Source organism: Talpa occidentalis, unplaced genomic scaffold, assembly GCF_014898055.3.
Source record: "Talpa occidentalis isolate TD23 unplaced genomic scaffold, MPIMG_talOcc4v2.1 talOcc4.10, whole genome shotgun sequence".
Classification (NCBI taxonomy): Eukaryota; Metazoa; Chordata; class Mammalia; order Eulipotyphla; family Talpidae; genus Talpa; species Talpa occidentalis.
Genome location: NW_023600993.1, coordinates 96,120,868 through 96,405,793, shown reverse-complemented (window position 1 = coordinate 96,405,793; position 284,926 = coordinate 96,120,868). Strand labels below are relative to the sequence as shown.

Genomic DNA, 284,926 nt, shown 5'->3' with positions numbered 1-284,926 from the left:
CCATGAGCAGGGGAGAGGGTCGGTGGCCACAGCGGCTTCTCTCTGGTCTCCTCTCTATGTCACTCATTATTCAGGGATTCACTCCCTGCACTTTTCCCCACTGGGAAATGATCCTTTATTGACGTTCCCTCCTGGCTGTCGCTCAGCTGGCTCAGAATAGCCGATTTGTTGGGAAAACTGAGCTTGAGAGACTTGCTAAGGGCAGAACCCCCTCCTTCTGCACCTCTGCTTTGACGATTGTTTACTTCACACTTTCCACGTCGCAGGCATGAAATAGGATGGGGTGAAACGCAGAAAAAATTTCAGAGTTCATAAGTATCTGTTGGCTGAGTGATCTGCCACCTGAATTTGAGAAGGACATTGCATTGAGGAATCAGCAGATTGTTTCGTCATCCCTGAGAGTCCTGGACGGGGAGAGCTGGAGGGGTGGCTGTGGTCAGAGAGGAGCGACCACACCTCTGGGTTTAGCTGCAGCTCCAGCAGCATCTTCCCATGGAGGTGCCTCCCCTCTGCACCTAGGAGGCCAGTGGCCGGGCGCTCCCGGCAAGCAGGCATCACAAGGACACTCCGGGGTCATCTTAGGCCAGCCTCTTCTATTCCTCCCTGGTTGTTGCTGTTTTGGCTTCTCTGTCTTGCCTGGAACAAAGGAGTTACTGCCTCCTGGTGTCAGGACTGCTGATTTCTTGCTGAACTTCCTGGCCTTTGGAATCACTACTGGGCTGGGCAGCATTTGGGGTGGAGCTGCTCCTGTATAAAGAGCGAGGCCAGGCACCTGCCCTCAGAGCCTGCCCTGTCCCCACCATGAAGTCCAGTGGCCTCCTCCTTCTGGCGCTTCTTGTCCTGGGAACCCTGGCACCGTGGGCCGTGGAAGCTGATGGAGATGGTGAGTGGGACTCGCCCTGGTTCAATCTTGATGTGGGGCAGAGGCGGGAGTTCCTAGTGGTGGGGAGGCCCCTTCTCTAGCTGATGCAGCCCCGTAGTCTGAGAACCTCCCTGAGGTGGGTCCTGCCTAGCTGGGCTCCCAGGTCTCGTGAGGTCTGAGCATGAGGAAATGGTCCTGACTCCGCTGTCCTCAGCCCGGGTCTCACGTCCTCTGGGCCTTTTCTATTCTCTGCCTGCCCCTCTCTGCTTCGTCCTTTAGCCTCTGTGTCTGGCCGTCACATGTCACGTTGGTTTCATAACTTTCAAATCTCTCCTCCCCCAACGCTCCAAGTTGTCTCTCTGCTCTGGCACGGCCCGGCTTACCCTGTCGTAGGGACCCTTGGCTGATACTCGGGGGTTTCCATCTGCTGTGTCAGTGCCTGTGGCTCATCCTGCTGTCCTTCTTCATGTGGGTAGGCAGGCATCTCCCCTTGCACCTGTGGACAGTCCCCTGCGGGAGGGTCTCTCCAGCAGCTGGGGCTGGCTCAGATGTTCTGAAGGCCCCTGTTCCACAGGCCCGGGTGAGCTCTAGGCTCTGTCCTTGCAGCTGTGAAGGGTGGAGAATGCCCTAGCATTTCGCCAGCCAGGTGCACTAAACTTGACAAATCTGAATGCCAGCGTGACTGGCAGTGCCCACTAGAGAAGAGATGCTGCATTGATAAGTGCAGAGAAATGCCTGGACCCTGTGAAACACTAGTATCCAGGTGAGAGGTGGCAAGAGCGGTGAAAGTCCTGAAGCAGAGGGCACAGCCTCAGGGGGCAGGGTTGGGTGGTGCTGGGACTCATGTTTCTGCTGCTCAGGGGGTCACACTGGCCAGACAGGAAGTGACCACTGGCAGTGCACACAAGCACCTGCCAGCAGGTCCATTTCCAGGCCAAATCATCTGGTCCTAAATTCAGAACTCTGGGCAGTGGGCAGCAGCCACCCAGTCAGCACTGACGCCTGTCCCCTGCAGTGATGGGGTCAGGTGTTAGAGCGGAGCAGGCTCTGCCTTCAAGGGACATGCAGGCCTCTCTGGAGAAAGTGGGGGTCATGGGGCTGGGGAGATCTTTTTGTCTGTGGAGGGTGGAGCAGGCTGGGTCCGGAAGCAGCACCGCAGGGAAATGCAGGGCTTCACCTGTGCTCTCATCGAACAGGGACGAAGCCTGGCCAGTGTCCAAAAATAATGGCAGGCTGCAAGATGCTGAACCCGCCCAACCGCTGTGAGACAGATGGTCAGTGTCCAGGCAAATTGAAGTGCTGCGAGGGCATATGTGGGAAAGCCTGCCTTGTCCCTGTGTAGGGTAAGTCTGGTGGGGCCTCTGATCCCTCACACCGCCCCTCAGTCTCAACCCCCATGACTTAGGTGTAAGAGAAGGCGGATTTCTGATTCTCCCCCATCGAAATTCACTGTTTGACCCTCTTGTGTTTTTTCTCCCTCAAATTTTATTCATTTGCCAATTGTTTGCATATCTCTGTAACTTTGGGGTACAGTCTCGCACCTCCATATGTCACATGCTTCCCTCAGCCTCCACAGGCCTTGGGGCGAGGAGCCACAGGGTCCCTCAGAGCTCTGGTTCTGCTGCTGCCTCCGTGGCTGGGGCCCTGGCAAGAGACCCTGTGAGTCCTCTACCGGGTCCGGTGTGGACAGAATGAAAGGGAAAGTGCTGGAACGCCCCTGCGGGGAAGGTCTCGGTACTGGGGCTGTTTTCGGCTCCATCGCTACGTCCTGTCCGCTGTGCAGCGGGTGTGATGATGAACTACTCCAAGTATTGAGTCCAGAGTTTGACTGTAAAAAGGGCACATGAACTCATTCTCCTGTGTCACATCTCTGTCATCTACATCATCACTTTGCTCCTTTTTTTCTATTTCAGGATTCTTAGAAAGGAAAAATTGAGCCATGAAGTTGGTTTACGTTGAAGCTCCAACATGATTTCCGCTCACATCTGATGCTGCCACTGAAAGTAACTTTGGGTTATGCCCTGTGTGTTCTGGGAATTCGCTCTCCCCAACCAGACCCCATCATGACACTTTCCAAGGTGAAGTCCAGGTTCTACCACCGGTGTCTCCTTTGGAGAAAGGCTTGACACACAGTTGCTTTCAGGAAATGCCTATTGTTTGTTGAATGAATAAATGTTTCTCTCTGCACATCCTGCCCATGCTTCATTGTGGAGTCCATACTGGGTGGGGTACAGAGGGTGTCTGGAGTGGAGGCCCCTCCTTTTCTTGTGTGGAAGGAGGAGGCTTAGGGACCACACAGGCCTGAGTTTGCATCATGAGTCTGACAATGCTGGCTCTGATTTCATTCAGGTGCATTGTTCTCCTTTACCTTAATTTCTGTAACTGCAGAGTGGAATCGAACCACTCTCTGCCAGTCTGTGGGGCACTGGGTATGCAGTGGGTGTGAAATGAGTACACAGTCCCGGGGCACAGCAGGTTCTCTGAAATATGTGACACATGCCCACTGTTGGCATTTGAGCCTCTTTTGTTTCTTCTCCTTTCTAAGACATTATTTCTTTTGCATAAAATGAGCTGAGAGGAACAACATGTGATGATGATCAGCCCAGGGGAGGACCCAAAGCTCTGTCCATGGTGTCTTGGCATCAGCATGGCCAAGAGAGCACAGTGAAGTCATGTTCTGGGTGAAACAGGTCTCTATGCCCTCTAGGGAAGCAAGAAAGTTCAGTGGCCTCGTGGCAGGTACCCCCAGGACCAGTGCATCTGTTCCCACAGTGCTGCAGAGAAATTTGCCTCCATGCCTGGTCCCTCTTCATGCTGCAGTAGAAGGACTCAAACTGTTGCCCTCGGAGCACAGTGATGGCATGGGGCAGGGACAATGCCGCGTGGTGCTCAGACAGGAGCACCCCCAAGTGGGAGACAGGATGCGTAATTCCTGACGCATGATGACCCTGTTTCTCTTCACCTCTTGGGAAGCAGTTTTCACAAAAACACATTTTGAAGTGTGTGGCCTCTCTCTGGAGCTCCAACCCTCTTGCACAGCAGGTGCTTCAGCCCTGCAGCCATGGAGTCGTTTCCAGTTCCCCTTCAGTCCAATTTGCACACAGGAACCCGTGGCTGCTCTCCAGGCTCACACGCAGTTTCAGTCTCAAGCAGGTCTCTGCTCACCCAAGCACCCTCCTCCTGTGTCCTCGTATGGAGCCAACTCTGAGTGCTGCGTCTGTCGCTTATAAAACCGAGCGGTCTCACACCTGCTTCAGGCACTCGGACACGTCCAGGTGACGATCGTGACTGTGCTGCTCAGTGCTCGGTCCTAGCAGGTGCTCGGTCCTTATTCAGCGTAATGATCTAATGGAGCCTGTGTACCGCGGCGGGAATTGAAAGGAGGTCGTTCTCATGGCAAAGTCTGCACTCTTTCCATGTCAGTCACTGAAACAAGCAAAAAGCCCAGAGCTGACCATCTAGGTGTGTGTGCCCAGACAAGGGAGCTTGAGTTAGATCCCCTTTGTCCAGAAGTTTGATCCTTTCTTTTCTTTCGGGTCCTGCTGACCATCACCTAGTGCACAGCTGGGTCTTCTCCCCAGAAGTTTAATGAAATGTGCACTCAGGAACATTTGGAAAGCAGACATATTTTACACACATGCTAAAGAAAACACACCCTTGGCAAAGTACGCGAGTCAGGCGAGGAAGGAATCAGTGCAATGCAAACACATCCCAGCTGCCACTGAGGCCACGTTCATCCTCTGTAGATTTTGTCACCTTCTCAAGCTTTTCCTTACTGAAAAGTCACAGAGAAAACACTTCAGCTGTAGTTCTAGTCAAAGTGAACAGGTGTCTTGCTTTTTTTTTTTTTTTCAAGATTTATTTATTTATTTATACAAGCACTGGGTACAGTCAGAAGCGCCAGAGGGTGAGAGAATTCGCCAGAGCCAGAGCGGGGAGCAGAGCAGGCAGACTGACCAAGTACACTGCTGAGGGGAGCAGCGGGCATGGCAGGAGAGGTTTGCACGCCATGTGGGACCCTTGCTGGCGGCAGGGGATCAAGCCGGCGCTGCAGAGGCTGCAGGCAGCTTTGCAGCCCAGTGCCTAAACTCTGCATCACCAGGGAGGCCCTGTCTTCCTTTTTGAAGGAAGAGAAGGGACAAGATCCTGGACTGAAATCTGACCTCAGCACAAATCCCTGCTCAGCTTCCTCTAGCGATGACTTCCCGGCGTCCTCTGCAATCAGACATTTGCTCCATGGACCCCAGACCCTTCCTCCTCATCCGGGTTCTCTGACCCTCCTTCTACTGATTTGGTCTCCAAGGGGAACCCCCTTTCTCACGTCCCCGGAGTTGCAGAGAAGAATCCGAATGGATTTGTGCAGCAAAAGTTGGAGCCAAGAGAAGCATCAGAGGGAGAGAGTTGAGCTCTGGGTCTCTGGTCCCAGGACAAGGAATCATCCAGACTCTCCTCCGTTCCGGCCCCTCCTTGGCCCCTCTCTGCAAGTGCTGCTCCCCTAAAATGCCACTCCCAGGGCCACACCTACACCTGGCTGTTTCCTGGGGCTTCTGGCCTTGGGTCGCTTCACCTCAGGGAAAGGAAAGCCATGAAGCTGGGGAGAGGGTCAGAGGCCACTGGGCCTTCGCCCTGGTCTCCTTTACGTCACTCATTATTCAGGGATTCACTCCCTGCACTTTTCCCCATTCGGAAAGATGCTATTGGAGCTGCACTATTGACGTTCCCTTTGTGTTTGTCGCTCAGTTGGCTCAGAAGAGCTGATTTGTTGGGAAAACTGAGCTCGAGAGACTTGCTAAGGGCAGAACCCCCTCCTTCTGCACCTCTACTTTGACGATTGTTTACTTCACACTTTCCATGTCGCAGGCATGAAAGAGGACTGGCATGGAACGGAGCAAATAATCCAGAGATCATAAATACCTGTCGGTTGAGTGATCTGCCATCTGAATTTGAGAAGGACGTTGCACTGAGGAATCAGCAGATTGTTTCGTCATCCCTGAGAGTCCAGGACGGGGAGAGCTGGAGGGACAGGGACGTGGTCAGAGAGGAGCGACCACACCTCTGGGTTCAGCTGCAGCTCCAGCAGCATCTTCCCATGGATGTGCCTCCCCTCTGCACCTAGGATGCCAGTGGCCGGCTCTCTGGGGCATGTAGGTATCACATGGACCCTTCGGGGTCATCTTCAGGCCAGCTTCTCCTTTTCCTCCCTGGCTGTTGCTCTTTTGGCTTCTCTGTCTTGCCTGGATCAAAGGAGTTACTGCCTCCTGGTGTCAGGACTGCTGATTTCTTGCTGAACTTCCTGCCCATGGAATTACCTCTGGGCGGGGCAGTGTTTGGGGTGGAGCTGCCTCCTGTATAAATAGTGAGGCCAGACACCTGCCCTCAGAGCCTGCCCTGTCCCCACCATGAAGTCCAGTGGCCTCCTCCTTCTGGCGCTTCTTGTCCTGGGAACTCTGGCATCTTGGGCCGTGGAAAGTGCCAGAGAGTGTGAGTGGGACATGCCCCAGTACAATCTTGGTTCTTGGCAGAGGTGGGACCTCCAATCTTGGTGGTGTGGGGAGGCCACATAGTCTGAGAAGACCTCCCTGAGGTTGGTCCTGCCCACCTTGGCTCCCAGAACGGTGAGGGATTTGACATGAGGAAATGTTCCTGACACCGCTGTCCTCAGCCCGGGTCTCACATCCTCTGTGCCTTTTCTCTTCTCTGCCTGCCCCTCTCTGCTTCGTCCTTTAGCCTCTGTGCCTGGCTGTCACCTGTCACGTTGGTTTCATATCTTTTATATCTCTCTTCCCCCACCACTCTCGGTTGTGTCTCTGCCGTGGCACAGCCTGTCTTATCCCTGGGGCAGGGACCCTTGGCTGACGCCCGGGGCCTTCCAGCTTGTGACTGTGTCACGGTGTGTGGTTCATCCAGCTCGTCCTTCTCGTGGGGTCAGGCAGGCATCTCCCCTTGCACCTGTGGACAGTCCCCTGGGGGAGGGTCTCTCCAGCAGGTGGGGCTTGGCTCAGGTGTCACGATGATCCCTGATCCCCAGGCCCGGCTGAACTCTTGGCTCTATCCCGGCAGCTGTGAAGGGTGGCGAATGCCCCAGGAGTTTACCAGCCAGTTGCACTGAACTTGATGAAACTGAATGCCAAAGTGACTGGAAGTGCTCAGGAAAGAAGAGATGTTGCGTTGATAGGTGCAGTATGAAATGCCAGGACCCTGTGAAACTCTCATACCCAGGTGAGCAGGTGGCAGAGCTGGTGAAAGTCCTGAAGCAGAGGGCACAGCCACAGGGGGCAAGGTTGGGGGGTGCAGGGACACGTGTTTCTGCTGCTCAGGGGGTCACACTGGCCACACAGGAAGTGGCCACCTGGCAGTGGATACAAACACCTGCCAGCAGGTCCGATTTCAGGTCATATCATCTGGTCCTAAATTCAGAACTCTGGGTAGTAGGTAGCAGCCACCCAGTGAGCCCTGATGCCTGTCCCCTGCAGTGATGGGGTCTGGGGTTAGAGCGGAGCAGGCTCTGCCTTCAAGGGACGTGCAGGCCTCTCTGGAGGAAGTGGGGGTCATGGGGCTGGGGAGATCTTTTTGGCTGTGGAGGGTGGAGCAGGCTAGGTCTGGAAGCAGCGCCGTGGGGACGTGCACGGCCTTCACCTGTGCTCTCCTCGCACCAGGGACGAAGCCTGGCCGGTGTCCGACAATAACTGGACACTGCAAGATGCTGAACCCTCCCAACCACTGTGAGACAGATGGCGATTGTACGGACCACTTCAAGTGCTGCGAGGGCAGGTGTGGGAAAGCCTGCTTTGCCCCTGTGTAGGGTAAGTCTCGTGGGGCCTCTGATCCCTCGCACCGCCCCTCAGTCTCAACCCCCATGACTTAGGTGTAAGAGTAGGGGGATTTCTGATTCTCCCTCAATGAAATTCACTGTTTGACCCTCTTGTGTTTTTTCTCCCTCTCAAATTTTATGCATCTGCCAGTTGTTTGCATGTCTCTATAACTTTGGGGTACAGTCTCGCACCTCCATATGTGCACGTGCTTCCCTCAGCCTCCACCGGCCTTGGGGCGAGGAGCCACAGGGTCCCTCAGAGCTCTGGTTCTGCTGCTGCCTCCGTGGCTGGGGCCCTGGCAAGGGGCCCTGTGAGTCCTTTCCCGGGTCCGGTGTGGACAGAATGAAAGGGAAAGTGCTGGAACGCCCCTGCGGGGAAGGACCGGTGCTGGGGCTGTTTTCGGCTCCATCGTTATGTCCCTGTCCGCTGTGCAGCGGGTGTGATGACAACTGCTCTAAGTGTTGAGTCCAGAGTTTGTTATAAAATTGAGTCTTTATCGGGCTCCTCATGTCACATCTCTGTCATCTACATCATCACTTTGCTGTTTTTTCTATTCTAGCAGTTTCATCAAAAGGAAAATTTTAGCAGTGATGTTGGTTTATGTGGAAGTTCCAACATGATTTACTCTCACATCTGATGCTGCCATTGAAAGAGGCATTGGGTTCCGCCCTGTGTGTTCTGGGAATTCCTTCTCCCTCCCCAGACTCCCTTCATGACACATTTCAAAGTGAAGACCAGGTTCTGCCACCAGTGTCTCCTTTGGAGAAAAGACTTGACACGCAGTTGCTTTCAGGAAATGCCTGGTGTTTGTTGAATGAATAAATATTTCTCTCTGCACATCCTGTCCATGCTTCATTGTGAAGTCCATACGGGTTGGGGTTCAGGGTTGTAGGGAGGGGAGGCCCCCCTTTTCATGTGTGGAAGGAGGAGGCTTAGGGACCACACAGGTCTGAGTTTGCATCACGTGTCTGATAATTATTTCTTCTGCATAAAATGAGCTGAGAGGAACACCATGTGCTGATGATCAGCCCAGGGAGGACCCAAAACTCTGTGTCTGGAGCTCCAACCCTCTTGCACAGCAGCTGCTTCAGTCCTGCCAGCATGGCCTCATCTCCCGGTTCCCACTCTCACTCCACTTTGCACACAGGAGGCCTGTGGCTCCTCAGCTTCCCCTGTCTGTTGACTTCCCGCATCCTCTGCAGAGTCAGACATTTGCTCCATGGACCCCTGACCCTTCCTCCTCATCCGGGTTCTCTGACCCTTTCTACTGATTAGGTCTCTGAGGGGAACCCCCTTTCCCATGTCCCCGGAGTTGCAGAGGAGAATCCAGCTGGCCCTGCAGCAGAAGTTGGAGCCAAGGGAAGCATCAGAGGGAGAGAGCTGAGTTCTGGGTTTCTGGCCTCAGAACTAGGGCAACATCCCAGACTCTCCTCCGTTCCCAGCCCCTCCTTGGCCCCTCTCTGCAAGTGCTGCTCCCCTAACTCACCACTCCCAGTGCCACACCTGCATCTGGTCTGTCTTCTGGGGCTTCTGGCCTTGGGGTCACTTCACTTCATGAAAGGAAACCATGAGCAGGGGAGAGGGTCAGAGGACACAGTGGCTTCTCTCTGGTCTCCTCACTACATCACTCATTATTCAGGGATTCACTCCCTGCACTTTTCCCCATTGGGAAATGATCCTTTATTGACGTTCCCTCGTGGCTGTCACTCAGCTGGCTCAGAAGAGCTGATTTGTTGGGAAAACTGAGCTCCAGAGACTTGCTAAGGGCAGAACCCCCTCCTTCTGCACCTCTGCTTTGACGATTGTTTACTTCACACTTTCCATGTCGCAGGCATGAAAGAGGACTGGGGTGGGACGCAGCATCTTTTCAGAGATCACAAATATGTGTTGGTTGAGTGATCTGCCACCTGAATTTGAGAAGGACATTGCATTGAGGAATCAGCAGATTGTTTCGTCATCCCTGAGAGTCCAGGACGGGGAGAACTGGAGGGACAAGGCCCTGGTCACAGTTGAGCGACCACACCTCTGGGTTCAGCTGCAGCTCCAGTAGCATCTTCCCATGGAAGTGCCTCCCCTCTGCACCTAGGAGGCCAGTGGCCAGCCCTCCAGGGTATGTAGGCATCACATGGATGCTTCGGGGTCATCTTCAGGTCAGATTCTTCTTTTCCTCCCCTGGCTGGTGCTCTTTTGGCTTCTCTCTTGCCTGGAACAAAGGAGTTACTGCCTCCTGGTGTCAGGACTGCTGATTTCTTGCTGAACTTCCTGGCCTTGGAATCACCTCAGGGCAGGGCAGCATTTGGGGTGGAGCTGCCTCCTGTATAAAGAGCGAGGCCAGGCACCTGCCCTCAGAGCCTGCCCTGTCCCCACCATGAAGTCCAGTGGCCTCCTCCTTCTGGCGCTTCTTGTCCTGGGAACCCTGGCACCGTGGGCTGTGGAAGCTGACAGAGATGGTGAGTGGGACTCGCCCTGGTACAATCTTGATGTGGGGCAGAGGCGGGAGTTCTTGGTGGTGTGGGGAGGCCCCTTCTCTAGCTGATGCAGCCCCGTAGTCTGAGAACCTCCCTGAGGTGGGTCCTGCCCACCTGGGCTCCCAGGTCTCGTGAGGGTCTGAGCATGAGGAGATGCTCCTGCCTCCGCTGTCCTCAGCCCGGGTCTCACGTCCTCTGTGCCTTTTCTCTTCTCTGCCTGCCCCTCTCTGCTTCGTCCTTTAGTCTCTGTGCCTGGCCGTCAACTTGTAATTTGGTTTCATAACTTTTATTTATTTATTTTATATTTTATTTTTAAAGATTCATTATTTATTTATACAAGCACTGGGTACAGTCAGAAGCGCAGGAGGGTGAGAGCCAGAGCGGGGAGCAGAGCAGGCAGAAGGACCGAAGTACACTGCTGAGGGGAGCAGCGGGTGGCAGGAGAGGTCTGCGCGCCATGCAGGACCCTCCTCCGGTGGCTGGGGAGCAGCCGGGGATCGAACCGGCGCTGCGGAGGCCACGGGCAACTTCGCAAGCCAGCGCTCAACCGCTGCGCCACCGGGGAGGCCCTGGTTTCATAACTTTTAAATCTCTCCTCCCCCACCGCTCCTGGTTGTCTCTCTGCCTTGGCACGGCCTGCTTATCCCTGGCATAGGCACCCTTGGCTGATAATCGGGGGTTTCCAGCTTCTGTGACCCCAGTCAGTGCGTGTGGTTCTCCAGCCTGTCCTTCATGTGGGTCAGGCAGGCATCTCCCCTGGCACCTGTGCACAGTCCCCTGGGGGAGGGTCTCTCTACTAGGTGGGGCTTGGCTCAGGTGTGCCCAAGACCCTGATCCCCAGGCCCGGCTGAGTTCTTGGCTCTGTCCTCGAGCTGTGAAGGGTGGAGAATGCCCTAGGAGTTCACCAGCCAGGTGCACTAAACTTGACAAATCTGAATGCCAGCGAGACTGGCAGGGCCCTCTAGAGAAGAGATGCTGCATTGATAAGTGCAAAATGAAATGCCTGAACGCTGTGAAACTCTAATAACCTGGTAAGCAGGTGGCAGAGCTGGTGAATGGTGTGAGCAGAGGACACAGCCTCAGGGGGCAGGGTTGGGTGGTGCTGGGACTCCTATTTCTGCTGCTTAGGGGGTCACACTGGCCCAAAAAGCCAGTGACCACCTGGCAGTGGACACAAGCACCTGCCAGCAGGTCCTTTTTCAGGCCATATCATCTGGTCCTAAATTCAGAACTCTGGGCAGTGGGCAGCAGCCACCCAGTAAGCCCTGACGCCTGTCCCCTGCAGTGATGCGGTCTGGAGTTAGAGCGGAGCAGGCTCTGCCTTCAAGGGACATGCAGTCCTCTCTGGAGGAAGTGGGGGTCATGGGGCTGGGGAGATCATTTTGTCTGTGGAGGTGGAGCAGGCTGGGTCCGGCAGCAGCGCCGTGGGGACGTGCAGGGCCTTCACCTGTGCTCTCCTCGCACCAGGGACGAAGCCTGGCCAGTGTGAAACAATACTTGGACGCTGCTATATGCGGAACCCTCCCAACGACTGTGAGACAGATGGCGAGTGTCCCGGCAACTTAAAGTGCTGTGAGGGCAGGTGTGGGAAAGTCTGCCGTGCCCCTGTGTAGGGTAAGTCTGGTGGGGCCTCTGACCCCTCACACCGCCCCTCAGTCTCAACCCCCATGACTTAGGTGTAAGAGTAGGGGGATTTCTGATTCTCCCCCAACGAAATTCACTGTTTGACCCACTTGTGTTTTTTCTCCCTCTCAAATTTTATGCATCTGCCAGTTGTTCGCATGTCTCTAACCTTGGGGTACAGTCTCGCCCCTCCATATGTCACATGAACCCTCAGCCTCCACCGGCCTTGGGGCGAGGAGCCACAGGGCCCCTCAGAGCTCTGGTTCTGCTGCTGCCTCCGTGGCTGGGGCTCTGGCAAGGGATCCTGTGAGTCCTTTCCTGGGTCTGGTGTGGACAGAATGAAAGGGAAAGTGCTGGAACGGCCCTGCGGGGAAGGACTCGGTGCTGGGGTTGTTTTCGGCTCCATCGCTACGTCCCTGTCCGCTGTGCAGCGGGTGTGAAGATGAACCACTCTAAGTGTTGAGTCCAGAGTTTGACTGTGAAATTGATGCATGAACTCATTCTCCTGTGTCACATCTCTGTCACCTACATCATCACTTTGCTGTTTTTTTCTATTTCAGCCAATTCTTACAAAGGAAAAATTGAGCCATGAAGTTGGTTTACGTTGAATCTCCAACATGATTTCCCCTCACATCTGATGCTGCCACTGAATGTAACTTTGTGTCATGCCCAGTGTGTTCTGGGAATTCCCTCTCCCCACCCAGACCCCCTCATGACTCATTCCAAGGTGAAGACCAGGTTCTGCCACTGGTGTCTCCTTTGGAGAAAGGCTTGACACACAGTTGCTTTCAGGAAATGCCTATTGTTTGTTGAATGAATAAATGATTGTTTCCCTCTGCACATCCTGTCCATGCTTCATTGTGAAGTCCATACTGGGTGGGGTACAGGGGGTGTCTGGAGTGGAGGCCCCTCCTTTTCATGTGTGGAAGGAGGAGGCTTAGGGACCACACAGGCCTGAGTTTGCATCATGAGTCTGACAATGCTGGCTCTGATTTCATTCAGGTGCATTGTTCTCCTTTACCTTAATTTCTGTAACTCCAGAGTAGAATCGAACCACTCTCTGCTAGTCTGTGGGGCACTGGGTATGCAGTGGGTGTGAAATAGTACGAAGTCACCTGTGCACACCAGGCTCTCTGAAATATGTGACACATGCCCACTGTTGGCATTTGAGCCTCATTCATTTCTTCTCCTTTCTAAGACATTATTTCTTTTGCATAAAATGAGCTGAGAGGAACAACGTGCACTGACCATCAGCCTAGAGGAGGACCCAAACACTCTGTCCATGGTGTCTGGCATCAGCATGGCCAAGAGAGCACAGTGAAGTCATGTTCTGGGTGGAACAGGGCTCTATGCCCTCTAGGGAAACAAGAGGTCAGTGGCCTCGTGGCGGGCATGCCCAGGACCAGTGCATCTGTTCCCACAGTGGCTGCAGAGAAATTTGCCTCCATGCCTGGTCCCTCTTCATGCTGCAGTAGAAGGACTCAAGCTGTCGTCCCGGATCATAGCGAGGTATGGGACAGGGAGCACGCGGCTTGGTGCTCAGACAGGAGCACCCCCAAGTAGGAGACAGAGATGTGTAATTCTGGACACATGATGACCCTGTCTCTTTACCTCTTGGGAAGCAGTTTCACAAAAACACATTTTGAAATGTATGGCTTCTCTCTGGAGCTCCAACCCTCTTGCACAGCAGGTGCTTCCGTCCTGCAACCATGGAGTCCTCTCCCGGTTCTCCAACTCACTCCAGTTTGCACACAGGGAGCCCGTGGCTGCTCTCCAGGCCCACACGCAGTTTCAGTCTCAAGCAGGTCTCTGCTCACCCAAGCACCCTCCTCCTGTGTCCTCGCAAGGAGTCAACTCTGAGTGCTGCGTCTGTTGCCTGTAAAACCGAGCGGTCTCACACCTGCTTCAGGCACTTGGACACGTCCAGGTGACGATCATGAGTGCACTGCTCAGGGCTCGGTCCTAGCAGGGGCTCCGTCCTTATTCAGTGTAATGATCTAATGGAGCCTGTGTACCGCGGCAGGATTTGAAAGGAGGTCGTTCTCATGGCAAAGTCTGCACTCTTTCCATGTCAGTCACTGAAAACAAGCAAAAAGCCCAGAGCTGACCATCTAGGTGTGTGTCCAAGGGAGCTTGAGTTAGATCCCCTTTGTCCAGAAGTTTGATCCTTTCTTTTCTTTCGAGTCCTGCTGACCATCACCTAGTCCGCAACTGGGTCTTCTCCCCAGAAGTTTAATGAAATGTGCACTCAGGAACATTTGGAAAGCAGACATTTTACGCACATGCTAAAGAAAACACAACTTGGCAAAGTACATGAGTCAGGCGAGGAAGGAATCAGTGCAATGCAAGCATATCCCCTGTAGATTTTGTTACCTTCTCAAGCTATTGTCTTACGAAAGGTCACAGAGAAAACAGTTTAATCATAGCTTTCTAGTCAAAGTAAACAGATGTCTTCCTGAGCAGCGCACTCAGGAGTGGTCACCTGGACGTGTCCAAGTGCATGAAGCAGGCGTTACACTCGCTTGGTTTTACAAGCGACAGACGCAGCACTCAGAGTTGGCTCCATGCGAGGACACGGAGGGTGCTTGGGTGAGCACAGAGACCTGCTTGAGACTGAACTGCATGTGGACCAGGAGAGCAGGAAGGGAAGGGACAAGATCCTGCTCTGAAATCTGAGCTCAGTAAAAATCCCTGCTCAGCCTCCTCGGGCTGTTGACTTCCTGGCATCCTCTGCAGTGTCAGACATTTGCTCCCAGACCCTTCCTCCTCATCCAGGTTCTCTGATGCTCCTTCTACTGATTTGGTCTCTAAGGGGAACCCCCTTTCTCACGTCCCATAATTGCAGAGGAGAATCCAGCTGGACGTGCAACAGAATTTGGAGCCAAGGGAAGCATCAGAGAGAGAGAGCTGAGCTCTGGGTCTCTGGCCCCAGAACTAGGGCAACATCCCAGACTCTCCTCCGTTCCCAGCCCCTCCTCACCCCCTCTCTGCAGGTGCTGCTCCCCTAAATCGCCACTCCCAGGGCCACACCTGCATCTAGTCTGTCTTCTGGGGTTTCTGGCCTTGGGGGCGCTTCACTTCATGAAAGGAAAACCATGAGCAGGGGAGAGGGTCAGAGGCCAAGGGGCTTCTCTCTGGTCTCCTCACTACATCACTCAATATTCAGGGATTCACTCCCTGCACATTTCCCCATTGGGAAATGATCCTTTATTGATGTTCCCTTCGTGGCTGTGGCTCAGCTGGCTCAGAAGAGTTGATTTGTTGGGAAAACTGAGCTCAAAGGACTTGCTAAGGGCAGAACCCCCTCCTTCTGCACCTCTGCTTTGACGATTGTTTACTTCACACTTTCCATGTCGCAGGCCTGAAAGAGGACTGGGTGGAACAAGCAACATTTCAGAGATCACAAATATGTGTTGGTTGAGTGATCTGCCACCTGAATTTGAGAAGGACATTGCATTGAGGAATCAGCAGATAGTTTCGTCATCCCTGAGAGTCCTGGACGGGGAGAACTGGAGGGACAAGGCCCTGGTCACAGTTGAGCGACCACACCTCTGGGTTCAGCTGCAGCTCCGGTAGCATCTTCCCGTGGAAGTGTCTCCCCTCTGCACCTAGGAGGCCAGTGGCCGGGCGCTCCCGGGCAAGTAGGCATCACATGGATGCTCCGGGGTCATCTTCAGGCCAGCCTCTTCTATTCCTCCCTGGCTGTTGCTGTTTTGGCTTCTCTGTCTTGCCTGGAACAAAGGAGTTACTGCCTCCTGGTGTCAGGACTGCTGATTTCTTGCTGAACTTCCTGGCCTTTGGAATCACTACTGGGCGGGGCAGCATTTGGGGTGGAGCTGACTCCTGTATAAACAGCGAGGCCAGGCACCTGCCCTCAGAGCCTGCCCTGTCCCCACCATGAAGTCCAGTGGCCTCCTCCTTCTGGCGCTTCTTGTCCTGGGAACCCTGGCACCGTGGGCCGTGGAAGCTGCCAGAGATGGTGAGTGGGAATCGCCCTGGTTCAATCTTGATGTGGGGCAGAGGTGGGAGTTCTTGGTGGTGTGGGGAGGCCCCTTCTCTAGCTGATGCAGCCCCGTAGTCTGAGAACCTCCCTGAGGTGGGTCCTGCCCACCTGCTCCCAGGTCTCGTGAGGGTCTGAGCATGAGGAAATGCTCCTGACTCCGCTGTCCTCAGCCCGGGTCTCACATCCTCTGTGCCTTTTCTCTTCTCTGCCTGCCCCTCTCTGCTTCGTCCTTTAGCCTTTGTGTCTGGCTGTCACCTGTCACGTTGGTTTCATAACTTTCAAATCTCTCCTCCCCACCATCCAAGTTGTCTCTCTGCCTTGGCACGGCCTGGCTTACCCTGGCGTAGGGACCCTAGGCTGATACTCGGGGGTTTCCAGCTGCTGTGTCAGTGCATGTGGCTCATCCAGCCCGTCCTTCTCCGTGGGGGTCAGGCAGGCATCTCCCCTTGCCCCTGTGGACAGTCCCCTGCGGGAGGGTCTCTCCAGCAGGTGGGGCTTGGCTCAGGTGTCCCGATGGCCCCTGATCCCCAGGCCCGGCTGAGCTCTAGGCTCTGTCCTTGCAGCTGTGAAGGCTGGCAAATGGCCTAGGAGTTCACCAGCCAGGTGCACTAAACTTGACAAATCTGAATGCCAGCGTGACTGGCAGTGCCCACTAGAGAAGAGATGCTGCATTGATAAGTGCAGAGAAATGCCTGGACCCTGTGAAACACTAGTATCCAGGTAAGAGGTGGCAAGAGCTGGTGAAAGTCCTGAAGCAGAGGGCACAGCCACAGGGGGCAGGGTGGGTGGTGCTGGGACCCGTGTTGCTGCTGCTCAGGGGGTCTCAATGGCCAGACAGGAAGGGACCACTTGGCACTGGACACAAGCACCTGCCAGCAGGTCCGTTTTCAGGTCATATCATCTGGTCCTAAATTCAGAACTCTGGGCAGTGGGCAGCAGCCTCCCAGTGAGCACTGATGCCTGTCCCCTGCAGTGATGCGGTCTGGGGTTAAAGCGGAGCAGGCTCTGCCTTCCAGGGTCATGCAGGCCTCTCTGGAGGAAGTGGGGGTCATGGTGCTGGGGAGATCATTTTGTCTGTGTAGGTGGAGCAGGCTGTGTCAGGAAGAAGCGCCGTGGGGACATGCAGGGCTTCACCTGTGCTCTCCTCGCACCAGGGACGAAGCCTGGCCGGTGTCCAAAAATAATGGCACGCTGCAAGATGCTGAACCCTCCCAACCACTGTGAGACAGATGGCAATTGTACGGACCACTTCAAGTGCTGCGAGGGCATGTGTGGGAAAGCCTGCTTTGCCCCTGTGTAGGGTAAGTCTGGTGGGGCCTCTGATCCCTCGCACCACCCTATGACTTAGGTGTAAGAGTAGGGGGATTTCTGATTCTCCCCCAACGAAATTCACTGTTTGACCCACTTGTGTTTTTTCTCGCTCTCAAATTTTATGCATCTGCCAGTTGTTTGCATGTCTCTATAACCTTGGGGTACAGTCTCGCACCTCCATATGTCACATGAACCCTCAGCCTCCACCGGCCTTGGGGCGAGGAGCCACAGGGTCCCTCAGAGCTCTGGTTCTGCTGCTACCTCTGTGGCTGGGGCCCTGGCAAGGGACCCTGTGAGTCCTTTCCCGGGTCCGGTGTGGACAGATGAAAGGGAAAGTGCTGGAACGCCCCTGCGGGGAAGGACTCGGTACTGGGGTTGTTTTCGGCTCCATCGTTACGTCCCTGTCCGCTGTGCAGCGGCTGTGACGATAAACTACTGTAAATGTTGATTCCAGAGTTTGACTGTAAAATTGATACATGATCTCATTCTCCTGTGTCACATCTCTGTCACCTACATCATCACTTTGCTGGTTTTTTTTTTCTATTTCAGAATTCTTACAAAGGATAAATTTAGCCATGAACTTCATTTACGTTGAAGCTCCAACATGATTTCCCCTCACATCTGATGCTGCCACTGAACGTAACTTTGGGTTACGTCCTCTGTGTTCTGGGAATTCCCTCTCCCCACCCAGACTCCCATGATGACACACTGCAAGGTGAAGACCAGGTTCTGCCACCGGTGTCTCCTTTGGGGAAAGGCTTGACATACAGTTGCTTTCAGGAAATGCCTGTTGTTTGTTGAATGAATAAATGATTGTTTCCCTCTGCACATCCTGTCCATGCTTCATTGTGGAGTCCATACTGGGTGGGGTTCAGAGGGTGTCTGGAGTGGAGGCCCCTCCTTTTCGTGTGTGGAAGGAGGAGGCTTAGGGACCACACAGGCCTGAGTTTGCATCATGAGTCTGACAATGCTGGCTCTGATTTCATTCAAGTGAAATTGTTCTCCTTTACCTTAATTTCTGTAACTGCAGAGTGGAATCGAACCACTCTCTGGCAGTCTGTGGGGCACTGGGTATGCAGTGGGTGTGAAATGAGTACAAAGTCCCCGGGGCACACCAGGCTCTCTGAAATACGTGACACATGCCCACTGTTGGCATTTGAGCCTCTGTCATTTCTTCTCTTTCTAAGATATTATTTCTTTTGCGTAAAATGAGCTCAGAGGAACAACGTGCACTGACATTCAGCTCCAAGGGGGACACCAAGCACTCTGTTCATGGTGTCTTGGCATCAGCATGGCTAAGAGAAGTACATTGAAGTCATGTGCTGTATGGAACAGAGCCCTACGACCTCTAGGGAAACATGAAGGTCAGTGGCCTCTTGGCCTGTGCCCCATGACCGGTGGGTCTGTTCCCACAGTAGCTGCAGAACAATTTGCCTCCATGCCTGGTCCCTCTTCATGCTGCAGTAGAAGGACTCAAGCTTTGCCCCCAGAGCACAGCTACGGCATGGGGCAGGGAGTAGCTAGCCATGTGGTGCTCAGACAGGAGCACCCCCGAGTGAGACAAGGGATAGGTATTTCCTGACTCATAATGACCCTGTCTCTGAATGTCTTGGGAGTAGTATTCCAGGCCTTTCTCATGTAGTTGAGTGGGGAGGCCTTTCAGGCGGCCTTTCTCTATGCCAGGATACTCATGTGGTGGGTGCTCCGGTGGCCTGCTCTTGGCCAGGACGACCCATTGGCGGTGATGGTCTCGAGTCCACGCAGCAGATGAGTAACATGAGCAGGATTCCAGAGCAGGGCCAGCAAGGACCAGAATTCTATGATGTGAGGACAGAGTTGGATTAGATCATGATTAAAATAAAAACACTTATCACAATTGTGTTTCCTGAACAAACCACTGTGAGAATACGCTTTGTGCTGCTTTGAACCACCGTTCTGTTCGTTACCAGTGGATGGACAGACGAATGTGTGAGAAAGACCTGAAGAGGGGAGCTGTTCTGTTCATCACGAGTGTAGACACCGCCCTCACCCTGGCTCCCAGGGAGCCTCAACCTGATTATGCACACTCTGGTGGAGTCTCTCCCCCGTGTTTTCCACACAGAAGGTCCGTGTGACAACAGAATGCTGTAGAGTGACAGGAGTCCTGATGAGATTAGATTAGCTTGGCATGGCACTGTGGAGTGTGTGCTCCCCCGGTCACCTGCTCTGCAGATCTCAGCTGCCTCATCATGGGGACCCAACCACAGGGAGGTGGTCTGCAGAGCGGTGAGCCCAGGGCTCTGGCCGTAACCTGTGTGGAACTGAGGCCACGACGATCACTGAGTGAGCTTGGAAGCGGGCTGCTCACCCGCCTGGTCCCGTGATGCAGTCCCAGCAGACAGCTTGATTATAACCTGGTGCCTAATGAAGCCGAGTGTCTCCCTGGATGCTGATATGCAAGTATCATCCATTTGAAATTTCCCGTAAGTAGTCTTGCTGGCACATGTGACATGACAAATTCAGCAGGAAAACCTAATAGACTTGAAATACATTTACCTACATATGAAAACTTATTATCAAATAATTTGATTCTATAACTTAATAGAATCAGTGGAGGGAGTGAGAAACTGGCATTTCAGACAGAAAAAAATGAAGCAAGGTCTATACCTCAAACGTCTCTCTCTCTCTCTGTTTCTTAAAGATTTATTTAAGAACCTGGTGTACAGGCCGAGGTGTGGGGGGTGAGAAGATTCACCAGAAACAGAGTGGGGGTAATCGAACGGGCAGACTGACTGAAATACACTGCTGAGGGGAGCCGTGGGCAAGACAGGAGAGGTCTGCTTCTCCATGTGGGTCAGCTCCCTTCCTGGGGATCGAACTTGTGCTGCAGTGGCTGCAGAACAATTTGTCTCCAGTGGCTTCACAGTGCTGTACTTAACCCCTTGCACCACCAGGGAGGCCCATACTTTACTTCAAACTTTTCAAAAAAGTAATTTCAAATGGATTCTTGCTTGGTATGAAAATCAGTTTTAAACTGTCTGAAGAAGATGTAAGGTGATCTTCTGAAGGACTCTGTACCCAACATTGACATAGAAAGTGTATCCATGAAGCAAGAGCGTGATAACATCGAGTACATCCAATGAAATACCAATCTTTTTGAGAGAGGCCACAAAAACACATTTTGGATATTGATGCTTCTCTCTGGGGCTCTGAACTTCTTACACAGCAGGTGCTTCAGTCCTGCATGCGCAGAGACGGCTCCCGCTTCCTCTTCTCACTCCAGCTTCCCACACAGGGAGCCCATGACTGACTCTAGGCCTGGATGCAGCTTCAGCCTCAGGGAGGTCCCTGTCAGGCTCACCCAGCACCCCCTCCTCCTGGCACCTTGTTGGGGCCAACTCTAAGCATTGCGTCTGCCATTTGTAAAACCGAGCGAGTGTAACACCTGCTTCCTGTGCTCAGACGCGTCCAGGAGATGACTTGTGAGGGCGCTGCTTTCAGTGCATGGCCCTAGCAGGTGCTCGGTCCTTATTCAGTGTCATGATCTAGTGGAGCCTGTGTAGCGAGGCAGGATTTGAAAACGGGTTGTTCCAATTCCAAAGTCTGTATCTTCCCATGAAAGTCACTGAAATCAGGCAAAAGCATAGAAACTGCCCATCTCGGGGTGTGTTCCCAGATGAAGGAGTTTGGACCATCTCTTTTCTTTCGGGTCCTGCTGACCATCATCTAGTGCGCCACTGGTTGTTCTCCGCAGAAGTTTAATGAAATGTGCACTCAGGAACATTTGGAAAGCAGACATATTTTACGCACATGCTCAAAGAAAACACACTTGGCAAAGCAGGTGAGTCAGGCGAGGAAGGAATCAGTGCAATGCAAACACATCCCAACTGCCACCGAGACCACATTCATACTGCCATAGATTTTATCACCTTCTCAAGCAACTTCCTTATTGAAAGGTCACAGAGAAAACAGTTTAGTCGTATTTTTCTAGTCAAAGAATGCGGATGTCTTCCTTTTGGAAGGAAGAGAAGCTACAAGATCCTGGTCTGAAATCTGACCTCATCAGAATTCCCTGCTCAGCTTCCTCTGGCGTTGACTTCCCCGTGCCCTCTGCAGAGTCACATTTGCACCAAGGATCCCAGAACCTTCCTCCTCATGCTGGGTTCTCTGACCCCTTTTACTGATTTCTTCTCTGAGAGGAACCCCTTTGTCATGTCTGCAGAAATGCAGAGAAGAATCTGACTGGACGTCAGCAGAAGTTGGAGCCAAGGGAAGTGTAAGATGGAGACAGCTGAGCTCTGGGTCTCTGGCCCCAGGACAAGGGGAACTTCCCAGACTCTCCTCCGTTCCAAGCCCCTCCTTGGCCCCTCTCTGCAAGTGCTGCTCCCCTAACTCTCCAATCCCAGGGCCACACCTGCATCTGGTCTGTCTTCTGGGGTTTCTGGCCTTGGGGGCGCTTCACCTCAGGGAAAGGACAACCATGAGCAGGGGAGAGGGTCAGAGGCCACAGCGGCTTCTCTCTGGTCTCCTCACAACATCACTCAATATTCAGGGATTCACTCCCTGCACTTTCCCCATTGGGAAATGATCCTTTATTGACGTTCCCTTCCTGGCTGTCGCTCAGCTGGCTCAAAAGAGCTGATTTGTTGGGAAAACTGAGCTCCAGACACTTTCTAAGGGCAGAACCCCCTCCTTCTGCACCTCTGCTTTGACGATTGTTTACTTCACACTTTCCATGTCGCAGGCATGAAAGAGGACTGGGGTGGGACGCAGCATCTTTTCAGAGATCATAAATATGTGTTGGTTGAGTGATCTGCCACCTGAATTTGAGAAGGACATTGCATTGAGGAATCAGCAGATTGTTTCGTCATCCCTGAGAGTCCAGCACGGGGAGAGCTGGAGGGACAAGGCCCAGTTCACAGTTGAGCGACCACACCTCTGGGTTCAGCTGCAGCTCCAGTAGCATCTTTCCATGGAGGTGCCTCACCTCTGCTCCTAGGAGGCCAGTGGTCAGCACTCTAGGGCATGCAGGTGTCACATGGACCCTCCAGGATCATCTTCAGGCCAGCTTCTCCTTTTCCTCCCCTGGCTGTTGCTCTTTGGCTTCTCTGTCTTGCCTGGAACAAAGGAGTTACTGCCTCCTGGTGTCAGGACTGCTGATTTCTTGCTGAACTTCCTGCCCATGGAATCACCTCAGGGCAGGGCATCATTTGGGGTAGAGCTGCCTCCTGCTTAAAGAGCGAGGCCAGGCACCTGCCCTCAGAGCCTGCCCTGTCCCCACCATGAAGTCCAGTGGCCTCCTCCTTCTGGCGCTTCTTGTCCTGGGAACCCTGGCACCGTGAGCCGTGGAAGCTGATGGAGATGGTGAGTGGGACTCGCCATGGTACAATCTTGATGTGGGGCAGAGGCGGGAGTTCTTGGTGGTGTGGGGAGGCCCCTTCTCTAGCTGATGCAGCCCCGTAGTCTGAGAACCTCCCTGAGGTGGGTCCTGCCCAGCTGGGCTCCCAGGTCTCGTGAGGTTCTGAGCATGAGGAGATGCTCCTGACTCTGCTGTCCTCAGCCCGGGTCTCACATCCTCTGTGCCTTTTCTGTTGTCTACTGGCCTCTTTGCTTCGTCCTTTAGCCTCTGTGTGTGGCCGTCTCATGTCATGTTGGTTTCATAACTTTTAAATCCCTCCTGCCCCGCCGCTCCTGGTTGTCTCTCTGCCTTGGCACAGCCTGGCTTACCCCTGGCATAAGGACTCTTGGATGATAATCGGGGGTTTCCAGCTGCTGTGTCAGTGTGTGTGGCTCATCCAGCTCATCCTTCTTCATGTGGGTCAGGCAGGCATCTCCCCTTGCACCTGTGCACAGTCCCTGTGGGAGGGTCTCTCTACTAGTGGGGTTTGGCTCAGTGTCACCATGACCCTGATCCCCAGGCCCAGCTGAGTTCTTGGTTCTGTCCTTGCAGCTGTGAAGGCTGGCGAATGCCCTAGGAGTTCACCAGTCAGGTGCACTAAACTTGACAAATTTGAATACCAGCGAGACTGGCAGGGCCCACTAGAGAAGAGATGCTGCATAGATAAGTGCAGAGAAATGCCTGGACCCTGTGAAACTCTAGTAACCTGGTGAACAGGTGGCAGAAGTGGTGAAAGGTGTGAAGCAGAGGAAACAGCCTCAGGGGGCAGGATTGGGTGGTGCTGGGACTCCTGTTTCTGCTGCTCAGGGGATCACACTGGCCAGACAGGATGTGGCCACCTGGCAGTAGACACCAGCACCTGCCAGCAGGTCCATTTCCAGGTCATATCATCTGGTGCTAAATTCAGAACTCTGGGCAGTGGGCAGCAGCCACCCAGTGAGCCCTGACCCTGTCACCTGCAGTGATGGGGTCTGGAATTAGAGTGGAGCAGGCTCTGCCTTCAAGGGACATGCAGGCCTCTCTGGAGGAAGTGGAGGTCATGGGGCTGGGGAGATCTTTTTGTCTGTGGAGGTGGAGCAGGCTGGGTCCGGCAGCAGCGCCGTGGGGACGTGCAGGGCCTTCACCTGTGCTCTCCTCGCACCAGGGACGAAGCCTGGCCAGTGTGAAACAATACATGGACCCTGTATATGCGGAACCCTCCCAACGACTGTGAGACAGATGGCGAGTGTCCCGGCAACTTAAAGTGCTGCGAGGGCAGGTGTGGGAAAGCCTGCTGTGCCCCTGTGTAGGGTAAGTCTGGTGGGGCCTCTGACCCCTCGCACCGCCCCTCAGTCTCAACCCCCATGACTTAGGTGTAAGAGTAGGGGGATTTCTGATTCTCCCCCAACGAAATTCACTGTTTGACCCTCTTGTGTCTTTTTTCCCTCTCAAATTGTATGCATCTGCCAATTGTTTGCATGTCTCTGTAACTTTGGGGTACAGTCTCGCACCTCCATATGTGCACGTGCTTCCCTCAGCCTCCACCGGCCTTGGGGCGAGGAGCCACAGGGTCCCTCAGAGCTCTGGTTCTGCTGCTGCCTCCATGGCTGGGGCCCTGGCAAGGGACCCTGTGAGTCCTTTCCCAGGTCCGGTGTGGACAGAATGAAGGGAAAGTGCTGGAACGCCCCTGCAGGGAAGGACTCGGTGCTGGGGTTGTTTTCGGCTCCATGGCTACGTCCCTGTCCGCTGTGCAGCGGGTGTGAAGATGAACCACTCTAAGTGTTGAGTCCAGAGTTTGACTGTGAAATTGGTACATGACCTCATTCTCCTGTGTCACATCTCTGTCACCTACGTCATCACTTTGCTCTTTTTTTCTATTTCAGCCAATTCTTACAGAGGAAAAATTGAGCCATGAAGTTGGTTTACATTGAAGCTCCAACATGATTTCCCCTCACATCGGATGCTGCCACTGAAAGTAACTTTGTGTCATGCCCTGTGTGTTCTGGGAATTCCCTCTCCCTCCCCAGACCCCATCATGACTCATTCCAAGGTGAAGACCAGGTTCTGCCACTGGTGTCTCCTTTGGAGAAAGACTTGACACACAGTTGCTTTCAGGAAATGCCTGTTGTTTGTTGAATGAACAAATGTTTCCCTCTGCACATCCTGTCCATGCTGCATTATGAAGTTCATACGGGTTGGGGTTCAGGGGGTGTCTGTAGTGGAGGCCCCTCCTTTTCGTGTGTGGAAGGAGGAGGCTTAGGGACCACACAGGCCTGAGTTTGCATCATGAGTCTGACAATGCTGGCTCTGATTTCATTCAGGTGCATTGTTCTCCTTTACCTTAATTTCTGTAACTGCAGAGTGGAATCGAACCACTCTCTGCCAGTCTGTGGGGCACTGGGTATGCAGTGGGTGTGAAATGACTACAAAGTCCCCTGGGGCACACCAGGCCCTCTAAAATATGTGACACATGCCCACTGTTGGCATCTGAACCTCTATTGTTTCTTCTCCTTTCTAAGACATTATTTCTTTTGCATAAAATGAACTGAGAGAATAACATGTGCTGACGATCAGCCCAGGGAGGACCCTAAACTCTGTCTCTGGAGCTCCAACCCTTTTGCACAGCAGGTGCTTCAGTCCTGCCAGCATGGCCTCATCTCCCAATTCCCACTCTCACTCCACTTTGCACACAGGGAGACTGTGGCAGCTCAGCTTCCTCTGGCGATGATTCCTGCATCCTCTGCAGCGTCAGACATTTGCTCCATGGACCCCTGACCCTTCCTCCTCATCCGGGGTCCCTGACCCTCCTTCTATTGATTTGGACTCTGAGGGGAACCCCCTTACTCACGTCCCCGGAGTTGCAGAGGAGAATCCAGCTGGACGTGCAGCAGAAGTTGGAGCCAGGGGAAGCATCAGAGGGAGAGAGCTGAGCTCTGGGTCTCTGGCCCCTAGACCAGGGCAACATCCTGGACTCTCCTCCACTCCCAGCCCCTCCTTGGCCCCTCTCTGCAAGTGCTGCTCCCCTAACTCGCCACTCCCAGGGCCACACCTGCATCTGGTCTGTCTTCTGGGGCTTCTGGCCTTGGGGGCGCTTCACCTCAGAAAGGAAAACCATGAGCAGGGGAGAGGGTCAGAGGCCACAGCGGCTTCTCTCTGGTCTCCTCTCTACATCACTCATTATTCAGGGATTCACTCCCTGCACATTTCCCCATTGGGAAATGATCCTTTATTGACGTTCCCTCGTGGCTGTCACTCAGCTGGCTCAGAAGAGCTGATTTGTTGGGAAAACTGAGCTCGAGAGACTTGCTAAGGGCAGAACCCCCTCCTTCTGCACCTCTGCTTTGACGATTGTTTACTTCACACTTTCCATGTCGCAGGCATGAAAGAGGACTGGGGTGGGACGCAGCAACATTTCAGAGATCACAAATACGTGTTGGCTGAGTGATCTGCCACCTGAGTTTGAGAAGGACATTGCATTGAGGAATCAGCAGATCGTTTCGTCATCCCTGAGAGTCCAGGACGGGGAGAGCTGGAGGGACAAGGCCCTGGTCACAGTTGAGCAACCACACCTCTGGGTTCAGCTGCAGCTCTGGTAGCATCTTCCCATGGAAGTGCCTCCCCTCTGCACTGAGGAGGCCAGTGGCCGCCGCTCCAGGGCATGCAGGGGTCACATGGACCCTCCAGGTCATCTTCAGGCCAGCTTCTCCTTTTCCTCCCTGGCTGTTGCTCTTTTGGCTTCTCTGTCTTGCCTGGATCAAAGGAGTTACTTCCTCCTGGTGTCAGGACTGCTGATTTCTTGCTGAACTTCCTGCCCATGGAATCATCTCAGGGCGGGGCATCATTTGGGGTGGAGCTGCCTCCTGTATAAAGAGCGAGGCCAGGCACCTGCCCTCAGAGCCTGCCCTGTCCCCACCATGAAGTCCAGTGGCCTCCTCCTTCTGGCGCTTCTTGTCCTGGGAACCCTGGCACCGTGGGCTGTGGAAGCTGACGGAGATGGTGAGTGGGACTCGCCATGGTACAATCTTGATGTGGGGCAGAGGCGGGAGTTCTTGGTGGTGTGGGGGGGCCCCTTTTCTAGCTGATGCAGCCCCGTAGTCTGAGAACCTCCCTGAGGTGGGTCCTGTCCAGCTGGGCTCCCAGGTCTCGTGAGGGTCTGAGCATGAGGAAATGCTCCTGACTCCGCTGTCCTCAGCCCGGGTCTCACATCCTCTGTGCCTTTTCTCTTCTCTGCCTGCCCCTCTCTGCTTCGTCCTTTAGCCTCTGTGTCTGGCCGTCAACCTGTAATAGTTTCATAACTTTTCAATCTCCCCTCCTCCACCGCTCCCGGTTGTCTCTCTGCCTTGGCACAGCCTGCTTATCCCTGGCATAGGCACCCTTGGCTGATAATCGGGGGTTTCCGCTTCTGTGACCTGAGTCAGGGTGTGTGGCTCATCCAGCTCGTCCTTCTTCATGTGGGTCAGGCAGGCATCTCCCTTGCACCTGTGCACAGTCCCCTGGGGGAGGGTCTCTCTACTAGGTGGGGCTTGGCTCAGGTGTCACCATGACCCTGATCCCCAGGCCCGGCTGAGTTCATGGCTCTGTCCTCGAGCTGTGAAGGGTGGAGAATGCCCTAGGAGTTCACCAGCCAGGTGCACTAAACTTGACAAATCTGAATGCCAGCAAGACTGGCAGGGCCCACTAGAGAAGAGATGCTGCATAGATAAGTGCAGAGAAATGCCTGGACCATGTGAAACTATAGCATCCAGGTGAGCAGGTGGCAGAACTGGTGAAAGGTGTGAAGCAGAGGACACAGCCTCAGGGGGCAGGGTTGGGTGGTGCTGGGACTCTTGTTTCTCCTGCTCAGGGGGTCTCACTGGCCAGACAGGAAGTGACCACTTGGCACTGGACACAAGCACCTGCCTGCAGGTCTGTTTGCAGGTCATATCATCAGGTCCTAAATTCAGAACTCTGGGCAGTGGGGAGCAGCCACCCAGTCAGCGTTGACGCCTGTCCCCTGCAGTGATGGGGTCTGGGGTTAGAGCGGAGCAGGCTCTGCCTTCAAGGGATGTGCAGGCCTCTCTGGAGGAAGTGGGGGTCATGGGGCTGGGGAGATCATTTTGTCTGTGGAGGGTGGAGCAGGCTGGGTCCAGAGGAGGACCGCAGGGAAGTCCAGGGCCTTCACCTGTGCTCTCCTCGCACCAGGGACGAAGCCTGGCCAGTGTGTAAGAATACCTGGACCCTGCTATATGCGGAACACTGACAACCTCTGTGATACAGATGGCGATTGTCCGGGCAACTTAAAGTGCTGCGAGGTCATGTGTAAGAACATGTGCATTGTCCCTGTGTAGGGTAAGTCTGGTGGGGCCTCTGACCCCTCACACCATCCCTCAGTCTCAACCCCCATGACTTAGGTGTAAGAGTAGGGGGATTTCTGATTCTCCCCCAACGAAATTCACTGTTTGACCCTCTTGTGTCTTTTTTCCCTCTCAAATTTTATGCATCTGCCAGTTGTTTGCATGTCTCTGTAACTTTGGGGTACTGTCTCGCCCCTCCATATGTCACATGCTTCCCTCAGCCTCCACCGGCCTTGGGGCGAGGAGCCACAGGGTCCCTCAGAGCTCTGGTTCTGCTGCTGCCTCCGTGGCTGGGGCCCTGGCAAGGGGCCCTGTGAGTCCTTTCCCGGGTCCGGTGTGGACAGAATGAAGGGAAAGTGCTGGAAAGCCCCTGCGGGAAGGACTCGGTGCTGGGGTTGTTTTCGGCTCCACCTTTAGGTTCCTGTCCGCTGTGCAGCGGGTGTGAAGATGAACTACTCTAAGTGTTGATCCAGAGTTTGATGGACTCATTCTCCTGTGTCACATCTCTGTCATCTACATCATCACTTTGCTGGGTTTTTTTTCTATTTCAGTAAACTTAGGAAAAATTGAGCCATGAAGTTGGTTTACGTTGAAGCTCCAACATGATTTCCCCTCACATCTGATGCTGCCACTGAAAGTAACTTTGGGTTATGCCCTGTGTGTTCTGGGAATTCGCTCTCCCCAACCAGACCCCATCATGACACTTTCCAAGGTGAAGACCAGGTTCTACCACCGGTGTCTCCTTTGGAGAAAGGCTTGACACACAGTTGCTTTCAGGAAATGCCTATTGTTTGTTGAATGAATAAATGTTTCTCTCTGCACATCCTGCCCATGCTTCATTGTGGAGTCCATACTGGGTGGGGTACAGAGGGTGTCTGGAGTGGAGGCCCCTCCTTTTCGTGTGTGGAAGGAGGAGGCTTAGGGACCACACAGGCCTGAGTTTGCATCATGAGTCTGACAATGCTGGCTCTGATTTCATTCAGGTGCATTGTTCTCCTTTACCTTAATTTCTGTAACTGCAGAGTGGAATCGAACCACTCTCTGCCAGTCTGTGGGGCACTGGTTATGCAGTGGGTGTGAAATGAGTACACAGTCTCCAGGGCACACCAGGCTCTCTGAAATATGTGACACATGCCCACTGTTGGCATCTGAGCCTGTTTTGTTTCTTCTCCTTTCTAAGACATTATTACTTTTGCATAAAATGAGCTGAGATGAACAACATGTATGATGATCAGCCCATGGGTGGATCCCAAACACTCTTTTTTTTTAAATTTTATTTTTATATTCCCCATACAGTTGCAACCCTCTTATTTTGACTCCAATCCCTGCTTTCCCCGCCCCCCCCCCCATAGCATGTTTCTGGTTCATAGTTGTTGATGTTGATTTTTTTCTTTCTTATAGTTATTCATTTTCCTGGTCCCTTATTTAAGTTTTCTAGATTCCTGCTATGAGTGAGACCATCCGGTATTTTTCTTTTTCTTTCTGGCTTATTTCGCTGAGCATGATCCCTTCCATCTCCATCCATGTCGCTGCAAATTGCATGTGTTTATCTTTTTTGAGTGCTGAGTAATATTCCATGTTGTATATGGACCACATCTTCTTGATCCAGTCATCTATTTTGGGGCATTTGGGTTGTTTCCAAAGCTTAGCTATTGTAAATAGTGCTGCTATAAACATAGGGGTGCAGGTGCTCTTTGGAATTGATGTTTCTGTGTGGAGCTCCAACCCTCTTGCACAGCAGGTGCTTCTGTCCTGAAACCATGGAGTCTTCTCCCGGTTCCCCACCTCACTCCAGTTTGCACACAGGGAGCCCGTGGCTGCACTCCAGGCCCACATGCAGTTTCAGTCTCAAGCAGGTCTTTGTGCTCACCCAAGCACCCTCCTCTTGTGTCCTGGCATGGAACAAACCCTGAGTGCTGTGCTTGTAGCTTGCATAACCCAGCGATGTCACACCTGCTTCAGGCACTCGGACACGTCCGGGTGACGATCATGAGTGCGCTTCTCAGTGCTCGGTCCTAACAGGTGCTCGGTCCTTATTCAGTGTAATGATCTAATGGAGCCTGTGTACCGCGGCAGGATTTGAAAGGAGGTCGTTCTCATGGCAAAGTCTGCACTCTTTCCATGTCAGTCACTGAAACAAGCAAAAAGCCCAGAGCTGACCATCTAGGTGTGTGTGCCCAGACAAGGGAGCTTGGGTTATATCCCCTTTGTCCAGAAGGTTGTTCATCTCTTTTCTTTTGGGTCCTACTGATCATCACCTAGTCCGCAACTGGGTCTTCTCCCCAGAAGTTTAATGAAATGTGCACTCAGGAACATTTGGAAAGCAGACATATTTTACACACATGATAAAGAAAACACACACTTGGCAAAGCACATGAGTCGGGCGAGGAAGGAATCAGTGCAATGCAAACACATCCCAGCTGCCACCCAGAGATTTTGTCACCTTCTCAAGCTTTTCCTTATTGAAAGGTCACAGAGAAAACAGTTTAGTCATAGTTTTCTAGTCAAAGAAGACAGATGTCTTCCTTCTGGAAGGAAGAGAAGGGCCAAGATCCTGGACTGAAATCTGACCTCAGCACAAATCCCTGCTCAGCTTCCTCTGGCGATGACTTCCCGGCGTCCTCTGCAATCAGACTTTTGCTCCATGGACCCCAGACCCTTCCTCCTCATCCAGGTTCTCTGACCCTCCTTCTACTGATTTGGTCTCTGAGGGGAACCCCCTTTCTCACTCCCCGGAATTGCAGAGAAGAATCCAAATGGACGTGCAGCAGAAGTTGGAGCCAAGAGAAGCATCAGAGGGACAGAGTTGAGCTCTGGGTCTCTGGCCTCAGGACAAGGAAACTTCCAGACTCTCCTCTGTTCCCAGCCCCTCCTTGCCCCCTCTCTGCTAGTGCTGCTCCCCTGACATGCTGTTCCCAGGCCCACATCAACATCTGGTCTGTCTTCTGGGGCTTTTGGCCTTGGGGGCGCTTCACCTCAGAAAGGAAAACCATGAAGCACCGGAGAGGGTCAGAGGCCACAGTGGCTTCTCTCTGGTCTCCTCACTACGTCACTCATTATTCAGGGATTCACTCCCTGCAATTTTCCCCGTTGGGAAATGATCCTTTATTGACGTTCCCTCGTGGCTGTCACTCAGCTGGCTCAGAAGAGCTGATTTGTTGGGAAAACTAAGCTCCAGAGACTTGCTAAGGGCAGAACCCCCCCCCCTCCCTTCTGCACCTCTGCTTTGACGATTGTTTACTTCACACTTTCCATGTCGCAGGCATGAAAGAGGACTGAGGTGTAATGAAGCAAATAATTCAGAGATCACAAATACGTGTTGGTTGAGTGATCTGCCACCTGAATTTGAGAAGGACATTGCATTGAGGAATCAGCAGATTGTTTCATCATCCCTGAGAGTCCTGGACGGGGAGAGCTGGAGGGACAAGGCCCTGGTCACAGTTGAGCGACCACATCTCTGGGTTCAGCTGCAGCTCCAGTAGCATCTTCCCATGGAGGTGCCTCCCCTCTGCACCTAGGAGGCCAGGGGCCAGCGCTCCGGGGCATGCAGGCTTCTCATGGAAACTCCGGGGTCATCTTCAGTCCAGCTTCTCCATTTGCTCCCGTGGCTGGTGCTCTTTTGGCTTCTCTGTCAGCAGTTACTGCCTCCTGGTGTCAGCACTTCTGATTTCTTGCTGAAATTACTGGCCTTGGAATCACCAATGGGTAGAGCAGCATTTGGGGTGGAGCTGCCTCCTGTATCATTAGCGAGGCCAGGCACCTGCCCTCAGAGCCTGCCCTGTCCACACCATGAAGTCCAGGGCATCCTCCCTCTGGCGCTTCTAGTCCTGGGAATCTGGCACTATGGGCCGGGGAAAGTGCCAGAGAGCGTGAGTGGGATATGCCCCGGTACAATCTTGGTTCTTGGCAGAGGTGGGACCCCAATCTTGGTGGTATGGGGAGGCCCCCTCTCTAGCTGATGCACCCACATAGTCTGAGAAGACCTCTTTGAGGTGGGTCCTGCTCACCTGGGCTCCCAGAAAAGGTGAGGGATTTGACATGAGGAAATGTTCCTGACTCCACTGTCCTCAGCCTGGGTCTAACACCCTCTGTGCCTTTTCTCTTCTCTGCCTGCCCCTCTCTGCTTCTTCCTTTAGCCTCTGTGCCTGGCTGTCACCTGTCACTTTGGTTTCATATCTTTTATATCTCTTCTCCCCCACCACTCTCGGTTGTGTCCCTGCCGTGGCACAGCCTGCCTTATCCCTGGGGCAGGGACCCTTGGCTGATGCCCGGGGCTTTCCAGATTCTGTGACCTGTGTCAGGGTGTGTGGCTCATCCAGCTCGTCCTTCTTATGGGGGTCAGGCAGGCATCTCCCCTTGCACCTGTGGACAGTCCCCTGGGGGAGGGTCTCTCCAGCAGGTGGGGCTTGGCTCAGGTGTCAAGATGGGCCCTGAGCCCCCAGGCCCGGCTGAGTTCTTGGCTCTGTCCTGGCAGCTGTGAAGGGTGGTGAATGCCCTGGGAGTTACCAGCCAGTTGCATTGATTTTGAAGACACTGAATGCCAGAGTGACTGGAATTGCTCAGGAAAGAAGAGATGTTGCATTGATAGGTACAGAATGAAATTCCTGGACCCTGTGAAACTCTAGTATCCAGGTGAGCAGGTGGCAGAGCTGGTGAAAGTCCTGAAGCAGAGGATACAGCCTCAGGGGGCAGGTGCTGGGACTCGTGTTTCTGCTGCTCAGGGGGTCACACTGGCCCAGACAGGAAGTGACCACCGGGCAGTGGACACAAGCACCTGCCAGCAGGTCCATTTCCAGGTCATATCATCAGGTCCTAAATTCAGAACTCTGGGCAGTGGGCAGCAGCCATTGGACAGCACTGACGCCTGTCCCCTGCAGTGATGGGGTCTGGGGTTAGAGTGGAGCAGGTTCTGCCTTCAAGGGACGTGCAGGCCTCTCTGGAGGAAGTGGGGGTCATGGGGCTGGGGAGATCATTTTGTCTGTGGAGGGTGGAGCAGGCTGGGTCCAGAGGAGGACCATAGGGAAGTCCAGGACCTTCACCTGTGCTCTCCTCGCACCAGGGACGAAGCCTGGCCAGTGTGAAACAGTACTTGGACGCTGCTATATGCAGAAACCTCCCAAGCACTGTGAGACAGATGGCGAGTGTACAGAGCACTTCAAGTGCTGCAGTGGCACATGTGGGATGGCCTGCTTTGCTCCTGTGCAGGGTAAGTCTGGTGGGGCCTCTGATCCCTCACACCGCCCCTCAGTCTCAACCCCCATGACTTAGGTGTAAGAGTAGGGGGATTTCTGATTCTCCCCCAACGAAATGTACCCTCTTGTGTTTTTTCTCCCTCTCAGATTTTATGCATCTACCAATTGTTTGCAAATCTCTTTGGGGTACAGTCTCGCACCTCCATATGTCACAACTTCCCTCAGCCTCCACCGGCCTTGGGGCGAGCATCCACAGGGTCCCTCAGAGCTCTGGTTCTGCTGCTGCCTCCGTGGCTGGGGCCCTGGCAAGGGACCCTGTGAGTCCTTTCCCAGGTCCGGTGTGGACAGAATGAAAGGGAAAGTGCTGGAACGCCCCTGCGGGAAGGACTCGGTACTGGGGCTGTTTTCGGCTCCATCGTTAGGTTCTTGTCCGCTGTGCAGCGGGTGTGAAGATGAACTACTAAAAATGTTGAGTCCAGAGTTTGACTGTGAAATTGGTACATGAACTCATTCTCCTGTGTCACATCTCTGTCACCTACGTCATCACTTTGCTGTTTTGTTCTATTTCAGCCAATTCTACAGAGGAAAAATTGAGCCATGAAGTTGGTTTACATTGAATCTCCAACATGATTTCCCCTCACATCGGATGCTGCCACTGAAAGTAACTTTGTGTCATGCCCTGTGTGTTCTGGGAATTCCCTCTCCCTCCCCAGACCCCATCATGACACATTCCAAGGTGAAGACCAGGTTCTGCCACTGGTGTCTCCTTTGGAGAAAGGCTTGACACACAGTTGCTTTCAGGAAATGCCTGTTGTTTGTTGAATGAATAAATGATTGTTTCCCTCTGCACATCCTGTCCATGCTGCATTGTGGAGTCCATACCGGGTGGGGTACAGGGGGTGTCTGGAGTGGAGGCCCCTCCTTTTCAGGTGTGGAAGGAGGAGGCTTAGGGACCACACAGGCCTGAGTTTGCATCATGGGTCTGACAATGATGGCTCTGATTTCATTCAGGTGCATTGTTCTCCTTTACCTTAATTTCTGTAACTGCAGAGTGGAATCGAACCACTCTCTGTCAGTCTGTGGGGCACTGGGTATGCAGTGGGTGTGAAATGAGTACCAAGTCACTGGGGCACACCAGGCTCTCTGAAATACTTGACACATGCCCACTGTTGGCATTTGAGCCTCATTCATTTCTTCTCCTTTCTAAGACATTATTTCTTTTGCATAAAATGAGCTGAGAGGAACACCGTGTGCTGACGATCAGCCCAGGGAGGACCCAAAACTCTGTGTCTGGAGCTCCAACCCTCTTGCACAGCAGCTGCTTCAGTCCTGCCAGCATGGCCTCATCTCCCGGTTCCCACTCTCACTCCACTTTGCACACAGGGGGCCTGTGGCTCCTCAGCTTCACCTGTCTGTTGACTTCCCGCATCCTCTGCAGAGTCAGACATTTGCTCCATGGACCCCTGACCCTTCCTCCTCATCCGGGTTCTCTGACCCTTTCTACTGATTTGGTCTCTGAGGGGAACCCCCTTTCCCATGTCCCCGGAGTTGCAGAGGAGAATCCAGCTGGCCCTGCAGCAGAAGTTGGAGCCAAGGGAAGCATCAGAGGGAGAGAGCTGAGCTCTAGGTCTCTGGCCCCAGAACTAGGGCAACATCCCAGACTCTCCTCCGTTCCCAGCCCCTCCTTGGCCCCTCTCTGCAAGTGCTGCTCCCCTAACTCGCCACTCCCAGGGCCACACCTGCATCTGGTCTGTCTTCTGGGGCTTCTGGCCTTGGGGCGCTTCACCTCAGAAAGGAAAACCATGAAGCAGGGGAGAAGGTCAGAGGCCACTGGGCTTCTCTCTGGTCTCCTCTCTACATCACTCATTATTCAGGGATTCACTCCCTGCACTTTCCCCATTGGGAAATGATCCTTTATTGACGTTCCCTCGTGGCTGTCGCTCAGCTGGCTCAGAAGAGCTGATTTGTTGGGAAAACTGAGCCCCAGAGACTTGCTAAGGGCAGAACCCCCTCCTTCTGCACCTCTGCTTTGACGATTGTTTACTTCACACTTTCCATGTCGCAGGCATGAAAGAGGACTGGGTGGAACAAGCAACATTTCAGAGATCACAAATATGTGTTGGTTGAGTGATCTGCCACCTGAATTTGAGAAGGACATTGCATTGAGGAATCAGCAGATCGTTTCGTCATCCCTGAGAGTCCAGGACGGGGAGAGCTGGAGGGACAAGGCCCTGGTCACAGTTGAGCGACCACACCTCTGGGTTCAGCTGCAGCTCCAGCAGCATCTTCCCATGGAGGTGCCTCCCCTCTGCTCCTAGGAGGCCAGTGGCCAGCCCTCCAGGGCATGTAGGCGTCACATGGATGCTCCAGGGTCATCTTCAGGCCAACTTCTCCTTTTCCTCCCCTGGCTGGTGCTCTTTTGGTTTCTCTGTCTTGCCTGGAACAAAGGAGTTACTGCCTCCTGGTGTCAGGACTGCTGATTTCTTGCTGAACTTCCTGGCCTTGGAATCACCTCAGGGCAGGGCTGCATTTGGGTGCAGCTGCCTCCTGTATAAAGAGCGAGACCAGGCACCTGCCCTCAGAGCCTGCCCTGTCCCCACCATGAAGTCCAGTGGCCTCCTCCTTCTGGCGCTTCTTGTCCTGGGAACCCTGGCACCGTGGGCTGTGGAAGCTGACGGAGATGGTGAGTGGGACTCGCCATGGTACAATCTTGATGTGGGGCAGAGGCGGGAGTTCTTGGTGGTGTGGGGAGGCCCCTTCTCTAGCTGATGCAGCCCCGTAGTCTGAGAACCTCCCTGAGGTGGGTCCTGCCCACCTGGCTCCCAGGTCTCGTGAGAGTCTGAGCATGAGGAAATGCTCCTGACTCCGCTGTCCTCAGCCCGGGTCTCACGTCCTCTTTGCCTTTTCTCTTCTCTGCCTGCCCCTCTCTGCTTCGTCCTTTAGTCTCTGTGCCTGGCCGTCAACTTGTAATTTGGTTTCATAACTTTTATTTATTTATTTTTTATTTTTAAAGATTTATCTATTTACTTATTTATACAAGCACTGGGTACAGTCAGAAGCCCGGGAGGGTGAGAGAATTCACCAGAGCCAGAGCGGGGAGCAGAGCAGGCAGAAGGACCGAAGTACACTGCTGAGGGGAGCAGCGGGCGGCAGGAGAGGTCTGCGCGCCATGTGGGACCCTCCTCCGGTGGCCGGGGAGCAGCCGGGGATCGAACCGGCGCTAAAGAAGCTGCGGGCAACTTCACAGTCCAGTGCTCAACCGCTGCGCCACAGGGGAGGCCCTGTTTTCATAACTTTTAAATCTCTCCCCTCCCCCCCCACCGCTCCCGGTTGTCTCTCTGCCTTGGCACAGCCTGCTTATCCCTGGCATAGGCACCCTTGACTGATAATCGGGGGTTTCCAGCTTCTGTGACCCGAGTCAGTGCGTGTGGCTCATCCAGCCCGTCCTTCTTCATGTGGGTCAGGCAGGCATCAACCTTGCACCTGTGCACAGTCCCCTGGGGGAGGGTCTCTCTACTAGGTGGGGCTTGGCTCAGGTGTGCCCAAGACCCTGATCCCCAGGCCCGGCTGAGTTCTTGGCTCTGTCCCCGAGCTGTGAAGGGTGGAGAATGCCCTAGGAGTTCACCAGCCAGGTGCACTAAACTTGACAAATCTGAATGCCAGCGAGACTGGCAGTGCTCTCTAGAGAAGAGATGCTGCATTGATAAGTGCAAAATGAAATGCCTGAACCCTGTGAAACTCTAGTAACCTGGTGAGCAGGTGGCAGAACTGGTGAAGGTGTGAGTAGAGGACACAGCCTCAGGGGGCAGGGTTGGGTGGTGCTGGGACTCGTGTTTTTGCTGCTCAGGGGGTGTCACTGGCCATAAAGGAAGTGACCACCTGGCAGTGGACACAAGCACCTGCCTGCAGGTCTGTTTGCAGGTCATATCATCTGGTGCTAAATTCAGAACTCTGGGCAGTGGGCAGCAGCCACCCAGTGAGCCCTGACGCCTGTCCCCTGCAGTGATGGGGTCTGGGGTTAGAGTGGAGCAGGCTCTGCCTTCAAGGGACATGCAGGCCTCTCTGGAGGAAGTGGGGGTCATGGGGCTGGGGAGATCATTTTGTCTGTGGAGGTGGAGCAGGCTGGGTCCGGAAGCAGCGCCGTGGGGACGTACAGGACTTCACCTGTGCTCTCCTCGCACCAGGGACGAAGCCTGGCCAGTGTGAAACAATAATTGGACGCTGCAGGGTTGAGAACCCTCCCAACGACTGTGAGACAGATGGCGAGTGTCCTGGCAACTTAAAGTGCTGTGAGGGCAGGTGTGGGAAAGTCTGCATTGTCCCTGTGTAGGGTAAGTCTGGTGGGGCCTCTGACCCCTCACACCACCCCTCAGTCTCAACCCCCATGACTTAGGTGTAAGAGTAGGGGGATTTCTGATTCTCCCCCAATGAAATTCACTGTTTGACCCTCTTGTGTTTTTTCTCCCTCTCAAATTGTATGCATCTGCCAGTTGTTTGCATGTCTCTGTAAGTTTGGGGTAGTCTCGCACCTCCATATGTCACATGCTTCCCTCAGCCTCCACCGGCCTTGGGTTGATGAGCCACAGGGTCCCTCAGAGCTCTGGTTCTGCTGCTGCCTCCGTGGCTGGGGCCCTGGCAAGGGGCCCTGTGAGTCCTTTCCCGGGTCCGGTGTGGACAGAATGAAGGGAAAGTGCTGGAACGCCCCTGCGGGGAAGGACTCGGTACTGGGGTTGTTTTAGGCTCCATCGTTATGTCCCTGTCCGCTGTGCAGCGGGTGGAAAATTAAACTTTCTAAGTGTTGAGTCCAGAGTTTGACTGTGAAATTGGTGCATGAACTCATTCTCCTGTGTCACATCTCTGTCACCTACATCATCACTTTGCTCTTTTTTTCTATTTCAGCCAATTCTTACAGAGGAAAAATTGAGCCATGAAGTTGGTTTACGTTGAAGCTCCAACATGATTTCCCCTCACATCTGATGCTGCCACTGAAAGTAACTTTGTGTCATGCCCTGTGTGTTCTGGGAATTCCCTCTCCCCACCCAGACCCCATCATGACACATTCCAAGGTGAAGACCAGGTTCTGCCACTGGTGTCTCCTTTGGAGAAAGACTTGACACACAGTTGCTTTCAGGAAATGCCTGTTGTTTGTTGAATGAATAAATGATTGTTTCCCTCTGCACATCCTGTCCATGCTTCATTGTGGAGTCCATACCGGGTGGGGTACAGGGGGTGTCTGGAGTGGAGGCCCCTCCTTTTCATGTGTGGAAGGAGGAGGCTTAGGGACCACACAGGCCTGAGTTTGCATCATGAGTCTGACAATGCTGGCTCTGATTTCATTCAGGTGCATTGTTCTCCTTTACCTTAATTTCTGTAACTGCAGAGTGGAATCGAACCACTCTCTGCCAGTCTGTGAGGCACTGGATATGCAGTGGGTGTGAAATGAGTACAAAGTCCCGGGGGCACACCAGGCTCTCTGAAATATGTGACACATGCCCACTGTTGGCATTTGAGCCTCTTTCATTTCTTCTCCTTTCTAAGACATTATTTCTTTTGCATAAAATGAGCTGAGAGGAACAATGTGTGCTGATGATCAGCCCAGGGGAGGACCCAAAACCCGCTCCATGGTGTCTTGGCATTAGCATGGCCAAGAGAGCACAGTGAAGTCATGTTCTGGGAGGAATAGGGCTCTATGTCCTCTAGGGAAACAAGAAAGGTCAGTGGCCTTTTGGGGGGCACCCCCAGGTCCAGTGGGTCTGTTCCCACAATGGTGCCATGCAATTTGCTTCCATGTCAGGTTCTTTTTCATTCTGTGATAGAAGGACTTAAGCCCCCTCAGAGCACAGCTGTCTCTACCTCACCGTGGAGCATGACGAGGCAGCTGAGATCTGCTGAGCAGGTCATCAGAGAGATCACACACCCCACAGTGCAGTGCCTAGCTGTCCATCAAGTCCCTCCCTGTCTTGTGAAGGTGGTCCTAGCGGACGGCTGGATTATAGTCTGGGGAGAGGCCCTGCGCTAATATCACCCAACTTCACCAACCTAGAAAGTGACCCTCAACTATGAGATAATATTCATGGTGTTTAGATGCCAACCATGGGACAATTTTTTAATGTGCATTATATAATGACATATGAGATTAGCAAAATTGTTGAAAATATAATCAAATATGGACAGTAGAAGTGATAATTATGAGGCCACATTTTCTTATGTGAAAAAGCTGGTCACATCCTAACTAAATGTTATGAGTTAGTATTCACAGCAGTTTAAAAAGATTTCCTAAAATTTCCATTCTCAGTTGAGAATAGGAAAAGACAGAAGTTAATAAGAAAAAGGAAGAAAACCCACTTGAATCTGTAACAAACCTAAGTTAGGTTTTCAGAGGTATTGTCACTAAGGAAGAAAGAATAAGGGTCACTTCTATTTTTCAACATGTTGAGATATGCAAAATGATGCAATGAGATAAAGAAGGAGTGGAAGGGTGGAGAGAGAGGCAGTGTTGTCTTTGCTGATTGCATCATTTCCTAGGAGTAATTTCTGTTGTCTTTTCCATTTAAGATGGTTAAAATGATAAATTTCATATTATCGATATTTTGCCACAATAAAAATGAATGACTGATCAAGAATGCAAATCAGCTAGATCAATGAGAGATAACCTGAGCCAAAAGTTGGTTCTTTGAAAAGTTTTTCCTAATCAATTCATCTCTTGAAAACCATTCAGATTAAATAGTAGAAAAGGTAATATAATTATTGATAGAAATAAAAACCAGGTATCACTTCATATGCTAGTCATGAAACACGCAAGTCAATAGGAATAACACCATGGTAATAAATTTAGAAATTTGGATGAAATGAAAGATTTTATAGTGCCTAGCTCAAACAGCTGAAGACTGCCAAAGCAAACAGTAGTCTTCTAAAGGCATGTTGATTGCCACGGCTAAGAAACGTTCCAAGGGTCTTTTGTTGGTTAAGAGTTTAGTTTATCTCCTGCACTGCTGGTGGGAGTGCAAACTGATCCAACCACTATGGAAAGCTGTGTGGAGATTCCTCAACCTACTAAAGATAGAGCTTCCATATGATCCAGCAATTCCACTCCTAGTTATTTACCCAAACGACATAGAAACATTAATTCCAAAGGGCACCTGCACCCCTATGTTTATAGCAGCACTATTTATAAAACCTAAGCTATGGAAACAACCCAAATGCCCAAAAATAGATGACTGGATCAAGAAGATGTGATACATCTACACCATGGAATATTACTCAGCATTCAAAAAAGATAAACACATGCAATTTGCAGCAACATGGATGGCGCTGGAAGGGATCATGCTCAGCGAAATAAGCCAGAAAGAAAAAGAAAAATACCGGATGGTCTCACTCATAGCAGGAATCTAGAAAACCTAATTAAGGGACCAGGAAAAAGAATAACTATAAGAAAGAAAAAATCAAAATCAACAAACAACTATGAACCAGAGACACACTATGGGGGGCGGCGGGGAAGGGGTCAAAATAAGGGGGTTGCAATTGTATGGGGACTATAAAAATAAATTTAAAAAAAAGAGTTTAGTTCAGGTTTGAACAGGTGCTCTGGGAAACTGCTGTTGAGCTAACCTGGAGTCCTGAGCAGGAAGTCCGGGCCTCTGGTCTCACACTCTGGAGGACGGCTGGAACTCTCTGCGAGCTGCCTGTCAGGTGAACTCCACTGGCCGTGCCAGAACCAAAAAGAGAAGCCCTTTTCTCCTCCAGTGTCCATCCTGCTACTGACAAAGACGAACATCATCCCAGCAGGAAGGCTGGATTTGAAGCTGAGAGCTAATAAACTGATAACTAGCATGAATCTTATCACACCTAATCGAATAGAGTAGAATCAAATAGACTAGAGTACCCCAAACAGTTCCCTACACGTACAGGGGTTTGATTCATGTCACAGGTTGTTTTGCAAAGCAGTAGGGTGAGGAATCCTTTCAATATGACTCTGGGACAAATATCCATGCACATATCTACAGTTTGTTTAAAAAGAAGAGAAATGCTTGCTTCCTCTCCCTCTCACCACACTCAAAATCACTTCCTACTAGGGTTGGAGACTTGATAGAAAAACAAAATCATAAAAATTTTAGACTCTAATGTAGGCCCTTTGTGCTGCTGGTCTGTGTGTCTGCAGGCACACGTGCATGAGTCTCCGCACATGACTGTGCTGTGCCACCCCCCCCAAATGGGGGAGCATTTCTGGAGGGCCAGCCACCTACCAGTCACCTTGTTCTTAATATGATCACTTATATTCACTGCCTTGGGGGAAGGCCTTGGGGGCAGCAAAGGGTGGGGGTGATTTGTCTTGAAAGCATTAAAAATAACCAAACCCTTTGACTTAGTACATTCTACTTCCAGGCATCTGACCTAGCAGGAAAATCTGAAATGAAAAAATGATTCAGACACCAAGATTTATAGGTACACATAATGTATGGTAGAAACCATGAATTGGAAATGACTGACAAGCTCCTAATCCTGAGAGAATACAATATAGCCTTGAAGTGGACAAAAATGTGGCCATTAGCTGAGTTCAGCTGGACAGTGGTTGAGGGGCCTGTCCCTGCCAAGGTTGTGCTGTACCCAAGGTCACAGAGCCAGTTCACATGGCCCCTGATCCTAGGAAAACCAAGATCTTTATAGGGCCTCCCCTGTGGTGCAGGTGGTTGAGCACCACGCTATGAAGCTGTCCGCAGCTTCTGCAGCGTGGGTTTGATCCCGGCCGGCCGGCAAGAATCCCACATGGTTCAGCAGATCTCTCTTGTCTCGCCCGCTGCTCCCCTCAGCAGTGTATTTCGGTCGATCTGCCTGTTCTGCTCTCTGCTCTGTCTCTGGTGAATCCTCTCACCCTCCCGCACATCTGGCCTGTACTCTGGTTCTTGTATGCATGAATAATTAAAAAAAAAAGATCTTTGTAAAATTTGTATCACATTGGGAGATTGTATTATAATGTAAGTCAGGGCAGAGGATATGAAATTACACATACTAATCACAGCCACGGAAGAGAGGCACTTGAATCAGGAAGAGCAATTCATACCTTGCCTCCAGACAGCCAGGGGGAAGAGGCAAGCCCCAGACATGAGGACTCAGGCAAGCCTGCACACGTAGTCCTATAAAAGCCTTGGCTTATTTTCTATATAAACTGTTTTTCATTTCCCATAGACTAAGAGTCACAGTTTGAAAGGAACAAAAGGGAAGCTTGTGAAATAGCATCAATGCTAGCTCCTGGGGAGGATAGTCTTGCAAATTATGGGCAGCTTAGGAAAAGGTTTCCTTGTGTGGATTTGGACTGTGCATTATCTGAGAATTGTGTCTCATTGTCTCATGCAGCCAATTCTCATTAGACACTAGGAAAAACACAGTATCTGCAATTCTTTGCAGACAGAGTGTTTATGTTATGTCAATGCCCACTCTGGATTATTCTGGGAAACTGGGAATGCCAAAGACCATTTTGCTGTCCCCCACCTCACCTCCAGGGTCGTTCCAAGCTCAGGGCCCCAGGTTGAGGGAAGCACCCTGCAGGAATGTGCCCACGGATTGCCCTACAAGGGAATAACTTCTGTGTTATGCACAAGACACATGCTGGAAAGGTGGTGGCAGGGTTTTTTTTCTTCTACTTCAATTTGTTAATGAGTATCACCTTTTTTAAAACATGAAATTCTTTCCAATAAATTAAAAAATACTTAAAGAGCCCAGAAGTTACATATGATTCCCCCAATTCTTGTCTTGAAAGATTTAATTTTTTTAGAATGGGTTTTAGATCACAGAACAATTAAAAAGAAAGCACAGAAATTTCCCCTACAACCCCTGGCCCCACATATGCCTCTCCTATGATCAATATCCCCTACCAAATGGCGCAGTGAACCTACATTGACACATCATTATCACCCCAAATTCAAAATTTACGGTAGGGTTCACTCTCTGTGTTGTACATTCTATGGGTCTGGACCAATGTATAACGACCAATAGCCATCATTATAGCTCACTGCCCTAAAAATCCTCTGTGCTCTGCTGATCTAGTCCCCCGTCCTCAATCACCGGCAGTCACTAAACATTTTACTATCTGCACCATTTGCCTTTTCTAGAAAGTCATTTAGCTGAAGTCATAGCGCCGTTTCAGATGGACTTCTTCCACTTAGCTTATGCATTAAAGGTACATTCATGTCTTTCATACCTTGATAGCTATTTTCTTTTTAGAGCTAAATAATATTTCACTGTCCAGATGGACCGCAGTTTGTGTGTCCACTCACCCACTGAAGGACATCTTGGTTGCTTCCAAGTTTTGACAATTCTGAATAAAGCTGCTGTAAACATCCATGAGCAATTTTTGATGTGCACTTCTTTAGGGAAATACCAAAGAGTGTGACTGCTGGATTGTATGGAAAGAGTATATTTAGTTTTGTAAGAAACTGTCAAATTGTCTTGCAAAGTGGCCGTGCCATGTTCTGTTTCTGCCAGCATGGATGAGAGCCCCAAGCTCCACATCTTCACAGGACTTGGGGTCCCAGTGTCCTGGGCTCTGGCAATCTATCAATGAATGGTAGGCCTGAGGTGGCATTGCGTGGTGTTTGATTTGCATTTCCCTGATGACGTGTGATGTGGAACATTTTCATAGTCACCCTTTATTGATCTTCTTTGATGAGGTGTCTGCTAAGGTCTCTGACCCATTTTTTATTAGGGATGTTTGTTTCCTTAAAGCTGAATTTTAAGAGTTCTTTGTCTACTTTGGATCATAGTCCCAGGTCAGGTGTGTCTTTTGCAAATATTTTTTCTCAATCTGTGGCATGTTTTCTCATTCTCTTGACATTGTCTTCCTCAGAGCAGTTTTTAATATTTGACTTTTTGGAGCAATGATCCCTTTTTTTTTGTGGGACCCTCACCGGCGGCCGGGGAACAAACTGGCACTGCAGAGACTGCAGGCAGCCTCGCAGCCCAGCGCTCAACCGCTGCGCCACCAGGGGAGGCCCCAATGATCCCTTTTTATAAGTTTCTTTAGGTTCGGTACCCCGGCAAACAGTCTCGGGATAGAGCTCATGTGCAGGAGGTTTCCTGGGTGTTCTGAGAAGCCACACCTATGGAGGTGACTGCAGCAGGGTGGCCATGGCCAGAGTTGGGGTGGAGGTAGTTGTCACATCACCCCATCATCCCATCCATAAGTCACTGGCTCTGAGGGAGCACTGTAGTGCCCGCAAGGCACAGGGCAGTTTCTCTATGGTCCGGGGAGACTTGGGTAAAGGAGAGTCCTGGAGCCCTTGGTGGCTTTTTCAGGCTTCTATTGAGCCTTTTAGAAGGAAGAGGTGCCAGGGTGCCGGGAGGCTGGCAGGCCACTCAGCACCCCCCCCCACCCCGAATCTTCACTCTTTCTGGCATTCTCTTGTGGTCTCTGCTTCTCTGCTGGTTCTGCTCTTGTTCTCCTGCTCTTGCTCTCCCATTCGTTCTGCTGGCATTCCTGTGAAACCACCCTTATAAGCCCAGTCTCAGCCCAGGTGTGCCCACCTATGCACGCTCACACCCTGCTCCAGGTGCCCGCCATCAGGCAAGCATGTAGGACCTCAGGGGTCCATCATTAATGCTAATGGTGGGAGGGTGGAAAGCCTGGTAATTTTTCCCTTACCCTACAAACACCTAGTGCCATGATCAAGCACTTCTGCTCAGGGAACAGTAAATCCACACATAGATGAGGAAGGGTGACAGCAAAGGGGCTGGTGCAGGAGTGAAAGACAAACAGGTGGAAATATCACCTTGGAGAGTGAATGATGGAGTCAGGGAGATGAGGGGCTGCTGGGACAGACGGAAAGGGAGACAGAGGGACACACAGAAAGTAGGAGACAGATAATGAGCCAGATTCAACAGAATCCAGACAGAAATAGGGGGGAAGAAGTGGAGAGTAAGAGGGTAAAAGTGCACAGAGGACAGAGTGAGAAAAAGAGATGGAGAGAGAGTGGCTCAGAAAAAGCCATTCTGGCCCAGCCCTCCTGGCAGAGCCTTCACAGAGCTCAGACCCTGCCGCCAATACCTGGGATGCCCACTGGGAGGAAAGCTGTGAGCTCTGGGCAGGAGGAATAGGATATCCTGGTCTGGGAAGGAATCTGCTCCCATCCCAGACCTGGGGCTTAAGACTAGTGACTAAAAGTCACCAGGGAAAATGACCTTCCTTAGCCCAGAACCGGGACATCTGAGTTCCAAGGATGAATAGGGCATCATGAAGAAGTCACAGGGTTTTGTGGCTAAATCCATGTGGCTGAAGTGCCAGCAAACACTGGGAAGTTTCTTTATAGATCTGGGCAGACAGGTAAAGGAGAGTCCTGGAGTGCTCAGTGGCTTTTTCAGGATTTTTTAAAAAAGATTTCTTTATTTATACATACAGGAACTGGGGTACAGGCCAGAGGTGCGGGGGATGAGAGGATTTACCAGAGACAGAGTGGGGAGCAGAACAGGCAGACTGACTGAAATACACTGCTGAGGGGAGCAGCGGGCGGGACAGGAGAGGTCTGCTGCGCCATGTGGGTTGCTCCCTGGCAGGGGGATTGAACTCGTGCTGCAGTGGCTGTGGACAGCTTCATAGGTTGTATCTTAACCCCTTGCGCCACCAGGAAGGCCCTTTCTCAGGCTTTTAATGATCTTTCTATACCCTTTTTAGTATGGCAACCAGCTGCAGGGCAGGCAGGGGGCCCCGGGGCCGGGAGGCTGGCAGGTCTCCTAGACCTGGCAAATCTTTACTTTCTCGTGGTCTCTCCGCTGCTCTCTGTAATGCTGCCCTTATATGCTCGTCCTCCAGGCTCAGGTGTGCCCACTCACACATGCCCACACCATGCTCCAGGTGTCCACCATCAGGCATGCATACCCCGAGGCCTATGTTTCCCAAGCACCTCTGCATTCAAGGCCGCAGGTGATAGCCATAGAGGCCAATGACTCAAAAGTCTGAGCAACCTTCACTTACCCTACATGGCGCTAAGGGTCACTGAGAGGCCTTGCCGTTTGTACTTCCACTGGGACATGTGGTCCTACTGGATTTGTCTGGGCCTCCTGGTTGTTGTGACTTAAGGAGGAGGGAGGCACTAGTAGTGAGGGAGGCTGAGGGAGGCACTAATAGTGCTGACCTTGTCTTCAATCCCAGCCAACCACCCTGAAGCTGAATCGCTCCTGTGGAGTCATTCAAATACTGTTGCCAACATGGATGGCGCTGGAAGGGATCATGCTCAGCGAAATAAGCCAAAAAGAAAAAGAAAAATACCGGATGGTCTCACTCATAGCAGGAATCTAGAAAACTTAAATAAGGGAAAATGAATATAAGAAAGTGAAAATCAAAATCAACAAAAAACTATGAACCAGAGACACTTTTTGGGGGGTGGGGGCCGGGAGGGGAGGGATTGGGGTCAGAATGGGGCATGTGCAGTTGTATGGGGGAATATAAAAATAAAATTTATTATTTAAAAAAAAAAAACAAATACTGTTGCCAGATAAAATCCAGGACACTCAGCTAAATCTGAATTTTAAACAAGTGTCCCCCACTTCTCTCACACACACCCCTCCACACCTCCTGGAAACAATCACTGACAGTAGAATCTCAGGATAGCCCAGGGATTAGAGAGACATTCAAACACCTATAAAGAAGAAAGTGCTGGAAAGGGGAAATTTTCCCTCTTTTCCACTCAGTGCTTTGGGCTGCTCTCATAATCACAATGACATAAGTCAGACTAACAGGAGGAAAAAATAGCTTAATTTTGCCTGCCCAGAGGTCCAGACCTGGAGAAACCCCCAGAGCATCTTGCTTTTATATCCATTTTCGACAAAGAAGAAAATGGGGGGAAAAGAAAGTGTGTACATTAGTGAAGAAGTAACAGTGTCTATTTACATCTTCTGTTTGCTTTTAACTTCCCTCTCTCTGGCACCTGGGAGGCCTTCCTCTCTTCCGTGACAGGAGGGTACTTTTTACCTGGGGAAGTTGTCTCTTTCTTGCCAGGGCAGAGCAGCCGTAATGTTATTTACTTGCACAGGTGCTTCTTAAGTGACTTTAATTCAAAATAATCAAGATGCCATGATGACACATTTCTCCTCAGCGAGGCTGATGGACGTGGCACCAATGAGTGGTCATAGTTGGACAGACCCAGTTTTCTTTAAAGAGAGACAACGTGGACAAGGAAGAAACTGGACTTGACAAGCAAGCAGGAGGTCGTCTTCCTGGGAGGTGGAAGGAGTCTCCAGAAACCTAAAGGGAGGCTGTGGGGGTGCAGGGGTGCCCCAGAGGTGGATGAGGGGTTGCTGAGCCTAACAGGGGAGCCTCCTAAGGAAAGTGTCAGTTCATGCTCAAGTGTTCCTGGTTAGGGGAAGACAAGACACACTCAGCAAAGAGTGATGGAAACAGGCAGGAGAAAACAGAGACAGACATGAAAATATCATGGCAGAGTCAGGAGACAGGCAGACCAGGTGAGAGAGACACACAGTAATAAAAAGATGAAATGAAACAGAAATCAAAAGGGACCGAGATAGATGTAGTGGGGAATGAGATGAGGTGTGAGAGAACAATGGAGAGGTAGAGAGTGAGAGAAAAACAGGGAGACAGGAGGAAGGGAGCAGACGGAACTGTTCAGCAAAGAACAATCTCAGGTGGTCCAGGCACACCCCCAATCCAAGACCTCACAGTACTGGGTCCCTATTCACCAACGTTCCCTTCCTGGGCTGCCCAATTGAAGCTCCTGCCCTAGGATGGGGAGAGGGCTTCACCTGGGCGGGCGAGCCAGGAGTCCCTCTCTCAGAAAAGATCCATTCTGAGGGACGCTAGACATGATAAGTGACCTTAACTCAGGCGCCCTCTTCCAACCTGGATGACGTTCTCACCATTGTGTTGTAGAGTCTCCACCGCCCCCTTCCTGCTGGCTCCCTCCCACCTGCCCCTCATAAACTCTTGATTATTTATTTCTTTTTCCCCCCAAATTTATTTATTTCCTTATTTTCTTACACTTTTCTTCATTTTTGGACACTATTTGATTTCTCCACTCTGGTGTGGTCCCTGTAGTGCTCCCACCACCACAGCCCCCCCCCCCACCTCCCCTTCTATATGCCTCAGGTCTAGGGCGAGCTTGCAAGTAATGGCTTTTTTTTTTTTTTGAGCTTTTGTTCTGTTCCTCTGTATGCCACACAGAAGTGAAATCATTCGATGCTTATTTTTTTCCTTCTGACTTACGTTGCTTAGCATAATCCCTTCCAGCTCCATCCTGGATTATTTCTTGACATCTACTTTTCAGAGCATCCAAACTAACCCACCCGCCTATTTGTTTTGGTTTGAATTATTCAGGCAATGAAGGGAAAGGAAGGGGTTGGGGAGAGAATATGGGGTGGGGGAAATGCTGCTTCCCTAATAGAGATTACCATCCAATGAAGGTGGTAACTAGACGCCAGTAGACACATTAAAAATAGGGAGGTTGGGCCTCCCTGGTGGCTCAGGCGATTGAGGGCTGCGCTGTAAAGCCGTTCGCAGCCTCTGCGGTGCGGGTTTGATCCCAGCCAGCCGGTGAGAATCCCACATGGCGCGGCAGACCTTTCCTGTCTTGCCCGCTGCTCCCCTCAGCAGTGAATTTCATCAGTCTGCCTGTTCTGCTCCCCACTCTGTCTCCGGTGAGTCCTCTCACCCTCCCATGCATCTGGCCTGTACCCCAGCTCTTGTATAAATAAAATAAATCTTTGGGGAAAAAAAGAGGGCGGTCCCCTCTTTATGTCAGTGATAATATCACCATGTACCTAAAAGTTTATCCCTTGAACAATGTAAGTTATGGTGAAAAATATTTTATGTCAACTGTAAAGGCAGGACTGGACACAGTGCAGGTTCTCTGATCCCATGCAGACCGGGTAAAGGAGGAGTCAGAGTCCTCAGTGGTTTTGCAGGTCTTTTATTGGGGTTCACCAGGCATATGGCAGGCAGGGGTGCTGGGAGGCCGGGAGGCTGGCAGTCCTCCCAGCCCCCAGCAAATCCTCACTCTATCTGGGCTCTCTGGCCTTCTCTGCTTCTGCTGCTGCTTCTTTCGGCTTCTACTTCTGCTGCTGGCGTCCCCATGACGCCGCCCTTAAAAAAGCACAGTCTTAGCTCAGCTGAATCCCATTTACCTATGCCCACACCCTACTCCAGGTGCCCGCCATCAGGCATGCATTCAGGACAAGGATCCAACATCTATCCTGATGGCGGAAGGGCAGAAAAGCCTGATATTTTCTTTACCCTACCTACATCAACATAAAACATTCCAGGGAATAAACAGTTTTCAAAAATGTGTTTAAGATGTACATGTCTAGGAAAAATTCCTGTGTGTTCCCTAATCAAGACAACATCACAAAGTGAGAAAATTCGAGGCTAAATTATTATTAATTATATGATCGATTAAGCCCCTACCCCAGCTAAAATTCAGGATGGCTAAACTGAGTGGCAGACAGGACTGCCTTTTCCTGACCCAGGATGAGCTCAACATTAGACCAGAAACTAGCTTTACTCTATGCCCACCCCATTCCAACCAAAATCCCAAACAAGTCTCAGACAGTACAACCTCGGTGGAAAACCCACCAGCACCAGTGCAGAGAACATAGCAAAAACCCTTGCTCTCCCATCCCAGGACACTGTGTGCGCCTTTCCGAGGATCCCAGCAAGCCCCTGAAATCTGAGCAAGAGAATCTGTGCGTCAGGAGATGTTGAAATCAAGACACATCAAAAGAAAAAAAGCACAGGAATGGGTCAGAACTGAAAGTGAGCAGGTAATTTCAACCTTTTCACAGAATCTAAAGAATGACCCAAAAGCCTGAAAACAGAGAGAGAGAGAGAGAGAGAGAGAGAGATTCAACAATCAGACTTCGACGCACTTTTAAAGATCTAACACTTTATTTCTTTGTGTTGTTTTCATATTAATAAGCATTGAACTCCAGGGAAAAGGAAGTCTTTGGGTGAAGAACACATGGAAACACTGGAGGGCAGTTATTCAAGTCTAAGCCTGTAGCACCAGTGTCTTCTCCGGCTTGGTGAAGACGCGATTCTACCTGGAGAGAGAAGAGAGAATCAGAGGCCTGGGGAGGTGCACAACTTTGGGGGGACTGGGCCCCAAGACCACCTTGCCTGAGTCCTGCCAGGGGCTCTCCCCCCAAGAGCACCAGGCCTTCTGCCAAGGAACCAGCCAAGCCATCCTGAAGAATTACAATCTTATCATCTAAGCCTTATCATCTTACCTCCTAATCTAAATGTAGAGAGAAGTGTGATCGGTGATCACAGACTGTGAGGCAAAACTGACAAAACAGAAAACGGTCATAACAAAAATTCAGTCTCAAGAGTGTAAGCCTCAAAGGCCGGGTCATTGCAAGGGGAAGGGGACCCCTACGACCGCAAAGAAGAACATATTCCGAGCTAGGGGGCCTGCTGGACCCTCTTCACGCCCTCGAGGCGAATTTCAGGGCCGATCTCAACGGAAGAGCTCCGATCTCAGGGCCCTCCGAGAGCACCAACTGCTCTCAACCGTCTCGGCCCGTGGGCTCCGGAACCGAGTCTGGGGCGTCTCACCTCAATTCAGAGTGTCCCAGGGGTCCACGCACTGCTGTTTACAGTTGAAGAAGCAGCACTTCTTGGTGTCCTTGCAACTTTGGTCTCGCCAGCAGGAAGGTAAGCGGATGAAGGGGCAGGCCAGCGTGAACTCGGGGCAGAATCCAGGTTTCTCTAACGCTGCGGAGAGACGCCTCGGGGTGAGCCGGACCCAGCGCGTCCTTGGGGGCGTCAGGGCAGGCTGGGCCCCTGGGCCGCTCCGAGGAAAGCACCCCCACGCCCCGGGACCGCCGCACCCTACACTTCTTCCATGGGAATCCAGCCTGCGCCTCGTGGGGGCAGAGGACGAGGAAGACCGTCGCCAGAACAGAGAGGCCGCTCCGCTCCATCCCGCCGACACGCGCCAGGTGAACGTGGAGGCGCCACCTGTTCACACGGAAAGCGCCTCCGGCGGGGCGGCCAGCAGGGGGCGCCGCGGCTCCCAGCGCCAGGTGGCAGGTGCCCGGCCCTCGCTCCGCGGTCACCCCCGACCTCCGCGGTCACCCCGCCCGCACCCCCGCGCCGCGGGCGGGAGGTGCTGTCACAGCCTCTGCACCAGCGCCTCTGAGAGCCCACAGAGGCCCCTCCTTTTCCACGGGGCGTCAGGGCTGGCCTGGCGTTAATAATTCCGGTGGGTCTCGAGGCAGGGCAGGGGATTATTGTCTTCCCGGGCGGGTCTGAGTGTTCAGAGCCATTTACACCCCGCGGCTCCTGGCGGATTTCAGACATGCGTGCATTTGATGAATTTACTTTTTTTTACATATATAAAATTTTTAAAAGATTTATTTATTTATTTATGCAAGCACTGGGTACAGGCAGAAGCGCGGGAGGGTGAGAGGATTCACCAGAGCCAGAGCGGGGAGCAGAACAGGCAGACTGACGAAGTACACTGCTGAGGGGAGCAGCGGGCGAGACAGGAGAGGTCTGCTGCGCCATGTGGGTATCTCCCTGGCTGGCCAGGGATCAAACTCGTGCTGCAGAGAGCTTCATAGGTTGTGTCTTAACCCCTTATGCCACCAAGGAGGCCCTAACTCCTGTCTTCAATGTGTCCGGGACTTTATAGGAACTGCACTGGGTGAGGAGCTCAGAAGTCTGACTTGAGCTCTGTCTGTGCTCCTGTAAAGTATGTGTTGCTCCTGCTTGCTCAGTGGCCCAGAACATACCGGTTTTACGCAAAGGTTAGAAACAGATTCCTGCATGCGGGCGGGAGAACTGGCCCCAGAGCTGGAGGGAGAGATGCTGAGGAAGGAGCTCCTGGGATCACCCTCCCTGTCCTTGGTTTCTGGTGCACCTTGTAGCTCCTCCTAGTGGCTTTTGTTTTGTTTTTATTGTTCCACTGCACCTGTGCCGCTTTCTACTCACGCTAGCTCGGCTTTTCCTCTGTGAGTTCCAGCCCAAACTTAGGAGAACAAATTTTCAGTTGGTTTTACAGGCCCATCATATAACTTTTCTGCACTTTTATTCTTCGGATATCATATCTATTTGCAGTTCCACCATCCACTTGTGGTCTTTCTGTTTTCAAAGAACTTTGATATTCACTGAAATTTCATGACACCAAAATATGGTAAGGATAGTATATGCAGAAAAACAATAAGAATAGGACAATCTTGCTTTAAAAAAAAAGGCAAAATTCCTAAACAAAATATTAGCCAATGAATTTTTGTCATATATAAAAGTGCTATAGCATGAACACGTGAAGTCATTTCAAAAAGCGTGTTGTTGGTCTAACATTCAAAATCGATCAATGGAATGCTAGAGAAAGGAAAAAATCACATGATCATCTTCCCAGCAGTACAGTATGTGAAAAAACACATCAAGAGACTAAAGATACAGGGTTAGGAGTTCATTTATTTGGTCTGATAACAAATTCCTATAAAAACCCTACCACAGAGGGACCCACTTTCAGAAAAAAAACTTCTTTACAAAATCTATTGCCTGGGGCTGGGGAGAGGTGGAGATGCAGATGTTACATCATCGAGTATTGGGTTACTTTATAGAGTAATGGAAATGTTCTGGAGTTAAATAGTAGTGATGGTTGCACGCTCTTGCCAAAATACTAAAAATCAGTACAATGTACACCTTAAAAGGTAAGTATTAGGGCATGTGAATTATAGCTCTAAAAAATAGTTAATGCATAATTAGATGCAAATTAAAAACATTCACTTTGATTCCTGGCCTATGAAACTTAAGTTCCCACTTTTGATTATGTAAATAAAGTTTATTAGACTATAAGCACACCCCTTTGTTTAAGTGTTGTCTATGGTTGCTTTTGTTCTACAGTAGTAGAGACAAGGAATTGTGATTAAGATCTCAAGGCCCATAAAACCAAAAAATATTTACTGTCTACCTCTTTACATAAAAGCAATTGGCTCCCAGGTTAGAGCAATCAAATCTGTAATTTAAAACTTATGCAAGAAGAAAATTGCTAGTCTCTCAACTTTGCAGGCACATTCTATCATCAAATGTATATATACTATATATTTAACACACACCTTTTAAGAAAACAGAGAGAAAACTTCCCAACTTGTTTTATGAGACTGGGATAATGCTGATATTAAAATCTGGGAAAGATAGTACCAAAAAAATTAAAGTTTAATATCCATCATAAGCAGAGGCACAAAAATCTTTAACAAAATATTCACCAATTGAACCCAACACATATTAAATGGATAAAACATTAAAACCAAGTGGGGTATATTCCAGGATATGGCTCACTTCATAAATAAAAAGCTGAGGCTCAGAGAGGTTGGGTGATTAAACACAAATCATAAAACCTGGGGTCTGGTGTTTAGACTCCACTACAACTCAGCCCCCGAGCTCTGCATCCTACCACTTAACATCAAGGTGTTTGCTGTTGCCTTGATTATAACTGCAAAACATTGGAACTGGGAAAACAGGTCAAGTGTTCACAAACAGGATGGATGGGCTACTATGGAGTTATTTAAACACCCACATGGAGAGAGGTCCAGAAGTCATGTTAAATAAAAAATCAAATCACAAAATAGGAGAGCCGGTATGGTCCTTCAGATGTAAAATATACATGGTGACAAGTGAGAGCCCCTCCCATCTCTATGCCCTGGTTGCCTCCTGAGGTGGACACACCAGTGGCCAGCAAGAGTCAGCCACCAGCCCCCACCTCACCCCTGGCCAATAGCGTATGGGTCTTAAGGATCTTTTCCTAAATGCGCCACTTACCTGGCCAAGCGCACCAGGCAGAGGGTGAGAAAGTGGCTGACTTCACGGTCAGTGGTTGGGTGTCTGGGCAGGAGCTGGGGGGCTGGAACATGTAGCCCATGAAGATGGGGCCCTCGTCCTTCGGGTTGAGGGAAGTAAATTTCTTTGTAATACTCGGAAGGAGACTCACCCTTGACAATGGCTGTGGCACCAGAGGAACTGGACTTCTTGCCTGGAGGCAGTGCCACTCACCTTGGAGAGGATTTGGGGGCTATTGAGCAAGTCCTCTAAGGCAGCACTTCAGCCACATCCGGAATGTCAGACCCCAGTTTCATCTACCAAAGACCTTGTGATCTTGGACCAGTAAATGGCCGCTTTTTTTCAGTTTCTCTGTCTATAAAACAAGTGGACAAGTGGACTAGACAACAGGCCCCTCAGACCCCACACAGCTTCCTCCATGTCACTGTTATGGTTGCATCCGGAGTCTCCCAGCTGGTGTCTCCACATCCCAGGAGATGTGTTTGTTCACTAGTTTACTATTTGATTTGGGGGTTTGAGCTTATTGTTTTATATAAATTATATTAATATTTAAAAGATCAAATACACCGAACAGTCAGACAAGGAGCAAGCTCTCCGGGCTGGGGAAAAAGACGAAGCTGTGAGCAGTTAGAAATGCAGTTTCTCAGGTCCCACCTGCTGATCAGAACCTACAGTCAACAAGATTCCCAGGAAATTCACAGGAATAATAAACTTTGAGAAATGCTGTGGCTGCGTCTTGCGGCCCCTGGTGCAGACACAGAAGGCCCGGGAGGTGGCAGATGAAGCAATGCCCAGGATGAACCTCAGCTCCTCCCCTTCCTCACGCCCTCCTTATCACCTCAGTTTCACCCCCGGCTGGGCTCATGAAAAGCTGTCCCTCCCCAAGCCACCAAGATGAGCTCTGTCTCACCTCAGTGCTTTTGTCTGTAGGGTAAGGAAAAAATGTCAGGCTTTTCTGCCCTCCCGCCATCAGGATAGATGATGCCTGCGGTCCTGAATGCATGCCTGATGGCGGGCACCTGGAGTAGGGTGTGGGCATAGGCAGATGGGATTCACCTAGGCTGAGACTGGGCTTTTAAGGGCAGCATCATGGGGACGCCAGTAGAAGCCGAAAGAGAAACGAGAAGAAGCCAGGAACGAACGGAAGCCGAGAGAAGAAAAGAGAAGCAGAGAGAAGGCCAGAGAGCCCAGATAGAGTGAGGATTTGCTGGGGGCTGGGAGAACTGCCGGCCTCCCGGCCCCCCAGCACCCCTGCCTGCCATATGCCTGGAAAATCTAAATAAAAGACCTGTAAAAACTACTGAGGACTCTGACTCCTCCTTTACCCGGTCTGCAGGATCAGAAAAACTGCACTGTGTCCTGTTCCTTCCTGTCCCTACATTGTCCTTCTGACCTGCCTGGTGACTGTCACTCACTGTGAGAGAACCGATGGGTCTCCTCTGGGTAAGTCCTGGTGGGGCTCTCCTCTGCAGGCCAGGGCGGAACCAAGGCGAGTGTGTGGGAAGGGCTGGGGAAACAGCAGTGTTGGGGAACCCCAGTCTCTCTCTGTGCATTGCTCCTGGGAAGTCAGAACCCTTAATCTGGTAGTTTTCATGACTCTAAAAGTTCAATCACTATGTCCAGCTTTCAAAAAAAATTATTCTAACAGTTTTCAGGCAACTCTAGCAGGTCACAGACCCTACTTCTGGGGCTCTACTCCTGGTCTCTGCCTCTTTCCTGAACCTCACTCCAATGTAATAAAAGACAAATGTTTGGTCTTTGTACAGGTTCCTGGACTAGGCCTCCTAAAACTTCTGGAATCTACTTCTTCCTTGTCTGACAAGATCACTTAAGGCAGGGGCTGCTAGATGGTGTCAGCAGAGGCACCAGGTGGCTAGAGTTAGAACTTGCAAGCCTCCTGCTGCCTGGGTCGGGGGCAGGGAAACTGAGATTGAGTTCAATACAAATGGCCAATGAGTTTATCAATTATGCATGAGTAAGGAGCCCTCAATAAAACCCCTAAATGGGGCTTCAGAGAGAATACAAGAGGTACAGTGAGGTTGGTGTGCCCAGAAAGGGTGTGGGCCCCTACCCCTCCTTACACCAAATATCTCCATTTGGCTGTTCCTGAGTTTTTGCCTCAAGAGATGCAGAACAGGTGCCCCCAGTTATGCCCTTTGTTATGCAGATTATTATGACCAAAGAAAAATGTTACCTCTCCCCATGACCTAAAGAATTTAGACAGAGGGTCTGACCTGGGGCCAGACTGTTAAGGTATCGATAGATAACATGGCTTTTAATAAGCAAAAGGAGTATAATCTCAGGATATGTCATGAACATAAAAGAAAAAAAATGCCTGTAATTTTCCCTTGCAGTGGCATATATTTATGATATATAGTCAAATAAGAATGAAAAATGAGGGGGAAACAGTTAAGAGACTGTGTCTTGTTGAGAAGTGCAGGCATCGAGCTAAGCAGCCCTTCCTGCCAAGACACAGCTGGATCAGGGAAAGCTTTCTCCACTGGTTCTGCTCCCCCAAATATGTGGGTGGGCTGATGACTCTACCACCCACTGTCACCTCCACACCCAGTTTCCAGGGTAACCCGCACGGCTAGGCTCTGTGTACTCTCTTGCTAGGTCCTCCACCAACTCTTACTGGAGGCAAGATCTCAGCGTTACCTGCCTAGCACAGCCAGCTTCCTACCTGTGGGGAAGACAGGGTGACTTCCCACTGGTTTGAAAAGCATGTGCATAAGAGAGACCACTTTTATGGGAATGACCTATCTTCAGGGCCAAGCAAGCCCTGCCAAACATCACCCCTCACCAACATCTGCTCTGTGGCTCCTGTAGATACAAAACTAAATTTATTTTTCTCCTATCAATAGGTCCTTTACTACAAGAGGTATCTCAACCAAGACCCTAGAAAAGTAGAGGGAAGTTCATTTTTCTTCCCATACGTTATCCTTTATTCTTCAATGACTAAAGGTACACACTTATTTTAACTACTGAAAACATAGAAAGATGCATTTTAGGGGTTTCCCTGCAGGACATCTGTTTCTTCTAGAACCACCAAGCCTTTCTCCAGTTCTCTGCAGACACTGACCCTGTCACCCCAGGTTCCCCTCCCTGGGTTCGATTACTTTGCTAGAGCAGTGCATTGAGCTCAGAGAAATATTCTTTTACTATAAAAGGATATAACTCAGGAACAAGTTGCACAGGGCAACTTATGTGGAGAGGTGGGGAAACACCCATACCCCTCTCAGTGCTGGAAATCCCCCAATATCCATGCTGACCACCGCGGACGTGGTCAGGTTGGGGTGTGGTCTCAACATTTGGGGTAAGAAAAACCACGGGTAAATTGATTAAATAACTGGCCAGGAGTGATCGAGTTGGCTCCTCTCTCCTCCCAGGAGATTGGGCTGAACGTCCCAACCCTGTACCCAGCTCCTACAGTTATCAGCATAGACAGAAAAAACTTTATGTGTGTTCTCTATTTTTTCCTGGACTTATTTGAAATCAATCAAAGGCATCATATTAGCCAACCCATAAACACTGCTTTAAAGATATGCTCTTTCTTACGTTATCACCACGTTATTGTCACATCTAATATAATTAGCAACAGCGCCCCAGCAGGCCAGATGTCAAGCTGAGGTCTCACACCGCGACCCCCTCTTCGCCATGACCCCAATGCCAGACACGCTGCTTGTTTCAGTTTTTGCTCATAGAACAGCTGTTGAGGATCATGCTATAGCTGACCAGAAACTTCTGTGTCCTGATAGCCGCTCCGGCCTTCTGCTGAGATCCTCCCTACAAGGGCCCCTGCAAGGACTGGAAGTTGAGGTGGTTCTTCAATTCCGCGTCTGGGCTCTGCGAACTCTTTGTTTATGGAGGCTGCAAAGCAAAGAGGAGTCACTTCCTGAAGAAGGACAAGTGTCTCAACACCTGCAGCGTCATAGAACCCGAGCCCGAGAGAGAATCCCTGGAGGCCAGGATGGAACCAGGTCCGAATAGGCAGGGAGGGGAAGGGCTGGGGACAGCAGTCAGACTCGGAGGTCCCCACACCCCCACACAGTGTCTCTCCACCTCCTGCTTTCCCAGGAGGAGGTGGCAGCAGAGTCCTGGAGACCCCAGACTGAGCACATCCTCACTAGGCCATCTAGACAGAAGGTCATGGCTAGATGTGACCTCAAGGTCATCTGAACCATCCCACCTACTCCCCTTTTGCAGACAGGTGCATTGAGGCTGTGGCCCTGCTGGGTCTTCTGCCTGCCCCTGAGCCACCACTACCCAGGCTGGTCAAGTCATGGCCTTCTCGTTGTCATGCTGGTCATGGAGAGGACCATGGGGTGGTCTGAGACCACAGGGTGGTCTAAGAGTGTCCAGCTCAGGGGCTCGATGATGACAGCCAGCAATTTCCTTTCTAACAATTTCCCTTCTCATCGCAGAGAGCTTGGCATCCACATTGACCTGAGGTGCTGGCTTCTGGCAGGTCCCCCACGAGACCCCCTCTGACTGCTCACCTCCCAGCCCCGTCCTCAGCAGCAGCCTGCCTCTTTCTTCCTCCCCAGGATCTGCTTGTTTTCACTCTGTCTGTCCCAGTAGATTCTATGCCCCACCAGAGCAAGAACCATGTGCTTTGTTTATTTCCATCACTTTGCCCGAGTTCGATGCACGCATCGATATTTGTGGGATGAATGAGTGAATGAATGAATGAGCACATCTCTCCACTGGCCTGAATCTAAGGCTAGAAGTTTGAAGCCAGGACTCCAATCCTGACCCCATCCTCACCTTCATCCCACCCCACTACCCCTGGGTTCTTGGGGGGCGGCAGCAGTGAAATTTCTGGTATCAGGGGTGTTTTCACGAGACATGCTTTCCCCACAGTGATGTTTCACATTTCCCTGTCTGTGGCTTCAAACTCTATTGCTTTATATTTAAACAAATTATGTTCAAATTAAGCTAAACAAAGCGGATTCTGTTGTTTGCAGCTGAGGTTTGAATAATAGGTTCACACACAACAGAAGGACCCATTCATAAGAATGTAGTGCTTGCAGCAAAAGAGACAATAACAAAAACAAAGAGAAACCCCACAGACTGGGAGAACATTTTTGCACACAACACTAATGATAAAGGACTGATCACAAAAATCTACAAAGAGCTGATGAGACTCAACAAAAACAAAGAAAATAATCCAGTCAAAAAATGGGCAGAAGAGCTAAAAAGAAACTTCTCTGAAGACGAAATGCGAATGGCCAACAGGCATATGAAAAAATGTTCAACATCACTTGTCATCAGGGAAATGCAAATCAAAACTACCATGAGATACCATCTCACACCAGTGAGAATGGCACATATTAAAAAAACGAACAACAACAAAAGTTGGCGAGGTTGTGGAGAAAAAGGAACTCTTCTGCACTGCTGGTGGGAGTGCAAACTGGACCAACCACTATGGAGAGCTGTGTGGAGATTTCTGGACCTACTAAACATAGAGCTTCCATAGGATCCAGCAATTCCACTCCTAGGTATTTACCCAAAGGACACAGAAACATCCATTCCAAAGAGCACCTGCACCCCTGTGTTTATAGCAGCACTGTTTACAATAGCTAAGCTTTGGAAACAACCCAAATGCCCCAAAATAGATGACTGGATCAAGAAGATGTGGTGCATATACACCATGGAATATTACTCAGCATACAAAAAAGATAAACACATGCAATTTGCAGCAACATGGATGGCGCTGGAAGGGATCATGCTCAGCGAAATAAGCCAGAAAGAAAAAGAAAAATACCGGATGGTCTCACTCATAGCAGGAATCTAGAAAATCTAAATAAGGGACCAGGAAAAAGAATAACTATAAGAAAGTAAAAATCAAAATCAACAAAATGAACCAGAGACACTCTATGGGGTGTAGGGGGCGGGGAAGGGAGGGATTGGGTCAAGATAAGGGGGTCACAATTGTATGGGGAATATAAAAATAAAAATTATATATATATAAAAGAATGTAGTGCTTGGTGTTATTTTGCAGCGCAGTGCACACCTCCCCTTTCCCTGCCTGCAGCCTGAGCCCCACTAGAGATCGGCAGCAAACCCATTGCAGAGCACTGACCACTTCATGAGCACCCCGAACTGCACAAAAACCTGGGTGACATTTCAACGTTAGAAGTTTTGTTTTTCACTTTGGGGCCAGGTCAAATTTTGCAGCAGGTTGTCCTCTTGGGTTGTCTGAAGGAGAAGGAAGGAATGTAAAGGTGAGCTGTCCTCTTGTCCAAGGAACTCTCTCCCTCTTCGTGTGCGTGTTTGGGGCACGTGGGAGACTGGCCATTTCAGTGCCAACAGCCGCCATCTACGAGGTGACCACTTTACATGGACTGGACTCCAGGCTCAGCGTTTTGCACGCACAAGCACAAGTGGGGCGTTCTGGGCTCAGCTTCAGATCACTACTGTAAAGGGACTATTGCAACAAAGCAAAAAGCAAATTACAGTTTTTTGTGTGTGATCCAAATGCATATAAAATTTATGTGTACACTGTTCATGCAGTCTATTATGTATATTATAGCATGTATCTAAAAATAACCATATCTTCATTATAAATACTTTACTCCTGAAATAGTCTAGCTATCTCCCAAGACTTCTGTAAGGAATCTCCCTCCCTCCCTTGCCACAAGCCTCTGGGTCAGGTTGCTGCTGGGAAGGAAGAATGTCCCGAAGCCACAGTGCAGCAGGTGGGAGAGCAGCAGGCAGCCCAGGGCAGAGATGCCTGGTCCCCGAGCTCCCAGGAGGAAGCAGGCACAGTGCCCTCCACCCACACGGCCTCAGGGCAGGAACCACAGCAGCACCAGCTTCATCCCAGGCCAAGGGCTGTGCGGGTATCATTTCTGCTGCTCTGCACACTAGTCTGGAATGGGGGAGAAAGTCAGCTCCTTCTTGGCTGGTCTGCTGGGGCCTGAGCCAGAGCTAGGTGGGTTCCTTCCCCAATCCCTCCCACCTCCTGCATGCGGGGACCCTGGTCTCAGCAACTCCCCCGTGATCACTGCCACCTCCCGGTCACCATCTTTCACCATCATTGTCATCCACTCTGAAAGTGCCTTGCTGCCACCTTTGCCAGCACCACACCATATTGAGGACTGTGGACATCTCTGTGGTGAGGACAGACTCACCAGCACCCAGGGCAGCTCAGCCCCGTCTACCATGTAGTGTAGCCAACATGTGCAGCCCTGGCCTGGTGGACACCTGAGAGACCCTGACCCCAGCAGAGGGGGTAGATCATTCTAGGAAGGGAATTCAAGGACCTGACAGAGAACAGCTCTCAGTGCTGGTGAAATGTTACAAAACCTTCAGGACCATTTAGAAAATGCCATTACCCAGGCTTCTCCCAACCAATTGAATCAGAATCTGGAGTTTGAGACACTGAAGTCTCCAGCCAAGTGGATAACCTGGTCTTCTTTTCTAATCAGCCTGGAAATTCTCTACTAAGAATTTTAAGGTATAGAAATCTGAACTGTCGACTTGTTGTGTTTAGGGTAAAATAACACATTTTAACTATACACATATGATTTTTTTCAAGCAAAATATATATTGCTTGTAATGAAAGTTAAATGTTGCTGAAGATTTAACTATATCAAATAGACATCTGGGTGGCTTGACCCAGACCTTCCCCAGAGTGGATGTTAACCCGCACAAGAACCCCAGGTGCCAAGGCAAGACCCAGCAAATACAGCAAAGCTGGCTCTGGCTAAAGGCTCACACGATTTTTAATTAAGATGCATATTATTTTTATTTTGTTTTGTTTTTATTTTAAAGATTTATTTATTTATTTATTTATTTATATAAGCACTGGGTACAGTCAGAAGAGCGGGAGGGTGAGAGAATTCACCAGAGTCAGAGCGGAGAGCAGAACAGGCAGACTGACAAAATACACTGCTGAGGGGAGCAGCGGGCAGCAGGAGAGGTCTGCGCGCCAGATGGGACCCTCGCCCGGCGGCTGGGGATCAAACCAGTGCTTGCAGAGACTGCGGGCAGATTCGCAACCCAGCGCTCAACCACTGCGCCACCGGGGAGGCCCCAGATGCATATTATTTTTAGATGAATGCTCTAACACACTTATTAGAGCCTTTGTATTAAAGCACATACATAAATTTTATAACCAAAAAAGTGTGTAATATTATTTATTACAATATTCCTCTCATTCCTGTGGTCTGACACAGCCCACAGTGTCTCCCAGCTGTGTGTGTAGATACAGAGCACTCAGCCCAGGACCTTGCATGTGGAAAGTGCTGACGACCCGCAGGAGGTTGGAACTAAAGGGCCAACTGACTCCCCCCCACCTCCCCTTGTTACAAAAAGCCTCAAGGAGGGAGTTCCTTGGTCAGTGGCACAACTGAGCCTTGCACTCTTTCCTTTCTACTTCCTAGAGCCCAGGAGAAAACCCGACCCCAACTCTGACCTGGTCCAGAAAGCAGAGAGCTAGGTCTGGAGGAGGAGGGTCGCCCAGGAGACAGAGGAGGATGGTGCTGCGCTGGGCTCGCTGCCTACACTGGCGGGCCCAGCCTGAGTGCAGGAGACGGGCAGGTGTGCTCTGCTCTGCAAATGCTGTTCTAAGGGTCACGTTCCGTGATCTGTTTTAGTAGAATCGCAGCTCAACAATAGAATCCACTCCACTTAACTGCATGGAAGGGCGAATTTATTTAACTACAGAGTGTTGGAAGCCACAGACAGGAGGCCGAGCACCACCCCTCAGGGCAGGATCCCTGACCTTCAGGCCAAAGGTCAGAAAGTCCACCACTGCCACCCCCCAAGCAGCCAGGGAGGGTGGGGTGAGGACGAGGGTCAGGACTGGTCCTGGCCTCAAGCCTCGAGCTCTCGAGTCAGTCCAGGGGAGACAGACGTGCTCGTGTGTCCGGCATCCTCATTCCACAAGCATCTGCCAGCGTCTCCTCTGGCCAGCAGCCGTGCTCAGCGCAGGAGGTACAGTGTGAAGCAAACCAAGGCACTTGACTCTTGCTCTGGGGGAGCTGAGAGTCTGCCAGGATGGACAGAGCAGAGACAAGCAGGACCTGGGGGGAAGCGGGAGGCAGGCTGCTGCTGAGGGCAGGGCCGGGAGGGGAGCAGGAGGCCGAAGTTTCAGAGGCAGCCACAGCGGGTCTTGGGTGGGACCATCAGCCCTCAGCGTCTTGGGGCAGCCCAGAAGCCACGACCTGCAAGGAGAAAAGGAAATGTTGCTTGTCACCACCAAGGCCCTGACCTGGACACTGCTCTGAGCTCCCAGACCGTCCAGGACCCTCTCACAGGCCAGGACGACAGGAGGGAGGGAGGGAGTCCAGCCTGCGTGGCAGACTCGGAGCGCGCAGACGTGCTCTTAGGACGGCTGCCTCCGTGGGCGCCTCTGCAGAAGGGCAGCTGAGAGGCTAGAGCTCATTGCCACAAACACCCTGGCACGGCTTTCTGCCAGGTTGGCCTGGGGGTGTCTGCTGGAGTGTGGCTTGTGGGAGGTGCTGTGCATTTTCCCTAGAAGGCAGCAAGGAGGACATGGCAGGTGTGAAGGTGGGAAGCCCCTGAGCTCCACCTACCTCCAGGGCCCTTCTCCTCCCTGTCTGCGCCCACCTGGTTACTCGTAGGGTGCCGCTTCCTCAAAGGATTCTTGTTCTTCCTCGAGTTCTAGTGCTTTGGGTGCTGGTTCCTCTCCCTCAGGTGCTCGTTCTTCTTTCGCAGTTGCCAGCTCTTCTGCCACAGGTGGTAGCTCTCCTTCCGCTGGTTCTGCGTCTTCTCCCGTGACTTCTCGTTTCACTGGGCTTTCTAGTTTTTTCTCAATACAGGTGCTCTTACACTCCTCCTCTGACAGGAAGTTATTCATCTTACGTCTGCACCCCCCGTACACAAATTGTTCACAGAAACCTGAGCTGGCGTTAAAGAACCACCGGATCCGCCGCGCCTTGCAGGGCCCCGTGTAGGGAGGCTCCAGGCAGAAGGCAGGAGGGGCTGCAGGAAAGCAGAGGATGGTCAGTTAGGAAGATGCTGTGCCAGCCTGGCATGCACGCTGATCAAATTACAAGCAGCATGCCGGGAAAACAGGCTGTGGCTTTAAAGGGGACATGTAGTGGGCTCATTTAATGGGAAGTTTTCTGGGGCATCATTGTGCATTATCATTCATTTTGTTAGGTGTGACAATGACACAGTGATAATAAACAATAGTTATTATTAATGGATTGACTAGCATAACCCTGGACTGAAGTTAATTAAAAAAAAAAAAATGGAGAAGCAATAGAGGACACAGGTAAAGATCACTCTCTGGTGGTAACTGTCCAAGCTGGATGAACCAATGCTGTGGTTAGAGGGTTTGGACATCAGTCTCTGCCCCTGGAGGAGACAGCAGGAAGCTCAGGGGCCTGGCCAGTGAGTTAATCAGCTGTACTTATGCAGTGAAGCCTCCAGAAAGACCCAAAAGGGCAGGATATGAAGAGCTTCCAGGTTGGGGAATGAAAATTTGGTGATTCCTAGCTCCTGCAGAGGATCTGGCAGCTCCTCATTTCCCCTATCAGTTCTCTGGGCATCTCTTCCAGTGAGCTGTTCTGAGTTATATCACTTTATAATTGACCAGTAATGAACAAACCACATTTCTCTGAGCTCTGTGATCCCCTCTTGCATATCAATCAATCCTGCTGTGGGTAGAGTGTCTCAGGAGCCCCTTATCTGTAGCCAACTGACCAGACTCCCCTCATTTTCAGCCCCAGCTGCAGAGGGTAGGGGAGCCAGCACTTACCAAGGCCTGGGGTGCTGGTTTCATCGCACTGGGTGGTGGTCAGCAGTGCAGTCAGGAGGACGAGAAGCACTGTGGACAGTTTGAAGGGACTCATCTTCAGGGTCTGGAGGATGGCGCCTGAGGAAACCTGGGGAGGAACAGCTTTTCAAGAACCCAGCTGTGGTGGGAGCAGAGGCCGTGAGGAGGGCCTGAGGAAGGGGTGGAGCTGAGGTTCCTCCTGGGCATTGCTTCATCTCCTACCTCTAGGACCTTCTGTGTCACTACACCGGGGGCCATACGGTCCAGCAACAAAATTTTCAAACTGTCTTATTCCTGCAATATCCTGGGGACCTTGTGAAATATACATTCTGTATTAGAGCATCTAGGGTGAGGGCTGAGATGCTGCATTTCTAATGGGCTCGCCATTACAACTGCTTCACCAGCCCTGACATTTTATTTGACTATCGAGTTTTTTGATCTTAAAATTAGAATGATAACTTACTTAGAACAACCAAGTCACATTCTAAAAGCAAATTATGATGCCGTGGACACAGTGCTAGGCGTGCTGTCCTGGGGTGTGGAGACCAGCTGGGGGAGTCTAGATGGAACAGACTGTTCTGGATGAACAGGAGAATGACATGGAGGACGCTGTGTGGGGCCTGAGGACCAGGTTGTCCAGTCCTGATTTCACGGACAAGGAAACTGGATAAGTAGGGACCACGTGCCAGGGCAGGGCACATCTGCAGTAGATGAGGCAGATCTGACATTCTCGATGTTGCAGAAGTCTCACGTCATTAGCCCACCTCCTGCCTCCAAGGAGAGTTGTAAGACCCATTTCCTCTGGGTCTCCACCCCTGCCCTAGTTGTTTTCTTTACCACATAATGACAAACAAGGTACTTCTCTCAACCAAGAGGATTGATCAGACACCCCAACGTTTTTCACACATCCTGATATCCCTTTAGTGAACCGGAGGGGAGCAGATGGTGTGGAATCACAGCAAGAACAAGCTGAGTACAGAAACTAAGGGGGATACAAAGGTAAATACAAACGACAACCCAGGCATCATTCAGACTTGAAATGCTCATAAAAAATAAAAATGACTATTTATTAAATGATAAGTTCTATATTTATGCAAAGGCATGTTTTCCCCTAATTGCCACACTCTTTCACATTCTTAATTGTTACCCAGAGTGTAGCTCCGGACGATTAGGGAGGATAAACTTTGACAAGTGCTGGAAATAGTTTCTATGATCTGAGTTTACAGAGTTTTCAAAATATGACTCCTAGCAATTTTTGCTTTAAAGTAAAATGTTCATACACAGCTGCACCTAAAGATTTCATCAGCAGATCAGATCAATTCAAGATATGTGACAAGATCTAAACACCTGCTGTGTGTCCACCTACATTAGTCCTAACTTGCCATTCAGTTTTATCTCCCAGAAATGAACTTCCTCTTCTCTGAGGTTACTGGATCACAGCTCTACCCCCTGCGTGCGAGGTGTGTGTGCTCCTGTCTCTTCCTGAGGACCATGAGCAGGGCAGCCATCATCCATTATAACGTCTTAACACAGAGTGAGCCTGGACCAGCAAGCACTGAATGAATCATTAGTGAATTATCACTGAATGGACAGATGAATAGAATCTACCCCCACTCAGGTCATTAATCAGTCCTGGGATCTCCACCTCCAAACAATAGGCTTTGTCTTGATCCATTGAGTGAATTCCTCTGCGTCTTCATTATGTTTAGTGATCAGGCTTTATTTCTGTGAATTAACAAAATGGCTTCCCTTCCCAGTTGCTATGAAGGTCTTGAGGCAGAAATGAAGGTTTTAGGGTATTGGCTTTCTGGTGCTATATCGTCTAAAGTCTTGCCACCAGGCAGGATGATGGGAACTTACTGGAATGTTTGGAAAGTTGGCAGAGACAGGAAAACAAGTCTTCCTAGACAAGGATTCTAGGTTTGTTCTATATAGGATGGGAAACTAAGAAATAATGAGATCTGATCTGCATTTATTTCCTTGCTTCTGTACATGTGGCTGGACTTCTGGTGAAAAAAAAAAAAAGCTAATGTTTCTTAAATAAATAAATTATAATTGAATAAATAAATAAATAAATAATCATTTCTTTATCATAAGCACTTTGAGTCTGAATAAAGCCAGAGATCTGAGGTATATTCAATTTTGCATCCTCACTCTGCTCTTAAGTGTGGATACTCAGCACACTCTTCCCACTGGGATTTTATGTGATCTATGTCACCTCCTGTCAGCACAGGGGATCTTGATCCTTAGGATGGAGTTCAGAAGTTCAAGGTCTTGGTATTTGTGACAGGAGACCCAACCTTGAACTGCATACTTTTCCAGAGTATCTTTTAGAGAACAATTGCTCTTGTAATAAAAACAAAACTTTGCTGAAGATTTCATTAAATCCTATTGGCATCTGGGGATTTGGCCAAGACTTTTTCCAGACTAGGTGGTGTCCCCAAATGCGCCCCGATGCACATCTAGTCCCCAGTTTCCTCTTGAGGGAGATGTGATCAAGGGGCCTGTTGGACCTAGCTGAAGCCTTTTCAGAGCAGGCCATACTCACCAGGCACAGGCAAGGGAGTGGCAGTGGTTCTAGGTGCCAGAGCTGCCTACTCTGTGCAGGAGCTAGGAGTTGATCCTACACCTGAAGCCCAAGAAGAGGTGTTGGGGGAGTAACCTGCTTATCATTCCCTGAAGATGGGAAGGGCCGTGGCTCCAGAGGAACTGGACTCCTTACCACTGGCCTTGGAGGTGGAAAGAGGGCTAAGTCAGTACTTGAGCAACATCGGAGTGACAGTCTGCAACAACATCTGGAACACCAGTTCCAGCCTCAGCTACTGCAGACTGTGTGACCTTGGATTGGTTAAGTGATTTTGGTAACTCAGTTTCCCTGTCTGTGAAATCAGGACTGGCAACCCGGCCGTTGGGCCCCACACAGCTTCCTCCATGTCATTCTCCTATTCCATCCAGACTCCCCCAACTGGTGTCGCCACACCCAGGACAGCACACCCAGCACTGTATCCATAGCATCATTATTTACTTTTAGAATGTGACTTGGTTGTTTGTTTGTTTGTTTTTAAGATTTTTATTTATTTATACAAGACCGGGGTATAGGCCAGATGCGCAGGAGGATGAGAGGATTCACCAGAGACAGAGCAGGGAGCAGAACAGGCAGACGACAGAAATACACTGCTGAGGGGAGCAGCAGGCGCGACAGGAGAGGTCTGCTGCGCCATGTGGGATTCTCGCCGGCCAGCCAGAGGCTGGCTGCAGCTCTGCAGCTCTCGTGCTGCAGAGGCTGCGAACAGCTTCACAGTGCAGCGCTTAACCTCCTGCAACATCAGGGAGGCCCCCAACTTGGTTGTTTTATGTAAGTTATCATTCTAATTTTTAAAAGACCCAATATACTGAATAGTCAGATTAGAAATAAAATGTCTGGGCTGGGGAAGCAATTCTAAGAGTGAGCCCATTAGAAATAGAGATCCTCAGTCCTCACCCCAGATCCTTCAACACAGAATCTACATTTCAGCAAGGTCCCCAGTAACTGCAGGAAAAAACTGCTTGAAAATTCTATTGTTGGGCCTTTTGGCCCCTGAGCAGATACAGAGGGAGGTGAGACATAAAGCAATGCCAAGGAGGGACCTCAGCTCCGCCCCTTCCTCAGGCCCTCCTCATGGCCTGTGTTCCAACCCCCAGCTGGGCTCTTGAAAAGCTCTCCCTCCCCAGGTCTCCTCAGGAGCAGTCCTCCAGACCCTGAAGATGAGTCCCTTCAAAATGTCCACAGCACTTCTCGTCCTCCTGACCGCAATGCTGACTACCACCCAGTGTGATGCAACCAGCAACCCTGATGATAGTAAGTGCTTGCTCCTCCTTTACAGGTCAGGGCAGTAAATGGGGCTATCTGGAGAGCAGGCATGGGAGTATGGGGATGCCAAATATCTCTCTATGAATTTCTCCTGGGAAGTTGAAATTTTAGGTCCTGGGGTTTTTTATGACCTAAAATATAAATTATTGTGTTTTCAGCTTCACAAAGTTAATGTCTCTAACAGTTACCAGAATGTTCTACCTTTCCTGGATCCCAATTCTGAGACTTGATTCCCAGTCCTGACCTCTCCCCTGGACTTCATTGTGATGTAATGAACAGATACTCTATCTTTGCTCAGGTCCTGAACCTGGCCTCCCAAAACTCTTGGAATTTATTGCTTTTTTGCACAATACGTGATCTCTGAAGCTAGTGGCTTTGGATAGCTTCAGGATAGCATCAGGTGATCAGAGAATTAAAACTCAAATTCCCACCTCAGGAAGGAGGCAGAGAGTGGAGATTAAGTTCAGTCACCAGCAGCCCTGGTTTAATCCCACATGCCTTTGTAACAAAGCCTCGAGAAAAAAACTCTGTACAGGGGGAATTCAGAAAGAGTCCATTTTTGTGGCTATGTTGAGGTTTTGTGACAGTGGTTTGACCAGATAGGTGTGGAATCTCTATGTCCCCACCCTTAACACCAACTCTAAGTATCTCCTCCTTTTGACAGTTCCTGATTATACTTGGGAGATTCAGAATAGGCTGTGCCCAAATAGGCCCCTTTGATATGCAGGTTATTATGACCTGAAGGCAAGGAAGACACAGCAGGGGAGAAATGTTACCTCTCCCCTAAGCTCTAAAGAATTTAGGGGGAGAGGGGGGAGGGGAAGGGAGGGGGAGAGAAAGGAGAGGAAGGCAGAGAGGGGAGGGGGAGAGGGAGGGGGAAGGGACAGCATCCTCCTAACTGCCCATCCTCTGCTTCCCTGCAGTGCTTCCTGCCTTCTGCCTGGAGTCTTCTTACACGGGTCCCTGCAAGGCCAGTTTCACCAGGTGGTTCTTTAACATCAACTCAGGTTTCTGTGAAAAATTTGTGTACGGGGGGTGCAGACGTAAGCTGAATCACTTCCTGACAGAGGAGGAGTGTAAGAGCACCTGTATGGGGAAAAAACTAGTAGGCCCAGTGAAACGAGAAGTCACGGGAGAAGACGCAGAACCAGCGGAAGGAGAGCTACCACCTGTGGCAGAAGAGCTGGCAACTGCGAAAGAAGAACGAGCACCTGAGGGAGAAGAACCAGCACCCAAAGCACTAGAATTCGAGGAAGAGCAAGAATCCTTTGAGGATCTGGCATCCGAGGAGTAACCAGGTGGGAGCAGACAGGGAGGGTAAGGGCCCTGGAGGTAGGTGGAGCTCAGGGGCTTCCCACCTTCACACCTGCCTTCTAGGGAAAATGCACAGCACCTCCCACAAGCCACACTCCAGCAGACACCCCCAGGCCAACCTGGCAGAAAGCCGTGCCAAGGTGTTTGTGGCAATGAGCTCTAGCCTCTCAGCTGCCCTTCTGCAGAGGCGCCCACGGAGGCAGCCGTCCTAAGAGCACGTCTGCGCGCTCCGAGTCTGCCACGCAGGCTGGACTCCCTCCCTCCCTCCTGTCGTCCTGGCCTGTGAGAGGGTCCTGGACGGTCTGGGAGCTCAGAGCAGTGTCCAGGTCAGGGCCTTGGTGGTGACAAGCAACATTTCCTTTTCTCCTTGCAGGTCGTGGCTTCTGGGCTGCCCCAAGACGCTGAGGGCTGATGGTCCCACCCAAGACCCTCTGTAGCTGCCTCTGAAACTTCGGCCTCCTGCTCCCCTCCCGGCCCTGCCCTCAGCAGCAGCCTGCCTGCCGCTTCCCCCCAGGTCCTGCTTGTCTCTGCTCTGTCCATCCTGGCAGACTCTCAGCTCCCCCAGAGCAAGAGTCAAGTGCCTTGGTTTGCTTCACACTGTACCTCCTGCGCTGAGCACGGCTGCTGGCCAGAGGAGACGCTGGCAGATGCTTGTGGAATGAGGATGCCGGACACACGAGCACGTCTGTCTCCCCTGGACTGACTCGAGAGCTCGAGGCTTGAGGCCAGGACCAGTCCTGACCCTCGTCCTCACCCCACCCTCCCTGGCTGCTTGGGGGGTGGCAGTGGTGGACTTTCTGACCTTTGGCCTGAAGGTCAGGGATCCTGCCCTGAGGGGTGGTGCTCGGCCTCCTGTCTGTGGCTTCCAACACTCTGTAGTTAAATAAATTCGCCCTTCCATGCAGTTAAGTGGAGTGGATTCTATTGTTGAGCTGCGATTCTACTAAAACAGATCACGGAACGTGACCCTTAGAACAGCATTTGCAGAGCAGAGCACACCTGCCCGTCTCCTGCACTCAGGCTGGGCCCGCCAGTGTAGGCAGCGAGCCCAGCGCAGCACCATCCTCCTCTGTCTCCTGGGCGACCCTCCTCCTCCAGACCTAGCTCTCTGCTTTCTGGACCAGGTCAGAGGTGGGGTCGGGTTTTCTCCTGGGCTCTAGGAAGTAGAAAGGAAAGAGTGCAAGGCTCAGTTGTGCCACTGACCAAGGAACTCCCTCCTTGAGGCTTTTTGTAAAAGGGTGGGAAGGAGAGGGGGCGGTGCGGGGGAGTCAGTTGGCCCTTTAGTTCCAACCTCCTGCGCGTCGTCAGCACTTTCCACATGCAAGGTCCTGGGCTGAGTGCTCTGCATCTACACACACAGCTGGGAGACACTGTGGGCTGTGTCAGACCTAAAACATCTGAATCTAGACAGAATGGGTTTGCCAGTCACTCTGTTAAATGCATGAGACCTAAAAGACCACACACCGTGTGATTCTACTTATATGAAATGCTAGAAAAATCAAAATGATATTGATAGAATTATAATCAGTGGGGACCAGGAGCCAGTGGTAGTGCATGGGGGTGGGGTGGGGGAGGAGAATTTGATTGCAGGAGGCACAATGGAACTTTTGAAGTGATGAAAATGATCTGCAGTTTGATGGCGGTGACCATCACTTCATTGTCTACATTGGTCAACATGCAATGAAAAATGGTTCATTTTATTGTACATTACCAAAGCTAAGCAAAAAATAAAAACCCACATATATGTAATATAGAGCATGTAACATAACAACGATGTTACATGCTGGGTATTACCAGGTCCCCTCTCCTGCCAGGTATTCTTCTAGATGTTGGGAATATGATATCAAACAAAAAAGATCAAGCTTTTGCCCAGGTGGTGGAGCTATGAAATCTCTCACGTTGACCCACTCTGGACCCATGGAGCTTAGCCTAACCAGCTAACACAGGGTTCATTTCTGAGTCTTAGTCTTTCTCTAAACACAGTTTCTAGTCAATCTCGTAAAATCCCACAGGTAACTTCAGATGTAGGTCCCAAACCCAAATCTTCATCTCTGACTTCTTGGTTCCTGCCCTCTATTACTCATTCCCTCCTTGTCTTTCCCTCTCTCTCCTCCATTCCTCCTCAAATATTTAATGTCCACTTGACATAGCTACTTCACAAGCGCCTCAAATTTAGCCTATCTGAAAGTGAACAATTTCCTCCAAAGTAGGTTTCCCTTCAGAGTTCCCCATATGTATAAACGGGTTTGTGATAGACTTTTATAGACTGTTATACCAGCTTTGCTGTCTCTCCTCTTCTTCTGAGCACTAGAGGGTTATACTTCCAGCCCTGTGAAATAAAAGGCCCCACTCAAATACATGACACATTGGGCCTCCCCTGTGGCGCAGGGGTTGAGCGCTGGGCTGCGAAGCTGCTCGCAGCCTCTGCAGCGCGCTGCCAGCAAGGGTCCCACATGGCGCGCAGACCTCTCCTGCCATGCCCGCTGCTCCCCTCAGCAGTGTATTTCGTCTGTCTGCCTGTTCTGTTCCCCGCTCTGGCTCTGGTGAATCCTCTCACCCTCCTGTGCTTCTGACTGTACCCAGTGCGTGTATAAATAAATAAATAAATATATATATATATATATATATATATATATATATATATGAGACACATTGTGGCCAATGACTATGAATGGAAGTGAGGAAGCTGAAAGTCACTTTCTCTCCTCACTCAAGCCAGTAACTGGTGGTGGTGTAGAAATAAATTCTACTTTTTACCCAGGCAGAGGAAGAACAAGTAATACTTCGGGAATGGTGAGGTCAGGAAAAGCTTTATTCCTGCATGAGGTCCCAGACCTGCATAGCCCCATAAGGTCTGAGCACCTGTTTACAAACAAAGAAGTTCTTTTATACATAATTATCCTTACATTGATAACATCATTTGCTGCAAAGTTCCTAAACAAGGGGCTGGGAAAAAGCAAGAACACAGATATCCCGGGATGGCCTTGAAATGATAGACCAACTTGGCCAGCTGCCTGACCTTCTAACTTTGTTAGTCTGCTAAGGAAAGATTTGTTTAGTGAGCAAACTTGCTGATTACAACTGCATTGGATTATTAACTGCCCCGGGCCTAAGACCCTCTAGCAGGGAGCTGGAAGGTTTATTTACTTAGCGGTTCCCCTTCATCTGGACCAGTATAGAAAATGTGGCACTCTGGATCACTAAGTTTGAAGGACATCAGTCCTGAGGGTCACTCGGACCTATAACTGGCATTGCAGGACCAAAAACTATTCTGTTGATCTGAGATGTTGAGGCTGTGGTTACCACTGCATGACCTAGCCGCTCTTGAGGACACGGGGGCTTGGGGGGTCATGCCAAAACCCAGGAGTCCTCCTTGACACCCCTTCTCCCTTGCAGCCCACCCCCAACCCAGTTAAATGTTATAAACCTGCTTCCCACAGGCTAAAGGAAACCTTCTTCCCATAGAAGAAAGGAAAAAAACAGAAGAGCAAAAATCATTTTGTTTACCTTTCAGATAACATCTTTGACTCACCAAGAAAACTATGTTTTTGTTCTGGGCCTCCATTTATAAACAGCAAAAATGGATGAGCTGGAGAGATTATCTCTGAGGACTCCATGAGTCCCTCCCACAGTGAAAGAGACTGGAAGTTTATCATAGGCACTGTTCTGAGATCAAAGTAGAAGCTGAGGGAATTGATATGGAAGAATGAGTGGGTGCTAAGACAGGGCAGATCTGTAGAAGGTCATCTTGGCCCATCTGCACCATCTTTCAGACTTACTGTGCTTTTCTATTGTCCATTACGTGCTCAGGAATGGGGACTCACCCTCTGGACCACACTTCATGGTCCTGACCAAGTGACGCCAACATGACCTTATCAAGGAAGAGGCTCTGTATTTGGTTTGAAGCCCAACTTTGCTGAGGCACATTGTGTGTTAGGACCTCAGGTTTTCATGTTTAATGTGAGCAGTTAGTTCAAGATGATCTCAAAGTGCACAGTGTGTTCTCAACAAGATGGTAGGCTATTGATCAATAAGAGTGGTCAACCAGAAGCTGATAAACACTGGGTCATGCTTTTGCCTCCCAGAACTGTACCTGCTCAACCTAGGGGGTGGTACAGATGGCCAACTGGAAGGGAGCCTCCTATTCCTGCTCTAGGTGGGGCATCAGAACAGCTTCGCATTTCTCTTAACGTTAGCAGTGACGGCTCTATTGTTCTGCCTCACGGACGGCCATAAATCTTCAGAGAAGAACAAGGACTCTCAAGCTCAGAGAAGTGAGCAGGGTTAGTGAACACTGGATCCAGCCAGTGAGGTAGGTGGAGGAATATGGTGCTCCACAGTGACTGAACGCTCATATCCGTCATCCCCACCAAGCCACTGTAACTCAAGTGGCATTTTTATAGAGTACCAAGAAAGCTACAAATGTGCTACTTCTGATAGCTTCCTGGAGGTACTCTGTTGTTAGAGATGCCCATAAAAATGAATAAAGCTCCATGCTTTGGAGTTTCACCTATTTTATGGATGGTGTTACTGAGGCTCCCGAATGCTGGAGTCTTCGCGTAATTAGGAGTAGCAGTTAGGTCTGAGTGATAGCATAATATATGGTGCTTCCCGAATTCAGAAGGGAGCCCAAGAAATCCTGGGTCACGTAAAAAATGCAAGTCTGGAAATCTGAATGGAATGGAAACACTTGCTTCCCTGCCCAAGTACACGCCTCCCAGGTGGGCAAAGCTGACCAAGTCAGAAGGTGGACATGGGGCTGGTGCCTGCCAGCTCCACTACTTCATCATGCTGTGAGTCCATGACTTCTGTAATTAATACCTTGATTTGAAACAATAAAAGATTAGAAATTCTGAGCAGATTCCAATTTCCAGGAGGCAAATGATCACACATCAATTGGTGTCAGAGAGATTGTCATTCGCAGTTGTTTGATAAAGCTGGCAGTTCCACTAATGGTAGAATGACACTGATCTTGGACAGGGGCCACAGCTGGATGGGCCCACCTTGCTGAGTGAGATTGGGAAACGTGTTTCTACCAAGTGTCTGTACAACCTGGAAAAATTCGAAAGCGAGGAAGCTACATTTACCCCTAGTCTTTAAGTTGTCCCTTATCCCCTGCAGGTATTGTTTTATTAAATGGGTGCCAGTATCACCCTGAGGTTTACAGGGGCAGCAAAGTAAAACCTGGTGGGTGCCACTCTTTATGAAAACTGGGTCCCTAATTTCTTGCCCTGCCCCCGTATTTGCCACGTGCCAACTGCAGCAGACTGGGTGTCAGGGGTTCCTGAAGGATGGTATGGCATCAGTGCAATCAGAGAAAGTGACGCAGACACACACACAAGTGCTTGTCCAAGTATCTCCTGCTGAGGGTCTCAGGGGGTCTTTGTTTATACATTAAGGCATGCATAAGACAACATCAGTATATGCATTGAAGCAAAGCAGGGACAATCAGTACATTCCTTTCCCATGGACATCTGGTGCCTACGTGTATTCTAAGGAAAAGGTGCCCTTTAGGGTTAATAGATAAAGGAATTATACTTAATTTCATTACTAGGTTAGTCAATCATTTAAAACAGGATAATCATCAGTGCGCATCCTTTCGCTAACTTGTGACATCAAAGACTAGCTATATCTTTATAGCCTCCAGTTGGGGGTCAGCAGCATGGAGTCAGCAGTGTTATCAATCAGTAGTGTCTCCTGTTGGCCAGACTCTCATTCTCTTAAATCATCAAGTTTCAACTAAACTCCTTAAAGGTATAAGGGCCAGGAGCTTAAAACAAAATCTCAGCGTCTTTTGTTGAGCATGCTCACCCACCTAGTCTCCTCCAGTGTGCCTTAGCCCAAATCAATGTTTAACCAGAACTTAAACTACACAAATAGGTTATTTGCTCCTGTGGCCAAGAACAAAAGGTAGAGAATGTATGCAGGTTATGACAAGATCTTCAGCCCCACAGTGTGAGGCGCCAGGAATCTTCAGCCCCATGGTGTGAGGCACAGGGCGTTCTTCGGCCCCACGGTGTGAGGCAGTTTCTTCGGCCCCACGGTGTGGGGCAGTCATTCTGCTGTGTTGGCAGACGCCCCCGCACATATTCCTCAGACAAGCTATTGCCTTAGTAACACATCTGCCATTTCTCGGGAAGTGAGGAAAACTGAGACCTCTATGGTCACCGAAACCAGGTTTGTGCCTGGAGGACAGCGTCTGTGGCATCAAGCCATTCAGAGCAACTGCAAGGGAAGCCATATGCAGCATAGGAAAGAGCTGCTCGCTTCTCTTCCAGTTTGTTGAGACATTACACACACTTTTCTACTGTCCTCATTTTTTCCTTTTCGATCTCTTTTGAGTGCATTAAGAATTTCCCAAGGCGCTGCAGTAATGCCTGCCAGTGAATATGTGGTAGGTGAAGAGAGTGACAGAGGGGCATGAGAAATGTCTCAAAACCTCCTTCCCAGGTGGTGTGCCATACACCACAACTCTAATACCAAGTAAATCCACATTACTTGAACAGAGAATGTAACCTGTGAAAAAAATCAAAACCAGTAAAATGCAAAAGCAATGGTGTTACACACAGTGAATCTTACTGCAAATATTACCCCAAATATTACTGCAAAGACACTATTTTTCAGGTAGTGACTTGAAAGTTGGAATAATCACCTCCCAAAATTAAAAATATCTTACATGTCAAAAAAGAGCATCAATGTCACAGCACCCTCATCCTCCAGTAATGCCAAAACAACTAAACTTGTTAAATTAAGAATGGCGCTATACAAATGTTCAAGAAATCTCAATGTATAAAAAAGAAAGGGAAGCAAAACCTATGGAGAACCATTGCAGGAGATAATCAAGCAATATTTCACACATATTTATGAAGAAGTCTCCCCAAAATCAACTCAGAAAATTGGCCCTGAAAAAGTCTATACTCCAAACAGAATTAAGTGTACTAAACAAGTATTTGAAGATAGGTATGAACTTTAAATCAAAACCCCCAAATTTTATTTTTTTAATATTTTATTTTATATAATTCTTACATCATTTTTCATTTTTGCACAAGTGTATGCATTTTCATTTTGGTTGTATTCCCCATACAATTGCACCCCCCCTTATTTGGACCCTAATCCTTCCTCTCTCCCCCCACCCCCCCGTTGTGTGTCTCTGGTTTATAGTTGCTTGTTGATTTTGATGTTTACTTTGTATTAATTAGTCTTTTTTTTATTTAAGTTTTCTAGATTCCTGCTATGAGTGAGACCATCCGGTATTTTTCGTTTTTTTTCTGACTTATTTCGCTGACATGATCCCTTCTAGCTCCATCCATGTGGCTGCAAACTGCATGTGTTTATCTTTTTTGAATGCTGAGTAATATTCCATGGTATATATGTACCGCATCTTCTTGATCCAGTCATCTATTTTTGGGCATTTGGGCTGTTTCCAAAGCTTAGCTATTGTAAACAGTGCTGCTATAAACATAGGGGTGCAGGTGCCCTTTGGAATTAATGTTTCTGTGTTGTTTGGGTAAATACCTAGGAGTGGAATTGCTGGATCATATGGAAGCTCCATCTTTAGCAGGTTGAGGAATCTCCACACAGCTCTCCATAGTGGTTGGACCAGTTTGCACTCCCACCAACAGTGCAGGAGAGTTCCTTTTTCTCCACACCCTCGCCAACATTTGTTGTTGCTAATTTTTTTAATGTGCCATTCTCACTGGTGTAAGATGGTATCTCATGGTAGTTTTGATTTGCATTTCCCTGATGACAAGTGATGTTGAACATTTTTTCATATGCCTGTTGGCCATTTGCATTTCCTCTTTGGAGAAGTTTCTTTTTAGCTCTTCTGCCCATTTTTTGACTGGATTATTTTCTTTGTTTTTGTTGAGTCTCATCAGTTCTCTGTAGATTTTTGTGATCAGTCCTTTATCATTAGTGTTGTGTGCAAAAATTTTCTCCCAGTCGTTGGGGCAAAACCCCCAAATTTTAAATCAAAACCCCCAAAACAAAAACATCTGTGCTGAAGCCCATACAGCATCATAAGGCATATGACCTCAATCCCAAGGGGGAGTGTAGTTCTTATACGCAATTAAATATATTATTCAGCCACATAAAGAGATCCAGCCCCTTTTGAAGACATGGAAAGACCTTGGAGGCAATCTGCTCAATGAAATCAGTCAGACAGGGCAAGATAAATATGACACAATCTCATTGGTGGAATCGGAAAACATCAGACTCATGGAAACAGAGTAGATGGGCCTCCCTGGTGGTGCAGGCGGTTAAGCACTGCACTGTGAAGCTGTCCGCAACCTCTGCAGTGTGGGTCGATCCCCATTGGCCGTGGAGCAGCCCACATGGCAGGGCAGACCTCTCCTGTCTCACCCGCTGCTCCCCTCAGCAGTGTTTTTCAGTCAGTCTGCCTGTTCTGTTCCCCACTCTGTCTCTGGTGGGTCCTCTCACCCTCCTGCACATCTGGCCTGTGCCCCGGTTCTTGTATAAATAAATAAATCTTAAAAAAAAAATTAAACAGAGTAGAATGGTGGTAGCCAGGAACATGTCCTCTGCTGTCTTCACTCCCGGAGTCTCCCTGCCTCCGACTTGTATGTCTCCAAGAACACTATTCGTACTCTCCACTCACACTAAAGGATAAAGGATTGGAGTGTGTCTTACCTCCTCACTCACATCTTAAAATAGAAATTCGGCAGAAAATATATAACTTAACCTGGTGGGTTTGTTAATGGAGGCACCGCAGTCAAGAACAGGTGAAATTCTTCATGGGTAGTGATTTCCTGCAGTTGTCTCTCTGTGTCTTCTGGCAGTATAGAAACGCATGGGAAACATTCAAGGAAAGGGAGGAGGGAGCTATAGGTTTGGTCACAAGGCTTGGTGGGTCACGCTGGTGAGATTGACAACAGCCAGGTCAGCACTGGGGGTCAATTAGAAAGGAAAGAAACTGCCTGCAATTTCTGTAATATCTCCCCCTTCCACCATCACACTCCATCCAGGGTGAATGCAAACTTCTAGACCCATTTCCGGGTGGGTTGATCACTGGAGTCTAATATTAGGTCCTAGGAAGGGGGTCCTTGTTTCTGCCCCTGCTTCCTTCACACACCAGAATCAGTTCCCATGGATCCCAACCCCTCTCCACTGCAGAGACAGTCCAGCTCCACACACTCTCCTGGAGCTTCCAGAATCCCAAGTCATAGAGTCACAAACAAGTGAAGCGCAACATGGTTTTTATTGGAAAGTGGACTAGAGAGGCAGCCAGGGGTTGGGCATGCTGGGAAGGAAGAACAGGCAATGTGGGAGAGGCAATGACACAGGAAGCAGGGTCTGAGGCCCCGGAGACTTCACAGGTGCTGTAAGGACAAGTCTACCTGGTGGGAGGGAAGAGAACCAGAGCCGTGACTGAGCAGGTGGAAGCACTGGGTGCATGCGTCACTCTCAAGACCCAGGTAAGCCTCTCCAGCACCTCCCACCCTCTCTCCTGCCAAGCCGGGATCATTCCCCACTGCTCAGGGCCATCTCTTCCCTGTCCCATTCTCACCTTACTGTGGATCCAAACATTCCATCCCACAGGAGCCCTCGCAGCACTTCTTGGCGCCAGGGCACTCAGTGTCACTGTGGCATTTGGCAGGGGGGTTGTACATGGCGCAGCGGATCATGACTGTGGGGCAGGAGCCAGGCTTCACGGAGCCAGAATCTTGACCTTTGACTGGATCTTGACCTTTGACTGGACCTTGACCTCTGAATGGATCTTGACCTCTGAATGGATCTTGACCTTTGACTGGATCTTGACCCCTGAATGGACCTTGTCCTCTTACTGGAACATGATCTTTGCCTGATAAAAGAAGAAAAGTACCCACCTTTAGATGCAGTTTCCCTGCTTCAACTATCAAGGGGTGCCTTTAAGTGAGGGAAACCATGACTGACGTGGGGAAGGCTGGATGATTCCCGAAGGTGAGAAAAATACATTTTTATCTCTGAGGAAACTTAGCGATGGGAACAGAGCCCTGAGCCATTGCCCAGAGACCTGTGTTCAGGTGATTGTCCCACCAATCCCTCCCTGCTCTCTGGATCTCAGTCTCCTTAGTGAAATGGGGGTCACGAAGATCGAGATGCCCTGTTGGTTCCTCACCTCCTCTCTGAGCACTGATGACCCAGAGACTTTTATGGGGTAGACAGACCCAACCCCAGGGTCCAGATTCCTGGGGCTCCTCACTTCATTTCATATTCCACACACATATTCACACCTGAGGCTACAGTTCTGATACCTCAGTCCTGGTACAAAGCCGGTGGAGCCGCCGTACAACCTCCTACATTCTCTGAAGCAGGTGGGAGCTTCTGGCACAGTCTGCCGTGTGGGTGCCATTGCTGCCTGCTGCCTCCCTGTCAGCACCCAGGTGTCCCACCAGCATCTCCTCAACCCAGCCCAGCCCTAACCAAGCCACTTGTCCACTCACCAGCCATGACGGCCTGTACAGCCAGCATCCCAAGGATGAGGAAGACCGCCAGGACCAAGAAGCTACTGGACCTCATGTTGTCAAGAAGTTGTTTTGTGAAGAGCTGCAGTCTATCCCAGTTTTATACAGCCCAGCTTGGCCTGGCACCAGGAGGCGGGTCTGTGGTTTTACAAGGGACAAGAGCAACATTTCCTTAGCTCTACCAGGAAACAGCCACTCCCAACCTGGGAGGGACCTTGGGGCTTTCCCCAATGATCATTCACAAAAGAAATGACAGAAATTACATCACCTCTGAGAATCCCAAGAGCTGCCCCACTTTCTCACGGGGAAACAGTGCTGACTGGCCTTGTGGAATATCAAGACTAAACTCGTCATAGTTACAGAGACTACAAAGGCCAGAGAAAGGAGTCACCCAGGCTACTTAAGCGAGTGGTAGGTCATGTTCTGATTTCAAAACCAAGGGGCTACCCCATTACTCCGTGTTCCCACTGGCTCTACTCAAGCCTGGGCTAATATATTATACCTCCATGCATCAATCTGGCCAAGAAAATTTTAAAGCAAATTTGCCTTTAAATTTTAATGGCAGGACCCCCTGGTGGCGCAGGAGGTTGAGCACCGCACTGTGAAGCTGTCTGCAGCCTCTGCAGCGCGGGTTCAATCCTGGCTGGCCAGTGAGAATCCCGCATGGTGAAGGAGACCTCTCCTGTCTCACCCGCTGCTCCCCTCAGCAGTGTATTTCATCAATCTGCCTGTTCTGTTCCCCACTCTGTCTCTGGTGAATCCTCTCACCCTCCCGTGCATCTGGCCTGTACCCCAGTTCTTGTATAAATAAATAAATCTTTAAAAAAAAGAAATTTTAATGGCTAATCATTGTATTTTGCACATCACAGATGTGATCTTTGAGATGTATTAAGAAAGGAACAGGGAGGGCCTCTCTGGTGGCACAAGGGGTTAAGCGTCAGCACTATGAAGCAATCCACAACTACTGCAGCATGAGTTCAATCCCCAGCCAGGGAGGTGACCCACATGGCACAGCGGACCTCTCCTGTTTCCCCACTGCTCCCCTCAGCAGTGTATTTCAGTAGGTCCACCTGTTCTACTCCCCATTTCTGTCTCTGGTGAATTCTCTCACCACCACCACCACCTCTGGCCTGTATGCATAAATAAATAATTTTTTTTTTTTTAAGGAGAGGAACAGGGGAAAGGTGTGAATTCTACTTGCAGAAGAGGTGACACTCACAAAGTCACAGTAAGCAGAGAGCAAACACCCAGAGAAGTAAAAGGAGAAAACAGAAATCCTCTACGAGGTGGACACCTACAAGGTGGTGCCTACCTCCTCTTTAGGTAGCACCTTGCTGCTTCTGAAGAACACTTTTGTCTTTGGACCATTAACTTACAGGTCTAATGAGAACTGCTAAGCATGAAAGCCTGCCCCCCACCCCCGTGGGTATATGTGTGCATGAGAGAGACAGAAGGACAAATAGGCAGACAGATTCTGTCTACTGAAAGCTTTTATTTGAGTGGACACAAAGGAGAAACAGGAAATCCCTCCTCTTGGTAAGAATGGTATATACAAGCCTGAAGACGCCAGATGCTCATGTTCCAGTGTGGGAGGAAGTCAACTGTTTGAGAAAAATGAATCTAATAAATGGAGAGAATCTGAAAGCCGCCAGCCTGCCCTCCATTCCCTTTTACCCCCAGGCAGCTCTTCCCACACCCTCTCCACAGCTGGGTTACAACCATAAATTACTATTCTGCCTAAGCTAGTTTGAGCGGTGTTTTGTAACTGCTAAAAGTTCTGAGCAATAGAAATTAATACCAAGAAGCTGAGTGTTGCTAGGAACAGAAACTGTAGTGTAAAATGACCGAGGGATGGGTGGGTGAGCCAGGAAAGAAAGCACGTTCATCACCCCACAGCACAGTAAACCAGCTGATTAAACCTTTGTCCTCTGTCTCTCTGGATTCAGACTACACACCCACAGGCGCACTAAGGGGGCAGTACAATGAGATATCAGGATAATCTTGTGGCTACTTACAAAACTTAAAAACAACAAAAAATGTGGGCCGTAACTATATTTTTAAAGAATATCCACCTGCCAGGTAAAGAAGGAGAATGTTTCCTGTATACGTGCCTTGATAATCCATTGCTTCCTTCCCGTCCTTCCTACTTTCCTGGGTACTCTGCTCATTAGCCCATTCAAGTATCTTTTCTTTCTTTATTGTTGTGCCTTTTTCTAATCGGTTTATTCGAGAGAAAACAACTCTCATCCAGGTAAGAAACTCTCAAAGGAGAGAGTCTATATTGGTACGACCTATTGAAAATCAGCTTGGTGTCAGCTAATAAAATTGAACATGCATATAACTGCTGACCCAACACTGACATGCCTAAGAACCTACTTAGACAAATGTCCCTACATGTCTACCAGGAGATGAGCACAAAAATATTTACAACTACACCATTTGCCATAACAAAAATCCTGGAAATGAATCTTGTTATCAACAATAAAATAATAAATATATTAATACAATGAAATATTATACAATTGTGAAAGTAAATGAAATACAGCCACTACAATGGTTTATGAATATGATAATCCTTACAAACATAAGTATAGTCACTGTGTCACTCTGAAATAATGTTGAATAAAAAATGCAACTCTGAGAACCTAGTCTGGGTGGCAGCTGAAAAGGTGATGACATCCTGGTCCCTGCGCAGGTTTCTCAACCTGTCAGGTAAAGGCCTGAAGCCCTCCCCTTCACCATGGACTTCTAGCATTGCCAGTGCAGGGTCAAGACCAGGACGAGTAATGGAGAGCAGCTGCCTCATTGCAGAGACCCTCCAGCAGCCAGTTATGTTGACCACCGATGTCAACAAGACCCTTATTTCAGAAAAATCACCTGGGTTGCGAGGGATACCAGCTGTGCCTGACCCTGCCCCCAGGAGGGTGTTACCTTGTGCACACCCAAGGGGAAAAGGATCAAACTAACTGGGGCCAGTTGGCTGCCAAGGAGCTCCCCACCCAACCCACCCTAGAGCAGGTCAAAGTGGAGGTAAAGTTCTGTTACCCAGGAGACAAAGGACTGACAGCAGCTATTGCATTGTCAGGAAAACCCTTCAAGCTATTTAAGCTGTTTAGTTAAGGGTGAGGTGCACATTCTAGCCCAAACTGGTTAAACTCTATAGCAACAGAGCCACAAGCACAGAGATGACCCCCCAGGATCTGAAATTGTCTTTGGTTCGTCAGCCTCCATTTACATACTAACCACCCCCTCCTCTGCCCCCCAAGGGGGTGCTTAGCCACCATTTTTTGAACATATGATGCAGGCAGAGGTATGATCGGTCATGAAGCAACAACGTGCCTACACAGCTGAGACTCCAGACATTGCACCCTACCCCCACCCTATCCAAACACCAGCAATCCTAAAAAGCCCTAACTTCCTTTAGAAAGCAAGGACAGTGCTTTGAGCATCCTCTGTCTCCTCACTCAACTCAAGTAATAAACCTCTTTGCCACCATCTCCAACTTGTTCTCATCAATCAGCTGACATAGGCCAAGCCCTAAACACTTTGTGCTCAGTAACAGTTTGTGACCCTCAGCTGCCCTGGCTGAAAAGTGACCAAGAGAGGGACCCAACATGGGCCAACAGCCTCCTCTATACCTAGATCCACTCAGCTCTGTCTGTGAGCAGAGGGTGCAGCAGGATGGGCTGACACTGTCTGCTCATGGCCTCCCAGGCTCTCAGACCATTATGGCCTTCCAGATGCCTGCAGGGAGACTGGCAAGTCTACAGGCAAGTCCAAGGAGCCTGGGTTTCTGTTTTCTTGTGTTTTCCCACCCAGTTACGTTTGGTGCTTTTGTAAACAAGCTACCTGGAAGGGGGAAAAACAAACAAACCAGCCCCCAGAATAAAATATTTAGCAGCACATGCTGTAGTGGCAAGCGTGCAAGCAGGCCGAAGGGGGCGCCAGGAGGCTCGGAGGGCGACCGAGGATCTTTGTCCTCTCCCTGGCCTCGTGCTGCCATTCTCAGTATCCCGCCCTCAGAGTGGTCCTCGCTGTGCTGCCACTGCTGCCTTTACTGCTCTCCTCCAGGCACAGGCGTGAGCATTTACACAAACACACGCCTGTGCTCTCTGGGCCTTGGTGTCCACAATTACAGGTGTGTGTGCCCCGTGTCACTCTCCCCGCCACTTTTTGCATAGACAGCCGGTGGCGGCTGCAGAGGCCAGCTGTGGGAAGGTGGGGGAAAGCCTGACCACACCGTTTAGCCTCCACGTGTTTTCTATAAGTTTCGAAACGAAGGGGAAATAAGTAAAGATGGGCTCGGCACACTTACACAAGGAATAAAACTCAAAAAGGGATAAGGAAACTATAAACATGAAGTCCAAGATAATGGTTCCTTCTGGAAGTAAGGAAAGAAATTGTTTTGGATGGAAAACAATTGAGAAGGACTTGGGCTGGTGGAAGTTATTAGTTGTTGATAATGTTGATAATGTTGTTATTAGGCGTGACTGGTGACTCTGTGTGTGTGTGTGTGTGTGTGTGCGCTTGTCTGATTTTAGGCCACAGAGTAAATTAATCACTTACAGATTCCCATGACTTTCTATCACCCACATTATTGCTCTTTGTTTGTTTCCAATCTTCTGGTATTACAAACTTAACCCTGTGTGGCTTTTTTTTTTTTAAAGATTTATTTATTTATTTATACATTTATACAAGCACTGGGTACAGTCAGAAGCGCCGGAGGGTGAGAGAATTCACCAGAGCCAGAGCGGGGAGCAGAACAGGCAGACTGACGAAGTACACTGCTGAGGGGAGCAGCGGGCGGCAGGACAGGTCTGCGCGCCATGTGGGACCCTTACCCGGTGGCCGGGAATCGAACTGGCGCTGCAGAGGCTACAGGCAGCTTCGCAACACAGCACTCAATCACTGTGCCATGGGGGAGGCCCTTTGCCTTTTTTTTTTTTCTTTTTTTTTTTGTATTATATTTAAGCTAGGTTCCCAGAAGATTTGCTAGTACAAAGGTCTGTCAACTAAAATCAACAATTAAATATGTGCTCCTCTCCCCGGTCTTCACTAAAAGGTGGGAGTAAGAGAACCAAGGCACAGCCAGGCTGACCTTGCAAAGAAGCTGTAAGAAGTTACCTTGGAGCAAATCTGTAATTTCAAGAAAAGACAGACTTCCAGGTTTATGGCATTGCTAAAACTCCCTCAGTTCTCAGAAAATGAAGCTATAAGTAGAATGAATTTCATAACCCTCCTTGTAACCCTCAATACACAGACAACAAGTAAGTCCATTACCTGGATACCTCCCTGGATTTTCTCCACAAAAATCCTTGAAAATGTAAAATGTTTTCCTTGCAGACTATATAAAATATCCATTCTGAAACTCAGAATTCGAACAGCTCTCCGGGAATAATCTGGAGGCTGTACCTGGGCTTGGTCTTGATTCTTTAATAAACCCACTTGATTTTTGCTTGCCTCAGCTTATTTAAACTAAGAGTTAAATATATCTGAAGTTTTCCCCAGCTTTGTTCAGGTGTGATTAACAGGAAAATTGCGTATATTTAAGGCATGTACCACGATGTTTTAACATGTGTACATTGTAAGAAAATGACCACAATCAACCTATTTATCTTCTCACACACTTGCCACTTTCTCAGTTCTTTTTTTTTTTTAAAGATTTATTTATTTATGCATACAAGAACTGGGGTGTGACCTGTTACTAATATTGTCATATTTGCCTTGATGGGGATTATATATAATGTTAGCGTTTCCACCAGTAACATATGAAACATACATAGATTTTTATCTCACCATGGGTGAGAAAATTACATTTTGTTGACATTTTTAGTTGGCATTTCTCTAATCATAAATTATTTCAAATATTTTTCAGACCTTAAAGGACATTTATAATTATTTTCCAGAAAACTTTTCCTCATTTTGCTATTGAGTCATTGGTATTTTTCTTCTCAATGTCTAAGTGTTTCTTACATATCACAGAAAAAGATCCTTTCTCTGTGATATGATCACAAATAAAAATGTAATCAAATTCTATGACATGTTCAAAACAGCTCAGGGTGGCCCAGCTTTTCATTTATACAACTGGGTTCTAAATCTTTTACTAGGCACACTAAGTCATTACTATAGCGATCTGCAAATGTTAAATAAAATCAAAATAATAAATTGGAATAAAGAACACAGAAAGAATCATGTGAGTGAAGAAAACAGTGTGACTGACAGTTGTATCTAAATTAATGGCTTTCTGCATGTAACCACTAATGCAAGTATTGAAAAGCATTGCTTAAAAAGGGTTGTGATAATGCAAACATATAATAGTGTGTGTCAGGTATGACTCAGATACAATGAAAGAAATCATCACTCTAGGTTGCTGGAGCAAAATAGGAATTCAGCTATTACGTAAGTGCATTGAATTAGAAGAACCTGAATCATGTCAGAAATTCTGGATGTGAAAGAATCTGGGGAAGACAGTCATTTGATTCCCATCCTCTGCAGGAAGACATTGTGAGAGCAGCTGAGATGCATGTTAATTCAGATATTGCACGTTACATGTCACAATCTACTCTCATTTTTCTTTCAATATTCACACCCTACATTTACTCTGCCAAACATCGGCAAATATCTACCTCCCTGAAGGAAAAGTGCCCATCTTAAGCGGGAGTTTCAGGTGAGCAGGTCTGAGAATAAGAAAGGCAGCACACACAAGTACTGGAGCTAAAAAGAAAAGAAACGGAAAATTCATCAAGGAAAAGGAGAACCCATACTCAGGAGAGAAGTTAGCAACAGAGGAGGGAGCCCTTGAGCTAAAAAACTTAAGGAACCTATTTTAACTTTCCTCCCGCCCTCGCTAGTTAGATATGCCTTTCAGTAACTGGTCCCTGAACTTCTACTGATTTTAAAATGAAAAAAAATTAGAATTCCCATCCAGTTATAAAATAAATTAGTCACGGGAATGTGACGTCCTGCATGGTACCTATAGATAAAACTCCCATATCAAAATTTGAAAATTGCTAAGAGAATAAATCTTAAGAGGTTTCATCACAAGAAAAAAACTGCAACTCAACTATGTAAACTAGACTAATTGTGGTAAATATTTTACAATATATACAAATTTTAAATAAATATGTTGTCCCGCTGAAATTAATGTTATCTGTCACAGGGAGGGGGATGGGCTGAGATGGGATAGAGTCTGGACTCCAAAGCAGCTGGTGCCTAAACTCCGGCCCAGGAAATTAAAAGGTGTCATAAGTGATAACCATAATTCATATTTTTTAACATTCCTATGCCTTAAATATGGAAGTGTCTCTGAAAATGTTGAACTTGAACGCCATCCAGCCTCTAGAGCTAAGCTTCATTTACGGAGAACACAAAAGCTAGAGAAGTTGGAAGAGCAGTAGGGAAGTCAGGTGGGTATGCTAAAGGACGATTCATCCATCTTGTTCAACAAATAAGTAGCATGAATAAGGAGGAAGAAAGCAAGAGAAGTAGGAGTTGGAGGGAATGTTCTAGACAAAAAGAAACGAAGTATTACAACCAATGTGATATCTGTGCATTTTGCACTGATTCAAACAAGCCAACGGCACAGTCATTTTTGAGATGACCAGAAAATTAGAATACTAGAAAAAAAATCAGATGCTGTTAAGAAATTCTGTTAATTTTGTTAAGTACGACAAGAGTAGTGTGACTTTTTCTATTCAGCGTGTCTGTTGTTTACCTAACTATGTAATTTAGAAAGTACAACTGCACACCAAAAGTATTGTGGTTATAGAGGAAATGTTCTTATTTCTCCAAGAGGCAGACCGAAGTACTTCTGGGTAAAATGTAAGATTTGTTTGAGTCACCTCAAAATATGTAAGCCAATAGGAGAGGGTGGCACCTTCATGTCAATATGAAGGGAGGTGCTGTGTAACCGTCATTGTGGAGATTGCAGTTAGGAAATGAATGTATTCTAGGGATCTCATGAACAGCGTCATCACTCTGATGAGCCACACTATCTCTAACTATCCTTGAAACTGATAAGCATAGAACAGCCTAACCACCGCAGCATGGTAATTGTGTGGGGTAAGGGAGCTGTTCATTATTCTTGCTGTGGTAAGTGTCTTGCGTGCATGTGCGTAACAGCTCATCACGTTGCACAAATTGCACAATTTACTCAACATGTCAATTACATCTCAGTAGAGCTGGGGAAAAAAATCTTAATTGTTAAATCTGGGTGATGGGTATGTGGGGCCTCATAAAAATATGTACTTTTCCTTTGTGTGGTTTTGGAAATGTTTATGATAAAACATTTAACAACAGCTTTACTTTTGGAATTTAAAAAATAATTATTAGGATCAACTGGAAGAAAACACTAAAATACACTGTGCAGCCACTTTCTAGAAGTGGTGCTGGCACAGGAATAAACAAAAGAAAAAAGGAGACAACCCAAGACACCCCTGGCTACAAATAAGACTCTAGTGCTTGATAAATTTCTGATGTCCCATCAATGGCAAAAGTGAGTTACTCACTAAAGGATACTATGACAACTGTGTAATAATTTAGAAAAAAAGATATTTCCCTATGCCAATGCCAAAATAATTTTCAGATATATTAAAGAATTAACTTTTTTCTCCAAAAATCACTGAAGGATTATAAACAAGTGTATATATTGACTGTGTGTTAAGTGTTAAAAAGACTTTTTCTAGCTTAAAAACAAAGGGAGAAAACAGATGAAAAGATGGATTCAAAATTAAAATTTATCACAAAATTTTAAGTTTTGGTACAAAGTAAAAACAATGAAACAAATATTTATATTTACAGTGTAGGCTTAAAAGAATCATTTCTCAAGCTCATCTCATTCAATCCTCAGAACCATCCTATAAAATTAATATTATCTCTATTATATACAAGAGTAAACTGAAGCTTAGGAAAACTGTGCAGCTTGTCCAATCACACAACTAGAATTCAGTGCCACTAAAATTCAAAACCAGATCTGCCAGACTCCAGTTTACATGCACTAACCACTTTCCCAAACTGTCTCTCATGGTATCCTTAATATATAAAGAGCTCTCAAAGTTAAATAATAAAAGTACCCTCAATAAATGTGGGCGGGCCTCCCCTGCTGGTGCAGGCAGTTGAGTGCCGCCTGGTGAAGCTGTCCACAGCCTCTGCAGCACTAGTTCAATCCCAGCCGGGCGGCGAGGGTCCCACATGTTGCAGCAGACCTCTCCTGCCTAGCCCGCTGCTCCCCTCAGCAGTGTATTTCGGTTGATCTGCCTGTTCTGCTCTCTGCTCTGTCTCTGGTGAATCCTCTCACCCTCCCGCGCATCTGGCATGTACCCCAGTTCTTGTATAAAATAAATAAATCTTAAATAAATAAATAAGGGCAATGTACAAAAACAAGTAACTCACAAAAGAAGAAATATAATTGGTCAGTAAAGACATATGAAGAAATGCTCTCCCTTACCAATACTCAGAGAAAAGCAAATTAAGTTGCTTTCCACTTGCAAAGATTCTGTGCTTTTTTACTATCCTATATTTGGTGAGTGTGTATTTTGCTCACTAACTCCTGTAATTCCGGTTGACTGACATTCACCAAGTGTTTCCACTATCACAGGTGATGGCACTTGACTGAGGTTGTGGGCAGCAGACCTCTCCTGTCTCACCCACTGCTTCTCTTAGCAGTGTATTTCAATAAATCCACCTTTTTCTGTTCAAAAATAAAAAAAATCTTTGGTTGTAAGCATCAGCACCTGAAGTTCAGGCTGTTTTGCTCTGTTTGGGTATGAACAGAGGGGTAGGCAGGTCAGGGAGGAGACAAGAGGCTCTAACTTCGGTCCAGTGCCCTCACCTGTGATAGTGGAAGCACCTGGTGAATGTCAGCCAACCAGAATTACAGGAGTTCGTGAGCGATGACTCCACCCAAGAAAGGGGTGCCAGGCAGTGAACAACAAGAGCTGTGCCCTGTGCATAGCAGAGGGAGGCTCTCACATCCTCAGTGACGTCTTTTCTGAAATGCAATTTGACCGGATATCCAAAACCTGAAAAACAACCATGCCCTTTGACCCAGCATTTGTTTTGTTTTGTTGGAGGAGGGGGAGAGGTTAATTGAGGTATAATACAACTCCTTACTTTCGGGTGTACATATGACACGATATTTAGATATATTGCAAGATATTCGCCACTGGAAGTCTAGTGAACGTCTATCACCATACATAATTACAGTGTTTTTGTATGGCAAGAACTTTTTTGTTTTTAAGATTGATTTATTTATTTATACAAGCACTGGGTACAGTCAGAAGCGCGGGAGGGTGAGAGAATTCACCAGAGCCAGAGCAGGGAGCAGAGTAGGCAGAAGGACCGAAGCACACCGCTGAGGGGAGCAGCGGACGCGGCAGGAGAGGTCTGCCCACCATGTGGGACCCTCGCCGGCGGCCAGGTATCGAACTGGCACTGCAGAGACTGTGGGCAGCTTCGCAACCCAGCGCTCAACCGCTGCGCCACCAGGGAGGCCCTGTGGCGAGAACTTTTAGGACCTACTCTCAGCAACTTTCAAATACATGATTCCGTGTTAGTAGCTATATTCTCTGCTGTAATGTCCGCCCCAGGATTGGTTTATTTTATAACTGGAAGTTTATAACTGCATTGACTAACCTCACATTTCTATTTCAAAATAGTCAGAAAGTAAGAAAATAGTCTTAATAGCCCTAAGAAAGTAGAGATGGGAACCAAAATGTATGTGCGAAGATCGTTAGCTCAGTTTTATTTATGAGAGTAAAAAAATGGAAACCTGGATGTCTCACAACAGGGAGCTGAGTGCCTGGTGTTGCTACATCAATCCTATGTAGGCCACGTGGCCACCAGAAATGATGGCGCCGGAGATGCTTCACGACACAGGTGACACTCTACAACTGAAAACTTAATTCCAGTCAAAATCTTAATTGAAAAACGTTTCTTCTTTGAACGTCTGTAGGTTGCAATGGGAAGAGTGTTGAGGGGTGAGGGGGTGAGAATGAGCCCCACGAACTCTTCCAAGTAAACTGCCCAGGGGGTGTCAGAAATCCAAAAGTGACATCAGATCATAGAATGTGGGGGCCCCTCTTTTCCTGAGAGCTTAGCAGACACATGAGGAATCTCCTGAGCCCCAGCTCCACCTCTTCTACCAAATGTGGGAGCCAATATCACAGATGTGACACTAACGCAGGGTCCCTGGTTGCGGTGATGTTTTGCTCAGGATCCCTGGGAGTCAGAGAAGGGATCACAGAGGCCACATTCAACGTGACCAGCAACCACAGTCAAGCCAAAATGCGGGCTTCATCCACCCTGGACAGTCGGCCCAGGCAGAGGGCAGTTCTACCAGATAGCACTGGAGGTGATCTCAGTGAAGGAGGGGAGGGGACTCTCTTCTACCCATGCGTAGGGAAGGCGAGGGGGCCAAGAGAAGCCGGGGTTGGCCCACTCGCCATGCCAGCTTGGCCCAGCCATCTCCAGAGGGAAGCTCGGACTCCAACTCTGATGCCTCCTAGGCATCCGACAGTCAGCAAACCTTCCTTGCCACCAAAGCTCGCTCTCTCCCCTGCTGAGCACCGTGGGGAGGCTTAGCGATCTCACAGAGCGAGGAAAGTGGGGGGTCTCTGACTCAACAACCTCCACGCTGGACATGGAAGAGCAAAACTGTGACCCTCAGAGGGACAAGACCAAGGCAGGTAGGCCTGGATCCTCACCCCCAACACTGGGGACCAGCCCCCACCCATCGCCAGTTCTTGCATAAGCAGCCTTGCTTGGAGACTCTAGGGCAGGAGGTGGGGCCAAGATGAGGCAGACACTCCACCCACCCCCTCGCCTTCCTCCCCTGATTCAGCTGCTGTAGACTCCTTGGGTTGCAGGTGTTAATTTAGGGGCCCTTGGGCCCTGACCTTGATAGGTATCAGTTGCTGAAACATGAAAGCCTGGAGCCTCCTCCTCCTGGTGGGCCTCCTGGCTTTGGGGAGCCAGCTGCCTACTGCCTCAGGCAGAAGGAAGAAAGGTGAGTGTGGGTAGGTTCCTCTGCTCCTGATCAGGTGGTTTCTCCCTCTCTGGGCAGAGCGAGGTCTGGAAGAAGGCAGGGATGAGGGGCGTGTGTCTCTGCATGTGAGTCTGCAGACACCTGCTCCTTGGCGCTACCAGCATTTGTGTTTTGTTTGTGTGTCTTCGTGCCTGTCCACCTGCCTGCATGTGTGTCCATAAACATCTTCCTGCCAGTTTCTGGGGCCATTCTGTGCCTGTCTCCTGGTCTGGGTGTGACAGCGTGTGCACACGCGTGCCAGTGTGTCCCTGGGACCACGAGTGTCTTTGTGTCTGCTTGTCTGTGTGAGCCCGTCTGCAGTGGCTAGCGAGGAAGAACTGCTTATGAGCGCGAGCTTTCGGAACCTCTGATACGTTCACGGACGTGCGTGTCTCTCTGCGCCTCCGGAGAGGGACAGGACCTTCCGGAGAGGGACAGGACCTTCCGGCTCCTGCTCTGCTGGGGTCATCTCCGTGGAGGTGTGTCCAGATCTGTGGGTCCGCGTGGCATGGAGATGGCCCTTTCTGCCGTCTTCTTGCTTGGCCCTTGCTCTCCAGGTTCCGTCCTTCTTGGGCCCTCTCCATCTCCCAGCCCGACCTGTGCAAGGGACGCTAGTGTGAGAAGGAGTGTGGTGGCCGGGATCTATTGGGAGGAAGCGCTCGCCCATCTGGGGCCACAACTGACCTGCTGACAGGTGAGGGAGGCCAGGGCTGCTGGAGTAGCTAGACAGGTGCCTCCTGATCCGGGCGCGGCCTCTGCCTCCATCTTGCAGAGCTGGGACACTCCGACCTACATTCCCCTGTGCACCGGGCCCTGCCTTGGGGACAGGGACAGTCATGGGGACAAGGCCCTCTTCCCTGCAGCTCACTGCATCCTTGCTCCCCACTCCAGTCCTGGAACCCGCCTTCCTCGGAGGCAGGGCTCTCTCCCTGGGACACAAGCTGGTTTGGGGAGGAGGGTGCTCAGAGCCCCCCAGGCTGAGCGGGAGGGATGCCGGGGAGTTCCCACACCAGACCCCGCGCGGGCGGTGACCGCGCTCCATGCCCACATTCTTCCTCGCTGCAGGAAGCCCATGAGCCAAGTCCATGAGCTCAGGACTAATTTTATCCCCATTTTGCTGATAAGGAAACTGAGGCTCAGTGGGAAGCCCTTGCCCACGTCCAGGGGCTGACTCTGCGTTAGCATCCAGGAGGGCATTTGAGCGCAGTCCTTGGAATCAGGATGACTCACCTCCCCGATTTATTCTTCGTCAGTCGGGGCCTCGTGCCTCCATCTCGGGAGCAGGGTGGGGTCTCAGGACTGCACCCTCCGTGGGCGGTTCCACAGGACTACGGAGTGAGGGCCCAGCACTGAGCCCTGCTGCTCAGAGGGGAGAGCTGCACCTGCAGAACCTGAGTCCGGGGGACGGCCACCACCTCTCTGTCCCTCCCCGATCCTCTCCCACCAGGCCCCTGCCTGGCCCTGGGCAGAATTCCAGACAACGGAGGAGGGACAGGATCAGGGAAGGGAAGTCTCTTGTCCGTGGAAGCCCCGCGTTGCCCCCTCAATTGTCACGGTGTCTGACATGAGGAGCCTGGCACAGCCCCTGATGATGGCCAGTGCCTGACAGGTGTCTCAGCGACTGTGGTGTCAGTGACCAGCTCTGTGCATGTGGCATGTGGCAGTGATGTGTGTGCACATGTGACAGTGGCTATGTGGACAGGTCCCTGTCACTGCACCTACATGGCGGCATTCACGCACGTGCATCGCTCTTTTGTGACTGTCTGGACGTGTCTGTGTGTACACATACAACCTGTTACAAAGTGGGCAGGGCATAGCGGACAAGGCCAGAGAAATGGGCAGGGGCCTGCGCTGGCAAGGCCTAGCTGGTCCCGGCGGAGACCCTGAACTTCACTCTTTCCCAGCCTTTATGTCATCCAAGTCTCAAGCCAGGCCTGCAAGGAAGGCGTCCAGCTTCCCACGTCACAAAAAACTGAGGCTTGAATTCAAAACTTCCCAAAGGGCGGGCCAAAAGGATTCGGATCCTGCCACTCGAGGTGGGCACGGATTACGCATGAACCACCTCCACCTACAAAACAGGGGTCTCCCTTCCAGAGAAGCCCGGGGGCTGCCCCGTAGACGAAGAGCCCTGCCTCCTGTCGGTGCCTGACCAGTGCGTGGACGACAGCCAGTGCCCCTCCAGCATGAAGTGCTGCTCCCGAGCCTGCTTCCGCCAGTGTGTGCACAAGGTCTCAGGTGAGTCCCCTCCACCTGGCCCCAGCCCGGCCCCACCCGGCCCAGCAGGCTCACCCGGTCCCTGTGTTGCAGTGAAGTCGGGCAGCTGCCCCCAGGACCGCCTGCGCTGCCTCAGCCCCACGCAGCACCTGTGCCGCCAGGACTCCGACTGCTCGGGCAGCAAGCGGTGCTGCCCCACGGCCTGCGGCCGCGACTGCCGCAGCCCCCTTCGAGGTACAGCTCCTGGGGCCGGGCGGGTTCTCTCCCTCGCTGAGGCTCTGAGACAGGCTTCCGGTTCAGCAACATTAACAGAACACCCAAAAAGCCCTGGCCTCGCCGTGGCCATTCGGCAAGCAGATGGGGGAACCGGGGTCCCGCTGGGAAGACACGCCCGGCCACAGCCCTAAACTGCTCCGAGCTTCCGTATGTCCTCATGCAGGAGGTGGGGAGTCCTGCCTGAGAGCCCCCAAGGCTGGGCTGATGGGGCCTGGGCGGGTGATAAAGGCCAGGACCCCGAGCCCTGTTATGGGAGGGATTAACCCTTTCCTTTTCTCTTATCAGACTAATTTGGCTTTAGGATCCATGGCGCTGAAGCTCAGGATGGGGGTCCCGGCAGGAAGACATGATCATGTGGGGGGCATCCAGGCAGCACCATCTCCACCTGCAGTCATTCCAGTCTCCTGATGTGCTCTGATCTGCAGCCACTTCCCCTGCCACCCGCCCTGGCTTCTCTGCCCGGAGTCTGGGCCACCGCCAGACCTCAGAGGAGACCCACCCCACCACCCAGTGCCTCTGCCACAACTCCGAGAGCCTCGAGCTTCTTGCCCTTCCTAATGCCACGTCCAGGCCTTTCACCCGTGCTCCTTCCACCTAAATGCCCTGTTCAGGCAGGTCCCTCCTTGTGGAGTCTGGCCCTCCCCCACATGTGTTCTAGAGTTTTCCAAACCTCTATCGATTCATATGCCCCTTTCACATCTTCTAAGCCTCTCAAAGAGCATCTTGGTAATTTGTGCACAGCCCGTACTATTTATCTAATGTCCTTCTTTTCTTCCAATGGACTCACTTTTGTATAAAGGTAAATTTATTTCGAAAGAAAAGCTTGATATCACTGCTTTAAATGGGATAAGCAGGATCACCGGCCACAAGCAGAGTGTAACTCTCAAAGCAAATACAATGAAAACAGTCCCGACCCATTACATTAAATGATGTTGTTAAATTCTGACTAGAGCCTGCCACCTGCCAAGACCGTGAGCCCAAAGCCTGCTCTGTCCCTCTCATGATAAAGGAAGCGCACAGGGTTCAAGAGACGGTAAAGACACGGGTCCCTAACTGAGACCTCCTGGTGTAACAAGAAGGATGAAAAGAGAGTAACTTCCCACAAGAGTCAAAGCCATATGACGCGCATCTAGGTACACCCTCGGATCGCTCAGGTTGCCCCACATTTGGGGACCAGATGCTGGAACAGTAGGGTATTCTTTACAGGTGGGGTCTGCACCCACCACTGGGTCTAGGAGGCTGGGTCCTCAGTCTCCAATTTAGCTTTGCTCCCCGATGCAGTCAATAAATGTTTGTTAAGCAAATAGTGCAGGCTCTAGGCAATGTCATCCCAGAGCTCAAGCACTACAGAATGATATGCGTTAGACTGGACAGACCCAGGAGACTAATTAGTCAGCAGGGTCGTAACTCAGCCTGGAGATCAGGGAAGACTTCCTGAAGGAGGGGACAGTCATGCCAAGACCTTGAGTCTAAGGAGGAGTTAGCCAAGTTGACACCACTAGTCATCCATTCTCCCCTCTTCCTTACCAACAGGCATGTCCCCAGTTAGAAGTATTTGCCTACCCTTCAGGCTACTGAGGTGCAGGTGATAATCTGTATTGCAGCCATGTGGATGCACAATTTTTTTAAAATTCAGTGAGCGTAATTTAAACTTTGTAGCCCACATAAGACCATTATATTGGGTGGTTGGGTTGAAAAACAGAAAAAATACATCATGACTTTTCTGACAACCCAAAGTAAATTAAATTTTTAAAAGTTTCCCTTCCCCAGGTTCCCTTGCAGCTAGGATTGATCACATGACCCAGGACAGAACAATTAGAAGTTAGGGAAAAGGGCCTCCCTGGTGGCACAGTGGGTTGAGTGCAACGCTGTGAAGCTGTCTGCAGCCTCTGCAGCACAGGTTCGATTCCCGGCTGGCCAGGGAGATACCCACACGGCGTGGCAAACCTCTCCTGTCCCATCCACTGCTCCCCTCAGCAGTGTCTTCAGTCCATCTACCTGTTCTGTTCCCCATCTGTCTCTGGTGAATCCTCTCACCCTCCTGCGCATCTGGCCTGTACCCCAGTTCTTGTATAAATAAAATCTTTTTTTTTTCGAGCACCTGCACCCCTATGTTTATAGCAGCACTATTTACAATAGCTAAGCTTTGGAAACAACCCAAATGCCCAAAAGTAGATGACTGGATCAAGAAGATGTGGTACATATATACCATGGAATATTACTCAGCATTCAAAAAAGATAAACACATGCAATTTGCAGCAACATGGATGGCGCTGGAAGGGATCATGCTCAGCGAAATAAGCCAAAAAGAAAAAGAAAAATACCGGATGGTCTCATTCATAGCAGGAATCTAGAAAACTTAAATAAGGGACCAGGAAAATGAATATAAGAAAGTGAAAATCAAAATCAACAAAAAACTATGAACCAGAGACCCTTTTTGGGGGGTGGGGGGCGGGAGGGGAAGGATTGGGGTCAGAATGGGGCGTTTGCAATTGTATGGGGGAATATAAAAATAAAATTTAAGATTAAAAAAAAAACAAAACAAAATAAAATAAAATCTTTTTTTAAAAAAAGAAGTTAGGGAAAAGATTTTCCAGAGAACTATTGTTACCCCAACAAAGGAGACAGAATCAGTCTTTTGTCTGTCCTCCATTAGCCCTCTGTCCTTCCTGGAATAAGGCTACTGCAGCTGAAACAACCACATGCTGACCTTGAGGACTGTCACTAGATAGGTTCACCAGAAACAAATCTTGTGGGGAAGATTCATATGATGGTGATAGTTTGGAGAGGCTCCCAGGAAAAATGGATATGGAGGTGGAAAAGTATACCTGCAGGAGAAGGAGGACAGCTAGGGTGTAACATCAAGTAAAGTCCTACAGGAGGGTCCCAGAGCCCAGTGTAGGTGACATTTCAGAGTTATCTGCATGGGTCAAAGGAGCCAGAATGTCTATGCTTCTGTATCCCACAGTCACCTGTTAAGAACACAGGTTCTCAGGCACTTGGGGTCTCCCAGGCACTTTCCAGGGGCAGACACAGCAGGTTCATGGAGCCCTTTTACAAAGAGACGCAGATACTCAGGGTCGGCATGACAAGCATACTGGGAGCCAATGTGCACAAAGTGGTAAAGGGATTTGCAGGGCTATGGGAAAAGCGCTGGCAAAAGTACCGGCCTCTATAAGAACAAGAAGCAGTGGAGAGGAAGTACCCAGTAGCCTGGGTCTTCAGCGTCATTCATGGGCAACTGTACCAGCCCTGGATGGCTGAAAAAGTCAGCTCCTCTCTGATTAAGCCCCTCTGGCTCTGTTTTTGTTCTTAAAGCTAAATTAACTGGTAGACAGGGTAAAGAAAGGGCAGGAAGAGTAGTTCCTGGAGAAGGAACAGCATATACAACCCCAAAAATGGACAATGTTCCCAAATGAGGAAGGGAAGGATCCAAGAGGAGATCTCATGTGACCGTGAGCACACAGCAAATAAGGAATAAAGGTCAAGTCTCAAACTCAGTGTAAGAATTAGTTTCTAGGTAACGTATTACCACACAGGTAGCAGCTTAAAATAACACTCATTGGCTTGGTTATTTTATGGGTTCTGTGGGTCAAGAATCTAGGCACGGCTTAGGTGAGTCCTCCATTTCAGAACTCACAAGGCTGAAATCAAGATGGCGGCCAGGACTTGGGTCTCATCCGAACCTCGAGTGGAGAAGGATCCACTTTCAAGTTCATGGTTGTTGGTAGAATGTCAGTTCCTTGAGGGCTTGTGGACTGAGTTCCTCGATTCCTAGTTGGTTGTTGGCTAGAAATAGTTCTCATCTCCTTGCATTTCCAGCTTGGCAACCTGCTTCATCAAAACCAGCAGGAAGTAACCATCTTATGTAACCTAATCCCGGAAGCCACATTCCATCCTTGCCACGTCACTGGGTAAATCAATGAGTGCTGCCCATACGCAAGTAGAAGGGCTTACACAAGAGCATGAACACCAGGATGTAGATATCACTGGGAGACATTCTAGAAGCTTCCTGCTACACCCAAATCAATTTAATTACAAAAATTTCTGTCCTTTATGTAACAAAAAGCTCATTCTTTTCAGTAAAACCCTGTGAGTGCAGGTGGCCACTTCTGGTCAGGGACTGAAGAAGGATTTGGGGGATAGCACAGTCACGGCACATAAAGAATACAGACACCCCTTTGGCCCAGAGGCCCATAGGTCCCTTTTGCCGCTCTTATCATTCACCCAACACTCTGTCTACCTCGCATAACATGATCTGGGATCAAACCAGGTCCTGATTCCATTCTCTTTTGCCCTTGGGAAATTGTCTTTTCTCCTTTTTGGAAATTATCTCTCCAATTCCAGCGAAACTCTCTAAGTCTGGGGGTCAGTGAAAGCTGCTGAGAGAGTAGTAGGCCTACAAATGGGGGATCTGCCTCTTTGCAGATCTGCCTCAGTTTCCCTATTGGTAATTGAGTGATATGAGCCTCTTTCTGCTCTCATTTCTTACTTTGGAGGGAGAACTGAAGTGTCACAGCCTAAAGCTGTGCTGTCCAATGTGGTAGCCACCAGCCACACGTGGCTACTGAGCACATGAAATATGATTAGTCCAAATTATAAGAAAATGTAGTGGGCAGAACACTAAGATGCTTCCCAGTGACCCTCACCCCTGTATTTTCTCCTCTTTGAGGATAGGTGGACTGAGTGAGTATTATAGGGAGGAAGGAGGATTTATCCTGGGTGGGTCTGGTCTAAGCAGGTGAGCCTTAGAAAGCAGAGCACTTTCTTCTCTCCGGTCACAGAAAAGGAAGTCAGCACTTGGGCTTGCCTGAAAGAAAGCAAACATCCATGCTGGGACCTGCATGGCCAGGGACTGTAGACGAACTCAAGAAATGGAGAGTAACTCCCAGGAGAAAGCAAGCAAGAAAGTGGGGACCTCAGTCCTACAACCACAAAGATATGAATTCCACCAACAGTCTATGACCTTGGAAGAGGACCCCAAACTCTAGTTGAGTTTGGCTGACTTCAGCCTGCTGAGGGAACCCAACCATGCCGCACCCAGATTTCCAACTTGTGGAAACTGGAATAACAAATTTGTCTTGTTTTAAATTGTTAACTTTGTGGCAATTTGTTACACAGCAATAAAACATTAATACACAGGATTTCAAAGCCTTAGTACAAAAACCAAAATGCAAAATATCTCAATAACGTATGGATGCCATGTTGAAATGATAATATTTTAAATAGATGGGATTAAACAGGGCCTCCCTGGTGGCACAAGGGGTTAAGCACAGCACTATGAAGCAATCCGCAGCCTCTGCAGCACAAGTTCGATTCCTGGCTGGCCAGAGAGCAACCCACATGGCAGAGCAGACTCTCCTGTCTCGCCCGCTGCTCCCCTCAGCAGTGTATTTCAGTCCGTCTGCCTGTTCTGTTCCCCGCTCTGCCTCTGGTGACTCCTCTCACCCCAACCACATCACTGGCCTGTACCCCAGCTCCTGTATGCATAAATAAATAAAATCTTTTTTAAAAAAGATGGGATTAAACAGAATGTATTATTAAGCCCAATTTCAGCTGCTTCTTCTTACCTTTTTAAGTGCTATTGTAAGGAAATTTAAAACGATATCTGCCAGCATTATGTCCACTGGGCAGTGCTGGTCTACAGGACTCAGGAGCCAGCCGTGTGACCTTGGGTGAGTCACTCCATCTCTCAAAGCCTTCCATTTCTTTTCTCAGGTAACAACAGCACTGAGCCCACAGATGTATTTGCACCAGCTGCGAAACGTCAGCGCTCAGTACGCGTTGGTTATCATTACTATTGATAACAATATCTGTAAAGCAGGACCCCAGGCCGTGGCCTCCAATACCCTCTCTCCAACCAGGCACACAGTAGGCACTCAGCAAACACTGCAGATGACGCAACCTTGACAGAGCTGCCGGCACAGTTCTCCCCTCCCCTGGTACTTGGAATGCAGGAAGGGGGTGGAGACTGAGTTTCAGGGGGCAAAAAGATGTTTCAGGCTTCTCAGCCCACAGGGGAGGACCCCATTGTTCGGTTCCTTGGGCCTGGCCTGGGGCTCAGGGGGTGAGGCCACCCTCTCCCACTCCCTACACAGATCCCCTTCCAGGTGGTAGACCTGCCAGGTCTGCAGCTCCTGGCTAAGGGCTCTGGGCAGGTGCCCTTGGCCTCTGCAGAAAAGGAAAGGGGAGATTTAGGAATAATTTAGCTGAAGCACCTAAGGACAAGGACCCGGCACAGATCACAGACTCAATTATGCCAACTACTACTTTTGTTCCTTTGTCAGAGAAACTCCCCGCCAAAATCCCTCTCCAGGGGACCCCCGTGACCTAAATGACCTCTAGTCCCCTGACTTGGGGGGACGCCGGCGTAGGACTCAGTCTCCAGACAGCACCACCACCACCACCACCACCTCCACCCCCAGCAAGTCAGGAATAGAAACCAACGCCTCCGGTCGCCCGCGGCCTCCCTCCCTCCCCCGGCAGCGATCGATGCGGCCTCAGCCGCGGGGGCCCAGGAAGACAGGGAGGGAGGGGGCAGCGAGGCCTCGGGCTGCAGCGAGGCTCCGCGGGGCGGCCGGGGCAGAGGCAGCCGGCAGCGGCGCCCCGGCCTCTGCGACTTCAGGGACAGCCGTGCACAGGTAAGGGGCTGTCCCTCCTCGGGGGAGGGGCGTGGCCGGGGAAGGGCAGAGGGGGGTGCAAGGGTGGGAGGCAGGGACTGCCCCCTCCGCCCCGTGCCCGGTGCCCCTGCTCTAGGAGACACTCTAAAGAGGGGGGCTGTGCTAACCCCTGCTCTGGGGCTGGTCCTGCTCGCTCATCTGTAAAATGGGATTAGAGGATCTCCCAGAGGCTGCCTTAGGCATTAACCCAGGGACAGAGCCCCAGAAGTGGCCAGCACATAGTGGGTGGTCAAAATAAACGTGTGCGGAGAGTTTTGAATCAAAAACCTAGTTTCCAACCTTAACTAGTCTGTGAGCTATCTGGGTAATTTTGAGCAAATCACAATCGCTCTTACTGATGACAGATCTTGTCTGGAAATGTTTGTTGAATGAATTATCCCATTTCGTAGAGCAGGAAGGTGAGTTCCAGAAGAGAAAGGGATCTCCCCACACTCCTACAGCTAACGGGTGATGGTACTGGATTAGAAACCTCATCTTTCAAGGCCAAGACCAGGTGCAAGGATTATGTGCCAGGGACTGTGCAGCTGATCACCTCATAACCTCCCTGGAAAGCGCAGCTCTGACCCTTACCCCCTTAGTAGGTGGGAAACCAAAGCTCAGAGAAGGCAACAGACCTGCTCAAGGTCAACAGTTAATATGTGAGAGACTCAGAACTTGAACTCAGAATTTGACCAGAGAAAAGTGCAAGGGATGAACAATTATTGAGCACCTATTGTGTTCCAGAGGCTTTGCACACATAAAATAACCCTTCTTCACTGGAAGTGCTATTTTCCCCATTCTATAGATAAAAGAACTAAAGCCCCAGAGCCAGAAGAGACAGGCTTGAGTTCACTCCAGTGACAAAGCTAAGGATGCAACCGAACCCACTTAAAACCAAGCCAGTAGGTGAAGGGCACCCCAATCGCTCCCTGCCAGGCACTGGGCCAGCTGCTTGATGTATATTCAATCCCTGCTCTCCCTGGGAAGCAGGCATTCCAGAACCACAGTGCAAATGAAATTACTGAGGGTCAGGAGGTGAGTCACTAGCTGTCAGTTCTGGCAGAGCTTGGAGAAGCTAACATTTCCTGAGTATCCACTAGAGCGGAGTACTTTTTCCATAAACCACCTTTCTCTTCCAGCCTCCTTGCTGCCACTACCTGCACTGTGCATGAAACAAGACTGGAGAAAAGCACAGTCCTCAAAGCCCCAGGTGCATCTGGGGTGGAGATAAACCCAGGTGCTCCTCACTCCAGAAGATAAGGAAACAGGTGGGTGAGATTCTAAACCCCTCTGGGTGCCGGGTCTGAGAAAGATATTAGGCCACTTAATCTTGAACCACACTTAGAGGTGGATATTTTTACCTCCATCTGACAGAAGCTCAAAGAGGTGACAAGACTTGCCTGAGCCAAGGTCAAGTCTGACTGTACACATGCTTTAAATAGTCTCCACCATGGATCTCAGACTTGATCCTGCTTCAGAATCACCCTAGAAGCTTGTTAAAACAAGACCGCAGCCCCCTCCTCTGGATTTCTGTTTCAGCAAGGCTAGGAGCAGGCTGAAAATTTGCGTCTTTGAGAAAGCCCCAGATGATGCCAATGCTGCTAGTCCAGGGACCACATTTCGAGAACTACTGCACTATATTGGTTTCCCCAACCACCCCAACTAGTAAGCATCACTGTGCCCATTTTACCGAGGCGAAAACTGAGCTTCAGAGTGCTGGTGTGTCCAAGATCCCATAGGTCTCTGCTACATATAAATAAAAACCCCTACCAGTGGCCAGGATGTCCTGCCACTCAACTGTTTCATGATCCTCTAAGGAGGAACTCGGCCTTTGCTTATGCAAATAAAGGGGGCTCAGTGATTTAGCATTAAGTCCCCCAGTGGGGCATGGGGGGCATGTGCAAGCCCAAGGCAGCCTCTCCAGTCCAGAGGGCACCTGGCATCTACCGAGCCATTCACGTAGGCCCCCCAACTCCCCCAGAGAGTCACGTAGGCCCCCCAACTCCCCCAGGCAGTGGCTGGAGCAAGGGGTGGAAACCCATTTTCCTGGCATGAGGGTCCTGGGGTCCCCCCTCAACGCACCTCTCTCGGGTCCACAGGCCTGGTGCGCACAGCCATGGTGAGCGAGTCCCCGGGGCCCGGGGCCCGGGTGCCCTGGCGGCGCCGCGACGAGGCCCTGCGCGTGAACGTGGGCGGCGTGCGGCGGCTGCTGAGCGCGCACGCCCTGGCGCGCTTCCCCGGCACCCGGCTGGGCCGCCTGCAGGCCGCGGCGTCGGAGGAGCAGGCCCGGCGCCTGTGCGACGACTACGACGCGGCGGCGCGCGAGTTCTACTTCGACCGGCACCCGGGCTTCTTCCTGGGCCTGCTGCACTTCTACCGCACCGGCCACCTGCACGTGCTGGACGAGCTGTGCGTCTTCGCCTTCGGGCAGGAGGCGGACTACTGGGGCCTGGGCGACAGCGCGCTGGCCACCTGCTGCCGCTCGCGCTACCTGGAGCGGCGCGTGGTGCGGCCGCGCGCGTGGGACGAGGACAGCGACGCGCCGAGCAGCGTGGACCCGTGCCCCGACGAGATCTCCGACGTGCAGCGCGAGCTGGCGCGCTACGGGGCGGTGCGCTGCGGCCGCCTGCGCCGGCGCCTCTGGCTCACCATGGAGAACCCCGGCTACTCGCTGCCCAGCAAGCTCTTCAGCTGCGTGTCCATCGGCGTGGTGCTCGCCTCCATCGTCGCCATGTGCATCCACAGCCTGCCCGAGTACCAGGCTCGCGAGGCGGCGGCCGCCGTGGCCGCCGTGGCCGCGGGCCACGGCGTGGAGGAGGCGCGCGACGACCCGGTGCTGCGCCGCCTCGAGTACTTCTGCATCGCCTGGTTCAGCTTCGAGGTGTCCTCGCGCCTCCTGCTGGCGCCCAGCACGCGCAACTTCTTCTGCCACCCCCTCAACCTCATTGACATCGTGTCGGTGCTGCCCTTCTATCTCACGCTGCTGGCCGGCGTGGCGCTGGGCGGCGCGGGCGGCGCGGGCGGAGACGGGCTGGGCGACCTGGGCAAGGTGGTGCAGGTGTTCCGCCTCATGCGCATCTTCCGCGTGCTCAAGCTGGCCCGCCACTCCACCGGGCTGCGCTCGCTGGGCGCCACGCTCAAGGTAGGGTGTCCGAGGCCCGGGCGGGGTGGGTGGAGGCCGCCTAGCCAGGGGGTCGACCTGGCGCCCAGGGAACGCAGGTGTCTTCCTTTGTGCCAGACGCAGAGCCCGGCACATCCCCGCACCCGGCCGGACCTCCCCGACAGCTCAGTAAAGAAAGGCATTATGTGAGCCCTCTCTCTCGGGGGGAGAAACCAGAGGCATGGCTCTGCTTGACTTCCTTTTCCAAAAAATAAATAAAAGACAAAGGTCACTTTTGATGTACGTCAAAATATTGTCAAATAATCCATTGCACGAAATTATGCAGAGCAGTATAGTCACTGCCGGCCTTTCTTCTGGCATTCTCTGGGGGGCCCGGTTAGTCATAGGTCAACCTTTATAGGCAAAGTCTAGCAACAGCCCCAGAGCTAATACTTACTGAGTGCTAGTCCTGTGCCAATTTCACATGCATTATCGATTTCCTCCCCAGGACAACTTCCTCAGGATGCTGCTTGTGTTTATTCCCTTCCCGGAGATGCAGAGCCTGAGGGTTCAGGGCTGGTTGTTTTAAGCCTGGTTGCAATTTATTCAATACCCTCTTTGCACCCCAGGCAGTGCTGGGCGGGTGAATCTCCCCCCTGGCAAGCTTATCCTGGAAGGGGTGAGAGGATGGGGTTTGGGAGAGAGGAAATGTGAACAGACTGGACCAAATGCCTGAAGCAAGAATGGGGTGAATGCTGGGGGTGGGGGGTCATGGAAGGAAGGGGCTGCTAACTGTTGAGGTTAAAGAGGTGATTGGGAAAGTGCCAGAGGTCTGTGAAATCTTGGTCCCTCGTTTGGACTTTATCCTGAGGAAATAGGGGAGCCCTTGAGGGGTAAAGCAGGACCATGTACGATTGTCACCACTTTGCAGATGTGGACATTGAGGTTCTGAGAGGGGAGGGGACTTTCAAAGTTTCTTCAGTCAATAAGTAGCAGCACCCAGGAAAGGACCCAGCTGTGCTTGGCTCCAGCGCCTCATGCTCTCCCTCCTATAGCTCCCTGCAGCCCTGCAAAGGAGCTCTGGAAGGTCCAAGAAGATGCCTCCTGCCTATGGCTTAGTAAAACTTTTGCATGTCTTCGTGGCAGGGGAGTCAGCTGCATGCAGGTGGGTGACCTGGGCAGCATGGTAGGGAGATGGCAGGGACAGGTGATTGTACAGCCAGTCCCCCTACACTCACCCTCTTCCCAGGGAAGACCCCGCCACCCCAATACTCTGCCTTGCCGCCACCACACAGCCCCACACCCAATGCTACCAGCTCCTTCCGCGGGAGGGAGAAGACTACTGATGGGCTTCCAGGTCTAACATGCAGGTGCCAGAGTCCAGGGGACAGTCTAGCGACTCAGAGCGAGGCCCCTGACCAGCAGCAGCTTCCCTGTGACCTCGAAGCTTGCTGGTGATCTCTGGCCCTACCGCCCATTTACTCAACAGTTCTGTGTTTTCAGCAAGATCCCTGTTTGACTTCTCTGCATATTGCAATTTGGGGGGCCCTGTTCTCAAATTCAGCACCACTGATGTTTGGGGTGTGTGTGTGTGTGTGTGTGTGTAGATGTCCTGAGTATTGTAGGGTGTTAATGTCCCACAACCAGCATCCTTGGCTTCTACCCACTAGATGCCAGGAGCACACCTGTCCCACTTGTGACAACCACAAATGTCTCCAGACATCGCCAGTGTCCCCTGAAGGGCAGAATCACTCTCTGTGAGGACTGCTGCCTTAGGCCTTGGCCCCAGGGGTAGAGGAGATCTGCGCAGCCTCAGGCAAGTGCATCCCCTAGGTGTAGAGATCCTCTCTCTTGGCCTCCCAAGAGGCAGAAAGTAGTTGGTGCTTGTAAGAAATGTGATAGACCAGTCAAAAGTATGCGAAACCCACTCTTTCATCGGGGCCTATAAAACATGGCTCTCTCTGGATTCTGCAACTGTAAACATCAGAGCCTTTTCATCATCTCGCTGGTACCATCAGGACCCCCACATTAGAAGACCTCTGGGGCCTAGCAAACACCTTGAACAACACAAACTCGGCCTGTGATCAGTGCAGGGAGTTTTTCTACCAGTTCCAGTTGGAAGAGCTTAGTATGGAGCCAGGGACCTGGGTCACGGCACCTGCCCTCCCCTGCTCTGTGGCTTCGGACCTGTCCTATTTATTCTGTGAGCATCAGTTTCCCCGCAAGCCCAAGACCAGGTCTGTGAGCCTCCAGCACTGACTTGGTTTCCTGTCTTTCCTTCCAGCACAGCTACCGTGAGGTGGGCATCTTGCTGCTGTACCTGGCCGTGGGTGTGTCAGTGTTCTCTGGCGTGGCCTACACGGCCGAGAAGGAGGAGGACGTGGGCTTTGACACCATCCCCGCCTGCTGGTGGTGGGGCACAGTGAGCATGACCACCGTGGGTTACGGGGACGTGGTGCCGGTGACAGTGGCTGGCAAGCTGGCAGCCTCGGGCTGCATCCTGGGGGGCATCCTGGTGGTGGCGCTCCCCATCACTATCATCTTCAACAAGTTCTCCCACTTCTACCGGCGACAGAAGGCCCTGGAGGCCGCCGTGCGCAACAGCAACCACCAGCAGTTTGAGGACTTGCTCAGCAGCGTTGATGGCATGTCAGAGGCATCTCTGGAGACTTCCCGCGGGACCTCCCAGGAGGGAAGGTCTGCAGATCTGGAGACGCAGGCCCCCGGTCGGCCTCCAAACCCTCAGGTTTATTAAAACCTGCACCCCTGAAACAGCAGACGCCTTCCCTGCTTACATTTTTCTTGGCAGCATAACCTCTGCAGATCATGCCCCCTGGCCTGAGAAATAAGACCCAGAGGCTGAGCCCCTTCCTCCAAAGACTCAGGGCAGGAGTGTGTTACCCAGATTCTGCGAGCCTGGAGAGCAACAGGGGACTTTATAAACGAGCCTCTGGGCCTCCTAGAAGCAGGCATGAGCCAGAGGAGAAAGTTGAAAGGGTGCTGACGGCTCCTGGCTCCCTCCTCTCTGTTGGCCTCGCCACCTTCGCTGTCGGCCACTGCTGCAGGTGGAGAATGATCCCCATTGCACAGGTGAGGAAGCCAAGGCTTGGAGAGGCGCGCTGTCTTGCCCACTTATCACACTGCTAGAAGTGGGGGCCAGGTGAAGTCCACGCTTGTTGGTCAGCCAAGACCATGCTTCCTTCCACTCCATCTTTCTTCTGTCTTCGCGAAGTTGGTCTTAGGAGGTTCGTGAATCCCCAGAGTTGATCCGTAGGATTAGAACGCGTTCTTCTCCAGGAGCACCAACAGGAGTTCTCAAAGATGAGGTCTGGGAGAGAGGAGGAGGGCGCTGCTCCTGCTGATGCACACGATCTGCTAAGCAACAGCCTGCTGCGGCCTCATTCTGGGACTAACTGGAGATACGGGCAATCTGCAGGGGCCTGAGGTCTCGAACCAGCTGTGCCAGGACCTGCAAGTTTGAGGACTTGCTGAGCAGTGTGGGTGGAGTGCCGGGGGCATCTCTGTGAAGTGGGCACATTCCTGCCCCTTCTCCAGATTTCAGCCCATCTGTCAAATGGTCACAATCTGTGCCCGAGGAAGCTGGAAGTTACTGATTTAAAGCCTGGGATCTGAAGTGTTGGTGGCAAGGGGCTACCATGCATGGACCTCTGCCCCCCAGACTCCCAATTTGACCACAGCAGCACCCTTCTGCCCACCGTGCAAGACCTCCAGCCCTCCTGCGTTACCATCCAGGCAAATGCTTGTGATGCCTGTCTTTTGGGCCAGCTCCAGTTCCTTGTCCTCATCTGTGGTGGAGCCAGAGCTCTCACCTGCCGAATCCTCTCTCCACCTGCTGGGCAGCTTGGAAGGGAGGGTCCCCTTCTGTTCACGGGAACAGCCATCACCACAATGGGGTCGCCTGACTATGACTCAGTCTGTCCCATCACACTGAGCTGCGAGGTGGAGGAAGCCCTTGGGCTGGCCCCAGGTAAATGTTGAATGGGTCAGCCCATTTGTACCACCTACTGTGTGCCAGTCGCCAGGAGCACGAGGAAATAGCCAAAGAGAGATCTGGCCCTGGCAGCAAGACTGAAAGGGGCCGCCTCTGGGTTCTGGCTGTTCTTCTCACATTTGGATGCTCAGACAATGAGAACCTTGCAGGTTCTTTCTTCACTCATTCAACAAATACCAGACACAAGCCGGGCCTCACACATGGCCTGCACACAGGCTGTGCTTCGCTGAGTGGTATTTTTAGGATATATTTTTAATGGCAATGCCTGTGGGAGAGGCATGCACAGCTCCCCGTAGCATCCCCCGCCCCCGCCCCAGGCACCTCACACAGACCCCACTGCGTCAGGCCAGACTGACTTTACCCACCTGGCCTCTGGTCTATTGATGGCTTTCTTGGTTCACCAGACATGAAGGCAAAAGAACAGACCCCTTTCCTCACGAGCTTACAGACTAGAGGGGGTACGGATTTTAATCCAGTCATCACATACACATGTAAGAGTGAGCTCTGCTAAGTGCAGGGAGCTGTAAGCATGCGTCAAGTCGCAGGCGCCACTCATCAAGACAGTCGGAGAAGACTCCCGAACAGGTGACAGGTTAACCCCCATCGTCTGGATAAAGAGCTGGTTAGGCTGTGGAGTGCTAGGAGGCGTCTTCCGAGCAGAGGAAAGGCCTGGTGTCATCCCCAGAGCCTGGTGCATAGTCAGTCCCACGCGTGGATGGATTCCGAGTCTCTAGATAGAAGCAGACCCTGGAGCCACACGAAGGGTGCCCGTGAGCCCTCACACCCTCACCTCTTAACAGGCACAAAGTCGGGGAGTGCCAGGTGCACTATGCAGTGGCCCTGCTGAACAACCAGAGGAGCCAGTTACTTCTAGACTTTCTGACCCCACAGACAACTCCCTGAGCTGGGACGGGAGATGCTCGGGTGAAGCGTCAGGCTGGCATCCAGCAGGAGGTTGCACAGCGATGAACAGCGGTGGCGACTAAGGCACTTTGGTCACAAGCAACAGAAACTGACTACCTGAGAAAAATGTGAGCTTATTGGAAGGTGTAATAGTTTTCCATGGCCGCCATAATGAACTACTACGAATTGGATCGCTTAAAACAATATATTCTCTCACAGTCGGGAGACCAGGAAAAAAATATCAAGGTGTCCTCAGGCCGCCCTCCCTCTGGGTGTTCCAGAGGAGAGTCCTCTCCTGGCTCCTGGTGGCATCTGCGTTCCTCAGGCTCCCCCGCCCTGTGGCCGCCTCACGCTGTCCTGCATCTCTGCCTGTCATCACGTGGCCGCCTGCTCTGTGTGTGCTGAGCCTCCCGCTGCCTCCCTCATAAAAATACTCTTGCTGGCATTCAGGGCCCTCCTGGATCATCGAGAATGATCGCAAGACCCTTAATTTAATCACATTGGCAAAAAGACCTGTTCTCCAAGTGAGGTACCATTTGAAACTTCCAGAGATTATGATGTGGACATATCATTGGGAAAATCACCCTATCAAGGGAAAAGCTGACTAACCTGGCCGCGGGAAAGGCAGGCATTGGAGGAGTTCTGGGGTCCTCAGTAGCAGAACCGTGAACTCCTGTTTGGGACACGGCCTCCGGAGCTTGCCCTTCCCTGTCTCTGCACACGGTTCCAGTCCCTGCAAGAAGCTGACTTGCCTTGTCTGGATCACGTCTCCCTCGGCGGACGGAGGGCTAGGTACCTGGATTCACCTCTGTGACAGACCACATGGATTGGAGGAAAGGTAGTTCCCCAGAGAAAAGGCTCTGTGATGTCACCACGACAGAGGGGAGGGATATTAATACGCAAAAATAGCGGGTGTCCCCGGTGTTCCAGTGCCTGGCGGCTTACCACGCCACACTCACACCTCCTTCCCACGCACAGGGTTTCATAAATGTTTCTAACATAAGGAAACTATCTTGTATATAACCAAAAATACACTTCAAGCTCTGCAGGCCCTATTCATGTGATTTAATCACTGTAGTGAATCAGCACGATGTCTTGTGGAATGGGATGATCTGGAATTCAAGAGCTTTTTCAGCTGCAGATGAAGAACTGAGGGATCCTTGAGCTGAAAAGTAAAGGGTGAAACTGTCATCCCTTCCTGGCACTAGCAGAATAGCTGCAGGGCGTGTAATAAGGAGCATGTATCTAACACAGCAGCTAAGACTGGAATAGCCTCCTAATTAAAATAATCCATTCTCGTCTTCCAAATCCCACCTGATTGTGCACCAGCCAAACAAGGGAAATTAATGGTGTTTTAATAGAAGTCATCGCCCTGCGGGGTCTTTGGCAGACACTAGCCTCTGCGGCCTCCTGCAGGTGTGGCCCTGCTGCTGTGTTCTACTTCTAGGCAGTGGCTCAATTGGCTTCTGTTGGTCTTTTAGAGCCTCCATGGGTCAGGCAACCAATGTGGGGAGCTTTTCCAACTTTGAGTCAGAAACTGGAGGTACAGGATAACTTTGGGACCCCACTGGGCCTCCAGCAACATGGACAAAGAGTGAAAACACTATCTTTCACATCGTTGGCGACGGGCGGTGGTCCTCCTAGACCCAAGAGATAGCATTAACTCAAAGTCTTCAGCCACAGTGCTCTGAAAGGCTTGGGTAGTGCCCTTCCTTCAGCGCCCAGTTATGCTGGTAACTAAGTGGTCACAGGACCTTTTGGAAAAGGCAAGAGAATGTGTTTCTGACACTCACCTAGTAGCACAGCAGAGGCCGTCCTCAAGGACAAGTAGTGTGTCCTTCACTCCGAAGACTTCAGATCAATAAACAGACGCCAGCTGAGGGGCGGGGGACGTGCTGGAACTGACGGCAGCTCAATTCAGGGCTGTTTTTGCCAGGGCTAGCTGGCATCTTGATTTTGATTTTGCTCTGATTTGTTTCTTGTGTGTAATTGCTTATACAAGTTTAAGTAAGACGTCAGTGGGCTACCTTTGATTTAACCTTTTAGTGCCCTCCAGCATGAGCTCTTGCCTCATGCCACTTGACTTCTGAGAGCTAAATGCCAACACCTGGTCTCCCACACCTCTGCATTCTTCCTTCAACGCCCACCCCTACCCCTGAGATCAGGAAACCCATTTCAAGTTGTGACCCTTCCACCCAGTGCCCTGACCCAGACTTTCCTCTAAGCAAGGATAAACATTCTGGGTTCACGGAGGGCCATCAAAGTATTTGTGGGAAGCACAACATAGATCTGATCCAGCATCCCTGTCTTCCAAAATATTTGAATTCCTTCTTTACATGATGCCAAGGCATTTATGGCCTTTAAATTCCATTTCATGTAGGCCAGTGTGTTTGGTCCAAGTTTGCATTAGCCAACCCATCAATGGTTAGAACGCAGCCAGGCACTGGCGCTGGCACAGAGAACACAGATGCCCTGTACGTGCATCTTTATCAAGATCAGCCTGGCCCAAAATTACATTTCCCCTTCCTTCGTCATGTACCACAAAAATTCACTCCCATAAATATTCCCCAAATTCTGGTGGTATCAATTAACAAATTTCTGCAATTCTGTATGGGTCCAAGAGTCTTTCCTACTCAGAGTCTATTTTTCACCCTCTAGGCCAAAACTGATCCTCCACCTTCCAGCTCAGCTGCCTTGGGGGTGGAGTAAGCAGAAACTTGTGAGCTTTCTCCAATAAGGAAGGGCGGGGGCTGCTTCCACCCAGGGTGTTAGTTTGCCTTGGATTTCTCCCACATCCTCTCATATGGCCATTCCACTTGTCATAATCCCTTGCCTATCAATGCCTAACTTCATAAAAGTGCAGGAGGGCTGTGAACTCGGCAAACTGCATGAGCCAATTTTGGTTTGGTTTTGGAGATCTCAGTCCCGCTGCCAATCACAAGAGATCCTTTCACTGTGGTCACAGAAATACTTTATATTTCATTCTGTGTCTCCTCCCCAGTTACAGATTAAAAAATGGAAACCCAGAAAGGCCCAGGATTATACCTGTGTTCCTTGGAGTAGAGGAGTTTGTCAGCTCAATTAAGAACCAGCAAGGGGTTCATATTGGGATAGGGAGGTGAAAGGGCGTCTTCCCCAGGCCCACAGCCTCCAATCAGGAAGACCTGGAGTCTTTCCTTTGCTCTGCTATAAAACTTTCCCACTCCTATGCCTGCTTTTGAGTCTCTGCCAAAATGCAAGTGACTGCGGCAACTCCTTGCTCAGAATAAAGTCTTTTGCTTTTCTCTTCTGGTTGGTCTGTACTTATTTCCATAGTAGCTGTAGATCATTCTCATTGTTGTTTGGTATTCCGCTGCATGAATCTACATACTTGATCTACCCATTCCATTGTCACCGGTCATCTGGATGGATTACAGTTTGGCAAAATTATGACTAATGCTGCTATGAATATTCTTGTTCATGTTTTTTGGTAAAAATATGTAGACATTTCTGCTAAATACCTAGGATTTAGCATTCCGGTTGCTCCACTTCTTTGTTAGCATTTAGGATTTTCTATTGCTTTCATTTCAGCTGTTATATTGGGTGTGTAGTGGTAAAGCTTCAAGGAAAACAAACTGCAAGTATCTCTCCATTTCTGCACCATTCATTCTTGGGAAACTGATAGTTCTAAGTGCTAGAAACATTTTGTGTGTAGATGACCTGGAATTGGGTGTTTATAACACAAGTTTCTCACCAACATAGAGTGGGACAGGAATGTTGAGCAGGATACAGGACTTCCCAGCATGCATTGCAGGGCATCTTGCATCCCTGCTGCTGCCCATTAAACGCTGGTAGGGACCTACACTCCTTGCCACAACAAAACACTGGTGCATTTCCAGAATACTTCCTCATGGGCAGCACTACACGCTCTGAGAATTGCCTGTCTACAGAAAGGTAGAGTGCTGGATGCCTCATAGTCTGAAAGAAAAACAAATAATCCATTTCAAAGGCTCTGCATATATAGGCTCTGCAGCATGTCACATTTAGTAAGATTTAGTAAAGATGAATTTACATCCATCCTTTTGAGCTAGGTTCTCACTCTGACCTATAGGGACAGCTGCTGTCAACCCAGGCAACAGGAAGGATTTACTGGATATTTCAGGGAGGTGAGTCAGGCAACAGGAACACCTATCACCCTCACTCTCAGAAAAGCTAGCAGAAGAGCATGACAGGTGGACAGGAGGTGGTACTATTACATTAAATGTGATGGAAAATTGGACTCAACACACCTACATCCATTTTTCACTGGAATTCTGCTCCCTGTCTGCTGTAGCATAAACTTTTAAGATGAAGTACCTAGGGCCAGGCTGAAGAATTATTTCTGCTGCTCCCCTGGCAATGCTGGGCCAACCAGGCCTGGCTTCCTGCAAAAGGACTGCAAGGTGATCCTGCATCCAGACTCTTCCTACCAAGCCCTGGTGTATGTAGGCTGGTCCTCCCGGCAGAAGGCCTCTCTCCCTCCTTCCTCCCTTTCTCTGCCTAGCCATCTCTTCCTTATTTTTCAAATTCAGGATCTTTTACCTCCTCCAGGAACTCTTCCTTAGAATCCCAGCAGATTGATTTCTGTGACTCTCTGATCTGGTGTCCATAGGTCATGCACTTCCTTCCACCATAGCTTAGTAAGTCTTCACTTAAAGTTGTCATCAACAGGTTCTTACAAACTGTCACTTCAATTGAAATGATGTAGAATTAATCAGGGTCCCTGTGTTTGTTCAACATCTGCCAGGAATGCATTATTCTCATTGATGTTCTAATAAAACAATGTTGAACCTGCGCATTTCCAACAGCCTGGGTCTTGTTTACAACCCTAGCCACTGGTCAGCACTTGTCACAAAGGGAGTTGTCCAACAAAAGTTTACTCCTCCTACAATCCCCGCCAGCTTTGGATTCCAGAATGAGCACACACAGGGCCAATGTCATGAAGGTTCACAACACATTACCAGGCCACATATGGAGTATCTCAATTTTTACAAAGAGGCTAGTCTATGACCCAAAGGACAGTTTATTTAAAACAAAGTGGCATGGTAGGAAGAAAGGAGAATGACAATTTTAACATAAAAGCACACATGAGGCATTCAAAAATTTTTAAAGGTGGGGAGGGCAATGGAGGAAGCTCTGTTTCATACATATACAAACTAATGACCTCAACTGATTATTTACATCCAAAGTTTATAAAATAGCATTTCAAGTCAGCACATAAGCCAGTATTACCAATTTTGTTACAAAAATTTAAAGCTACAAACTTCACATTTTCAAGCTGTACAGCTGCAACAGCATTTAAGCTTTTTTCTCCCAAGCTGGTCTGAGTGCAAGCTGGTGGAAGAGATTTTTTTTCTCCAAACACAAATAAGAACATGGATTCCAAAGACAATGAATATCATCCTGATAGAAGCAGAAACACAGTGCTTAAGAAAGTATGGGTGGAAGGGTGGGAACTGGGCAGGAACAATTTCCCAGTAAATGAGGAGCTGCGATCTTTAGAGGCAACATGGTGTGCTAGAAAGGGCACTGGAATGATAATCAGAAGACCTGGATTTGAACCGTTCTCTGCCATATTCTAGCTACGTGACCTTGAGCAACAGACCTACTTTCTCTGAGCCTGTTTTTTCCTTCTCTGTAAAATGAGGACCATAATTACTGTCCCTCTCAGATCTATTGAGTTTTAATAGAGATAAGCTGCTCAGATAATTTCTTCCCAAGTGAGTTTGGTACCTTGTATCTTGCAAGGAATTTCTCCATTTCATTTAAGTTGCTGAATTTATTAGCATAAGGTTGTTCATAATATTGTGACTAGCCTTTTAATATCTGTAGGGCCTATAATGATGTCACCTTTCTTGTTCCTAATGTTGGAAAGAACTATTGAATTTTAAATGGCATAATATTTCTGGCATCTGTAGGTGCCAAGTAAATGTTTCCTAGATCAGAATCTAGAGTCTCAAGGAGGCAAGGCTATTGTTCTTAAGTTGCTTCAGAGTATTGTTTTGCTCTATCAATCAGTCAATCATGTATCCAGCCAGTCAGTCAAACATCCATCCATATATCCAACTGGTTGTTGACAGAAGGGATGAAAGAAAATAGAAATTTGGTTCAAAATTACTGATGAGGAAGCAATTAAGATATTCCTAGAAAATCTGACCAAGTGTCCTCAGGTTGTATACCTCTTAAAGATACAATTAGGTGTGGGTCTCCATTGTTTCTTAGGAGAGAACAAGCAAGAGGCCTTGCGAGCTCCCTGGAAGCGTGAGTCATGAATGCTCAAGCACTGACTGAAGCTCGCCGGACTACCGTGGCCTGAGGAGTCGAGCACTAGAAAACAGAAACCTTGTCATCTGATCTGATCCACAAGAAACTGAGCCCTGGCCAGAGGACTGTGGCCAGCAAGCATAGCAAGCAGTATCCTGTGGTGGACCCATGTGTTGGGTGCACACACGCTTGAAACAAAAGAAACCCCAGCTCAAGATTCATGACCCAGGAATATTTATGGAGAAGAACTAGACCATCTTTTATGTAGGAAGGGGGGAAATGGGAAATGGGCATTCCCCTTTGGCCAAGTGAAAAGTCCTTTTTAAAAAAGAGACTGAGGCGGGACTGTTCATTGGCACAGCAGATGGCATGGGGGAATGCCTGCTCAATGCTTTGGTTTTTAAAATTCACTTGGCTGTCGGTCTTGACTACAAAGTCAGCTGTTACCCAGTCTAAAAATGCCAGTTAATTTAGTCTGTGTAAGAAAAGGTGGCCACTTCATTTGAAAAAGACCTGTGACTTTCCTTTTCCCTGCAGATAATGGCCCCATATGGAGATGCTGTGAATTCTGATCCCACCACTTCCTAGCTGTGTCGTCTTGGCAAAGAACCTTCTTCCTCTCTGAACCTGCTTCTTCATCTATGAAATGGAGATAAAGTAACTACCAGGGTTTCTGTGGGGTTGGAGCTGATGTATATAAAGAGTCTACCTCACTCAGGGCCTGGCATACAAGTGGATGACGGATGCTAGCTGCCATTTATTCTTCTACCAGGATTCTCAAATTGACTTCTATCCTCTGAATCTGCCACACAGCTGCTCCACTGGTCAAGCCCTGCAGACTAACAAATACCTCTTATATTTTTTAAACCTGCTTTAATTGTAAAGAACAGAATCAGGCCACAGATGAGGAATATTCCCTGCCTTCCCACTGATTCCAGGTTAGGGCAACAAAAGCAATTATGGAGTCAGATTATAGGATCCTGAGATGTAACCCAGTCACGGGTCCTCTATCTGAGGGGAAGAGCTATTAGAAAATGAAGTTACCTGCCCTTCCTGTCTCCCCCTTGCTGTGTGACTAGATGACGTGCGGCTTTGAACCAACCCTGCACAGGGATGGCCCAGCGCTGCCTTCTGCAAAGCCTCTGACCTGTTTTAGGCCCTAAATCTACCCAGGGGACACTGCAGAGCTCACGGAATGACTGACCTGGAGCCATCTGGCTCCCCTTATGAATTTTTTCATAACCTGTCATCCACCAAAGAGACAAAACAAGAACAAGTTTCCATTAGGAAGGTTCCCTGGAACAACTTAACAAACACCCTCTTAAGTGTGACTCAAAGTTTCTTCCCTCAAGGAAGAGGCTGGTTCAGTGAAGGGGTGAGGCGCCGAGGCCTCGGCCCGGCTCTTCCTTTGATTGCTGTGATTTTGGTCACGGCAGCTGCCTCTCTAAGCCTTAGTGGACCAGATGAGGACTGTGGTCCCTTCCAGCCCTGGCATTCTACATGTCTGGGTTCAGTCTCCCGGAGAACAAACCTCAGTCTGATATTCATGTATCCTTTCCAGAGCCCTTGGCAGTAAAATAAAAAAGCAAAGTCACATACTTGAATGCGGATCACTGAAGTAATGCCCTCTACCCCGTCTGTGAGGAATGTGGAACAAAACACCACAGGTGTGATCTTCACATGAACAACGAGAACTTAAAAAGACACTTTCCCTTTTGCGGACCGAACACAGGCCCCGTGTCTGCTGAGAGCTCCCGGCGGGCCTGTCCCCACTGGTGCACGTCTCCTCCTAAGGCACTGGGCAGTATCTGTGCTGTGACTTCAGGCAACGGGGAGAGTGGAGATGGACGAAAGGCCCTGGAAACCATCACAAAGGCCAGTTTGCACAGGGGGTACCAGGCGTCTCCTGGGACTCAGAGGTAAACACAAACTCTCAAGGCTTTCCTTGGACGTCACCAGCAGCTCCGAAGCCGGGATGACCCACGTGAGGCTGATACCACAGTGCCACAGCGGGCCCAAACCTCATTTTTAAATGCAGTCCAGCAAAAGGGTGAGATTGGCTCTGGGGAGTCGTGACCCCGCCAGCCTCCCGGTGTCCAGCGCTCGTGTCCCACAGTACCATGATCACGCCGAAAAGAGGCAAACTGTTTAAAACTGTACCTGTACAGAGATGCCACCACGCTGAGTGGGGAATCCGGTTATAATTTATATATATATATGCATATTTATATATTTTTAAAAAATCTTTCAGAAAGAACAGTTGAAAGCTATTGGGAGAATTAAAACAAAAGACAATGTAAAACTCCCCGAGCTATCACTCAACTAGGAGTCTCAGTTCCTGGGGTTTAAAACTCTTAATTTAAAAGCGCCAATATCAATCCTTTGAAAAAAATACACCTGACTGGCTCAGGCACACATCCGGGGGCACGCTGGCTGTCCAGGCCAGGGTCGGCGTTCCTGAGCTCAAGAAGGTGCTGTGGACTAGAGATGGAGCAGGGGTGCAGGCTGACGACAGGACATGACCATCCGGAGTCCACGGAGGCCTGGGGCGCCCAGCCCCCAGGCTGGCCCCACTTAGAAGTTCTGCTGCCGCCGCTTCTTAGCCTCAATGGCATCCAGGATTGGCTGCCGCTTCGACTGGTACTTCTGCCGGATCTCTTCAATCTCCTGCTCCATCATGGGGTCGAGGGCCGAGAGCCTCTTCTTAAGGTCCTCCACTGTCCAGGTCTTCAGCTAGAAGAGAAGCAGAAAGTACAGTCAGGGCAGAGCCTGGGTCAGCCGTAGTGGAGGGAAGGAAAAGCAGCCGCAGAACAGTCGGGGGTGGCGCTGGCTGGAAAGTGATCATTCATTCAAGTGAGTAACAGGGCGCCCAGCTTTTTTGAGACACTGTCTCCCTGAAAGAGTTTTAAGTGCTAATCTCTTCCATTTACCACCAGGAAATTAACAACTACTACTTCCATCTCCCCCATCTTTAATTACATACAGCACAGTTAGTGCATTGAAATAACAGTAACCTGGTGTATGCAAAGCAATGACTGCCTCCAAGTTCTTATCTGACATCCAAGATGGGCATCTGGGCGGTGATACCACACCAGGGAGGGTGGCGCTGACTGAGGAGCAGCGGCTCTCCCCCAGCCTGCCTTCTCACACCCCTGTGACCCACTGTGCCCCTAATTTGCACTGCACGGACATTTGCTGGGGTGACCCTGGGCCAGAGACCACTCCCTCTAAGCATCGGATGTGCATCGTCTATGACAACGTTAAGTGCCTGGTGAGCTCACAGGGGCAGTGCTGTCTCCAGCCTCTCCAGACCTGGCTGGCAGGGGTCAAGATGAATGCCTGCATTCTTCACAGCAGGTGGTGAGCTCACCAGCAGTTTAATAGATACAGTGTTTCCAGAACTCAAAGGCTCCCTCAAGTCTTAAAGGAGATTTATGGAAGCATCATTGCCCACAGCCCCTTCCTGAGACCTCAACAGGGAAGTGGTAAGGGAGGTGGGTGAAGGAGCCCCTTTCTGCCCACTTTTCCTTTAGAGGGTGGGTGTGAACAAGGGTGAAGTGCTACAGTGGCCTCCCTAGAAATGGTTTAGTGACCTGTCATCGCAGGAATTTTCCTTGGCCCCTCTAGGGAGGCTGGCTGGGAAGCGAGAAAAGCCTCGCAGTTAAGAGATGAAAGGCCCTTTGTAATGTGAGGCTGGAAGGCTTGAGTGTAGAGAAATGCTGGAAAGCTGGGCTGAAAAAAAACACATCTTTCTTCCTGCCTGTGATTTTCTACCATCTTGGAGGTTGGTGTTCTTGGTCCAGGGACACCCCAAAGAATGATGTTTGCTTAGTCTTTAGCTTTTTCAATCTCTTCTCCAAAGAGAGGACACCCCAAACCTAACACTGAGCATTATTGGTCGTTAAGGGCTTAATCTTGAGGCCCAGAGACCCTAAGACCTGGCTGGCTGTGTCACAGTAGGACGTGTTAACTGCACAGACAGAACCCAGCTCCTGCACCTGTGGGCTGTGATGAGGACAGAGGGTTAATGAGTGGGATGTTCTCAGGCCAGCCCTTCCTCTTTAGCAGATAGTAAGCCTCCACCAGTGGCAATTATCAGCTTTGTGATTAATAACTGTATTACTGCTGCTATTATTCTAAATATTACTGTTATTACCAATATTATTGGAAAGTCTGATTACTCTCCCATAAGCAAGCCCTTCCTGTAACCTCTGATCCAGGCCAGAATCAAAAATGTGAGAAAGAAAATATTCTGCTCCACTGCAGGACAGCAATGCCTAAGGGCCAGCACCTTCACACAAAGCCTGTCGTCTTATTTATAGTCAAACAAAATATTTTTCATCCAATCATTTACCAAAGAGTCACTGAAGTCCTACTATGCGCCGGGCACTGTCCCAGGAAACACCAGCAGCAAACAACAAAACGGATTATCCTTTTTTTTTTTTTTTTTTTTTTTTTTTGGTGGTGGGACCCTCGAGCAGCTGTGCCATCAGGGGAGGCCCCAAAATGGATTATCCTAATGAGCACACGCAGGGCAGGGACAAATAACAACACAGCAAATCAGGAAATGTCTCTTATGTTACAGGGTTAGATGGGCTACAGAAAACGACAAGAAGAAAACACAGTGAAGAAAGGGGAGTTGGGGATTGGGAGGGGAGCCTTGCTTCTTCTCCGTCCTCTGGGATGAAGAGGCAACTGCAAGAGGAGAAAAATGAAAGTGAGTGGAACTGCCCTGGCTCTCCAGTTTGGTCTGAATTTCAGGCAAGCCCCTTCGCCATCCTAGGCCTCAGTTTCCCCATTTGTAAGAGAGGGCTCAAATGATCTTAGATGATCTGAGGGGTCTTTTTAGTTGCCATGCTTCTCAGCGTACCATCTGCGTGTGGGTCACCCTCATCAGAATCTCCTGTCCCAAGTACAGATCCCTGTGCTCTGACCTAAAGCTACTTAATCGGACTGAAGAACAGCAGGACCTTGAGAATGTCATCTGGGTTTTCCTTCCAGCACCCTGAGCTGCTGGAATAGGCTTAGGTCACCCGAGACCCTCAACTGGAATGAGCGCGTTGGAAAATGAATGAAAGAATACAAGTTATTATTTAATATTAGATATGTTCTGGGTCTTTATTTAGAGGTTTGGTGAAGTTTTTGTGACTAGAAATATGCTGTAGGAATCTTAACTTATTTATAATCACTCAGCCTCTCATGAAACTGGGTTTGTTGTACCTTGTTTTGCTTAAAGCAGCAATTTCCATGAACCAAAGTGAGACCAAAATGAGAACTTAATGAAATTCTTTATCAGGGCCTCCCTCGTGGCGCCAGGGGTTAAGTCTCAGCACTATGAAGCTACCGACAGCCACTGCAGCTCGAGTTCCATCTCCTGCCAGGGAGCTGACCCACATGGCGCAGCAGACCTCTCCTGTCTCGCCCGCCGCTCCCCTCAGCAGTGGATTTCAATCAATCTGCCTGTTCTGTTCCCCACGCTGTCTCTAGTGAGTCCTCTCACCCCCCACACCTCTGGCCTACGCCCCAGTTCTTGTATACATAAATAAAATAAATCTTAAAAAAAAATTTACTTCACCAGACGTAATCAGGAGGTGAGACACAGGACTCTGCAATTTAAAGCAATTATTTAGGTCTTTCTTCCAAAGCCTCAAGTTTTGAGAAGCATGCTTCTAAGTCTTCCTTCTTTTCCTTTTGCAAAATTCTATTAAAAAAATTGCTGCCTGTCATCTCTCTCTAGGTTTCCAACTTCTATGCACCTCTTTTGCCCTTGACGCTAATCTGGGGGTTTACCTGCAAGCAACCTTGCTTTATTTATCTCAGCCACCTTCAGACTCATTTACTTCCCCAAAGGCCTTTGGGGCTTAAGCTACCCCTGACCTATTAGAACACAATCAGCCAGTCACTGCTAAGGACTTGGTCACACCATCCAGATATGGGTATTTCTGAAAAGTGAGCTTAGAGAATAGTTTTATGGTACCGAGCACAGCTTTTTGCCTTCCTGGTTTTTAGTGGCATAAATTTTAAATGGAAATCACACCATAAAGCAGCTGTGGTGCTACAGCCAGGCCAGGGCCTGCACCCAGAGGAGCACATTCTCAAGGCGCCCGGGTACGTCACAGACCCTGATTTTACCAACTAGGGAGATCACCGGGTAGTATCTCCTCTACCCTAGGATTTTAACATCTTCCCTGTACCGTGATTCTCACATTTCAATCTCTAGGCCAGGGTTCTCCTCTGCTCTCCAGACTCACACATCAGAGCAGATCCTGCTGGACATCCCAGTCGCTGGTGAGCTCATGCAAGTCCTCCCCCGCCCTCATCCCAAACCTCCTCTTACTTTCCCGTCTTCCCCATCTCAGGAATGGTACCACCATCCCCCCAGATACGCGGTCATCCCCAATTCTTCCCTTTCCCTCACTATTCCCCTGCCCACAATCCTTCAAGCTAATCTCTGAAATACTGAGACAACGCAAATCCAACCACTTTTTTCCATACCAACCTCCAATCCCTCAATTCAGACTACCATCATCTCATAGCAACAAACATAATGAAAATTATAGAAATGAATTGGGTCACATCACCCTCATATTTCTATTGCACTTAGAAGAAAATCCATGTCGCTGGGAGCTTCCAAGGCTCGACATTCTCTAGCCCCACTGTCCCCCTCCAACCTGAAATCCTACCACTCTCCCCTTCGCTCGGGACCCTACAGCCACACTTAACTTCAGATTCCTAAGCAGGCCACACTTTTCCCAACCTCAAGGGCCTACACAGTAATCCTTCTGCCTGGATGGCTCTGCTCCAATTCTTCCTTCTCCTTGGGCCTTAGTTTGGATGTCAGCCCCTCAGAGAGCAGAGCAAGCCTCCTCCGCCCAGCATATCTGAAGCAGCAGCCGCTTCCCCTTATTACCTCAGTACCGAGCTGCCTTCCTCCGAAACGATCAGGGTACATTGTTCTTAGTCTCCTCTACACGCAGTCTCTCTTTTAGGATGAAAGTTCTGAAGGCCATGCCTTTGTCTGTTCACTGTGCTAAGCGTAATATTGTTGAAGAAATGAGTAAAATGCCCTCCAATTCCAGTCCAATGACATGGAAGCCACTGGAATCGAGGAAGCAAGGTGCCCTGAGCAGCACTGCCTGCTACAGGCTCTGGGTGAGGCCCGGGGGTACTCTGTGAAATAAGGAGTTCGCTGTTCCCTCAAGAAGCTTACAAGCTGAAAGGTGATTTCTCTCCACATTCTTTTAAAACAGAAGTACGTCTCTGCTCATTTGGTTAAAACGTGTGTTTGGGGCCTCCCCGGTGGCGCAGCGGTTGAGCGCTGGGTTGCGATGCTGCCCGCAGCCTCTGCGGCGCCGGTTCGATCCCGGCTGCTCCCTGGCCACCGGAGGAGGGTCCCACATGGCGCGCAGACCTCTCCTGCCGCCCGCTGTTCCCCTCAGCAGTGTACTTCGGTCCTTCTGCCTGCTCTGCTCCCCGCTCTGGCTCTGGTGAATTCTCTCACCCTCCCGCGCTTCTGACTGTACCCAGTGCTTGTATAAATAAATACATAAATCTTTAAAAACAAAAACAAAAAAAAAGTGTGTTTGTACTGACTGATAAGCAGCAGTCTTGGATTTGTTATCCCTAAAGGGCATGACCATTTCAACTTTTTATTCAGACAAAAAAGATTTATTCAGATCATCAGAAGAATGAGAAGTGATCCTTCTGGACCAGACAAAATTGCTGGTCAGCCCAGAGCCCTGGGCTCATCACTGAAGGTGGGTTGTGCTGAGAATGGCCCAAGAGAACGGGGGTTCTGGTGCTCTTTCTGTGAGAGGTCACAGAAGAAAAGGGAAACTAAAAGAAGCCCCTTAATCATGGTTATTTCGAATTCCGTGACCTGCTGGATGGTAATCAGCACATCAGTCCTGGGTGAGTGGAAAGGAGACGACTCGAGTCCGACGCAGGACACCGAGGTCCCACGGCTGTGCTCACACCGCTGTGTAATAAGCACCCCGACTTCACGCACCAGTCCTACCCTGTCTGAAGAGGTCTGATGGGCACGGGTGGGTGGCTGAGCGCAAGTAAAGACAACAACACATGTGCGGATGACACTTCTTCAAAGCCGGGGTCCTTGGAAAAGTGTCGTGTCCTAAAATAGTTGGATTTTAAGTGCAAAGGTGAGCCTCACCCGGCCTCAGCAGGAAGTGGTGCTGTTTACTCCTGGATGCTACACGTGGGGTGGAAGAAGTATGACTGTTACCTGAACGTGTGCCACGAGCTTTGCACTCAACTAATAAGCATCTTGACCTGCACCGTAGGCAGGTGCTCTCACTGTCTGCCTTCCTCAGAGGAGCTCAATGGGGATTAGGGTGGGCAAGCAACCTGCCCAAAGTGAAACAGCAAGAAAATGGAGGCTCATCACCGCCCGCAGGATTTCTGGAAAGTGCATGTGTGAGTAAAAAACATGAAAAGACTAGAGGAATGATGCACCCACGTCAGGCAGCCTCACATTACACAACGCCACCAGGGGGTGGTGATGGGTGCCTCAGCGGCTTACTTCACCTCTCTGGGTTCGGTTTCCTTGTCTGTGAAACAGGGGACACTGCCAGCCTCACTGCCTTTCCCTGCAAATCTTCCTGATGCTTCTCCGATAAAGAAGAAAAGCTGCAAAACTATTGTCCTTTAACAATGACTTCAACCCCATTTTGCGATTACAATGATCTCAAATCAATATGTGAAATTATCAGAATTATAACTTAAGACACGTGGGATTTTCACACTGGAAGCGGAGATCAATGAGGTAGGTACGTCCAGAAAACACACCAATCGGAGGCACTACGAGGCACCCCATGAGTGTTAACGGTGCTAGAAGCTGCCTGAACTGAGTCCCATGTGCCAGACACCGGCTCAGCACTTTATCTGCACTAGCCCATGAAAAGTATGGCCCACGGACCCCTCAGAGTGTGAGAATGGTCCATGTACCCATGAGAATGGTCCATGAAGTAAGCAGTGTTTCCCCACGGTACAGAGGTGAGACCAAGGCCAAGAGGGATACAGGAATTTGTCCAAAGCCCCAGGTCCAGACCTGTGAGCAGCTAAGAAAGGATGTGGCCCCTGTCTCACTACAAAGCTGGTGCCAACTGTGTCAAGCCTGAGAAGCTGAGAGAAGGGATGCCTGTGCTGAGGACCTCTGCGGGCCTTACCTTTGTATACATTTATGGGGCAAAGGAGGGGCGCTCACACCATTCAAGCAAAAGCCTGAATTTCAGAATTTTTAAAAATGAAATGCAAATCTTGTCATTTCAGGAAATGATCACTTAAGATACAGGGAACTAATGCAATTAGGTTAAGTAAGCAAAAGGATTATGAGTTCATTTGTCACCACTACTAATAGCCACTCAAAATTCCTTTTGAGGTGCTGTATGCTTCTGCTGATTAGAATTCTCCGTCTTCCACTGTGGGAATGCCAACTCAGCCTTCCGGTGCAACTCTGATTCTCCTCTCCCCAACTACCTTTTCCTTTTACTAAAGTGGGAGCTATTTAAGAATAGCAATTATATCCAATATGTTTCTTTAGAGAGTCAGACCAGCACAAAAAAGAATTCTCAATAAATATTTATAAGGAAATATACACCAAATCTCTAAGCCTTTACTTGAAAAGGATGCTGACTTTTTACTGGGCTACTTTAATTGTTAGTAAGACACTGGATTTTCAGAAGCTTAAAACATATGTAATAAGGCCCTCCCTGGTAGTGCAAGGGGTTAAGTCTCAGCACTATGAAGTAATCTTCAGTGCTGCAGCATAAATTCGATCCCAGCCAGGGAGCTAATCCACATGGGATAGCCGACCTCTCCTGTCTCTCCCACTGTTCCCCTCAGCAGTGCATTTCAGTCAATCTGCCTGTTTTGCTCCCCACTCTGTCTCTGGTGAATCCTGTCACACAGACCCCACCTCTGGCCTACACCCCAGTTCTTCTATGTAAAATAAAAAATAAATAATAAGAATATACAAAAAAAAATAAATAAAAGAATCTGAGTTTTATGTCACTTAGCAATTGCTAATGGCTCCTGAACTTTGGAAAGAATCTATCAGGAAGCACTGTACTTGTTAATGATCAATATGCATACAGGAGGGAACAGGGCCAGGCATCTATCATCTATCATCTAGTTGTCATCAGTTTTAATCTTAAAATCATACAGTGTCCGTACTTAAATGTATTTCAGAATACACTGAGGCTGATCTATTTTACAAATGAGAAAACAGCCCCAAAGGGAGGGAACCTGTCCAAAGTCACACAGCAAATTAGTTCCCACGTGTGTGATGCGGATTCTCTATTCTGCTCACTCCCAATTTATGCCCCTCCTAACTGATCTCCAGTCCCAGATTGTGACTCCATTGTCTCCACCCAGCCTTGGGCACGCTACAGTGTTCAAGACTATTGACTCTTAAGGACATTTACCCATTCACTCACCCCAAAAAGATGTCCTGGGGTACCTCCTATCTACCCGGCCAGGCTGGGTACAGTGAAATGTGCTTGTATGCATAAATAAGTAAATCTTAAAAAAAAAAAAAATGTAATAAGGGCCTCCCCGGTGGCGCAGTGGTTGAGCGCTGGGTTGCGAAGCTGCCCGCAGCCTCTGCAGCGCCGGTTCGATCCCCAGCCACCAGCGAGGGTCCCACATGGCGCAACAGACCTCTCCTGCCTCCCACTGCTCCCCTCAACAGTGTATTTCGTCAGTCTGCCTGCTCTGCTTTCCGCTCTGGCTCTGGTGAGTTCTCTCACCCTTCCACGCTTCTGACTATACCCAGTGCTTATACAAATAAATAAATCTTTTTTTAAAAAAATGTAATAAATAAGTCTAAGAGGACAATACAATTTTGTTAAATAAGGTTGTATCAATTACTCCAAGTTGAGAAGTGTTTGCACACATCAAAGTGAACAGCTCATCCAGCTGCAACAAAATTACAAGGAAAAGGGACATAAAAATTCACTCTGGACTTGGTTGCTTATAATGGCTCTTAGAGCTACTCTATTTTAAGAGTAGCTCTAAATTGGTTTACAAATTTCACACGTAAGGAAACCAAACTGAGAGGAAAACTATTAGGAAGTTAGCAAACACATAACCTCCTAGAATAATTGTAAATGTCTGAAGGCAGAGTATGAGAGTAGAGCAGAATATGATTCTCGGGATAGCTGAAAGCACTAAAGAGAGACATCAAAAGTATCATCATTCTTGTGGAGATATTAATCTTTCAGAAGATATGAAAACCTAAAACACCAATTGAACCAAGCTGCTGTTTTAATGTAGCTTAATAATTCAGGAAAAGAGCTAGCTACTCACACAAGAATCCCTGCAGCCTGTGCCTCTGAACACTTTCTGGGGATGGAAATTTCCAAGATAAGACAAAAAGATCAGGCTTTTTCTCTTTCTTCTTGCCAAATAAAAGAAGCCCAAAGAATCCCAAGTAAAATCTGAAAGCTAAAATGCAAACTGATCTCCTCTGATTCAATAGGAGTCTGAAAATGCATCTGCAGACTAAATAGGATCCAATTTAAGCACACTTAAAGAACAAAATGTGGGAACTAGTCAAAGGTGGAAATAAAAGCTCTGAGTAAGGTATTTTGCAGGCCTGAATTTTTAGAATTTGGGTTTTCTCAAAGTAGGAAAACTTGTAAGTAAAGAGTATTCACTTCCTGGATATAAAACCTCTGTGAGTCCTATTGCTGGGAACACCCATGTAATGAAGGGCCAGAGATTTACAACTCAATACCCCAAAACAAATCTCTCACTATCCTTTGAGAAAAAAGAAGTCTGCAACAAGGGTAGACAAGTTCCATCCTGTCAGACTCTTTCCTCAAGAGCTGGTAAATCTTGGGAACGGAACCTCCCACAGGTCAAAAACACAAAATATGTCTAGAAAGGGGGGGGGGAGAGAGAGACTTGATTATGCCAGAAGCATATGACTGTTAAATACATAATATTTTTATCTTAGTTAAATTTTACTGATTTAAGATAGTCTACAAAAGATGCTCTTTTTTCCTCATTCTGTAAGAGCATTAATATGTATATGTCCTAGATACTCTGGGACAGTCTTTATTCTTTTCAACAAGTGTTTAATTAGTATGGCTATGCAAATGTGGTTTCAACAAGTGTTTAATTAGTATGGCTATTCCAATATGCCTCAATTTAAGCCATGGTAATATTTTTCAAATGTGCATAAAACCACAAACCACAAAAAATTCTTCAACCATGTGTCCCAGTTTCTTGGTGCACTACACTCCGAGCAGTAAGCTCATCTAAGCTCAGAAATAAAAACAACTGTCTTTGGTATGACATTGTTCCTTTAAAATCTGCATCCTAGGGCCTCCCTGGTGGCGCAAGGGATTAAGACACAACCTACCAAGCTGTCTGTAGCCCCTGCAGCACGAGTTCGATCCCCTGGCTGGCCAGGGAGCAACCCACATGACACAGCAGACCTCTCCTGACTCACCCGCTCCCCTCAGCAGTGTACTTCGGACAATCTGCCTGTTCTGTTCCCTGCTCTGTCTCTGGTGAATCCTCTCACCCACACCGCACCCCCCCACCTCTGACCTGTGCCCTGGCTCTTGTATGCAAAAATAAATAAATCATTTAAAAAAAAAAAACTGCACCCTAAATGTTTACTATAAGGAGCTCCAATGTGGGGCCTGAATACAAGGGGGAGTCTGTAATGGGAGGGAGAGGGAGCAGTGAAAGGAGAAGAGTGCAAAGACCATGAATGGTAATAAACCACAGGAAGGTGTATGCCATGATTAACATGATCTTTATATGTCTACAAACATATTCTTTGTAAATGCTGTCCCCTCATGAAGTGTCTGATTAATAAGGCAAGCACAGTGTTATTACTGCTTTTGACTCGGCAGTATTTCTTCTGAAAGGAACAGGGAGAGGATATAGGTCACCAACTAATTGCCTCTCAGCTCTGAAGGCACCATTCTATATGGGCTCTGTGATAAACAATGAAACCCCTTCAAGTGCTTCTTCTTCCCTGCTGTTAACCTTTCTCAGCAGAGGATGGAGGGACAATGAGGGCGGAGGATCTCCGGAGGGGCCGGCAGGGGGCCTGCAGTGAGGACAAGAATATGGCTCAGTCACAGCCCAGCCCCAGAACATGGCCATAACCTTTCACAGCCCTGACAACATGGACACCAGAGCCCCATGTGGTTCATAGGCCCAGAAGGTCTCCTACCCCACGGCCCACCTATGTGACTGGTTGCTGATCACCAACTTCTTGTCTGCACCCCAGAGGGGAGCCTGCACACCCAGACCTCCGGGCTAGCCAAACCAGCAAACTCCTCTGCTGTGCCTTGGGCTGAATCCTACCTTCCCCGCTGAGGCCAGAAGCCTGGTGGTTTGTCTTCACTGGGTACAAGCGCTCGGCCTTGGGACCCATACAGTTTCCCTCTATCTTATAGTTTCCCTTTTATCAAAGGCAATAAATAATTTCTTGTGTTAAATGTTCCCCATTTAACCTCACATGTGGTTTCTATCACCTGAGTGGGTCCAGACGACTCTAGAGAGGAAGGGAGCACATAAGCCCACCTGAGAACATGCTTCCAGCGAAGGGAAGGGAAGGGTTTCCAAAATGCCAGACCCCGCATACAAATTTAAATATGAAAAATGCCCAGATAATTTTAAACCCAGAATAATCTGGCTTTGATGTCTATTTACAGCTCAAGTGTAGCATTCAAACACTCTCATTTGCTCCCACTGAGAAGGGTATGAATAGTGAGCTGAGAAACTAAAAACATTTCTTACGAGGCAGTTACTACATTCAGCACTTCCTTCACTAACCCTTAAAGCTACAGCCATTAACCCGGCTACACAGATGGAAGATCTGAGGTTACATGGACAGCAGGCGGCAGAGACCTAAGATACATCTGGTTCTGGCTGGTTCTAGCCTGAACTTTTAATAAAATATCACTCACTGTCTATTGGTCAGGGCCTTGACACTCACCCTCTCAACTGCAGAGCGAATGAGCCCAAAAACATCACCAAGCAACTCGGATACAGAGTACCCAAGATTCAGTTGCTTGTCTGGTTAACAACAAGGCCAGCAAGGCTTGCTCAAGTCAAGTTACCATTAACACTAAGTGGTTAAAGGCAAGAGACTGGCTCTCTGCATCTGCAAAATGGAAAACACTGAAAATTCCAACCAACCTTCTATAAAGTTTCTGTGAGAGATAAAATAATCACATGGGTAAAAGTTCCCTGGGAATGAATTTTGGGTGAAATCATAAGACACAGCATCTATAGGCAGAACTTTTAAGCAATGGCACAGACTACTTCTCAGAAATGTCCAGAAGGAGTGAAGAAAAAGCCTGTGGAAAGGTAGCAGAAGCCAGGAAACATGCACGCCCTTCGAGGACCTTTCCGATCATTCCCTGAATGATACGGTGTCGGAAGTTTACTGAGAGAGACAATGGCTTCTAGGAATTCAAGACCAAGCCATCTGGCACCTCAATTTCCAGTGAAACCACATGGAAGTGACCTCAGGACTGCCCTCGTTAGGACCTTAGGTGACAATCTACCTTCTGCAGTTCTTAGAATCCACTTCTGATCTTCTAGTCTAAGCCACCGAAATTTCAATTATTTCTCATCACTATTCATACTGTCTACCAAAAATTCACAAAACCCATACCCTGGACTCAGCTCTTTGATTTACCATGTGGTTGAAATAAAAATCAGCCAGTATTTTAACAGCAAAGAATAATTGGCCATAAAGAATGAACTCTAAAGGAGGCTGCCAAGCAGCCACAGATCAGCAGTCTCACAACCAAACAAAGGAAATGAAAAACAGTTTCCAGCTCACTTGAGGCTGAGACTGTTTTAAGCAACCTCCTGGGGTCACAAACCACCAACATTTTAAGCCTTGCTCCCAGTGCCATTTCAAGAACTGAGTAAATACCAAGCTCAAATCAACTAGTGCGATTCACCGGCAGAACCAGGCTGCTGTGACTCCAGACAAAGGGGACATTCATGTGCCATGTGGCTTCTCAGAAAGCAGAGCTAAACAGCAGGTCTCTCTGGCAATTTCGGACACATATTTCTTTTTCAGACTGCTGTTCTTGGCTGGTTTTCTACAAGTATAAAGTACAGGATCTCATTATATTCCCAAGTACAAATGAATTCAGCCTTAACATACTTTTAAACCCAGCTTTACAAGAAAAATAAGAAATCTGAAACAAAAATAGTAAGCCTTGTCAAGCACAATTTAGGGTAGTCTCACCAGAAACTGCTAGGCATGATTACCCCAGGAAAGATCCATTAACATGCAACTGGGGTTTATCCTGGCTCGCTCCTGGCGCATCCACATGGGCCTGCAGGGTCTGAGACCAAAATACTAATCGTGTTCTCTATTCATCTTCCAGCAGAGGAATATGAAAATAAAAATTAAAAAAAAAACTTATAAAGCAAAACAGGCATGGAGATAATCCAGAATGGCAAGAGGCCGAAATGTTTCAAATCCTGGCTTACTCCATACACTTTCTTAAGAGACAAAACAACAATAAAAGCAAACACAAAGCCTCAACTCCTAAACCTCTCGTTGACAAGCAGAAAGTCTGGCCTAGTAAGTTAAAATGAGCTAGAAGCAACCTAACTCCAATCAAAACACTTCCAAATATTAAACACAAAATAAAAGGGGAATGACTAAGTCAATGAAAATCATACAGTGTGGTAGACTATTAAATAACCATCAAAATGATTTTATAAATGTTCTCAGTGATATGAGAAAATGTTTAAGATATTAGGCGGAAAAAAAAAATCAAGATGCCATATTATGACATACAGAATGAGCTCAGCTATGTCCAACAATACAAAAGGATGAAAAAATACAAATACATTAAAATATAAACTGATCATTGGGGGTGGAGAAAGCGACCTACAGGAAAAACCTTTTTCTCAAAGGTTTTCCTCTATGTCTAAAGCTTCCTATAATGGTCATGTACTCTTTTTAGAATATTCTTTTTAGAGGGGGTTGAAATAGCACTATGACATAGAAGAGCAAGCTAACACTGCCCTGCAGACCAGGTGCCATCGAAGTGCTTTACCTCATTATCTTATCTCACTTGATATTTACATAGTCCTATGTGATAGGTGTGACTCTGATCCATACTGGATAGGTGAGGAAATGAGGGTTATTGGATAGGTGAGGAAATTAGGGTACACAATAGGTACAGAATATAGGGCATGAAGCCCAACAGAGTGACTTGGTGGTTTGACCACAACACAAACTGCTTCTCACCCACAAGTGGCAGAAATGACCTCCCTGCCAGCAGGCTTGACCCAAGAACAAACCTCCATGATAAATTCCACCAGAGAAGACACCGTGATAATGACTACAAGAGAGGGATCTACCACAATACTAAAATACTTGGTAAATCTTCAAACCAGAAGAATTAGAGGCACCTCTAACTAAAATGACAAAGAGAATCCATCTATTATCACTGTAGGTGAAATACAACAGTATAGAAAATTCAACCCACAGCTAATCCCACAATGCAAGAGAGAGCTCGGAACAGCTATCAGAGAAAGACCTCTGCTATCTATTCTTCAAAAAGTCAAGAAAAAAATAAAAGCATTTTAAAGATACAGTTACTAGAATGTGGAGAAGGAGGATCTGAATTTGCCCTCACCCCAAAAGTTCTCGGCCAACAAACAAGAGAGACTGACCACTGGAGGCTGGAGGATAGAAACTTGGGAGAAATAATAAAAACAGTGTCCCTGATGCCAAATTATATAAGCTTCACCCAGCCTAGAATGACCCCTGACTCTTTTTTTCAGTTAGCACTGAAGGCCTTTGGGTTAGAAATAATCAATTTTGCTTGGCAAAAAGACATCAAGACACAGAAGTACTTGGATCAAATTCTGTAGAATCAGCCTATTTGAGCTGCATTAAAGTGAATGCCAAAACCAATATGGTGCTCTGTTCATGGCTCTTTTCTAGAGGTTTTAAAAGCAGAAAAATATTGAAACTTGAAATGGAAACTTTCTATCTGTAAAAAAACAAGCCATTGTATATATCAGAAGCCACTGAAGATTTGATAATTCCAGATTCACCATGTATAGTAAAATCATTGATTGCCAAGAAAATTGGCTGTTTCTAAAAATATGAAGCCGGGCCATTGCCAAAATAAATTCCAGACAGAATGAATACTGAAAAGGAAATAAACATTCTAAAACAAAGTAAGGGTTAACATTTTTATAGTCTTGGGATGAGAAAAACGTCTCAACAAGTATAAAATTACAGAAAACCTCAAAATCAAAATACATAAAAATTAAAGCTATCTGAATAGACATCATAAAAACTGGGAAAACTTAATTTGATACATAAAGAGCTCTTTGAAATCAATAAGAAAAATAACTCCATTAATAATTAGGCAAATAAGACAAACTGAACATTCAGACACCAAAGATAATAGGAAAATATGACAATACCTATCACAATTTTAAATTTACAAAGTGTGACCAAGACATTTCAATGCATATACATCTCACACAAAGATGGTCATTAAAACAGTGTCGATGTTAATAAGGCAGAAACCACCTAAATGTCCACAATTTGCGGGTTATTTGAATCAAGGTCACAAGGGCAAATGCTCTCAGGGGGCTAGCACAGGCAACAAAAGTAAGCTCATGGAGCCAGCTGTAAAACAATGGACAGGAAGTGGTGAGATCTGTGAACGAGAGTTCATCCCCATTTCAGTAGTTCACAAATTGTAAAAACCATCCCCGCCAAGGCCAAATGGGCTCTTCTTTCCCAGCCCCTCCCTCCCTGGGGTTAGATGGGAGCCCCAATGTCCTGGGGTGAAGCCCCACATTCTGATCTCTCTGCCACCCCCCCCAGGGGGAACCCTCGCTGCTGAGGCTCACTGGCCCTCCTGAGCAGCTACAGAAGCGTTTGCTGATGCAGCAACACTGGCTCTCAGGGCAGGGCAAAACCTCAAAGGCCATCCAGTCTAAGACTGAGTTTTCCTTGAAGCTACTGTCCTTCGCCTGTTCTTTGTCTGTTCATTGGGCCCAGGTACAGAGCGGCGGGCAGGGGGAGGGGGCAGAGTGAGGGGCAGAGGGCCAGCAGTCAGGGAATAAGGATGAGCCACTCCCGGTGGATTTTCATCATTCAGAAGAACAAAACTGGGGTGAGAGGAGAGGTGGTGCAATGACAAAAGGCAAAATCCTGTGCACCATGTACCTTTTATATAACCACACATAAAACTGCACATATTGATCAAATATCAGCAACTCAAGCGCCGGCTTTAAAGTTCTCACATCAAGCGCTGTTTTCACAGTACCCACTGTTAACATTCCTTCGGCAATAAACTTCTGGGCAGCTGTTATCCTCATTAGCCACGCTGGCAAAGGCAAGAGTTGCCACAGATAATGTGACAGATGGTAGAGGGAGTTTTTATCACAAGATCTTAATTCATTCCAGGAACTCGTTTAATTCTAGAAAGGTTAGAGTTTATAATTACAGTGTCAGCAGCACTTCCAAAGTGGAAAACCTCCACCTAAATCTGGAATGGAACATTTTATGTGTGAAAATAACTGGACTCTTGATTCTGTCACAGCCGGGGGAAGAGCACTTGGGAGAGGATCAAATTTGCTGACTTGACTTCACTTTACACCACTCCCTGACAATGTTTTAAACTCCAAAATAGAGACATGAACAAATTAGTTGCCAAGAGTTAGGGAAGAGGGTGGGGAGGGTGTGCCCATAAAAGCCAAAGGGAGGGACTTGTGTGATGAACTGCTCTTTATGTATTCGTGTCTCCATGTTTTCACGTCAGTGTCCTACTTATGATGCAGTACTAGAGTTTTGCAAAGATGCTAACACTGGGAAAACCCGGGATCTCTATTATTTCTTACAACTGCACGAGTCTACAATTATCTCCAAAAGTTTAGCTTCCAAAGAAAAGAATATAAGTAAGACTCTTAAAAAGACACATCCACGCCTGAAGGCTACACAATCCTGGAATAGTCTTTAATAAGATCTTCCTGAACACAGCACCGACGGGGTGAGTGGTGACCGTGTAAAGTGGAAGAGAGTCTGCCCTTCCTCTGGCCGCCTCTGGCCCAAAGTAGTGGCCCCAAACAAGGGGAACACTGGGCAACTTCTTGCTCTGTCTCTGTGCTGTGTGTTTTTCTCTATTTGTCTGTCAAACACACACACACACACACACACACACACATACACACACTGAATGGTAGGCATTCAGCCTATCTTATTTCCATGTATAAGGCATAGGCGGGGGACATGACCTACCAGAGGAAGAGCTGCAGGTGCTGCACTCAACTGCACCATAGAGATTAAAACTGTTCTGAAAGAGAACACCAGAGTGGGAACTCCCAGGCCTTACAGCTCCCAGGCACGCACAGGTGGGAAGCAATATGATCAGAAAACACAGAAGATCTGTTTGAATCAGAAGTTTGGTAGCAAACCCTACCTAGAAGGAAGTCACCACAGAAGTAAGCTCATCTGAGGGACAAGCAAGATACCTGAAAGCAATGTTAAACTCGAGGTGGGGGCCGGCGCAGCAGTGCCCCCGACACAAGCGGGAGAGAAGCCTGGGCTTCACACACACCCAGCACCTTCAGCTCTTCCTCTGGCAGGTCATCTCCCCTACCTGAGCCTTACACGTGGAAAGTAAGATTGGCTGAATGCCTACTAAGTGTCAGGTGCCCTGCTAAGCACTTCAAAAGCATTTTCTAATTCAATCTTCTCAACAGCACCAAGGTAACAGGATTAGTACTTTTAGATTAAGCGGGTTGCCTTGAGTGATAAATCTCATACAAACTGAAGCCAGGATTGCACACAGGTCTATTTGGCTCTTGACCAGTCTGTTTTACTGTCTCCTGTGCTCATGTTGGTCTCCCGGGCATCCAAAGCACCTCCCTGCATTTTAAAGGACCAGGAAAAACCTACAAGTCCAGAGCATCTTGTATATGCTGGTTCCAGCTCAAGTCACCCCGAGACAGATCTGTATTATGTCCATTTTAAAGATGAGCAAACAGACTGAAGGCTCCTGAAGAATTTTTAATCTCACCTTTATTTTGCAGATGGAGCAACAAGAGCTCCAGAAAGATTAGGTAGCGGGATGAGGACACAAAGCCAGCTACTGTAAGAGCTGAGATCTGATTCCCAGTCCACAGTTCTCTTTAGCTAGATCTAAGCTGTCACTGAAAGGAAGCTGCCTGTCAACAAAAGAGTAGGAAAGTCAGGCCCTTTGCTAAATTCTTTACCTGCTTTATCCCACTGTGATCTAGGGGATTCCCAAGAATGCAGCTCCAAATGATGTTTTCTACTAACATTTGACCAAAGAAGAGGGAAAAGTTTAAATTTCACATCTTCTCAAGTGCTAATTAACATGTTCCCATACACACCGATGAACGGATATTACGAAAGGGAAATACGAAAATATCTGGAAAGTCTGCAAAGAATGCACAATGGGTTCAAATAACGTAATCAAGGATCGCCTGGGCCTTGGGAGCTGTGGCTATTTGCCAAGCGCTAAGGAAGAACATCCACAGAGCCCGAGTTAGATGAATGCTCGCCATGGGCACGGGGGAAACACTCCTCACCATGTACGTGCATGCTTCTGAGAAAAGCAAGGGTCTTGACGTCAGCAACATTGGGTTTAAAGCCTAACTCCACCACTCCTCACTCATGTGCCACAGTGGGACATAGAACCTAGAGTCTGAGACCTCTGTCAAGTGAGTGGGAATACAATCTAGGACACAGGGAGGATGCAATATCTGCTGTCTTCTTCATTTTCTTCTCGATTCTACAACCTTAGAGGCAGGTGGCCCTGCCAATACAGTAAGACAAGATAAAGGGAAATGGAGATATCAGTCAAAGGATACAGTTTCCAGGGCACAGTTGAGGAGCCCCACAATTCTACCGGATAGCATGGTGCCTCCACTTAACAATCCTGAAAGGTCTACGCAGACGCTGCCATGGTCTTAGGCTGTGTTCTTATCACACAAAAATAATAAAGAGGACAGGAGGAAAAAACAGAGCAGTGAGTAACCACTATGAAGATTACTAAAAATATGCAATTATCTACCACAAAGGTAAGAGAGGTAAATTTACAAAAAAGCCCAAATTGAATAGATAACAGGGTGTAAGAGACGAAAAATGTAGAACTCAGTGCCCAAGTGAGGCTGAACGGCACACTGTGACAGAAACACCACTGCGGAGTCTATCGAATGTTCGCTGTAGCCATTAAGACTCCTCTTCAACAGACATTTCCGTTTTCACAGAGGTGGTATTTGGCTGAAACCAATAGTGCTTTTAAAATAATAATGCCTTTTTAGTTAGCATAACATTTTGTGAACAGTATCATTACTGTAAAATCCATGATGGCAAATAATAAAGAACATCAAAAGAAGGTAAACTTAAATTGTTCCAACGAGGGGGTTATTTACATAAATGATTAATGAAATCCAAAGCTTGTCAATCTTCATTAAGTTCAGAATAAGCCCGAAAAGTCATTTGAGTCAATAATAAACACTCCTCCGATAAGACAAAATTCCCAGTAGATGGAATGAAACTGAAATGATTATTCCTGGCCCCAAGAGCCCCATCATGTACCTCTGAAAGATTTTTTAACCTGCTCTGTAACATTACTTAAGTACCTGGTCTGGGCCTGGAGCTCAGTTTTTTTGTTTTTATTTTTTCATGTGAGAAAACACCCAAGAATGAACAGAGACAGGGATTTAAACCTGATTCTGACACTAAGTAGGAAAAATGCCTCTCAGTCTCTGGACTTCAGATCCTCAAATTATAGAAGGGGTACTGTAGGGCAGGACAGGACACAGTGCAGGTTTTCTGATCCAGCAGACCAGGTAAAGGAGGAGTCCTGAAACCCTCAGTGGCTTTTCAGGCTTTTATTGGGATTTACCAGGTACATGGCAGGTAGGGGTGCTGGGGGGCTGGGAGGCTGGCAGGCCTTCCAGCCCCCAGCAAGTCTTCATTCTATCTGGGCTATCTGGGCTCTCCGGCCTTCTCTCATGTTCTCTATGCTTCTCTGCTCTCCTGCTTCTCTGCTTCTTGGCTTCTGCTCGCGTCCCCGTGACACCACCCTTAAAAGCCCAGTCTTAGCCCAGGTGAATCCCATCTACCTATGCCCACACCCTATTCCAGGTGTCCGCCATCAGGCATGCATTCGGACCGCAGGGTTCAGTCATCTATCCTAATGGCGGGAGGGCAGAAAAGCCTGATACTTTTTACCTTACCCTACAGGTACGAAACCTCTACCTTGCCCCTTAACAGGAGCACATTAGTCTCACCAAACAGAAGAGCAACATATGAACGCACCTTCCACTGTACTAGATGTTACATTAAGTTAACGTGATGGTAAAAGTAGCATCACCAGCTAACAGCAGCATACCAGAAATCGACTTAACTGCTCCTTTTACATCTCTTGGCTCTGAATTATTTGTTATTGCTCAAAGATGTAATAATTTTTTAACAAGGGTAAAATTAAAAGCGAAATACTAAGTAAAAATATTTGTGAACCCAAACAAGAGCAATCTTAACAAGTCTCTGAAAAAATTCTCCAACAGTTCTAAAAATAAACTTAATTCAATTAACCCCAATCTACACCCCAATCGTTTGATCCTTCGTCTCACCTGTGGGAAAAAGCAGACGTGATATTGTTTGATTGTACTAGACCACAAACCTGAAACTCAAGCGTCATTCATCTAAGGCCCTGGTTAAGGGTAGCGCTATTCATCCCTCTTCTGACATGATTTAAGGTCCAACTGCTAGTCTATTTTCAAAGAAACTCCACAAACACCCAACTTCTAGGCTGATGAAGTGACTTCATCATTCATTTTACCAGCCGTTGCCACCCCACAGGCCACACAGGGGACTGTGCACACAAGAAGAGAGAGGGTGACATCTACTGGCAAGAAGTGTGTACTGCAGTGGGAGCTGTCTGAGCGCTTCCAGATTTGAAAGCGGTCAGAACATCAAAGGTTCACCTTGTACGGAAAAGAAACCAGGCACTGGTCATTTCCAAAAATTATACCCATGTCCACAGTGGGTTTTTAATTTCCAGCTGACAATAGTTCTAATTCCTTTCTTTTAGAGCAGTTTTTAAATCAGGCCCTTTGAGAATAAGTTTTCTTTGGGAATGTATGGCTGGTTTTATAAGGGAAGTCAAGGTCATCAGCAAATCCTATGGAAAGGGGTTGGGTCGGTGACATTTATTCCAGGCACTGTGTTTCAAGAAAGTAAGGGAGAAAGTGGAGGGAAAGAGGGTGAAATGAACATTTTTGAAGCACCTGTTACATCGAAGACAAGTTACATGCATCACCACACTTAATTCTCAAATACACAAAATCTACCCTATAAACACTGGTGGTTCCCTCCATTTTACAAATGAAGAAACTGAGGCAAAAGGAGGTAAAGACACCGGCCTAAAACTAATGCTTAGAAGTCAGAATTGGAAGCCTTACTGCCTGGCTGTTGTGATCTTAATTACCAAGTCCACTGCCTCACCCAAAATGGCGGTCATCTCCCCCACCTGAGCCTTACACGTGAAAGTAAATCAGGCTCAGGTTCACCGGGACCCAAAAGGCTTCCTTACAGACAGACCCAATGCAACTTTATAAAACCTTCTAAACTTTCCTCTCTAAAAACTGAACACTTTGCTATCTAAAAACAGGAACACTGAGAACACCAACACCCCAGCTGTGCCTTTTTCTCAGGAGCAGTACAATCAACTACCATCAATCAGCCTTCTCTTCATCTCCTCAGTACCTCTTCTTCCTTACCCTGTCAGCTCACAAGCTCAGGAATCTCAGCATCAAACCCCAATAGGGAGATGAAGAAAGGACACACCTTCCAGTCAGAATTACTGGTACTGGAACTAAGTATGTTGTCAAAGATACCTGATTCTGCAGTATTTCATCTCAGAGGCAGGGCACGGGGATTTGTAAGGAAATGTGCCTGGGCTGGGAGAGGGAGATGATATTCAAATACATCCCAGGCAATGAGAAGTTCCACATCATGTTTTCTCTTTCAAAGGTCCTGGGCCACAAAGCAACTACTACTTTCAGAATTCCAACAGATTCTTTCTTTGGTCAGGGGTGAGAAAAATGACATGTCCCTGTCTTCTCAACATTTCACGTCCCAGAAATACAGATTATTGAACTGTCAAGAGTCCATGTGGGAAAAAATGGGAGGTGAAGCCGAGAAGAAAGGCTGGGGAAAGTGTGTCTGACAGCTCAAAGAAGGTGAAAAAAGATATGCCCCGGTGGATGAAAACACATTCCAAAGTCAAGGCTGTGGGTTCGGAAATAAGAATAACTTATATCCATCCCAACTGAAAATTTTATTCTGCTTTCTAGGTTAGTATCACATTTACATTAAAAATACTTTTCGGCCTCAGGAAACTTTGGATTGATAAAGAATAAATAAGAAACAATTGTTTTTCTTTTTTTTCCTGATTGCAAATTTAGCACAATTAAAGCAACTGAACCAAATCTGGCCTTGCTTGACTTGAGATTCAAAGAAGGCATTTCAGGTTCTGAGTCCAGCAATAAGGAACCGCAGGCCTCCAAGGATTCCTCCTCTTGTTAACATTAACCTGGCAACATTCTGAGACCTGGCGCAAGTCTACAAACTCTGACACAGGAGTTAGGACTAAATCAGAGTCAAGTTAGATTACACAAACAGCACCAGACTGTGGCAGTGTTGCCTTTGAATAAATCTACTTGTTGACAATAACATTTAAAAAAAAAAAAAACAGCATTAACTTAACAAAAAAAGCTTCATAGGCTTAAAATAGATGACTTGCTTCTCAAGGCTACAATACAAAGGTAAAAAAACAAAGGTAAAACAAAGGTAGCAATGTAAAAAGTTTTAGTCTCAATTTATGAATAGGTTTATAAAGTGACCACCTTTAAAACAACTACAAATTAAATGCCTATCAACAGAGGACTGTCTGGATAAACCTGTAACATCCTCACAACAGGATGTGAATAAAAAAAGAGCGACTATGGCCTGACAATTCTGTAAGTTTCCTTACAAAACCCTAAGAAATCCCTACTTAACACTCACATCTGGAACCCTGATCTAGGAAAGGATGGCTAAGATAAAGCTGCATGAAGTCACAGGATACTGTCACCCTCCTGGGGAAAACTCAGGGCTGATACTTCTTTCCTAGCACAGAAAGTCAGTAGAATTGCTGTCACTGTCGAGGAAACCCAATCAATCATGCTCAGGTTCTGCTGCCCTTATCAAATTAATTTTGTTTTTTTAAAGATTTATTTTATTTATACAAGAACTGGGGTACAGACCAGAGGCATGGGAGGGTGAGAGGACTCACCAGAGACAGAGTGGGGAGCAGAACAGGCAGACAGACTGAAAACACTGCTAAGAGGAGCAGCAGTCGAAACGAGAGGTCTGCCACACCATGTGGGTATCTCCCTGGCCGGCTGGGAATCAAACGTATGCTACAAAGGCTGTGGACAGCTTCACAGCGCTGTGCTACCAAGGAGGCCCTCAAATTAATTTTGATTTAACAGTTGGATGGTTTTATATCCCGATGGCCCCATTATCACACAGGTAGGAGGGCTATTAGCTGAGAGCTCTCTGTGCTACACAACCATTCTATTTTTAATTTCTGATACACTGTTGTGTAGCAGGCACAGGAAAAGGGAGCCCTGGAGCCTGCTTTAGATTTCACAGGCCTTTAATGCCCTCTCAGGGAACCAGGTACACAGGCACACCAGGTGGGGAGGCTGGCAAGCAAGAAGGCAGGCACGGGCCAGGCGGCAGGACAGGGGAGCTGGGAGGCAGGCCCAGGCCCCCAGCCAACCCATGCGCTTCTCTCGCCTCTCCCTAGACTTCTCAGTTTCATGTCCTCTCAAGTTCTCGCCTCAGAGGCGGTCCTCTGCATTCTGCCACTGCTGCCTTTAGCCCTTGCCTCTCAGCACAGGTGTTGAGCACTGGCACATGCACATGCCCTGTGCTGTCTGGGCCCAGGTGTCCACAAAGGTGCACGTGCCCCGTGCTCACGTCTCTCAGCCCCAGGCATCCACACACTAGTGGCGAGAGGGAGAAAAAAGCCTGGTAACTTCATTTACCCTACATAAACCAAAAGAACATTAAATATTCCCAGAAAATATAAAGCACACACCAGGCACATCAGCGCCCCTGCACCTCCTCAATCACTCAGTGCTTCCCCCATCCCACACTCCTTGATGCTGCCACAGACACAACACCCTCTCTTTGCCTAGAATGACCTTTCCTTCCTTCTCAGCTGGGGATTCCTATCATCTTCCCAAATGCACTTCGTGAGACTTCTTGATGCATTCCCTGAGCTTTTCACTGAGACTAGGACGCCCTCTTCTGGGCTCCCACAGTACTTCTATGTGTACTCTAAACAGAATATTTACTAGAATTGTCTAGAGATGTCATATAGTGTAGGATGGTCCCTGAAGCAACGCTGCTTTGGTTGACACCCATGCTGCACCACTTACCCTCTGTATAAGCCATACTCCCTGTATAAGCTATACCCTCTGTATAAGCTATATTCCCTGTATAAGCTATATTCCCTGTATAAGCTATATTCCCTGTATAAGCTATACCCTCTGTATAAGCTATACCCTCTGTATAAGCTATATTCCCTGTATAAGCCATACTCCCTATATAAGCTATACTCCCTGTATAAGCTATACTCCCTGTATAAGCTATACCCTCTGTATAAGCTATACTCCTTGTATAAGCTATACTCCCTGTATAAGGTACACTCCCTGTATAAGCTACACTCCCTGTATAACCTTAGTCAAGTCCTTGCCCCTTTTAAGCCTCAGTTTTCTCATCCACAAAATGGTGACAGTAACATTACCTACCTTGTGGAAGGTTGTGAGAATTGAGCTAATAAAGGACTTAGACCAATGCCTGGCACATAGTGAATTCTCAATAAACAAATTATTAGCACCATGTATAGAAATTATTTGCTTATCTGTCTCTACTGCTACATGATAAGCCCCCTCAGGGTAGTGACTGTATTTGTTCAACTCATTCAGAGACTATGTCTGAGTTTAACTAAAAATACTGCACTGACTTTAAGCCAGGCAGCCGTAGGTGTAAGAATATAAAGATGAGTAAAATAAAGCTCAGCCATCAAAGGTCTTATGGTCTTCCTACGTACACACTGAAGGACTTAAATTAATACAGATTGAACTAACCTGTGAGGGTTGGCTGTTATCAACTCTAGTTTTAGGGTCAGTCATAAGAAATCTCAAAACAGCCTTATTTGAATAAATGGGAACTTACTCCCAAACCTAAGGATAACAAGTGCTAACAATCAACAACACTTGCAAGATTAGTACAACTGGAAAGTGCTGTGATTCACCCAGATCTGCAGCTCTGTTTTGACTACCACCAGGGGGATATAAGCAGCGTTAGTCTTGCGTTTTTGTTTCACTGAAAAGCCAATTTTTAAGAAAAGAATATTTAAGTCTTTAACTATGATTGTCGTTTTCTCGTTGCTCCTTATATTTTTACCAGTTTTGGAAAAACATATGTCTTATAGCTTATACAGGTGCTTGGCCTAAGTCTCTGGATCAGGTAGACCCTTTAGTGGTATAAAACATCTCTTTCCCATGCAATAATTCTTTGTCTTGGATTCTATTTTACCTAATATTAGTATTGTTTCACCTACTCTCTGAGTGGTAATTTACCTAATATATCTTTTTCCTCTCTTTTAAACTTCTCAGCAGTATTTAATTTTAGTTATATCTCTTATAAATAGTATATAACTGAGTCTCTGGGCAAAAGGTGACATCAATGTACCCACACGGAGTGTGACCGCTGATGTGTTTGCGGCTGGACTGCTACCCTGTGTGTCACTCCTTCCTCGCACACACCAACTGCGCACTGCTTCAGGCTGTCTGCACTTATCGTGCACCTTCCCACCACAAGTGTCTTCTCTTCAACCGGGTCTTAGCCGAATGTCCCATGTCTCTACAAGGCCTTCTCTCACACTATCTTTTTAGGTGCTTGAAAAAAATAAAACCCATTATTACCTGCGCTGACATTCTAGCTGACTTAATGTCGGATTCCCCCACCACACTGTCAGCACCAGGAGAGCCCAGCAAGGGCTGGCCTTATCACCACTCCCGGCACTCCAGCCATCTTAAGTTGAATGTTAAATGTGTTTTGGAAGATCCATATGCCAAATTGGATTTAAGTTTAAACTTCTGCTGGCTTTCCAAATGGCAAAATAGGACGATCTGAATTCTCATAAAAGTAATACCCAATTCCAAAAATGCAATCTGTTTAGAGATTATGAAAAACCAATTTTAGAGAATATTGCATTTTCAAGCACCTTTTATTTACACTTTAATCGCTTACATCTTTAAAAATTAAAGGAAATATTTGCTGCTTTTTCAACTTGGCAAACAGGCAATTCAATTTTAGAAACGCAACAAATAGTCAATTTCAGGCAAAAATATGAAGTTTTTGTCAGTATTAAATTTTGCCATTCTGATTAAATTACTTCCTGTTTGCTATTTTGGACAATGTTAATTTCAAAATAGCAACTGCCTTCATAGGAAGAGAGTATCTTTTCATAATTAAATACTGCCTGTCAGGAAATCAGAAAGTCTCCCTAAGATTGCTGAGGGAACAAGTTAGCTGGCCTGACACACAGCCCATTTAAACTTAGTGAGGACACTCAGAAGTCTTTCGCCACACAACAGACTGGCTTACAACTGTACATTTCCCTTATTTGACATGTGGCATCTTTGGTACCTCCAACAAGAGTACAGAAGACTTAAAGAAGAGTAAAAAGAAATTTAAAAATCGCATAATGTTAATAAAATGTGATATATCTTTACCCCTGAATTTCTATGGACCAAGTAGGAAAGTAAGAAGAAATTTATTTATAGAGACGCACTGCACTCTAAACACCTATTTTAGGGCCGAATTTAGCAGGTTAGAACCACATGTGGGGTAGATTAGAACAACAGCTTACTGGACCCTGACCCCAGAGATCCCGATTCAGCAGGTGTGGAGTGGGCCAGAAACTGGTCTGGGAACTATTTTCAACTATTATTTCAAATGCTTGCTTTGAGGTTAAGGTTAAGACCTGTATAGCAAGACTATCAAAGAGTTTTCATCTGACCTTTGGAAATTTCTAGGTCAGCAGTTCATGCGTATCACATCTCAGTTTTCTTTCATTACTTAGTTTGAAATTCTGTTAAAATAGAATTCAAAAATGAATTCTTCTAAAAATTTGAAGGTGAAACAGGATAAAATTTTAAATGTCAGGCTCAGGCACAATGTGGACAAATATGAATCTGAATGATTTATAATCTCAATATCAAAAGCCTGTAAATACCAGACAGGTTAGACAGTCAAACAAATGGATGAAGTAAGCCAGAGAGTACAGGGAGCTGGAGCGGTCACACCCATAGAGGCAGCTGAGACTCAGCTCCAGACAACTGTCATCCAATAATGCAGGTCTGCTGTGGCCAGCCAGGCCTTCCAAGTAAGTGAGATAAGGTCAGAATTCAACATTTCATGTAACAGTTCTCAATTTTTAAACATAAGCTCTTCATTTAAAATATTTAAACACCATATTGGACACACAAAAAGGTCCGTGGGCTGTGTGCTGCCAGTTGAGGGGAATCCCAAGCTTTCTCCTGCACGGTCGGGGGGGCACCGTGCCAACACTGCTATGGGCCCACTGTCACCAGCGGGCATCCACTTCCCAAACTAAAAGCATCCTCAGGGCCGAATGAAGCCCCCTGCACAAGTGGCTTACCCATCGAGACAGGCTATCTGACAATGACCTGAACTTGAGAAAACTATGCCAAAAAGAAGTGAATTCTTCATATAATGGAAATTGTGATAAAAAAAAATTAGCTTAAAGTGACAGGTATTTCCAGATTATTAACTTGTATACCAGTAAAAAAAAGAGCAAAACCAAGGAATACAGAATTGAGAATTCTTAAGCATTCTATCACAGTGATAACCTGTAGAAGCTAATTCATCTCTGCCTAAAGACAAAACTGAGACAATCAGTCCATATAAATATGTTGAAGACAACTTTACAGGAAACATGGACTTGGAAATGTAATTATTCAAATCTCTGACTAACAGTGGCAGCCTGGACACTGCTGAAAAGGATCCTGAAGCTGAATCCTGACTCAGGGGAACAAGGAACGCCCCAGGCCTGGATGGCGGGAATGGGCAGTGGACATGCCCTAGATGTGGTTTCCTTTGTACAGGTGACAACACCACTGGTCTGGACTCAAAAATCCAGTCATCCTACAGAGTGTTAACACAGCCACAAGGACACTTTCACAACACAAGTAGGATGGGTCCAATCACATCTCGCCAACAGCCTTCCATTTCACTCTGAGTAAACGTTAACACCCTAATTATTACACAAAGTCCTCCATTAATCTGGCTCCCTGTTTCATCTCTCATCTCATTTCTTGCTACATGCCCCCTTGATGTTATTCTAGACAAACACACCATGCAAAGCCCTGTCAGGATCTCTATCTTTGCTATTCCAGCCAGAATCCACATATAATAGCCCAAACTAGGTTCTTCTATAAACAAAATTTTAATGGAATTTAAAAGTGTAAAATGTAAGAATGTAAAAATTAAAAATTCCTAGAGGAAAAGTCTCTTCTAAAAATATTTAAAAAAGAATGAAGGATTCCTTAGCTTACTTTCCCCCCAATTTTTTATTGCTTCTACTCATTAAATCCCTGTGAATATTAACAAGTGTCTGTGGCTAAAGGAGAATGTTCCACAGCAGAGAAAGGAAAAACACACCCAGTTTTTCTTAAGAAACTTTGGAACAATTTAATATTCATCCCCTGACAAAATTCAGAAAAACCCTCTCAGAGAGCCTACGATTAGGATAATAGTCAGGAAAACAGCAAGGACACCCAAAGAGGTACTGAGCACCCTCCAGTATAATTCTTAACTGTGACCCCAAATAAATGATTAGAGGCAACATGTCTTTATTTGGTGACCCAGTTGTTTTTTGTGGGTTTTTTTTTTTTTTTGCCATTATTAACATTTCAAACTCAACAAACAGAAAACTGGCAAATGAAGGAAGGAATTTTAACATGAAAAAGATTCCACTGACTGGAAGCCCCAACCACACAGTATCATTAGGCTCATGAGGACCGCCCCCCTAGGCGTTGCTGCCAAGGGCGTTCAGAGGAGATTTGGGTTGTGCAAGGGCAAACTGGGGTTGTCAAGAGAAATGACAGCACCAGACATGATACTTCAATGCCTTCCCCGGCAGAGGTAACCCCTTATTTCCCACACTACTTACAAACTCGTAGTCTCCATCCTGGGGTACTTTCCAATCCGAAGAGTTTTTCAAGGGGCCAGATACACTCTTGCCAAAACTGTTGACCTGATTTTCCTTTTCTTTTTGTTCAAAGTATTCAAGAAAAGAAGGTCTTGCAGGCTGCATGGTCTCATCCCTTCCTAAAAGCCAAGGAAGACAAAAGATGAAATAGAATATTAGATTTCAGGTAAGTTTACTAAGGAGAGCTATCTCCTGATGGGCCCCGCCCCGATCAATGGTTCTTTTTGTTAGATATGAACTCCTTCGAGAATCTGATGGAAATTACAGGAAATGCACAAATGCTCACTCAAAATACTTTACACAAAATTTCAGAGGATTCATGGCTCCCTTAAAATACATGCAAAGATTTCCCCAGGACTTCTTTTTCTAATTGGAAAGTGATGTAAAACTGAGTTATCTGCAAGCTATACTTTTTGGGTGTCCAACTATAAACAGTTCCTATCATAGCCTGAAAACAGAGAAGCAAGCAAAAATATTCAGTACTCATCTACATATAATACAAAATTCTCTGCAGGCACTGACACAGAAGAAGGGGGTGACAGATACAGTAGGATGGCGTCCCTTGATAATCTCATAACCTAACTGGATGAGAAAAATATGCACAAAAAAGAAAATGTAAGTAAATCATAATCCAGTCACTCCATGAAATACTATGTAGCTTTTTCATATACTATTTACAAATGGTTTGTGACAGCTGTGGGGCATGGGGGGGGGAGGATACATTATTTTTCATATTTATATATACATAAAAATGTATGAAGAGAGAGAGAGAATGAATTCAACTCTAAAAATCATATACACATTCTCTGAAGAGGAAATGCAAATGGCCAACAGGCATATGAAAAAATGTTCAACATCACTTGTAATCAGGGAAATGCAAATCAAAACTACCATGAGATGCCATCTCACACCAGTGAGAATGGCACATATTAAAAAAAACTAGCAACAACAAATGTTGGCGAGGGTGTGGAGAAAAAGGAACTCTCCTGCACTGTTGGTGGGAGTGCAAACTGATCCAACCACTATGGAGAGCTGTGTGGAGATTTCTTGACCTACTAAACATAGAACTTCCATAGGATCCAGCAATTCCACTCCTAGGTCTTTACCCAAAGGACACAGAAACATCAATTCCAAAGAGCACCTGCACCCCTATGTTTATAGCAGCACTGTTTACAATAGCTAAGCTTTGGAAACAGCCCAAATGCCCAAAAATAGATGACTGGATCAAGAAGATGTGGTACATATACACCATGGAATATTACTCAGCATTCAAAAAAGATAAACACATGCAATTTGCAGCAACATGGATGGCACTGGAAGGGATCATGCTCAGTGAAATAAGCCAAAAAGAAAAAGAAAAATACCGGATGGTCTCACTCATAGCAGGAATCTAGAAAACTTAAATAAGGGACCAGGAAAATGAGTAACTATAAGAAAGTGAAAATCAAAATCAGCAAAAAACTATGAACCAGAGAAACTTTTTGGGGGGTGGGGGCGGGAGGGGAGGGATTGGGGTCAGAATGGGGGGGGCTGCAATTGTATGGGGAATATAAAAATAAAATTTATTATAAAAAAAATAAAAAAATAAAAATCATATACACAGGAGTAAAAATAAAGACAGGGAAAAAATAGATCAGAATGTTAGCAGCATTTGTCACTGATAGTAGCATTATAGGTGATTTTATTTACCTTTTTAAAACATTTTAAAAAAGAAAGTACAGGAGAAGTATTAAATAGACAGAACTGGTTATAAGAGTTATATGTGCCCAGAAAATGATGGATCTTACAAGCTGGGGTGGTCATGGCAGACTGTAGAGGGGAACTTAGATGAGGCTTGAAACCACCCCGAAGAAAAGAATCAGCAATTGCACAGCAGGGCAGAGCCAGCAGTTAGGTGGCAGCAGTTACTGGTTATAAGTAGTAATAATGGCAAAAAGAATAATTTTACCTGGCATGACTTATAAACCTAGCTAGCTGAATGTGCCTATTCCACATGCTGAAGTGGCCCTGTGTTTGTGATTAATATTCAAATACTGGAAGGACAGGAGGTTTTTTCAGTGTTTTCCATAGATGGGTAGGTTTTATTGCCCTTTTTCCCCAGGAACCAGAATAAAGGACCAGAAGGCTCAGAGCCTTCAGGAAGGGGCCTAGAAGATAAAAAACAGCAAGTACTTCTCTCCAGGCACCCTTGCTTTGTGCAATCTTATCTTTTGACACTTGCTTAGTCCAGTTTAAAGCCAGCACCTGCCTGACTGCATCTCAGACATTTGTCATCTTCCCAACACCACTGCCAAGTTCAGTGGCAGCCAACCACAGATTCGCCCATTTCCAGATGCTGCCAATAGCTTACTTCACTTATTAGGGATTAATCACGGTGTTTGCCAGGTCAGTCAACAATTATGTGCTGAATGTGTGTTTTCTTTGTTCTAAGTCCAATATGAAGGGCTTTTCATGCTTATTTTAATTTGTAAGTTAAATTTAAGGTTCAATACATAACACAGTTCTGAAGAAACCACGTGCACACACACACACGCACACACACAAACTAATAAAAATGGGGGTGTTCTGGATTTACAGACAAGCCAGTGAGCTGTGTCCTTTGGGTCACTTCCCGCCGACCACCAGAAGACTGGCCCAGGGGCAAGTGAGCAGCAAGGCTGTGCATCCTCCAAGGCGGGGGGCGTGCTGAGAGCGCCCCCTAGAGCCGGGACTGTGACAGCACAGCACTACTGAGTGCTAACCGCGGGGACACAACGCACTTTTATACAAGATATCCCGACTAGACACACCTGCAGAACAGAACAGAAAGTCCAGAAACACAATAAAAATCCAAATGGCTATTCAAACAACTGGAGAGTTATTTGGAAAAAGATTAAATTGAATCCACACCTCGTTCCCCTTAAACCAGGAAAACTCCAAGTGGATTAGAGCACTAATTGTAAAAATGGAAACCTAAGTACTAGGAGAAGACATGTGTGAATGCATTTAAAACCTGGGTGTGGGGGGAAAAGAGACTTTCTAACGATGACTTTAAAAAGCCAGATGCAATAAAAAGTGAATAGATTAAAAAATCACATCACAAATTTTTAAAAACCAGACAGAAAGTACACACATACGAAAAGCCAAGTGAAAAGACATATGATAAAAAATTTTTTTTAATTAAAATAAACTTGAAGTCTGTTCTGCTTAAAAAAGACAAATGATGAACTAACAAAAATATCAGCAACAAATACCACAAATTTTTAGAGTTTTCATATAAAAAAAGTTTAGAGTTCCTTATATATTACACAGATAAGCTTCTAATATGTAAAAAATGCATACAATCAAGAGAAAGAGGAGGGGAAAGTAGAAAAATAGTTCAAGACTTTGAAATGATAGTATACACAAAAAGCTATGGAATTAGTCCCTAAAAATTAAGAGAATTAAAACTCCACAGAGATGACAATTTCTTACATTGCAGAATGGCAACAACCGAAAAGCTTGACAAGGCTGCAGGGTACTCCGGCCCTCTCAGACCTCACTGGGTCGGGGGTGGAGGGGCAAAACAGTACAAGCCCTACAAGGGGATTGGCAATATCTGAACATTAAAATGTGAAATAGAAGTTACAGAAAAATCCTGTGCTATATTTGAACTAGAAGTATTAACACAAATACAGTTGTTTTGTTTTTAAATTCTGAGGCTTTTTTCAATAAAAGGCTTTAAAGCAACACTTTATTACCAATGAGAGCACCAAGCATTCAGATCTTGGTTTCCCAAAACTCCACTAGTAAGGAACTAAGGCTTCTGAAGAGAAATAGCTGATTCTAAGACAAGGGCAGGAAAAAGCACAAAGTGGGGCCGGGACATCTTTCTGTGCCAGAAATACCAAGTACTCAAAATTGGATGGGGACATATCCGCAGGCTACAGAAGCCACTTTGAGAGCCTCCCACGGACACGTGGAGCATGGAAAAGCAAACACTGAGCAAAAAGAACCCAGAACTCAAGAGTAATAATCTAAAAGTGAAGGATGTTGGGAGAGAAGAAAAAGGCTGTTCCATAAAAAAATACCACTTAGCAACTCTATTGTGGTAACAAAGAACATCCTTGCTTAGGAAATTTACACAAAACTGAGTATCTCTTTAGAAAGTGCACACTAAATTTCAGTCAGCTGCATATGTCATGCACTGAGCTCTCCTCTTTGCTATTCAAGTCTGTTATCTGAGTCTGTTATCCGCGCTCCTTTATATTGCACACAGAAATGACTGCGTCCATTGACAACAATGGCAACTTCTGGACAGTGAGAAAAGGTAACACAAAATATGGTCTGTGGACCTATTACCAAAAACCATGAAGACATAATTTTTAAAGCACCATATCCAATAATAAAAACACTATAATTGCTACAATATACTTTTATGATGCTTCATTAATTTTTTCAGTTGTAATACAGGTGGACTTTAAAATTTCAAATCTTCAAACCAGTAGCAAAACCCTAAGGGTAACATTTCTGTGATCTAATTCGAAACCAAGTCATTAAAAAAAAAAAATCAAAGGTATGTTAAACAGTTGTCTAGTTTCTATCACTGTTTAGACAAAATGAGAACATTTGCTTTCTTCACATCTGAGTTCTCTTATATTTGATGATGACAGCCCTCCCCCAACTCACCTAAAGACTTCTAATATTTTTTGAGTTATAACACTCTTCAACAATTAAGGGTCAGCAATAAGGTGCATACACGCAAAGATGTTTACTTGTATGCATAAATAAATAAATCTTTAAAAAACAAAAACAACAACAACAACAAAACTGATGCAGAAACGTGTCTGGCTTTCTGTCTCACTCACACACACCACTCGTAACTAGAAGAGTTCCATTCTTTGGGAACTCAGACTCAAATTCAACTAGCACATGTAAGTTTCAGGTTTTGTACTAGGTGCCATCACATCCAAACTTCATGACGGAGGAGGGAGGTGGAGGGGGAAGACTTGTGCTTCTTCAGCACCTACCAAATGCTAGACAATGGACTAAATCACTAAATCCACATGTCTCCTGAGATGTGGTATGCATTATTATTTCCACCACAGAGGTGGAAGATCCCATAGCTAGCTCCCAACAAGGAGAGGATTTGAATCCTGATCAACAGATTTTAAGTCTGATGAGCATCTTATATTGCAAATTCTCTAAAATCAAAGTAAAAATTCTGAGGACCTGTCAGAATTGCCACTGAGGGTAGAAAGTAGGGAAAAGGAATTTTCCCAGTAACCTGATCTTTGAACTTTTCTTTCAGCACTCCTGAGCTAGATGATCAAGTGTGTCGGACAACAGCCTGTCAGCGCGAAAGCATAAGAGACTCGTTCCAAGCTGATGAAAGGCAATGCTATCCCCAGGGCTTCATCTCCTGGAGACTTTTTGTCCTAATGTGACCGAGGGTATTTTTTTCAGTTCTGTCCCAGGAAATGAAGACGTTCAGTTGAATGATAATACCAGAAACCGACAGGGAGAATGGACAGAGCAGAAAAGTCAAGCTTTGAAAATGGCCACATCTTGCTCCGATTCTTTTATCGTGATCTCCTATATCATGAATGTCCCATTTTTCTTTATAAGCAGCACCTGTGAACTGAAGGGCCATGCTAAACCCACAAAGGAGTGAATTCACAGACTCTCTATTGTGCTTTGAAAAAAATGCTAAGTAGAAGCAGAAGGACCCAACAACCCAGTGTCCACCAACTGATAAACATAACAAAGTGTAGTCGATCCATACAGCAAAATATTATTCAGCCATAAAAAGAATGAAATACTGATACATGATACAGCATGGATGAATCTCGGAAGCATTTTGCTAAGGGAAAGGAGCCAGTCACAACAGACCACATAGTCTATGACTTTATTAAATAAATGATTAGGATAGGCAAATCTATAAAGACAGAAAGGTTAGGAATTGGGTCTCCCTGGTGGCGCAAGCGGTTAAGACGCAACCTATGAAGCTGTCTGCAGACACTGCAGCACAAATTCAATCCCCCACCAGCCAGGGAGCTACCCACATGGCTCAGCAGGCCTCCCCTGTCCCGCCCATTGCTCCCCTCAGCAGTGTATTTCAGTCAATCTGCCTGTTCTGTTCCCCGCTCTGTCTCTGGTGAATCCTCTCACCCCACATAACTCTGTCCTGTATCCCAGCTCTTGTATGCATAAACACATGAATCTTTAAAACAAAAAAAGAAAGATTAGGAATTGCGGGAAGATGGAGAGTAAGTGGGTGGGATGGCAAACAACTGCTAACGGATATGGAATCTCTACACGGGGTGATCAAAATGCTGTCAAATTAGATGAGGATAAACAAAATGGAATAAACCTATATGACAGAATATTATTCAGCTATAAAAAGGAATGAAGTGCTGACAAGTGACAATACAAATGAATCTTGGAAAGAATATACTGAAAACTAGACATAGAGGGTCACATTTTATATGTTATTTATATAAAATGTCCAGAACAGGCAGTAAATTCATTAAGACAGAAAGCAGATTAATACTTGCCTTGGGATACGGGGAAGAAGGAAAGAGAAGAGATTGCTAACAAGATTCTGGTTTCTTTTGGGGGTGATGAAAATGTCTTGACAGTGGTTATCATTGCACAACCTTGTTAATACACAAAAAAACCCCACAGAATTGTAACTTTAAAGTGGAAAATTTATGATATGTGAATTGTCCCAATTAAAAAGAAATTTTAAAAGTGAGATGTACCATGCTGTAAAAATATTAAAAATCATTTCATTGTACATACACTTTAAGTGAGTGAACTGTATCGCATGCAAATTAGATCAATAACTCATTTTTAAGAGAAAGCCTAAGGACCCCTTTACTCCACTGTGTTCTTTTATTTCTGGATCCATATGAGCTGTAACACAATGCCAAGACAGTCAACATAAAGGGGTTTGACCAAAGGCTGAAGTCCATCTTTCCCTCGGGGTGACCATCTTTATGCCCTTTCATTTTAAACATTCATTTTTAAAACTGTCACTAAGGAAACCACAATGGTCAACCACTCTTTCCTTATTATCCACAAGAATGCTATCAAAATAGTAATTCTGTTTAAACTAGAGAACTGGGCAGAGGCTGCATTTTTCTTCTCTGCTTCATGTATAAATATTCTCTAGGAAAAAAACTTGAGTAATCATGCAAATGTTTTCTTCTGACTTGGAACAAAATGCCTTATCATAGGCCTGCTTGTTTTTTTAATCTAACATTTATTATGTGTGTGTGGTTTCTGGTTTTGTTACAGGGCACCAAAGTGCTTTTCATGTATTAGCTCATTTAATTATATATTATCTAAGTTTCTGGGTGTGACCATCAATATTCCTTTGAATGTTCTTTGAAACCAATAAGAATTGCTGGAATATTAAGTTATAAGATTCTCTGGAGTCTAACGAATAATTTCAGTTAAGCAGTTTTGGTAATTGCTTCTATGAACCATGATCTGACTTCCAGGCAATGATGCTTTCATTCTCTAAGTCTGGTGGACTGACATATATCTATTCAAAGAGATTTAAGTCCAAATTTCAATTGCTCTAGGGCAATAGAGCCAGCATATCTGAAAAGATTCAAAAGGTACACTGGAAAGAATGATCCATATCTTTGTTATTACAGCAATTTCCTAATTGGTTTCCCCTTTTCAGTTTTTCCCAATTCCATTATTATCCAACTGACTCTCCTCTAACACCACCTTGTTAAATTACTTTTCTGATCAAAGTATCTTTGTACTATCCTATTACCAGAAGAATTCAGTTCAAACTCCTCTTTTGGCAATCAAAGGTCTCCAGTATCTGGACAATATCTACTTCGGTCAAACTGAACATTCAATAGGTATTTCTATCTTTCGGATTGCATGTGCCTGGGAGTTCCTCCCCTAGCCTTTCTGTATATCTCAGTCCTTGCTTTCTTTCTCACAAGTCCTTTAACACTGGGTGTACACGCAGCATTTCATCTAGCATTGTATTACCTTCGTTGTAGAGGTTCGATCTCCTTGATTAACTTATGTCATCATCAAATATCACCACCTGAACCACCCCAGCTAACATATATCCAAACATAAAAGGATTTAGAAAGAATAGTTATATATATCCCATAGGCACCCCATAATATTAACTAATGAGAACAAACATCATCTTTTCCTATTAACCTACAAATTCCCAATCAGCAGTAAATGTCTCATTAGTTGTTTGCATAGTACACGGTTATGACAAAGATGAGTGATCAATTACCTCTTGGATGGACTTTTTAGCAAATACTGTCAATTCTAAGTTGATTTTTTTCAGGATATAAACACTTAACAGAATCATCTACTTTTTCTTTATAGACCCTCCTAGGCTGATCAAAATGCATCTCTATTTTCTGCTGGTCAGAACAGTTTAGAGAAATATATCCTCCTAGGAGGTTCAAAATTGATTTATCTGCCTCTGGGCATAAGAGCCAAAGTGTGTCTCAGGGATCAAGTTTCCTTTGTCCCTGGTTACTATGATGCCACTGCCCTCTCTTGGAAAGTATATTTCCTCCATGCTATTCTTGGCTCTCCTTTTACTAATTTAGCTATAAATGGAACACCTTATCTTCCCAGAAACACAGGCCTTGAGCCCATCACCCAAGTCACACTGAGATCTGGTACTTTCATATCCTAATATGTGGTCTGGCAAGGTGTCCTAAACGAATTTTTCAGACACCAAAAAATAGTCTGTGCTTTTTAGCTCATCCCAAAAGAATCAAGAATGTGAATGGTTTTCAAAGATAAAAGTGGATCCAACATCTGGACCCAATTAGAAAAACTGCACAAACAATTAGAATTCAGTCTTCACTCTAGCAGAATATCCTAGAATTATTTGTGCAACTGTGAGAAAAGTCTAAGACCAAGAGGTCTACTCCTCTATTGTAAATCTCCCCCAGGAGAGCCTCTGATAAAAGTGAACCACAACGATTATCCTTCAGGAATGAAAACAAGTCCAGTCAATAAAAAAATTCCACAGTATTGTTTGAAACTTTACAAAAGAAGGTTCATGTGGCTCTAAAGTTTAGCTCTCTTTAAATATGCCATGTTTATTTTGACCTATTTAATAGATTCTCAAGACATCTATCATCTTATTACCAAGGAATCTCTCTCTCTCTCTCACACACACACATATACACACACACAAACACACACACACACACACAGTAAAGTCAATCCATCGTGTGGTGTGTGCATAACCACCACTCCACCACCACCCCCAGCACATCTTTAAAACATTGCTGAAACTGACAAATAACCTTCCTTTAGCTCCACCACTTTCAAGCAGTGCTCAGACGTAAGGGTGTCACTTACACCTCACCATTAATACCAAGAGTAAAAACTGAATGCACTGAGCCTCCCCAGTGGCGCAGCGGTTGAGCACAGGGTTGCGAAGCTGCCCGAAGCCTCTGCGGCACTGGTTCAATCCCCAGCTGCTACACGGCTACCGGAGGAGGGTCCCTCATGGTGTGCAGACCTCCCCTGCCGCCCACTGCTTCCCTCAGCAGTGTACTTCAGTCCTTCTGCCTGCTCTGCTCCCCGCTCTGGCTCTGGTGAATTCTCTCACCCTCCCACGCTTCTGAGTGTACTCAGTGTATGTATAAACAAATACATAAATCTTTAAAAAAAAAAAAACTAAATGCATAAATAGCAAGAAAAAAGGACTAGGATATAGAAAAACAGCCTGGTTGAAGGAATTTTTCGATTCATGAAAAAGTCACTATCCTACATTAGAAGATTCATATACTTACTATTACCCACCATATTGAAGCACATAGACACTAAGCATCTTACATATATTACCTTATATACCTTAGCAACCCTACAAAGTATGCCTCACATTTTCAATCTAGGAAACTGAGGCTCTAAAAAAGATATAACTTGCCCAAGCTGAGTCATTCTGTAAGATGCCAAATTTCAAACTAAAGACTAATTCCAAAAATTACTGTTTTTTCCACCACTCCTTTTTCTTTTTCTTGCTCTTGTTCAGAGATTCAAATGACTCTAACAAAGCCAAATGTTTTAAAGTTTGAGGTTTGGTATGTATAACTATACTAACATTATCTGCAACTCTCAGATGATGCTAACTGAGTGGCAAAGAAACATGGACATGTAATATTCTCTGGTGATAGTTTTAAACATCCTGAGGGGATCAGAAACTAGACAGTAAGGCCACTGTGGTAACAGAAGTGTTAAAATACCTGCAGGACTTTATGCCCCCTTTATTGTCCTTACAAATGCTATAATCTCAGCCAGAGAGATTGAGATAAATAACATACAAGAGAGGCAATGTTTTAACAATCTCCTCAAACAACTGCAGGTGGAAGGAAAGTAGGCTGTGAGTCAAGAATTTCCATCTTAGGCAGCTCTGAAATTAGCATCTGATGGGCAGTGGTGAAATAAAATCATGTCAACAAGATCCTGGACTTTGGCTTTGACATGAGGAAGCTCACAGCAACAATAGATGCCCTTCATGAGACTCATGGCTTTCTGGGGAACTACAACTATGTCATGTTTTCACTACATAATACTATCACAGTAATTTACCTAAAACATACTTCTGAGCTGCCACTATGCTTTAATATTCTATTTCAAAGAGATTACTTGCTATTTCCCTAGAATAAAAATTGAACTCAGTGCAAGTTTTAGAGAGAAATCATCCACTCACTCCCTTTAGCGGACTGAGTCTAAAGGTAAGGCTCTTTCATTTCAGTAGTCCAAGTTCTTGCCTCCCGCTGGCAAGGAGAGGAGGGAGGGGGAAGGGTTGCTAAGAACCTCCTGGGAATGCAGGACACCGTGGGACAAGAAACCCGTGATAACACAGCCAACGGTTCTTGAAAGAGAGAACTGTTGCATGTCAGATCTTTAATTGATGAGGTACATATTATTTTAAACATCCATCCTTTGTCCTGTCATTTCCTCATTTGAGGCAAAAGCATTTAACTGCTCCTACAAACATAAATGGTGCAAACCAAACTCTCAGTTACTACGAAACTTTTCTACTATATCTGCCTCTGAAAAAATATTTTTTGCCTTCAAATATACTTTATATTTAAAGTATTATCAAAGTATAATATATTTTCTAGGATATTTTGACTACTTGGATTTTCTGTGTTTTTAGAATATAACTAGAAGTCCTTGTTTTAGCAAATAAATATTAACGCTATTCGATAATGATCAGCTAAAACACAGAAATTTTCTTTCCTTAAAAAAGAAATGATGTCTGCAGGCCTCCCCTGGTGGTCCAGTGGTTGAGCGCTGGTCTGCGAAGCTGCCTGCAGCCTCTGCAGTGCCAGTTCGACCCCCGGCCACAGGCGAGGGTCCCACATGGCGTGCCTGCTGCTCCCCTCAGCAGTGTATTTCGTCAGTCTACCTGTTCTGTTCCCTGCTCTGGCTCTGGTGAATTCTCTCACCCTCCCACGCTTCTGACTGTACCCAGTGCTTGTATAAATAAATAAATAAATCTTTAAAAAAAAAATGATGTTTGCTTGAGAAAGGAATGGTGAAATTATTTCTCTGCATAGTAAGACACATACACCAACCCATATAAAATACACAGGAGGTGATATGCATAAAATTTCATTATTTTCATAGTACTACTAATGGCATTCAGTACCAATATATTACTCTGAATGATATATATTAATAATAATTAACATTTTCCTAAACCTGATATGCTTAACTTCCTGAAGCACACTTTCTACCAACATTAACAACAAAAATAACAGCTGAATCAGTTGGTAAAAACTGGTAACTTCAAAATATCTATCAGGATACACAAATGAAACTCTTTCAATTAATGAACTATCTCAAATTAGCCTTTTGTGGTTTATTTCTCAAAACTGAAAAATCATGATTAAAGATAGTTTAATGTTTTATGTTGACATAATCTTACATGTACAAAAAACCTGCAGTAGTTACAAGACTACTCAGGTTCCTCAAACATTAACATTTTACTATATTCATTTTATCCTTTGATCCATCTAACTAGCTGTAAAGCCTTGTCTGTTTATCATCACACAAGTGAATCTTGGTAACACAAAATACCAAGATAATATAAAGTCTTTGGTTTCACTAGAAGGGTGTTTGAAGTTGCTAGAAATAGTTGTCAAAAGACAACATGGCAGGCTTTGTACAATAACATAGCTAGCACAACAGGGCCACTGGACAAGGCTTGAGACCCAATGTCACCTCACAAGGGACATGGCACTCTCCTTTAAGCCTGATTTTCTCATCCTTATCCCAGGAACCTCACACCTAATAAACCTGTGTCCCAGGGATGTACTGATGGTCAAACATAAAAGGAACAGTTCCCAGGAAAAAGAGTTAAAAATTCCAAATCTGTATATATGGGATAATGTAGCCTCAAAAAATATATACAGACATTCACATGCATGTGCCAAAATTAACAAAAACAAACAAATCCAAAACCATAGTGTTTTCAACATATCTCTGTCAGAAACCAAAGAATCAAGTATTAAAAAATTACTGAATTAGCAAGCTAAGCCTATTGGGTATAAATAGATTCCTCCATCAAACAATCAGAACACATATTCTTTCTAAGACATACAGAGAACATTTAACAAGAACTAGTGACATGCTAGCCACAAATGTTTCAAAAATACCCAAGAACTAATATTATACAGGCCACATTCTTTGACTACAGTTCTCTTAAGTTGAAAATTTTAAATCAGCAGTTTAAAACCAAACACTTGGTTTTTAAAAAGAATGCTTGATTAAATCATGAGTTAAAAAAAAGATGTACAAAAAGCACAAATTATCAAAAGCTGGGAAAAAACATTTACAATGTACCACATACAAAAACTTGTGGGCTGGAACTAGAACAGAACTCAGAAGGAAAATGAAGTTAACTGCTTATATTACCAAACAAGAGATTTAGCTAAATGTTCAACTCATAAAACAAAATTTAATATCAATTTTGATTAAAAAGATAAATCTCTTAAAAGGTAGAAACTGATAAAATCTTCTTTAACCTAATAACAGGTATTCACACCAGATCCTGCTACAAAATTAAACTTGATGATAAAACACTAGGAGGTATAGTACCATGTTGCAGAAAGAAAACATTAATTCTGGTTAGGATGTACTAACATATCTGGGAAGAGAGAAAAAGTTTAAACTACTTGAAACACTTTTGGCTGACCTCAGTCTCATTTGAACTTTGCCAACTATGAAATACCCAATCTACCTAAATAAAATACAGATATTGTCCCAATGTTGCTATGGTTACTTAAAATAGATTTTAAAATACATTGCTCTTAGTCTAGAATACAGCCTACCGTAAGAAGCAGATTTGTGAACACAAATGAGAACACAATTTTAACTCATAACCTATGACAGAGCTCCCTCTTCTGGCCCAGAGAGTGTATAATGACCTCCACACTGCCAGCCTCTGGTGTCATTTCAAGAGCATGTACTTCAGTTCTTGGGGGCAAAGTTCTTTGATAGCCCTTACTTAAAAAAAAAAAAAAACTCTGTAGATAAATAAAAGAAACTTGCCCAAATCCTCACTCTGATATTTTATCCACACACGGCTGTTCAAAGGAGCATGGGCCATAATTTACAGCCCTGCTTCTTAACAGGTGTTCTTGAGAGCCCTTCTAAAGAATTAAAGCTCACCTTGCCCTAATCACCTCCCTCTAACTGCAATGCAATTCTTTCCAGTAGGTTGAGGTGTACACAACTAAAACACACTCCCCTCAGATGTAATGACATCATTATTCGATCTTCAGAGGCAAGCCCTCTGTGAAAACCACGGTGTCCTTTGCTTTGGGAAATCCTGGGGACACAGGTAGAGTAGCTAGTTGCTCAAACAACCCAGGAGAAGAGGTATATTACTCTTGAGGTTGAGACTTACCAGCATCACATAACCTGTAACGAGAGCCTGAGGAACAGTATCACACGCTGGTTAAGAGCATGAGCTTTGAAATCGAACACATCTGGCTTCAAGTCCTTCGATTACTCACTAGGTAATTATAAACAATCTCTGCAATTCAGTTTCTGGTGCTATAAAATTGGGGGGTGCAGGAGAAGGTTTATTTATCACATAGCATGGTAGTAATGATTAAAATATGTAAAAAGCTTCTAATAGATTAAGTACAGTTGCTAGTTTGTTTTTGAGGGAGGATGAGAGGATTCACCAGAGACAGAGCGGGGAGCAGAACAGGCAGACAACAGAAATACACTGCTGAGGGGAGCAGCAGGCACGACAGGAGAGGTCTGCTGCACTGCATGGGATTCTCTCCAGCCAGCCGGGATCAAACCCGCACTGCAGAGGCTGCTGACAGCTTCACAGCGCTGCGCTCAACCCACTGCGCCACCAGGGAGGCCCCAGTTCCTCGTTTTCAGTAAGTGCCTAAGCATTCATGATTATTGTATATTTTTAAAGTTTACCCTCCTGAGTATAACTAATAAATAAATTACATTAACAAATAACTGTTTTTTAAAAAAGTATCTCCAGAATCTCATCAGAAGCCAGCAGCAGTGTTGCCAGGAATTCTGATAGACTTTCTGCTGTGGATCTGATGCCCATGTATGTAAAACAAGTCAGGTCAGTAGATAAAAAAATCAAAGGCTGTAGTTCTTTCATTCCCAGCTCATCACCTCCTAGCCATGGACAGTGAGTAAATAACATCACTGAACCTATTCCTTATAGAGAAAGGGTAGGAATATCACTACTGTAGGCAGGTTAATGACTGAACAAGTGAAAGCACTAGAGGCCTGCCCTCCTGCTCCAAACACATGGAAATTCAAGACTAAAAAAATCACTGTATTGCTCAAAACTGGAAGAGAAGAGCCTGTAGGTGGCAAACGCAAGAAAGGAGCCCACAATATTGAGCTGAGTGGCCCAATGGGAAAACCAAACCATACAGACTAGTTTTAGAACTGATACAGGATCAAAGAATCAGAATAAAGAGAGAAGTCAAGACACGTCTATACAGGGAGAGCTAGAACTCAATTCCCAGCATAAATATAAAAGTCAGGGCAAACTATTTCCACAAACTCAAGGAAATGGCTAGGAACGGTTTCTGTTCATGCAAGGTGTGGAAAGAGTCAACTTTAGAAGCATGATCCTCTTGGCTGTACCACAGCACATTATGGAATGAGAAATAATCTAAAGGCCACTCTTAAGAAAAAGAACCTTGGGGGCACCACGGGATTCCTATACAACCCAAGGAACAAAAAGGACTTTGAAAGAAGAGAATTCTCACTGAAAACAAGCTCACAAATAAAAATAACAAAGCATAAGAGGAAATATAATAGCACGAGAGACAACAAAGACAATAACCAGCTGAGATGAGACCCAAGGAACCCAAGAGATTGCTCTAAAAAATACCATAAAATAAAGAAAATTATAACATTCCAATAGATAAAGGAATAAAATTCCTAAGACAAGATCAGAACATTACGAAAGAAGAAAAAGCAGATTGTAAAATAATAAAAACTTCTAGGAAGAAAAAGATTTAGACATGAATAAACTCAATGTCTGGGTCAGTTGATTAGATATGGCTAAAAAAAAAAATCAATGAATTCAAGAACAACTCCCAGAAAGTGACACAGAGAGATAGAAAAGAAAATATCCAAAAGTGGATATAAAAAGGAAAAAAATTAAGGACAATGACAGTTGCTATTAATCCTCATGGAATGCAAACTGGTACAAATCTTTTGAAGAAAAGAATGGCAGTACATACGTAATAAGTTATTCAAACTGTTTTGGAAATTTTCCCTAAAAAATATTTAAAAGGAGGAGCATCCTATATGTAAGATGTTTCCTGTAGATTTATTTATAACAGTGAAAAATCAGAAATAACCAAAATGATTAAAAAACACTGGTAAGTGTGATAAATATTAAAAAAGACCATATGCCAACATGGAAAATGCACGTGCTTGCTTACTAAGTAGAAGCTAATCAGAAAACAGGATATCTAGGCAAAATTATGAGTCAGGACCACAGAGATCTACTATCACGAACAAAAGTTCTTCGTTGTAATGAGAGTGAGCTACATTTTTATAAAACAATTCATTAACATTGCTATAATACCGTTAGTATAATAATTACTAATTTAGTAAATGAGTTTAGAGGTAAATGAAGGATCTAAGTTTTCTGAAATAAACTCTTTTTAAAAATCTGTGAAATCTGTCTATTGTAAGTGTACCAAAAAGTTCAGGACGGTTTCTGGGCTATATGTCCTAAACATAACTTATGAATGTAAGATCTTCTCATTTCCATGTAAAAGCTTATTTAAAATTAAATTGTATAAAACTGAAGGAAACAACTATAGTGGTATGTTTTAAGTTTTTCAAGGGTAACAGTTATAATTTTAATTTTTAAGGATTCAATATTTCACAGTTCAAAGACAATAGAAGATGAAAGCTTAAGCATTTTAGGATTAAATTTTAACTTTAAGAACCTTCAGTTTTGTATTAGTCATGAGTTACATAATTTTATGTGGATTATTAGAGCTATAAAGGACATAGGAAACAAAGTTAAATAACTGTTTTATTTCACTGACTAGAGCACTAAAACCCCAAACAAGGAAAGTGAATTAACCAATATAACAGAGTATTTCAGCCAGTTTCCTTCAAATCTTTAAAGATCAATTCCAATGGAATTATATATTTTAGATTTGCTTTAAATTAATTCAGCTTGTTATTTCCTACAATATGATAGGCAGTAAATTAATCATCTTTCAAATGGGGGGATAATAAATCCATGGCAGTCACAAAATTATTGTGTGTAATTGTGTATATGCTTTAATTTTCCATAAAGAAGAGTTTAACACCTAAAACAAAAAGGAGTAATAATCTCAAAATAAGTGGCAAATCTGTCAAACTATTGACCCCAAAACTGAACTACATGACCTATAGACTGTCTGTGAATTGCGTTTATTCAATGTCACTTAGCTGCAACTGTGGGTTATTAAATGGTTTTCATGGTTACTATAATAAAAGATGCATGTTTCTCATTAGACATGCTAAAACTAACCAAACTCAGAAACTGAACAAGCCACCTATTGAATTAATTAACACTGGAAATATAAAAGTTATATTTAGAACAAAATTGGTTCTTTAAATAAAAAGGGACAGATTTCCCATAAAACATGTACATGTACCACACATTTATGGGTCAGCCTCGTCATCCTGCATGGTGATTACAACCATCTGTATAAGTCCTTAAAGTAAGCAAAAGCTCTAGCATTCAGAGTCAATAAAAAGAAACAGAAGTCAGCAGCTCATTACCACCAAACAAACCTTCCTAACAAATCCACTGGCTACTGAGAGAGAGAGAGAGAGAGAGAGAGACTAAATTTAGCATATAGAATTCACTTGACAGTCTATGTAACACCAAACCAATATATCTAGGGTGCTTCAATTCTGAATTCAGAGGGTGAAACATATTGAAAAACATTTAAAGAGACTGGCAGGGAGTGACAATGTTTTTTATAAACTCTTTGCAAATATCTTTTTATGGGCATAACAGGGAGAAGGAAAAGAAGGGAAGGAAAAAAGGATTTTTTTAAGATTTATTTATTTATGCATACAAGAGCTGGGGCATAGGCCAGAGATGGAGGGGGTGGGGGCGGGGTGAGAGGATTCACCAGAGACAGAGCGGGGAGCAGAACAGGCAGAGTGACTGAAATACACTGCTGAGGGGAGCAGCGGGCGAGACAGGAGAGGTCTGCTTCGCCATGTGGGTTTCTCCCTGGCGTGCCTGGGGATTGAACTCGTGCTGCAGAGGCTGCGGACTGCTTCACAGTGCGGTGCTTAACCCCTTAAGCCACCAGGGAGGCCCGGAAAAAAGGATTCTTACAGCAAAGCAGAGCCCAAATTTCTAATTTACAGACCCACTGAAATATCAGCAGCATTTTGGGTGTGATTTATTTTTCTGGTAATAACTCCAGAAAATAATTTGGAAAATAAAATTTTAAATCCTTGCATCCTATTATCAATAATTATTACTTCTAATATTTATTTCCCTACAGCCTTCTGATTTTTTCTATCCAGTTTTTTAATGCATATACTAACACGTATTGATTTATCTTTTCACTTTTATAAAACTGGAGTCATAAGCTATTATTTTGATTCCTTCTTTTTTCACTCAACATATTTCCCCAATTAAGTGTTCCTCAAATAGGACTTTCAATGTTTTCATATGGGATAGCATTCCATTCAATGGATGCATCATAATTCATCTGACCACTCATTGGCCACCAAACATTTTAAGTTAATCAGATTTTTTTAAACAATTATAAATAACAGATTTGGAAAAATTCTTGAATATAGCTTGTCTGCATCTTCAATTATTTCTTGGACTAGATTCCTAGGAGTGAAATTTGACGGGTCAAAGATGGGACCTTTGGGCCTCCCTGGTGGCACAGTGGTTGAGCGCTGGGTTGCGAAGCTGCCCGCAGCCTCTGCAGCACCGGTTCGATCCCCGGCTACAGGGTGAGGGTCCCACATGGCGCACAGACCTCTACTGCTGCCCGCTGCTCCACTCAGCAGTGTTCTTAGTCATTCTGCCTGCTCTGCACTCCGCTCTGGCTCTGGTGAATTCTCTCGCCCTCCCATGCTTCTGACTATACCCAGTGCTTGTATAAATAAGAAATAAATCTTTAAAAAAAAAAAAAATGGGACCTTTCTGAACCCCTGATGCACGCTGCATTCCAGGAAAGGCACGCCACTCTGCACGCCCATCAGCAGCGTTACCGCCCTTATCTCTGTGTCATTCTGACCAGAAAACAAAGACAAATGATGAGCCCGGGCCTAACACAGAAAAAACAAAGGGCTGATTATAAATACAGAGACCTGAGAGATGAAAAGCAGAGAGGACTGCTAGGAGCCACAGCCCTAGTGACTGTTAGTCCTGGTCTGACAAGCCACCTGCGCTCCCCCTGTGCCCCTACCCCTGTGCCTCTAGAGCTACAGGTGCTCTGCTCCACCCACCCCAATCGCTCCTAGCCTTTCTGCATTTTTCCCTCTAGGAATTTTTCAGTAATCCCCAGTTTAAATTAAATACTCTCCCGTGCTATTTCAACAACACCCTCAGACTATCTTTATCTTAGAACTCGGTTCACACACTGCACTGTAACTAATAGTCTGTCCCCACACTAAACAGTGGAATCCTTCTGAGTAAGGGCTGCTTCTTCCTTCCTTGCTGTATCTTCAGCACTGAGCAAAGTACTTGGAGTACAGCAGCACTGAGGAAAAATGTGTTGATTAGTCAGTCACAAATCAGAGGGTCTACAGCAAGGTTTAGAGGACTTTTCTGTCTGTGAAGGACCAGACAACGAACTTCTCAGGTTGTTGGAGCCGTGCAGTCTGTCTCAGTTACTCAACTCTGCCTCTATAATGCAGAGGCTGCCACAGGCTGTGGAACGAATGGGCATTGCCACATGGCCATAAAACTTTATTCCCAAACACAGGTGGCCAGCCAGATTTGGCCTGTGGCCCACAGCATGCCAAACACTGGTTGAAAGGATCTTTAAATTTTAACTAAGAAAGGAAAGATGATGGAAAGATCACAGAGCCTTAATTGTTCTAAACCTATGCAGAGTTTAGACTAAATTTTCTATGAACGGCTCAGTTATGATTTTGCACCCCCAAAGTTCTTTCCTCTGTGAGCTGTTCTAGAATGTACAAAGGAAGGGAACCAACTGAAGAGCAGAGGAGAGAGGACAGCAGACTTTCTGAGACAGAAGGTCTCACAGGCCTCAGGCCTCAGTCACAGGCAAAAGGGGATCAGCAGGATAAAAAGAAAAGCAGTGGAGGGCCTCCCCTGGTGGCGCAGTGGTTTTGCACCGGGCTGCAAGGCTGCCCACAGCCTCTGCAGCGCCAGTTCATTCCCCGGCCGCCGGCAAGGGTCCCACAAAAAAAAAAGAAAAGAAAAGAAAAGAAAAGAAAAGCAGCGGAGATAGGTTTAAACTAGAAGGAATTGGCAGGACTTTTAAACTTGTACAACATCCTTAACAGCTTGAGTGAGTACTGGTAATCCAGGTTAGACACAGGGTGAAGACAACAGCAGGTATGTACAGTCAATAGCTCAGGGTCATCACACTGAATAATGCAACAAACCAACATGTGGGCTTGTTGCCACAGAGGGAAGAGACGAAAGGAAAAACTGACCAGATTCAGTGAAAATGGCTGTTCAGGTTCAAAAGCCAGTCCCTTCTGATTGCTGACGCTTTCGTGCACCTGACACCATATGCCAGCTCCTCCGCCCCCAACTCCCCATAATGAAACCCCTCCAATGTTTTTAGCCCTTCTGTTGTGACAACAGCAGAGGGGACTCAAGCGTGAGCCTGTGTTCTCATCTGAGGTTGGTGTACTTAGAGCCTTACTCTTCATGGTCCCCTCTTCTTCCTCGTCCTCAGAGTTGATCACCATGGTACCCAGCTGGGAGGGCAACGTGTCCCCGTGTTCGATCATTGTGTTGGCGCCATCGCTCATGGTGTGGGCTACGCGGACAGTGCCCATCTCATCACCTGCTGCCCGAACCATCGTGCCAGAATCCAGCTCATCTTCCTCCTGCAACAGGACAAAATCTCAAATTCAGGCTAATAAGATCAAAAGAGTTTCGGTTTTCTGAACTACTTGTCACTTATCTTCGTGCAAATATTTCTGGATTTGACACACTCTGCTTTTAAATCCACCTTAGAGGACGGAGCATCCTTATTTAACCAAAGATCATAAATTTACCTATGTGAGAGTAACACATCCAACCCTAAAGAACCCGCTCCCTCTCCTCTTTCTCTCTTCCTCTTTGTAGTTTTACAGCATAGACTCAGGAGTCAAAGTTAGTACACTTGTAATCTTGGTGTCGTGCGGGAGTGTGTAAGCATAAAATCCACAAATTTACTATGAATCACAGATGCCCTAAAAAGGCATAAAAGAACCAAGTATCAGATCTGAACATTCTCTCTCCCAAATAAAGGGTTGAATTGAATAAAACATATGGGGCAGGAGAGTAAAATCTGAAAGTGTCTGGGAGAACAAACACGGATGCAGCAAGCCTCCAACAAGTCTTTGTCACAGACAGGATGCGGTCATGCCAGGCTCCAGGCTGCCGATCCAACACCGCCTGCTGTCTCACCTGCGTGGCATCATGCACTAACAAGCACTAATGCCTGAGGCCCACAGCAATGCCCACCACTCACTGAGTTCTCTTCGTCATCCTGGTCCACCTCCCGCTGCTGCGCTTCCTGGCGTTTCAGCTTCACATCCATGGCTTCGTTAATTAAGTCCCGCAGTATGGACACTCCTTTGGCACTCTTGACAAACGGGTGCTGAAAGAAGAAAATGGGAAACACTGGAGACAGTTGCTACGGCACCGTGCCAACACAGTGCCTGGCACAGAGGAGATACTTAATAATACTTGCTGAATCAATGAATGAACCTCATCTTTCTCACTATGCTTTGGCCAGACGCTTAGCCTCACTCACGTCGTGATTCTGAGCAGAAGTACATTCAGGCTTCCCCCATCTTTTTCAGTGCGGCTAGAATGTCTCCTCCCTTTCTCTGCCAAACCTAGTGATTCTCAACGGGGTGCCACTGCCCCCTAGAGGAAGTTTCGGAAATGTGCTGGGAACGTGTCACAGTGGTCCCATTGTTTGGAGGACACAAATGGCAGGGAAGGGAAGCAGGAACACAAGCCATCCTGCCAAGGGTGGGAAACACTCGCACGACAAGTGGCAGTGCACCCTGCACATCCCCCCAGCGTCTCAGAGAACATGTACCCTTGAACAAGTCATGCTGGAAATTTTTTCAAGAGACAAGCAAAAATTCCAGTAACTTGGGAGGTGATTTTGGAATTGGGGCTTAAGAGGGGTTAAAGACACTGTTTTGCAATCACTGAATAATTTACTCATTCTGCTCACTCTTTCTATTCAACGCACTAAAACAGTCCCAATAACATAGTTAGGTGAAAAGGATTTTAGTGCGAAAGTGCAGTTCTACAGAAATACTGAAACTCACTCACAAGGCACAAATATTATTCAACCAGCAAAGATACTTGAAACAGGGATATTTGTGAAATTAATTTATAAACACTGAATTTATAAACATTTGAAGTTTTCAACATTCCTACCATCTTGATTTTCCTTGTTTGAAGCACAATGGTAAGAAATACATGCCGTAAAAATAACAGGTGAAAATTCTTTTTAGGGGGTGATGTATTGTTTTCTAAATTCCATACTGTCCCCAGAGTTCCTCTTGCGACCCACTCCCTAGTCCTCACCATTCATCAAAGCACAGGTCTCTATGGTCTTTGTACATGTTCTAGGGATTGAAAATATGTCTCAAGATATAGTAGGATCACAATACAAGAGTTCTCTTCTCTATAATACTTCATCAGTGGCCCCATCCAGACAAGAAAAGACTTTGCTGCTACAAGTAGAAATATGAACCAGCTCATCTGAAAGAAGATGCGGTTTGTTCTCTCTCACCACTTGGGAAGTTTATCAGACCATGTCCCTCCTCTTATCTTATACAAATAAGTCCAGTTATTTATTAACATCCATTTTATGTAACTCAAGACTACTTCCTTTCTCAAATATGAAGGATCTCAACCTACACAGGTAGGTATCATTGCGTTTTATCTGCCCCAACAGAATGCTAAACTCCATAGGGCAGATGCTTTATACTATTAATTTTATATTCTAGTACTTTTTAACAGTACACAGGGCACAGGGAAAGCCCTCTGAAAATATCCATCGAATAAAATGATTCCCCATCTGAAAAAAAAAAAAAAAGCCATCCGTTTTATGCTAGAGTCAACCACTCATTTTCCTTTATTTCTTCAGTGCAATGGTTTCTGCTTTTTCTGCTCTTTTATCTAGACTCCATGATGCAAGGTACAGGTAACTACTTCATTCATTAACCTCAGTCCCTTGTCAAAACTGAGTAGGTGTCAGCACCTCTGCTCTGGTATCAAAAAGAGCTAGGCTCTCATCTTGGCCTGGCTGTGACCCAGCTCAGTGACTCTGAATGAGTTGCCTTCTCTAAGTCTTTATTTCCTCACCTATAAGAGTGAAACAATTCCCATCCCTCGCTATCCGTGATGTGAGAACACATGGCACACAGCAGGAGCCCACTGAATGCCAATTCCCATCCCTACCACAGGGAGCCCCGGGATTTCCTGCAGGTCCTGATTAATGACCTAACACTGTTTCCAACTTCTCTGCTTAGTGGAAGTCAAACCTCCCCAGAGACGAGGCGTCTTTTGCGTCTTTACTACTGCCATGCAGGGGTACTAAGGTACTGGTCAGCATGTGAAGGAAAGGGAGAGGCAGCGTCTAGGATGCTGCAGACCTGGAGGAGCTGCGTGGCTGTGGCTCTCTGCTCGGGGCTCTTTACAAGACACTGCTTCACAAAATCCATGAAGTTATCAGACCACAGCTCTGGCTTCCGGAATGTGGGAGGAGGGTTTGTAGGGATCATGAAGATTGCCTGATTAAAAAACAAAACAAAACACAAAGATGTGGTAGAATGAAAGTGATGCTGCAATAAAAATATGACTAGAAATACTATTACAGCTTGATAAAATGATGTTCCTCCTGTCCTCTGACAAGCCCATCCAAACTCCAACCAAAACCGAACAATCTCCAAGTAGGAAGTATGATAATTCGAGAACCTGGTATTTCTCTCTCTGCAGCCTCTCCCTCCCTTTTCCCCCTCTGCCTCCCTCTTCCACTCATCCCCTAAACCTTAACCTCACAACATTCATCAAGTTTTGTTTTTTTCCTAACCACAGTATATTGCCTTTCCAAGTGAAAAGACCTAAGAATATCCCCCAAATAACCTTAGCTCTTAGTCCTCAAGTGTCTCTTCCCCTAAAAGTTACCACCACTAGATGTAAACAGGGAGATCATAAATCCAGAAGTCTCCAAAATCTCAAGGGACTCATTAACTTCCAAGCCAAACAAAAATACCTGAGGGGGAAAAAAATCTACTACCCAATGCATTTAAATTCTATTAAAAAAATAAGATATAATTTACTGTTTCCAATAGAAAAGACAGTTTTTTAAAAAACAAAACTCTTTGTAATAAGCGTCTTAAATTATATTCTTCAAATCTGAAAAATACAACCAGTAAGTCCCCCTCCTGCCCTTTCCCATTTCTGACACCCAAAAAAGGGAAGCTTATCTTTCAGCACATGAATTTTTTCTTAAAAAATTGTTAAGTCTTGGGCCTTCCTGGTGGTGCAAGGGGTTAGGACACAACCTATGAAGCTATCTGGAGCCACTGCACCACGAGTTCGATCCTCAGACAGGGAGCTACCCACATGGTGCAGCAGACCTCTCCTGACTCCCCGCTGCTCCCCTCAGCAGTGTATTTCAGTCGATCTGCCTGTTCTGTTCCCCACGCTGTCTCTAGTGAGTGCTCTCACCCCCCACTCCTCTGGCCTGTGCCCCAGTTCCTGTATGCATAAATAAATAAATCTTAAAAAAAAAATTGTTAAGTCTTTTCATAGGAGAACTAAATAATCAGAGGAGAGAAGCTGGGGTTAGGAGTTATGGAGAGGCCTACAGAGCACCTGAAGAAGGCAGGTCAAGGTTTTATTAGAACAGTGCTGTGAGGAAGGGAGGTAAGTCCTGGAAACCCTTTAGGGTGGCAACACTAATGGAGTCTCAGGGGATACTGAGGCTATCATGAAGTAAATGGAGGCTGGAGAGAACAGAGTCTGGAGATCCACAAACCAGAATGTACCAGTTTAACCACCTATAGGGTTCAGGCAGGAACAGGCAACAAAGCAACCAGAATGGGTATTAGAGACAGGAGTTCAAAAATACAGCTTGCTTTCTTAGCACCACTACATGAAAAACATTAGAGAAGACACTGCAATACAACAGGTAATGATGACCCATACTTGGTGGGCAGGGAATTATGGAGACTAATAAAGTGAAAAGCCCATGCTTGGGACAAAGGAGAAGACTGCTACTCAGCACCAGTTGTCATGTAATGTTAAAATGTGGGCACCTAAACTATTAAATATATATATTTACACGTTTATAGAACCTATACACATACATACTATTATTTGTGTACATATCTACCGCACAAGTCAAGCTCAGCAATTCTGGGGCCCACGTGCTGCTGGAGCATTGTCACATATAACCTCTGGAATGTAAGTGGGGGGATCACGCTGGAACAGGTGACTCCAGTCAGCAGAGTGCATCATCTAGCATCTACACTGATACTTACCAATTACATATAGTTATTTCCCTTACTGCTTCACACCTAACCAGGTAAGCCATTTACCTAACATTGTGATGAAGACCTGTAACTAACCACCCCACTGGTTTTCTGTCCATTTCCTCACCCTCATTGGATGGATATCAGCATAAGGGGGTTTTCCTTCAGCCATTTCTATGGCAGTTATTCCTAACGACCAGATGTCTGCCACGCAGTTGTACCCAATTTCCTGAATCACTTCTGGAGCCATCCAAAATGGTGTTCCTATTACTGTATTCCGCTTGGCCATGGTATCCTAAAATAGAAAAAGGAGATATTAATACCAAGCACCAAAGTTATTAAGAAAAAGAGACTTCCCAACAATAAATATCTTGCTCTTAAAATATATAATATATAAAAACCATACTTAAGATATGATTCAGCAAGTCACAAAAGAAATCAAATGACCTAGAAACATGCAAGAATCATTAAAACACAAACTAAAACAAGACTGACCGAAAAATTTAAAAGGCTAAAAATAGCTAATGCTGATAAGATAAGAGGATAGAAAATCGGGCACTGAAATACATTATTGGAGTATAAACTGGTTCAACTTTTTTGTAGGCAATTTGGAGATATTTATTAAAATTAAATGTCCACGTATTTTGACCCAAATCTATTTCTAGAAATATATACCATGCCCCAAGATATATGTACAAGTATTGTAGAAGTATTTGTAATAGAGGGAGGGAAAAAAAGAAAAAAGAGACAATTCAAATGACCATCTCAAGGGGATAAGTTAAGTATGGCAAACACCTCTACAATGAAATACCACATTAAAAAGAAGAAAGACAGATGTATTTTTCCAGAATAGAAAAAATAAATAAGATGCAAATAAAGTCAAAAAATTAGGTTGTAGAATTGTATATACCGTGAACTTGTCTTTGTAAATTAAAAATAACGATCAACAATAAAACAAAAGCAATAATAATATTAGTGCTTTATACATGGAGGGGGAAATACCCTAAACTATTATTAATAGTAGTTTATGTAGAAGGTAGATACACCAAGGGCTTTTATTTTTCACCTCATATACTTCTGTAACACTCTGATGGTTTACAACAAGAGCATGTATTCCATGTGCAATCACAAAACTTTTTTTTAATTTTATAAATCTTAGCATGAGACTTAAATAAGACTGTATGGATACAGTACACATGGTCAAATAACTATAGTGGACACTCCCAGAATGGCATAGCTCTATGAAAGAGAACCTTCCCAGATTTCCTGTCTTTTAGGAAAGGAAGGATTTTATTTTTTTTTTTTTAAAGATTTATTTATTCATTTACACAAGAACCAGGGTACAGGCCAGATGCACGGGAGGGTGAGAGGATTCACCAGAGACAGAGCGGGGAATAGAACAGGCAGACTGACGAAATACACTGCTGTGGGGAGCAGCGGGCGAGACAGGCAAGGTCTGCTGCGCCATGTGGGACCCTCGCCGGCCGGCCGGGATCGATCCAGCACTACAGAGGCTGCTGACAGCTTCACAGCGCAGCGCTCAACCGCCTGCGCCACCAGAGGAGGCCGGGGAAAGGAAGGATTTTGAACAGAACTAAATATGCAATAGGACTTCCCAACATCATCAACCATGTTTCTTCTGAAATGTCTGTGGCTTAAGTTGGGTCATGCCAGTCAGAACAGATGACAGACAATATTTTACATCAATCTCACGTTGGCAGTCCTATGTAAAAATTAACACAGGAACTAACTAAATGCTTAGTCATTTCCTTAGCGATGAAACTTCAAATTTGTAGGGGAGTTTTTGAAGGATGGTAGTCAAAGTCATTTTCAAGGGTTATTTCAATTAAAAATGATATTTGAATAATAGAAATTTGGGGGGAAGTAAGAGTAATGAGTGGACACTAACCCAACTAGATCCGTTACAAAGTTATATTGGTACAGTAGCAAAGGAATGCAAAATAATTAAGTACAGAAACAATATATATTACATATAAGTATAATTACACAAAGAAGAAAAAAACACTGGGAATCTGGCTAGTCATCTGTAAAACTCTACATTTTTAATTTCAAATAGATTGAAATTTTAAATATAAACAAAATCCAAAAAAATATTAAAAGAACATATACGTGAACGATTATATAATGCTGAAGGAGAAATGGACTTTTAATGTATGACATTAAAAGCAGAAAACATAAGATAATTCTGTAGTAGCAAAGATGAGGGTAACTGGACGTATTTATAAACTTCAGTTGGAAACATAAATTGTTCCCTTCTAGAAGCACTTTGGCAATGTGCATCAAAAGGCTTAATATTTCAGATATTTTCTGACACAGGTTCCTAAGTTAAGAAATTATCCTGAGGATACACTCAAGGAAATGCGGAAACTTTATCCGCAAGGATGTTTATCACAGAGTTTATGATGGTGGGAGAGCAATATGCAACCTAAATGGGCAACCATCACCCAGCTGCAGGGTCAGTTAAACAATCCATGGCAAAGATACCCATGCTGCTGTCAGAAACAATATTGTAGACTTCTGGGTAAAGATGACAGACAAACATACTACAAAATGTTTTTAAAGAGTAAATCCTTCAGGGAAAAAAAGCAGGGGGTGGGGGAGCGGTGGTGTTGGGAATCACAGCCACAAAATTTTGTAAGCTGGGAAGCAAATAAACCAGTGGCCACTGACTAGAGAGACCATGAATATAGAATACTGAATCAGCTGCTGGGGGAACCAAGAAACAAATCTAATCTTAACATCAACCCTTCCAAAAAGGGTGAAACTAATGCCAAAGGTACTTAGAAGAGGGGTGAAAATGGCACAAAACAGAAGAATGGGTTGAAAACCCTTTAAGAAGCAACAGAGTCCCAGACCTCCTCTGACTCAAGCCATTTATGGGTTTCCCTTGTCCTGTCCAAGCATAAGACTGGAGGATTCTCCGAAAAATGAAGCCAACGATCTCTTGATAGCAAAGTCTAGGTGGGCTTGTGAATCAGGAGCATTAAGCAAGCACGTACAGAAACGCTGAAACAACGCACTCAAGGACCTCTTCTCCCTGGAGGCTGCCAACAAGGCTCAAGGCCTCTAGGCAAGAGACCAAGCAGAGGGGACATCTCAGTTTAGTAGAATGAGGAACTCAAACTAAGTAGCACTGGAGGAGTGACCCAAAAACCAGCCCAGCCAGCTAATCCTTTCCTACAGCCTGACTTCTAGCAAAGCAAAGAAATTATCTCATGTTTTCCTTTACCCAAAAAAATCACATTCATTTAAAACAAAACAAAGCACTCAGTAAATTATGAAGCTATCCGCAGCCTCTGCAGCACAAGTTCGATACCAGCCTGGCCACGGAGCAATCCACATGGCGCAGCAGACCTCTCCTGTCTTGCCTACTGATCCCCTCAGCAGTGTATTTCAGTCTGCCTGTTCTGTTCCCCACTCTGTCTCCTCTCACCCCCGACACCTCTGGCCTGTACCCCTGCTCTTGTATGCATAAAGAAATAAATATTTAAAAAAAAAAAAAAAGAAAAGAAAAAGAATTTTAGTTAGGAATAAATTTAGCCAAACAGGGGCCTCCTTGGTGGCTAAGCACCGCGCTATGAAGCAATCCACAGCCTCTACAGCACGAGTTCGATCCCCGGCCGGCCAGGGAGCAACCCACATGGTGCAGCAGACCTCTCCTGACTTGCTGCTGCTCCCCTCAGCAGTGTACTTTGGTCGATCTGCCTGTTCTGTTCACTGCTCTGTCTCTGGTGAATCCTCTCACACCCCCACACCTCTGGCCTGTACCCCAGCTCTTGTATGCATATATAAATAAATCTTTAAAAAAATAAATAAATTTAGCCAAATAAATAGCAGATCTGGACACTGAAAAATCATAAAACATTGCTGAAAGAGATTAAAGAAGCTCTAAATAAGTGGAAAGACATCTTATACTTACGTATTAGAAGATTTAGTATCACTAAGATAGCACTATTTTCCAATAGCCATGATCCATGTCAAGGAGCTTTTCCCTTATGATTCCTCTATTGAGTTTCAGAGCTTCTTACATTTAAGTCTAAACTGAATTAAATTTTGTAAGTGGCATAAGCATTCTTCTGCATAGAAATATCTAATTTCCCAAGATTTTCTCAGTGAGCACTCTTGGCTCCTTTGTCAAATATTAGTTGGTCATACAAGCATGGGTTTATTATTTCTAGACTCTCAATTCTGTTCCATGATTTATGTGTCTACTTCAAGTCCTTTCAACAATTTCTTATCATTTCAAATCTTTTGCCCCTTGATTAAATTTATGTCTAAGTATATTAGTGTTTTTTGATGTTGTTAAAGTGGAACTATATCAAACTGCAAAGTTCTGAAAGCAAAAGAAACAATCAACAAAATAAAAAGACAACCTACAGAAAGAGAAAATATTTGCAAACCATATATCTGATAAGGGACTAGGACTCAAAATATATAAGGAAATCATATAACGAAAAGTAGCAAAAAAAAAAAACTATTCAGTTGAAAAATGGACAAAGGGCCTCAACAGATCTTTTTTAAAGAAGACATACATACATGAAGAGATGCTCAACATCACTAACCATCAAGGAAATGCAAATCAAAACCAGTGAGCTATCACCTCACACCTGTTAGAATGGCTGTTATCAAGAAGATAGGAAATAAGTGCTGGAAGGAAAGAGAACCTTTGTGTACAACCAGTGGAAATGTAAACTGGTGCAGCCACTATGGAAAACAGCATGGGAGTTTCTCAAAAAATTAAAAGTAGAACACCATATGATCCAGCAATTCCACTTCTGAGAAAGAAAATAAGTATTGGCAAGAATGTGGAAAAACCAAAACTCTCAGATACCAGCAATGAGAATGTAAAAACTCAGTTGTTTTGGAAAACTTTCTTAAAATGTTGAACATAGGGTTACCATATAATCCAGAAAAATCTGTGTAACAATATGCAAATCTATGTTCACATAAAACTTATATATGAATTTTAAAGCAACACTATTCATAATAGCTAAAAAGTAGAAACAAACTAAATTTTCAACTAATGAACAGATAAACAAAACATTATAGTCATGTGTCACTTAATTTTTCAATCAATGATGACCATACACATATATGATAGGTGACTCTAACAGGCTGTATCATCTATAGAGCCCAGGTACACAGCAGACTATGTTATCTGGCTTATGTAATTACACTCCATGCCATTTTACAACAACCAAATCACAACTCCCTCATGTAGCAACAGGTGACTGTATTCATACAATGGAATACTATTCAGGCATAAAAAGGAATGAAGTACTAACACATGCCTCAACATGAACGTCGAAATAAAACATTAAAGAAGCCAGAAACAAAGTTACATATTCTATGATTTAATTTACATGGAATGTTCAGAATGGGCAAATCTATAGAGACAGAAAGTAGATTAGTGATGGCCAGGGAGGGAGGGAAAGAAAAGGGGGAAAGAGGTACAGAGTTTATTTTGGGGATGATGAAAACATCCTGGAATTTTATATGGTAGTTCCTCGCCCCCATTCCTCAGGATAGACATTCCAGTGGATGCCTGAAACCACAGATAGTACCAAATCCTATCTATATTATGTTTTTGCCTATACATACACACCTATGATAAAGTTTAATTGTAAATTAGGAACATTAAGAGAGTAACAATAACTACTATTAGAATAATTATAACAATATTCTCTAATAATATTAAAGTTATATGAATATGGTCTGTCTCTTTCAAAATTATCTTATACTCATATTTTCGGACCTCAGCTGACAGTGGGTAATCAAAACTGCAGAAAATGAAACCTCCAGAAGCAAAACCACAGATAAAATCCACTAGAGTGGCTTTTGTGAATATACTGAAATACTGGATTATAATTTTAAAGGGGGGTAAAAATTCTATGAAGGCAGCATGACAGCAGTAATATATAAATAATTATTGAGTAATCATCCAGTTTATTATATTAATAAGCACTAATATTATCAATTTTAATATTTTATTTTTTTATACAGTACCAGAAGGATTTAGTTTTCAATCTGATTTCCTTATTAAGAACATAATTTAGCTTGGCACTGTTTAACTGTGCATTAACAGCAACAAAATCTTTTGAAGGATGATAAATGTGGACAAATATTGAATCGCATTGAATTACTGAATTAATCACAATGTTGAATTAATTTCTGATTCTTTTGAACATCAAGGCAGATTTTTAAAAAAAACTGTAACACCAGTTCAAATGAATTTTATTTATTTATATATATATATATATATATATATATACTCAATTACCATGTATATAGATAGACAGATGGATATACTATTACCTTGACAAAATTGATATACAATGTTGCTGTAAATTTTAGCAATAAATCTGTCCAGAACTGTTTCTGTTTATCTATATCCATTTCCTATGTACTTATGCATTTTATCACATTAGCAATTCTAGACTTCCTATTTTGAAAAAAAAAAAAAAAAGTTTTCATTGTCTTGCACTAGTGAGGTAGGAAGGGAATCACGAGACTGGAGACTACATTAGGGCCAAACAAAGAGTGTTTTCAGTGATGTAACCGTCAACTCTACCTAGAGGCTGAATGAGGAAACGCTGTGTTTTACTCAAGGAAAACAATTTAGATTTCATTTATCTTCCTTTTAAAAATATGATGCAGATCAACAGGATGTAAAAATTTATCATTTCTTGTTTTAGCTTTTACTTTTATCAAAGTTAAGCCATGTGACCAAATTCTAGAAAAGGAGGTAAAATAACTTACCAGCTCTTTTGTAACCTATTGGTTTGTTTTGTAATGTTTTACTAAGACAATTAAATAAAGTAGAGTTTGAAATTAAATAAATAAAAGGAATTCCTTCTCAAGGCAGAGCTGAAAATTACCAATACAAGTAATACTTTTACTTACTGTAAGTTGACCTGCTACTCCAAAATCTGCAAGTTTTGCATGCCCTTCTGTATTTAGCAAAATATTCCCAGCCTTGATATCTCGGTGTATTTTTCTCATAAAATGAAGATATTCTAGTCCCTTAAGTGTTGACTGTAATATCGTAGCTATTTCATCTTCTGTTAACTGAAAAAAAAAGTAAAATTCTATCAGTTTATATCAGCACAAGAAAGATGGGGGGGGGCGAATATTAGGCCCAAACCCTTTCCTAGAACATATGATCTTATTCAACATGAAAATTGCATTGGTGATGGGCCGCAGACCAGCTTTCGGCAAAATGTCGGGTCAGAAGTCCTTGAAAAGAAAAGACGGCCTAGGTGTGGCGTAAAGGACCGAGGGGAAGGGGATGAGGTAGTGAGGAGACACTGACACTGGATGAGGTGCAAGTCTATTCTGCCGAGAGACTCGGCAGGTCTTTATTTATTCATTTTTAGTAATCAGAAAAAAAAATGCATTTATCATGTGTAAAGCAGAGACAATCCGAGTATTTTATTCCCATGGACTACTGGCTCCTACAGGTTTCAGCTAGACGGCAGCCTTCAAAGTTAATAGATAAAAAACCAAACCTTACACTAAAACTTATTATTTCAGCTAGATAAATACCTGAGACAGTGGATAGCCACCAGTACATCCCTATCAGCTAAAGTCTAAGCATCAAAAGACTATTCTATTCATATGGCCTTCAGCCGGAGACCAGCTGCTTTTCAGCTTTCAGAACCTTTTCTACCTAGAAACTTCTTAACACAGTTAACTTCATTTAAAAACTTTCCTAAGAAACTTCTAAATAAAAAGGAACTTCTAAAACAGCAAAAGGACTTACTATAATAGTTGTGCTGGTTTGCTTGTCAGATATGTACAATAAATTGTCTCCCATTGTCAAGTGGGCCAAATTGTTTAATAACTAATTTCTAAACAGGTAATTTTTCGCGCCAGCCACCTACAGTCTGCTGGCACGCATAATCCACTGCCCAATATACTCTCTAATAAATTTTTCTCTCTCTATGACCAAGAAAAAAAGCAAAGGATGCCAGATCTTCAGCCCCACGGTGTGAGGCCCTTTCTCTTTGCTGCTTGTCAGTATCCTATCTGGCTGGGGCAACAAGGCCCCCTGCAGCATCGGTGCTGACTACTCCCCAAGTTATAGTTCCAGCTGAGGTCGCTCCCCAAACATCAGATGCATATATGTGCCCATACAGCATCTGCAAATGAACACCTAATAAGCACGACATGTCAAAATCAAATTGTTTATTCCTACAACCAGCCTACCCTTCTCCTTACCCACCCACTCAGCCAACCTTCTTTATTCTTCCCATAGTCTGCTCTCTCCCAGTAAAAGACAGCTTCATTCTTCCAGTTGCTTTGGTCAAAAACCTGCGGTCATCCTTGGTTCTTCTCTGTCTTCAAATTACATCCAACTACATCCTCTGAAATCTCCCTGATCTGCCACCACCAAGTCCTGCCTGAACTATTCTAATAATCTCCTGGCTGGTCGCACTGCTTCTGCGTATTTTCCACACACAGCCATAACAACTCTTTTAAAATGTAAGCCGGAAGTACTCAAAACCCTCCAACAGCTTCCTGAGTCACTCAAAATGAAAGCCAGTCCTCACCACGGCCTCACATGATCTAGCCTCCAGCTACCTTCATCTTCTACCACTTTCTACCTTGCTCAATCTATGAGCTTCTTTGCTGTTGCTCAAACACAGGAAGCACACTCCCACTCTGGGTCTTTGAAAAGTCACCTAGTCTGTCTACAATAGCTTTCATTCAGACTTCTGGACAACTTGCTCCCTTACTTCAGTGTCTCGGCCTATATATCACCTTATCAGAAACTCAAAAAGATCGTCTCTGTCCCTTTACCCTCCCTGACTGGACACTGCAGCCAGCATTAACACCATCGGACATATTATACGTTATTTGTGTATCTACTGATGTGTATCTTCCCTTTCAGAAATACAAGCTCCATTTAAAAATCTCCTTGATTTGTTTTCTATTGTATCCCTTGTACCAAGAAAGCCACCTGGCACACAGCTGGTGCGGAAAAATATCTGTTGCGTGATAAACAAATGAGCACAAGAAAGCTGGAGACTGACATAAAACTCCTGATTCGTCCAACACTAACTGTGTGAGGATTCAACCCCAGTCCTAAACAAACTCAATCCACAAACTCTCAACCTGTTCCCCTTTTGAAAACCCATGACCTTTAGAAGGCAGTATGCTACACAGCAAAAAGCACGGGCTCTGGACTAGCAAACAATCAGGATGCCTAAAGGGGACCAAAGGGCAAAATGTCTGCTCACACCTTCTCTGTGCGGACATACAAAGAGGAATATAGAAAAACCCGGAGGTCCCTGTCGATCTTGCAGATTTTCCCAAGAAGCGCTTGGAGAGGCGGAGGACACATTGGGAAAGAGGAGTCTAAATGCGGTAAGATGGCAAAAGCAGAAAAACAGGCAATGAAGAACTACAGACCAGCTAAAGGAGGCAAGAAGGACCCTAGTGCCCCTAAATAGCCACGGCCTGGATTCTTCCTGCTCTGTTCAGAATTCTACCCCAAGGTGAAATCCATGAACCCTGGCAGCTCTTTCTCCGAGTCGTGGCAGAGAAGCTGGGAAGGTGTGGAATAAATGACACGACAACGAAAAGCAGCCCCGGCAGCAAGGCGCAAAGCTGGAGTACAAGAAGGATGTCGCTGACGCTCAGTGGAAAGGAAAGTTGAATGGTGCAAAGGGTGCCACTAAAACTGCCAGGGAAAAGGTGGAAGAGGAAAATGAACATGATGAGGAAGAAGAGGAGGAACAAAAAAAAACTATTTCTCAAAAAAAAAATTGTTTTGGGATTAGAAAGACCTTCCTTTTACTCTTGGCTCTACATTCTACCTACGTGACTTAAGCAACTTATCAAATTCCTCTTAGTCTCAGTTTCTCAATCTATAAAACAGAACTATCGCCTTTCTTCAAGACTCATGAAAATCAAATGATATCAGACATGAAAGAATACGCATGTCCAGGGCCTCGCTGGTGGAGCAAGGGGTTAAGATGCAACCTATGAAGCTATCAGCAGCCACTGCAGCATGAATTCAATCCACAGCCAGGGAGCAACCCACACGGCAAAGCAGACCTCGCCTGTCTCATCCACTGCTCCCCTCAGCAGTGTACTTCAGTACACTCAAACACATCCTGCACCTCTGGCCTGCACCCCAGCTCTTGTATGCATAAATAAATAAAATAAATCTTTAAAAAAAAAAAAAGAATACACATGTCCAACACCTACTACACTATCAGTCAATCAACAAATACTTAATAAGGAATAATTACAAACCAGGTACTATGCTACCAATATTAAAATAGCTAATGTTACTAATTATTTAATCTACTTTAGGCACTATTTTATTATCTTGCTTAATTCTTTTTTTTTTTTTTTAAGATTTATTTATTGATTGATTGATATATACATGCATACAAGCACTGGGTACAGTCAGAAGCGCAGGAGGGTGAGAGAATTCACCAGAGCCAGAGCGGGGAGCAGAGCAGGCAGAAGGACCAAAGTACACTGCTGAGGGGAGCAGCGGGTGGCAGGAGAGGTCTGTGCGCCATGTGGGACCCTCCTCCGGTGGCCGGGGAGCAGCCGGGGATCCAGCCGGCGCTACAGAGGCCGCGGGCAGCTTCGCAACCCAGCGCTCAACCGCTGCGCCACCGGGGAGGCCCTCTTGCTTAATTCTTAAAACAATCAGATGAAGCAGGTACAGTAATAGTCACCCGCATTTAATAGGTAATAAAGCTGAAGCTAGACAAGTGAAGTAATTTGTGCAAAAAAAAATCACACAACAAATAAATTATAGAATTCAACCAATACCATTTACAAAGCAGCAAGCTAGAGTTTAGGGTGTCTTTTTGTGGCTGAAGAGCACAAAGCTCATGGCTGGCTCACTGACTCCTTATTTTCACCAGCTGAACTAATCTCTCAGGGTAGCACTGCCCAATAGCAATGGAATGTAAACCACAAATACAACTTTTAATTTTCCAGCAGCCACGTTTAAAAAAAGAAAAATTAATTTTGAAAGTCTATTTTACTTACGCATAATATTTATCTAAAATATTATCATTCCAACATTGATTAGCGTAAATTTTCACTTTTTTTGTAATAAATATTCAAAATCTAGTATGTACTTGACTCATTTATAGCGTTTCTCAATAAAGAATAGGCACATATTATATTTTTAATAACCACATATGGCTGACGACTATCCCAAAGGGTGTCACAGAGTTAAAATATTTGTCAAATTAATGTGTAATGATTAGAAATCAGTACTTAGTATCAAAAATTACATAATCAACTAATATTAAAATAGCAAAAAAACATCAAAAGCACCATCAAAATTATTTTTGTTTGGGGCCTCCCTGGTGGCACAGGCAGTTGAGCGCTGCACTGTGAAGCTGTCCGCAGCCTCTGCAATGCTGGTTTGATCCCCAACGGTCTCAGAGCAACCCACATGGCAGGGCAGACCTCTCCTGTCTCGCCCACTGCTCCCCTCAGCAGTGTATTTCAGTCAGTCTGCCTGTTCTATTCCCTACTCTGTCTCTGGTGAATCCTCTCACCATCCTGCGCATCTGGCCTGTACCCTGGTTCTTGTATAAATAAATAAATCTTTTTTAAAAAAATTATTTTTGTTTGGTTTCAAAAGACCTGAAAAAAATACCTTAATGCTGCATGTAAAAAGATCTGTAAACCAATTTTTAATTTAATAAATTATTCAAGCTTTGGGACTTATAAATATATCTTATGCTATGATATTAATCCTAAAGAACTTGCTATTTGACTAGGCAAACATAGTAACTCTGAATAATGTAAATTAAGAAAAGAACACAGTAAGTAATACAGATGATAAAAAAGTTGTAACTGACTTTTAGAACACCCCACCTTAGAGTTTGTATATCACTTCATGATTCACAATGTACTTTCATATATTCAAATTGTTACTTACAGCTTTGCAAATACTTAACATAGGTATTACTATTCCTATTTTCCTTATTAAAACAATTGCTAAAGGCTAATTTAAATGTATATTTACATTAAAATGTAAACCAGAAGATTCACTGTCTTGGCTTAGAACCCAGCAATAGTTCTCCTGTACCTGGACGAAGAGTCAAACTCATTACCGTGGCCTGCAATACCAACATAATCTAGCCCGCTCACCTTTCTAAACTCATCTCCTACACCTCCCTTCTCCCCTCCAGTCACAGTGGCCTCTTTCCAGCATTGGAAGATGCCAAACTCATTCCAGCCTCAGGGTCTTTGCACTGGTTATTCCTCTAACCAGAATGTTCTTTTAGAAGTCTGAGCTCCCTTTCTATGACTGGGAAGCTGGGGAGAGGCCCACCCATCCAAGGACATTGGATCTAGTCCCCCATCCCTTCTTCCCTCACTTGAAGCCCCTCAATAAAATGAGGGCTTTACCCTAAAAAAAAAAAAAATGTGAGAGCCCTTGTCTTCCAAGGTTTACTTCCCCAAGTGATATTTCTCAACCAGTCATTCTGAAGTATCCCCACCTATTGCTATCAGTTTACCCTCATTTTACCTTCAAAACAATTTACCTTGAAAACAATTATCACTATCTGATATTTCTTTTCTAGTTACCACTGATTTCCTTTTTTGTTTCTCTACCAGAAAATGCACTACCATGACAGCAGGATCATTACCTTATCCACTACTAGATCTCTTGTCTAGAAAACGATGTTATATTTTCAGTACACATTATTCTAGATACATTTACTAAATGAAGAGTTCAAACAAATGAATCTGAACTAGGGCCTCCCTGGTGGCACAAGGGGTTAAGATACTACCTGTGAAGCTATCTGTAGCCACTGCAGCACGAGTTCAATCCCTGGCTGGCCAGGGAGCTACCCACATGGCGCAGCAGACCTCTCCTGACTCGCCCGCTGCTCCCCTCAGCAGTGTATTTCAGTCCATCTGCCTGTTGTGCTCCCCACTCTGTCTCTGGTGAATCTTGTCACACACACCTCCCACCTCTGGCCTACATCCCAGTTCTTGTATGCATAAATAAAAATAAATCTTTTTTTAAAAAAAGAATCTGAACTAGAACTCATGATTGCTAGATTTTATCCTAGCCATCACAGAAGAGAAAATCATCTTTCACAGAGATTATTTCTAATAGGCCATCAGGGAAGCTACCCTACGAACACCATGAGTAGGAGAAAACCAAACCTAAATTTAAATGTTTAAAATTCATTGTTTAAGGAACAAAACCAAAACCACTCTTGAAAGTGAGGCTCCAGAGGGGGAGCTGAAAGAGGTGAGGACGTTTTGGGGGTGGGCATGGTATGATAACATACATTTGAAGAGTGGTGAACTTGTATCCTGAAAACATCTACAGTGTACATGGACGCAGAGAAAGAGGGTGGAATGGTGTTGCCAGAGACTAGAGGGACGGGAAAATAGGAGTTAGGATTTTATTTATTTTTTTAAAGACTTATTTTACTTATGCATACAAGAGCTGGGGTGTAGGCCAAAGGTGCAGGGGGTGAGATGATTCACCAGAGACAGAGTGGGGAGCAGAACAGGCAGATCTACTGAAATACACTGCTGAGGGAGCAGCAGGCAAGGCAGGAGAGGTCTGTTGCACCATGTTGGTCAGCTCCATAGCTGGGGATCCAACTCATGCTGAAGTGGTTGCTGATAGCTTCATAGTGCTGAGACTTAAGCCCTTGCACCACCAGGGAAGCCCCAAGTTAGTCTTTTAACGAGTATAGAGTTCCAGTTTGGGATGATGAAAAAGTTCTGGAGATGGATGGTGGTAAAGTTGTTGACAATGGGGATGTATTTAGTGCTACTGACCAGTATACTTGAAAATCAAGAAGATGGTTGGCCTCCCCTGGTGGCACAGCAGTTGAGCGCTGGGCTGTGAAGCTGCCCACAGCCTCTGCAGTGCTGGTTCAAACCACATGGCGCAACAGACCTCTCCTGCCGCGCCCGCTACTCCCCTCAGCAGTGTATTTGTCAGTCTGCCTGTTCTATTACCAGCTCTGGCTCTGGTGAATTCTCTCACCCTCCCGTGCTTCTGACTGTACCCAGTGCTTGTATAAATAAATAAATAAATCTTTAAAAAAAAAAAAAGAAAATCAAGAAGATGGTGTATTTCATGTGTATTTCACCACAATTTTATTTTTTTTTTAAATTTTTATTATTTTATTTTATTTATTTATACAAGCACTGGGTACAGTCAGAAGCGCGGGAGGGTGACAGAACTCACCAGAGCCAAAGCGGGGAGCAGAGCAGGCAGAAGGACCGAAGCACACTGCTGAGGGGAGCAGCGGGCGGCAGGAGAGGTCTGCGCGCCATGTGGGACCCTCCTCCAGTGGCCGGGGAGCAGCTGGGGAACAGCCGGGGAGCGAACCAGCGCTGCAGAGGCTGCGGGCAGCCTCGCAGCCCAGCGCTCAACCGCTGCGCCACCAGGGGAGGCCCATTTCACCACAATTTTAAAAGAAAAAAAATACAGAGCAAGAATGATCCAATTTATAAATTAAAAAAAAAAACTCAGAAAAAATAAAATTCATTGTCTAACTATATTTGGTACTCATTTTTCCCCAGTGAAAAATAAACCAAGAATGCTAAATATCACTACATAGATTTGGTGTCAAAACTGTGACATTTAGGAAATAAGGAAAACAGAAGACCATGGAAAGGAGGAACTTTGAGTCATCTCTGGAGGTGAGGAAGTACAAAAGTGCACAGGAATAAAAGGCCAGAGAAAAGAAGACACGCTCAGCCACCATTTTAGAAGGCAAACTTACAGTTTTGTTCCGTAATCGAATGATATCAGACACAGAACCAGCCCCACAGTATTCCATCACAATCCACAAGTCTGTGTTCTTAAAATAACTGCCATAATATTTGACGACGTGAGGACTAGAATGAGAGTGAACACAAATTAGTGGAACAGTCTTCAAAATCTTTCTTAATGCATGCTGTTAAATACATGAAAATTAATCTGTTAGCTCAAAAAATCAATTATTCATATTTAAGATAAAACAGACACTGTCCTGGTAAGGAAGTAAAATAATAAAGCTTTTCTGGAGGCCAATAAATAAAAGTACAAAAAATGTGTGGGTCCTTTAACCCTAGCCTTTCCAAGTTTACAATTCACCTAAAAAAATTATAGATAATTTATAAAAGGGAAAATTCAGATACCACTTAACTGTTCAACATTAGAAACTTTAAGAAATAAAGAGATGTTCATATAATGGAATAACCATGAGTCCATGATAATACTTTATTTGCTTTTTTCCATGAAGTCACATATATTTTGCAATAAGGAAAAGAATTATACTACAAGTTATTATAAAGAAAAGATACTTAGGGACAGGGAGCTTGAGGTCTCAAGCTTAAAGAGAGCTACCAAACAAGAAATTTCAAAGAAAAGTCAAACATCCCATTAAAATGAAATGATCTGAGAGCCACCAGCTTTAACATGACAGACTGTTATCAGGACTAATTGTTATCAGGGCTAAATAATATTGAATAATAACTAAAAATGCTAAAACCAACTGGGCTTCATTTACTGTCAGAATTTCAAATGTCCCTTCACTCAATGACAAGGACAGCAGGAATAAAGAAAACACAGAGATACACAATAATTATTAATGAAGAAATAGATAAATAACTCTCTTCAGGTACAATCACCACCACATTTGCTGTTCCCTGAATTCCTATAGCATTTCCTGTACTCCCTCTATAAGACAAGTATGATAGAATGTAAAAGTCAGGCACTCACATTGGCATGTGTTCTATATAATCGTATTGTCAACTAGATTCTCCTGTAAATATATAAGCCTGACCGGTCCAAACAATCTATAAACTCCCAGAGAGTAAGAACCCTACCCTATACTTCTCTGTGCTCCTTACAGTGCTTAGCACAGAGTACGCTTCTCATGAGATCTCTTATTATCACAGACATTCTATGCCGTGTTTGGAAGACAGCTCTTGCACCGTCTATCAAAAGTGTCAAGGTCCCAATGGCTCCCATAATGTATCTGAGAGAGAAGAAAGAGGAACACTGCTACTTTACTTACTCTGGACAATTCAATCAAGAAACCCAATCAAGAAACACTTTTATCTAGAAGAGAGGAACCGCAAGGGAGTAAAGAATAAAAGAAAGAATAAAAGGGTGCATGAGAGACTAGAAAGGCTGCATTCACAAGTATGTGAAGTGTGAGGGCTCCTGGGTAGATGTCCTAGTAGGGAGCCTCCCTTGTCCCAACACCGAGGTTTTACAAACAGGTAGCACTAAATTAAGATGCTGAGCAGGTAGGCTTCAGACAGACGGATGCAGCCGAGTGCAAGACTTTCTCAAGCCCCTTTCAGTTCCCAAGAGCTGGCATTGCCCCTAAGTTTGTATTTCTCTCAATTCTAAAAGTCGTGGGGAAACCTGCTCCATTACAATGACCAACCCGGTTGTCATGAAATTTCAGAGCAAACCACGTGCTTTTCTGCGGTTGCCTGTTGGCCTAACTTCCTGCTTGACAGGGTTTGACAAATCTTAGTTCCTCAAAAATAAAATACTTAACTACTCGTAGCTTAAATTTTTTTTTTATGTAAAGGATGGACAGTAATAGGTAAATATTCTTTTTTTACCATTTTACCTGATACTATAAGGTTCCCAAAACTAATAGCATTTGAATCATCTCTTCTCAGCTATCTTTGCCAAAATGTTTCTCAGTAGGAAGTAAAAGAGATAATTATCAAAGAAGAAAAAAACAGCACCACCTTCTGCCTCTTAGCCTCTTCCTAGTTTTGAAAAGGGCTTACTGAAGGAAAAAAAAAAAAAACCCAACAGTGCAGAAACAGAAACTATAAGCTGAAACACAAACTTTTTCATCATATTTTTTTCTGGAAGATGCAGAGGGATACCACCAAACTCTCCCTTCTGCAAACTACCTTAGTAAATGCATCTCTAAGTGCTAAAACTCCATAATCACAGTAAATCCAAAACCATGTTCTCATCAAAGAAATACCACAGGAACCATAAATAAGAGACAGTCTGGGAGGGAGGGGGACGAAAAGGGCTCAAAACAGGGGAGGGAAAAACACAAAGGCTATGGTGATGATTCATGGATGAACTGGTGGTGGGAATTTTATGGGGAATACACAATGATATAAAAGAGATAAATTAAAAAATTGTAAAAAAAAAAATAATTCAATCGGGCCTCCCCTGGTGGCACAGCGGTTGAGCGCTGGGTTGCGAGGCTGCCCGCAGCCTCTGCAGCGCCAGTTTGATCTGCAGCCACTGGCGAGGGTCCCACAAAAAAAAAAAAAAAAATTCAATCAATAAAGAAGGAATGTAAAAAAAGAGAGAGAGAAATACCACGTCTTTACCTGTCACATTGCTGCATTATGGAGATTTCTTTGATTATTTCCTGCAGGTCTGATTCCACAGGAACTTGCTTAATAGCAACAATCTGACCGGTCTCTTTATGAATAGCTTTATATACACTGCCATAGGACCTATAATTGGGGAAAGGAGAACATTTATAAAGTCGGTGCAAGTCAAGAGATTAAACAGTGGTAAAAAAAAGTTCTAATTTCTATGATACATATACACTTCGCTACGCTTGCAAAAGTGAGATAGCTAAAATACTTTGGGGGAAAAACTGTCACTAAGAGAACTACCATAAAATGGCATGTTAAAGATTTCACATTACAACTTGACTGAATGTGCTAATATGAAATAAGAATAATTATAATAGGGCCTCCCCGGTGGCACAGTGGTTGAGCGCTGGGTTGCGAATCTGCCCGCGGCCTCTGCAGCGCCGGTTCGATCCCCGGCCACCAGGTGAGGGTCCCACATGGCGCGCAGACCTCTCCTGCCACCCGCTGCTCCCCTCAACAGTGTATTTCATCAGTCTGCCTGTTCTGCTCTCTGCTCTGGCTCTGGTGAATTCTCTCACCCTCCCGTGCTTCTGACTGTACCCACTGCTTATATAAATAAATAAATAAACCTTAAAAAATAAAATAAAATAATATTAAAAAAAAGAATAATTATAATAGCCACCATGCATTGCGTGCCTGATGTCTGCTAGAAACTGTAGCATCTCAGTTCATCTTTACCAAAAAAGAAGATGTGATTAGCCCAATGTTACAGGTAAATGTGAAAAGACTCAGAGAGATTCCATGACTTGCCCAAGGTCACATAAGTGGATTAATCAAATCCTGGATTTAAATCCAGATGTGTCTTAATACGAAGCTTTGCTCTCTCCACATCTGTACTGGAGTTTAATAGAGAAGAAAGGTCTTTGTTTTCCTGCATTTGCTCTAGTACCCTGAGGTGTCTCAGCCCTTGCTCCTCTTACAGTAATACTAAAAATATGGAAATTAATTAAAAAATCTAAGAATCCTTAAATACTTGTGTCAGTGAATAGAACAATCACAAATTCTTTGTATTTTACTTCATCTTCCCTTAAAAGTTTATTATCAAAATAAATGAAACGCTTGTTTCCCTTCAATTTTATTTTATATATTTATTTTTTGTGGGACCCTTGCCGGTGGCCAGGGATCGGGCTGACGCTGCAGAGCCTGCGGGCAGCCTCGCAACCCAGCGCTCAACCACTGCACCACCAGGGGAGGCCCTCCCTTCAATTTTAGTAGACAAGAACACTAGATTTAGAATCCAGAGACCTAGAATGAGTCCTACCACCATCTATCATTTAGGGAGATATTGTTAACCTTGCTATGTCTCAATGTTCTCATGTGTAAAATAACAATACGAATTTCTTTACAGGACAGTTGTGATGGTCAAATGAAATACCATTATCATCTTACATAGATTATATTCTACTGGAAACCTGCAAGGCTGTTAGTGAGATAATATGAAGGTTGTCTTTCATATTTCCCAAACACACCTGTTTCTTCATACTGTCTTGGTGAAAAAAAATCAGCATGGCAATGCCCCTTAATATATCAAAGCAGCTGAGTGTTCAAGCTCAAACACTGTTTAAATGTGAAAGTAACATAAAACATTCTATAAATACACATATTTATCTATGCATAACACATTAAAAAAATTGTTGTTCAATGAGAATCTCTTACAGCTGCAAAACTAGTGTAGTAATTCTTAAATGTCATATGAACTTTTTTTGCCAGAGAACGAAGACCACTGACGATGTATAGAAAACCCAAGCACTTCCCCTTCTTCCTTGATTTATTAATGTTGCAAATACCTGTCCCAGGGGACAAAGGCCAGAGGGCCAAATCAGTCACAGGTTTTTTTTAAGCTGTTTTTTTTTTTTAAAGATTTATTTATTTATGCATACAAAAGCTGGAGTGCAGGCCAGAGGTGTAGGGAGTGAGAGGATTCACCAGAGACAGAGTGGGGAACAGAACAGGCAGATTGACCAAAGTACACTGCTGAGGGGAGCAGCAGGCGAGTCAGGAGAGGTCTGCTGCACCATGTCAGTCAGAGTTTTCATATTCCCCTTTGTGAGTGAACTAGTAGTAAGTGTATGACCCAGTTCTGGACAGTGAAACTTGAGGGAAATTCTGCTAAAGGGTTTCTGGGAAAGACTTTCCTCCCAGATAAGGGAGAAGCACAATAGAAAGCCCATTTTTACCTGCCACTGCCCTTCCTGCTTTGGTTACTGCCACATAAGGCATGATGCCTGAAACTAATGCAGACATCTCAAGACCATGAAAATTAATTACACAAGTGCTAAACCATTATCAAGACAATTAACTATTCTGGAAGCTTTCCCCTCCAGATTATTACTTGATTATTAGTGACAAGTCCTTGATTTATTTACTGTATTTCATAAAGTTGCAGGAACTAAAATGCTGAATTGCATTGCCTTCTATTGAAAAAAAAATTATTGCATGTTGAACAGAAGTTATGAATAGCAAATCCAAATATAACCAATTAACAAAAACTTTTTAAATAAAGTATAAACTAATTAGTCCTGTCAAATAGACAAAATCATGCAACTCATGGCTTTTCCTAGAGAAAAAGCAATAGACATTCTTTTTCTTTTTTTATTTAAATTTTATTTTTATATTCCCCATACAATTACAACCCCCTTATTTTGACCCCAATCCCTCCTTTCCTGCCCCCCATCCCCCATAGAGTGTCTCTGGTTCATAGGCAACAGACATTCTTAATGGTTAAAAAAAAAAAAAAAAAGAAAGAGCCAGACTCACTAAATCTGCATATAATGACGATTAGGCAGAAGAGAAAAAGGGCATCTTAAGCTATAAGTTTACCTTTCACTTCCACTGACAGCAGTGCTGAAATGCAATATTACCCTTTCTCCACTTTAGGTTTGTGAATTATCGGCAGGATAAAAGTTCATATTCTTCTCGTGCTAGGGGAGAAAAAAACTGACCCCACAGGCCTACCTATATTTTCTGTACACTTACCCTTCTCCAAGTTTCTCTAAGACATCAAACACTTCTTCTGGTTGTTTAGTTAAACTATCTTCATCCAACTTTTTCAGCTGCCTGTGCATAAATAAATGTAAACACAAAATACAATTTACTTGCCAGCAACATAAAAAACATTATTTTACAATTAGCATCTTAGAAATTTCTCTACAAAGTCGTCAGTAATAAACAACAACATCACAAATTAAGAGATTTCTAAGGGAAGAGAAGGGTGATCCTATGGAGGTGTTACTGGGGCACCCTAATGAGCACCCTTCACACCATGGAGAGCTAGCAAGAGTCAGATTTCAGTTCAACAGGTGCAAGAATTTTCTAGCAATAAAAGCTGTTCTAAGATGGCTTAAAGCACCTGAAAGAAGTCCTTAGTTCCCCATTATTGAAGAATTTAAACAGAAAAGGAGTCTCCCTGTGGCCGATGCTGCAGAGTAGATTCCAGCTTTAGATAAAACCTTTAAAATCCATTTAAACCTCAAGGTTCCATGGATTAAAATGCCATACCTATCTCTTCAGAAAAGGTATTTATTGTAAGACTAACTATAAATTGAAACTTGATCTTAGGAGGTCAAGGAAGACAGAAGACTGCAGCTCTCCATTAGTGAGGTTTTAGTAAATTTGTCAAAATACAATGATTATATAGGGATTATAGAAACAGAAAGTGAAAAGCATGTGCTTAGAGTGTTACCAAAAGTTGAAAAATAACTAGGCAGCTGGGAGTTTCAAAAAGTCTCAGAAAGATTCAGCAAGAAGCAGTCACATACCTGTGACTAGCACCCCAATCAAAGATACACACACACACATACACACATAAATACACATGTGTGTATGTGTGTGTGTGTGTGTGTATGTATATATATATGGCTGCTTACAATTGCCAGAAAAACATCAAAAAGCACAGGAGGTTATAAATTCGCAATTGAAAAAAAAAACCTCAGGGACCTCTGAAAATTACGAAGAGGTTTAAAGAAGGAGCTTTGCTCCTTCTGTGTGTATGTATTGTCTGCATAATAACTTCCTGAAGCTACAAAGGACAACAAAGAAAAGCAAGCTCAGGAAATGGTAAAATATGGAAGTCACACTGGAGACTTCTTAGGAAAAAAAGGTTTAAACAATCTGGACAATACCTATTTTTACCAGGAAAAAAGCTGAATTAAGAAAAATACACACACTCAAATGTGTACCTTCCTAGAAAAAACAGCAAAATGAGAAGATGAAGAATAAACACCCCTGACCACATTACATGTATTTACCAATAAATGCTGACCTTAAAAGGTCAAGCTTACAGAATTTTATATATATCAAAGCCTAGAGAATTGCTCCAAGTCAACAACTGCCAAAACACTGACCTTTGAAAATCAGAAAGTCCTAAAAAGTAAATTCCAGTGACATCATAAAAACTCCCAGCTTAAAAATAAAAAGGGATGAAGTGAAACCCCTAAATTTGAAAGGTGAAATTTCTCTGAACTCAGAAGTTAGAATAAACATCTCATAAATCAGGGTTTCTTTGTGAAGCACTGAATTGAGATCTGTATAAACAATAGACAATACCTCATTTCTCAAGTATAATTAAAGTTTTATAAACAGCTTATATAAAGGAAGATCAGATGTGTTCCTTGGAAGGGTTGACCTTGGGGTTTACAAAAAGCAAAACTCACCATTTCAACTACTACAGAGACTGTAGCCTAACAAAGGAAGCTGCCACTGCCATGAGGGACAGCTGCGAGACTGCGATAGTACTTTGACACACTTTATGTGACCGCTCAGAATCTAAGTGGCTTCTGTCTAGTTTTGGTCAAAACTAAAGGGCTCTTTCTGGAACCTGAGAACCCAGAGGTGGTCAACAAATACTTGCTGAAAGGATTAATGGATGGAATGATGGGACTCTAAAACTTTATAGTCAATCTCTGTGAGTTTTCCAACTAAAACAGAATTTACCCCTATAAAGGATTACTGGATTGTCAACAAAGAAGATTTCTATGGAAAATACTGGGATTTTTCATGATATTGCATCCCATGAGTCTTCATGAAAGAAGTACTACACCCAAAACAGGCCAATTGATGATTCAGCTCTCTGCTGGGACTTCCTCGTAGCAGGTAGTTTCATTGTTTGTTCATAAAGAGGCTTGGCCCACAGGTCCTCCATGGACCATGAACTGGTGGGTGCTGTGCTCTAAGTCAGGTGGCCCCGTGGACACCCAGCAGCCCAGAAAAGCACTCACACCTTCCATCACACTGTCATCATCTAATGGCAGCTCACTTTAAAATCATAAACTCCGATGTACATCATCAACTTCAATGTATCGTCATTCACATAGTCATACACAAATGTCCCAACTTCTGAACACAAAGAGCATTTCCTGTGTTGGGGTTGCTATCCCTTGTTGGAAATGCATGTCCTCTGAATCTCTGAAAAGACAACTTCATCTTTCCAAATACAAATAAGGGTGTTTATGAAGTAGTTACTCACAGATATGGCTAGTTCTCAAGTCTCTCTTTCCCATCTTAAAACTCTTGTTTCTTTTTATTCACACATTAGGTACAGAGGCACGAACACGTGAAGGTATAGAGAAGCGAGGCATCTACAAGCCAAGAAGAGAGGCCTCAAAAGAAACAACCCCCCCAGGACAGCTTGATCTAACCTCTAGAACTGCGCATAAATAAATCTCTGTAGTTTAAGTCACCCTGTCTGAAGAGCCTTGTTACAGCAGTCCTAACAAACTAATACAAATGACTAAAGTCAATTTGCTGCAAATTAGGCAGTTCACTAGCTATGATGAGCAGAATGCACCAGTCATTCAGGAGCTCAGTCCTATAATGCTCATCCTTACATTTTAGTAATTTTTAAAATCCAAAAGGTACAGGAATGAACATGCTAAACAAAAAGCAAAAAGGTTTTACTTCTTTGCCCAAGATCACACAAAACAAAGCAAAAGTAGAAACAAAGCGTAGATTCCTAATCCTCTTTCCCATTAAACCAAGGCCTCAAAGAAAGAATGAACATACTTCAGAAAGAAATATACATGAAATATACAGAAAGAAATGTACATGCATAATTGGATCACTATAATGCTATAGCAAATATCTGCTAACAAACATAGGACCTGTGCCAAGGGGTACTTCCAGAGAGACATCAGAGAGAGGCAGTTAAGAGAATGAACTTTGGACCAGACTACTAGGATTAAAATCTCAGATCTGGCATTTACTATGAGACCTCCAACAAATCACTAACCTCTCTGTGCCTGGTTTTGTCCATGTAAAACATAGGTGTGGAGATAAGCACCACCTCTTAAGGACTGTGATGGTGATCAAATGAGTCAATAAGTTGAAGCATATGAAACTGCCATTTTTATAGCTAACATGGTCGAACACCAGTTCCTATGGCTCAACAAGAGACATGAAAGCATTGAGAACTGCCTGGCACCCAGTAAGGGCCATGAAAGTGTAACAACCATTATTTTTCCATCTCAGCTCACTACTATAGGGTGAATGAATCATGAGTCCATCCCAACCAGCTATTTGTCTTCTGCAATGTTTATGCACTTCAAATAACCCCCAAGTGTGCATTCCAGGCTGCCAATCCCTTCCCTTCACCTCTCTAGTGCCCCAAACTCCCACACAATGAATGCCTCCTACTTTAGCACTCATCGCTGCAGGAAGAGTCTGGGAAACAAGCTAAGGACGCACACCTCAGAGCATAACTCCTTCAGCCTCTACTCTACTTTGTTTTTACTCTGCAAACTGACTTAAGATGAGTGTGCTAGGCTCCTCATCTCAGATGGGACAACATGGCATAAGACCTGGGTGCCCAAAGAGCAAATCAATGAGATAACTGCAATCAACCCAAGAATTCAGACTTTCTAGGATCAGCCACCTCTCTGATTCTGACTTAAAGCAACTCTAGGTACCAAGAAGATCTGGCGTTGATACTCTCAAAACAATCATGGCCTAAAACCAGCACAGGCTGACCCAGACTCAGGTTGGCCTGGACCCACCCCCTAGTGACCCAGACCTAGCGCAAGGAAGAAAATAGGTGAGGCTGTATGTCAACTCTTCTGGATCTCAATTTCCTCTTATTTCCTTATCGACTCCCCAGTGACGGGTTTTGAAGGACTGAAGAGGCTGTTCGAAAATTATGGAGGACACAGGACGTGAGGAATGAAGGCGGCAGTCATCATCCTAGAGTGGGGTCACATCATGGACATCTTCCCAAATGTTATGCTCCATTAACCCTGCCCTTGCTAGATCTTTCATGGCACACCTTCAACCTTAGGTGCAAAGCTTTTACACCTCAACAGATCCTTCCCCCGCTGCACCCCTCAAGTGGGACTCCCTCTCTTTGAAAGTCCACTCAGCCCTCCTCTCTGATTGTTCCCGACCCATTCATCCCGTGCTTTTCAGCAAACCCCCCCCCCCTACCTGAGTGAGTCCTTGCTAGGCGCACCTTTCCCCAGAGACACCCGCCCCCACAGAGGCTCCCCCTAACTTGTCCCCGTTCCTCAGCAGCTGCTCCCTTCAGCAGTCCCCCTCTCCCCTGAGGATGTCCCCCCCAGAGCAAGTGCTCTCCCTAGCCAAACACGCGTTTACCCCCAGCCGACCCCCACCCGCAGGAGGTCCCCCACTCAGCAGGTGCCCCAGCTACCGGGTCGCCACGCCCAGCAGGTTCCTCTCGGGGGGCTCCCACACTGGTGTCTCCCCTTCGCCGCTTCCCGCCCTTCCCTCCCCAACTCCCTTCTTCTCATCCAGGGGCCCCTCACCGGCGCGGCGGGTTTCTCAGCTGCACAGTCTCCATGGCGCTGCCAGCAGCCGCCCAGAACCGCTCACGGCTCCATCCACCCCCGGGACCTCCCCGAGCCCGCCCCGCCGACCTCCCACACTTCCGCTTTCCGCCCCTACCGGAAGCGAAGTGCGGGGAGTGGGGCGGGGCCGCCGTGCCAGGCCCGGGTCACGTGGCGCGCGGCCTGGGTCACGTGGCGCGCTAGGGCGCGGACCCGGAACCTCAAGGCGCCGGCGGTGCCTCCCCGGGGTGTTCTCGCCCCGTCTCCAGACGTTCTGCGCTGCCGCCTCCTCGAGACTGTCTGCCCAGTGCACTCCGTCCCCCGGCCGGGAACTCACCTCTGCCTCGGCCCGGGCCTGTCATTCTCCAGACGGAGCTACTGAGGCTTGATGAGAACTATTTTTTTTAAGATTTATTTATGCAAACGAGAGCTGGGGTACAGGCCAGAGATGCAGGGGGTGAGAGGATCCACCAGAGACAGAGTGGGGAACAGAACAGGCAGACTTAAATACACTGCCGAGGGGAGCAGAGGGCGAGACAGGAGAGGCCTGCTTCACCATGTGGTTTCGCCTTGGCGGTTGGGGATCGGGGATCGAACTCATGCTGCAGAGGCTGAGGTTTGCTTCATAGTGCGGTGCTTAACCCCTTGCGCCACCAGGGAGGCCCCAGAATTGTCTGCTCTTAAAGCAAGGATTATGCGGTTTCTGGGAAGCTCTGCTCCAGGGATGTACTTGTGGGCTTCTACCGGTTTACCTGGTTGGATACTTGTTCCAGATAGAGACTGGACCGAGTATACGTTGCATATCACAAAACATCAGTCTAGCAGCTTCACCTTAAGTCAGTTTGCGGATGTGAAAATTGGTAGTACTTATTAAGGTCTTACCATGTGCTTGCTTTCATATAGTATCTCATTTAATCCTCACATCAAGCCTGTAATAGTATCCCCAATTTTATATATTAATTATTTGACAAACAGTACTTACCAAGTCCCAATGCTCTACTAATAGTAACTCATTTAATACTCTTAACTCTGTAAGATAAATACAGGGCTGTTATTCTCATAAGGTAAAGAGGTGACGATCAAATAACCAAAAGTACAGATTTGCCTCATAAGCCCAGGTCCTTCTGATTCGTGCATGCACCCCCAAACTTAGCAACCACTGGAGGTCCCTCTTGGGCATGAGCACTATGGCTTCCTTTCCTCTCCAGTTGAAGCTACTGCCATTCAGAATGGCGATGCCACTACCATCAAGAAATGTTAGGAAAATGGCAGTTTCTACACAACTCAACCATGGTGAACATTACAGGAGAAAACACCCAGAGCAACTTCTCACTATTTTTAATTATCCTGATTCCCCCAAAGGAATGCCATCTAGGAAACTTAGTACCTGACAACCACCTTTCAGACATCCAGATGTGGAATATACTAAAAATGGGGTAATGGAACCATTCTCCTGACACAGGAGGAATACAATTACTGAGAATATATTATGTAGCAGGCACAATCCTAGATTATTTCTTAATCCTCAAAACAGCCCTAGGAGGTCAGAATTAGCCCCAGTATATGGTGAGGAAGCTGACACATACCCACAGCTAGTGAGAGCAAAGATTTTAATCAAGAACTCCCTGATACCACAAAATTGTTGACTGAAATAAACACCACTGAGAAGTGAATTCAAGGTTTAACGGAAAAGTTATTAAAGAAGTTATTCAGAGCCAAACAGAGGACCCAGGGAACAGTCAACAGATTTCTCTTAGTGATTGATCCACCTTTATAGGTTTGGCCTCAGTTTATATAGGTAAGTTACATGTACAGAAAATATACATAATTGTTATTTAGAAAAGATGACATCTAGTTAATTTCTAACATTTTCCATTAACCTAAAGGAGGTTAGTTTCTCACACAGTCTGTTTAAGATAAGAAATAATAACTTCAAAGTGAACTCTTAACTTTACAAAGTCGACTAAGCCAGCGTTATCTGTGTAGAGGCCAAAGGTTATTTGATTGTTTTATCCTAGAAACTGCCCCTGTAGATGTGAGGGGACAGTCATGCTTCTACTTTCAGCTGCTCATAAACTTGACAGGGGTAGACTCGGACTGGACTTTTCAGATGTTTCCTTTGCTTTTTGCCACAGGGTTCTTCACAGCAGAAAAAAAAAGCCTTTATTCTGCTGACTTCAGCCTCTCAGGCAGTCTTGTCAGAACAGAGCAAACATTTCTAGCAAAGCAATGTGTAGAATTTTCTTTTTTGGTCCACAAAATCCATGTTTTTTTTTTCTCTTTGCCCTATTGGAAATCTGTACAGCCCTAATGAAGTGAAGATAAGAATTTCTTCAGATTTCAGGAAGACATCATGGGTCCCCCATGCAAGATGTCAATTTTCTGTCCTCTGAAATCCCTTTTCCTGTACTGCTCCCAGATCACACCCTACCTCTGACTTTATCACGTTCACACCCTGCTACGCACTGAATTTTTCTTCTGAAAATCTAACCAAGCCTAGTAGGATCAGGAAAACTGAAAAAGCTGGAATAGTCAGTCTTTCTTTCAACAAATGTTTATGGAATATATCTGGTCTGGGCAAAGCCCCATGATAAGTGCCAAGCAATGAGCAAAACAGATTGAAGTTTCTGTGCTCATGGATCTTACATTCAAGGGTAAAAGCAATAAAACAAACAAGAAAGACAGTAAAAAAAACTAGAATTGTCTGAAGTTAGAGGGTAAGTCATGCTAATTTTTTTTAAGATTTATTTTATTTATTTATATATACAAGAGCTGGGGGACATGCCAGACGTGCAGAGGAGAGGATTCTCTAGAGACAGTGGGGAGCAGAGCAGGGCTGACTGAAATACACTGCTGAGGGGAGCAGCCAGCTAGACAGGAGAGGTCTGCTGCGCCATGTTGGCTAGCTCTCTGGTCAGGGATTGAATTCTTGCTGCAAATAGCTTCAGAGTGCTGAGACTTAACACCTTGTGCTACCAGGGAGGCCCATGTTAATGTACAAAGAATACTTGAGGCAGAAGGAACAGGCAGGGCAAAGGCTTGTATTGAAAGAACATCAAGGAATTAGCATGTTTGGAGCAGAGCAAATAAGGATGAGTGAAGTAGTTGATGAGATAGATGTAGCCAGAGCCAGATAGGATATGGGCTAAGTAAAGATACAAAAAAATAACTAGAAGTTTGTTAGGTGTATCTATTAGCTATCACTGAGTAACAAACCATCCCAAAGTGTAATTTAAAACAGTAATCATTTTCCAGTTTTTTTTTTTTTGGTTATTTGGTTTCAAATAACTATGATCATTTTCATACAAATCTTTGTATGGACAGACATACAGGCTTCATTTCTTTTGAGTAAATATGCAGGTAAGGAATGTTTTTCAAGGTGATCGTACCATTTAACATTTCAACCAACAATGTATGAGTTCCAGAGGATTTTCATCCTCTCCTATGGTGGTATGATCCATCTTTGTCATTTTAGATATTCCAATAGGCATGCAGGGGTATCTCATTGTGGTTTTTAAATTTGCATTTACCTAATGGGAAATGACATTGAACTTTTTATGTGCTTGTGATTTGTATATTTTCCTTTATGAAGTATCTGTTTATTCAAGTCTTTTACCCTTTTTAAAATTGGGTTGTGGGCCTCCCCTGGTGGTGCAGGTGGTTGAGTGCAGCGCTGTGAAGCTGTCCACAGCCTCTGCAGCACTGGTTCAATCCCGGCTGGCCACAGAGGGTCTCACATGGCGCGGCAGACCTCTCCTGTAGCGCCCATTGCTCCCCTCAGCAGTGTATTTCGTCAGTCTGCATGTTCTGTTCCCCACTCTGTCCCTGGTGAATCCTCTCACCCTCCCGTGCATCTGGCCTGTACCCCGGTTCTTGTATAAATAAATAAATCTTTAAAAAAATAAAATAAAATTGGGTTGCTTTCTCATTATCAAATTTTAGAGTTTCGTAATATTCTGGATGAAATACTTTATCAGATGTGTGACTTACAAACATGTTCTGGAGCTTGTCTTTTTCTTCTCTTGTCATTTGAAGAGTAAACATTCTTTATTTTTATGAAGTCCAATTTATCAATTTTTTTCTTTATACATGACACTTTTGATCTCATGCCTAAGAAATCTTGGATAGGAGACTGACCCTGCAGACCCACTTCCCAGTTTCCCATGCCTGACTTCTGTCTGGTCTCAGCCAGCAATAGAGGAAGTAAGAGAGATGCTCCTTTTCTATCTTTTTTGCCTCTGATCAAGTACCGAGCATTGAATTCATCTTCAACTCCTAGACAGGCCTGACTTAGTTTCAGCTACCATTCTCCTGCAGCCTCTGAACTCTTAATATCACCACGTCCCTTTTATATTCAAGTCCTAAGCCTGCTATTGCTGTTCTTTGAACTGCCCTGTTTCTGGTCCTGGGGCTGAGCTGGTTTTTCTGGTCATGGCGTTTGGTCTTACGGCCTAGTTCCCATGGTATACTTACTGGATTCCCTTATCTATTCAAGCTTCCCAAACTTGCATGCTGGGCAGGAGTGGGGGCTTAGTTTTTAACTTCATTAAATAATACCCAACACTCCCCACCACCACCAAATTCTCTCTCCCATATATGCCTTCAATCCTGCTTTTATCAACCCTGGCATGTATGGGAAGCATGGTGGGAAGGGAATTCCAGTTATCGATTACTGTCTAAGAAATCACACCCAAAATTTAGCAGCATAAAGCCAGGATCTTTTTTCTCTCTCTCAAAAATCTACAATTTGAATCTAGCTCAGCAGGGAAGGTTCATCTTTACTCCATGGTGTCAATCAGGTCAATCAGCATTTGGATGGATCTCTGTACAAAATTCACCCCTCACTTGGCTGACAAATTGGTAGTGGCTGTTAACTGAGAGCTCATTTGGTGCTGACTGCCCCATTTTTCTTGCGTCTCCTCACAAAAAAAAAGGTCAGGTTCTAAAGTATATTCCTGAGGGAAAGCCAAGAGGAAACTACAGCGCCTTATAATGACAGGGTCATAAAGTCATTTCCACTGTTGAGGGTGTCCCAAGGGCCAATTAGTTCCAAGGAGAGCAGACTTAGGCTCCATCTGTTGATGGGGAGTGGCAATGTTCTGGAAGAAAGCAGAAGACCCAAAATACTATTCAGGGCTTTTTTGGAATACGACTTGCCACAAGTGTACTTGTGTGATATATCACTTAGGATATATTCATCTGTAAGCAACTGAACAAAAAAATATAAACAGTGGCTTAAGTCACCATGACATTTGTTGTTTATTAATATGAAGCTCAGAAGTCGGCAATTCCAGAGTTTGATTCAGTGACTCAAGTCAATTGCATTTCACCCCTCCCCCCTTGCCCTACTGAGCATGTTGGCTTTTCTTAAGTGTGCTTATTGCCTCAGAGTTACAAAATGACTACCCAGAGCTGAGAAGGGTAGTGGTGGTGGAGGGGGGTGGAATTGGGGAGAGGCTTTTTTTGAAGTCCTAAACCACTGTCTCCCCAGGTAGGAAAACCTGTCCCGGGTAACACCTGGTAGACAGCCTCTAATTTCATTGGCCAGATATGGGTCACATGCTCACCCCTTAGCCAATCACTGGCCCAAAAAGAATGAGGTCGTTACTGATTTAGAAACCCTGGTTCATGTCCTGGTCCTGGAGAATCTCAGGCAAAATTCGGACTTAGGGAAAGCTGTGGAGTAAATAACATGGATGGCTGTGTGCCTCATTTAGTTTCCCACCGCTTTCTTCACCCTTCCTCTGGCATGGCTTGAGCTGAGGGAATTCAGATGGGAAGGCCACCTAGCCATCAGAAGTTTATAGTCTGTTGGCTTACAAGTTTACATAGATACTTACAACTAAATTCCCCAGGGCAGAGACCAGGTGTTTGTCAACAAATCTTTGAAGTGCATGTCAGGAGCCAGGTCCTAGTCTTGAGGCAACAAAAGATAAAGACCTACTTCCTGCCTTTAAAGATCTCAGAGTCTTTGGAGAAAAAAAGAGTAAACTGAGTCACAGAGTGGTATGGTCTAAATTAGGGAGAAGGGAACAGAAGCTGAGAAGAAACAGGATAGACGAAGGGCGGACTCAGGAAAGGCATTCAAAAGAGATTAAGTTTGAATTGATTGTAGTTGGAGTCAGGATTAGACAAGAGGTAAAAAAAGTGGAAAAAAATTACAGAAAGGTTGGGAAGCAAGAGAAATACCTTAGTATATGCAAGCAGCAAAATCCGTTTGAAAAATGGGAGTGTTAAATGGGACATTGTAAAGGACACAGGGCAGAATCTCTATGATCCCAGCAGTCGGGGTAAAGGAGTCCTGGAGCCCTCAGTGACTTTTGCAGGCTTTTATTGGTCTTCCCCAGGCACACAGCAGGCAGAGGTTGGCCTCCCAGCCCCCAGCAAGTCTTCACTGTTTCTGGGCTCTCCGGCCTTCTCTGGGGGGCTCTGCTTCTCTGCTCTCCTGGCGTGACACCGCCTTTAGAACCCCAGCCTTAGCCCAGGTGTGCCCACTTACGCATGCCCACACCCCCTCCAGGTGCCCGCCATCAGGCTTGCACTCAGGACCACAAGGATCCATCATCAACCCTAACGGCGGGAGGGCAGAAAAGCCTGATGCTTTTCCCTTCCCTACAGACATTAAGTCAGAAGAGGCTGAAGATAAACTGAGTCTCCCTGGAACGATCCTCATCAATCATTCACTAGTCGTTACCTAGGAGGCTTTAGGGGCCAGAGAGTTTCCGGCCCGGGGCCTCCGCTCCTTCCGCGCCAGCAGCAGCGCCCCGCGCGCCAGGGCCCCGGCGCGCCGCGGACGTCACGCCCGAGCGGAGCATGCGCAGACGCCCGGCGCTGCCGGCTTCTTCCGCGCAGGCCCCGCCCCTCGGGGCCGGCTCCGTTGTGGGCTCTCGGCGCCCTCGGCCGCTGCTTCCGCCCCGGCGCGGGTCTGTCTCCTGGGCGACGGAACGCAGGAGCCCCCCATTCGCCTACCTGGCCCCGGAATGGCCCCCAAACTCCCAGACTCTGTGGCGGGGCTGCGCGTAGCCGGCAACCAGAGCTTCCGCAACGGCCAGTTCGCCGAGGCCGCCGCGCTCTACAGCCGCGCGCTGCGGGTGCTGCAGGCGCAAGGTACCCCCCGGCCCCCCAGCCCGCTCCCCGCGCCCCCCACCCCCCTGCCTGGTCCTGGCTCTGGCTTTGTCTTCGTGGGGCCGCTCCCCGCGGCCGTGTGCCCCGCCAGGCCCGCCACAGCACTTCCACCCACTGCCGACTTGGGCATCCTCGAGAAACTTCCATGGCGCGCTCTTTCTTTTCGCCGTAAATAGTGTTTTTTTTTCCTAGCTAGTTCTTCAGAAACATTGCTCTTCTAAATGTTTTATCATATTTTTTATCGTGGTAAAATAAACACCAGTAAGTTTACCGTCCTTAGGTGGAGAGTTAAGGAGTGGTGAGTCTCTCCACAGGGCATCTCTAGAACTTCTGCAGCTTGCAGCACTGAAACGCTCTACCTGCTAAACTAAGTCCTGCCCTCCCCCCAGCCCCTGGTCTCCATCTTTCTACTTTATTTATTTTTTTAGATTTATTTATTTATGCATACAAGAGCTCGGGTACAGGCCAGAGGTGTGGGGGTGGGGGGTGGGTTGAGAAGATTCACCAGAGACAGAGTGGGGAGCAGAACAGGCACATTGACTGAAATCTACTGCTGAGGGGAGCAGCAGGCGAGATAGGAGAGGTCTGCTGTGCCATGTGGGCTGCTCCCTGGCCGGCCGGGGATTGAACTGGTGCTGCAGAGGCTGCGGATTGCTTCATAGTGCCGTGCTTGGGCCACCAGGGAGGCCCTCCATCTTTCTACTTTCTGACTTTCACTACTGTAAATAGTTTCCATGAGTGGGAGCATACCGTGTTTCTCTTCTGTTACTGGCTTATTTTGCTTAGGACATTATAATCTGTATTGTAGCATGTGACAGGCTGCATAATATTCCACTGGTGTGTGTGTGCCAACTTTTTTTTTTTTTAAGATTTATTTGTTTATGCATATAAGAGCTGGGGTACAGGCCAGAGGTGCTGGGGGGTGGGGGTTGAGAGGATCCACCAGAGACAGAGTGGGGAATAGAACAGATTGACTGGAATACACTGCTGAGGAGAGCAGCAGGTGAGTCAGGAGAGGTCTGCTGCGCCATGTGGGTTTCTCCCTGGCCGGCTTGGGGATGGAACTTGTGCTGCAGAGGCTGTGGATTGTTTCATAGTGAGGTGCTTAACCCTTTGAGCCACCAGGGAGGCCCCCAAATTTTCTTTATCCATTCATTTGCTGATGGACATTTGGATTGCTTGCACCTCTTGGCTAATCTGTGTAATGCTATGATGAAGTTGGGTGTGTAGGTATCTCCAAGGTTCTGCTTTGAATTCTTCTGTGTATATATATATATATATATATACCTAGAGTAGGATTGCTGGATCATAGAGTATAACTCACCTCTTCATCTCAGCCTTATGTAATGATGTCGCTGAGGAATCTGAGGTGTTGACATTTCTGCCAATTTCTTTCATCCTACCCCAAAGCTTGTGGTTTTGTATAGATTTATGCTGGGTCCCTAGAACAGCTGGCCTGGGATCTAGATTTAGGAGGGGACCAGAGTTTGGTTCTGATCCCGCTACTGTTTCTGGGTAGTTACTGCCCCTTGATTTTTCTGATCAGTTTTCCTGATCTTGAAAGGAGAGCAGGCAGCACCTAACACAATGAACCCTCCTAGCAAGTCTGCTAAGTGATAGCCGCGTGTGATGGGTAGGTGAGCACTCGGAGGGACTGAGTGACTGGTGCAGGCTCCCAGGTGGGGTTGTAGGTTCTGATACTCCTTCCACCACACCATGCTCTGGTGACTTGAGGTGGACTACACATTTTGAGTTTTTGTGCTTTCTCATTAAGGGCAAGGATATGTTTCTTACCTCTGTACTTTGCTGTCTCGCACAGGAACTGACAAAACAAGAAGAAAAAAGTTATTGTATTGTTATGTTGGTATTGAATGAAAGATATCATGTGTCAATACAGTAACTTGATACTTAGTGACTAAAGCAAGTTGCAGAAAGAGAGGCAATATGATGCAATTGGAAGATACAAAATGATGCTGCTTACCTGTGACTACATCATAATAAAGACAGAGGAACAAGTGTCAGAATGTTACATGCCAACTTCAGGATGCGCTGACCGCTGGGTGTATGGGGACAGAACAAAGGGGGAAGCATGGGGATGCGTGGAGCTTCAGTCATATCAGAAATAAAGGTTAGAAACAAATATAACGTGAATGAGTCTAGTGGTGGATAATAAGCATGTGTTATACTGCTTTCTCTATTTTAAAACTTTCAGAATAGATCTGCTTTTCAGTTCCTAGAGAACAATGAATGGAACTACTAGGCAACACTTGTTTTCATTTTTGTTTGTTTGACTTATGGCCCATAGTGATAAGGGTGAAGTTTGTTTGTTTGTTTGTTTTTTTAATAGAGGCATGTTTTATTTATTTATTTGTTTGTTTGTTTGTTGTTTATACATGCACTGGGTACAGCCAGAAGCGCGGGAGGGTGAGAGAATTCACCAGAGCCAGAGCGGGGAGCAGAGCAGGCAGAAGGACCGAAACACACCGCTGAGGGGAGCAGCGGGTGGCAGGAGAGGTCCGCGCGCCATGTGGGACCCTCCTCCGGTGGCCAGGGAGCAGCCAGGGATCGAACCGGCGCCGCAGAGGCCGTGGGCAGCTTCGCAACCCAGTGCTCAACCCCTGCGCCACCGGGGAGACCCGATAAGGATGAAGGTTTAGAAAAATTATTTTTGAAATTGAAAATCACTGTGGCCATAATAACGGACCTGAGCGTCTAAGATTCCTCAGGGTATGAACTACCTTAGAGAAATGTCTATTCCCATTGGGTAACTTGAGTCCTTCCCCTGACTTGATCAGCAGAAATTGTCTTTTATGTCCCCCAGTACCTTTTCAGGCCATGGCATAGCACTGAGTATATTGTTCTTTTCCTCTTTTTTAGAAAATTGGATTTATATATTTTAATGGGATTAACACACTCCTAATTAATTACAGCATGATTCTCTTTGATGCAGACTGGATGTATCATGTTTGTCTTTTGCCCAGTACCAAGTTCAGTGCTGGAGTGAGTGAAGGAGATACTGCTTGGTTCCCTCTGGCTGACAGGAAGCTTGGTGCTCTCATTCTCATGTAGGAATCACAAACTTGCCAGCCTGTGAGACCCACAAGTCTGCTCAGGTCACAGTTATCTCCTGCCTTTCACCAAAACCCAGAGGGCTCAGGGAGGGAAATGCCCGGAGTGTCCCAAGGCATCCATTTCCCAAACTGATCATCTTCTCACGCTTTCTGTCTCCACCTGGGCAGGTTCTTCAGACCCCGAAGAAGAAAGTGTTCTCTACTCCAACCGAGCAGCATGTCACTTGAAGGATGGAAACTGCACAGACTGTATCAAAGATTGCACTTCGTAAGTGGTCACGGGTAATATCGGGGTGCCTGAGTCTCGAGAGAGGAGTCTGGGTTTATCTGACCTATTTTATTCTTTGATCCCATTGGCTACACCTGTGACAGACTTTGGGAACTGGCACTAAGTTTCACCAGGTCACTGAGATTGGCGCCAAGTTTCACCAGGTCATTCAGTCCTTGTAGGCCCTGAATCATGTCTTGGCTCTGCTGCTGCTGAAAAAGGCAGTTAGAGATAGGCCCTAGAGCCCATGAGATTTGGGGCTTGAGGATGAGGTAGAGTTTCAGACTAGTGACTGGCTTGCCAGATGTTTTCCTGGAATGGACATATTGTGAGAGAGGACTGTAGAGAAAGAAAGAAGGCCTCAAAAGAAGCAAGGGAAAAGAAGAAAATGGTATCCATCAATGACTAGTGTAAAGGATATGAAACTTTTTTCACACCTCTTTCTTCCTCAGACCAATCTGATAAGTCCCTCTTTCATCACCACCAAACTAGCACACATACTTCAGTGTGTTCCCAGATATGATATTGTCTGTGACATGGGCTTAGATTCATACCCTCGGGATAGTTGGGAAAAGAGGCCTCCTCGTAAGAGGCCTTGCAGGTGAAATTTCTTTCTGGCCATTGTTTGTCTTTATCTCAGGGAGGCCCTCATTTGTGTAACTGACATTTGCATGGGCTCCTGGAGCCAGACACCACACTGATCGCAAGTCCTTAACAGGACTTGATGGTGTGTATTCAGATAGTTAGTGAGTGTGTTCATGAGCCTGGGCTAAGTTCATTTGTACCAGGCTCTCTGCTAGATTTCCTTCTTGGAGTTCTCACGTCCACTGGATGGGGTTAAGTAACCATCTTTCCTAGTGTGCGCAGGAGGTGGCAGATGATTGAGGCAGTAAAGTGATTTGCCTGGGTCATCTGGTTATTGCGGAGGTGGAAATCAGACACACTCTAACTCCAGGCCTGTTTTCCACCAGGTCCAACCTGTAGAAACACAGTAGAATGAAAACCATGGGGCACTTGTTCTTGATCTGAGGGTATTGCAGCTCTGAAAGTTGACGTACATGCACGCAAGTTCCACAACGTTAATGCCCTCTTTCCCTTCTCCACGTTCAGTAAGTGGGAAAGTCCCCAATCTAATGTTTGACATTTTAGCAGTGACTCTGCCAGAAATGACTTGTATGCTGAGTGCTGCAGATGACCCTTCCTGGAAAGCACTGCCAGGGAAACCTGCTGGCTCAGCTGCCAAATGACATTTCTGCCTCCTGCTCTAGAGCTCTGGCCTTGGTTCCCTTCAACATGAAGCCCCTGCTGCGGCGAGCATCGGCTTACGAGGCTCTGGAGAAGTACCCTCTGGCCTATGTTGACTACATGACTGTGCTGCAGATTGATGACAGTGTGACGTCAGCCTTGGAAGGCACCAACAGGTGAGTCCAGGTCACTCACTGCAGCCATTCTGTCTGGAGTTCCTGTCTGTGATTACCTCAGGACCACTACCTTAGTCCTCTTGTGGAAGGATCCCTCTGAGCAAGGCTTAGAAACTCCTAATCAGTATGTGGGAGAAGTATAAAAGGAGAACCTGCTGTCTTACTTATTAACAGGTGTTTAAGAGGTCAGAATTACTAAGGTTTTGTTGTTTTGCCTAGTTGCTCAAATTCATTCACACACTAATATTTATTGACCTCCATTTAAGGTGGTATGTCAGGTTGTGGGGGATAGTGAATAAAAAGAGATACAGACTACATTTGCTTCAAAGAACTCACCAGAGCAGCTGTCCACCAGGCTGCAGGGACTTTGTTCGTGGGAGGCCCTGCAGGTGAAATTTCTTTCTGGCCATTGTTTGTCTTTATCTCAAGGAGGCCCTCATATGTGTGACTGACATTTGCATGGGCTCCTGGAGCCAGACACCACACTGGTCGCAAATCCTTAACAGGATTTGACGGTGTGTATTCCGTGCGTCATTTTGGACTTGACTCGTTTTCTCTCTGCGTCTACCCCCTTTTTAGTTACCTCATCCAACCAGATCTGCCAGCTGTATGCAGACACTGTACTCGCTCTGGGGCTGAGCCCTACCTTTCCTGCTCTCATAGAGCCCTGGCATCACGGGGAACACCAGTCAGCAATAGGCAAGCACACTCAAGTATGATGCATCTATAGTAGGGGTTGCCCAGAGAGCTCGGGGGGGGGGGGCAGAAAGGGGACACCTAATGAGCCAGGGAGAGGCGGGAGAGCCAGAGAGGGCTTTCGGAGAAGGTAAACTGAGACTGAGAGATACCAGGGGCCGGCACGGAGAAAGGGCAGCACACGCCAAGAGGAGCGCGTCTGACTTGGGAGAGGGAGAATGCGGATCCCACGCCCCGTGTTGCGGAGGGTGGGGGACTGGCTGCATCGCACAGCCCAGCACTCACTGGGTTGAACTGAACCCAAGCACATGAGGGATCATGACGGGATCTTCAGCAGGGGAGCAACAGAGGCAGATTTTAGAGCAGAGGTCATGGGCTGCCATGTTAAAGGGTGACCTGAGAGAAAACAGAACAGGAAGGGGGGCGTGCCGCACTCCAGAAGAGAGGGTGGAGACAGAAGGAGATGGTGGGGCCAATTCAGGGGCCATTTAGGAAGTTTATCAACAAGTTGTGGTGACTGGGGGGTGGAGAGACTATGTAGTCCTTTGAGGCCAGGTTTAAATACCTTTAAAAGGAACAGCACTCTGAAGGTAGCACAGTGCGGCTAAGCTCGAGAGCCCAGCAGGCAGGTGGCTGATCTGGGAAGATATTTATGTCCCTTTCCTGCTGCATGTCAGAGGATCTAGAGAGACAGTTCCAGCAAGGGAAGATGATCAGTCTTGCTCTCACCTCCTTTCCTAGCGAGAAACCTGTAACCCTGCCTGCCTTTTCAGAATGACCAGAGCTCTCATGGACTCACTGGGGCCGGAGTGGCGCCTGAAGCTGCCCACTATCCCCTTGGTGCCTGTTTCCGCTCAGAAGAGGTGGGATTCCTTGCCTTCAGAAAACCACACAGAGACAGCTAAAAGCAAGTCCAGAGAAACCACAGCTGCACAGAGCAGAGGTAAGCTGTGACTTCCTGCCCAGGGAGCCTTGCAGTCTCCTTAGCTTCTTTCTTGAGAGCAATCCTGTGAAAGCTGACCTCTTTAAGCTGCGTTATAGAAATGGTCTGATCAGCGACGTAAAAGCAAAACCAGAAAGTCTTAACTTTTTAAAGAATGTTTCCTTAATTGTACCATGAGGACACTTACCCCACAGCTGTAAGGATTTGGTGATAGTGGCGTGTTAAGCGCCCAGCCTGGCACACAGGGACACGGCGGTGTTCTCTTCTCAGTCCTCTGGCAACCTGTGTGAGTTATCACTTAGGATGAAGTCCAGACACGAGTTCGGGCGCAGTTTTCTCTGGCAGCTCACATTATCAGACTCTGATTCCAGTTCTCTGTACTTCTCTCCGCTCTCGTCTCCTACGTGTCAGCTTTGTCTTCGGGCAGTTTTCTCTCCTAATAGTAAAATAGCAATAGTAGTTCTTGGTCTCTCATCCATTACCATGCCTCATAGCCCAGAAGAAAAGTTTTAGGTTTTTCTCTTTTTTTTCTGATAGCTCCCTAAGAAAGAGAGGGTTTCTTTTCCCTAGATCCCTAGCTCACACCACAGGTCACTCTGTGAATTAGTCATGTGACCAAGGGATGAAATTTTTGTGATTAGCTCATCCCTGAGCCATCCACCCCACATCCATGGCTAGTGGGTGATGCCTCCCCAGAACCACTCCCACTACATGAGTTCCTGGATGAGGATGAATAAAGGAAGGGAGATCAAAGTCCGTGACCTAAAACAGGAGACTCTGCACCTCGACCATGTAAAACAAAGAGGCCTTTCTTCAGGTAGAGGCTCACAAGCAAGATCTTTATAATGTTCCAGGGAATTATCCAAGCCCAGGCAGCAAGGCTTTGAGGGAGTCATGGGCTCAGGGCTGGAGCTCTGCTGTATGTAAATGACCCTCGGTGTTAGAGGGGGCTAGGGCTTCCTTTCCCAGGAGGAAACCTCTCTGCCCAAGGGTAGCACTCACTCTGGTTTGTGGGAGCCTACATTCCTAACTCTTCCCTAGGCTGAAAATGTGGGCTGTTGATGAACCGGCTGGCTTCAGTGCACCTACCACTGATGGTATTCTTTCGGTGTCAATGAGACACATGGGGCCCAGGCCCTATGCTAAGTTGGACACCAGACAGGGCAGTCTTGGCGCTTAGGAAGCTCTCAGTCCAATGAGATACTGAACCATGTTCACACAGCATTTAAAGATACTGGAGAAGAACAAGGGCTTTTAGAATCTTTAGTGTTTGGGGAGTTCAAAATAGGACTGGTGGAAGTGCACTTGGGGAGTTATAAAGGCTCACAGAGAAGGCAGCTGCAGAGAAGATAAGTTGGGCTGGGCCTTCTGATAGGAAGGGAGGCGAGAAGGGGCTTCTGGCAGAGACAGCGGAGAGCTGAGGAGGAAGGTGTGTGGGTGGGGCCTCACCCTGTGAGCAGCAGGAACAAGCACGATTCAGGCTGAGGAGTGTGGCAGGGCTGAGGACAAGCTGCAGATGCATGGACATGGCAGCCCTCAGGCTCCAGCAGAGGAACCCTGCCCATGTACACAGGAGACCTGGAAAGAATGTTCAGGACAGGCTGTAACAGCAAAGGACAAAACAAAGTAATCCAGAGCCCCAGCAACAGGATGGCAAAGTCAGGCGTGGAGCTGCAGCAGACTGGGCCGCTGGACGCCCCCAACACAGATGAAGCTCAGGAACACGAAGTGGAGAGGACAGGAGAGCAGGTCCTAGAAGGAAACAACGACTACATGACATTCAAAAACTAAGTAAGGGCCTCCCCGGTGGCGCAGCGGTTGAGCGCTGGGTTGCAAAGCTGCCCGCGGCCTCTGCGGCACCGGTTCGATCCCCGGCTGCTCCCCTGCCACCAGAGGAGGGTCCCACATGGCGCGCAGACCTCTCCTGCCGCCCGCTGCTCCCCTCAGCAGTGTACTTCAGTCCTTCTGCCTGCTCTGCTCCCTGCTCTGGCGAATTCTCTCACCCTCCCGCGCTTCTGACTGTACCCAGTGCTTGTATAAACAAAACAAACAAACAAACAAACAAACAAAAAAAAACTAAGTAAATGACAAATGATTTATGGACACTGTCATATCTAGCTAAACAAAACAAAACAAAAATTAGAGGAAGGAAGCCCAGAATCGGGGTAATGGTTTCCTCCAGGGTAGACAGAGTTGGGGAGGGACCCAAGGCTCCAGGTCCTAGTAAGCATTTCTTAAGGTAACAGATGAGTCCAGGGGTGTTTGTTGTATTCCTAAAAGCTTACCCTCATCATAAATATTCAGTATTCTAGACAAAAGTTTTTAAAAATTAAAAAAGCAGATGATACGGGAGCTGGGATGATTAATAGGGCCACCCAGCGAAGGGCTCAAAGGCTGGACTGAGCTGCTTGGATTTCACCTGTTCTCGCTTCTCTCTCTCCTGGAAGGCTGGGGTGGAGCTGCCGGGTCAGGTGAGGGAGGAGCCTGAGGCTTGGCCCCTGGCAGAGATGAGGACTAAGGGGCTTTTACCCTTTCCTGAGAGCCAAGAGCTACACTTTCTCTAGCAGACGCTTGCTTAATGTAAATACTTTCCTGCTTTAAGTTCTTAGGATGTTGTGCACTTCCTCATGGATTCTCAGGTTTCATCCTGGCAGTAGCCCTGTGTGGAACAGGTGTTGTCCCCATTGTATTGGTCAGGAAATTGAGGTCCAAACATGAGTCACACAAGATCTCCCAGCTGCTAAATGGCGGTGCCAAGGCTAGCACCCAGGTTGCTTTTGATCACATATGTTATGTGCATGTACATGTCTATCAAGAGTCCCAGCCTTCTGAATGAAAAATTGTTTAATTTTTCAGAAGCCCTTATTGGGCTTCTTTATTGGGGGGAATTATTAATCACTAAAAAATTACTAATAACAGTTTAATAAGTCTTTGGGGAGAGAGGTTTGTGAATGCCTTAGCAGAGACAATTCCAAAGAGATCTCAATCTCAATTGGGCACCTGCTCCATGGTTTTTTCCTCTTCTGAATTTGTATCTAGTGCCTTCTGCTGGGGATGTGGAGAGAGCCAGAGTTCTGAAGGAAGAAGGCAATGAGCTTGTAAAGAAGGGAAACCATAAGAAAGCTATTGAGAAGTACAGTGAAAGCCTCTCGTTTAGTAACCTGGAATCTGCCACGTACAGCAACAGGTATCTTCCACACAGCTGCTGGCCTGGGGGATTTCAGGACGTTCGTTCCAGGACTGGAACACACAGCTGAGTTTCAGGACACAGTTCCATCTTGGACTGTGGTGGGCTCTTCACCTGAGTCATTCATCAGTATGTTACATCTTAAAAAATTCATACTGGCTTCTGTCACCATGAGGTGAGCATTGCGAGCAGCTTCATTCTCTCAAAGGGGGAGAAACTGAGGGATGCCAAAGGGGAGCATGGGCTTTGTAACCCTCTCCCCAGAATGTTCAGTAACCAAGAAACCATACACTATGTGTAAAAGCAGTGTGTTTGCTTTGCAAACACAACCTCAGCACAAGTCTGATAGCCTTTCCACCGACCCCTGTCACACCGCATGGCTCCTCTAAGACCCTTCTGTTGGAAACTTTGGCAGTGTCTGTGTGAGAGCAGCAGCCCAGAACCCAGGGGTGGAGTCACTATTGCCTGACCCAAGAGAGAGGGATCGTCTAGCCTGAGAGTTAGACTCGGGGGCTGAAGAAGGCTCTGCGCTGTGAGCTGCTCTCACTGGTCAGTGGCCTGGGAGCAGGGGCCCCGTCCTGCTGTTGTGTGGGGCTCTGCTCAGCACCAGCACGTGAACACTGGTGGTAGGTGGTCTTCCTGTTTTAAAGTTGAGAAAACTGAGGCTAAGAGAAAGGAGGACTTTGCCTCAGCTCACCCTTCCAGTAAACGGTGGAGCCAGAATTGGAAGCCGACTCTAGTCAGCTGCTGTTAGTCTCACTGTCAGAATCTTGAAACATTCAACAAGGAATTATGTCTGATCCAAATATTCCTTTTTTTTTAAAGATTTATTTTTATTTATTTATGCATATAAGAACTGGGGTGTAGGCCAGAGATGCAGGGAGCAACGAGACAGAGTCGGGAGCAGAACTGGCAGATCTACTGAAATACACTGCTGAGGGGAGCAGCGGGGTGGCAGGAGAGGTCTTCTGAGCCATGTGGGTCAGCTCCCTGGCCCAGGGATCAAACTTAGGCCACAGTGGCTGGCGATAGCTTGATAGTGCTGAGACTTGAACCCCTGGGCTACCCGGGAGGCCCTGATCCAAATATTTCTTTAAAAATATTTTCTCTCTTCCCAACAACACATATTACTTTCAGTTCAGAAATCTTGGAACTACTGTAGGCTCCCTCTCCCAAACTCTTGGGGTAAGATGTTTCAGAATTTAACCAGGTAATATGGTCCATACACGGAACCACTTCACATGCCAGCAGGGTCTGGCGCAGAAATGTTAGCCTTTCTGCAGAGAAACATATAATAGCCCATGGACAGGCAGGGTAGTATCAAAAAAGACTAAGTAATACCTCATGTCTGTTTTTGCGACCAAGTGAGTTGAAAAGAGAACTTTTCTTTTAAAGCTGGGATTTGGGAATTTTAGATCTGTGGTTTTACTGACTCTGGACCAGGGTGCCGCACTCCGCCAGCCTCACTTGGAAGGAGGGCGGCGGCCCATTGTTCCCTGTTTGTCTTCTAACTCCTCTCTCTCTCTGGGTGCTCTGGCCTGGCTTACCTCATGCTGCTGGATACCTCTCGATCCATTTCCATGGATGTTTCCACATTCAGACAATGTTTTGTTTTATTTAAATACCGCTGTTCACACAAATGTGTCTGTGCCACACTGGTTTAATTACTGTTGCTTTGTCACCTCGTGTAGGACTGGTGTTTTCCTCATTTTTAATCAGAGAATCCCTGGCTGTTTTCCCAGATTTGTTCTTCTAGTTAACTTGAGGTTGATTTTGACAGATTCCAAAAGTATCTTGTTGAGTTTTTTAGTTGTGGTTACTTGGAATTTATAAATTTAGAGAGCCAGTAACTTTATACAGAATTGAATTTCCACTCACTGTGGCTGAACGCATACATCACAGATGCTGCACGTCAGTCTGCGTATTTGCGCACCTGTGTGGAACAGCCCTCATCCCTGACTGCTTCTCTTTGTACACCTGATACCTGGATGGATATCACCACTCACGTACATGGCCTCTACAACTTCCCGAGCCCGAATCGCCTTCCAGAAGAATCTCATTTTGTCCTTAGAACAGTCCTTCAGGCTAGGGCATGTTCCAATTTTACCTAGGAGAAAACAGGTGCGGAAGGATGGATTAAGTCACACAACTAATACGTGGTAGAGCTGGGGCTGCAGCAGGTCTCAGTGACTCCGAAGCTTAGGTTCCTTCTTACTCATGTTACCTCCTAGACTCCTCTGTAATGAAAACCTTCTGACTGGATACAAGATCATTCTGTTTACCCAAAGCCAAGGATGTTTATTCTATAGGCAAAGTTATGCATTTTTAACATCAGATAGAATCTTTAGAAGTCATGTGCAAATGCTCATCACAGTGTTGATATTTGCATGTCACTACAGAGGATATAATATTTTCACTCTGGTCTCTCTACTTCCCAAACACTTGGCCAGTTCTTTCAGTTACCAGAGCCTAGTTACTGTGTGGAAAGTTTAGGTCTAGGATTGCTATTTTAAAGCTGAGTGGCTTATAACTATTTTATTTTGCCTTTGATTTGAAATCTGGAAAGAAAAGTTCTCATTCAGGGTCAACAAGATGGTAGCAAGGACTAGAGTTACATAAAGGTTTCTTCTTTTGCACATTTGGTACCAGGTCTAGGATAGTGCACATGGCCTGGGGGTGGAGCTCCTGGAGCAGGCCGGCAGCGTTTTCATAAGTGCTGCTTGTGCGCTTCCGCACCGTGTGGCACGCTCAGGGGAGTTGGCTTCCTATGTGTCAGGTCACAGTTCCAAGAGCGGGTGTTCCCAGAGACTGAGGTGGAAGTTACACGACCTCCTGTGCCTTTGTCTTGGAACTCAGGTTACGACCTTCCCTCTGTACGTTAGAGCAGTGGTAGAGCCTGCCTGATTTCACGGAGAGAGAACACGGGACCCCGTAAGTGGTAAGAGTGCCAAAGAACGTGTACCTACCTTTAAATTATGAAGGGGAAGCTTTTTCTAAATTAATTTGTAAGTTCCATGCAATCTCAATGAAAACACTAGAATTTTTTCTTGTTGGTGCATGATAATTCAAGTTTGTCAGGAAAAAATGAGAACAGCATCATAGGAGAATTTAGTGTATGGTAAAATGTGGCGGAAAAAGGGCTTACCCATGCCTGGTGTTGCTTACGCTGGCTGAATAAGAATTAAAAATAACCCTGATCCTTACCTCACTTTTTAAAATAAATCCTAAGTGGATCATAGTTTCAAAGGCAAAAAGTGAAACCATTTGGTTCTATAGGAATGCACAGGCTCATTATGTTGCAGTGGCCAAAGTATTCTTCTGTGGGGGAGGAGAGATCCACAAGTCATTGAAGAAGTTGGATAGTTCTGATTTCGTAAGATTAAAAACCCTTATGTAAAGATACTCCGCTTTACCCATGCTTAGAACAGTGAGGCTTTTCTTGTGTTGGGAGAAATTCAAAGTTGAGACCCAAGATTGGTCCAGTTGCAGGAAAATAGGCGCTGTCAATAACGATTACTAGTCCAGCTTTCTGGAGAGCATTTTGGCAATAATGATCAAAATTTTACTCTTTGATGCTGCACTTCCCCCAGGCGGCCTCTAAGGTTTGTGCACAAGGACACTCAAATGGCAGCATCATCTGTTTACAAACTAGAAACAGTGAAAGGTATCTGCAGAGAGGCAATTGGTAGAATAAATCATGGTATACCCAACTCCGTGAAGACTCCGGACGGAACACAGGTTGGCGGAGTGGATGGACTTAGATAGTGAACTCCAGGAAACGTCTGTTAGTGACTCTCGCTGGAGAAAAGACTAGAAGATACACACAGACATACTTTTCCCCCAAAATGCAGAATTTTTTTTGTGTGGATATACCTGACTTTTTCCAACATTATAAAAATTTTCAAAATGTAGGTTGAAAGAACTACATATTCCACACCCGTGTACCCATCCCCGAAGGGCCCAGGTAACATCGTGATGTTCTCTTGACCGTGTTTTAGATGCTTTGTCACCATCTGTCAGTCCATCTTATTTTTGATGCAGCTTTATGTTTCACCACTGGCGTGTCAGCATGGGTATGATGAGAAGTCTGGTGTTTGGGTTGTTAAGGTAGATAACTTTTAATCTGTCAAGGGAAAGTGTTCAGGAAGCTTTTTCTTGCTTGAAAGAGTATAGGAGGGCAGCAGGAAGGAGACAGAATGAGAGAACTAAACAAGCTCAGGCTCTGGAGTCACATGACCCCAGGTTGGGTGTGGGGTCTGCCCCCCAGTTGAGCAAGTCCTACCCTTCTGAGGAGCTTGGCCTATTGAGAGGATTGAAGGTCCAGAGTCACCACAGAGCAGGTGTTTGCTGAGTCAGAGATGGCTCCTCAGACTACCTCGGGGCCCTTAAGGAGTGACTGAAACCTCTGAAATGTCTTTCCCCTCAGAGCGCTCTGCCATTTGGTCCTGAAGCAGTACAGAGAAGCAGTGGAGGATTGCACAGACGCCCTCAAGCTGGATGGGAAGAACGTGAAGGCATTTTATAGACGAGCTCAAGCCTACAAGGCTCTCAAGGTAAAGAGATCCTGGACAAAAGGTACCAACAGAGCTACAGACAGTCAAGGCCAGGTGGTTTCTCTGAGGCCCTTCCCCTCCCACGCCCCAGCTAGCTAGGGGCAGGCCTGCAGGCTGGGGTTTGAAAGCTCTTTGCTGTATGGACAGCTTTCCCCTGCCTGACTCGATCTCACCTCAGTCAAGGCACCGGCCCCACACCCTTCTCTTTTCTATTAGGACTATAAATCCAGCTGTGCAGACCTCAGCAGCCTCCTGCAGATTGAGCCCAAGAACGGCCCTGCACAGAAGTTGCAGCAGGAAGTTAACCAGAGCTTAAAGTAAAAACCCAAAGGGCAGCAGGAAACCTCTACCAGACCTCCTTCCTCTGTGCCTGCTTCTGGGACCCAACAGCCCCAGAGTGAGCTCAGAAGCACCCTCCTCAGCCCCTCAGAGGCAACGGCACCCCACCTCTTAATAGGCCTTGCTTGTTCAAATTAAGCTCAGTGTAGCCAAGCACAGGTACTGGTTTGCTGGAAAGGTCTCCACTAGAGCTGAAGCCCTGATCCCCAGGCGCCTGCTTGGACAGCGGCATGTCACGCAGCAGGGCCTTGCCAGCAAAGCAGTTGACTCCGTCCCCGCCCCAAGCATGCTCTAAATCAAGTGCTGCTCCTCTAGCTTCACCAGACCCTCACGTGGTTCACCTGAGAGTGGGGCTGAGGCAAGACAGGGTGGGCTGAAGGGGCAAGGGGTTGACTAGAAAGCCCTGGCCCGTCCAAGCAGCCTGGTGAGCTGGTTCTCTAGGGCTGATGTCCCACCCTGTCCTTGGCACAGTCCCGTGTTCTGAGCCCCAGTGCCTTTTAGCCAGGGCTCTCTCTGCCCCGCCTTTGGTGGGAGTGAGGAACCCTGACCCTTGGATGGCTTAGTCGTGGCTCCAAGCTGCGGCCTCCTGATAGAGGTGCCTAAGCTGTTTCGAGAGTCCAGTGGCGTGGCCACTCCCAGAGGTGGGATGGGGAGGAAGGCCTTGAAGTCTGCGTCCCTACGTTCCAGGCAGGGATTGCCTTGTGACCCAGCCGTGGCTGCCGACCCAGCAATTCTTTATGTGATGTTCAGTTTCAGCTGCCGCCTGTTTTGTTGAACTGTGTGTTGAAGCTATCGCATTAAAGTCTTCTACATCATGTCTGTTACACTTTCATTTATGCCTTTCTAGCTTTGTGCTTGGAACTTTGCAGTTATAATAAACCTGCTTATTGAGTATTCATGCACTCAGATTTACTCAAGTGTCTGCCGTGGCCAGGCCGTGTATACTGCTGTGCTGGGGAAGCAACAGTGAATCAACAGGCCTGACAGTCTAGTAGTCACACAAGAGGAAGCTGCAGCAGCTCAAGTGCTTCTAAGGCGTCATCGCAATGCTTTACTTCCCTGAGGAAGCAAAGCTTGCAGTGAGTTACTACATGGGAGTTCAGCTGGGGAAGCAGGGAGGGAAAGTAGATAAAGGACAGGGGCCAGAAAGTGCCCTCCAGTTCACAGGAAGTGGTGTGGAGGCGGCAGCAGAGTGCATGAGGGTCCAGCAGGAACTAAGGGCTGCCTTCCACTTCCTGGCTGTGTCCTGGTTCACCCAAGTAGAATAGAAGTTTGGTGACTCCATAAAGCAGGGCAGACAGGGTTTGTACTGTCCCTTTGCCCCTCTTCACACAGGCTGAGCTGCATCCAGCCACTGCCTCTGACCTCTGAAGGCTGGTCACTGAGTAATTGCAGACAAATGCTGTCTGCAATGGTTGGGGGCAATCCAAAGTGGGGCGCTGTACCCCTTTCACTGCCACCTCTTCCACAAGTATGACTCTTACCTTATTTGAGGCAGGTTTAGAAGTGACATCCAGCTACAACTGACTTTCTGTTCGAGGTCTAGAAGGCAAGAATCTTTGTTTATTAATGAAAGCAAAAGTTGTGCCCAGCAGGCTCCTCCTTCCTGGAGAAGGAAGCCATGACCTGGGAAAGCGTTCTAAAGTTTTTCCACAAGGCTGCTGCTTTATGACATCACACAACCCCTCCATCAGCCCCACGCACATCTGGCATGGGCACCTGTAGCTTAGGTCATTCAGTGCATTGGAACGGCAGCCATTTAGCCATCCTCTGCACCTGCGGTGGGCAGGACGCTGCACCTGTCAGTTCCCGACAGTTCTCTTCTTGTATATGGACCCTCTGTGCCGCCTGGGTTTCAGTTCCTTCCTGCCAAAGCCCCACCCAGTCAAGCCTGCCCTCTGCTTTGCCCCACCACCCCAGGAAAAGGAGGCTTCTGGAAGACAAGATATTTTGCAGCACTTTTAATGCACAAAGCAAAAGGCAACAGGCTTGCTAAGTGACCCGCCTGCATTCCACAGAGCTCCAGCGCAAGGTACAGCCCAACTGAGAAATAAGTTATGATTCACAGGCCTAGAGTCATGAGCAGGAAATGCTGTTCTGTCAGCCAGGGGAGTGAGGGTTCCATTTTCTGGGCATGAAAGGTAAAAAATAAATGTTTCCAAAGTACGGCAGATACCCAGCCTTCCACTGAGTACAGAGACAAGGCCCAGTCAGGCTGTGAGGCAAGCAGAATGGAGTCAGGCCATGTCCAGGGGGCACCCAGCCCAGTCTGAGTCAGGCCAGACAGGGCGGCTGGCCAGGGAACACCTTCACTTCGCAGGAGCATCAGTGCCCTTTGTAAGCACAGTTTATCCTCTCCTTTGGCCCTCAACTTCCCCCCCAGACTCCTTCTTTGGCGCCTCAGAAAGCAGTACAAAGGTTTCTCAGGGAGCTGGTGAAAGTTCCTGGCCAGTTCTTCACAGCTTCTGGGCTTAGCTGCCCCTCCCCCACCCACCTGATGTCAGGGCACGATTTTCGTCTGCTCCATGGCCTGATGTGCTTGCAGCACTGCCAAAGCCTCATCCACCTATGGGACACAAGTGGAAGGACTTAGAGCCTCCCCCGCCCCCTGCCCCTCCCAGAATGTGAGGTACAAGAATGTCCCTCCCTCCAGAGCATTTCTGCTGCTTGCAAGCCTCATGACAAACCCAGTCGCCTTCTCAAGACAGATGTAAACTGCTGGACAGCTGGGAAAATGGTAACCCTTACACTGAGTCAGAACACTGCTCCTGCTACCAAAGCTTGGCCTGTGGAGCTGCAGAGAATTCCTCTGTGGAGGGGCTGGAATGGCAAGCCCTTCATTCTGGCCCTTTCCCATGCCAAGAGTCTGCAAGTTTTAGCTGGTGTTCAAGACAAACCAGCTGCCCAGGAGCAGCTGCTCACTCGGCCAGCAGCTGCCTTCGTGGTTAGTTCTCCTGCCTGCTCAGGCTCTGGCCCACCTTGGCATGGAGGGACTCTGGAGACTCCAGCATCAGCAGCAGCTCTGAGTTGTCAATTTCCAGCAGCATGCCTGTGATCTTGCCAGCCAGCTGAGTGTGGACATCGTAGATTAGGGGGTAGAGAAGCTCACCTGTGTGGGACAGCTCTAATGGCTCGTGTACACACCTGGCTGGTACCCCAGCATTCCGGGGTGGTACCATGAAATAGAGCAGGGAGGGCCTCCCTGGTGATGCAAGGGTTAAGCACCGCACTATGAAGAAATCTGCCAGACTCTGCAGCATGAGTTCGATCCCCGGCCTGCCAGGGAGCAACCCACATGGCACAGCAGACCTCTCCTGACTTGCCCGCTGCTCCCCCCAGCAGTATACTTGGTCAATCTGCCTGTTCTGTTCCCCACTCTGTCTCTGGTGAATCCTCTCACCCCCGCATCTCTGGCCTGTACCCCAGCTCTTGTATGCATAAATAAAATAGAGCAGGGAGGCCTCTGAGTACTGGTCCCAGAACTGCTCCTGCCAGACTGTGTCACTTAAGCCTCCCCCTGACCATTCCACAGGCATAGCAAACCCCACCTTAGGGGTGAATTTAGAGAATCAAATTATGATGTACTCTGCCTAGGCTCGGCACAAAGCTGGTTGCCATTTAAAGATGACTCTTGTTCATTTTGCAAGAAATAACTCCAAGTGTACACATCGAAATGTCAGACAGGATATGATACTGCTGAACTTGACTTTGGGGCGGGGGGAGCCAAATAGACAAGGTTAATTAACTTCCACCCTCGGGTACTTCTAGTACCCAAGGCCTAGGGGCGGTGGCCAACCTCTCTGGGCAACACACAGAGGGTCTAGCAGCAGGGGTGCCTTTAGTGGGAGAGGGTCTCCCATGAGGAAAGTGAAGATGCTTACTGTCAGCCTTCTACCACCATTAACACCATTGGGAACTTTCCTTTGTGGGGAGGCAAAACCCCAAGTGGACTAGGAAACAATGGGGAGACTGGCAAAGGAAGACTTCAGAGAAGGGTCTGGGATCTTGGGGATCATGAAGCAATGAACCTGCATACCAGGAGCAAGCTTGCTCCTTCATTCCGCAGTTAGTGGCGTCCTCTCAGGGCCTGCCACAGACCCTGCAGGTGGAGAGGACTTGCACAGGGAATGCAGCCGGGTGACATTCGTTTGCCCAGTGCACTTATTTCCCACTCAAGAGAGATGTGGGGAGCTGTAACGTGCCCTGATGAAACCCAAGACCAGGCACCTACTCTTCCTCCGGCCCCTCATCTACCACATCCGGGATCTTTCTCAGCCTGAGCCCCATAGAACAACAGAGCTGGAAAAATCACAGGACCATCTGGTCTGGCCAGGATGCTAAGATGAGAAACAGCGGCCTAGAGAATACCGGCAACGTGGTGGGGAAGGTAACCCAGTGGCCTGGCCAGCAAAAGTGCTTGTCCTGAGGTCTGACCTACAGTCGGGGTGCTTTCCACCAGACTAGCCAGCCCTCAGCCCCCTCTTCCTGCTCCAGCCAGGAGCCAGCCACTCACCAATCATCTGCTTCTGCTCGTGCGGCGGTGCAGCGGCCAGCATGGATGCCGTCAGCGGCTTCTGTCCCGGGATGTGCACAGCAGGCTCCTGGACCTGTGTGTGGTACCGGGACACAGCCTTAACACCAGCGAAGGGCAAGGCCTCAAAACACTCACCCCTGCCAGGTGGTGTAGGAAGCGGCGGTGAGGGTGGGGGGAGGCATGGAGGACTGGGTGGGAAACACTCCTTAAGGGCAACAGGGGCCATGCGACTAAGTTACATTCTGACTTTGAAGGTCTTCACGGGGCTTGGAAGCCTCGAAGGCCCCCCAAAAAAGCCATCCATTACTGATGACTTTGTGCCAAAATAAAGCCCTTTCTGACCCGTTCACACCCTGGCAATTTAAAATGCATTTTGCTGCCACTCTGGTTTCTTGTGCAAAAAATAGAAGTGTAGATTCTAGACAGGATATGATAATGCCGCGCTGGAGACTGGCACGGTGGGAGGGGCAGGAGGAAAGCCTTTTAATTGCAGTCGAGATTTTCAGTTCTGCTTTGCAGATTAATCGCATCCTTGCTGCTCAACAAATGCTAAGGAAATCTAAACTAATTTTGGTAATAACCCAAAGCAAAACAAATTGTAATAAACAAGATGAGATACAGTCGGTAAAGGTGATCTCTTCTTGATCGTACTGACAGACATTAACCTCACCAGGCAAGACAAGAAAGAAAACCAAGACCCAGAAAGGGCCAACGCCTCTGCCAGGTTCTGCACCAGCCCCCACAAGCGCGGCTCAGAGGGCAGCTCACCCTTACCCCGCAGGTGGTGGGTGGCACTGAGAAGTATCTGTGAGTCAGGAGCGGGCCGCCTGGCGTAGAGCATCCTGCCCCACAGGGGCCTGTGGTTTGGGTGCCAATGTCAGCTGCAAGAAACAAGCAGGGGTGTTAGGGCCCCACGGCCCCTGAAAACTCCTTGACTCGTGAGCCCTCACGGAGCCTCCCCAGCTGGAGCACGGAGCCAGCTTGAAGATGATGTGTAAAATTGGCCCAATGCAGGAAGAAACACATGTGCTTGCCTTACACCCGGGTCTACACCTGCCTCACAGCTGCTGCTGGGCTTACTGAGGTTCAGATCTGGCACCATATTGCTCCCATGTGATCTCACCCTCACAACAAAAAGGAGGATTATTTTCATCTCTACTTTAAAGAGTTGGCAACTAGACCCAGCAGTTAGCAAGGCCACAGAGGGAGTTCGTGCCAGGAACTGGGTCTGGGCAACTCTGGAGCCTCCCGAGCCAGCCCTGCTCTCTGTGTGGTGATCAGAAGGTCACAGAGGGCAGCTGCTGACTCCCCTCCCATCCAAGCCAGGCACCAAATCCTGCCCCACCCTCTTCTTGGCCCTGCCCACACTCACCCACTCGCTGAGTGTGGGGCACCGGGTGTGGCGCCTGGGTGGAAGCCTGCCTAAAGTTGCTGACGTGGGCAGAGGGGCGCCGAGATGAGGGGGGCGGCCGGACCATGGAGGTAGGTGGGTGGTAGGTAGCTTGTGGAGCAAAGAAAAAAAAAAAAACAGGATTTCAGGAGGGGGCAGGAGGGAGATCATCAGAGTGACATGCTGAGCCCTGAAGTTTCAGGGTGAGGAAGGAAATGGCAAGAGAAACTAGAACATTCACAGAGAGAGATGAGTGGATACCCCTAGTCGGGCAGACCCAGAACTCCAGGGAGAGGCTTGTGGGCACCTGCAATTACAAAGCCCCAGGATCGTGAGCAACACCTTCTCCCCAAAGACAGTTTCAAGTCAGGGCGAACTTCTCTCTCAGACAAGGGCCACACAACATCCCAAACGCCAAAGGCATTTCATTTTCTCAGCTTTGCCAGAACTTTCACAGTCACACATCAGACAGGTCTCTGGAGCTAACCGAAGACAGTGACTCCGCGGGGTCTGTAGAGCTTGGTGCTGTGCTGCTGCTCTACACATGCCTCACTCAGGCCCACACCGAGGAGGAAACTGAGCTGCAGAGGTGAAGCTACTGCCCAAACAAATGCCCTGGGGAGTGGCAGAGCCAGCTTGACTCTGAAGCCCACCTTCTTCGCTAGTGTCACATGCTGCCCCTGGGAACCCACACCCACGGGCCAGGCCAAGTGGAAGAGGCGGAGTCACTCACAAGCCGGGCGAGGCGGCTGGGCCGTCCACCTGGGAGCTGGCTGGATGGGCGCTATGGGGCCAGAGCCATAGTACGCAGCCTGGGCTGGAGGCTGCATGGGAGATGAGATGACGGAGGTGAGGGGGCTGCCGCAGGAGAGGGGAGAAACTGCACTCCCCTCGGGGATGTGGCTGCAGGCCTTCCTCTATCCCCTCCAGAGGGCCGGGGAGGAAAGCCCCGCCAGGCTGGGATGAAGAATCCTGCTTCCCATCCCAGGGAGCCCACTAGTCCTGACCCCTGCACAGAGTCCATCCTTGTGCCTTGTTAATCCAGTGACCTGGATCAAGTGGTGACACAGCCCAGTGTAACTCGGGTCAGCTAAAGCAACTGCTAAAAAGAGGGGAATATTTCCTGCCCGGTAGCCTTTGATGGCTGACATCTTTCTACTTCCTCCAGGTCCCACGGGTGTCTTTCCCAAACCGGGCTCCTCGGAACACTGACGTCCAGCACGCACCCCATACAAAATGGCATCTAAGTTGGGGAAACGCTGCCTCTGCTCTGCCAGTGCAGCAAAGTCATACATACGCATGCTGGCTTGTTACCAGAGAATAACATACAGAGTGAGGAAATCGAGGCTTCTTTTAATGTATTTCCCAAACTCAGTGGGCCACAGAGAATCTCAGCACAACCCCCATGAGTCTCAGTTTGGGGACGTGCTGGTAGCCTCTTTTACAGATGGCTGGAAAAGACCTGCCTAGTGATTTTCTGACAAAGTCGGGGGCCCTCGGCTGCCCGTGAAGCTCTGACTACCTGGTGGTCAGCGGAAGGGCCTGGACGGGGCTGCGGGCTGGCCATCACCTGGGGCACAGCGGGCAGGAAGTAGCTGGTGGGCTGCTGGAAGGAGCCCAGGAGGGGGCCGCTCAGGGCCCGCATGGTGGAGAGGCGCTGCATATACTGGTTGGTCAAGATGGCCTTCCGCTCCTCTTTGCGCTGGGCCAACGCCACATACAGTGGCTTGGTGCCAACGATGCGCCCGTTCATCTCTGTCACGGCCTTCGTCGCCTCTTCTGGAGAGGAAAAACACACAAAGCCAAACCCCTTGCTGTGGCTACCCTCTGTCATCACCTAAAAGCAAGACAAGACAAGGGCTGCTGGGGGTGGGGAGAAGACTCCTGGGGCCTCGCTCCCTCCCCCCGGGGCAGGGCCCAGCCCGGCACCATGCAGGCCCAGGAGACACCCACCATCCTGGGGGGAGTGTCACCCCACATTTACTGAGGCCCACTGCGTGCCAGATACTTGACATGACTCCTCGCACCACGCACAGCCACCAAGTCAGGGAGGGATGGCGACTCGTTCACAGTGAGGGAACTCGCGCAGGTTTCCTTTCTTTCTTTTTTTTAAAGATTTATTTATTTATGCATACAAGAACTGGGGTACAGGCCAGAGGTGCGGTGGGTGAGAGGACTCATCAGAGACAGAGTGGGGAACAGAACAGGCAGACTGACTGAAACACACTGCTGAGGGGCGCAGCAGGAGAGACAGGAGAGGTCTGCTGTGCCATGTGGGTCAGTGCCCTGCCAGCCGGGATCGAACTTGCACTGCAGTGGCTGCTGCAGATAGCTTCATAGTGCTGAGACTGAACCCCTTGTGCCACCAGAGAAACCCCAGTTTCCTAGAGGCCTGCTCCCTGTCTTCCAGACCCAAGCCCAGTGAGAATAGCTGCACTCTAGAGGAGGGTTTGCTGGAGAGCTGGCTGGTGGTACGGTATCTACCTTCATCAGAGGGAACAAAAGGAAGGGACAGGTGCTCTACAATTGGCTCTCTAAGAACAGAGCAGGGCCCCCTTCTTAACACTTGCAGCTGAGGTCACTCTGATGCAAACAGTCTGCACTTCAGCTACTGCCTGGGTTTAAGTTCTTGGTGCACCAGTTTCATCTGTGAATTATAAACATGACACATGCTCTTCACTGCTCTATTTCTTGGCAACTCCAATTAGGGATTAGATCTGTATGGAATGTGGGAATTTGGATTTATAGTTAGGCACTTTATTCTGTTAACATCTCAGTAGAAAGAAAAGTCCTAATTATCATGGGGGAAAAAATGGGGCTTGTCCAGGTCACCCAGTCAGTGGATCAGACATCAGCCAGAACTTGAACCCAACAGTCTAGGGAAGAGGTTCTTAGTCTTTTGATGAGAAGAACCTTTATATTTTGGAATAACTAGATTTATAGAAAAGCTTTGAAAAACAGCAACTCCCTGTGCTGACCTCTCAGCCGGCCTGCCCCAGTGTAGACATAGCCCACTTCTCAAAACACAGTATCAATGTTAAAATACTCTCAGCTCCTAGCCCCTGTTCACTACAGTGTTGTTACAGCTGTGAAAGACAGGTTTCGTGTGGAGTTTTTCCACTCATCTGTTTTCACTCTTCCAAGATCCAACCTACTTACAGGGAAGATTCTTGGCCTTTTCTAGGGCCAAGATGCTAGCTTGGCTCACACCATAAGGCCTAGCGCTGAGATGTTTTTCAAATCTGCTCTGTGCAGCACGTGCACAAGACCAGTGATTTTCCAACTGCACTTCGAGACCCATCACCAGCGGAGCCTTAACCTGAGAGCTCAGGGAGGCCCTTCCAGAAGGAAACCATGGGGCATGTATGTGATTAATTAGAACAATCACAGCTTCACCCCCTATTGTGTGTAGCTGTGCTACATGGAAAGAATTCAGGGGGCTTTGTTCCTTATACTCATATTAGCGTTTCCTTTTATTTTGAGTATCAACAACGACAAAATTAGTATTAACCACGCTTGTGAATTTGTCGGGAAATCAAATATTATCCTATCACATTACTGCTGATTTCAAATTATCATGTATGCTCCTTGCTCCTTCAGTAGTAATACAGTAGACTCTAAATTCTAAAGAAGTACGTTTGGATCTTAATAATTATATATCAATGTAATTGGTTTTTGTATTCCTATGAATTTTATTTTATGCGTTTAAAAATATTTTCAGGGTCTTCCTGGTGGCACAGGGGGTTGAGTGCAGCTCTGTGAAGCTTCTGCAGCGCAGGTTCGATCCTGGCTGGCTGGAGAGATACCCACGTGGCATGGCAGACCTCTCCTATCTCACCCACTACTCCCCTCAGCGGTGTATTTCAGTTAGTCGGCCTGTTCTGTTCCCCACTCTGTCTCTGGTGAATCCTCTCACCCTCCCGCACATCTGATCTGTACCCCGGTTTTTGTATGCATGAATAAATCTTTGAAAATAAATTTCAGATGGGGTCCAGACTGTCTTTGCCTGACAGTCAAGTTATCATCATACCACAAAATCTTGTCTTAAGTTAATAAGAACTACTGTTAGTACATAATGAATAAAATGTGTGCAAGTAACAATTATACAGCTCTTACTATGAGCTTGATAGTGTATATAAACTCTAACTCATTTTCAAAATCATAGCACTTTATAGAAAATAGAAAATGTATTAAAAACATATAAACCTGGCCTCCCCGGTGGTCTAGGGGTTCAGTATCAGCACTATCACTGCTATGGCCTGAGTTCGATCCCCAGCCAAGTCGGTAACCCACATGGTGCAGCAGACCTCTCCTGTCTCGCCCGCTGCTCCCCTCAGCAGTGTATTTCAGTAGATCCACCTGTTCTGTCCCACACTCTGTCTCTGGTGAATCCTCTCATGCCCTGTGTACCTCAAGCCTACACCCCAGTTCTTCTATTAAAAAAAAACTTCCCATTTAATAACCCATTTAGCCACTTAACAAGGTGTCACCTCAAGGAGTGTCTCCACTCTCAACAAGCCAGAGCTGTTAATAGTTCCCTTCTAGAAGGAAACCATGGGGCATGTGTGTGATTAATTAGAACAATCACAGCTTCACCCCCTATTGTGTGCAGCTGTGCTACATGAGCTGCTTTCATTTTCAGGACACCTGGAGAGATGATGTTGCCCCCGTTTTATAGATGGGTACACAGTAGTCCAAAAGGCAAAGGCACCTGCCTCACGTTCTACAGGCAAATAATCTCATTAATGGTATGCCTGAGATTTAGACCCTGTTCTGATTAACTTTAAAGTCCCGGCTCTGAAGCACATTTATCAGGAAGGAGCCCACAACTTTTTATTATGTTTAGTCAACTTAACTTACATGTCCCACAGCTTCTGTCACATTCTTTTCAAAAGGTGCTAACCTCAAAAATTGTGAGAATCTCTTCTCCAACACCTGGCTCCCTAGAGGAAACAATCCAACAGGCACAAGAGAACTTCTAGACCACTTCCAAAGACCCAAGTGCAGGTCTTCAGACCCAGCAACCACACAGATCTCTTTGGCAAGTTCCTCCTTCCCTCCTTCAGCTCCCTACCTTCTCACAGCCAAGTCAAATACTGCTGCCACTGCCACTTCTTACACAAAGCCCCCCTTCCTGTTCCACTGAGCTGCCCAAGCTCCACCTTCAATATTTACCTCCCCCCACCCTACCTGTCCATACACTTTACTTCCCCACTAGACTATACTCAAGAGCAAGTACCACATCAGACTTGTTGCTTTCCCAATGGGCCTGATAAAACAGCAGATGCTTTAGTATGGAACGAACATTGAGTCCCCCTTCAAGTCATCTGGGGAGCATTAAAAAAAAAAAATGCCCAGGCAGACCCTACTCCCAAGATCTGCTTTCCCTTTGTCTGACTCAGATCTGTGTGCAAGAGGTACCCAGGGGATTATAATGAAAAGCCAGGACTGAGAACCTTTCAGCCCAAGGCTGCCCTCCTCTAGATGAGACCCAGAAGACACCCGCTCATGGTCACAGAGCTACCAAGTAGAATGGCCGGCTAGCATGCTCCAAACACTGGGCACAGTGGGGAAGAATGAATTAAGAACAAGGCACTCCAAACCCTCCTTTTCAGATGGGAAAGATGCAGCCCAGAAGGATTATTTTATCAGCAGCCAAGGCCAGACAATAAAAGTTAGCAAATCCTGAGACATGAATATCTAGAATCTGGCATACAGTAGGCACTCAATAAATGCTTGCTACACGAACCAAGGTTACAGTGAGCCCCAGAAGTGCAGCTGTGAGACTGGGACTGTATTTCTACTCTCTTCCCCTCCAGCCCAGATAGGCTGCGGATGGACAAGAAGCTCCAATGGTAACACACTGACTGCAAAGGGAGTACTGCTCAGCACCAACTCCCTGGAAGCCACCAGGGAAGAGGGGGTGCTGGGGCAGTGAGAGGCTGGGAGGGGAGGCTAGACCCTGTTGGTGCCCCCGCCCTCACCTTTGCACTGGTGATCACTCCGTAGGGAGAGAACTCTTTCCTCAGTTTCTCATCATTGATGGAGTCATCTAGATTCTTCACATACAGGTTCACGCCCTGGAAGGAAGGGGTTGCTAGACGTGCCCCTTCTCCCCTGTGCCCTGGAGTGCCTTGGCAGAAGCGGGTAGGGGTGGGGTACCATGGCCATGGGGAACATTGGAAGCCTTGCCCACCAAGCCTTCTCTTCCTAGTCTACAATAGCACCCACACACCCCAGCGCCCCCCGTGTGTCCATCACCCAGAATCTGCAGCCTCCCAGCATCCCCAGAGCAAGTTCCCCAAAGTGGGACTGCCAGAGACAGGATCACACAGAAGCAGTGGCCCCCGGAAGGCCTGACCCTCACCTGGTAGCGGTTCAGCCGCTCCTGCTTTATCTGCTCGAACCTGCGCTTTAGCGCGTTCTGCCGTTCTACCCGCTTCTGGGCCCGGCCCACGTACAGCAGCTGCCCGCGCACCTCCTTTCCGTTCATGCCCACCACGGCCTGCAGAGAAGAGGCAGACAGTGCCTGGAGCCCGCCAGTGAGGCCCTGGCCTCCCCTCTTCTAGGTCTGCAGGGCTCCCTGCCAGCCAGGCTGGCTGGCCTTGTTAGCTGAGAACTATTATCCCTGAGAAAGGTCATTTAAAATGAATCCACTTTTTAATAATGTGACACAATTTCAGAGTAAACAGTAGCTTCAAAATTTTTACTTGGGCTCTACTTTAAAAAGTGAAATTTAAATTTGTCAAGTTTCCCATATTTAAGATTTAGGTTCTAACTACATGTTCTTTGAACAGAGCAGCAAGGGTAATTCTTTCAAAACGGCACGATGGTTGGGCCTCCCTGGTGGTGCAAGGGGTTAAGCACCGCACTGTGAAGCCATCCGCAGCCTCTGCAGCACGAGTTCGATCCCCAGCTGGCCAGGGAGCAACCCACATGGCGCAGCAGACCTCTCCTGTCTCGCCTGCTGCTCCCCTCAGCAGTGTATTTCAATAGATCTGCCTGTTCTGCTCCCCACTCTGTCTCTGGTGAATCCTCTCACCACTCCCCCCACACCTCTGGCCTGTACGCCAGCTCTCGTATGCATAAATAAATAAATCTTAAAAAAAAAAAAAAGGCACGATGGCATAATCAACAACCTTTATCCTGGACGTCACAGTGCTAAGAATCCTTTTTGCTAACCATGAGGGCTTTCATTAGCTTTTAAAGAACCATTTGTGTCTTAACCCTGGTGGATTTTTCTTTTCTTCAGTTAACTGGCCAAAGTCTGCCAGATCCCAGGCTGCCTGTGGTTTGAACTGCATAGAATCGTACATCCGCAAGGCACGCAGCTCCTTTCTGCAGTCCTTTCGTACGGAACCAACTTGCCCTGACTTAGCCACAAAAGTCAGCCAGAGACAGATCCACCTAGGGACCGACTCAATAATGAGGTTTTAGACACTGGTATTAAGAGAAATGTGTGAAGGGAACTGATTTTTTAAGTGGTAAGTTCATTTAGTAAATATTTTCACATAATGACTTTGGCTACCCAACTTAAAGAGCCAGCTCTCGAAACCCGGGAGCTGCCTGTTCTACATTAGTCTTCAACATCATTACCTTAGTCTCTCAGCTTTTGCAGCCCACGGACACCTATGGTTTCACTGGTTTACTCCAACTTGTCATTTTACAACTAAAGATCAGAGGGGCCGACTTGTCCAAGGACACACGGAAATTACATTTCAAAGATGTCGTTTACTTAAGAATAAAACTTCAGGACCTCCCTGGTGGCCTAGGAGTTAAGTCTCAGCTCTATGAAGCTATCATCAGCCACTGCAGCCTGAGTTCGATCCCCGGCCAGGGAGCTACCCACATGGCACAGCAGACCACTCCCGTGTCACCCGCTGCTCCCCTCAGCAGTGTAGTTCTGTCAATCTGCCTGTTCTGCTCCCCACTCTATTGCTGGTGGATCCTCTCACCACCCCCATCTCTGGCCTGCACCCCAGCTCTTGTATGCATAATTGTAAAAAAATGAAAAATAAATAAAAAGCAGAGGGGAAGTGTTGAGAGAAAACAGCATTTGCAGTGGTCTGGAAGCCAAAAATAATGGGGAGTTTTTCCTCCCTAGTCTCCAACCCATCGTCAATTCAAGAAAAATGTAGTGTTGTCTCAGAGACCCCCCTCCTACCTCCCACATGGCAAGAATCTATGAGAAGAAGCCCACTCAGGGCTTAGATGCAACCAACAACGTTAAGGCAGGAGCCTTCACCATAGGCAGGGAAGGCCCTGGCTTGTGTGGCTGGGCAAGGACTTCCTTTTCCCCTGGGGCAGCTGGAACAACCTGCTCCTGATCTCCCTTCGTCCAAGCCCTGGCTCAGCACCTCTTCCAGGAAGCAGGGCCTTGGGGAGGATCTCCTACCTTGTGGGCTTCCTCATGCTTCTCAAAGTTGACAAAGCCAAAGCCCCGGGAGTGGCCGCTGCTGTCCCTCATCACCTTCACACTCAGCATCTTCCCTGGGAAGGACCATTTGGGCTCAAAGGGCAGTTTGGGAAGCCCCCTGCTGGTCCCCTCCTTCCCATGAGTCCTCAGGAAGCCTCAGGAGGGCCCACCCAGCCCAACCTGGGAGGAGAGAAAGCGACCCCCTGACTCCTTCGGGGAATGTGCTCACCAAACTGGGAGAAGAGCTCCTGCAGACCCCGCTCATCCATGTCCACATGGAGGTTCTTCACGTAGATGTTGGTGAACTCCATGGCCTGAGCCCCTAGCTCTGCCTCCCGCTCGCGTCGGGACTTGAAGTGGCCGACGAAGCTGTGGACACATGGACGGGTAGGCAGCTGCCAGCCATCAGCCCCGGGCCAGCCCCTAGCCCGCTTGGCAGCCCCAGGCCACTTGGTCAATTGCTGCCTGCCCCATCATCAGAAGACTGGGCAGGGCAACCTCTTAGATGGGATATATTCAAGACCAAACCACTCCCATCAGCCTCATTCCATGTTCCAGCAAAAGATTAAAAAGACTATTAGTGAGCAATGGCAGATGCGCCCCATCCAGAACACGGGGCAGCTGAGGACACAGGACATAGGAGCATGAACTTGGAGCTCACAGACAAGGGCTTGAAGCCTTCTCTAAAGTTGCCTTGCTGTGTGCCCTGGGCAAGATACTTAACCTCTCTAAGCCTCAGTGTTCATTCCTGTAAACCTGGAGGTGAAACTTGCATCAGAGGGATACGCTTATTCACTGGACACCTAGCGGAGCACTGGGGAAGCAGCAGCAACAGAACTAAAGGAGGCCCGTGCCAGGGCTGCTGTGGGGAAGGAACTGAAATCATTTAAAGACAAAATCAAGTTTAGAAATTGTTTGAATTTCCCAGTTCATGTAGACACATCTAGAACAGCATCCTGGATTAAGGAAAAAAATCAAATATAAGGAAATTTGATGGTATCTAGAGCCCGTTTAGCAAAAACAAATTATAGCTGGCACCAAAACGGAAGAGAACTAAGTGGTGAAAGGGAGCTTGGGCAGCTGCATCTGACAAAGGTGGCATCCTTGTGAGAATTTAAGAGCTGACCAAGATTCAGTTTCGTTGACAGGAGTTTGTCCTGAAAATCCCTGAACCAAAGGACTCACAGCTCACAGCCCCAGTCTCTACAGCACAGAGCTCGGGCTGGGCCCCAAGATAGGGGAGGGGGAAGGGGGCTGCCAGGAGCAGGTTCTCTGCAGCATCTGTGTCTCCATTTTCTCATCTGTGAAGATGGGTCATCTCTGACTGGTCAGAGAGGGCAGGCTAAGCAGATGCCTGACCAAAGAGCACATGAAACAACACAGAAGGTTCGAGAAAAACATTTACAGCCACCCTGAGCAGACTGGAAATCACCAAGTCTACGGATGAGTCCATCGCTAGCTCTTCGCTGCAATAACTCACAGCCCTCGCTGCACCTGCTGCTCTGAACACCCTCCAAAGCCCATCAGCAGCCTGTTTTCACTCGAGGAGAGGGCGTCCCTCAGAAATCGAGCAGCAAGAACAAGGTCAGCCTGACAGGAAGGACACGCTGCCGCTCAGCACCCGGTGCCCCTTAAGTCGGCAGAAGCATTACTGCCAGTGGGTGCTGCAGTGATTCATCCCCATGCTCCCTGCCCCCCGCCCGGCCACTCACACTTTGCGGTCATTCAGCAGCATCCCGTTCATGGTGCCGATAGCCTGCTGCGCGGCCTCATGGGTCTCAAAATGGACAAAGCCAAAGCCTCGGGAGCCATTGTTGTCACACACCACCTAGGCCACAGGGAAGAAGGACAGGGAGGGCATCCAACAGAGGGTTCACATAGAAAAGTACTGGCAGGGCCTCCCGCAGTGGGTTGAGCACTGCGCTGTGAAGTTGTCTGCAGCCTCTGCAGCGCAGGTTGGATTCCTGGCCGGCCAGGGAGAAACCCACATGGTGAGCAGACCTCTCCTGTTGCACCTGCTGCTCCCCTCAGCGGTGTATTTCCTCAGTCTGCCTGTTCTGTTCCCCACTCTGTCTCTGGTGAATCCTCTCACCCTCCCTCACCTCTGACTGTATGTACCCCAGTTCTTGTATAAATAAATAAATCTTCAAAAAAAAAAAAAGTGCTGGCAAAGGCAATAATGAATAATAGCCCATGTGTCAGAATAGCCCCATTTTTAGAGATGGGAAACTAAAGCTCAGAAGCCAATCCATTTGATTGAGATCACATGGTGAGGAGGGAGCGTTCTCAAACTGAACACAGGTCTGAATTGAACAGAAGCCTTGCTTCCTAATCCATGCCCACACCCCTCTACCCCAAACAGGCTTCTTACCTTTAGCTGAAGCCCCAGCTCTTACATTCAGATTGGATCACGCTGACTGGGTGCACACTCACCTTCTAGAGGCATCACATGCTCATCTTGTTATATTTATCGTAAGAACCCTTCCAGGCAAGTTTTTTTTTTTTTTTTTGTGGGACCCTCGCGACCGGGGATCGAACTAGCGCTGCAGAGGCTGCAGGCAGCCTCGCAGCCCAGCGCTCAAGCGCTGCACCACCAGGGGAGGCCCTCCAGGCAAGTCTTAACCTCTGAACACCAGCTGCCCAATGGGAGGACGTGGAAATAAATGGCTCGTGCAAGATCAGCCAGGCAGCAGACGTGACTTTTTGATTATCACAGCCACCATTTAAGATGTCTGACAGGCGCTGGAACCCGTCAAGGGCTCTTCACGTTGGGAAGATTGCCATAATGAATAGACATTCACATCAACCCTATGAGGCTGGTTCTCCACTGTCCCCCTTCAGAGGCAAGTGGGGTGTGGAGGTTAAACAAGGGGCCCCAGGTCACAAGGCCAGCAAATGCAAGAGGCAGGACTTGAACCCAGGACTATGGCCCCAAGCCCTGGATCAGAGCGACTATGTTCTGCTGCCTCTGCTCAGTGGCTGGGCTTTGCACTCAGGGGGCCTGATTCCTGGTCCAACGCTCCTCCCAGGAGCTACAGGAACCCTGTCTGAGTAGCCACATAGTGCTATCCTTCCTAGTCCTTTGACTACCTGGTTCACTAAGCCTTGCCCTCAGAGACCAACGTCTGCCTCTTCCTAACAGTCGCACCATCTCCACCCAGCCTGAGAGCTCCTGGGGTAGAACCAGCTTGTAAGCCTTGTACCTAACCTACAATAGGGCCTACAATACGGCCTCAGCAGGCCTGCCAAGACTTGCCCGCGTCACTAGAGCTTTCTGTGCAAATGTCAGTGGCCCAGAGGAAGCCTCAAGGCCTGGATAATGAGGACAGGCATACTCAACTGAGTTCGTAGGCCCATTGGTGAAATCCTGGCTCTGCTACTTACCTCCCACCCCCAAAACAAGTGGACAAGTGACCCCAATTCAGCCTCTGCTTGCAAATATAATTCAGGGGTTCTTCTGTTTACATCTTAATGGGCTGTTGTGGGAAATCAAGGCAGAAAACTTGATACATTGAACATAGGTGAAAAATCTGCTATGATTGCAAGAACTTACTGCACAGCTTACAGTCTCTCTTCCACTAATCCTCAAAGATGAAAAATACCCCTTTCAGTCTACCATGGGGAGCCCAGAGCTATTGCACCTTCCAAGTCTGTCTGCTCCTCTGAGTTCAGGGCTATCCCCTCATTCACAGGGAGGTGGGGAGGCCTAAGTGAGGACTTCAGGATTGCACAGGCACACGGAGCATGCCATCACACCCCCAAAAGGTGGAGGTACTGAAGGCTGCAGGGCAACTGACCGCCACCCTCATTAAGCCTAGATGCAGAATATCCAGGGTTAGGCCCTGAAGTCAGGACAGGGGGACCAGCTAGTCTGATCTTCAGGATTCTCATGGATAAAGTAAAAAATGACCAACATCCCACAAGAGATAACACAGCCATTTGCTAAGCGATCTGTATTGAGCACCTACTGGATGTTTGTGTCTTCCCCTAGATGTTGTGATACAACAGCGAATAAGATCGCTACTCTTATGGAACTTACATTCTGTTATAACAGAAATCTTAAAGACAAGGTGTGGCTACCCACTGTCATGATGACCTCAATTAATGACCTTCCTGTCTTCATGCCTTTGTCCTAAAATTTCTCTTGCTGTCTCACACCAATTTGGGCTGGTCTTGTCACTTGTTTTGGCCAACAGAATGGAGAGAAAGTGATGGGGTGCCAGGTCTGTGCTCAGGTGCCATGAGGCCTGGGTGAGCTTCCACACTGTCTTCTAGGACCCTGCTGCAGCCAGGGACACCTGGGCTACCTGCTGGAGGAGAACAGAGCACAGGGAGGACAGTCGAGATGCTCCAGCTGACAGCCAGCCTCTCCCAGCAGCAGAGCCAGCCAGCTCGCAGAGGGCCGAGGAAGGAGCCTAGCCCTAACCAAGACTTATGAGCAGAATGGTTGCCTGCGAGGGCTGACTGGTTCCCGATAGCCAGCGAGGGCTGACTGATGCACAGGTGACTCTGACCATTCTAGGAAGAGAAAACTAGAACCACCAGCAGCATTTGGTGCCTGCTGGACCTGAGCTGAAGACCGTTGGAACGGAACGCAGGTTGCTCCTGGACATCCTTCCTCCACACGGCATGGACAGGCGCTCCCTCCCCCATGGGGCACACCCACCTTGCAAGAAAGGATGTTCCCAAAGGCGGAGAAGGTGTCATACAAGGCCTTGTTGTCAATGGAGCCCTCCAGGTTCTTGATGAAGATGTTGCCCACACCTGACTTGCGCAGCCCAGGGTCTCGCTGGGACCACATGATGCGGATGGGCTGGCCTTTGATCACCTCAAAGTTCATTGTGTCCAGTGCCCGCTCCGCTGGACAGGAGGATGGCAGGAGAACAGAACAGGTTAATGGGATTTTCTTTTCCTTTGCTTGCCCAAGACACTTAATACCCAGGGTCTCACATAAGAGGCTGAAGGTGTAAAGTTCAAGCAGAAAGAGTTCACATCTGTGGAGCTCCTCCCTCCTTCCCCTTAGGACCGTACCCAACTTCTCATGGAAGCCAGGTGAACATGGACTCCCCAGTGGAGGAGATGGAGAAAGGGGAAACTGAAAACCCCTTCACACAGGGGAATACTTTACACAAGGGGAAACTGAGGCTCAGGAAGGAGAAAGATCAGTAGCAGAGCCCAGGTCTGCTGTGGTCACTCAAGCACACGGAGCACACATCACCATATACAGGAGGGTCCCTGTGACAGGGTGGGGAGACAATAACGCTCAGAGGAGCTGAGCAGCAGAGCTGGGTTCCATCAGCCCAGGTAGAATGGCTCTGGGGGAAGCGACATCCCTGTACAGGGGGATGTTGATACTCTGTCACCTTTGCACATCAAACTAAGGAGAAGGACCACCTCCCGGGGGTCAGGCAGGGTGAAAATTCGGTAAGGTACAAGGTTCCTTGTGCTTTGTGCCAGTTCCTTGTGCTTTGTGCCTGGCACAAAAGTAATTGGTCAATGGTGGTGTCTCAAGACAGAGCCATCTCCTGCCACTGCTACGACCTGTCCTCTCCCAGGTAACACGCTCTCCCAGCCTCAGACGCCTCTGTTTCCAGAAGCACCGAGGGGAACCATGGGGAGCTCAGTGAAGCTGCAGGAGGTCTGGGTTTTCCATCCAGTCCCCCCATAAATACCCAGGGGCAAAATCCTCCTTTCCAGAGGTGTTTCCCCAACTATGAAATATGGCAAAAAGGTCTTGTTGCTCAGCGTGGGAAGAGGCAGTGGGTGGGTAAAGTAGACCAAAGGGGGAGGCAGGCCCTGCATCTGGCTCCATCACCTACTGAGAAACAGGCAGAACCACCCCGCAACCCCCAGTTCAGGGAACCTCCCCAACCACCCAGGAGACTTGGGGCAAGGGCGCCCTCTCTTGGCCTTGGCTGGGACAGGCTTTTTTTTGGTGCCACACCTGCACCTTGTAGCCTCCTTTATCTTTCTTACCACATATTGAGCGCTTGCTTTGCAAGTAAGGGGTGCTGGAGACATGACCCACTTTCTCCATCCCTTCTACTGGGGACTAAGCCTCACCTCCATTTCACAGAGGGAGAGGTGCCGGGGGTGAGGGCTCCCTCAAGCTCACATGGCAGAGGCAGGGCTGGTGTAAATCCTGTGCTGGCATCAGTGCCCTCCCCACTCAACGCACCCCCCTGGCAAGCTCTAATGAATCCCGTCAGCTCCAAGAAACAGGCTGTGAAACCTGGAGGCACCTTAGGCGGACCTCACCTCTCCCTGCCAGAAAAGGGCCTGCACAAGGCGGTCTCTTCAGGCGTAACGGCCTCCACCTGTGGGGACTGTGCATCCTCACCAGGTGCTTGGAATTTCTCATCCTTCCAACCACCCTATGAGGCAGGTCCTATCCTCCACTTTTGGAGAATGCAACTAAGTAGCGTGCCCCAAGTCTCACAGCTGCTGCCTTTCTACTCTCAGGGCGGCAAGCCTGCAAAGCCTTGTCTGGTCTTACTCGGCCTTAGTCTCTCTCCTCTGTGAAATGGAGCGCTAAGAAAACGCACGGTGGGCGCACACTCATCCCAAGTTCCCATCTCTGGAGGCTACCCCGGGCAGGACCCCTTTCAGTGCTTATTTCTGCGGCTGCAAAAGGAAGGTGCAGGCGCAGTCAGAGATGAAAACGCGGACGCCGGGTGCGAGCCCGGAGCCCGGGGCGAGCAGGCCGCGCCCACCACAGCCCCTCGACACCTCCGTCCGCGGGCCCAGCCCCCCGGGCTCACCGTCGGCCGGCTGCTGGAAGTTGATGTAGGCATAGCCCAGCGAGCGGCGGGTGGCCACGTCGCGGCACACGCGGATGGACAGGATGGGGCCGGCAGGCGAGAACTTCTCGTAGAGCATGGACTCGGTGACGTCGGGGTGCAGGTCGCCCACGTAGAGCGAGGCGAGCGGATAGCTGGGGCCGCTGGCGTTCATGGTGGCCGGCGGGCGGGCCCGCGGCGCTGGCGCGCTCACCCCGGCGGGAGCCTCGCGGCGGCGGGCGCGCAGGCGGCTCTCCCTCCCCGAGCCCGCCCTTTACGGCCCCGCGGGCCTGCGCGCCAATCGCGGGCGCCCCGCGACTCCCTGCCTCGGCGCTCCCCACCTGAGACCCCTCGGCGTTCCAGAAGTCTCAGGTGGGGGCTGTTTCCGACCCCGCCTCGGGAGGCGGGGAAAGCCCTGGCCCGGGTCGCGGCGTAGGGGCGGGGGGTGCTGAGTGGAGCTCGGTGGGGCGGGCTCTGGGGTTCTAATCCTGGACACATCACCTTCCTGGGCCCTAGTCCCTTCCCTGTGAAGTGGGGGCGACCCCATCTTCGCGCGGGTTAAAGGAGGCCATGAATCCTGTGCGCACTGCACATAGAAACAGTTCCGAGCTGCACGCAGTCTTTGTCCAGACAACCCAGCCCCACCCTTCTGCGCCGGCGGTGTGATCCGGAAGACGCTGAGGCTTCAACGGAGAATTTGAAACCACAGAGGCCTTAACACTGGCTCTTAGATTACCAAGACCTTTTCTTTGCACATTCCCTGTCCACCTTCCTCGTGACTAGCCATTCCACCAGAAAGGCTCACCCTTCCCTGCAGGAACCCAACAGAGCAAGGCTGTGTTATCGGCTCCAGCCTGATCTGCAGGACTCCTTCATCAACCCATCTGTGGTGTAGGGTCATCAAAACACCTCCAAACCACTGCGAACCAATGTTTCGCCCCACTTCTCACTGGGACTCTCCTGGTTTCCCTTTGGTTGGGTGTGACTTCAACAGGTGGAACTGTTGAAATTGGGTCATTAGTGTAGCCTCACAGGAGCATTAAGCACTAATTTTAATATTGGGCTGCACTAATTCCCTCCCTGATTTTCCTTCTTTTTTAGAGTGGGAGTGTGGATGTTTCTAGAAGGGGGCAAATCCCATGAGAAAAGTGCTTCAGGCCACCATGAACTCCATCAGGACAGTTTGTAAAACCTTGGAGATGACCAAACTTTGTGCAACTATTTGTCTTGGTTACAATATCAGTGTTAAAAAAAAACAAAGGGAGCTGGGTGGGGGAACCAGACTTGAATGGGATGCTAAGGCTGTCCGTATCAACTTTCAGGTGTCACAAAAAAGTACCTAGCACCTAGATGGTTGTTGTGGAAAGCAGAGAGGCATCGGCTTAGGAAGTGGGAAGAGGCTGTGTGTTAATTAACGGTAAAGTCTTCCTTTGACTCTGGCTCTTCTTCTCAAGGGTAAGATAAAGCTGTTGCCTACCGTGAAGGAAATAGTGCCTGAAGGATAATCAGAGGAACTAGCTAGTTCAGGTAGTGACAAAGATGGCGCCACACGTCAGTTCACAGACAACTAACTGATAAAATTTTTTATTTCACTTTTGAATTTTTACACTTTTCCTGATTAATTCCGTGTAAGGTGGAAACTAGAACTGTTTAAAAGACATACACAAATCTAGTACATCAATAACCGGGGATTTTTCTTTTTTTTTTTTTTTGCTATACTATTTTCACAACCACGGGTGTGCTTGCTAGGCAATAAAACCATCACAGAAGCAAACGTGAGGCAGAATACTGGTGAGGAAAAACAAAGCAAGAAAGAGCTACCAGATATACAGACAGGCTCGTTCCACATTCACTACTGCATTTTCAAGCGCCAAGTACTAACTGCACATTTTTGTTCAGCTAGAAAGGAGAGAGGGATTTTTTTTTGTTTTTTTCTCTTTTTTTTGGTTTGTTTTAAATCAGTGCATGAATGTTTCTTTTCTCATTTCAGCAGATGGACAAACAGATGGACACTACAGCTAGGTGGAATGTTAAAGGGAGAAGGGGGAGACTGTGAGACTGGTAGGCCTGGCTGGTCTTGATTCTCCCCATTGCAGTGTTCATGCAAATTCCCTGCATTATAGGGTCTTGTTTAAACACGTCTGCGAACTTGGCTGGATGAGTAGACTTAGGAGATCAGGTGACAGGTACTAACAAGCATTATCAGGGCTGGCCGCAATACAGGAAGAAATCATGGATATTTTAGAATACTTTTTTTGATTCAGATCTTGGTATGACTGAAGAACCACCACCGTGCTGAGAACGGGAGGAAGACAGAGCTATGGTGCTGGACACTCATCTCAACTCTTTGAAGCCAGGTCTGCTTACCTATGTTCTCACTGACTTCTCTCTTCCCCTCCAGGCCCCATCCCTGCTCATGTAGTATTAATCAGTGAACCAAAGGAAATACAGAATTCAAAAAGAAAAAAAAAAGTAAAGCTGTAAAAGATCAGAAATATGAAAACCAAAGTCAACAGTCAGAAAGATCATGGGAAAGAATTTATAGATTTCTAAATTTAAAAGTCCAGAGCTAGGAAGAAGCCTGAATGAGGACTCCCCAATTCAAAGACCGCCTCTGTAGAACATTATTCTTAAAGGTATGATCCAGGAAACGGATTAGGCCATTCATACCATATATGGCCCTTTTTTCTTCTTCAGCTCATGGTTACAGGAAAAACAGATTCCACTAATGAAGCACAAGTTGCAAATCAGTAACATATTGCTGTAGGAAAGGGGTTTTAGTCACGTGTGTTACATGAGCACTGGACCTTTTCATGATGTCATAACCCTAAGTTATCTGCAAAGAATTTCAATTTCAGCCTTTGAGTTTCCTTAGAGGAAGACACTGTGGACATCTGTGGTCATGAACTTTTGAGTGGCAACAGCCCGAACTGGCCAAGTGTTGATAAGCCCTGAACGACAGGCAGAACTACTGTGAGTTTTCATTGAACTCCAACGCCGAATGACAGCTATCTCACTCCAAGACCCAGTGTCACAATATAATCTCTATAACTTTCTGTACAACTTTACAATGGAACTGCAGTTCAGTGACTATTTTGATATCAGATTTAACTTTCCAAAAAGTTACACATAATTCAGGTCTATTTTTTCTACCAGTAAGAGTTCTGCTAAGTTACAAAACCCCATAATCACAGTGTTCAGTTTTAAAAAATTAAACACACAGTAATCCTGTCAATGTTAATCAAAATCAAACTTCCAGAATGCCATGGCATTTTTGTGACCAATCTGAGTTTTAGCTACATATACCAGCTGTTCATCCCATGGACCATTTTTGCTAGGCTGAGGCTGTGAAAAATCGAAAGTCGACGTACGATTCTTTTTTTTTTTTTTTTATCGCACAAAGGGATATATGTGGAGGGTACAGAGTGACAGTGAACAGATCACGAAGCATGATAGACATTAGTTCTCTCCCTCCCCAGCATCTCCTTCATCTCCCTGGTTTTCCGACGTCCACAGCTGCAAGAGAAAAACAGAGCTATGATCAAAGTAGAGCCACTGCCATTTATTCAGGGAGGCGTCGAGAGTGGGTATCCTCTCATCTCACCTCACTCAACTGGGTGAAATTCTTCCTGTATTACTACAGACAGTGAAGACTGCAAAGCTCAAAACTTTAGCAGTCATTTGTAACCAACTTAACAAATTAAATTTTAACTGTATCTACAGGATACAAACCCCCTCTTGAGTTCTGGACGGCAATGAATTATGAAGGAGGTTAATGGGAACAAATCCATACACCCTCCAGAAGCAGTCACAGAAACCGGCAATACTTACAGTGAGATTGTCTCTAAGCAACTGCATGATCAGGGTGCTGTCTTTGTAAGACTCTTCATTCAGTGTGTCCAATTCAGCAATTGCTTCATCAAATGCCTAAAATAAAGAGCCTTTAAGCAAAGAATTCACAGGTCCTTTTGAGCTAGCTAGACCAAGTTTCTTCTGCTAACAAGTGGACATAATTTTGCTAATAATCCTCTTTTTAAAAACCCAAAACTCAAAAGGTCCAATTGGGGCTTCCCTGGTGGCACAAGGGGTTGAGCATCACACAATGAAGGGGTCCGCAGCCTCTGCGGCACAAGCTCGATCCCTGGCCAGCCAGGGAGAAACCCACATGGCGAGGCAGACCCCTCCTATCTCACCCACTGCTCCCCTCAGCAGTGTATTTCAGTTGTTCTGCCTGTTCTGTTCCCCGCTCTGTCTCCGGTGGATCCTCTCACCCCACATACCTCTGACCTGTGCCCCAGGTCTTGTATGCATAGATAAATAAATCTTAAAAAAAAAAGGTCCAGAATGCAAGAGTTAAAGGGAGTTCATACCCCCAAATCTGATATGATTAAGTGATGAACTCTGAGAGTCCATTTCAGACACTCTGGAAGAGTGTGCATGCCCAAAGACTACAAAAATATGTAGAAACGACAGTTGGGTTACCAAAAGACAAAGTAGACACAGCCTGATTTCTCTCCTTTAAACAACTGAAACCTCAAAGCTACAAGGATAATACATAATGCAGGCCTATAACCAAGCTTGACAAGAAAACAATAAACTAAGTTCTTCACCGTGAATTTTCTGCAAACGTTCCCCAAAACAGTAATCAAACAAAAACAAAGCAAACCAAATTAGCAGGAATTGATGAGAGGAAATGAAAAGTAACAGTTCATAAGAAATACACTTCTTCCCTCAGAAAATCTCCAAGACAACTGATTTATGTTCACGTAGTAAAAAAGTTCTTAAAAGGCACAAGCACTGGTTGACAATGACTGGTGGCCACCAGGAGTCTTTCTCACCGTTTTTGCCAGGCTGCACGCCTTTTCAGGAGAGTTTAGGATCTCATAGTAAAAGACTGAGAAGTTAAGGGCCAGGCCAAGTCGAATTGGATGTGTAGGCTGCATTTCTTTCTTACTAATTTCAAATGCTTCTTGGTAAGCTTGCTGGGAGTTTGACACAGTGGCTATAAAAAAGATTTACAAATGTTAATATTAAAAAATATTAAAGAGAAAAAAATAGTAAAGATTCCAAAGTTGCATCATACATTGGCTCCACTATCAAATCACTTTACCAAACTGGGCTGGAATAAATGACCCATCAAATGAAGGATCAATGTTAATGTCGATTAACAATCATTTGTTAAATCTTCATTCAAAGCTCAGTACTACATGCTTTGAGGGGAAACAAAGATCATTATGACAAAACCTAGCAAAGCAGTTAAGAAACACAGAAATAACCTTTAACAAAATGGAACATGGAAAACACTCTCTAGTGGTAGACCATGGACTTGAGTCAACAGACCCAACCTCGAATCCTGAACTCATTCACGAGGTGTAAACCTTGGTTTCCTTATCAGACTCCCACCTGAACATCTAAGTTTGTGTGAGGCATGAAAGAGACTCAAATACTTGTCACACAGCGGGGCCTTAATAAAGCATACCTATAATCATCACCATCACAGTAACACATGAATGTGATGAGTGCCTCTCTATCTACGGGTGGTTTCATGCTACCTAATATTTTCAAGTTTCTCCTTTAAAGAGTTACAGAATAACCCCCAAGATAAAGATCTCTAAATGCACTAGTGCCCCAGATTTAATGTCCTCCATATTTGCCTCTGAGATACACTTTGGTTTGTCAACCCCTTGACCCTGTTATCACAGGTCAGCTGTGGGTTTAAAAAAAAAATTTACTTACTTTGTTTATTGTCGCCAGATGCCACCTCAGAGAGATATCTAAAATAATCTCCTTTCATTTTCAAGTAGAATACCTTACTTTCTGGTTGTGTCGCATTGGGAATAAGATATTTGTCCAACAGCTCCTAAAAAATGAATCGCATTCTGTTAAGGCTCTGAAAGTATTACCTATGAGATGTTAATACTACATCTGAGACTCAAGATACACACTACCACTTCTTAGTAAGTTTTCCGAAGGTGTAAAAAAAAAAAATTTCATCCAAAGTCATTGGTTTTTAGCCCAGGTCATTAATAGCAGAGGCTTATATTCTTCTGTTAAAATTCATTCTGACATTCATCCTGGGGTGCTCTGCAGGCCCTAAGCATGACGGTGCAGAACTACACCGATACCATGAGATGGTTCTAAAAAAAAAAAATAAATAAGCACCACGTGACTCCTCTTTTAATATTAGGATATATACGTGTACAGATACACAACGAGATAAGGGAACTAGAGGGTTATTAATGTCAACAGAGGCTCTCCAGGTAATAGGACTAGAGTGATTTTTATTTTATAGCTCCTCTGCCTTGCCCTTTTCTTCTTTTTTAAACAATGAACTCATTTGTGTTACTTCTGTGAGAAGACTCTTTCCATCTTGGAAGGAGAAAAGTGTTAACAGCAGAACTGCCAAGAACTAAATTCCAAATCTGTCAGACCTGGGCAGAAATCCCTCCTCTACTGCTTCCTACGGCATGACCCTGGACAATGACCGAGCACCTTGAGCATGAGTCCTCAGCAACAACGGGGAAGCAAACAGCCATCTTCCCAGCGCTATGAGGATAAATGAGCCATGTACACAAGCGCTTAACACGTCTGGCATGGAGCAAGCACTCAAAAAGTAGACAGTACTATTAACAATAAGCTCCTTTAGACATGTATGTTTACAACAAAAGCAGTTCTGAAGGAGTCCAAGCTTCACAAACAGCAATATTTTTGAGGAGTTGTTTTAGGATGTGGCATCCTGAAAATTGGTTAAGAGGCAGTAAGTACCATATTTTCCCCTCACATTCTTTCAGATGCTCTTAAAGGCTGCTCTACATTGCAGGAATTAAGGAGCTTCCATGCCATACTGCATCTGAGTACCAGATGCATACCTAACACTCAGGAGTGGGCGCACCATTCACAAACCCCCAAATTATCAACAGGCAACAAACTTAGCCGTGACACTCTTACACCATCAGTCTGTTAAAAAAAAAAAAGGCAGCTCAGTACAAAAGCTTAGTTGTGAGGGGGTTTAATCAATCAGAGAAGATGCAAGGGGCAGCAGTCGTTTTAATATTCTTTGCAGAAAGACAGGGTGTAACTCCACATGGGGGGAGAAGCACTGCCTGATAAGCTCTGTACTGGTTTTCGAAAGAAAGCTGTCATGGTCAGTAATTCAGAGAGGCAGCCAGCAGGGGAGGAGGCAGATCCACAAGTGTGAATTCCTTTTCCCTTCAAAGCAGCCCTCACCGTTCAATTTTACCTGATTTCACCTGGAAGAAAAAGAAAGTTTCCACACTACGGGATTTGCACATCAAAGACATCTTTACAGACACATCACCCAAAGCAGTGATAGTGAAGAGAAAGATCAACAGCTGGGACTACATCAAATTAAAGAGCTTCTGCACAGCAAAAGAGACAATAACAAAAACAAAGAGAAACCCCACCAACTGGGAGAACATTTTTGCACCCAACACTAATGATAAAGGACTGATCACAAAAATCTGCAAAGAGCTGATGAGACTCAGCAACAACAAAGAATATAATCCAGTCAAAAAATGGGCAGAAGAGCTAAAAAGAAACTTCTCTGAAGAGGAAATGCAAATGGCCAACAGACATATGAAAAAATGTTCAACATCACTTGTAATCAGGGAAATGCAAATCAAAACTACCATGAGATACCATCTCACACCAGTGAGAATGGCACATATTAAAAAAACTAGCAACAACAAATGTTGGCGAGGATGTGGAGAAAAAGGAACTCTTGTGCACTGTTGGTGGGAGTGCAAACTGGTCCAACCACTATGGAGAGCTGTGTGGAGATTTCTGGACCTACTAAACATAGAGCTTCCATATGATCCAGCAATTCCACTCCTAGGTATTTACCCAAAGGACACAGAAACATCAATTCCAAAGAGCACCTGCACTCCTATGTTTATAGCAGCACTGTTTACAATAGCTAAGCTTTGGAAACAACCCAAATGCCCAAAAATAGATGACTGGATCAAGAAGATGTGGTACATATATACCATGGAATATTACTCAGCATTCAAAAAAGATAAACACATGCAATTTGCAGCAACATGGATGGCACTGGAAGGGATCATGCTCAGCGAAATAAGCCAAAAAGAAAAAGAAAAATACCGGATGGTCTCACTCATAGCAGGAATCTAGAAAACTTAAATAAGGGACCAGGAAAATGAATATAAGTGAAAATCAAAATCAACAAAAAACTATGAACCAGAGACACTTTTTGGGGGGTGGGGGGCGGGAGGGGTCAGAATGGGGCGTTTGCAATTGTATGGGGGAATATAAAAATAAAATTTAATATTTAATATTTAAAAAAAAAAAAAAAAGAAAAAGAAAGTTTCCAATGGGCTCAAGAGGTGAGGGAAAGACACATGTGATCATGATTTGCTCTAGGATACGCACCCCTCCCATCCAACCCCAGATGGCGGCCAGAGTGAAAGCAGTTAGCAATCACATGCATCTGACTCAGGCTTATACAGAACACGGGAAAGGAAGATCCCCAAACCACTCAATGTGGCTGTGGACTGCAAGCCAGACCTGACGCTCATACCTACTAATCAGGCAGAAACAGGAGCTCACAGAGAGAAGGTAAGACTGAGAGGCAGGCTAGCTTTTTGCCTGTCTCCTTTACTGGAGATGACATTACTACTCAGACTAATACACAAAATAACCTCACCGCTCTCACTAAAATCCTTCCTATCTGGCCTCAATTTCTAGAGAAAAGATGGAGGGATGCTGATTCAATGTTCCTGTTGTTCACAGGTCTTCGGAAGGGAGAGGAAAATACCCCATAAGTGATGAGCAACCTCTGATTAAGAGGTGAGAAAAATCACATCATATGCCTAAAAAATTACGTGCAAATGGTTTGCTGCTTTCCAGTATACTCAGACACCTTTCTCTCATAAGCTGTTTGAGTGTGCATCTGTACATTAAATTATTTAGAAACCATTATTTAAAACAGAAACACCGGCCTCTTACCAGAACATCATTGCAGATGTCCTGCAGCTCCGCCTCTATCTTCTCACGATACTCCTTGCCCATCTGCTGCTTCTTCTCATTCCTCTCTGTTTTCTGCTCAATGCTGGAGATGACACGCCAGGAAGAACGGCGTGCGCCCACCACATTCTTGTAGGCAACGGAGAGGAGGTTTCTCTCTTCATTGGAGAGTTCGTGCCCCTGCTCCGTGACTGCCTTCATGGCTGCAGCCATGTCATCATAGCGCTCGGCCTGCTCGGCGAGCTTGGCTTTCTGTACCAGCTCACTTTTATCCGTGGTCATTCTCTATAACCAGGCCAAGAAGAGGAAAGAGAACACAAGTGGTTAGACTTCAGGGCCCAGGAATTACATGTGTGACTCTTCTTCCAACCTACCCAGAAAGAAACACACCCAAAATGAAAACATCTGCTTCTAAATGCTTCCACAATGCTGACCACGAGCAGGGGCACGGCTAGGTCTTTTAACCCTGGTCAATTCATTTCCCGGACAGTCTTGCAGGGTGGGTATGTTCACAACAACCCCGTTCCCCCCTTTTTCAGCTTAAGACATGGAAGATGACAGAAGACAAGTGATATGCCCAAGGCAACACGGCTAGTAGACAGTACAGTGCCAGGACAATCTCAAGTGTCTACAGCATTTGTTTTCTTCCACTCTCCTGATCTGCCACCCTGACATATAGAGACTGCTCAATAACTAGGTTTTTTTTTTAAGCAGCATATACTAAACGTATGTCCCTTCCTTCTTGAGAATTGTCTGGTTTTGACCTAATCTGCTTTTTCCCCAGATAGTAGGGGAAAACACCGTAAGGAAAAAAGTGTAATGATTGCTTTGATCACTCTTAAAGCAAAAAATGTTTTTAAATGGCATTTCTGGCTGTGCCCAGCAAATAGCGGGTACCTAAAAAACAGGAGCTGCTGTCGTATTTTCTGCAATTTGCTCACGTGGTTGTGAGGACACAGCATTAACCAAGGGTAGGCAGGTTATCGGGCACCAGCCCCGCTATTTATGCGTGCTGAGACTCACCGCTGAGCAAGATTGAGAGCACTACCAACTCGTGTTGGTACAAGGGCTACAGGGCTACTACGAGGAACAGAAGACTCATCTATGTGAAGGCGCTTTGAAAGCTTACAGCAATACATGCAGGTATCAAGCACGATTTCTGTACATAGTATAAAGGCTACAAGAGATGTGGGTGCATTCAACAAGAGGTACAGCAATAGAATTTTGAACCACAACTGAGTTTGTTTAAAAGTGCTTGTGAAACAGGCAAAAATCTCAGTGATTTCAGTTTATCATTTTATCAAACCCTTCACATGCCAATTAGTGAATACTTCTTAAATGAGTTACAAACTCAGTTCCCTACTACAGTAATCACCACTTACAGAGAGTAAGTAATTTCTGGATAATTTGTAGCTAAAAAGTATTACCCAGTAAGTCAGTTTTGTAGGCTGTTGGTTTGAATTTCAATAAATCTACCCTAGCTACAGTATAAAATTACACTAATTCCTTAAAAACATTCTTTCATTATTGGTATCACAATCTAGGTCTTTGAAAATGATTAACAATTTTAAAATTGCAGAAAAGTATACGCCCCACTAACAAAATGGTTTTGCCTCAAGTCATTTCTGTATTTTTAAGAGAGAAATTCTACAGACACACCCTACGACATAAAAATGTTCTATTAGATGCAGCACATTTGTAAGATACACCTCAAACGTAGACAACTCAGAGAGCTGGTTCTCCAGCACTAGTGTGTTTTCTTCCTACTGCTTATTATCGCAGTCATATTCAGAGCTGTGTCCTATATACCGTGCACGGATTCTACGTTTGCACTCAGCGAGGCAAGTCAAACCTTGATCCATCTGACAGCTTCACCCACATCTCTAGACTGAGACTGTGACAGAGATCAGGATTCTCAGGAAATACTCCACTTGCTCTCCTACATTTCCTGGCAAACCCACTGCAATTAGGAGGGGTCAAGTTGTTAGCTGGGTCCAGTGAAACACCAGCAAAAATGATTGACGAGACTTCCTGACTGAGCCTGAGAAAAGCCCCTGTGGGGCTCCCCAGGCCCTCTTTTACAGCAGCCACCGACATGGTCACCTGTCCCAGGTGGAGTATCTGTGACCTAAGTCTCCGAGTTACTGCTGTGCGGATTCCTCAGACCTGCAATGGACGCTCAGTGTGCGAAAGCAGCCTTGCTGGGGTAGGCCATGAGATTGGGGGGCTGTTTGTAATCACAACACAACCTACCAAGGACATCAAAAATACAGTATTCATCATCTTAAAATAATATGCTCTCAGTATGTCTAGCTTTTTGACCACAAATTCAGATCGGGACAGCATCTCCATCATTAAATAGCCCTACTTCATTGTTTTGAAAAGTGAGAAGCAGAAAGAAGTGAACTTTCAGTGAACTGTAGAATCTTCTAGTCCATAGACTAATTCTAAGTTAGTCTCCAGTGGAATAAAGGCTAGAATCATCCCCTCCCTTAAAAACTATATTAAAAAAAAAGTTGAATATGTGCTCATAGGAAAATGCAGGCACTCCGTCCCAGCCCCAGGACTTCCCCAAGTAGGTTGAGAACTAAGGTCGGTGGCCGCTGAGGGGAAGAACAGGAGGAAGCGAGGGGAGCTAGTCTGGGCTGGGGCAGGGGTAACTAGGACATTGCGAAATTCCCTTGAGAAACGCTGCAGACAGGAATGGGCACAGACCGAGCCCTGGGCAGTGGGAACTCTGCAGACTCTGACCTGGGAAGTGGGAACCCCGCAATTCTGGCGGTGCGGGCACTGAAAGCTCCGCCCCACAGCCTCGCCCCTCGCCGAAGAGATCAAAGAAAAGTCGGGCTGAACCAGGCTGGATTCTATAAAAAGCCAGACAGCAGAAAGGACTTTGGAATGAGCTGGGGAATCCTCTGGGAAAGCAAACCAAGGGTGTGTCCACGTCCCACCCTGCAGAAGGGCAACTGAGGCAAGGGCAGGGCAGCTGTGGCCACCACAGGAGGCAGCAGTTCTGTCACACTGTGCCTGCTGCAGGCCAACTGCAAATTAATCCTGGAGAGTGAGCCTGGAGCTCCAGACCTTGCTCTCCCCACTGGGAGACACAGCTCCATAGGTTTAGAACCCTCAGAAAAAGGAACAACAGGGAGGCGGGGGGGCACGTGAAGACAACCTAAGCACTGCACACAACTTGCTGCAGAACAAAACAAAACAAAAAAAAGAGGTAGAGGTGACTAGAACATCACTCCTCAAACTGAGATCGAGTACTAAAGCCCCAGACCACCCCTCCTGTCTTGCCTGCTGCTTCCCTCAGCCATGTATTTCAGTAGATCTGCCTGTTCAGCTCTCTACGGTCTCTGGTGAATCCTATCACCCTCACACCTCTGACCCACACCCCCCACTCTTGTATGCATAAATAAATCTTAAAAAACAAAAAACAAAAGTATGAAGCTACAATAAAGGTTTTCTCAAACACAAATTAACGGAGTTTGCCCCTAGACGTGCTTTTCAAGTAATTTTATTTTTTTTAAGATTTATTTATTTATGCATACAAGAATTGTCATACAGGCCAGAGGCATGGGGGGGTAAGAGGATTTACCAGAGACAAAGAGGGGAACAGAACAGGCAGATTGACTGAAACACACCGCTGAGGGGAGCAGCAGGAGAAACAGGAGAGGTCTGCTGCGCCATATGGGTCAGCTCCCTGGCTGGGGATCGAACTGGTGCTTCAGTGGTTGTGGATAGCTTTACAGTGTGGTGACTTAACCCCTTCCGCCATCAGGGAGACCCGTTCTCAAGTAATTTTAAAAGAAATTCTTCTACAAGAAAAGAAAACTTGAACCACAAACTCCTTAGCAAAATAATAGCAATACACCACCATTAGCAAGAACAAGAATACGATGAGTCAACAACAAAACACTGAGGGGGAGGAAGAAGTGAGTAGAACCAGTATAGTTAAATGTCGGAAAGCAGACACCAGCTCATAAAGGACCTAAAACAGGAATTCAAGTAAAACCCCCATGGTAACCACTAACCAAAAATCCAGGCTAGACACCCACAGATTTAAAGAAGCAAAGGAATTGATAGAAATACTAAAGAAAGTCATCCAAAATGAGTAGAGAGAAGCAAAGGGAAAAAGAAAACAACAAAAAAGAAAACAACTGACAAGGAACAGTTCCTATCAATAATCACCCTAAATGTGAATGGTCTGAATTCACCAATAAAAAGTCATAGGCTAACAATGCAGGTGAAAAAAATTCCAGCCATTAATACTTTGTTTACAAGAGACCCATTTAAAACCGAAAGACAAAAAACAAACTAAAAAGAACAGGCTGGACTAAGGTCATAAATGCTAGTAACTTAAACAATTCACCAAGAAAATATAACTGTTACTAATGTTTATGCCCCAAATACAGAAGCATCTAGTTATAGATAAGCAACTATTAACAAAATAACGTGTCGACAAAATTACCACCATTGTGGGATATTTCACCACAACACAGACACAAAAGGATAGATACCCAGATGAAAAATTAACAAAGGCCTTAAGTGAAGTATTCGATCAGACGGATTTACTGGACATTTATAGTTTTCCATCCTAAAAGCAATGAATACACTTTCTTCTCCAGTGTGCAGGGAACATTTTCAAAAACAGATCACATATGAGGACATAAAGCAAGTCTCAGAATACATACAAAAATAGAACTATCAAGCATCTTCACAGACCACAATACTATAAAGCTAGAAATTACCCATAAAAGGAATCCTGGAACAAACAAAACACTTGGAGACTAAACTAAAAGCTTCTGAACAATTCTTGGATCAACGAAGAAATCAGAGATAAAAAAAAAAAAAGCTAGAGACAAATGAAAAGGGCGAGACAAGCTACCAGACCCTATGAGATGCTTTAAAAGCAGCAACACAGGAACGTTTATAGCAGTACAGGCCCACATTAAAAAAAAAGAGGCAATTCTCCTCTGAATGTGCCAACAACACTCTCTTGAGTATGTGCTTTCACTTACAATAAAGATTCATTCTAACTCACCTATCTCCAGTTAACAATCTAACTCTGCAATTGAAGAAACTGGAAATAAATAGCAAAAGCACCTTAACAACCAGTACAAGGCTGAAAGAGTGACAGTCTCCCCAAGAAAAAAAAGCCCAGGGCCAGATAGCTTCTCCAGGGAATTTCACCAACCTTATAAAGAAGTATACTTATAAAGAAGATATACCTACTCAAACTCGCCAAAAAAAAAATCTAAGAGGAAAACTCCCCTCTACATTCTATGAGACCAATATTACCCTGATTGCAAAACCAAACAAAGATAATACAAAAAAAGAAAATTATAATCCAGTATCTCCAATGAACACAAATGCAATAATCCTTGACAAAATCCCAGCAAACCAGACAGCAACATATCAAGAGAATCATCCACCACATCAAGTAGGTGTCATACTAGGACTGCAAGGCTGGTTCAACATCTGCAAATCAATGTCACCCCTCAACTAGACAAAAAGACAAAAATCACAGGATCACCTCAGTAGATGCCGAAAAAGCATTTGACAAGCTCCAAAATCCATTTATGATTAAAAAAAAAAAAAAACTCTCCAAAATAATGGGAACAAATGGAACCTATCTAAATATTTTAAAAGCCATATATAGCAAACATAGCCAATATCATATTCAATGGTGGAAAGCTGAAAGCATTTCCACCAGGATCAGGAACAAGTCAGGGATGTCTTCTATCACCAGTATTTGACACAGTCCTGGAAGTCCTAACTGAAGCAATCAGATAAGAAAAAGGCAAAAGGAATCCCAATTGGAAAAGAAGTGAAACTGTCACTGTTCAGATGACATGCTAATACACTTAGTGAAATCAAAGGATTCTATAAGAAAACTTCTAGAAATAATGACTACAGTAAAGGGGCAGGATACAAAATCAGTACACAAAAATCAGTGTCATTTCTATATGTGAACCATGTGTCAGAAGAAAGGGAAATAAGGAATATAGTTCCACTTACAATCACACCAAATAGAATAAAATACCTGGGAATAAACATAACCTGTACAATGAAAATTATAAAACTCTGCTAAAGTAAATAAAAGACACCAAGAAATGGAAAGATCTCCCATGCTCATGAACTAGAAGAATTATCATTAAGATGGCTATGTTACCAAAAGCCACAATCAGATTTAATGCAATACCTAACAAAACACCAATGATTTTTTAAAAGACCTATTACTTTAAGATTTTTATTTCATTTATTTTTGCATAGAAGAATTGGGGTGTAGGACAGAGATGCACTGGGTGAGAGGATTCACCAGAGACAGAGTGGGGAGCAGAACAAGCAGATCCACTGAAATACACTGCTGAGGGGAGCAGTGGGCAAGACAGGAGAGGTCTGCTGCACCACGTGGGTTAGCTCCCTGGTTGGGGACTGAATGCAGGCCACTTTGCTGTTAGAGGGCCACTGAGTTGGTAGTGCTGAAACTTAACCCGTAAGTCAGGAGGGAGGCCCACCACATAACCTTTTTTGTTGTTGTTCTGTTTTTTTAAGGAAACAGAACAATTATCAGATTTATATGGAACAACGAAAGGCCCCAAATGGCTAAAACAATCAAGAGAAAAGGAGAATGGAGGCATCATACTTACTGACTTCAAACACTATTACATAGTAACAGTAATCAAAACAGTATGGTATTGGAACAAAAACAGAAGCTGAGACCAATGGAACAGAATTGAAAGTCCAGAGATAAATCCATATAATATGGACAGTTAATCTTTGACAAAGGAATTACAGCCATACAGTGGAGAAGATAGCATTTTCAACAATACTGCTGGAAAACATGGATAGCCACATACAAAAAAATAAAGACTCATTTTCAACTTCATACATAAAAATCAATTCAAAATGGATTAAAGATTTGGACATAAGAACCTAAACCATAAAGTACTTGAAAGAAAATATAGGGGAAAAAATGGGCAGAAGAGCTAAAAAGAAACTTCTCTGAAGAGGAAATGCAAATGGCCAACAGGCATATGAAAAAATGTTCAACATCACTTGTCATCAGGGAAATGCAAATCAAAACTACCATGAGATACCATCTTACACCAGTGAGAATGGCACATATTAAAAAAACTAGCAACAACAAATGTTGGCGAGGTTGTGGAGAAAAAGGAACTCTTCTGCACTGTTGGTGTGAGTGCAAACTGGTCCAACCACTATGGAGAGCTGTGTGGAGATTTCTGGACCTACTAAAAATAGAGCTTCCATATGATCCAGCAATTCCACTCCTAAGTATTTACCCAAAGGACACAGAAACATCAATTCCAAAAAACACCTGCACCCCTATGTTTATAGCAACACTGTTTACAATAGCTAAGCTTTGGAAACAACCCAAATGCCCAAAAATAGATGACTGGATCAAGAAGATGTGGTACATATATACCATGGAATATTACTCAGCATTCAAAAAAGATAAACACATGCAATTTGCAGCAACATGGATGGCGCTGGAAGGGATCATGCTCAGCAAAATAAGCCAAAAAGAAAAAGAAAAATACCGGATGGTCTCACTCATAGCAGGAATCTAGAAAACTTAAATAAGGGACCAGGAAAATGAATAACTATAAGAAAGTGAAAATCAAAATCAACAAACAACTATGAACCAGAGACACTTTTAGGGGGGCGGGGGCGGGAGGGGAGGGGTTGGGGTCAGAATGGGGGGGCTGCAATTGTATGGGGAATATAACAATAAAATTTATTATTTAAAAAAAAAAAAAGAAAATATAGGGGATACACTACAGGACATCTACCACAAAGATGTATTCGGGGACTCAACCCCACAGCAAGAGAAACAAAAGCAATAATAAACAAGTGCTACTATATCAAATCTAAAGCTTTTGTACCTCAAAAGAAATAATCACAAAACCAAAAAGGCAACCTACAGAACAGAAAAAAATATTTGCATATTATACATCTGACAAGGGGTTGATCTCCAAAATTTACCAAGTACTCACACAATCCAAAAACAAAGAAACAACCCAATTAAAGAATGGGCAAAGGAACTCAAGAGACACTTCTCTAAAGACACCCAGATGGCCTATAGACATATGCAAACTAAAAGCACACTGAGATACCACTTCACCCGTGAGAACAGCCCATATAAAAAAAGAACAGAATTAATAAATGTTGGTTAGGTTACAGTGAAAAAGAAACTCTCACCAACTGCTGGTGGGAATGCAAGCAGGTACAGACCCTGTGGAAATCATATGGAGATTTCTCAAGAAAATAAAAATGGAAATTCCACAGAAGCCAGCAATACCTCTAGTGAGTATTTATCCAAGTAACATGAAAACTCTAATATGAAAATATTTATCTACACCTATGTACATACCAGCACTGTCCACAACTGCCAAGTTGTGGAACCAACCGAAGTGCCATTCAACAGATAGAAACTGCAAATTCAATAAAGAATAGTCAATGGAATATCATACACCTGTGAAGAAAGGTGCCTATTTGGGGAAAAAAAAAAAAGGATGGATCTCAAGGTGATTGTGCTGAGTGAAATCAGCCAAAAGGTGAAAGAGATTTCAGGTGGTTTCACTCATCTATGGAGTATAAATACCAAAAAAAAAAAAAATAATAATAAAATAAAAAAATATATATATATACACGCAAACAATAGAAGGAATAAAACTTGAACTTCGAAAAAGGAGATAATGGTCACCACCATAGGGAACAGAGGAGAAGGTGGAGGAGTAGGGGAGGGAGGTAGAGGAGTATGTGATTGGTAGTCTGGTAGAGCGGGGAAAAATTACAGACCCCTCCCCACATACACACGCAAAGGTAGCGGTCATGTAGTGGCCCGCTCCGAAGTTCACAGAACAGCACCTGTGCACTCTACAGAGGAGGAGGCTGGCAGCTCATAAAGGACTGGTCAAAAGCCAATTCAGAGCTAGGGCATCACACAGTATTATGAAGGAGCAAGAAATACAAAGAACCAACACTGCTAAAGGGGTCCAGGAATCTCGTTGGCTCTTCTAGCCCCTTCCTTCTCCCCTTCCAGTATCAGAAGTTAATCTACCTCTCTGCAGAATCCCAAGTACTCCTTGGGACCTTCCAATGTACATATCGATCTTTCTAAATAAAGTGTTGCCTTCCTGGTCTGGGGCCACTATTTCAAGCTTCTCTGGGATCACTGCAAGAGCTCTTGGAGTTTGAGAGCCACTGTGATGTGGTTAAGACTGAGAGCATGCCTTAAAAAACGTGTATCCATTTATCCAACTCTTTAAAAAATTTTTAATTATACACACGCACACACAACTTATGACAAACAAACCAACCCATAGCCAAATGTCCTGATGCCTACAGCTTATATAACTTTTGACTTATATAACATGGATTTTGAAGCAGCCACACCAATTTCAACAGGAAATGGGTTACACAACACCCAGCAGTTGGAGGAAGGCAGCAGACAAGGCAGAAATGAAATTGCTCCTCCTTCCACAACTACAATAAAGCCCCATCCATAATTCGCCGTGAGCCCCTCTGCCTTCAGTCTCACGGTCTTTAGCCACCTCCCCCTTCAGGGATTTTCTATCAAACCATTCTTAAAGCTTTTATCAAGTTGCTTCCTGCTCAAAATTCCTTAAAGTTCCCTACTGCCCACAGTGAAGGCTTTCCAAGCATTTCCTCCCAGCCTTTACCCCGAACATGCCCTCCACAAAGGATGTGCCTCTGCTGAAAGGTGTGTGCTTTCCTATGGGTCACTGCTCACCGCGGCGGCGCGGCGGCGCGCCCTCTCTACAGCGTCCTTTTCCATTTACTCCACACACGAGGTTCTTCAGAGCAAGGGTCAAATGCCATCACTTCCTCGAAGCCTTTTTTAAGCTGCTAAGCCTGAGCTAGTGCCACATGTGGACATCATAATCTTTTGAATATATGGAGTTGAAATATAAAAAATCATTAAAGGTCTTAGTACATTTCCCCAGTACTAAAATTATTTATATGTATCTCTTAAGTCACTTATTACACCATAAACTCCTTTAGGGCTTATCTCCCACAGCACCATGCACATAATCAATACAAACAAATATTTGCTGTATGAACAGATCCCAAAATGACAGAATAAAACTAAAAATTTGGCAGAGTGCTCTCTTCTCATTTAATTCAAAGTAAGGAACTCACAAGCACCCTAAATCCCCGTTACGTTCGTACCTCATTCCTCACACTTCTGCATCCTACCTCAAAATTACTCTTCGCCATGCCTCCAACTGGTACCCAGTAACTCTCAGACTCTCTTTAGGTTACTCCATCAAATTTAAACTGTCTGGCTTTCAAAACCCTTCATAATTTGGCACCTAATCTTACCTGTTAGGCTTTCTGGTCCATTATTTTCCATCATGTACCTTTGTTTCAGGCTGGACATCACCAAATACTCTGACATTGCTTTTGTAATTCTCTTCATCTAGAAAGTTTTCAGTTTACTTAACTCTGTGCATCCATTTTGGTCCACAAAGCCTTCCTAGATTGGGCCAGCGCCCACTGATCTACCCTGTCTATGAATCCAAACACACTCGTGCCCACTACACAGTTTAGGGCTTCTTTATCCCTGCGCGTTACACGTTCTTTGGCACAGAGGAGTTTGTACCATTTATAGTTTCACATCACACGTCATCATATATCATACTTTTCATTTAACGCCCAGAACTGAACCAGACCCAAAACTAATGCTCAAATAAGTACCTGTGAATTTTTTCAACAGATCATTACTGGGAGAGCAAAGAGGACGGGCTACCTAGATGTAGTCTGGCAGAAAAGCAACAGGACTCTGTGTAAGAGCGGGACCTGTGGGCCTTCCCACCTATCAACTGGAGAGAGAAGCATCTACCCAGAAGACAAACTGGGAAGATGAGGGGCAGGGGATTAAAGACTAGTAAATGTGGAAATCTTCATTAAATGCATCGTGCTCAACCATGTGAAGTAGTATTCTTTCTTTCCCTACCTACACATCACTGTTTTAGCTCATAAAATGTAAACATGGATTTAAAAAAAAAAAAGTCTGTGTGTGTATATACACAAGTAAACACATACACACAACTGAAAGCCAAGTCTAGATTAATCTTGTATAGAAAATGAGCAAGTTATGTTAACATTTCTAAATTACCCTCTATCCTTCAATTTCCTCAAAATGGACACACTTGCTAACAATTTTGATTAGTGAGTCTGAATTCATTAGAAATTGTATTTTCTAAAGATGCCAAGTAAGGATGGTTTGTAATTTCTTCTGACTTGAATCAAGGCCCCACCAAGAAAAACATCACTAAGAAAGCCTTTATATGCTTCCTGAAAAGTCTTACAAGTTTGCTGTTTTGTCACCAGGCCTAGCATTAAGAGCAAAGCAGAAAAACGTAGAGGCCCCACAGTGGACAGGCAGAGACCAGGAAGACACCGACCTACTTCAAAAAAGTTCTCAAGCACAAGCAAGTGGTGGTGATGACGAGGGCTGGTGCTGACGTGTGCTAAACCATGCAACACCTCCCAAGACTGGGAAGCCCTTTGCTTATTAAATCAGCAACTGCTTAGTGAAGGGCTGGAAGCAATCTAAATAGCCATCAGAAGTGGTTAAAAAGAGACAGAGGGCCCAAAAGAGGGCTGCCAATCACGCAGCCATCAAAAGATGAGCTTTGCATCATAGAAAGATTTGACAGAGGGGTGAAGGATGAAGGGTGGGGGTTTCTACAACAGTGTTTCATCTTTGTAAAATATCCCTAAGGATATAATAAATAAATGTTGAAATTAAGAATTATCTATAGGGCCTCTCCGGTGGCGCAGCGGTTGAGCGCTGGGTTGCGAAGCTGCCCGCAGCCTCTGTAGCACTGGTTCGATCCCCGGCCGCCAGGCAAGGGTCCCACATGGCACGCAGACCTCTCCTGCCGCCCGCTGCTCCCCTCAGCAGTGTACTTCGTCCGTCTGCCTGTTCTGCTCTCCGCTCTGGTGAATTCTCTCACCCTCCCGCGCTTCTGACTGTACCCAGTGCTTGTATAAATATTAAAAAAAAAAAAAAAAAAAAAGTTATCTATAAAACAACCTAGCTCCTCTCTCAATTCTCTGCCTAAAAGATATTTTTCAGCCAGGCTCAGAGTCTTGGGGTCATTTCCCAGTGGCCACAAGCTGACATGCAAGGATGGCGGTGAGGGGCATTACAAGTATTGGTTCGTGTGTGCGCGCGCGCGTGTGTTTACAGAGGTATTGTAAAGGAAGAAAAGAGCTGAAAATGACATTGTGGTCTTAGGAAGTATTATTAACTATGTTTTCTTTTGAAGGAAAAGGACACAATTCTAAAGTGCTGAGTTTTGAGTTTAGACAAAATGAGTAATACGTTAGATTTTAAATAATTTTATTATCTACCATGTGTCGGGATTACTGAAGTTTTAATGATACGTACATGAATGGGATCTGTTTTTAGAAAAGCCCCACATACAACAAATCTGGGTTTCTTTCAAATCTAGGGGTTCTTTAAAAATAACTTTTCTGAATCTGTTTCTTCAAACCTTAAAAGGAAACATTAGCTATCTAACAAGACGATATGCATCAAACGCCCAGAACCTACCGGTCAGATCAAAGGCTCAACAGGCATTCTTACTCTTAAGCTACATCACAAAAAATGTAATGCATATAATTCAATGTGTTGATAGAACCATAAATGAAAAAAAAACTTACCAGTATTTCCAAGAACTGTTTTGATTATTCACTGAGAGGCGATCAAAGAATTACAAGTAGATTAGTGGGGTACTCCCTCACAGTTTCCACTCCCATGGCAGGAACATGAGAAGACAGCACATATTTAAGGGTTCACTGCCTCTCCTGGGAGAAGCAACCAGCCAGAATTAGAGGGAATAGGTTTTATTTAAAAGCAGTTGGGTCCTGACTGGTTTTATGGGTTAGTGGAGTTCAGAAGAGAAAAAGGGAACTCCAGGTAGTGGCAGGAAACAAGGATATGTGAATAAAGAGCCCACGTTTTTCTAGATGAATTAGAAATAAAGGGCCAAGGCAGATGAAGAAATGAGAACAGAATCTGGAGAGGAGCATCTCTCAAATTGAGGCTCCAAAATGTCCAGGGGTAAGGAACTGACAGTTTAAGTGCTAAATAGCATGTAGCTACAGAGAGCATAAGGCCACAGACCCAGTCCTGGAGCCACTCTGCAGAGGGAAAAAACAGATGCCAAGCTACTGCAGGAGGGACTGAGAAAGTGGGACCAGGTGGTTAGTGGGTGTTACCCAGGAAAAGTTAAGTACTCCTGGCTCTTAAAGAAAACTACTCACAAAAACACCCACTCTAAAAATGTGTGTGTGCCATCACACACACAAAATCTAGAGTCCTGTAATAAACTGAATTCCATTCAAACATCTGCAGGTTCTCTGTTAGAAAATGAAATGGCCTGTCTGAAATAGTCATTAGCACCAATGTCCAGAGAACGCTGTATCATGGAAACAACTTCTATTTCAAAATCCCTTTCTTCTTTCACATCAGTTGTTGAGTATCGCTGTTAATTATGTCCAATTAAATTGGACATAATTAAATTGCCAAAATTAAACATAAAACGGAGATGTTAAATGAAATGCCCGAGGTCACACAATGTGAATCACTGGTAGATATGAAAATAATCTCTTGTCTTTCAGTGATCAATCTAAAAACAATGCTAATTCTGATTTATATTGTCTAATCAGTCAAACTTATAAATCAATTAAAAAAAGCTTTGCGCCCACTAAGAAAATGGAGTGACCCAGTACTGTGCACAGTACCACACCCCAATTCATAGGTAACCTGACCTGTGAGTCTCATGCATAAAGTAGGCAATCAATTTTCTCATGCATAAAATAGGCAAATTTACTTAATGGGGTTCTTGTAAGGTGTAAGTCAGCTCATGATGGAAACATTTAGTACACTGTAAGACTCCAAAGGTGGCCCACACAAAAGGCTAGCAAAAGGCTAGATAGAGGGGTGCTTTCTACATATCTCATTTCTTTTAAACCCAGGCGGCTTTCTTTAAAGACCTAAAGGGAAGGTACATGTTAACTTACCTTTGCCTATTTCTAAGATGGCACTTAGCATCCTGTAGATGTCTCCCTCGGCTCTCACACTGGATTGTGAGCTACAGGAAGGATCCCAGACTTTTATCTCTTGGTACCCAAAGAGGCTGCCATGCTATGAAACTGATTAATTGATGCTTTTAAGAAAGTGAAAAGGGGGCCTCCCTGATGGCTCAAGGGGTTAAGCACAGCACTGTGAAGCTATCCGCAGCCTCTGCAGCATGAGTTCAATCCCCAGCCAGCCAGGAAGCAACCCACAGGTGCAGCAGACTTCTCCTGTCTCACCAGCTGCTCCCCTCAGCAGTGTATTTCAGTCAGTCTGCCTGTTCTGTTCCCTCCTCTGTCTCTGGTGACTTCTCTCACCCCTACTCCCCACACCTCTGGCCTGTACCCCAGCTCTTGTATGCATAAATGAATCTGTAAGAAAAAAAGTGAAAAGGGCTGCTATTTCCTCACCTGACCTATACAGTACAGATTCTAATGTAGTTATACTCAATTTTTTGAAGACTCATCTCAGCTCCAATCAGGAGACAACACTACACTTTTTGACTGTTTCTCAACAATAAAAAGCTATATTTATATATTCAATCTCAGTTTCAATAAGCCCTTGGAATGATTCCTGCCTATCTTGTCTATGATGCAGGGGTCATGGTTCCCCTCACAGACACCAACCATAATACCGCGAGGGCCACCTAGGTGTGTCTGACACAGGCGCTCTCCTCTCTGCAGCACCACCCTCCCAAAGGATAATTAGGATTCTCAATGCTTACAATTTTTCTTTTTTATTGTCATTTTAGGGATTTAAAAAATAAAACCACACAAAAGCTACTATAATAAGATGTTAGCACTGGCCTTAACTTACCTACCTTTAAAAATAAAAATAAAATAAAGATGGTAAAAACATTTGACAAAAACCTACCAGACTGTTCAACAAGCCTCAAGGTTTGTGGACAAGCAAAACAAGTGAGCCAGGGCTCATTTCTACTTTATTGTCACCTCCAATCTCTGACCTGGTCAAGGCCATACAGAAATAACTTTTATTGTTGGCTCTCTCAGGGAAAACAAACTAACCAGTACAGAAAAAAACTTAGACTTTCAAAAACCAAAAAAATGTCATTTTGCTAACCTATAGCCTGCTGGGAATTACCTGTCCTCTTGAGACTATCAATCAATTTCCTAAGTATCAGAAACACATAACACTAAATCTGAATTACAAGAGATTTCAGCAGAGAAAGCAGAAAGATAACTGGCATTCAGCACACATCTCACAAAATAGAAAGTGTCTGGATCTATTTTTCCTCCCTAAGTGTTCCCCTTCAAAACCTTTCCTCAGAACCCAGCGGCTGGTTTCTCCACCATGGTTTCTCCATGGTTTCCACCATGGTTTCTCCACCACGGTGGTTTCTCCGCCATACATATGGCTACAGCTGTGTAGAGACCAAGATGACTGAAAAGCTTCAAAGTGGCTATCATAAAACTAATTTCTAGCTAGCATGAATTGTCACCTCTCTCTAAAAAAATGAAGGAACCTAGGAACTTAAAGTCCCCTTACAAATAAGTTTTGTCCTTTACAAGAAAAACCATCCCCTAAGGTATCTTCATCCAAAAGAAAACTGCCTAGTTTAATGCCACTGAAGAAGCGGGGAGCAAACCAGGATGTTGTAATTTAGAATCTTCTTTCCATTTATGTAGATCTAGTTCCTCAGCTCCCTAATAAAATATGGGAAAATCTAAAAATATACAGAAAAAGTAGTATGATAAAAACTAACGATGGTGGTCCTGACCAAATTCTATGAGATGAAGAATTTAGGATTGGACAAAACAAACAAGTGTGCCACAAAGTAACTGACGAACTTCCTCATGAAACAAATACCAGAAAAATGAGGTTTTTCCCAAGTTTGCTTCCTGACACAGACCGGCAGATATCCCTACAGGTCAGAAAAAATTGTATTTATCTTTAAAAATAGCTGAAATTCCTGAACAAACAAGTTTACTTTAACAGGATACATGTAACAAAAAGAAAGACTAAAGGGTGTTCATGCGAAAGATATACTATGCTATTCTACCATGAGTGTAAGTTTATCCTTAGAGCTAGACTACCAGGGTTTGATTCCCGACTCCAGCAACAGGTCTCGCGTTGTGTATACGGCAGGGAAAATCATGTATCTTCTTTGTGCCTTGGTTTCCTCATCTGCAAAATGGAGCCAACAGTACTTACTTATCTTCAGTTGTTATGAAGACTTCATTAATATGTGTAAAACAAAGTCTGGCAAGTAATAAGCAATTAAATGGTAGCCATTATTATTATAGACTAAGTGCCTGATGCCACCTCATCAGTTGGTGAATAAATCACAAATGGACGAATTGTGTCTATGCCATATAGTATATGCTATGTCTAATCTAGACCATGAAGATGGCCAAATGACACCTGTCCAGCTATCCAGATATTTTAATTGTAGAGTCACTGTAACACATCAAAGACCACTACCATTTATACTGCACAGAAGGAAAAATGGAATCAAAAGACTGAAGATGCTTTATATAAAATTCTATAAGATATAATTTTCTGAAAGCAGTATGTATACAAAGCTGAGCTGGATCTCATCAGAATGTAATAACAACAACAACAAAAAATCATTCCTAGTGAACTGTGACTAAAAATCACAACTGAAAGCTGATATTTAACAATTTACAGTTTGTTTAAAAAGGCCTTATGACAATCAGAGAGAGACACCAGAAATTAAGTAATGAGCTTAAGGTCGCACAGCTAGAAAATGCTGCAGGCAGGGCCTGAATCAAATTTATCTGACTCCAAGTCCAGTGGTTTTGCTGTTTCTGTTTCCACAGCCAAATGGGCAAAATGCACTTCTTGCAGTGGCCCAAATCTCTGGAGACACTGCCTCAGGAACTAGCATGCTGGGGATTTGCTCAGCCTGGTTTTATGGAGGCTGCCTCCCTGATCTATAAGAGCTCCAATTCTAAAATGGCTTCAATATAACATGAGCACTGCATGATGGGAAATGTACAGAAGATTACAGGGCAGGAGCCACACTCCACCACGGGCTGACAGTTCATAAATATTTGCTACTTATGAATGAGGATATTCAATCTGAAAACCCGGGGTGTGGTCTAGGCCAGATCACCTCACTGCTCACACAGACTCCATCTGTGAGATGGGTGAATGGTTTCTTATCTCATCGAAATGAGAGAAGAGGATAGCAATTCAGCTACTGTATTATTAGCCTTCCATTTTGAAGATCAGGCATCAAATTCTAACTTGAGTGCAGTAAAACAGACAGGTTTTGCCCTCACCATCCCGAGTGCTGCTCAGGACATAAATGGAAGAGAGAGGAGGGCTCAGCCAACTGAGATGCTCCCCAATAAGAAACGCGGTGCAGCAGAAGCAGCTAAGAAGAAAACCACTAAGAAACAAGCCAAGTTTATTTACCCAAATAAATTTTCTAGCAAGAAGATGCAAATAGCTGAGTGGCCACGTGCCCAATTCTAGGGGTTTCCGAGGAACAACTGAGGCAGAGTGAGAAACGCAGGCAATTTTTTCCTATTCTTCCAAGTGCTTTACCGTTGTTCGGCCTCCTGCGGTCGCCTGATTTTACGGGCCCGTCACATCAACTTGCCAGGTTCTGGCTCCCACCCGGGCACGTCGCAGCGGAGCCCCTCGGAGGAGCCGAGCAGCGGGGCCCGGGCCAGAGGCGGCCCCGCACGGGAAGGTTCTCGAGGGCCTGGCGGGGCGGCCTCCCCGCGCCGCCCGTTCCCCGAGGTCTCCCTCCACTCGCGCCAGACAAAGCTGCGCCGCTCTCGGGAGAAAAGCGCCCCCGCCGCGCCCCCAGCGCCCCCGGCCGCGAGGCCCCAGGCCCGCTCCAGAAGGGAACCCGCGCCGCCACGGGCGTGGGAATCCGGGCGAGGACACAAAGACGAGCGCGCGGGCCGCTCCCCGGCCCCGCGCCGCCACCGCCCCGCGCCGCCCGGCCCAGGCGAGTTCCGGATCCGAACCTGCAGCCCGCAGAGCGCGGCGCCGGGCCGGCCTCGCCGCGGAGGGGCTCCCCGCGGCCCCCCTCGCCCGCCGGGGTCCCGCGGGGCGCCGGGCCGGGCCCTCGCCCGCGTGCGGCTGGAGGTGGGCCCCGAGCCCCGGGGGGGGCGCCCGGGGCGGGGGGCGCCGCCGGGAGGGGCCCCGGGGGCCGCGGCCTGCCTGGCCCGCCGGCCGGGCCGGAGCCGCACCCGGCCGCGGCGCGCCGCCCGGGCCGCCCAGGAGGCGCCGCGCCGGCCCCGGAAGCAGGGAGGGGCCCGGCGGGCCCGCGCCTCAGGCCCGCGGGGGAGGCCGCGCGCCCTGCCCCGGGCCCGCCCGCGCCCCCCGGCGCCGCCGCCGCGCGGGAGGACGCCTCGGGCGCGGCCCCCGGGGGCCCCGGGCGGACCGCGCGCCGCACTCACCGCGAGGCGGAGGGGCGAGGACGCGTGCGAACGGGCTCGAGGCGGTGACCGCTCCCTTCCCGGCCCACGGCTCCGGCGGCGGCGGCGGCGGCAGCGACCCCGGCTCCGGAATCGGCGGCGGCGGCGGTGGCGGCAGCTCCACTTCCGCTCCGGTCGCCACTTCCGCTCCGGCCCAAGCCCCGCCCCGGGCCGGCGCCGGCTCCTCATTGGGCGAGGCGGGCACGGGGCCGCCGCGGCCGCCCCGGAGGGGCCGTGGAGGCGGGAGCAGGAAGAGGCGCCGGCGCCGGGACGCCGCGGGCAGGGGCGGGCGCGGGGCGGGCGCGGGGCGGGCGCGGGGCGGGCGCGGGGCGGGCGGGCGGGGGCGGCGGGGGGCGGATGTGGGGGTGGGGAGCGGGGGCGGGTGGAGCTGGCGGAGGGAGGGGCAGCCCAGCAGCGGGGCGGGCCGTGTGGGGCGGGGAAGGCCGGGCGCGCCCCGGGGCTAGGGGCTGGCGGCCGAGGCCGGGTCCTGCCTGCCTGCTCGGGCTCGGAGCGTAGGGCGGAGCCCGGGGTCGGCCCCCCATCCCCCCAAAAGGAAATCCTCACGGGGTCCGAGACTGATGTCACCCCCATTTGCTGTGTCTTTCGGGGATACTAGACCTAGGGCAGGGCAGAATTGTTCATCCCTCAATTTTCGCATCCCTAAAGGGTGGGTTAACACCCTTCAATCCCTTAAGGTTCTTGTTATTTCCTCCTTTCTTTTTTAAGATTTATTTATAGAAGAACCGGGCTACAGGCCAGAGGTGTGAGGGGTGAGAGGATTCACCAGAGACAGAGCGGGGAACAGAACAGGTGGACTGACTGAAATACGCTGCTGAGGGGAGCAGCGGGCGAGCCAGGAGAGGTCTGCTGCGCCATGTGGGTAGCTCCCTGGCCAGCCAGGGATTGAACTCGTGCTGCAGTGGCTGCAGACAGCTTCATAGGTTGCATCTTAACCCCCTGCGCCACCAGAGAGGCCCTGTTTCCGCCTTTCTTAGATCTGAGTGACCTTGTGAAGTGCCAGGAGTAGAATGATAAAGGCCTTCTTGAAGCCTGTGTCTGTGATCTCAAAGACCTCCTCCCCAGACTTTTAGGGGGAAGCAGTGGGGTAGGAAACAAGCCCTCAAGGCCCCCCACTCCTGTGACTGCTCCTCCCAAGGCAGTTGACTCTTAAACCCAGTTCTCCTAAACGCCTCTCACCTCCACTGCCTCCCTTTCATTCATTCTTTTAACAAATATGATTGAGCAGGTTTGTGCTTAGTGCTGGAGACACCGCAAAAAACAAGACAGGGGGTCCTGCTGTCTTGGAATTTACAGTCTGGTAGAAGAAAGAACAAAGTAAATAGGCCTTTGTCATCTCGACTCCTACTGAATGATTGACTTCTAACTCATACTCCCCTCAGTCTCTGCCCCCACTAACTGTCAGAGATCTTTTTAAAATGCCATTCTGTGTCCCTTTCTTGCTTAAAATTCTTGATTACTCAGACCTAAAACACAATTGATCAGCTCCTTGACAGTGAAAGTTCTCCAGAAGCTGCCCTGACCCTTCAACCTTCCTCCTCTTTCTCCCTCATCATAAGCTCCTCTATTCAATTGGATGATTCATTACCCTCCCAATACACCAGCTCCGATATTTCTAAACCATTTGTGTTTGCTGCCAACGTTTTTTAAAGACAGAGATTTCTGTGTGAAAAGAAATCTGCATCTCTTGCTTTCTTTGGTAACACTGTGTCTACACTTCTGTGTGGCAACAATTGACTGAAGCCAAGGCTGGCTGCTTACTCTAGATCAGGAGTGGACTTTTCGAAGTGCCAGGGTCTCCTGACCTGGCCTTCCTTGTTTTGATATGTCATATAGGCATTTGTGCCAGTGTACTGCATCACCTTTTAATTTAAGCAAGATTGAAGAACAGAGTGTTGTGGAATGTAAACAGCATAGGTTCGACATCAAAACCATGGGTTCCCTGTTTTCCCACTGCAAAAACTTACCCCAAAGAGATCCATCTTTAGCAAATCAAAGATCAGTAATCCACAAACTACTCAGGCTGAAATAAACCTCTATGTGTTATGTATGACTTATGTGCCTTATGTCCCCATCTAGAAAATAGCCCAGTGGGTCAGAGGACTCTTGATGATTACACCACAAATGACACCATCAGTGCAATAAGGGCACAGAAGTACCCTTTGCCAGTCTTCCTTGGGTGCCAGCTAACGGGTTACATTGAATAGTCCTTTCACCATCTCTCTGTTCTAGGCCAGGGGTAGGCAAACCACAGCTATTAAGGGACAGAGGCAGAGATATTAAATACAATGTGGCAGATGCAGTTAGTTGTTGGGCTATATATAACAGGATTTTTTTTTTAAGATTTATTTTTATTTATGCATACAAGAACTGGGGTGTAGACCAGAGGCACAGGGGATGAGAAGATTCACTGGAGACAGAGTGGGGAGCAGAACAGGTGGATCTACTGAAATTTACTGCTGAAGGGAGCAGCGGGCAAAACAGGAGATTCTGCTATGCAATGTGGGTCAGCTCCCTGGCTGGGGATCGAACTCATGCCCCAGTGGCTGGGGTTAGCTTGATAATGCTGAGACTTTAACCCCTGAGCCACAAGGGAGGCCGATTTACAGTAGGATATTATGGGCCCCTGGGAGAGGGCGCCTAACCTATCTTGGAAATGTGGTGGAAGAGCAGGAAAGATATCCTGAGAGAGGTGATACTTGAGCCTATGATTCCATAAGAAATTTTTTAATTAATAGACCACTTTTTTTTAAAGATTTATTTATTTATGCATATAAGAGGTGGGGTACAGGCCAGAGGTGCAGGGGATGAGAGGACTCACCAAAGACAGAGTGGGGAACAGAACAGGCAGACTGACTGAAATACACTATTGAGGGGAGCAGCAGGCGAGTCAGGAGAGGTCTGCTACACTATGTGGCTAGGGCTCGAACTCGAACTCGTGCTTCAGAGGCTGCGGATAGCTTCACAGTGCTGCGCTTAACCCCTTGTGCCAGGGAGGCCCTAGACTTTATTTTTTTAAAGAAGTTTTAGGTTTACAGAAAAATTAACCAGATAGAAAAATTAATCATCCGAAAAGATGGTTCTTTATAGTGAACCAGCATCCTTGGGGTACCTTCAAAAGAGTTTCTTACCTTTTTCTCCCCTCCTCTTATGTGAGACCAGAAGACTGGAGGGGCTGCCGTTGTCTAATTGCCCTTACCCTTGGTCAGATATGTCTCTAGGAAACTAGTTTCCCTTAGGGACAGGCTTTTAATAGAGGACAGAGCACTCTACCCATATTTCCAAATAGTTATTTTTGCATTCCCTTACTCAAGTGGCAAGTGATTTTTGTCAGACATTTACTGTGAAAAACTGCTGGTGTTCTTGGAGATAAAAGTGTGCTCCCTTTCACAGTTTGTACTCAATCATATCTGCAAAGGCATTTTTGCTGTATAAACTGCAGAATCCAAGGGTTGGGAGCCATTCTGTCTGCCACACATTTTCTCTGTAGTACATTAATTCATTCAACAAATATTTATTAAGCATCTTTAATGTCTGTGGTGCTGTTCTAGATCCTGAGGTTACATCACTTGAAAAGCCAAACAAAAATCCTGACCCCTCTCACCCTTTGCCCCCAACTTACTTTCTAGAGGATGTTTAGATTTCCCCACAAACCTGGTTACCTTCTAAGCTTAGGTGTCACCAGTGTCCCCTTCATCACCATCCTTGGAGATATCCATCTCCTCTCAGATCAGCAACCCTGTTTCCTGGAACCTGTGTCTTCTGTATTTAAAAATTTACTTCACTGGTTTTGTGGGGAAACATCCTCCAGTAACTTCCTTAGGAAGAATGTGTATGAGATAACTTTTTTTAAAGATATATTTATTTATGCATACAAGAGCTGGGGTACAGGCCAGAGATGCGGGGCGTGAGAAGATTCACCAGAGACAGAGTGGGGAGCAGAGCAGGCAGATCTACTGAAACACACTGCTGAGGGGAGCAGCAGGTGAGACAGGAGAGGTCTGCTGTGCCATGTGGGTCAGCTCTCTGGCTGGGGATGGAACTTGAGTTGCAGAGGCTGTGGCTAGCTTCACAGCAAGGTGCTTAACCCCTTGTGCCACCAGGGAGACCTTATTGTGATCATTTTCAAACACAAAGACAGAGAGGACTGTACAGTAAACTCCATGTAGCCATCACCTAGCTTTATCTTAGTATTCTCTCTATCTCTTACACTTTTTTAGCAGCACTGTTTATAGCAAATCCCAGTCATTATATCACTACATACATAAATACCTTGGTATGTTTCTTAAACAGATACGTACATTTAAAAAAATATATAGGGCCTCCCCGGTGGCGCAGCGGTTGAGCGCTGGGTTGCGAAGCTGCCGGCAGCCTCTGGGACGCCGGTTCGATCCCCGGCTGCTCCCCGGCCACCAGAGGAGGGTCCCACATGGCGCGCAGACCTCTCCTGCCGCCCGCTGCTCCCCTCAGCAGTGTACTTCGGTCCTTCTGCCTGCTCTGCTCCCCGCTCTGGCTCTGTGAATTCTCTCACCCTCCCGCGCTTCTGACTGTACCCAGTGCTTGTATAAACAAACAAACAAATAAATAAATAAAACATGCCTCTATTAAAAAAAATAATAAAAAATTAAAAAAATATATAACTACCATTCCATTATTATATTTAAGGAAATTAACATTAATTCTTTACTATCTTATAATTTGTAGTTCACGTTTGATTTTCCCTAGTTGTCTCAAAAATGATTTTTCACAATGGTTTCTTTAAATCAGGATCCCAACGAAGTTAACACATTGCATTTAGTTGCTAATCAAGCCTTTTAAAATCTGTACCAGTTCCTCCTACTCCTCCTTTTTTCATACAATTGATTTGTTGATGAAGCTGGATCCTTTAGCCTATAGAGTTTCCCACTCTCTGAATTTAGCTAATTGGATCCTTATGGTGTTTTTAAAATGTGTTTCCATCCCTTAAATGTCCTATAAACTGACACTTAGAGCATGAGGCTTGATTAGATTTCAGTTTAATTTTTGGCAAGGTTAGCTGACAAGTGGGACATGTATTTCCTATCTCATCAGGTCAGGAGACACATAATAGCTAATTTTTCCTCCATGAGCTCTCTCTATCTGAAAACCCATTTTCTTTCAGTTCTGAGATATTTTTGTGAATTATTTATTTGACGGCTTCCTTTTTTCATTTCCCTATGGCCTATGTCTTAATTTTCTGGAATTCCAACTATTCAGATACTTGAATTCTTGGAGTGATTTTCTATTTTGTAAAATGATTTTTTAAATTGGTTCACAATATTATATACATTTAATTTTCTAGTTTTACTGTTCTCTTTGCCAGCATTCATCTTTCTTTTTTGTTTGGGTCTAATTTCTGAATATTATCTTCCATTCTGTATTTATTCAGAGGTCAGAGACAAAAGCAGAATCCACTCCAGGTATTAGAAATAGAAAGATGTTTAACACAAGGAATTAGGTGCTCGCAAACTCACTGGAAGAACTGGAGTTGGTGAAGTGAGATGATCACCAGGGTTTCAAGGGCACCATGGCTGTAACTGACAGGCTGGTTTTGCTACTGCTGTCCTTGCTGCGGCCACATTATTTCCTGACATATGAAGATGGGCACCTGGCAGTAAATCAGAGAGTCTGGCCACTGACACTTGGCGCAAAAGCAAAGTTCAGTGACAAGAGGGCTGTTACTGGGCTTGAACTGGAAGCTGAAATTGCACGTCATTCTGCTTGGGTTTTTGCTCTCCATCCAGCCAGTTTTGACTTTTCCTTTTTGTGGCACAGGGCTGGAATCTTGACTCAGAGAGATGTATAGGTATAATTACAAACAGCTCCTACAGCTCTCTCTAGCTTTGCCAGATAAGAGTAGGCTGGGTCAAGAAGACCAGAATTTTCTAAACTTAAGTGAATTTTGGTCATATAGTCACATTTGCCCTCAAACAGCTGAGGTCACAGGAAAGGCAGACATCATGAATGTAAAAAAAAAAAAAAGATTATGAATCTGCACTTGAATTTCATGATAGCTGAACCAGAAATAAGTCTCCCAGTGTGTTTAGGCTTTGCAGATATCCACCTGCTGAGAAAGTGGCAAGACATTGTCACGCTCCAGTACTTCTGCTAGCCTTGGAAAGTTCACAGACTATCCGCCCCCAGTCTCCTTCTCCTGGGTGCCAGCTGGGCAAAACGAACTATTAATTTATTGGGTGTTTGTGTGTGTATTTTAAGAATGATATTTTTTAGCATTTAATTTTAAGAAAACACCTGCTGTATTCATTTTAAATAATGTATTTTTATTACATGGTGATGCATGAATATATTTTTGTTGTAAGAAAACTAAAATAGTAAAGATAAAATCTAAAGTTCGCTGTGATCATCACCTCCCAATGCCGTTTCTCTGCTCTAGGAAGTAACCAAATATCAATTATATAGCAGCAAATATTCGTCATGGTTATGCTATGATAACGAGCATCCTCAAAATTTCAGTGACTTACAAAGACAAAAGTTTATTTTTTGATCCTTATATTTTTGTCCTGGGTTGGCTTCGGTCATATATCTGCAGGTTGAAGAAGCAGCTGGGATATGTTAATCTCATATCAGGGGGATAGAAAAAATGGGGGAGTCTCTTAGAGCTTCTATTTGGAAGTCTCACGTGATTCTCATGTTTCCTTGGTCAAATCACATCATCAAAGCTTGGCTTCAGTGGGGTGATGATAGATAATCCTTCCACAAAGGCAGTGAAGCTTTTCCCATGGCTTTTTATAGAGCACAGAAAGCTATAGAAATGGGTATCATTTTTACATAATTACGATGGATTTATTTATTTTTTTTAAGATTTTTTTTTAAATTTTTTTTTAAATAACAAATTTTATTTTTATATTCCCCATATAATTGCATCCCCCCCATTCTGACCCCAATCCCTCCCCTCCCGCCCCTCACCCCCCAAAAAGTGTCTCTGGTTCATAGTTTTTTGTTGATTTTGATTTTCACTTTCTTATAGTTATTCATTTTCCTGGTCCCTTATTTAAGTTTTCTAGATTCCTGCTATGAGTGAGACCATCCGGTATTTTTCTTTTTCTTTTTGGCTTATTTCGCTGAGCATGATCCCTTCCAGCGCCATCCATGTTGCTGCAAATTGCATGTGTTTATCTTTTTTGAATGCTGAGTAATATTCCATGGTGTATATGTACCACATCTTCTTGATCCAGTCATCTATTTTTGGGCATTTGGGCTGTTTCCAAAGCTTAGCTATTGCAAATAGTGCTGCTATAAACATAGGGGTGCAGGTGTTCTTTGGAATGGATGTTTCTGTGTCCTTTGGGTAAAGACCTAGGAGTGGAATTGCTGGATCCTATGGAAGCTCTATGTTTAGTAGGTCCAGAAATCTCCACACAGCTCTCCATAGTGGTTGGACCAGTTTGCACTCCCACCAGCAGTGCAGGAGAGTTCCTTTTTCTCCACACCCTCGCCAACATTTGTTGTTGCTAGTTTTTTTAATATGTTCCATTCTCACTGGTCTGAGATGTTATCTCATGGTAGTTTTGATTTGCATTTCCCTGATGACGAGTGATGTTGAACATTTTTTCATATGCCTGTTGGCCATTTGCATTTCCTCTTCAGAGAAATTTCTTTTTAGCTCTTCTGCCCATTTTTTGACTGGGTTATTTTCTTTGTTGTTGCTGAGTCTCATCGGCTCTCATAATTACGATGGATTTAAATCTTACTTTCTTCATGCAAAAAGACATCTCAGCATTAATGTTGTTCACTCAAAACTGAAACATCTCCACCTCCAACAGATCTGGGGTCTGCACTCCATTCTTTACATTCTACCTGCTTCAGATGTGTTTTGTGCATATAAATTCAGAGTCAAACGAGACCTTAGACATTTCATTTTTATTTATATAAAGTCTAATCTGCAAAAACATCTTGTCATTTTTGCTCCTAGTTTTTTAACTAACAAAGTGATAGAACATTGCAAATAAAGTTGAAATCACTTTCATATCCTCCGGGGGAACCACCATCACATATTGGTAATATTATCTTACCATATTTTAACCTCAAATATATATATATCTCCGTCCATGAACAATACATAAAATTTCCTTGTGGGATTTCATTTTATTTTATGAATGCCACCTTATTTAGGCATCATTGCATACTTTGCTTTTTTACCCAGCATTTTAGTTCTCAAGACCTAAACATGTTCATACTGGTGCATACGGTTCATTTTTACTACTGTGCTAACCCTCCATTGCCTGATAAGACCACGATGTACTAATCTAATTGGTTACTATAATGCACATTGAAATTACAGGTTGTTCCTTAATTCTGCCACAAGCATCCTGGATCATTCCATAGGACACACTAGCAGGAGTGTCTCCCAGAGTCTATTTAGAAGTTAAGTGACTGGATCCCAAGATAAAGCACACTTTTCAGCTTTCTCACAAGTGGTTAATTTACATTGGTTGTACCAAGTTACATTCCCACCAGCATTGTATGAAAAATCCTGTTTTCCCTATATTCACATTAACTTCTGGCATAATTAGGCTTTTTGATTTTGTCAATATGATTGGTATGAAATTGTATCCACTTGTTTTAGTTTGCAATTTCTTTATTATTAGTGATTTCCTGTATTTAATGATGAGTCCGCCTCCTTTTCCAACCCCCTCATTTTACTAATGGGGAACTATAGCCACGGTTCCACAGCTCATCACCAACAGTGCTGGTCTAGAACTTGGGTCTTTTAACTCCAGCCTGGTCTTCTTTCTAGAACACTGAACTACTACCCAAGAAATTTCTACTCGGTAGAAAATACCCAGTTTCTCCTAACAGTAACAATAGAAGAAACTTTTCTTCTAATTATGTAGGCTCTATGAATGGCCAGCAATTGCCTATGGTACCCGTTAGGATCAGATTTGTCTGTAAATGACAGAGTTACCAAATATCAGTGACTTTAATAAGTCAGAAGTCATTTTATTTCCTCTCTCCTATAAAGTTGGGGATATGAAGTTTGAGGGATATTTGTGGTTTGTACCATGAAGTCTACTGGGACTTAGTCTCCCAATAAATTCATAGTAATTGCTTCATTCTGCAGAGCTGCTATTTCCAAGCTTACCTCATGGCCCAGAATGGCTGCTCCAAGCCTTGTGATTATATCTGCATCGGAATTAGATTTGAGGAGAAAAAGACCAGGGTGAAAAAGGTAGAAGTATTGAGTGTAACCCAGGGGTCTCTTAACAAAGCTTCTAGAATCTGGGGCCTCCCCGGTGGCGCAGCGGTTGAGCGCTGGGTTGCGAAGCTGCCCGCGGCCTCTGTGGCGCCGGTTTGATCCCCGGCTGCTCCCCGGCCACCAGAGGAGGGTCCCACATGGCACGCAGACCTCTCCTGCCGCCCGCTGCTCCCCTCAGCAGTGTACTTCGGTCCTTCTGCCTACTCTGCTCCCCGCTCTGGCTCTGGTGAATTCTCTCACCCTCCCGCGCTTCTGACTGTACCCAGTGCATGTATAAACAAAAACAAAAACAAAAAACAAAAAACAAAACAAAAAACAAAAAACAAAACAAAACAAAAAAAAAAAAACAAAGCTTCTAGAATCTGTTATGTGGTTATCTGATTTACATCCTGTTTGACAGAACTCAGTTATATGGCCATACTTGACTAGGTTAGCATTTATCTGGTGACCATGTGCTGAGATACAATGGAGACAACCTCCAAATACTATTCAAAGTCCAGGAATTGGACAGAATGCTTCTCTGGCAAGTGAGTTGGTCCTGCTCCCTAGAAGGAGAGTCCCTCTCCTTTGACCTCTGTGACCGCTGGCACTTCCCTCTGGAAGACACTTCCTTGTCCAGCATCCTCACGGGCCATATCTAATAGACACTAGAGTTTCACCTTTGGTGGGTATTCACATATTTTATAGCCCTGCTTCTTTTTTTTTTTTTTTATAGAGGCATGTTTTATTTGTTTGTTTGTTTGTTTGTTTATACATGCACTGGGTACAGTCAGAAGCGCGGGAGGGTGAGAGAATTCACCAGAGCCAGAGCGGGGAGCAGAGCAGGTAGAAGGACGGAAGTACACTGCTGAGGGGAGCAGCGGGCGGCAGGAGAGGTCTGCGCGCCATGTGGGACCCTCCTCTGGTGGCCGGGGAGCAGCCAGGGATCGAACTGGCGCCGCAGAGGCCGTGGGCAGCTTCGCAACCCAGCGCTCAACCGCTGCGCCACTGGGGAGGCCCAGCCCTGCTTCTTGATGGTTTGGGGACCCTAGAGTTTGTTGTTGCTTTGTAGAAGAAAGGGAGAGCTTTGTTAGGGGATATTTATTGTCTCTGCAATGGTCCACAAATGCTGAGAAAAAATGATCTCACAAATGCTGAGAAAAAAAATCATTGTTTCCTACATTAAATTCAGTAGTCGCATCCTGATGGAGATTAAGCTCGAAAGACAGTTCTTAAGAAGAATCATAGATTAAATTGCTCTTGACACATCCATATCTATTACCCTCAACGACCTTAAAAATGTGTATCAGTCAGCTACTGCTGCATAATAAACCATCCCCCAACTTCAGGGTGTAAAACAACATTTATTTTCACTTGTGATTCTGCAGATTTGTTGATCTAAGTGGGCTTCTGCAGGGCTTGGCTGGGCCTGGTTTTATATTGTGGGCTGAGACAAGATCTTCCCTAGACCAGCAGCCAGCCAAGGCATTCTCTGGATGGCGGAAGTACAGAGGGCAACTTCCACCATGCAAGCACATGTCAAGCCTTTGCTTGTGTCAAAACTGCTAACATCTCATTGGGCAAAAACAATCACATGGCCAAGCCCGATTCATAGCAATGGGTGGGGAAGTAAACACCCGCTGTTTTCTTAAAGAAGCCACATGACCAAGTCCAAGACCCCCCAAAATAAAAAATTCACCCTCCAATGGAAGTAGCATGACGGAGCGAGTCAGAGGTTGATAAACAATTTAATTCATCGCCAAGCGATTTTTAAAAATCAGTTGTTCTAATGTATTAGCCAATGTGTGATCCTTCCATTTCTTATTTAAGGATGTCAAGGAATCCATCATTGACCACTTGCCTAGCTAGTTGAACATTGCATTTTGCTTCTTCGTTAATGGTTTAAACTCATCGAATAATCCATATGCTATCTCTCTATGTCTTGGTCTAAATACACTGGTTATTGCAGCTGAATGACAGACATGGCTTGGATCATAGGTGCCATGAGTGGATAGTGGGTAGTGCCACTTCATCTTTTAAATACCCTCTCTCACTACCCATGACACTGACATTGTCCACCTACCAGCTGTTCCCCTAGTTGAACAGCAATGCAGGTGGATTAGGTATACGGGCTCTGATTGATGCCAGAGCATGTTACCTGATCCCCTCTCCCCACCCAGGACCAAAGCCCTCATTCCCTGCTGCTGAGAGTGTGGGCTGCAGGCAGCCCTCAACTTAGTGCCCCTTGGGCACTTGCCCTTGACTGAGGATAGTGACCCAGCCCAGGCTCTGCATCCAATGACTGATGAAGTGGGGTCCTGAAGGTGCGACCTCCTTGTCATCCCAGCTACATACTTGCCCCTGGCATCAGCTTAGGCCTTGATCAAGGCTGCATCACATACTGACTTTTCCCTTTCACCAGTGATCCTGAGAACACTTGGAATAATCTTGCAAGCACATTGCCATGTAGGAGCCCAATTCCTGGGAAACCTGACCCACCACAGGCTTTGAAGTCAGATGAAACTGGGTTTGGTTCTTATCACAAATGCCAGCTAGCTATTTACATATATGTAACTGTAGAGATTCTAAAACCCCTATATATAAGCCTCTGCAAACCTCAGATTTTTAATCTCTAAATATGCAATCATGAGAATCATAGTTACAGTGAGAATGAAGAGAAATAATGCATGCAAAGCACTTAGCATGGCATCTGATACATGTTAAATTTTGCTGAAATGTATTCTCCCCTTTTTACTCAGCTTCTTGTCTGCGTTGGCAGAAGTTGAATGCCCCACTAAAGCCCATCTCTACTTGTTATGCTAATTTATTTCCAGTAGATGGCGCCAGTGGCTAAGGATGCAGTCTGTTAACAATTTCTAGTAGCCACAGATTAGGTATCAGTTTCACATGCATTGTCTCATTTAATTCTCCTTCATCAGCTATCTACCAAGTGCTGACTATTCCGTCATTTACTCTTTCATCCCTTCCTTAACAAATGCTGACTTAGAACTTCCTCCAACTAAAGATCAGTTTTAAATTCCTTCTAAAATATCATGGTGACTTAGACACAACGAAAATGTATACAATTTCAAGTCCCCGCTGGAAAACTGGACTTTGAGAGATAAAAAGGCAAGTTTTAGCCACTGATTTCATTCTGGTTCTGGGTTGGTGCCAACTCATGTTCTCGAAGGAGGATGCTTGAATAAAGTAGAGGAAGTTGAGTTTGAGTGAAACTGAGTCAGGAAGGAACTGATTCCTTGTCAGGAACAGCTGAGCGGCTTCCTCAGGGACCATCCACAGCCCTTCCTCAGGGTTCTGGATCTGAGGGCAAAGGAACTGGTTGCTGGGCTGGTTCAAATAGCCTAGTAGGAGAAATAAGGGGGGAAAATCCATGAAGGAGGAGTTGAAGAATTTGGGGCGGGAGGTGGGTGCTGGCTGGCCTGGATTCAGGAGCTCAGACCTGACTTGGCAGGTCCCTCAGTCTTGCAGACAGGCCAGCAAGCATCTCAAGCCTGTTTCTTTCGTGTGGAAATAGGGGCCACCCACAAGCTTCTCATACCCACTCCGGAACTGTGGGGCAGTAGGCTTACCTGCAGGACACCTCAGCAGTGCAATTTTAGGGGTACCAAGAATAATGATGTATTGTCCCTTAAAATGAATATTACTGGTGTTAAGAGTGAAATTTCTATATAGGGTAAGTGTGTGTGTGTGTGTGTGTGTGTGTGTGTGTGAGTGATTATATTAACTTGGGGAAAAGTCTGTAAATACACACATCTGTTGTTAACACAGTTTCTCTTGAGCCAGAAGGTGTGCAGTTAAGAAAGAGAGATTAATGGGGGATGAGAAAGGAGTGGGCAAGATAAAATATTACATTAAAAAAGGGGTGTCCATGATAAAAAAAAATGTTGATAATTATTATCATTATTTTACATTACAACCAATGTGACTTTATTGCAGTTATGTGAAGTTGTTTTAACATTAGAAAATGAGTTCATATAATTTGCCACTTTAACAGGTTGAGGAAAATGTTATGCAATCATCTCAATAGATGCAAACAAAACATTTCATAATATTCACAGGTTTACGATTTAAACTAAATCTGAAAAGAACCTTAAAAAATTAGGGATAGCAGGGAGCTTCCTTAGTATTATAAGGAGTTTCTACAAAGAATATGTAGCAACCGTTATGAATAAAGGGAAAATGTTGAAAGTATGTCCACTGAGATCCAAAAAGAAAGAGATTCCTAATACGCCCACTTCTATTTATCATTGTATTTGAGATCCTAGCTAATGGAAAAATAGAAGATTTGAAAGGAAGAAATCTGAATGATTTTGCAGGTCCCTCAGTCCCTCAGCCTCCTACTAGGCAATTCATGATTCTGCATGAAGCAAAAGATGTTTAAAAATCTATAGGCTCTTAGACGAACAGCTAATCTTTGACAAAGGAACAAAGAATATACAATGGGACATGGACAATTTGTTCAATAAATGGTGCTGGGAAACTGGACCTCCGCATGCAAAAAAATGAAACTAGACCACTACCTCTCACCGTGAACAAAAATCAACTCAAAATGGATAAAAAACCTGGACATAAGACCTGAAACCATAAAATATATAGAAGAAAATATAGGTAAAACACTACAAGACATACATCTCAGAAACATCTTTAAAGACTCATCACTCAAAGCAGTGATAGTGAAGGCAAAGATATACACCTGGGATTACATCAGACTGAAAAGCTTCTGTACAGCAAAAGAGATATTAACCAAAACAGAGAGACACTCCACTGATTGGGAAAAAATCTTTGTACTCCATTCAACTGATAAGGGACTGATCACAAAGATTTACAAAGAACTCACATGGCTCAACAGAAACAAAATAAACAATCCAGTCAAGAAATGGGCAGAACTTAAAAGGCATTTCTCCAAAGAGGAAATGCAAATGGCCAACAGTCATATGAAAAAATGTCCAACATCCCTTATAATCAGGGAAATGCAAATCAAAACCACACTGAGATACCACCTTACACCAGTGAGAATGGCACATATCAAAAAAACAAGCAACAACAAATGTTGGCGAGGATGTGGTGAAAAAGGAACTCTCCTACATTGCTGGTGGGAGTGCAAACTGGTTCAACTACTATGGAAATCTGTCTGGAGGTTCCTCAGTCTACTAAAAATGGAGCTATCATACGACCTGGCAATTCCACGACTAGGGATCTACCCAAAGGACACAAAAACATTGATTCAAAAGAACACCTGTACCCCTATGTTTATTGCAGCACTATTTACAATAGGTAAAACCTGGAAACAACCCAAATGCCCCAAAATAGATGACTGGATCAAGAAGATGTGGCATATATACACAATGGAATATTATTCAGCAATCAAAAAAGATAAACTCATGCCATTCACAGCAAAATGGATGGAGCTAGAAGGAATTATGATCAGTGAAATAAGCCAGAAGGAAAAAGAAAAATATTGGATGGTCTCACTTATAGCAGGAATATAGGGGAACCAAATAAGATATCAGTGTAAAAAAATAATAACAGTACAAAACACAACAAAGAAAACACAGACAATTATAAACCAGAGACATCCTGCAGGGGAGAAGGAGGGAGAGAAATCAGAGGGAGGGAGGGAGGAGCACAGAGGACTGTGGTGATGGTGCACGGGTGCCTTGGGGAAGGAATTCTATGGGGACTCAATCTGAGGGGGTGGGGAGAAGCAAATATTGTTTAAAAATAAAAAAAAAAAATTTAAAAATCTATAGGCTCTGAGGATTAAAATAAATTTAGCAATGTCATCACATATAAAGTTACTATACAAAAATCAATTGTATTTTTATTGACTGTAAAAATTTAATGTTATACTTTAACGACAGCAAAAAGAAAGCCATTTACTTGGTATTATAAAACCCACATACCTAGGGATAAATATAAATATGTTTAAGATCTGTGAATTTAAAATATTAAAACATCATGGGAAGATAGGAAAGAAGATCTAAATAAATAGAAATTCCATGATTATGAATCAGAAACCTCAATATTGTAAAGATGTCAATTCCACAATTGCTCACTGGCTTGATTCAATGCACTCTTACTTTTTCTTTGAAAAGATAAGGAATGTCGGGGCCTCCCCAGTGGCGCAGCGGTTGAGCGCTGGGTTGCGAAGCTGCCGGCAGCCTCTGCAGCGCTGGTTCGATCCCCGGCTGCTCCTCGGCCACCGGAGGAGGGTCTCACATGACGCGCAGACCTCTCCTGCCGCCCGCTGCTCCCCTCAGCAGTGTACTTCGGTCCTTCTGCCTGCTCTGCTCCCTGCTCTGGCTCTGGTGAATCCTCTCACCCTCCCGCGCTTCTGACTGTACCCAGTGCTTGTATAAATAAATAAATAAATAAATCTTTAAAAAAAAAAAAAAAAGAAAAGATAAGGAATGTCTATGTCTATTTGTTATGAGTTATATGAAAGGCAACTTCTTTAACCAGGCAGGTAGACAGGCATGCAAGATAACCCCCTGAAACACTTACAGTAGTCATCACATTTGAGATGATTTCAAGGGATTTTACTTTCTTCCTTAGATTTAAAATTTATAGAGAGCATTTCAATCATAAAAGTGGGGAAAAAACAAAACCAAGAAAATTGTAAGTAATGGGAAAAGCAATAGAGTAACTAAGTCACTGATGTCAGTTAAGTGTTTTCTTCTTTAATCCATTTCTTCTTTGTTTAAGAATGGCTCTGATGTAAGGCTTTCATGCCAGGGAGACAATAAGGTGATGTGGAGACTATGGAGAAATAGAGAAACCATGGTCTATTCAAAGGGGATGCTGTCATGAAGGAGAAGTGCATCCAGGTTACTGGATTCCAGTTTGTCAAGAAGCAAAAATCTGGATTTTTATGTAAAATCTCTCAAGTTTTTAATTTTTTTTAAAGATTTATTTATTTATTTATACAAGCACTGGGTACAGTCAGAAGCACGGGAGGGTGAGAGAATTCACCAGAGCCAGAGCAGAACAGGCAGACTGACGAAATACACTGCTGAGGGGAGCAGCGGGCGTGGCAGGAGATGTCTGTGCGCCATGTGGGACCCTCGCTCGGTGGCTGGGGATTGAGCCGGCGCTGTAGAGGCTGCAGGCAGCTTCGCAACCCAGCGCTCAACCGCTGTGCCACCAGAGAGGCCCACAATTTTTTAATTTTTTAGCAAAGAATGCAAAATTTTTTTAAAAACGTTTGTGGGCCCAAATGGTGCAGGCCAAATAAAGCACAATTCTGTCTGAATGCCAGATCTGAGCCTGAGGTTCCATGTCTGATCTCTGGTCCAATGGAAGAGAGAGTTGGGTGTCTGGGCAGTTTCAACAGTTTGATCGAAGGGATTTTTGCACTATGTGCAAAGACATAGTGTGATGTGTGGACCGAAGAGCTGGGATTGGGAGGGGAGGGGGTTCTTTGAGAAAGAGATACACCTGATTTGAACCCTAGAGCTGGACCCAGCAGGTGGAGAAACGGGTCAGGCAGCCACCAGAGGGACTTGTACAGGGCAATTCCATGGTCAGGAACCCAGCGGGTTGGCAAGGCTCAGGGATCAGATGGGGATGGGAGCAGGCAGGGGCAAGGCTGGGGAGTGGGTGGGGTCAGATGGAGAGTGACCTTGACCACATCTGTTTAACAACTGCTTAATTTTCCTTGATTATAATTGCTGTTGTTTTTGATAGAAAACCAGAGGTTGTTTCTGTGTCCAGAAAACAAACATTTTCTGTGATAAGAAGCCTTCTCAGCCATCCAAGTTGGCGACACTCCTCTCTCCTTCCCCCTTCCCCCTCAATTTAACCTCATCTGTATCCCGCTCTCACCCTTAAGCTATTAAAGAAAATACTTTTTTTAAAATAAATTTTATTTTTGTATTCCCCATACAATTGCAACCCCCTTATTTTGACCCCAATCCCTCCCCATCCCCCACCCCCACAGAGTGTCTCTGGTTCATAGTTGTTTGTTGATTTTGATTTTCACTTTCTTATAGTTATTCATTTTCCTGG

General features: G+C 46.5%; 9 protein-coding genes, 5 long non-coding RNA genes and 1 pseudogene across 20 annotated transcripts; 10 read left to right on the top strand and 5 right to left on the bottom strand.

Moving 5' to 3' along the window:
• The first annotated feature begins 6,261 nt into the window (after window positions 1–6,261).
• On the top strand, window positions 6,262–7,664 carry LOC119237683 (antileukoproteinase-like). The gene is made up of 3 exons (XM_037501633.2): window positions 6,262–6,343; window positions 6,923–7,081; window positions 7,519–7,664. The coding sequence occupies exons 1-3, from the start codon at window positions 6,262–6,264 to the stop codon at window positions 7,662–7,664; spliced, it is 387 nt and encodes a 128-aa protein (XP_037357530.1).
• Window positions 7,665–15,663: 7,999 nt separating this feature from the next.
• Window positions 15,664–17,894, top strand: LOC119254400 (uncharacterized). Its single transcript, XR_005127288.2, has 3 exons — window positions 15,664–15,744; window positions 16,923–17,069; window positions 17,629–17,894. It is a non-coding gene; the product is annotated as an uncharacterized LOC119254400 (long non-coding RNA).
• Window positions 17,895–26,343: 8,449 nt separating this feature from the next.
• On the top strand, window positions 26,344–28,582 carry LOC119254392 (uncharacterized). Its single transcript, XR_005127287.1, has 3 exons — window positions 26,344–26,431; window positions 27,617–27,763; window positions 28,320–28,582. It is a non-coding gene; the product is annotated as an uncharacterized LOC119254392 (long non-coding RNA).
• Window positions 28,583–35,562: 6,980 nt separating this feature from the next.
• Window positions 35,563–38,091, top strand: LOC129146584 (uncharacterized). Its single transcript, XR_008553467.1, has 3 exons — window positions 35,563–35,643; window positions 37,145–37,291; window positions 37,860–38,091. It is a non-coding gene; the product is annotated as an uncharacterized LOC129146584 (long non-coding RNA).
• A 13,936-nt stretch (window positions 38,092–52,027) lies between these two features.
• Window positions 52,028–70,583, top strand: LOC119237682 (putative Kunitz-type serine protease inhibitor). 2 transcript variants are annotated; one of them, XM_054699301.1, is made up of 5 exons: window positions 52,028–52,093; window positions 56,607–56,706; window positions 68,217–68,333; window positions 69,269–69,643; window positions 70,033–70,583. In XM_054699301.1, exons 1-4 carry the CDS (start codon window positions 52,091–52,093, stop codon window positions 69,637–69,639), a joined length of 591 nt encoding a protein of 196 aa, XP_054555276.1. In that variant the 5' UTR covers window positions 52,028–52,090; the 3' UTR covers window positions 69,640–69,643; window positions 70,033–70,583. The 2 variants fall into 2 exon arrangements, with proteins under 2 accessions (XP_054555276.1, XP_054555270.1); XM_054699295.1 differs by lacking the exon at window positions 52,028–52,093 and adding an exon at window positions 55,138–55,185.
• Window positions 70,584–78,868: 8,285 nt separating this feature from the next.
• Window positions 78,869–110,147, bottom strand: PI3 (peptidase inhibitor 3). Its single transcript, XM_037521492.1, has 4 exons — window positions 109,918–110,147; window positions 80,102–80,260; window positions 79,186–79,479; window positions 78,869–79,015 (listed from the first exon to the last, which is right to left on the bottom strand). The coding sequence occupies exons 2-3, from the start codon at window positions 80,175–80,177 to the stop codon at window positions 79,187–79,189; spliced, it is 369 nt and encodes a 122-aa protein (XP_037377389.1). The 5' UTR covers window positions 80,178–80,260; window positions 109,918–110,147; the 3' UTR covers window positions 78,869–79,015; window position 79,186.
• WFDC5 (WAP four-disulfide core domain 5) lies at window positions 92,042–95,232 on the top strand. The gene is made up of 4 exons (XM_054693147.1): window positions 92,042–92,126; window positions 94,239–94,379; window positions 94,452–94,652; window positions 95,060–95,232. Exons 1-4 carry the CDS (start codon window positions 92,042–92,044, stop codon window positions 95,230–95,232), a joined length of 600 nt encoding a protein of 199 aa, XP_054549122.1.
• KCNS1 (potassium voltage-gated channel modifier subfamily S member 1) lies at window positions 103,410–107,418 on the top strand. The gene is made up of 2 exons (XM_037501630.2): window positions 103,410–104,435; window positions 106,678–107,418. Exons 1-2 carry the CDS (start codon window positions 103,410–103,412, stop codon window positions 107,146–107,148), a joined length of 1,497 nt encoding a protein of 498 aa, XP_037357527.2. The 3' UTR covers window positions 107,149–107,418.
• A 1,604-nt stretch (window positions 110,148–111,751) lies between the features above and the next one.
• On the bottom strand, window positions 111,752–197,458 carry STK4 (serine/threonine kinase 4). Of its 2 annotated transcripts, XR_008552777.1 has the most exons (12): window positions 197,360–197,458; window positions 192,585–192,665; window positions 189,555–189,683; window positions 186,974–187,088; window positions 179,124–179,288; window positions 172,327–172,494; window positions 170,316–170,453; window positions 168,164–168,292; window positions 167,348–167,534; window positions 146,934–147,091; window positions 113,869–118,323; window positions 111,752–113,265 (listed from the first exon to the last, which is right to left on the bottom strand). XR_008552777.1 is itself a non-coding variant. In XM_037499338.2 (11 exons), exons 1-11 carry the CDS (start codon window positions 197,392–197,394, stop codon window positions 118,165–118,167), a joined length of 1,464 nt encoding a protein of 487 aa, XP_037355235.1. In that variant the 5' UTR covers window positions 197,395–197,437; the 3' UTR covers window positions 113,573–118,164. The 2 variants fall into 2 exon arrangements, 1 of the variants encoding a protein (XP_037355235.1); XM_037499338.2 differs by lacking the exon at window positions 111,752–113,265 and having other exon boundaries at window positions 113,573–118,323; window positions 197,360–197,437.
• Window positions 118,880–120,712, top strand: LOC119235787 (uncharacterized). 2 transcript variants are annotated; one of them, XR_005122919.2, is made up of 3 exons: window positions 118,880–119,084; window positions 120,176–120,307; window positions 120,509–120,712. It is a non-coding gene; the product is annotated as an uncharacterized LOC119235787 (long non-coding RNA). The 2 variants fall into 2 exon arrangements; XR_005122917.2 differs by having other exon boundaries at window positions 118,880–119,075; window positions 120,509–120,710.
• On the top strand, window positions 179,440–182,054 carry LOC119237541 (high mobility group protein B3-like; annotated as a pseudogene).
• A 6,787-nt stretch (window positions 197,459–204,245) lies between the features above and the next one.
• Window positions 204,246–219,888, top strand: TOMM34 (translocase of outer mitochondrial membrane 34). Of its 3 annotated transcripts, none has more exons than XM_037499307.2 (8): window positions 204,246–204,487; window positions 207,745–207,844; window positions 209,113–209,265; window positions 209,845–209,964; window positions 210,735–210,904; window positions 213,944–214,091; window positions 218,518–218,644; window positions 218,861–219,888. In XM_037499307.2, the coding sequence occupies exons 1-8, from the start codon at window positions 204,361–204,363 to the stop codon at window positions 218,963–218,965; spliced, it is 1,050 nt and encodes a 349-aa protein (XP_037355204.1). In that variant the 5' UTR covers window positions 204,246–204,360; the 3' UTR covers window positions 218,966–219,888. The 3 variants fall into 3 exon arrangements, with proteins under 3 accessions (XP_037355204.1, XP_037355219.1, XP_037355212.1); XM_037499315.2 differs by lacking the exon at window positions 204,246–204,487 and adding an exon at window positions 206,342–206,633; XM_037499322.2 differs by lacking the exon at window positions 209,845–209,964 and having other exon boundaries at window positions 204,248–204,487; window positions 218,861–219,887.
• LOC119235775 (uncharacterized) lies at window positions 208,242–212,580 on the bottom strand. Its single transcript, XR_005122914.1, has 3 exons — window positions 212,354–212,580; window positions 211,092–211,340; window positions 208,242–208,822 (listed from the first exon to the last, which is right to left on the bottom strand). It is a non-coding gene; the product is annotated as an uncharacterized LOC119235775 (long non-coding RNA).
• Window positions 219,889–220,654: 766 nt separating the features above from the next.
• On the bottom strand, window positions 220,655–240,277 carry PABPC1L (poly(A) binding protein cytoplasmic 1 like). The gene is made up of 14 exons (XM_037499297.1): window positions 240,085–240,277; window positions 237,990–238,183; window positions 235,036–235,151; window positions 233,553–233,692; window positions 233,303–233,397; window positions 231,275–231,412; window positions 230,892–230,987; window positions 226,478–226,744; window positions 225,641–225,731; window positions 224,890–225,018; window positions 224,292–224,398; window positions 223,497–223,590; window positions 221,962–222,092; window positions 220,655–221,549 (listed from the first exon to the last, which is right to left on the bottom strand). Exons 1-14 carry the CDS (start codon window positions 240,275–240,277, stop codon window positions 221,484–221,486), a joined length of 1,857 nt encoding a protein of 618 aa, XP_037355194.1. The 3' UTR covers window positions 220,655–221,483.
• Window positions 240,278–241,646: 1,369 nt separating this feature from the next.
• On the bottom strand, window positions 241,647–267,740 carry YWHAB (tyrosine 3-monooxygenase/tryptophan 5-monooxygenase activation protein beta). 2 transcript variants are annotated; one of them, XM_037499279.2, is made up of 6 exons: window positions 267,649–267,740; window positions 249,088–249,390; window positions 245,839–245,962; window positions 244,941–245,104; window positions 243,934–244,029; window positions 241,647–243,618 (listed from the first exon to the last, which is right to left on the bottom strand). In XM_037499279.2, exons 2-6 carry the CDS (start codon window positions 249,385–249,387, stop codon window positions 243,562–243,564), a joined length of 741 nt encoding a protein of 246 aa, XP_037355176.1. In that variant the 5' UTR covers window positions 249,388–249,390; window positions 267,649–267,740; the 3' UTR covers window positions 241,647–243,561. The 2 variants fall into 2 exon arrangements, with proteins under 2 accessions (XP_037355176.1, XP_037355184.1); XM_037499287.2 differs by lacking the exon at window positions 267,649–267,740 and adding an exon at window positions 266,783–266,855.
• Window positions 267,741–284,926: the final 17,186 nt, after the last annotated feature.

Bases quoted from the DNA above. Each gene is read 5' to 3' on its own strand.
- PABPC1L (XM_037499297.1), bottom strand. From the start codon at position 240,277: ATGAACGCCAGCGGCCCCAGCTATCCGCTCGCCTCGCTCTACGTGGGC. The intron at 235,152-237,989 runs GTGGGTGTGCCC...CCTGTGGCCTAG, and splicing joins GGAACATCCTTTCTTGCAAG to GTGGTGTGTGACAACAATGG. The intron at 225,019-225,640 runs GTGAGTGACTCC...TTGCTCCACAAG, and splicing joins CCAGCCGCCTCGCCCGGCTT to CTACCTACCACCCACCTACC.
- WFDC5 (XM_054693147.1), top strand. From the start codon at position 92,042: ATGAAAGCCTGGAGCCTCCTCCTCCTGGTGGGCCTCCTGGCTTTGGGG. The intron at 92,127-94,238 runs GTGAGTGTGGGT...TCTCCCTTCCAG, and splicing joins CTCAGGCAGAAGGAAGAAAG to AGAAGCCCGGGGGCTGCCCC. The intron at 94,380-94,451 runs GTGAGTCCCCTC...CCTGTGTTGCAG, and splicing joins GTGTGTGCACAAGGTCTCAG to TGAAGTCGGGCAGCTGCCCC.
- STK4 (XM_037499338.2), bottom strand. From the start codon at position 197,394: ATGGAGACTGTGCAGCTGAGAAACCCGCCGCGCCG. The intron at 192,666-197,359 runs GTGAGGGGCCCC...ATTTATGCACAG, and splicing joins CTGAGAAACCCGCCGCGCCG to GCAGCTGAAAAAGTTGGATG. The intron at 179,289-186,973 runs GTAAGTTTGCCT...TTTTTTTTTCAG, and splicing joins TTCGATTACGGAACAAAACT to TTAACAGAAGATGAAATAGC.
- YWHAB (XM_037499279.2), bottom strand. From the start codon at position 249,387: ATGACCACGGATAAAAGTGAGCTGGTACAGAAAGCCAAGCTCGCCGAG. The intron at 245,963-249,087 runs GTAAGAGGCCGG...TTCATTTTTTAG, and splicing joins ACATCTGCAATGATGTTCTG to GAGCTGTTGGACAAATATCT. The intron at 243,619-243,933 runs GTAAGTATTGCC...TTTCTCTTGCAG, and splicing joins TGCTTAGAGACAATCTCACT to CTGTGGACGTCGGAAAACCA.
- LOC119237682 (XM_054699295.1), top strand. The intron at 56,707-68,216 runs GTACACACTTAT...AGGTCTCCTCAG, and splicing joins TTATTCTTCAATGACTAAAG to GAGCAGTCCTCCAGACCCTG. The intron at 68,334-69,268 runs GTAAGTGCTTGC...GCTTCCCTGCAG, and splicing joins AACCAGCAACCCTGATGATA to TGCTTCCTGCCTTCTGCCTG.
- KCNS1 (XM_037501630.2), top strand. From the start codon at position 103,410: ATGGTGAGCGAGTCCCCGGGGCCCGGGGCCCGGGTGCCCTGGCGGCGC. The intron at 104,436-106,677 runs GTAGGGTGTCCG...CTTTCCTTCCAG, and splicing joins CGCTGGGCGCCACGCTCAAG to CACAGCTACCGTGAGGTGGG.
- TOMM34 (XM_037499307.2), top strand. From the start codon at position 204,361: ATGGCCCCCAAACTCCCAGACTCTGTGGCGGGGCTGCGCGTAGCCGGC. The intron at 204,488-207,744 runs GTACCCCCCGGC...CCACCTGGGCAG, and splicing joins GCGGGTGCTGCAGGCGCAAG to GTTCTTCAGACCCCGAAGAA. The intron at 209,266-209,844 runs GTGAGTCCAGGT...CCCCCTTTTTAG, and splicing joins GCCTTGGAAGGCACCAACAG to TTACCTCATCCAACCAGATC.
- LOC119237683 (XM_037501633.2), top strand. From the start codon at position 6,262: ATGAAGTCCAGTGGCCTCCTCCTTCTGGCGCTTCTTGTCCTGGGAACT. The intron at 6,344-6,922 runs GTGAGTGGGACA...CTATCCCGGCAG, and splicing joins CGTGGAAAGTGCCAGAGAGT to CTGTGAAGGGTGGCGAATGC. The intron at 7,082-7,518 runs GTGAGCAGGTGG...TCCTCGCACCAG, and splicing joins TGTGAAACTCTCATACCCAG to GGACGAAGCCTGGCCGGTGT.
- PI3 (XM_037521492.1), bottom strand. From the start codon at position 80,177: ATGAGGTCCAGTAGCTTCTTGGTCCTGGCGGTCTTCCTCATCCTTGGG. The intron at 79,480-80,101 runs GTGAGTGGACAA...TTCTTTTATCAG, and splicing joins TGTACAGGCCGTCATGGCTG to GCAAAGATCATGTTCCAGTA.